This window comes from Mytilus edulis, chromosome 7, assembly GCF_963676685.1.
Source record: "Mytilus edulis chromosome 7, xbMytEdul2.2, whole genome shotgun sequence".
In the NCBI taxonomy this organism is placed as follows: domain Eukaryota; kingdom Metazoa; phylum Mollusca; class Bivalvia; order Mytilida; family Mytilidae; genus Mytilus; species Mytilus edulis.
Window position 1 is genome coordinate 53425345 of NC_092350.1, and position 217999 is coordinate 53643343.

General features: G+C 32.6%; 4 protein-coding genes and 2 long non-coding RNA genes across 10 annotated transcripts; all 6 read right to left on the bottom strand.

The window, feature by feature from the left end:
- Positions 1-48111: 48111 nt before the first annotated feature.
- On the bottom strand, positions 48112-51112 carry LOC139483213 (uncharacterized). Its single transcript, XM_071267245.1, has one exon. The coding sequence runs from the start codon at positions 51110-51112 to the stop codon at positions 49100-49102; it is 2013 nt and encodes a 670-aa protein (XP_071123346.1). The 3' UTR covers positions 48112-49099.
- Positions 51113-88566: 37454 nt separating this feature from the next.
- LOC139481775 (short-chain collagen C4-like) lies at positions 88567-97684 on the bottom strand. The gene is made up of 5 exons (XM_071265273.1): positions 97601-97684; positions 93759-93938; positions 93093-93155; positions 89753-89989; positions 88567-88810 (listed from the first exon to the last, which is right to left on the bottom strand). The coding sequence occupies exons 1-5, from the start codon at positions 97674-97676 to the stop codon at positions 88572-88574; spliced, it is 795 nt and encodes a 264-aa protein (XP_071121374.1). The 5' UTR covers positions 97677-97684; the 3' UTR covers positions 88567-88571.
- A 14376-nt stretch (positions 97685-112060) lies between these two features.
- LOC139481778 (short-chain collagen C4-like) lies at positions 112061-196167 on the bottom strand. Of its 2 annotated transcripts, none has more exons than XM_071265279.1 (5): positions 195979-196167; positions 119627-119812; positions 118236-118298; positions 117382-117618; positions 112061-112322 (listed from the first exon to the last, which is right to left on the bottom strand). In XM_071265279.1, the coding sequence occupies exons 1-5, from the start codon at positions 196049-196051 to the stop codon at positions 112084-112086; spliced, it is 798 nt and encodes a 265-aa protein (XP_071121380.1). In that variant the 5' UTR covers positions 196052-196167; the 3' UTR covers positions 112061-112083. The 2 variants fall into 2 exon arrangements, with proteins under 2 accessions (XP_071121380.1, XP_071121381.1); XM_071265280.1 differs by having other exon boundaries at positions 119627-119809; positions 195979-196079.
- Positions 130255-136605, bottom strand: LOC139481779 (uncharacterized). The gene is made up of 2 exons (XR_011654681.1): positions 136442-136605; positions 130255-131130 (listed from the first exon to the last, which is right to left on the bottom strand). It is a non-coding gene; the product is annotated as an uncharacterized lncRNA (long non-coding RNA).
- Positions 140064-146454, bottom strand: LOC139481777 (zinc finger protein 862-like). Of its 4 annotated transcripts, none has more exons than XM_071265275.1 (8): positions 145500-146454; positions 144608-144754; positions 144059-144327; positions 143680-143798; positions 143363-143486; positions 142868-143124; positions 142410-142556; positions 141055-141216 (listed from the first exon to the last, which is right to left on the bottom strand). In XM_071265275.1, the coding sequence occupies exons 1-5, from the start codon at positions 146335-146337 to the stop codon at positions 143471-143473; spliced, it is 1389 nt and encodes a 462-aa protein (XP_071121376.1). In that variant the 5' UTR covers positions 146338-146454; the 3' UTR covers positions 141055-141216; positions 142410-142556; positions 142868-143124; positions 143363-143470. The 4 variants fall into 4 exon arrangements, with proteins under 4 accessions (XP_071121378.1, XP_071121376.1, XP_071121375.1 ...); XM_071265274.1 differs by having other exon boundaries at positions 142868-143130; XM_071265276.1 differs by lacking the exon at positions 142410-142556 and having other exon boundaries at positions 142868-143130.
- LOC139481780 (uncharacterized) lies at positions 146518-149739 on the bottom strand. The gene is made up of 2 exons (XR_011654682.1): positions 148880-149739; positions 146518-148441 (listed from the first exon to the last, which is right to left on the bottom strand). It is a non-coding gene; the product is annotated as an uncharacterized lncRNA (long non-coding RNA).
- Positions 196168-217999: the final 21832 nt, after the last annotated feature.

A 217999-nucleotide genomic window follows, 5' to 3' on the forward strand; every position in this document is an offset into this window, starting at 1 on the left:
TCTAAATGACATAAATGTACCCTTGACCTCTGACCAGACTGACAGTATAAACAACTCCCCTCCAATGGACTTGTCTCCTGGTGTGAATCAGGTACTTGTTGGAAGCCCTACCAAGACTTTATCCCCTGAAATTATGACACAAGTACCTGTTAATTCCCCAACCATGGACTTGTCTCCTGACATTTTTCGTTTCTTTGATGACCCTGACTTTATGGACATTGACATTGCAGACAAGACAGACACTTTACATGACAATGAAGAGACACAAGACATACACATGACACTGACTGACATACCCAGGGACAGAACTCTGACAGAATCACCAACATTATCTACATTTTTTCATAGTCGTGAAAAAGGTATGTCAAATAAAAATATTAAAAAGAATAACAGAAAATGTTTGTCAAAAATTGTGTCTGGTAAATCAATTACAGAAGAAAATGTTATAGAATGTATTAAAGAACACTGTCAGTCTAAAAAGTCTGTAACCAAAAGTAGTAAAATTAATTCTTCAAAAACAAAAAGTAGTAGTAAAAAAAAATCTAGTACTAAAAAAATGAAAGAAAGGGGTGTACAATCGAAAGGTAATTCATCACCTACACCAGGTACAAGTGGGTTGCAGGTTATTTGTTTATCAGACAGTCAAGAAAGCCTGTATGAGCATGAGAGTCAAATGTCTGAAAGTGACCTGTGCTGTGTATGTCACAAATTTTATCCACAAAAACTTAAAGAATGTGGCGATTTGACTATAGCAAAATGGGGCCAGTGTATGTTTGATGGCTGCTCTCACTGGGTGCACTTACGTTTTTGTTGTAATGTTAGAGCAGTAAGGACACACAGTATCTTTAACTGTCCTTGTCATGGCTTACCATGTTTGCAGGAAGAATAGCTAGGCCAACTTCTATTTATATATATATGTCTATATGTGTCTGTTACTAGTAGTTTATGAAATTATGCATGTAGTTCACTACGTTAAATATGTTTGGTTAATATAAAAGTAATTCATGTATAAAGCTATTATTAATTGTGAAATCTCAGAAAATGAGTAACACTTAAATGTGTGATTCCTTTATGTTCAGTGCCATTAATCCAGAATAAAATAATTTCAATGGCAAAATCATTTGTCTTTATCTCTAATATGAAAACAATTTTACAATTTCAGCACATGAAACATCAACCGAAAGCTATTTAGTTATTTATATTACTGAAAAGAATTAAATATTACATTTTTTAGTGACTCAAGCAATCACCAGAACTTCTACTTTAAAAAACTCTAATTTCCGGGTTTTTTAGTCGTTTCCTATACGTGTACTGATCCAGTTTTTACTTCATACGAAAACATATGACGTCATTTTTTGACAAACGAAAATCACAAAATAATCAGAAACAGTTAAAAAAACGTAGTAAGCCTTGACAAATAAATCTAGACACATACAAACATTCGACAGAATATGCTTTTAAAATTCCAGTACACAGGTAAATAAAAACTCAACAGTGAAAACCGGAAGAAGTGAAACTTGTTATTAGTACGAAAACACATGACACGATGATAATATTTTGTATTAATCAGTATGATTGAAGTTATTTTTGAAAGTATGAATGTGCACTTTAACATGCCATTTTAAAGTTATTGTAATTATAGTGTCTGCAAACTAGATCTAACAGCAAATCATTCAACATATCTTCTTTTCTAAATGGGCCAACAAATAGCAAATCTTTTTTTATCAGACTATCAAAAATATTTGCCTTGGTTTATCTGACATTTGTCTGAATGCACAGTGTTAAAATGTGCATATCATACGTATAGACAGACAGACTAACAATTTGTAATAAACTGCTACATTTAACTGATTGTACACGAATCTATGTAATTTTCACATCTTCACACATCTGTTCATATACTTTTCTCCAAAATTATTTTCGAACTTGTTTCGATATTTCATCTATCTATTTCAGTAGTGTGCTTTCCATATTTTTAGGATACAAATTCAAATAGTGTGGCATTAGGTACGATAAAATAGAATTGATCATTTATATTTTTCTAAAGGCTGGTAACTAAGTCCCAGCATAAAAAAAAATCTGTTTTTTTCTCTGATTGAAGTAATTTAGTTTGATAAAACCATTGTCTTAACTGTATATACATACACATAAACATATATAAGTACCTCATTGACATATCCACTCAAGCAAAGGTAACCAAGGAATCCTATAATATACTTGTTTTTATTTTCTCTTTCATTATTGTCACATTGAACATATAAATTTGGAGGAAGCACAATTGCATTACAGGTTATATCATGAAACATGAAACATGAAACATGAAAACTTAATTAAACGCCTATTTCTACATATACAATATGTATTCAATGGCGTTGTACATAAATGACATATAAAATACAAAAAACACTAAACTATACCAAAAATTGAAAATTTATACTGTGATACACAAGAAAAAAGTCAGAAAAGTTCAAAATAATTTTCGAAATACAATGTTTTCAACCGACATTTGAAAATATCCAAAGATTCAGAGTTTCTTACATTTGTACCTTGTTCATTCCACAATTTTGGCCCAATAGTACTAAAGCTTCTATCTGAAAAAGTTTTCTTTTTGTTATATGGGACTGTATAACAACCAATAGATGACTCTGGCGACCTTAATGAACGTTTCGACAGTTGAGGATTTAACAAATTGATCAAATATGACGGTGCATTACCTACATGACAGTTTTACATATATGTTAAGATTTTAAATGTAATTCTGGCTTTGATCGGAAGCCAGTGTAAGTCAAACAATGCCTGCTTGGCACTATCATACTTAGAACGGTTTAACACAAGTTTGGCACACATATTCTGTATACGTTGCAATTTATATAAATCAGTTTGTGAAATTCCAAAAAGTATAACATTGCAATAATCTAAATGTGAAATAACCAAAGATAAGACCAAAGTTTCAGTTGCTTCTTTCGATAGATAGGATCTTATGCACTTTATTTTGTAGTAGTTCATCATTGCTGTCTTACATTTTTTAGTAATATGGTCTTTGAAGTTTAGAGTCTCATCCAGAAAAGCTCCTAAGTACCGTATACATGTTTTTGATTTTATAACATCTCCACAAATGATTATTTCTTTCGTCTGACATTTAGAGAGTTGTTGTCGACTGCCAAAGAGAATAAACTCTGTTTTCGCATTGTTCATTTTTGTTTGTTACTGTTCATCCAGGTGTTTATATGAACAGCGCAGTCCTGTAAGTCACGAATTGCATCCATCTCATTCGTTAATGTTGGCACGAAACGTTTATTAGCAGTATGGTCGTAGGCTATCCGTACACAGTAATAGATGGTGGAATAATGTCGAATAGAGTTTCGGCGTAGACTAAATAAAGCCAGGGACCCAAGCAACTTCCCTGTGGTACGCTACACTCAAGTTGTCGCTCTGATGATGTTGTAGAGCTGACATTTACACGACAGCTTCGAGGTCTCAAATAGGAATCGATCCATTTAAGTGCGGTTCTATTTACACCGTACTGATATTCGAGTACTTTTATCAAAATACTATGATCTACAGTATCGAATGCTGCACTTAAATCAACGGCGATCATAGCGGTGACTTCTTGATGCTCCATCCCATCGAGTATGTCATTAACGAGTCGTAGAAGGGCCGATTCGCACGAATGGAATTGACGATACGCAGATTGGTTTGTAGGAAGGAGATCATGATCTTTCACGTGTTCATTCAGTCTATATAGCACACATTTTTCAATTAATTTAGACAGGAAAGACAAGTTGCTTACTGGTCTATAATTTGAGTAAATTAGTTCAAGACCAGCCTTTTTCAGCAGAGGCCTGACTATCGCTTGCTTTCATCTTAATGGGAAGACGCCTTGACTAAGAGACAAGTTAACTAACTTTGTGATAACAGGCAACAATTCACTAAGGAACGATTTAAGTACTTTCGTAGGCAAAATGTCAAGTTCGCATGATTTACATTGCAATTTATTTATGATGGTCTTGACTTCGTCTTCTGATAGATTTTTAAATGATGTAAATAACGGAACGTCTTTGAACAATTGTTTTTAATCGTCAAAGTCTCTCAGAGAATCACGAATTGTTTTTATTTTGTTCATGAAGAAGTCCGCAAATTTATCGGGAAGTTCATTTTCGTTTTCAACGGCTGGCATCGGATTTTCCGCCTTACTGCCTGTTAAGTCTTTTACGAATTTGTATAGCTTTTTAGAATCACCTTTGACTGTCCCTTTGGTATCTTTCGTCCCTCTTTTAAAAGAAAGTACTTTTTGACTGAGAATGGAATGTTTCTCGTTTCTAAGTTCATGGTGGTATTTGTTCATGGATGATTTATAAATTTCGTAATCACACGGTTTTCGGTGTTTACGCCAGAGTCTTTCCGATTTTCGCATGAGTCGTTTCAAAGACATGATCGTTTCGTTAAACCAGGGCTTGGGTGCTCTACATATTTGTGTCTTTTCCTGCATTGGTGCATGAGTATTAAGTAAAGATTCGATAGTGTTCTCAAATTCCCCAACATCAACATCAACTTGAAACTTAGTACACATGCTATGATTTTTCTAATTTTAGTTCCAAATTAAAGTTCTGACCCCAATTTTCACGGTCCACTGAATACAGAAAATGATAGTGCGAGTGGGGCATCCGTGTACTATGGACACATTCTTTTTATTATCAATTTTAAAATGTAGATACAAATGGTACAAATAAGTGGATTTCAGATCAATATATTTGACAAGTTGAAGTTCCATTTATGTGGCCGAAATATCATTAACAAGGCAGGTAATAGTTAAGTATCATGTGGCCATTGTAGTTATTCTTTTTATAAATAGAATTGATTGCCATGAACTAAGCATCCAGTAATGAGGGTTTGTGCACTACTCCACACTGAAAAAAAATGTTTATATTTAGTGCTTAGATATGTTGAACTTCTGTATATATATGAATCCTATAATCAATGCTAAAAAAATTTAAAACATGAATGTGTCCATAGTACACGGATTTCCCAAGCACACTATTATTTTGTATGTTCAGTTGACTGTGATATTGTGGTCAAAACTCTAATTTGGCATAACAAGTAGAAATATAATACACTAAGGAACATGTGTATTACGTAACAAGTTGGTGGGACTTCAACTTCATCAAAAACTACATTGACCAAAAAATTTAACCTGAAGCGAAACAGACGGACGAACGAAGGCACAGAAACACAGACCAGAAAAGATAATAGCCAGATTCTTTTGTAAAACAAGTCTTCATCACTACTGTTGAAGACAAAGTGTAAAGGTTTCAATAATATATCTGTATGTACGATATGTACACAGCCATGTATCACCATCACTACTGGTGATCCGATGGATAAATCTGTTGTAGAGTTGTCACTGGTTCAGACGTACTTATAAATATATATTTAGAATATTGCATCAATACTGATTTTTTCCGCAGTGTAACATAAACAATAAGCTCAAAAAAGGGTAGAGCTAAAAACAAGTTAACATAAGGGACAGGTGTGTATAGCCAATCTGTTCATTTGTTTTATCCTCCATATCATATGAATACTAAATTCTAAGTTGTTTTTAAATTAATGAAGCAAACTCAACCTCTTGAACTCTGCAAACAGTACTATATTCTAATGTCAATTAACTAGCTCATTTCGGCCACATAAATGGAACTTCAACTTGTCAAATATATTGATCTGAAATCCACTTATTTGTACCATTTGTATCTACATTTTAAAATTGATAATAAAAAGAATGTGTCCATAGTACACGGATGCCCCACTCGCACTATCATTTTCTGTATTCAGTGGACCGTGAAAATTGGGGTCAGAACTTTAATTTGGAATTAAAATTAGAAAAATCATATCATGTGTACTAAGTTTCAAGTTGATGTAACTTTAACTTCATAAAAAACTACCTTGACCAAAAACTTCAACCTGAAGCGAACGGACGCACAGACACACGAACGAACGAACGAACAAACGGAGGCACAGAACAGAAAATACAATGCCCCTTTTCTATCGTAGGTGGGGCATAAAAATTATTATGAACATCAATTCAGTGTTATCATTTTTGAGACAATTACCCTTTCCAGACATCACACTTCTTACAGATATGCAAATAACTTAAAATTGTGCATGCCTTGTCAAATGATCATTATTGTTTGATTTGACACATTGTTGTGGCAATCTGGTAGAAATATTGTACAATAATTCTTATAGGATTTGCATATAAGGGAATACGTTGATCTGATTGGTTGAGTTGATCTTGACGGTTGTTTTTTTTTCGATAGACGTTGACCAAACTATTTTTCGTAACCAATGTAAACAAGATGGCGGTGATAATAACAACAACGTTATTTTTTTTTAAATTTTCACTGCAAGTTAATTGTTCAATAAAATATCACACACAAACTTTCGTTTGATTGATAATACGGGTTTTTGCAGTTTTATTTTTATCAAACAGCAAATTGCATTGAGTACATATTTTTGCGTTAACCAACAAATATATGCATGCGCAAGGCCGATAACCAACAAATATATTCATGCGCCAGGCATATTCAATGACATCCAAATACAAGTTACGTGTAATAGAGGTTATGAGTGTGAAAAAAATAATATTCCCTATCTCCAATTTAAAAGATTTATAACGATTGGACGCCTTTTAAAGGAATTTTTGATGTATAAACTGGACCAAGTCACTTACAAACATATCATAAAAGTCCTTCGGCGTTTAATCCTGTAATAATATAGACCATAACAATCGTTGTGGTGAATAACTCAATGTTTTATCTTTTCCTGATACTTAACAATTATCAAACCAAATTTAAATTCATAATTATGAGATTTTGTAGTTTCAAATCTAGATAAATGTTGAAAGAATAAAAACTGATTGAAATTTTATGATGACTTACTGATCATCTCATACCTTATTAGTCTTATTGCTTGGATTATTGATAATGTACAACGGTATACCTTTGGTGTAGTCCATCCCTTAAAGTGTGGAGTGTTAGTCTTTGACTGATCCATTCCATCAATGATAATACTCATCACTTCCTTCGATTTCATACATTCTTTGTCTTTCTTCTTGATTGTACAGTAGTAGTCTCTTCTTTCACTCCTATGAAATAAATTAGCATATGCTTCACAATCAGGTATATATTGGATCTAAACTAGCATTTAGTTGGGTTTGAATGTTATAGTTATAAAAAAAAGTGGAGTAAAGGGAATGTACTACAACATTGATTGAGGTATACAAATATATTGCTAAAACGCATATATAGCAAAAAATTTGAGAGGAAAATCACAAATGTCATGTGTAAAGAAATTAAACTAGAGGCTCCGCCATGTTGACTTATTTATGGTTCATTGTATGGTATTCTCATTGGAAAACGAACCTAAATAAAAGACAAGAGGCTTTCAGAGTGACAGCAAAGCAAATTTTCTGAACAATTATTTGTGTCCTAGTATTTTCAATATCACAATACCATAACACCTGAACTGTTAAGGTAAAAAAAATGCCTCTATTGAACTAGACATCCATTTTGTCAACAGAAGCAACATTTTTGAAAAAAACTTTTTTTTTTGTCAAATGTAGTATTAAGAGACATTTAAAATCCACCATTTCCTACATTTGAAAATGCCTGTACCAAGTCAGGAATATGACAGTTCTTTGTTATTTGATTTTGCCATGTGATTATGGACTTTCCGTATTGATTTTCCTCAGTATTTTTGTGATTTTACTTTTTATAAACAATCCATTTTTTTTTTAACTAACAAAAGCAATGGAAATTGTATCATATAAAATTTGGTTCAATGGATTCAAGTTAAAATTCAGTTCAATAACATTACCTATGTCTATCAAGGTGAACTTTCAAATTTTTGTTCAGCAGATCTTTTTAACAGCATCTTTTGTTTTATGCATTTATATTTTAATTTTCATGCATATGTTACAAAGATTTATATTCTTTGTCTAAAAGATCAAAAGTATTATAAGGTAACTGAGATTTTTCAATCAGATATGACAAGGTTTTGAATTTGAATAGCCTGCATCACTCATCTGTAATATTTTGAGCATCAATGATTATATTTTTGCTATTTAACGATAACAAATATGCACACGCTGTTTTCATTTTCTTGAAATTATAGGTTTTACAAATGAAAATGAACATTTGTCGAACAGCAAATCATTAGATTTAGCAAATGTTAAAATTAGGTTCACTTTAACATGTCAGTGTTGCAAATATTGAAAGACAATTATCCACGCATGACTGAAGGAACATGGGCTAAATAATCTCCATGGAAAAGAGATGTGCCAATGCTAACACAACTACTTACCAAATCCCATTGACTTATCACAAGTAGATGCCTTTAAAAAAATTTGAACACAAACTAATACATGTAAACTAAGCAACATTTCAATATTCTTCTGACAGAAATAAAAGAGAAGCAAAAACAGACAAACCTGAATCAAAGTTGGATTGTCTGTGTATCAAAATGCATGTAATAGTGACATGAATTAGACTTGGTCATCAGGGTGTTGCAAGGTGATTGGATGAGTATTGTCACATACATATTTTAGGAGTGATAATCTTTGCTCCTAAGTAAAATTCCTAGTTTTATCAGCATAGTCCTCACAACTATTCGCGGGGTCTCCTACTTTTTGCATTAATTTTATGTTTTTGAACAATTTTGAATATATTTCAAAATATCGATATGCATATTGCTTCTATCCAGCATTAATTTGAAAATTCGCCTTAAGTAAATTTCTGTGCTGGCTCTGGCGTATTTTTTGGACAACATAAGAGGTTTTTGTGTTGTTTGTCCTTTGTTGATGAGTTTCATCAATCTTTTGTACATTAGTTGATTTTGTTTCTGAATTGTCTCTTCTTTTAGGGGGTTCCTCTTTACATAAATTTCTGATGATTTTCCCCTACAAATAAATTTACTGGTGTTACTTTGGTGAAATCATTGACAAGACACGTTCATCTTGTTAATTTTCAAACATAAACAATGATATTATAAAGTGTTGTATATCATTTTAAAGCTTTCAAACTCTTCTTTCATATTATTGCAGTTTTGTATATGTAACAGACCATTTTCATTAATTAAAACTCAATAAAACCTTTATTTTGCAATATGATTTCCTTGTCCCGCGTTACACTTTTAGTTTTGTGAAATTCTGAATACCGTAAACAACATAAAATCTTGTTAAAGAAAATTTAAGAAAAAGGGATAAAGATGATACACATTATGTGTCCCATTCACAAAAGGTTGCCGTATTTTTTTTTAAAAGGTCCCAAAAAAGGAATTCCAGAGCAATCCCCATGTCGAAAGTAAATAATTCTTATACTAGTATTTTGTACAAAGATCACAATTTTGCCTCATGCAATAATCAGGAAATTTCAAAACAAATTCTTTTTATTCGAGTTGATAAGCAATGTCCGACATTTTGTCCCCTTCAAACCAAATTACACGTAGGGTTACATTTTCTTTGTTTTCATGATGTTTATTTAATACAGTGCCATTCGCTACATAATTTTTTATATAATGGATAAAAGTACAAAAATTTATCTCTATTTTGATATTGAATCCCCATAAATTAAATCTAATATAAAAGATATCAGATAAAAATGAAATGTCCGATACAATGTCCCCACATACGATTTTGACGTTATTTAATAAAATATGCTTCTAACGTTCCGTCTAATTGTCATGATTGCGGTTTTCACAGACGATTTGGAATACGGCTATTTTATTTTGTTGCTTAATATTAATGCTTTATATTGAAGCTCTGTGGATTCACAAAGAAGGTGTGGGGAGAGAGATTTCCACGCGGAACTGAAGTGTTTTCCGGATTATAATAGTCGGATCCGCTATAATACAAATTAATAGAAAAAACAGCTATAATAATTGTTCCCGCTAATTCCCTTGTATATATTTGTGCAGAACTGCCATGCTAGATATGCCGTAGTCCTTTTGCCTTGACATTCTGGAGTGCAAAAATGAATGCATTTGCAGTGCACAATTTATCCATAACAAAAAGAAATCGATTGCCCTTTTAATTAAAATGTGTATAATTAAATGATTTCAATTCAAGTTACTTTTTTATTTTTAATTTGTTAATAAAACTAAAGCTTAACATCTTTCGTCTAAGAAAAAAATCCTTTCTTAGGAAAAAAAATCAATCCTTTAAAATTTATTGTAAAAAGCCATCTGAACAGCATGCATTCCAATGTTTTTAATTTGTCTTACGTATTTGAGTGTGTAACGTTAGGTGACATCAGTATCGTGCGACGTTTCATAATATATAGATTTGACAACAATATCTACATTTATTTCAGTGTTTCTGTTCTTTACTCTGTAAATGTTATATTATAACAATTTCTTACATATTTGAAGAGGTTAACATCGTAAGCTGTAGGACTGTTTTTTCATGAGGCCCTTAGGAATATACATGTATTACTTAGGTGTACATACATTTTTATATCAATTTGTAATCAATGTTCTGTCAGCTCTTTCATTTCAAAGATTAGTGCAAGAATACTTTAAAGTTCATACCAAACTACATGTACAGTCTCATATCATTCACACTACCTTGGAAGCTATTTATATTACTTCATTCTGCCATTAACATGAAAATTGCGTGAGGACGATGTGCAGAGCTCACAATTTTTCACATTCACACTGTTATCATTTGTCACTGTACATGTACGATTCGTAGCCTCTGAAAAAATAATCTATAGTATTATCATTTACATCTACTTTACACACTTAGTACGCACATACAAATATTTTGAACATATGCTAGCTAAATATATAAAATATACACATAACCGTCACACTATACAAGATAAACATGATAAAGACATTGATGGACATCCATCTCTAAGTTAGGGTCTATCTTATCGGCTTCGGTAAAATAGCGATTTGTATAGAGTTTTGCTATTTTGCCGGTCTTAAAACAAACAATTTTACAAACAAGTATTAATAGACAAAACAAACATATAAATTGTATACTGATTCAAATCTGACCTGATGTCTCAAAATAAAATTCCAATCAAGAAGGTCAGTGTTCCTTATACAGAATGCACGATATCAACTGGTGATGAAATACCAAGCAAACAAAAAAGATGCATGAAGAGTGGGTGCAAGGATGGGAGTTGCAGCAATGAATAATTAAACAAACATTTGAAAATCTAGTCTACTTAATACAATTACCAAAAGTATAATCCTTGTTATTAAATCTTAAAGTCTCAGTTAATGAGTATGTGAATTAACATTAAATAGTTTTTTTTTCTATTAACCCTCATGATACACAGTAAATAAATTTGTGCCGTATAAACTTTAAAGATATTAAGGTCAATTCTTAAAGGTCAAAGACTATAAATTTTCTGACATGCGAATTATCTAAAACGTATTTAGTTTGTAATTTATTCTGTAAATGTTATTACCTTAAATACTAGTATACAAAAATAAAATAAACTGCTTAAAGTAAAAAATCATAAATACTCTTTTTTTTTTTTTTAATTTTCATTTTTTTATTGAAATCTGTACATTTGTTAGTAATGAAAACATCGAATACCGGTACCTTATCCCGGCCTCGTTAATGTTAGCAATAGATCATGTAAATATATATGTGTTAGTATTTGTTAGTTCATTTTACAAAAAAATATATCAGCTGTAGTTACAATATAATACAACATTTTTCATTTGCAATAAAAAATAACATAATAAAAGTTCAAAAATAAGGACCACAAATACATGAATTCATCATATTAGAATAATCATTTTAACAAACATACAGATATTCAAGATTTTTTCGTTTTTTTAAGAATGGAAAATTTGAGGTTAAATTAATCAATTCAAATTAATCAAAATTTAAAATAAAGAAAAAAAAGAAAAAATTAATACAGAAAAAAAAAGAAAATAAAAATAAATATAATTTTCTGATGAATATTTTTGATGTAGCTTTTTTGATAGTTCAAAAATTAACATTCTATCATGTTTTTCACATATGAATTTTAATAGGACTTTAATTACAATTGAAACAAATGAGTAAATAGAATCCACAATTTATTAAAACTCTCAAGTTTATTGTTTCTTACTGCTATACACTTCTCTAGATTATATAGATCTTTTAGTACTTTCTTCACAGCATGAATTGATAAAACTTTCTGGAAATATCTTGTATTATAAATATATTGTTTAAGACACAGAAAAATCAGGTTTGAAATTTCACCCTTGTATACATGTGAGACATCACCAAACAAAAAATTCTTTTGGGTGAATGAAATACTTATACCATTAGATAAAAACCATATATCTATTTCTTCTAATAAATTCTGGACATTTTCACAATTCCATAGTACATGTTCTATAGTTTCTATTTCTTCCTTACAGAAATTACATAGCTGGCTATTTATGACATTAATTTTACACAAAAATTTGTTTGTAGCTAATATTCTATGATTTACTCTAAACTGTAACCATTGTAATTTTGTGTTATTAGTAACTGCAAAAGGAAGTTTGAAAATTTCTCTCCATTCCAATTCATTAAGTTCCAAAATTTGATTCCACTTTTTCTCCCCATTCGGAACCACTTTAGGTATTAACATCCAATATATATCTTTTGTTCCCTTTTTCCTTTTTAAAATGGTTTGAACAAAAGAGGGAATAAAAGGTTCTGTGAGCTTATTATCTCCCCTTGAATACAGCCTCTTTGTCTTATTTAATGCTGAAATGATACTATTATACATCATTATATTCCCAGAAATATCAAATTTGTCTTTTATTTCCCCATATGAGAGAAACTTTCCACTATTACTAATCACATCATTTACAAAAACAATACCTTTATTATACCAACTTCTATAAAATACATGTTTATTGTTGATATTTATATTCTTATTCATCCATAATGGACTAGCAAGAAAATATTCCCATGTAGAATTTATATCTTTATCTACAAAATATTGCCATGCTTTAAATACATCAATCCAAAATTTATTTTTGACATTTGAAATAGTATTTGTTGTGTAACTATTTCCTAGTTTAAACAATTTTTCTTTATCCATATTTGTAAATAAAATAGTTGACCATTTACAGTTAGAACTAAACAATTTTCTTATCCATGTACATTTTAAAGCTATCATAAATAGATGAATATTTATCATCTTTAAACCACCATTCTTATAATCCATGTGTAACACTTCTTTTTTAACTCTATGAACTGGTGAGTTCCATAAAAAATAATAAATAGCATCATTAATTTTCTTAATCATCTCAGCATTTGGGTTTGGTAATGTTAAAAAGAGATGATTAAGTATTGGAAGAATAAGAGTTTTAACCACAGATATTTTACCAATAACTGTTAAGTTTCTTTTAGACCATGTATTTATCAAATTTTTTATCTGATGATACCTATCAGTATAATTTAAGTTTAAAATTTTATCAAGATCAATATCAAAGTTTATCCCTAACAGCTTAAAAGAAGTTGACCCCCATGATAAATCTCTGTTCTGGCATAATATTTCTCTACTGTATTTTTTACTTCCTATCCATACTACTTGAGTTTTTGTAAAATTTATCCTTAGTCCAGAAAGTTTCGCATACCAATCTAGCTCTAATAAAGCTTCTTCCATAGATTCTTCACTTCCATCTAAAATCAGAGAAGTGTCATCTGCAAACTGAGATAGTTTATGTTCAACTTGAGAAATTTCTATACCCTGTATTTTCTTATTACCTCTAACCTTTATTGCCAAAATCTCTGCACATAATATGAAAAGGTACGGTGATAATGGGTCCCCCTGTCTACAGCCTCGTCCAATACCAAAGAACTCTGATAAATTTCCACCCTGAATGACTGAAGAGCTAATATTATTGTAAAGTACTTTTATCCAGTTGATTATGGAATTCCCAAAGTTGAAAAAAGTCAGAACTGCTAAAAGAAAATCCCAGGATACTGTATCAAAAGCTTTTTCAAAGTCTATCAACAGTAATAAACCAGGTATATCTTTTTCCTCGGTATACTGCAAAATATCATATATAAGTCGGATATTATCTCCCATATAACGCCCACTTATAAAGCCAGTTTGATCTAAATTGATAAGTTTATCTAAAACTTTTTTAAATCTATTTGCGATCACCCCTGACCCAATTTTATAAACTGTATTTAATAATGAAATTGGGCGCCAGTTCTTCAGAAAATGGCGTGGCTTGTTATCCTTTGGCAAACATGTGATAATACCTTGTTTTTGAGTGACTGATAATGATCCAATGTGAAATCCATAATTTAGAGATTCTACAATAAAATATTTTAAATCTTTCCAAAAAAATTTAAAAAACTCAGTCGAAAAACCATCAGATCCAGGAGATTTATTATTTTTCATTTTATGTAATGTTAAACCTGCCTCAGCTATAGTTATCTCCCCTTCTAAATTTTTTTTTTCATCCTCTGTCAATTTTTCAAAATTTAAATTTTTTAAATCATTTTCTAATTGTTCTAATTTACAGCCATTTAAACTACAGTCCCTATTTTTATATAATGTTTCATAAAATACTTTTGTTTCTTTTAAAATATCACATTGCTTTGTTATAATCCTTCCATCTTCTGTTTCGACTTTTGGTATAATTTTACTAGTAAAATTTTTTGACTCAAGACCACAAAAATATTTAGTTGGCTTTTCTCCTTCCTCAATCCATTTTACCCTTGAACGTATTAATTTACCCTTCATCTTTTCTTTCCTTATATCCTCCAGTTCTTGTTTTTTATCTTTTAATTGATTTATTAATTCTTCCTTAAAATTTGCTTCTAATAAATCAATTTCCCTTTGTAAATCTAGAACCTTTTTATCCTTTTCTTTTTTCTTATAACTTGCATATGAAATAGTCTTTCCTCTGATTTCCATCAATAAAGTCTCAAGAAATAATTGCTTGTTTATAGTAAGTTGTAAATTTTCATCATAAATTTCATCAATATGTTCCAAATCATAAACATGTGCACAATATTGTTTCTTGACATCAAATATTTTATCTTTAACAATATTTACATATTCTTGATCATATAATAAGGAATTATTGAACTTCCACAGTCCTTTACCTCTTATAAATGGGTTAAATTGTAGCTCTAAAATTACAAAAGAATGATCTGAGCGATAGCTAGGTTCAATTTTACAATTTAGTAAATTTGTTAACATATTATCTGTAAAAAAAAAAAATCCAACCTAGCCTGTTTAAAGGGCTTCTTTTTTCTCCATGTATATCTACGCAAGTCTGGGAAAAGTTCCCTAAAAGGATCTATAAGGTTCCATTGATCTATAATTTCTAAAATTTTATCTCTAGCACTAGGGTTATTAATATGTAAATAGTTACAATAGTCTATATTGGGATACAATACAAGATTAAAATCACCACATATTATAAAGTTTTCATTTCCAAAATCTTCTATAATACACATAATAAGATGGTAAAAATTAGGATTATCTGCATTAGGACCATACAATGATAGAAGTGTTACCCTCTCCTTATCTATAACAATATCTAATGCTAGATAATTACCATTTACATCTTTCTTCTCTTTTAATACTTTAAACTCAAAATTATTATTAAACATTACAGCAACTCCTCTAGAGTTTGAGGAGAAAGATGAAAAATAACACTCATAGCCCCACATGGTCTTAATATTCATTTCACTTTCATTTGTGAAATGTGTATCTTGAATGCAATAGATGTTGCATTTTTTAGACTTAAGGAAATTAAATACATCTCTTCTCTTTTCAATGTCACCTAGACCTTGACAGTTAACTGATAATATCTTTAGAGACCCCATTCAATTATGAGAAGAACAAAATGTGAAGTCCAAAAAGAATACAATAAATTAAAAGCAATATTCATCAGATGGGTTATTTGTACTGAAAAAGTATCATAAATACTCTTAACTTTGTATGAAAAAAGTCTTAAAATCTGTAAACTTTCCTTGTAAAAGTTAAAAAAAAACTGTAAACTTCACATGTAAAAAGTCGTTAAAACTTATAAGATCCTAATGTAAATAGTGAATTATATATAGTACAGAATATATAGAATAGAATAGAATAGAATATTTTTATTTCCCAAATTACAGGGCCCATTAAGGGCATAAAATCAGATACAATTGATTTACATAATTAGTAACAACAGCAATAATAGAGGCATATGCATATATAATTGGAATTTAAGCATTGGTCAGAATCAAGCTAAAAACCACATATATATTGTGAATAAAAGATTAATAAAATTACATTATACATGTATATGTATTTATTTTCAAATTATTTACTTGACTAAATGTCAGTATTCATGCCTGATCTCCTTAATTCAAAACAGTCACAAATATAACAACCCAGTTTTTCCATAAGGGTACATAAGGTTGTTGTGTTATGATTGTTAATTAAGTTTTCGTTTATTTTTTGGTGGAAGAACTCTTTGACATACGAAAGTATGGTTATCTATTATCTAGTCGAAGACTAAAAGATTATTGACATCTCACCTAGTAGCCACATATATCATGTTTGCCCATGATAAATTATTTCAATAAAATGTATTTCATATAGTCCGAAGCCGGCAAAATAGCCACTGCCTTTTACTTACCTTGCTTTCGATCGGTAGTTATATCCTGCATTCCTTGTTTACCTTTATATGTATTAGTCCATATGAACTGGTGTGGAGCCTCATATAAAATCAAACTAGTTGTTATATTGGTTAAAGCAGAATCCGGGTCCGTTCGCCCTTATTCATGTTCAATATAGTATCTGTTTGCCCTGATTTTTATGCTTTGTTGTTGTCTAGTTGCATAATGTTTATTATTAGAACAAAGTATATTAAAGTTTGTTGAAAAACAATCGCTGAATATTTGTACTGACGCAACCAAATTATTATTTTCCTGTGATGTGCATAGATGAATTCTGGACTACAATGTATATCTTTATTGATATGTGTTACCAATTTAAATAATTCTATTCAATCAATTTATGCAGTAAAATAATAAATGACCTTTCGATAAAATGTCCAAATCTCCTGATCTTTTGTGAACATACATGTAATTGTTTCACATTCAATCCAGTCACTCACTAATCCTCACTGTTACGTATATTTTAGACACGAAAAATTTTAATGAAATTAAAACTGATTTTTCTCTTAATAAGTTAAGGTAGGCTGTAGTATCTATTCGAAATAACATCAAACATGTGATCCAAACTTTAATTAGAAAGAAACAGATATTACAGTCATTCTTTCAACATTGTTCAAGTATAGTTTTCAATTCTTGAAACTTGTGCGCACAACTTAAAAATTGTGCCCGAAGCGCTAGCCTGACCACTACCACCTACTAGTCTCTAGACAAATTTTACCAAAGGTTTACATGCTATGTTGTTTTATTGTATCTAATGGTATCTAACAAGAATGTACTTACATTTCTGATAATATAATGTACTTTGTGTAATGTTTTTAAGTAGGAACTTAGTGTTTTGCTATAATAATGTACGTTTTAATGAGTACGTGTACAGTTTGTTGTTTGCTATTCGTCTAACTGAGTACTAAAGCTATCAAGTTAAGAATATGTCTTATGTTATGTTTTAAGAATGAACTTAGTGCTATGCTATTAGAATGTATCTTGCAACATCTTTAATGAAATAAGTAAGAAAACACCTTCTTATACAATAGATTGGGAAAAGAAATCAAGTTCAGAATGTGTCTTGTTATCAGAATGTTCCTAGTGATATGCTATAAGAATGTATCTTGCAAAATCTTTAACGAAATAAGTACGAAAAGACCTTTTCATACATAAGACCGAGAAAGGATTTGTGTCTGTATGGTTTAGTGTTAAGCTTTTTCAAACATCTGCCTGAAATCCCAAGCTTGTCTCAAATGCATCTGAGTGTGTAAGGGCACAGCTTTGCAAACATATTACAATTTGGTTCCAGTCTCATCTATAGTTTATTGGGTAATTGTACAGGTCTCATTAATCGGATTAATGTTTAAATTCTCTGTTATTTAATTGTAGCCAGTGGTCTCTTACACGAATGTACTTAATATTCCAATAATATAATGTACCTTGTGTTAGGTTCTTAAGGAAGAACTTGGTGTTTTGCTATATAAGTGTACGTTTTAATGAATACGTGTAGTTTTTATTATCTCATTGAGAAGTAAAGCTATAAAATTCAGAATGTGTCTTGTTATAATATTGCACTTAGTTCTCTGAGATAAAAATATAAAAATGTACTTAGTGCTATGCTATAACAATGTATCTTGCGAAATCTGTAAAAAATAAGTACAAATACAACTTCTCATACACAAGATTGAGAAAGGATACAACATATGTGTCTGTATGGCGTAGGGTGAAGCTTTCTCACACATCTGCCTGAGATCCCAAGCTTGTCTCAAATGCAGCTGAATGAGTAAGGGCACAGCTTTGCAAACATATCAGAATATGGTTCCAGTCTAATCTACAGTTTATTGAAAAATTGTACAAATTCTCATTCATCTGATTAAGGTTTAAATGCTATGCTATTTTATTGTATCTAATGGTATCTAACAAGAATGTACTTACATTTCTGATAATATAATGTACTTTGTTTCATGTTTTTAAGTAAGAACTAAGTGCTTTGCTATAAGAATGTACGTTTTAATGAGTACGTGTACAGTTTTTTTATTCGTCTAATTGAGTATTAAAGCTATAAAGTTTAGAATATGTCTTTATGTTATGTTATAAGAATGAATACATCATATATGTCTCAATGGCACGTGTACAGTTTCTTATTCATTTGAATGAGTACTTAAGATATAAAGTTCAGAATGTGTCGTGTTATAAGAATGTTCTTAATGATAAGCTATAAGTATGTATCTTGCAAAATCTTTAACGAAATAAGTAAGAATACAGCTTTTCATACATAAGATCGAGAAAGGATTTGTGTCTGTATGGCTTAGTGTTAAGCTTTTTCAAACATCTGCCTGAAATCCAAAGATTGTCTCAAATGCATCTGAGTGAGAAAGGGCACAGCTTTGCAAACATATTACAATTTGGTTCCAGTCTAATCTATAGTTTATTGGGTAATTGTACAGGTCTCATTCATCGGATTAATGTTAAAATGCAATGTTATTGAATTGTAGCTAGTGGTCTCTAACAAGAATGTACTAAATCTTCTGGTGATATAATGTACCTTGTGTTATGTTTGTAAGTAAGAACTTAGTGCTTTGCTATAAGAATGTACGTTTTAATATATACGTGTACAGTTTTTATTTATTTAATTGAGAAGTGAAGTGTAAAATTCCGAATGTGTCTTGTTATAAGATTGTACTTAGTTCTCTGAGATAAAAATGTACTTAGTGCTATGCTATAAGAATGTATCTTGCGAAATCTGTACAAAATAAGTACAAATACAACTTCTCATACATAAGATTGAGAAAGGATACAACATATGTGTCTGTATGGCTTAAGGTGAAGCTTTCTCACACATCTGCCTGAGATCCCAAGCTTGTCTCAAATGCAGCTGAATTGGAGAGGGCACAGCTTTGCAAACATATCAGAATATGGTTCCATTCTAATTTACAGTTTATTGAGTAATTGTACAAGTTCTCATTCATCTGATTAAGGTTTAAATGCTTATTGTATCTAATGGTATCTTACAAGAATGTACTTACATTTCTGATAATATAATGTACTTTGTGTAATGTGTTTAAGTAAGAATTTAGTGTTTTGCTATAAAATGTACGTTTTAATGAGTACGTGTACAGTTTTTTATTCGTCTAATTGAGTATTAAAGCTATAAAGTTTAGAATATGTCTTATGTTATGTTATAAGAATGAACTGAGTGTTATGCTATAAGAATGTATCTTGCAAAATCTTTAACGAAATAAGTAAGAATACACCTTCTTATACAATAGATTGAGAAAGAATACATCATATATGTCTCAATGGCACGTGTACAGTTTTTTATTCATTTGAATGAGTACTTAAGATATAAAGTTCAGAATGTGTCGTGTTATTAGAATGTTCTTAACGATATGCTATAAGAATGTATTTTGCAAAATCTTTAACGAAATAAGTAAGAACATAGGATCGAGAAAGGATTTGTGTCTGTATGGCTTAGTGTTAAGCTTTTTGAAACATCTGCCTGAAATCCAAAGATTGTCTCAAATGCATCTGCGTGAGAAAGGGCACAGCTTTGCAAACATATTACAATTTGGTTCTAGTCTAATCTATAGTTTATTGGGTAATTGTACAGGTCTCATTCATCGGATTAATGTTAAAATGCAATGTTATTTAATTGTAGCTAGTGGTCTTTAACAAGAATGTACTAATCTTCTGGTAATATAATGTACCTTGTGTTATGTTTGTAAGTAAGAACTGAGTGCTTTGCTATAAGAATGTACGTTTTAATATATACGTGTACAGTTTTTATTTATTTAATTGAGAAGTGAAGTGTAAAATTCCGAATGTGTCTTGTTATAAGATTGTGATTAGTTCTCTGAGATAAAAATGTACTTAGTGCTATGCTATAAGAATGTATCTTGCGAAATCTGTACAAAATAAGTACAAATACAACTTCTCATACATAAGATTGAAAAAGGATACAACATATGTGTCTGTATGGCGTAGGGTGAAGCTTTCTCACACATCTGCCTGAGATCCCAAGCTTGTCTCAAATGCAGCTGAATGAGTAAGGGCACAGCTTTGCAAACATATCAGAATATGGTTCCAGTCTAATCTACAGTTTATTGAAAAATTGTACAAATTCTCATTCATCTGATTAAGGTTTAAATGCTATGCTATTTTATTGTATCTAATGGTATCTAACAAGAATGTACTTACATTTCTGATAATATAATGTACTTTGTTTCATGTTTTTAAGTAAGAACTTAGTGCTTTGCTATAAGAATGTACGTTTTAATGAGTACGTGTACAGTTTTTTTATTCGTCTAATTGAGTATTAAAGCTATAAAGTTTAGAATATGTCTTTATGTTATGTTATAAGAATGAATACATCATATATGTCTCAATGGCACGTGTACAGTTTCTTATTCATTTGAATGAGTACTTAAGATATAAAGTTCAGAATGTGTCGTGTTATAAGAATGTTCTTAATGATAAGCTATAAGTATGTATCTTGCAAAATCTTTAACGAAATAAGTAAGAATACAGCTTTTCATACATAAGATCGAGAAAGGATTTGTGTCTGTATGGCTTAGTGTTAAGCTTTTTCAAACATCTGCCTGAAATCCAAAGATTGTCTCAAATGCATCTGAGTGAGAAAGGGCACAGCTTTGCAAACATATTACAATTTGGTTCCAGTCTAATCTATAGTTTATTGGGTAATTGTACAGGTCTCATTCATCGGATTAATGTTAAAATGCAATGTTATTGAATTGTAGCTAGTGGTCTCTAACAAGAATGTACTAAATCTTCTGGTGATATAATGTACCTTGTGTTATGTTTGTAAGTAAGAACTTAGTGCTTTGCTATAAGAATGTACGTTTTAATATATACGTGTACAGTTTTTATTTATTTAATTGAGAAGTGAAGTGTAAAATTCCGAATGTGTCTTGTTATAAGATTGTACTTAGTTCTCTGAGATAAAAATGTACTTAGTGCTATGCTATAAGAATGTATCTTGCGAAATCTGTACAAAATAAGTACAAATACAACTTCTCATACATAAGATTGAGAAAGGATACAACATATGTGTCTGTATGGCTTAAGGTGAAGCTTTCTCACACATCTGCCTGAGATCCCAAGCTTGTCTCAAATGCAGCTGAATGGGAGAGGGCACAGCTTTGCAAACATATCAGAATATGGTTCCATTCTAATTTACAGTTTATTGAGTAATTGTACAAGTTCTCATTCATCTGATTAAGGTTTAAATGCTTATTGTATCTAATGGTATCTTACAAGAATGTACTTACATTTCTGATAATATAATGTACTTTGTGTAATGTGTTTAAGTAAGAATTTAGTGTTTTGCTATAAGATGTACGTTTTAATGAGTACGTGTACAGTTTTTTATTCGTCTAATTGAGTATTAAAGCTATAAAGTTTAGAATATGTCTTATGTTATGTTATAAGAATGAACTGAGTGTTATGCTATAAGAATGTATCTTGCAAAATCCTTAACGAAATAAGTAAGAATACACCTTCTTATACAATAGATTGAGAAAGAATACATCATATATGTCTCAATGGCACGTGTACAGTTTTTTATTCATTTGAATGAGTACTTAAGATATAAAGTTCAGAATGTGTCGTGTTATTAGAATGTTCTTAACGATATGCTATAAGAATGTATTTTGCAAAATCTTTAACGAAATAAGTAAGAACATAGGATCGAGAAAGGATTTGTGTCTGTATGGCTTAGTGTTAAGCTTTTTGAAACATCTGCCTGAAATCCAAAGATTGTCTCAAATGCATCTGCGTGAGAAAGGGCACAGCTTTGCAAACATATTACAATTTGGTTCTAGTCTAATCTATAGTTTATTGGGTAATTGTACAGGTCTCATTCATCGGATTAATGTTAAAATGCAATGTTATTTAATTGTAGCTAGTGGTCTTTAACAAGAATGTACTAATCTTCTGGTAATATAATGTACCTTGTGTTATGTTTGTAAGTAAGAACTGAGTGCTTTGCTATAAGAATGTACGTTTTAATATATACGTGTACAGTTTTTATTTATTTAATTGAGAAGTGAAGTGTAAAATTCCGAATGTGTCTTGTTATAAGATTGTGATTAGTTCTCTGAGATAAAAATGTACTTAGTGCTATGCTATAAGAATGTATCTTGCGAAATCTGTACAAAATAAGTACAAATACAACTTCTCATACATAAGATTGAAAAAGGATACAACATATGTGTCTGTATGGCTTAGGGTGAAGCTTTCTCACACATCTGCCTGAGATCCCAAGCTTGTCTCAAATGCAGCTGAATGAGAGAGGGCACAGCTTTGCAAACATATCAGAATATGATTCCATTCTAATCTACAGTTTATTGAGTAATTGTACAAGTTCTCATTCATCTGATTAAGGTTCTAATGCTATGTTATTTTATTGTATCTAATGGTATCTAACAAGAATGTACTTACATTTCTGATAATATAATGTACTTTGTGTAATGTTTTTAAGTAAGAATTTAGTGCTTTGCTATAAGAATGTACGTTTTAATGAGTACGTGTACAGTTTTTTATTCGTCTAATTGAGTATTAAAGCTATAAAGTTTAGAATATGTCTTATGTTATGTTATAAGAATGAACTGAGTGTTATGCTATAAGAATGTATCTTGCAAAATCTTTAACGAAATAAGTAAGAATACACCTTCTTATACAATAGATTGAGAAAGAATACATCATATATGTCTCAATGGCACGTGTACAGTTTTTTATTCATTTGAATGAGTACTTAAGATATAAAGTTCAGAATGTGTCGTGTTATTAGAATGTTCTTAACGATATGCTATAAGAATGTATTTTGCAAAATCTTTAACGAAATAAGTAAGAACATAGGATCGAGAAAGGATTTGTGTCTGTATGGCTTAGTGTTAAGCTTTTTGAAACATCTGCCTGAAATCCAAAGATTGTCTCAAATGCATCTGCGTGAGAAAGGGCACAGCTTTGCAAACATATTACAATTTGGTTCTAGTCTAATCTATAGTTTATTGGGTAATTGTACAGGTCTCATTCATCGGATTAATGTTAAAATGCAATGTTATTTAATTGTAGCTAGTGGTCTTTAACAAGAATGTACTAATCTTCTGGTAATATAATGTACCTTGTGTTATGTTTGTAAGTAAGAACTGAGTGCTTTGCTATAAGAATGTACGTTTTAATATATACGTGTACAGTTTTTATTTATTTAATTGAGAAGTGAAGTGTAAAATTCCGAATGTGTCTTGTTATAAGATTGTGATTAGTTCTCTGAGATAAAAATGTACTTAGTGCTATGCTATAAGAATGTATCTTGCGAAATCTGTACAAAATAAGTACAAATACAACTTCTCATACATAAGATTGAAAAAGGATACAACATATGTGTCTGTATGGCTTAGGGTGAAGCTTTCTCACACATCTGCCTGAGATCCCAAGCTTGTCTCAAATGCAGCTGAATGAGAGAGGGCACAGCTTTGCAAACATATCAGAATATGATTCCATTCTAATCTACAGTTTATTGAGTAATTGTACAAGTTCTCATTCATCTGATTAAGGTTCTAATGCTATGTTATTTTATTGTATCTAATGGTATCTAACAAGAATGTACTTACATTTCTGATAATATAATGTACTTTGTGTAATGTTTTTAAGTAAGAATTTAGTGCTTTGCTATAAGAATGTACGTTTTAATGAGTACGTGTACAGTTTTTTATTCGTCTAATTGAGTATTAAAGCTATAAAGTTTAGAATATGTCTTATGTTATGTTATAAGAATGAACTAAGTGCTGTGCTATAAGAATGTATCTTGCAAAACCTTTAACGAAATAAGTAAGAATACACCTTCTTATACAATAGATTGAGAAAGAATACATCATATATGTCTCAATGGCACGTGTACAGTTTTTTATTCATTTGAATGAGTACTTAAGATATAAAGTTCAGAATGTGTCGTGTTATTAGAATGTTCTTAACGATATGCTATAAGAATGTATTTTGCAAAATCTTTAACGAAATAAGTAAGAACATAGGATCGAGAAAGGATTTGTGTCTGTATGGCTTAGTGTTAAGCTTTTTGAAACATCTGCCTGAAATCCAAAGATTGTCTCAAATGCATCTGCGTGAGAAAGGGCACAGCTTTGCAAACATATTACAATTTGGTTCTAGTCTAATCTATAGTTTATTGGGTAATTGTACAGGTCTCATTCATCGGATTAATGTTAAAATGCAATGTTATTTAATTGTAGCTAGTGGTCTTTAACAAGAATGTACTAATCTTCTGGTAATATAATGTACCTTGTGTTATGTTTGTAAGTAAGAACTGAGTGCTTTGCTATAAGAATGTACGTTTTAATATATACGTGTACAGTTTTTATTTATTTAATTGAGAAGTGAAGTGTAAAATTCCGAATGTGTCTTGTTATAAGATTGTGATTAGTTCTCTGAGATAAAAATGTACTTAGTGCTATGCTATAAGAATGTATCTTGCGAAATCTGTACAAAATAAGTACAAATACAACTTCTCATACATAAGATTGAAAAAGGATACAACATATGTGTCTGTATGGCTTAGGGTGAAGCTTTCTCACACATCTGCCTGAGATCCCAAGCTTGTCTCAAATGCAGCTGAATGAGAGAGGGCACAGCTTTGCAAACATATCAGAATATGATTCCATTCTAATCTACAGTTTATTGAGTAATTGTACAAGTTCTCATTCATCTGATTAAGGTTCTAATGCTATGTTATTTTATTGTATCTAATGGTATCTAACAAGAATGTACTTACATTTCTGATAATATAATGTACTTTGTGTAATGTTTTTAAGTAAGAATTTAGTGCTTTGCTATAAGAATGTACGTTTTAATGAGTACGTGTACAGTTTTTTATTCGTCTAATTGAGTATTAAAGCTATAAAGTTTAGAATATGTCTTATGTTATGTTATAAGAATGAACTAAGTGCTGTGCTATAAGAATGTATCTTGCAAAACCTTTAACAAAATAAGTAAGAATACACCTTCTTATACAATAGATTGAGAAAGAATACATCATATATGTCTGAATGGCACGTTTACAGTTTTTTATTCATTTGAATGAGTACTTAAGATATAAAGTTCAGAATGTGTCGTGTTATAAGAATGTTCTTAATGATATGCTATAAGTATGTATCTTGCAAAATCTTTAACGAAATAAGTAAGAACATAAGATCGAGAAAGGATTTGTGTCTGTATGGCTTAGTGTTAAGCTTTTTCAAACATCTGCCTGAAATCCAAAGATTTTCTCAAATGCATCTGCGTGAGAAAGGGCACAGCTTTGCAAACATATTACAATTTGGTTCCAGTCTAATCTATAGTTTACTGGGTAATTGTACAGGTCTCATTCATCGGATTAATGTTAAAATGCAATGTTATTTAGTTGTAGCTAGTGGTCTTTAACAAGAATGTACTAAATCTTCTGGTAATATAATGTACCTTGTGTTATGTTTGTAAGTAAGAACTGAGTGCTTTGCTATAAGAATGTACGTTTTAATATATACGTGTACAGTTTTTATTTATTTAATTGAGAAGTGAAGTGTAAAATTCCGAATGTGTCTTGTTATAAGATTGTGCTTAGTTCTCTGAGATAAAAATGTACTTAGTGCTATGCTATAAGAATGTATCTTGCGAAATCTGTACAAAATAAGTACAAATACAACTTCTCATACATAAGATTGAGAAAGGATACAACATATGTGTCTGTATGGCTTAGGGTGAAGCTTTCTCACACATCTGCCTGAGATCCCAAGCTTGTCTCAAATGCAGCTGAATGAGAGAGGGCACAGCTTTGCAAACATATCAGAATATGGTTCCATTCTAATCTACAGTTTATTGAGTAATTGTACAAGTTATCATTCATCTGATTAAGGTTCAAATGCTATGTTATTTTATTGTATCTAATGGTATCTAACAAGAATGTACTTACATTTCTGATAATATAATGTACTTTGTGTAATGTTTTTAAGTAAAAATTTAGTGCTTTGCTATAAGAATGTACGTTTTAATGAGTACGTGTACAGTTTTTTATTCGTCTAATTGAGTATTAAAGCTATAAAGTTTAGAATATGTCTTATGTTATGTTATAAGAATGAACTTAGTGCTATGCTATAAGAATGTATCTTGCAAAATCTTTAACGAAATAAGTAAGAATACACCTTCTTATACAATAGATTGAGAAAGAATACATCATATATGTCTCAAGGGCACGTGTACAGTTTTTTATTCATTTGAATGAGTACTAAAGATATAAAGTTCAGAATGTGTCGTGTTATAAGAATGTTCTTAATGATATGCTATAAGAATGTATCTTGCAAAATCTTTAACAAAATAAGTAAGAATTCACCTTCTCATACATAAGATTTAGAAAGGATACATCATTTGTGTCTGTATGGGTTAGGGTGAAGCTTTCTCAAACATCTGCCTGAAATCCAAGCTTGTTTCAAATGCATCTGCGTGAGAAAGGGCACAGCTTTGCAAACATATTACAATTTGGTTCCAGTCTAATCTATAGTTTATTGGGTAATTGTACAGGTCTCATTCATCGGATTAATGTTTAAATGCTATGTTATTTAATTGTAGCTAGTGGTCTCTAACTAGAATGTACTAAATCTTTTGGTAATATAATGTACCTTGTGTAATGTTTGTAAGTAAGAACTTAGTGTTTTGCTATAAGAATGTACGTTTTAAGATATACGTGTACTGTTTTTATTTATTTAATTGAGAAGTGAAGTATAAAATTCAGAATGTGTCTTGTTATAAGATTGTACTTAGTTATCCGAGATAAAAATGTACTTAGTGCTATGCTATAAGAGTGTATCTTGCGAAATCTGTACAAAATAAATACAAACACAACTTCTCATACATAGGATTGAGAAAGATTACAACATATGTGTCTGTATGGCTTCGGGTGAAGCTTTCTCACACATCTGCCTGAGATCCCAAGCTTGTCTCAAATGCAGCTGAATGAGAGAGGGCACAGCTTTGCAAACATATCAGAATATGGTTCCAGTCTAATCTACAGTTTATTGAGTAATTGTACAAGTTCTCAATCATCTGATTAAGGTTTAAATGCTATGTTATGTTATTGTTTCTAATGGTATCTAACAAGAATGTACTTACATTTCTGATAATATAATGTACTTTGTGTAATGTTTTAAGTAAGAACTTAGTGCTTTGCTATAAGTATGTACGTTTTAATGAGTACGTGTACAGGTTTTTATTCGTCTAATTGAGCATTAAAGCTATAAAGTTCAGAATATGTCTTATGTTATGTTATAAGAATGAGATTAGTGCTATGCTATAAGAATGTTTCTTGCGAAATCTGTACACAATAAGTAAAATTACAACTTCTCATACATAAGATTGAGAAAGATACAACATATGTGTCTGTATAGCGTAGGATGAAGTTTTCTCACACATCTGCCTGAGATCCTAAGATTGTCTCAAAAGCATCTGCGTGAATAAGTGCACTGCTTTGCAAACTTATCAGAATATGGTTCCAGTCTAATCTACAGTTGATGAAGTAATTGTACAAGTTCTCATTCATCTGATTAAGGTTTAAATGCTATGTTATTTTATTGTACCTAATGATATCTAAGAAGACTACTGCATCTTATGATAATATTATGTACCTTATGTTCTACAGTAATCACTTAATGGTTTGCTATAAGTATGTACGTTTTAATGAGTACGTGTAAAGTTTGTTTTATTCATCTGATTGAGTACTAAAGCTATAAAGTTCAGAATGTTTCTTTTCTTGTGTTATGTTATAAGAACGTACTTATTGCTATGCTATAAGAATGTATCTTGCAAAATCTTTAACGAAATAAGTAATCTACACCTTCTCATACCTAAGATTGAGAAAGGATACATCATATGTGTCTGTGTGGCTTATTATGGTGAAGCTTGCTCAAACATGTGCTTGAGATCCAAAGCTCTTATATGCATCTGAATGAGTAAGGGCACATCTTTGTATATAAGAATAAGGTTCAAGTTTAATCTACAGTTTATTAAGTAATTGTACAGCTTCTCATTCATCTGAATAAAGAATGAATACTATGTTATTATATTGTACCTAGTGGAAAACGGGTATGTAATAAGATTGTACTTATTCTTATGTTAATATAATGTACCTAGTGGTATCTAATAAGAAAGTACATAGTGCTATGTTATCATTATGTAAATGGTGTTATATTTAAGAAAGTACTAAAGCTGTCTTAAATGAATCTGACTAAGTAAGGGCACATCTCTGTGTATCAGTACACGTATTATGTACATTTTTTTCAGTAACTGCACAGCTTCTCATACAATTAGTTGAAGTTTTAATACTAGGTTATTAGAATGTGTCTAGTGTTATTAAATTAGAATGTAGTTAGTGCTTTGCGATAACAATGTACACATTAATAAGAATGATACAGCTTCACATAGATCTGCTTGAGAACCCTAGCTGTCTCATTGACATCAGATTGACTAAGGGTGTAGCTTGACATATCAGAATATGGTTCCAGACAAATGTACATTTTATTGAGTAAGTGTACATCGTTCATCTGATTGATTACTAAGAGTTACAAAATTCAGATTGTGTCTTGTATTATGTTATTAAAATGTTCTTAGTGATATGCTATAGAAATGTATCTTGTGTATTTTGTTAAGGAATGAAGTGAGAAGTAAAATCACAAAAGTAATGAACTCGAGAAAAATCGAATTGAAAAGTTTCTTATCACATGGCACAATCAAATGAAAAAACACATCAAAAACGAATGGACAAAAACGTTCATATTCCTAACTTGGTACAGACATTTTCAAATGTAAAACATGATGGATTAAACCTGGTTTTTTTTAGCGCTAAACTTCTCACTTTGAACAACAGTCTTATCAAATTCCGTTATATTTACAATGATGCGTGAACTAAACAGACATAATTAATGAAATAGCCAAAATATAGTAACAGCATGTAGAAAACACCTTCTCATAAATGTGATTGAGAATGAATAAATCATAAGTGTCTGTATGGCTTCCAGTGGAGTTGTCCCAGAGGCATCGGACTAAGTAAGGGAACGGCTTTGCATATCAAAATATGGTTCCAGTACTAATTACATTTTATAAAATAAGGATACGGCATCTAAACTATCTGATAAATGTTTAAAATATCATATTTTTAGAATGTATCAAGCGTTATTTGATAACAATGTCCGTAGAGATATATTATAATGTACTTAGATTTATGTTTTAAGTTAATACTGAGGGCTTTGTGATGTACAAATTGATGTGCTATAAATATGGTATATCTTTTCATAGATCTGTTTGAGACCACATTTGAGACCCCCATAAGTCTCATATACATCTTATCAAGTAAGGGCAAAGCTTTAATATCAGAATACGGTTTCAATACCAGTGTTCATTTTATTAGGTAATTGTACAGCTTTTAATGTATCTTATTAAAATCTGATTACTATGTTATCATTGCTGTTGTGGAAGCCTCTGTAGATTTTTTCTAATAACCAAGACAATACTTAGTGAAAAAATGTTGATTTGCAAATGACGTATTGCATGAACGAAATGTTGTTGTGAATCCAACTTACTTCTGAGTAGGTAATTATAGACTTGTTAAGAAACAACTCGTCTCATTATTCTCCTCCACAACTTAAATAAAAGCGCAATTGGCCTATAATTAAATGGTAACGACCAACTAGTATCTCATTTACAAATAAAAAGCTATTACAACATTTTTTAGTCTTTCAGCTAACTGGAAACTCATACTGTATTAGGTGGGTCTCATTTCGGTCTAAGTGTGACGCGGGATTGCTGATTTTTTTGTATGCGTGACACATGTAAGTCAAAATATTGTGCCGTGAAAACGGGAATTGAGTCTGGCGGACACGGGAAATTACCAAAATAATGAGAATTGCTTATGTACATAGTATGAGCGGAATACGGGAATATGACAAAACAGCAAGCGGTATCAGGGATCAGAACTCCCAATGAGACCCCCTTGTAGGGAATTATCACTTATTATTTTGACATCTCGAGTTTATTCAGTATCAGGATCTACAATTTCATTTATATCACCTATTTCCTTTTTAATGATACGGACAATGATACGTACTGTATTACCTATCGATCGGACCGGCGTATGAAAGTGTTAGAAAAATTGATTTTCTGTCTCGATAGATTCAGTCGATTTAGACTTGATCAGAGCAAAATGATCGTTTCAGACTGAAATCTATTTACAAATGCTTTATGACCGTTTCAGACTGAAATCTTTTAACTAGTGATTAATGACCGTTTCAGACTGAAATCTTGTTATTAGTGCTTAATGACTGTTTCAGATTAAAATCTTGTAATTAGTGCTAAATGATCATTGCAGATTTATATCTTGTTACTAGTGCGAAATGACCGTTTCTGATTGAAATAGTGTTACAAGTGCTAAATAACCGTTTCAGACTGAAATCTGTTTACAAGTTCTTAATGACCGTTTCAGATTAAAATCTTGTTACTAGTGCTAAATGATCATTGCAGACAGATATCTTGTTACTAGTGCTAAATGACCGTTTCTGATTTAAATCTTGTAACTAGTGTTAAATAACCGTTTCAGACTGATATATTGTTACTAGTGCTTAATGAACGTTTCAGACTGAAATCTTGTCACTAGTGCGAAATGACCGTTTCTGATTGAAAACGTGTTACTAGTGCTAAATAACCGTTTCAGACTGATATCTTGTTACTAGTGCTAAATGACCATTTCAGATTGAAATCTTCTTACTTGTGCTTAATGACCGTTTTAGACTGAAATCTTGTTACCAGTGCTAAATGATGGTTTCAAGACTGAAATCTTGTTACTAGTGCTAAATGACCATTTCAGACTGAAATCTTGTTACTAATGCTAAAGAGACTCAAATTTTGTTACTAGTGCTAAATGACCGTTTCAGACTGAAATCTTGTTACCAATGCTAAATAGATATAGAAGATGTGGCCAATGAGATAACTCTCCATCCAAATAACAATTTAAAAAAAGTAAACCATTATAGGTCAATGTACGGCCTTCAATACGGAGCCTTGGCTCACATCGAAAAACAAGCTATAAAGGGCCCCAAAATTACTAGTGTTAAACCGTTCAAACGGGAAAACCAACAGTCTAATCTATATAAAATTAAAAAAAACGAGAAACACGTATAAATTACATAAACAGACGACAACTACTGTACATCAGATTCCTGACTTGACCATTTCAGATTGAAATCTTCTTACTAGTGCCAAATCATTGATTCTTGTTTCAAATTTCAGAATTGAAATACCTTTCTCCTCTAAAAAAGAAATCAGACTACTTTTTAACATATTACATTTATCGTCGTCTCCTTGTACTCCTCTTTCCATGCTTTCATTGTAAATAATACTAATAAGTGGCAATCTAACTACTGGACCATTCACGCTACGCCTACAATAGTGTAGGCGTGCTATAGTGGAGGCGTGCTAATATATGCGTGCTATAGTGGAGGCGTGCTATTATAGGCGTGCTATAATTGAGGTGTATTATAGTGAAGGCGTTCTAGTATATGAGTGCTATATAGTGTAGGCGTGCTAATATATGCGTGCTATAGAGTAGACGTGCTATTATAGGCGTGCTATAATGGAAGCGTATTATAGTGTAGGCTTGCTATTATAGGCGTACCATGAGTGGCCGTGTAGAAACGATTAATTAAATTTGGGTAAATCTCCAGAACATTTATTGGTTTTGATCAGTATTTTTTTTTCGAATAGGTTTTGGGGTAGGTCACGTTAAATATGAGACTCGGAACCGTGATAGTACCGTATACTCGCTCATATTCGCGGATGGAACAAAATCGCCAAAATAAATTCCGCCCAATTGAAAGTGTACTAGCAAAGGTACTGATAAAAGTTTTGAATCCTCCAAAATAATAACCGCCAAAACAATTCGTATACCCTTTTCAATGAAAATCGTGAAATTTTACACTCGCGAAAATAATCCGCCATACGGTACACCGAAACACGATGAACGTGCTGAGGTGCGATGGTTTGAAGCTAAACTGGTCAACATAAACTGTACAAGTCAACGAAGACGTCAATTTTTTGTTAGAACAAATTTCCTGATTTAATTTTTATGGGGTGACCGTGTTTAACCGAACAGCAAGCTATAAAGAGCCACACAACGGACTAGAGTCAAACCATTCAAACAGAAAACAAACGGTCTAATCTACATAAAAAAGATAACTTATCAACCACATCAACACACGACAACCACTGAATAACAGGTGTCTGACCTAGGACAGATGTAAACAAATGATCCCGATTTAAACGTTTTAATAGGTACCAATCTTCACTCTAGCCTGAAAAAATAGTGTCACATCACAAAATAGAGTGACGCACTTTACGGTATCAATTGAAATGGCTTAACTTAACCGAAAGACATATTAACACAAACAAGTGAACATACAATGAACCAATAAAATTACATACCAATCAGCAACCAAATTTCTTATTCTAAGTCTTGTCTTCTTTTGTCATTATGAGTCATTCTGTTTATGTCACCGATTTTTATGTGATTAATGGTTATCAATCATCTCTAGAACCTAACCAATACTGAAAGCAAGAACTAATACTATCTTAATAATTTACAAAAATGTATCCCCTTCAATAATTTAAGTTAATTCCTCTTTACTTTTACTTTTTACGAAGTAGCGAAACCAGATTTCCATCATGTAAACTTAACATTATCATTTTCCACGAAAAGATCATGAAAACGAATTCGCACTTCAGATTAACCTTGCTAGACGAACAAGTGACAGATGCCGATTTAGGATTTTGAAAAAGAGGTTTAGTCATGCGAATACCTTTCAGTCTTTCCGTACACCAAATACACTGATTTGATTGCTCATCATAAGTACACGAGAAACAAACCAATATGAAAATATCAAATATTGACAAATGAACCATTAAAATTCACGTGGGAAAAATGAGGTCAAAGTCAAATGAGCCCTACCAAACAAATTTTAAGTATTGCTTAAAGCTTAATTAACTGACATACACTTTGGTCTTTAGTATTGTACTTGGTTTTATAAATATTTTGTTATGAGCGTAACTGAGGAGTCATATGCAGACGAAACGCGCGTCTGGCGTAATTATAATCCTGATACCTATTATCACAGAGATATGTCTCGCTTTTTTGTAATTTTTATAATGCAAATATTGAAATTAAAATAGCAACACTTGAACATGTAAGTTTTGCAAATGTTCAAAGTATTGAACCATAACTGAAGGTACATGGCTGAACAATCTCCATGGAAATGAAATGTACCAATGTTAATACAACTGCATACCAAATACCATTGACACACCACTAGTGGTTCCCCCATTAACCGACCTAATCACAAACTAATACATAACAAGAGTGCACACACTGAAATGTCTCGTCTTCTTTACTGATCATTGATATTATGTTGATATAAAAATATAAAGCTTTTTTACAACTGTCACATAAATTTAACATTAACCAAGAAAATTAAACATTGACCAATGAACCATAAAAATGATGTCAAGGTCAGATGAACTATGCCAGACAGGCATGTGCAGCTAACAATTCGTCCATACAACAAATATAGTTGACCTATTACTTATAGTTTAAGAAAAAAAGACTATAACACAAAAACTAACACTGAGCAAATAACCATACAAATGAGGTCAATGTCAAATAAAACTTGCGTGACTTGCGTATAGATCATAAAATATTTACATACACCAAATATAGTTGACCAATTGCATATCGTATTTGAAAAAAATACCAAAACTCAAAAACTTAACATTGAACACTGAACCATGACAATGAGGTCAAGGTCAAATAAAACCTGTGTCACTGATAAATAGATCATAAAATATTGCCATAAACCAAATATAGTTGACCAATTGCATATAGTATTAGAAAAAAAAGATTAAAACTCAAAACTTAATTTTGACCACTGAACCATGAAAATGAAGTCAAGATCAGAAGACACCTGTCAGTTCGACATGTACACCTTACAGTCCTTCCATACACCGAATATACTAGACCTTTTGCTTATTGTATCTGAGATGGACCACCAAAACTTAACCTTGTTCACTGATTCATTAAATGAGGTCGAGGTCAAGTGAAATCTGTCTGACAGGCATGAGGACCTTGCAAGGTACGCACATACCAAATATAGTTATCATATTACTTATAATCAGAGAGAATTTAACATTACAAAAAATCTGAACTTTTTTTCAAGTAGTCACTGAACCATGAAAATGAGGTCAAGGACATGGACATGTGACTCACGGAAACTTCGTAACATGAGGCATCCATATACGATCTATGAATCATCCAGGTCTCCCACCTTCTAAAATATAAAAGTTTTTAAAAAGTTAGCTAACACCGCCGCCGCTGCCAGATCACATCCCTATGTTGAGCTTTCTGTGACTAGAGTCGCAGGCTAGACTCAAACTAAGCAAATGTTTCAAAGTCAATCAACCATGGCCGAGGGGGCGGGGCCAAATAATCTCCATGAAAATGAGATATGTTAATGCTTATACAACAGCATACCAATAATCCCTAACTTACAACAAATGGTTCCTTACAAAGTTACCTTATCACAAACTAATACATGAAAACTAAGCAAAAGTTTCAAAGTCAATAGACTATAACTCAGGGGGCGGGGCCAAATAATCTCCATGGTAATGAGATGTGACAATTTTAATACAACTGCGTACCAAACATCATTGAGTTGCCACTAGTTGTTCACCATAAACTAGAACTTATCACAAACTAAAACATTGTTGCAGCCGCCGCCGTCGTCGCCGGAAACAGCATACCCATGTCTCGCTTTTTGACTCTGTCAAGCGAGACAAAAATCATGAACACTTTTTACTGTCTAAAGAATTAAAAGCTGGAGGTCAAGGTCATATGAATCTGTCAAACAGGTAAGTACAATGTATAGCTTAAATTCTTTCTACACGCTAAATATAGTGGCCTTTTTGCTCATAGTAACTTAAAAATAGACTAGAACACTAGAAATTTTTGGACCTTTTTTTGGGATAAAAACATAAAATGTGTAATTTGCACTTTTTAAAAGGTTCCTGGCGTGGGGCATGTATATTTTGCAGTTGCTGTAAAGTGTAAGGGTTGGACATTTTTGATCCTGTATTCTCCCTATCAATTATCTATCATGAAATGATAGTATGAATCCAAAACTGTGTACTGATAAATTTGATGTGGGACTTGTCAGTGAAAATAAACATGGACAACTTTCGCCGTTTTGTTGTAAGTTAAGTTATCATAACCTCACAAATTTCTTGTTTTTGTAAACAAGATATACGCCGGGGTATTCAATAAAATTTACAATATACCAGTTAAAAAAAATCCGAGCAATTGTTATCCAAATGTTTGGTTGATATGTTTCACCCAATAAAATTAAGGGACGTGAAGGGTTCCAAATCAACCTAAGGCTACGAATGAGACTGAAATGACAACGAACTGGTGAATGACGGTCGAAAAATGGAGACATAAAGGCCACACACAGCAGACAGGTTGCAGTCTGGTCTTGAAAAAAGTATTTGATATTATCAGTTCGGCGAAACTGACATTCCGGTTAGACATGCAAACCCTTGCCACAAGAAAAAAAAACTACCCGTTTTTATTCATCATGTTCGTTTAATGCTATTATGATGGAACTTTTCGTTTCTTAGATAGCAAAAACAGATTATTGTTTTCAACCCAGATACAGCCAGAATCTTTTGTTAAAGCCAAAAATCAGTCATTTTTTTCTCTCAAATATCTCAGACTCAAATCTATGGTTCGTACCTTAGACTTTAAAGACATCGAGAGCTTATACTGACTGGGGATCATTATTCAGCTGTGTTATTTTAAGATAGGGTCGAGCGTTTGGGGTTGAACATGTTTTCGTAGGTAAATAATATTGCCGTGGAACATTTTGTTCATGAGAGTGTAATTATAAGTCTAAATAGTATTGGTGGAATTATAGTAAAATAGAAGTCAATACGTTCATGCTCAATCTTGTGTCGCTTTAAAGGTGTCATGAATGTCATCCTCAGCCTAAGCAATGTGTTACTGTAATTTGAATTTCAAAATGACTGAGCAAGTTTTTTCGACGCACTGGTAACTCCGCTAGAACGAATCACATGACTTTGACAATCAGTAAATTTCGATGGAAAAATATTTTTAAAAGTAAAGTTTAGTCGCATAAATATTTAAATACTAAAGTACACGGGGAATGGCAAAGTTCACGAAGTCTAGTCCGGTTGATAAAACATTTTACAAAAAAAAAAAAAAAAATCCCGAGCAAAAGGGGGGGGGGCGAACGCCCTCTACGCCCCCTCTGAATCCGCCACTGATGTCTAAACTATGTAAGGTTGTTTTAACATGAGCTTTCTAGAATTTTTATTTTTTGATATTTGTTTTTTTTTGTTTGTTTTAGTTTTAAGCGGATTATATATATTTACTTTTTTATTTTTGTTTGTTTGCTGCAATGAATACAATATAACACTAAGAGTAGTTTAATACGATGCCCCTATTTATTATTATGTTTCATGGCATGAGTAGGGGGGTGGAGCTACATGTAGAACATTTTAAATAAGATGAAATCAGTTTAAATCTTAAGGAATATTGAACTAAACTACATGTAGAACACACCCGTGATATTGCTGGTCCGTTACTGAATTAAAGTATATAACTATATGTAAGCATTATTTCAGCCTGAATATTTAGTATTGGTATGGGCATCTAATAAAGTCATACTGATTATAAATGCACAGTTTTCTCTACTTTCAAAATCTTTCTGTTGGAAACCGTCGACCTGGAACTTATCAATTATTTATAATATTAATTATTTGAAAAACAATAGGACCTGGATTGGAGTAATTTTTCATCAACAGCATTGTCCAATATTGGTTATAAATAAAGTTGAATTCTTTGTTACTCTGTTTTGTGTAATGCCGGCTAACAAATTGGAAACTGTACCTATACGCCTTATTTTAAGTCTAGATTTTTAGTATTCGTATTGTCATCTTTTAAAGTCATACTGATCAAAATACTACAATAGGAAACAATGTGACAATGATAGAATTTAGTAATGCCATCCCTGTGTTTAGGACCCGTGTATATAGCAAATTCCTATATACACCGTTTGGTGGTGAGCCTGTCAGATGCGGAAGGTACAGATAAGGTACATGTATAGGTAACATGTTAATATACTATTGGTATCGGTATCGGATTCGACCCGGAACTTGTTGATTATTGGCAATATTAGTTATTGAGAAACCAAAAGAGTCTGGTATGGTGTAATTTTTAATCAACACCATTGTCCTATATAAGCTATATATACAGTTGAATTCTTTGCTTTGTCGTTTTTACCCGATGACGGCTGACAAATTGGACCTCGTTATTTTATTATTATAGATACACCAATTTTTTATACCTTATACACCCTTGAGATATTCTCCCGGAGCACCTGAAATCACTCCCAGTTTTTAGTGGGATCTGTGTTTCTCAGTCTTTAGTTTTCTGTGTTGTTTCTAGTAAAATTATTTGTCTGTTTGTCTTTTTCATTTTTAGCCATGGCGTTGTCAGTTTATTCCGATGTGTGAGTTTGACTGTTCTTCTGGTATAATTTGCCCCTCTTTTCGTCAAATGTTGAAACAAAACTAGCAATTCTTCGAATATATGAAATATACCAAATATTATAGTTTACACATCATAAGTGATTTCCCTTAAACTTACCTAATCACAGTTTAAAATGTAAACTATCCAAAAGATTCAGAGTTAAAAGACCATGTATGTAGAGTCGGGGCCAAACAACTGCCATGGAAACGAATTTGCCCAATTGAATGTTTACGCAACTGTATTCCAAATATCGGTTTGAATTTTGTAAAGCACAAAAATATATTGTCATCAAAGACTTTAGCTCTACTGGTATCCCTTATAAATGCTCAACATAAAATGCGTGAAGGAATTGCAAACTTTCGAAATCACATAATTAAATAACTTAAAGAGTGCATACTGACGCAATGTTATATATTGCAACTACAACGAAAAATAACGCTTAGTAAATATTGAACGAGGAAATTTTCTTAGAAATGCTGAAAATAAATATTTCAAATTATATATGAAAATAAATATTGCTTTTAAAATTTTCACATTAAACAAGAGAAAGAATAAAAAATGATATTTATAGGCTTCGGAAGACCGAGAATAACCGGGAAAATGTTTACTTAGCGTTGTCCCATGAAACAAACTCGAAATATAAAACTGGAAAAATCCACGAAATGTTCACGCAACACTTAAAAATTTTGTATGAATGTTCTATGACGTGATATATTTCAGTATTGATTTACATGGCTGTCTCCATTTAAGTTATAAGTACACATATTGAAATGAATATGATGTTCGGAAATGTCCCATGGGAAATTTTGTTTGGAAACTTGAATTACTTCAGTAAAAAAAAAAAAAAATTGACAGAAAATTAATTAAATTGTAAGCACGATCGTTTTGTACTCAGTGGGTAAGCTCCAAAAAAATCAAAAAAATTGAGCTTCATATTCAATTCAAAACAATAGGTTTGTAATTTCTTCCGGAAATGTCCGAGTTAAACATTCATACCTTCACAAAACTTTTACTGCCAAAAAACAGAGATTTGATTTCGTGAAGATTATTTTTCGGCTTTGATTTCTATACCAATAAAAAGTAATTTAAAAGTTGAAATTGGTATACCAAATTGTATTAAGATAACAGGGTTGTCTATAAAAAAAAATACGGATTAATGAAAATGTCTTGAAAGGTTGTCCTTTAACAATATTTGACGTCGCCGTAATATGCTAAGGACGACATGAACTGCATTCGTGGGTTCCTTCCCCTTTTTAAATGTGAATCAATGTCCTACTTTAAAAAAAAAACGAAATGATGCACATATTACAAACTTCACATCTATTAAACAATCAAAAAGACAGAAAACTTCAGTATCATCAATATAAAGCCATGGTATTGTCTCTTGTACAACTGCTTGAATAAAATCATACTCGGGTTGAATATATAATGCAGCAATATTTCCAAAAAATAAATTATTACTAGCAGTAAAAATTAATATCTTTGATATGTAAATTATAAAATCATATTGTATTGGAATCTCACGGCATTTCTACTTGTGTGTTATACTTTGCATTTACCCAACAAGGAAAGCAGGCAAAAAATGATAGTGCGCGTTTCCAAATTAACGTCATTTTTCGGTTACGCTAAATAGTAGCAATATCTGACATTGCGTCACTATCATATCTATTATAATTTTTTATAAGTCAAAACTTCGTCGACAATTCAATGTCAGATAGTCTTCAGTGACATATGCAAGAATCAAATAAACTGAGAAAAGATTTTAAAAGTCGTGTTTTTTCATAAATACATGTAACATGAAACAAAAATAATATTGGATACAATGAAAGAATAAATATCTACCTTGTACAATGTACATGTATATGTGGTTGTTTGAAAGGTTTCACATTTTAAAATCAATACGTTTCGTCTTAAAAACATGGCTGGCTTGTGTGGCTATTTAAAAACATTGAGGATAAAAAAACACAAAACCAATGAAAACCCACAGAACAAGACACACCCTCGACACAAAAACTACTCACAATATTCATTTGACCACAGCCTTTCTTTATCAATTAACTTTTTGATCGAGAATAAGTAGCCTACGGACACAATATATTTATGATAAAGAACGAGCATTCTTCTAAATTCTAAATAAGATTTGAATTAATTGAAATAGTTATTTTTATAATAATTATATTTTTCCCTGCCATTTGAGTATGTAACAGGAGGGTCGGGTGTCTATGTGTCACCGTTCCCCCGTGAGTACTTATGTGAACCTGGAATCGCCAACAAAATCCAACATCAACAACCTTTGACCTTAAACCAGTGTAAATGTAATTTATTCCATTTATAATCCAAAATACTGTTAACGACGGATGCCTTTTATATTGGTCTCAATGGCAAATATATACCACAAACTTCTGAGTTAGCAATTCAGGTTTCTCGTTCGTTCCTCTGGGAGATTGTGTTTTGGTAGAGAAGACTCAAGATTTATTAAGTTCAGATACTTTATATAGAAATAACATAAATCAACATGTAACAATTAACAAGTGTAAACAAGATCCAAAATCAGTATAATTATATCAAAAAGGCAAAGAAAACTATAAACAGTTTTCTTCAATTTAACTTCAATAAATCGGTACTTTGTTTACAACAAAAATAGAGCACCAAACAACAAAATATGCAAAAATAAACTTATGTCTTTCTTTAAATTGAATTTATATAAAAAGAAGTGTAGTAGCTATCTAAATATTAGTGTTGAAATATCGGAACACCCTCCCTACGGAAAGTCGAGTGCACCGCGACACGTGGATGAATATGGCTAATCTATTTATAAATTAACATCGCAAAATTACTAAATAAATCTAGAATCAGAAGAACACACTGCGGTGAACGATTGAAAAGTTTTACCAAATAAAATTCTACATTTTTATCTTAAAAATTAACCAGTCTACTTAAAAGGGGGACAATATTTAATCAAACATTTAGTAACTGACAAAATCTCGGCTATATATATAGAGAGAGGAGAGAGAAGTAGACCTTACTCAAGTCACTGGCCAAGAGACAAACTTAATGATGATGTGTGGTTGTTTAGAGTCCGACTATCCTGTCTGGATATCGCGGACTGTATCTACCTATTCTATAGACTGGAGTCTGTCGGTCTTTTTGCCTTCATTTTACTCCGACTGCGTTGGTCTTGCTGGTACGGAGTATCAGGACGTGATCCTTGTATGGCTGATTGTATTGCCTCTTTGGATTGTTCGTTGAGGACTGGTGATGTGTGCGGTGGTGTGCGCAGTAGGTCTGGGTGGTCGATGTCAAACCCATCTTCATAGTCGACCCTACTGCGCTTGCCTCTGTCATTGGTGGAGGTGTAATACACAAGGCGGTGGCAGGCCTTGTTGGGGTTGTAGGGACTGGTGACAATATCCCTATTGACTACAACCCCAACTGGTTCCCCTTTGTACTTAGTTGGTGTTAGTACGTGTCCAACTACGCTGTCTCTTGCCTCTGTTTGTGTGTTGGTAGTTTGTTGGACTTGCTCAGCAGGTATCACGGCTGTTTTTGTTGCCTTCCACTGGTCAAAGCGCTTTGCGTCTCTTCTCCTGGTGGAGGGTGGCTTGCTCTTCAGGGCCGGCTTGGATTTATTAGAGGATGCCTCTGGTTCCTTAGCCTTGGTCCACGTTAGTTGTACTGACACCTGGTCAGAACTTGCCGAGAACTTCCAGGCAGGTTCTTTTCCAGTCAACTTCATGGCAGCTAACAAAGCGCTCAAGTCATCGGGTAATTCCATGATGATTTGTCCAAAAAGTGAGTAGTGTTAATTAAGCAGTGATCAGTACGGATACTTCAAACGCGAGACAAACTTAACTTCGAAACGGCCGCTTTTATACCACCGTTGACCAATCAAATTAATTATTCAAATTTGTTTTCCTTAACCCATAATTAGCCAATGAAAATCGCGGTATCAGACATCATTCGGAATCAGTGCCAAAATGGATGACATAATAACATTTCAAGATTTCCAAAATGAAATATCGGAACTATCTACTTAAAAACACAATTTACACCCAAAAATATGTAAGACAAAGTTAAACTAGATGGTAAGTGACAACGTCTCTCTCTCTTATGTGAACACGAACTATAAAATTTAAATTATATACGAAAAACCGGCAAAAGTTATTTTTACAGGCAATTTTATCAAAACAATTAATTTGCATAATCCAATTCCGCTACACTCCTCCCCACTTAGATCAAATTATCTGTTATAAAATTAAAGATAATTTTATCAACTTAAATATATTTCCAGATTAAAGGTTATATAAGACAAAGTCTATGACTTTACTTTAAAGTTTCAATTTATCTCCTATAGCACCTATATAATATATCAATATAACATTAAAACAAAACAATATAAAACATGTAAAATGGCAATCTCAAAACATTCAAAACAAAAATGGCAATTATTAAAATCTCAAAATGTTCAAATAAGGATAATAGCAATTTCCAAAACATAAAATTGGGAATTTCCAAAACATAGAAATGGCAAATTCAAAACAAAAATGGCAATTATTAAAATCTCAAAATGTTCAAATAAGGATAATAGCAATTTCCAAAACATAAAATTGGGAATTTCCAAAACATAGAAATGGCAAATTCAAAACAAAAATGGCAATTATTAAAATCTCAAAATGTTCAAATAAGGATAATAGCAATTTCCAAAACATAAAATTGGGAATTTCCAAAACATAGAAATGGCAATTTCAAAAACACAAAAATGGCAATTATCAAAAAATAAAATTATTCAAAACTATAACAAAAATATCAAATTATAAAATAAACATGTATAAAACGCAAAATCAAACAAAGTTCACAATAAGTCCATATAACAATATCACAGTCGCAGGTACATTACACAATACGCTACACCACAGTCACTTGTATTCTGGGCACCATCCAGGCTTGGCCTTCAACTGTAACCTAGGTCCCAATCCCGGTACATCAAAAATATACGCCACTTTGTCTCGAGGGACTGTAATGGCACCTTCCAAATTTGGGAATTCCACTTTGTGTTCAGCGGCATACAGTTCACGATGGCGACGTGCCGCTTCTCGTGCCTCCACATTAACACGGGGTTTTGCCTGTCGTGGCAAAACATCACCTGGATCCCGGTAATGCATATTTGGCAGCTGCTCTGGTTGTACCTTACAAAGTATGGTATTTGTGTCTTCGACAGACAGGTGATGAAAGAACCTAAGGTGGCGGGTCAACTCACACCTTCTGCCGAATCTTGACTGGCATATTGAGCACTGGTATATGGGGACAACTGGGATGTGTTTTGCCTTCCAGTGTTTGATGTAAATAGAAAGAGATGAAAAGATAGGAGTTTCACACCCCTCTACTTCACATCTCATTCCCTCTGGTAGCCAGTATTCCCTTTTCTTTATATTAAAACTAACTGCTGTTAATTGAGCTTGTGCCATTTTGAAAAACTGAAAAATATAACACTTAAATATAATTAAAAAAATCAAGATTTACATGCATTTAACATTATCTTAATAAACATATCTATTTACTTAATCAGTTTTTTTTAGGAGGCAATACATCTCCGGGAGATACATAATTATCATTAATTATATTCCTAACAGTAACTTGAGCGAATTTATTTGCCAGTTGAACGCCATTTAGTTTATGAACAAATCGAAAATGTCTATTGAGAAGGCACTTTCTATTGAATGTCATATTACAAATTTCACATTCACTTATTGAAATGTACTGTGTGTGTATCTTTTTCCAATGCTTAATATATGCACGATATGAGGTATATATATGCATGTTACATGATGGCACATTGCAAGCCATTCCTTCAACAGGCCATGGTTGTCGGAGATCATCATCTAGTCTCATCATTTCATAATCCTGAACTTCTAATTCGTCCATTTTGAATTCTACAAAAATTTATTTAGATATTTATTTCTCAATGTGTGTGTTGTATTTCAGGTTTGTAAACAGCAAAATAAAAGCTTAAAATCGCATTGTTTCATTTTCATTATCTGTTTATATAACAAAAATAGACTAGACACCCTTACTCTATTTTCAGAAGTGCTATTTAAGTCTTCCATTGACATCTATTCCTATCCATATAACTGTTCATACTTCATGTACTTATACATGTATAAATCCTCTAATATTCTTATGTGCAAATTTTAAAAACTAGACTGAAAACCCCTACTTTATTTTTCGGAAGTTTCATTTAAGTCTTAATATGACATCTAACCTATGAAAATTATACACTTTCCTTTATTCTATTTTTTTTTTTCTTTGGAAAAATGAGCCTATTACTGTTGAGTTCACATTTCGGAAGTTATCACCCCTACTTGAAAACTGTATACCTAATAATTGTTTCACACAGAAAAATATATTTAAAAAGAAAATCTATCTCCTATCTAAGTTTAATTTATTGTATCGCATATACGACAAATACAAATAAAATATAACAGAGTCATGATAAATGCTAGTACTAAAATTTAATTCCTGCCTTCATTTAATTCACTCTATTTATAGTATGTATTTTTTTTTTTCCTATTGGTTCTCGCATTATTTACTTTACTCAATGTCACCCTTACCTAACGATATTTTTTGTTATCTGTGAATTACTTTGTTGACATATTACTGTAATAACATTTTTACATATTAACTATACACAAGACATATATCTGAACTTATCATTTAAAAAAATATATATACAATCTCTCCTGCTCTCTATAATGACGGAGAATACTTAAGTGGCTTATGTACTGTACGACCGCAGCGTGTTCTTCTAGGCGGCGTGACCGGTTCAACCGTGAACTCTCTTTCATTAAACGAATTATCAAGAATGGGGTGGCTAATTTCATTAATTTCTTCGTCTTCAAAATCGTCGGGTAAGAAATCTAACGTTTGCGTATCATCATAAACAGGCTCGTTTTCAACTTGTTCATCTTGAACTTGCCAGATTTCAGGTATTTCCCTCCCATTATAGGGTTTCAAATGATCGACATGGACAACAATATCTTTACTTTTAGGATCCCTTTGAATTTGATAAGTCACTGACGTTATTTTTCTTTTAACTAGATATGGTCCTATCCAGCCTAACCCAAATTTTATATTAGCACGAGGTGGGTACCATCGCCAAGCAAATTCCCCTTCAGAAAAACTACGCGGTTTTACACCGCGGTCATAGTGTTTCTTCTGACGGTTAGCTGCTTTCTTTAAATTTTCATTAGCAAATGAATAGGTAAGGTCAAGGGTATATTTTAACCACTCTATGTACTGAACAGGACATGTTTCACTTTTATTTTGTGTAGGGACTCCTGCAATTATATCAATGGGACATTGCATGTCACGACCAAACATCATTTTATGTGGAGAAACTCCTATACTGTCCTGAATTGTAGCCCGAAAAGCCATCAAAAGATAGGGAATATGATCGTCCCAGTCATTTCTGTTTAAATTTGCGAAAATAGACAACATCTGTTTTAAAGTTCTATTCATACGTTCGACGAGACCATCAGACTGAGGCCTATATGGGCAAGTACGGATCTTTTCTATTCCAAAGAGAGAACACAAATTTGCAAATAAATCAGATTCAAATTCACGACCTTGGTCAGAATGTATTTGACTTGGTAAACCAAAACGACAGAAAAATTGGGTAGCTAATTTATCTGCTACGGTTAAAGCGTTATGCCTTACAACAGGATAAACCTCTGTCCATTTTGTGAAATAATCCTGAACTACTATCATATACTCGTTGCCATCTTGAGTAATAGGACAAGGACCAACAATATCAATTCCAATTCTATCAAAAGGGGAACCTACTAAAGACTGTTGTAGAGGGGCCTTGCCTATACCGGGTCCCCGTTTACATCTTTCACATAAATTGCACTGTTTAACCCAACAAGCTATGTCAGAAGACATTCCAGGCCAATAAAAACGACGTCTTATAGAGTCTAAAGTTTTATCTCGACCCATATGTCCTGCGGTTCGTTTTTCATGTAATTCACTGAAAATCTTATCCCTCATTTCTTTGGGAGCAACTAAAACTAACTTTTCTTCCCCGATTTCTGAATGAAACTGGTAGAATAAAAGACCATTTCTTATTTCTATAGACTCCCATTGACTCCACAAAACCCTACATTCATATGATGCATCTTCAATATAATGTTTTGGGGGCTTATTATCGAACAAAGATTTCAAATCTAAAATTTTCTTAATATTTGGGTCTCTATTTTGCATTTCAGCAATTTGTTCATGTGTCCAAAAAGCCAACCAGTTACAAAACAAATTTTCATTTTGACTATTTTCGGTTTCCTCTGAAATATCTAAATCCTGTACTGAAGCATGTGGGTCTTCCATATTTTCTTGTGTGGCCATCAGTGGGGTCACAAAGAATGAAGATTTTGCATCTTCTCTTAATATATTTGACACCAATAAGCTTTCATTAGTACAATCAGGACAATCGGTCCTGACACATTTTCTGTGAGGACGCCGGGACAACCCATCAGCATTACTATGAAGGCTTCCTTTTCTGTGTTCTAAAGCATAATCAAAAGTTTCTAGGATAGTTATCCATCTAGCCAAAATTCCTTCTGGATCTTTGAAATTTTTAAGCCATATCAAAGAGGCATGGTCAGTTCGAACTTTAAAAGGTCTTCCCCACAAATAATGGCGGAAATGTTTAACAAAAGAAACTATTGCCAAAAGTTCTTTGTAAGTTGTACAGTATTTTCTCTGTGCATTATTTAAAGTTTTACTGGCATAGGCAATGACTTTTTCTTCGCCGTTTTGAATTTGGGATAAAACAGCCCCTATTCCGTTGTCACAAGCATCTGTGTCAAGAACAAATTTACCCTCCATATTTGGATAAGCTAAAATTGGAGAAGAAATTAATTTCTGTTTTAACTTTTCAAATGCATGACTACATTTATCTGAAAACAAAAATTTCTTGTTTTTCTTTGTCAATTCTGTTAAAGGGGAAGCTATTTCTGAAAAATTTTCAATGAACTTTCTATAATAACCCGCTAGCCCCAGGAAACTTCGGACCTCTCTTATATTTGTCGGTTCTGGCCAATGTTTAACTGCCTGTATTTTAGTAGGGTCACAGGAAATACCATCACCGGAAACTAGATGCCCCAAAAATAATACTTGATGCTGAAACAGGGAACACTTTGAAGGTTTGAGTTTGAGATTTGCCTGCCTAAACCTTTCAAAAACTAATTTGACATTCTGCAAAGCCTTTTCAAATGTAGCACCGTAAATAATAACATCATCCAAATAACATAGACAATATTCCCATTGATATCCTCTTAACACCAATTCCATCAACCTTTCGAAAGTAGCTGGAGCATTACATAAACCAAAACTTAGGACTTTAAATTCAAAAAGACCTTTATGGGACGAAAAAGCTGTTTTCTCCCTACTTTTTGGCTCGACTTCGCATTGCCAATAACCTGACGTTAAATCGACGGTTGTGAACCAATTATTACCTCCTAACGTATCCAAGGAAGTGTCTATTCTTGGCAAAGGATAGGCATCTTTTTTCGTAACTGAATTTATGGATCTATAGTCCAGACAGAAGCGCCATGCAAGCTTTCCTGAGGGATCAGAAGGGTCGGTCTTTTTAGCAACCAAAAGTATGGGTGAGGACCAAGGACTATTACTGGGTTGAATTATGTCTTCATCTAACATTTTCTGAATTTCCGTTTCAATTATTTCTTTCTGAAACATTGGTACCCTTCGCGGTGGTATTTTAATCGGCTTAGCATCGCCCGTGTCTATAGTATGCTGAACTAAATCTGTACGCCCAAGTTTTCCATCCGGTCCGGTAAAAATATCCCGATATTCCAACACTAATCCCTTAACTTCATTTTTCTGTTCCTCAGTTAATTTTGAAGATGTCTTATCAATTAAAGGTTGCAAATGCTTTGGCAGATCAACTTGTGATTCTATTTTATCTATAGAATTGACTTCCGGCCATTGTTTAATATAGTCAACTTTTTCTAAAACGCCTAATGTGGTTTTACGTCTAAGTTTAATTGGTTTGTTAGACAAATTAATTGCGTTTACACACAGCTTAGTTTCTGGTTTACTTAATAAAGTCCTAGCAATAAATAAACCTTCTTTTTGTAATCTTTTACAAGGTTCTAACACACTCAAATTTTTATCTATCAACTCAGGAGTGGGAACTTCAAGTGTTATTTCAGACTTAGGGGGAATAACTGTTTCACTATTTAATCTAACAAAAAAACAAGAGTTATGTCCCTGTTTATATAGTTTAACTTTATGACCTGACAAGACCATTTCAGGCTTCGCAATTAGAACTTGTGCATCATTTATTTCTAAAAAATCCATACCAAGTATCCCTGAAATTTCATGAATCCCGGCTACTATGAATTCATGTTCAAACACTTTACTTGACATAATAAATTTCAAAGTTATTTTTCCCAAAATTTCAATATTGCTTCCATCAGCAGCTGATAGAGTTGTTTTAACTCTTTGTAACTTTGAAGGAGCAATCCCCATTTTATCAAAGATAGTTTTTGAGAGTATACTAGCTACTGATCCTGTATCAACTAAAATTTTAAAAGTAACTTTTTGACATTTGGCTGTAGCAAATAAACAATTTTGCTGTATTGCACTAATTCTAATTGGAGGCCTTTCTGTTTCAATTTCATTTTCAAGGTTTTCGGCTGAATCTTTGGCCCTAAGTCCAGCCCTTAATCGTTTCCCTTATCATTTGAACCTGTCTGGTCATTAAAATCATTTACTTTATTAGTTGTCCTACAGTATTTTGCAAGATGTCCCCACCTGTTACAATTAACACAGTGAGTAGCTGGTGCAGCACAATTTCTATAATGATGACCAAATTTGTCACAATTTTGACATTCTGTTTCTTTTCTACAGAATTTAGCAAAATGTCCTTCTTTGCCACATTTATAACAAGTAACTGGATTGGGGTAATTTCTTGTTTTTCCTACTGTCAAATTGTCTAATTTATCAGACATTTTCCCAAAACAACTACTAATTACTTCAGTCAAATCTTTAATTTCATTTTGAGGACATGCTGACATTTCTTTCTTACTATTTTCAGTTTTCTCTTTATTTTGTTTATTTCTATTTATATTATTGACTGGCAGAGACAGAGGATTATCATCTTTTGGCTTTCGCGGCGGATTCATTTGTGCACCGGTAAATGCTTCAAATTCCACGGCACAAGCAATAGCAGCTTCTAATTTTTGTGGATGTGCAAATTGCACATGTTTTTCCATTTCTACGTTGGATAACCCGTTTATAAACTGATTTATCACTAACTGTTCTAATACAGTGTTATATTCTCCTTCGGGATAAGCCAAACGAACTAATCGTCGTAACGCGTAACCAAAATCGGCTAATGATTCTCCTCGCTTGCGTATACGCGATCTAAACTCACATCGGTACGCGGTAACCCTTTCTTTTGGATTAAATCTCTGAGCTAATACAGATTTTAAGCTATCGTAACTTTTAACCAACTCGGGTTTTAAATCCCCTAATAACTTCTGTGCAGTTCCGCGAAGACTCATTGAAAGTTGTTGAGCCTTTTCATGTTCCGTCCAACGGTTCCAAGAAGCACATTGTTCAAAGTGTACAATGAAATCTTTCCAGTCTACCGAACGGCCATCAAATTTTTCAGGCTCTTTCTCACGTCGCGTAATAGAAGTAGCACGTAAACCACCAGTGTATCCCTGTGGTACATATGTAGCGGGTCTAGGTGGACCATAAATAGGCATATGATGTGATAAATCACGTTGAAAAGGTTCCCGTGAATATGCATACTGAGAAGGTGCATTACGATTGTAATTAAACAGCGGATCGAATCGCGGTAGTGGAGAATGTCTATCTTGATAACGATCAGTTGGTTCATATACTTGCGACTGTTGATTATTGTAATCTTGACCTATATCATACATGTCCGTATCGACTTGTCTACGCGGTTGTCTAGCAGCAGAACTTGTATGAATTCGTGTACTCTGAGCTTCATTCTCTCTACTTAATCGAAAATAATTTTCATTTTCGGCTCTCGGTCTAGGACTAGGAGCTACATTCTCTCTACTAAATCGAAAATAATTTTCATTTTCGGCTCTCGGTCTAGGACTCGGAGCTACATTCTCTCTACTAAATCGAAAGTAATTTTCATTTTCGGCTCTCGGTCTAGGACTAGATGTCCTTAATAAAGGTTCATGCAAACCTGTACTTTCAAAATACTGAGGGGGTCTATACGGTTCCCTTGACGGATATAAATCAGCTCTTTCACGATTACCCGCAATAGGAGACAGGTTCTCGGCTTTCCGACTAGTCTCATCATCCTGTCTTTTTCTAAAATTTAACTTTGGAGAACTATCTATATTACGATATTCACCATACCGTGGCTCGTCGACAGATATCTCAATTTCGGATCCGCTTTTTGCATGAGAACGACCATCAAAATCAGGGAGGCTATTTGCTAACCTTTGCGGACCTGCAGAAGGTATCTCTATCGTAAGCGGGCTTAATGAATCAATTGGACTTTTAGGATCCATATGTTCGGCTCGTACTCTTTCAAAATCAAATTCTGATAACCGATAATCATGTGGCGGACCAAAGCTAACGTGTCTCCTATCATCGGTTCGTAATCTACGTAATACGGGGCTCTCAAAACTATGTACATCTATGTTTTCTTCAGATAGATAACCTGCATAATCTCTGTCAGCCATTGTCCTAATTTATTTTATTTTAATTTACAGAAATTATAAATTTAAATTTCTCCCTATTTAATTTATTCTTTTTACTTTTTAAATTAAAAAATATACAAATTATCCTAGTCTTCTCTACAAATTTGAATCACATATCTCCCCACATTGGCCACCAAAAATGTAACAGGAGGGTCGGGTGTCTATGTGTCACCGTTCCCCCGTGAGTACTTATGTGAACCTGGAATCGCCAACAAAATCCAACATCAACAACCTTTGACCTTAAACCAGTGTAAATGTAATTTATTCCATTTATAATCCAAAATACTGTTAACGACGGATGCCTTTTATATTGGTCTCAATGGCAAATATATACCACAAACTTCTGAGTTAGCAATTCAGGTTTCTCGTTCGTTCCTCTGGGAGATTGTGTTTTGGTAGAGAAGACTCAAGATTTATTAAGTTCAGATACTTTATATAGAAATAACATAAATCAACATGTAACAATTAACAAGTGTAAACAAGATCCAAAATCAGTATAATTATATCAAAAAGGCAAAGAAAACTATAAACAGTTTTCTTCAATTTAACTTCAATAAATCGGTACTTTGTTTACAACAAAAATAGAGCACCAAACAACAAAATATGCAAAAATAAACTTATGTCTTTCTTTAAATTGAATTTATATAAAAAGAAGTGTAGTAGCTATCTAAATATTAGTGTTGAAATATCGGAACACCCTCCCTACGGAAAGTCGAGTGCACCGCGACACGTGGATGAATATGGCTAATCTATTTATAAATTAACATCGCAAAATTACTAAATAAATCTAGAATCAGAAGAACACACTGCGGTGAACGATTGAAAAGTTTTACCAAATAAAATTCTACATTTTTATCTTAAAAATTAACCAGTCTACTTAAAAGGGGGACAATATTTAATCAAACATTTAGTAACTGACAAAATCTCGGCTATATATATAGAGAGAGGAGAGAGAAGTAGACCTTACTCAAGTCACTGGCCAAGAGACAAACTTAACTTCGAAACGGCCGCTTTTATACCACCGTTGACCAATCAAATTAATTATTCAAATTTGTTTTCCTTAACCCATAATTAGCCAATGAAAATCGCGGTATCAGACATCATTCGGAATCAGTGCCAAAATGGATGACATAATAACATTTCAAGATTTCCAAAATGAAATATCGGAACTATCTACTTAAAAACACAATTTACACCCAAAAATATGTAAGACAAAGTTAAACTAGATGGTAAGTGACAACGTCTCTCTCTCTTATGTGAACACGAACTATAAAATTTAAATTATATACGAAAAACCGGCAAAAGTTATTTTTACAGGCAATTTTATCAAAACAATTAATTTGCATAATCCAATTCCGCTACAAGTATTTGAAATTTTGCCCATTATTTCCAATCTTTTATAATTTAGAAACCCCAATATTGTCTATTCTTTTTTTTCTCTTTTCATGGTAACTTGTATTGCTATATCAAAATAGAATGCGACTTTGCATTCTCTTTGCATTTTTTTTTTTTATATTTCCATGCTGACATTTTCATGAACTTAATTCATGCAGCAGATTGAAACTGAACATAAAACATAAAAAAAACTTTTTTTTATTGGTATTGAATATTTATAAATAATTACAATTATCTGATAAACAAAATCAAAAAGTTTACATCATTAAAAAAGAATTGTACTCATTTAATGGACAAAATGAATGCGTATCAAATGTAAGATTTTAAATGTAACAACCACAAAATATGAAAAAGAAAATGTCCGAAAACTTACTGGAAAAAAGAAGCAAAACAAACGAACTACAAGAGAAATTCAGAACGGGAAATCTTTTATAACATGACAAAATCAAAAGCTGAAACACATCTAACGACTGGAAAACAACTGTCAAATTCCTGATTTTGTACATGCATTTCTCATGATCGTTTCAACCTCGGTTTTATCGCCAGCTAACTGGAATAGAAAATATTGCCCTTTGTATATGCAGTGAATAAATTTGTAAAAAGCAAACAAGGGCGGGTTCTATCTTAATTGTATCGTTTTGCTAAAAGCACCACATTTTGAACACCAGCTGCTTTCCATTATATTTAAGGTTTTCCGAATGATATATATTTGCATAGTTTGTTCTTATGATCTACTGTTACGCTACTGTCCCAGGTTATGAGGGGGTTGGGATCCCGCTAACTTTTTCACAAAAACAACTATGTGCAACTGGGGAAACATGATTCAGGAACTTAAACATTTAATTGTGTGGAAACTATATATATATATATACAGCACTAAAAAAAACTTAAATAACGATCTAGTCTATGGTGCAAATACAGTACTTCTGTGTTCAAGACACAACGAACACAGTTTCATCCACTGCATGGTTAGTCAAGTTATGTAATAATAACATGTAAATGTATCTTCGTTCTTATCATGAAACCATTATGCATTTGCAAATGGCGACGCGCAATTTGATACGAAAGCAGCATAGCAACTCACATTGTCGAAACTTGTCAACATATTTCGATCGAATTAAACCAAACACTTTATACTATCATGCATTTGAATATAATGCATAATGTAACGGGTCTTTCTTCTGTGTATGTCTTGGGACTATACATTATTTCGGATCTGTGTATCCGGGATCGTAATCCATGTTTCCCGTTAATCTATAGTAAAGTTATCCGTAAGCTCACTGTAAAAACTGTTTGCCTGTATAACGAAGTCTGCTTAATGTTCACAATTCAATCATATAAAAGAACATGCATATATAATATATTTAAAGGTTAAAACGTTACTAAATTCCAACTCTATATAAAACATGTTACTTCATTCTCATCTCAAAATATCGTGTTGTAAACATCTGTAATAAGATTAAACATTGCTTTATGGTATAAAACTTCTAAATGTTATTGCATCTCTACTGTGCAACCCATGTACTGTATAAACTGTTACATCAATCAATTGTTTAATTGTTTTACATTTGTTATTTCGGGGCCATGTATAGCTAGCTGACTATGCGGTATGGGCACTGCTCATTTTTGAAGGCCATATGGTGATCTATAGTTTTTAGTTCTCTCATTTAGTCTCTTGTTAAGAGTTGTCTTATTGGTAATCATACCACATCTCTTTTCATATAGACACGGTGACAACTGTGACATATATTTAACCTAAAAAATGTATACAAGTTCAAACTATGTTCTCTAGCTCCCATCTATAATAGTTAGCGAAAATTAAGTGATTTTTGTTCGAATCGCAAAATCCTTGATGATAATTATATATGATAAAAAGTTCCCTTTTAAATTTATAACAAGATAATGTGAATTGTAAAATCATGTATTTGTGTGAAGTATTTCATGTTTTATATAAAATAATATGTTAAAGATACATGTATGCAAGATAGATACATGTATGAATAAGCAATAACTGATTTTTAAGAAAAATTAACATCTTTTCAAAAAATATTTTGATTCTGTACTGAAATGAAACTTCAGCAGAAATCGAATGCAATGCTCTCGTATCAAGTGCATACAACGATGTCTTAAATCCGAAATGATTTAAAAGTCATTGCATAAAATAAAAAAATAAAAAGAATTGTCTAGTCTGCTACAAAAGTCACCAAAGCTAAACATGGCAATCCTTCTCTTTCGTGTCAACTTTTAGGTTCATTCTTTGTCTTTTTAAACATCAATGACTTCATAAAATTTTGCTAGCACCCTATGTTACTAGTAGTTAATACAGTTGGTATGCAGCCTTCAGGTAAAATACGTTGTCTTGAATTTTACCAAAGAGTAAATTACCTACGTTCCTTTGAATACTTTAAAATATGTTTATGAACCAGAGGTTGAATAGTGTCTAAATCGTATGTGTTTCGTTCGTTTCTTTGGCACTTTAATGCAATTAATCAAACATGTAAGAATGTAAATATTATTTTATACTGTTTCAGGTGAGTACATGTATATGTGGAAAACAAAGGAACGAAAGATACTAAAGGCACTATAAAACTCATAGATTGGAAATTAACTGACAAGGCCATGGCTTACAAAGAAAAAGACAGGCTAACAATACTAAAGAGTAATCAATACGAGTCTCTCCAAAAACGGACGGGGTGAGGGGGGGGGGGGTGGTCCTCAAGTGCCCAGGAAGGGTATTTAATTGATCTACAGTATTCCCTCTTTAAACAAATTAAGTTATGCACCTTTATAGAATCGACTTCCATATATGAATGTTACTACTAAAGTAAACATAAATGTCGCGCTCACATAAAACCAAAATACGACCGTAGTCTTTGAAAGTCATCTATCGTCATCTACATGTATAAAGTGTTATTTCTAAAATGGTAAACATCAGAATTAGTAATCGCAAATTACTAATAGAATTTGGTAGATATACTAGAACACCTTTAGAACAGAGAATTTGTCCAATTTGCAAGGATGGGATTGCAGATGAGTTCCATTTCCTCATTGTATGTCAAGCGTTAGAACTGAATATCAATGTACTCTTTTGTAATTTTAAGTGATATAGTTCATTCTTTTGTTTATAAGTCTGAACAAAATAAGTTTAGTTTCATTTTGAAATGTAATGTTGCTAAGAGCTTTTATAGTATTAAAGCTTATGAGAGACATTGGTGAAAATTATCCCCACGTAATTACAGGTGGCGCTGTGGTAAATCAGGTCCAACAACATCTGTTTTTATGATAAGGAAGACAGCATGCATTCATTGGCACATGATTCACAAATATGTGTATGGTGACAATCAAGCCTGTTAAATTATATATTTTTTAATTGTGATATTTGATCAGTTCCTTTGTTTAATTTTTATCGTATTCACTATTTAATATATTAATGATACACATATGTGTCAAATTAGGAAATTGTGAGACAGCCTAAACTGAAAACAAAAATTACAATGATCAAGAAATGCATATGTACATTGTATCAGGAAGAAAAATGAGAGAGTTTTTATAACATATTTACAATTATAAATATTAATGCATGTATATATGTCTTTTTTCATTAAAACGAATAAATATTGAAGAGTTGTTACATGACATATATACATTTTTTTGTAGTTATGAATATATAATAATATTTAAATTTATCTACAAAAATATTCAAATATGTATATAATAATTATTTTTCTATTTGTGTTATTCCTTAAACAAATTTCACAAAACGTATAACTGCAGGAATAAAAACAATATACACATATATGACAAATTAAAAATGCGACAAAACCTAGCTTTAAATCCAAAATTTGATGGATGTTTCAACAAGATACTTTTTAAAATTTATTATTCTTAAATGAAGATAATACGACAAACTAAAATATTGTAAATGACTTTGCACATTTCACATCAAAATCAATAAAATCTGAAATCAATGGGGTAAATACAATAGATTTCTGAAATACTTGCCACTGGAGACCAAAACTTATTCATTTCTTGATCAAATTAAATTGTCATAACAAAATGAAACTGCAGAACCATAACTCTTATGGTCCTTTTTATTTCTTTATGGGTTTGTGAACATTCATGGTCCGCAAAATGTCAAAAAAATATCAGAACATACATGTAAGAGCTACGGTTGCGAAGCTAACCGAAATGAAAAGAGAAATCATGTACAAAGTTAATATTTACATAAATAAAGATCTTGTAATTATAGAGTGTTGTGAGTGTATGGGCCCCACAGCTTATTGTAAACAATTTAACAGGTTAACGCAGTTCTCTTTGGCATGACACAGTTTTCTTGTTTAATGGAGTTGAGTCAGTCAGAAAGCAAGAAACCATTAAATGTTGAATATTTGTGTCAAAGTCGTTTCATTTTCTTGCTGCTTCATCGGGTGGATTAACTTTTTTGGATTCGAGCGTCACTGATGAGTCTTTTGTAGACGAAAAGCGCGTCTGGCGTATATACTAAATTTAGTCCTGGTATCTATGATGAGTTTATTCATTATTAACAGACAACAATACAGTATTAGCAATAAAATGCTCACGTATATCCAAAAATGAACTATGAACACTTTCATCTGTTCTTATCTTGTCTGAGGTAAATGGGAGTTAGTTTTGGTCAAAAATATGATTATTATTTTTAAATGTAATGACAAATGCTTTATCTTCTTCTTACTTAAAATATTTCAAACTGGTAGTTCTTGACAAATATCATACAATCAAAGATTGTTTAATATTTAATTATTACAAGATTGATCGTTTATATAAATATACAGTGTTAATTTCCATTGTTTAACGCAATTGTACATTTTAGATGAATAAATACGGTTCCTTATTTGTGCATTGTGATTAAAAATTCGTATGTTTGTTTATAACTCTGTCTTGTTTTGTTGCATGTGGTCGTACTATTTCAAATATTCAATTTCATGACGGTATCGTGTGTTTCTATCACATGGTTAGAAATTTATTGACTTAACTGCACGACTCGATTCTCAATTAACTTTAAGATAATCGTTGCAAAGAATCCTGCTCAAACTTTTGTGAAAGACGGTTTTAAATTTGCAGTGTTGCGAGAGTTTATGTTCTATGTTGAAGGCAATTGTAGTGACCTGCAATACAAGTACCGTTCGATTGAGTTTAGTTATATTTCTTGTATTTCTGTCTCTGACCTAGGTTTTCTGTATTTGGCATGTGTAGTGCATCATGACACAAGACATTGTTACGTGTACCATGATGAACTTTCGTGCAGGACTGCTGTATGCATATTTAACATGGAACTCTTAATCAGACTGTGACTTTTTGACTCTTGACATATGCACGTTGGGTGTGCCATCATGATACAGTGTGTTCCTTGGTATATTACCTTGACCTCAAAATATAATTTTCAATTGACCTTGCTTCTGATTATGTGGCATGTAGATGTATTAATATTGTCATACGATGGTGAGTCTTTAGTGGCACGAGAAACTTCATGTGAGCTTGACCTTTGCCCTAATGTACAACTAGTATATTTTGTTTGAATAAAATGGAGAATTACCTGATTAGCACTCCTACCACATCTTCGTATATCTATATAAGATAGATATATTTGTTAGTATTGTGTACCACGATGACCCTTTCCTCCAAATCTGCTTTGTGTTTTTTTTTACAAGGAACTCTTGACCAGACTATAACTTTTTGACTCTTGACCTATGTATATTTGGTGTGTCTCTTGGTATGATTACCTTGACTTCAAGTCAGGAGTCTCTGATTTTGGTTAGTCTTGTATATTCTAATTGTAATTTAATTTTATTGTTCTGGAGTTTGAACTAATACACATTTTGTTAATTGGCCATCTGAAGCCCGCCTCAAATTTGAAGAATGTTTGGTTCAAATGAAAACTAAATCCTTTAGTATCCGTGAAAAATTAGAGAGAACATTTACTGCTTCAGTAGCACCATGTGCTGCCAGTTGTGATAGATAATGCAAAATGTAAAATCATTTTACCTTACATGTTAGATTTTATTTCATGGACATGTAGGTATGGATAGTCTGTTTTTACATCTTAAACATGCACACAGAAGGTATACGCATATCAATAAACTGAACTCAGTGCAACGCACCTTTAAAGTACACTTAGACAGAGAGCTCAATCTATTGAAACACTCTGTTATGCTGGTCACATGTACTCGAAACATCACTGTCAGTTTAATACCAAACTGCACCAAGATCCTGAAAAAAATATGCAAGTTAATTCTATTAGAAGTAGAATTCAATGGAAGTAAGAACGCTGTTCCCTGAAATAAATGAATAAAACATGAGTAAACTTCCACATATCGATGCAGGAATCACGTAATTATAACCGTTTTTAGAACATAAGGATTTTGTATAAGTATCAAAACATTTGGTGAGGCAAACTAATATTAAAGAACGAAAACAACAGATTTAGCATTTTTCCTATCTTAAGGCCCCGAGTTGACATTTTTATCATTGGTACTCGTACCACATCTTCTTAATTACATCTGATAACTCATGAACAGTGACGCAAACCAATATCGAACTTGGTAGAGCTGTGTTTAGGGGTAATTAGCATTGCATATAAGGTTTATAACATTTGATTGAGTGAAACTTTTTTAAGAGAACGGAAACGAAAAATTCACAGTTAATTCTCGTTTGAATTGTTTTACATAGTCATTCCGGTGCCTTTTATAGCTTATACGGTATGACTTTGCTCATTGTTGAAGACTGTTCTCATTGTCACACATGCCACATCTTCTTTTTTATATTGTGTATAAGTTTTGTAGTATTTGGTTGAGGCAAACTAAAGTTTGGAGAACGGAACCCATTTTTTGGGACGTTCAGGACGGGTCGACGGACTAGGGTAACACTATATGCCCCCTACTATGGCGCCAACACAGAAGTTCTGACTATTGTGCTGGTGTTACTCATCCCACTAGCACTGCCATTAACACACACACACACAATTTTATTATAAAAATATTCAATCTTAATTGTGTTTTTTATTATTTTTGGCCGAATGGTTATATGCATGCCCTTCACACGGAGTATCAAATTTGACAAATTTATTGTACATATACATTTTTGTAATATTTTATAGCTTATTTTTCAACTTATAAGGGGTTACAAACTTAAATTGATCATCACTTTCTTTTGCATTTGTATTTTAATATTCTGTTGTGAACAAAACGATGTGTTACATATAATTTGATACATGTATTTCTATCAAATCTGACATTATTACAAAGCCAATTAAATAAAATTCAGTCGAATTTGAAAATAATGTGCAATCAAATATATAATTATATAATATATGCAAGTCGTCAATTAGTCAAGTGGCTAGATGCACATATCATTGGCCAATTGAACAACATATCCTAGTTGGTTGGTTTTAAAACTACTAGAAATATTTACGGAAATAAGGGATGAGTAAAGGAAAATAAATGAAAACAGAACGACTGAATTAAATAAGATGTTCGATATACTGTATATTTAGGTTTATTCTTAAAATCCTATAAGATGCTTTATTATTATCTAGATTCCTAATCAAAACAATTATTAAAAAGTGAGAAAATAAATACCTGGCAGCTTCCTTTACCGTCGATCCTGAAATGTTTAATGTTATAAAACAATTTTAGCGTCTTACATTATCTTTTTATTCGAATACTTGCGATTATCTTCTCCAAGTTCAACGGGAACATTTGAATGATCTAGAATAGAACCCAAAATGGAACCAAGAAGTTGGGTTGCTATAACCAAACAACCCGGATGTTGAACCAGTTACCATGGTTTCGAACCAAAGAACCCGGATAGAACCAAGGGTTCAGAACCAAACAACCCAGATGGAACCAAGGTTTAGAACCAGACTGCCCGGATAGAACCTTATTGCATTCGGAATTCTCATGACTTTTTATACCTTCAACGTATTTTCCAAATCATTTATTTATTGAGTATATTTACAAGATTGATCGTTTATATACATATACAGTGTTAATTTCCATTGTTTAACCCGAGCGTACATTTTAAATGAATAATTTGAATGAAAACTACGGTTCCTTATTTGTGCATTGTGATTAAAAATTGGTATGTATAACTACTTTCATTTGTTTCCAACTCTGTCTTGTATTGTTATGGTCGTACTATTGCAAATATTCAATTTCATGACTGCATCATGTGTTTCTATCAGTTTACCATAGTGGTATCACATGGTAAGGTTAGAACATGATAACTCATGAACGGTAAAAGTGACGCTACCAAATTTCCTTTTTTCTATGTGGAAAAAAGCATTGTCCCAGGTTAGGGAGATGGTGGAGACCCCGCTAACATGTTCAACCCCGCTTTATTCAGTATGCATGTGCCTGTCGCAAGTCAGGAGCCTATACATTTGTCCGTATCTTTTCTTTTTTTTTCGTGTTATCGTGTGTTTTTCTATGTTGTGATGTTATACTATTGTTTCATCTCGCTGCAAATGTTTGCACCTGTTCTAAGTCAGGAATCTAATGTACATTAATTGTCGTTTATTTATGTAATTTATACGTGTTTCTCGTTTCTTATATAGATTAGACCGTTGTTTTTCCCGTTTCAATGGTTTTACACTAGTAATTTTGGGGCCCTTTATAGCTTGTGGTTCAGTGTGAGCCAAGGCTCCGTTTTAAAGGCCGTACATTGACCTATAATGGTTTACTTTTATAAATTATTATTTGGATGGAGAGTTGTATCATTGGCACTCATACCACATCTTCTTTTTATCTTTTTGCTCATTGTTGAAGGCCGTATGGGGACATATAGTTGTTAATTGCTGTGTCATCTGGTCTCTTGTGGAGAGTTCTTCTTTGGCACTCATGCCACATTAGGTGGAGGGTGGGGATCCCGCTAGCACGTTTAATCCGCCTCATTCTGTTTGTATATGCCTGTCCCAAGTCGGGATACTGTAATTCATGAATTGTAGTTTGTTTATGTGTTACATATTTGTTTTTGTTCATAAATTTGTTCGTTTCTTTTCTCGTTTGAATTGTTTTACATCGTCATTTCGGTGCCTTTTATAGCTGACTATAAGGTATGGACTTTGCTCATTGTTGAAGGCTGTAGGGTGACTTATAGCTGTTAATTTCTGTGTCATCTAGTCTTTTGTGGAGAGTTCCTATTGGCACTCATGCCACATCTTCTTTTTTATTTTGTGTATAAGTTTTGTAGTATTTGGTTGAGGCAACTAAAGTTAAGAGGACGGAACCCTTTTTGTTTTGTTTTGGACGTTCGGGACGAACGGACTAGAGTAATTCTTTATGCCCCTTTACTATGGTACCAGCACAGAAGTTCTAACTATTGTGCTGGTGCTACTCATCCTACATTTGTACTAGCACTGTCATTAACACACACACAATTTTATTATAAAAATATTCAGTCTTAATTTTGATTTGATTATTTTGGGCCTATAATGATTATATGCATGCCTTTCACAGGTAGTATCAAATCTGACATTATCACAAAGCAGCTATTAAATAAAGTGTATTCGAACTTTAAATGTGCAATCAAATATATATGCAAGCCGTCAACTGGTCAAGTGGCTAGATGCATATTTCGTTGGCCAATTGAACGACAGGTCCTAATTTTGCAGTTTTACACAATGTAAAACTTCTAGAAATATAATTTCTAGAAATATTAATGGAAATAAGTAAATTATGAGTAGAGGGAAATAAATAAAAACAGAACGACTGAATTAAATAAAAGGATGTTTGATATAATCAAAGACATATATACTCATATATTTTGCTTTAAAATTAGAAAGATTATATCATAAGCAACAAGTGTACGAAGTTTCAAGTTGATTGGACTTCAGCTTCACCAAAAACTACCTTGATCAAAAACTTTAACCTGAACGGACGCATAGACGAACGGACGCACGAACGGAGCCTCAGACCAAGAAACATAATGCCCCTACACTATCATAAAAATAATAATTAGCAAATTAAGTGAAAAGAAACTATAATAGCTTGAATTAATAATATAGTATGAATAACACCTCCACACAATGTAGATATAAAATATGTATCTCGTGTCACGGACGGAAAACATATCAATCTATTGGTTCAGTAATTTTCGTATCTGCCCTTCCATTGTGTGATTCAAGAAAAAAATCTAAAAAATGGGTAACAATTGTATCGAAAAGAGAAAATCGAGTGTGCCTTTTATGTTAGGGCGTGTTTGAGTTAAATATTTTGTCTTGATATCGTACAAAGCAAGAATATTTCATACATCGTCTCTCTTCCGATTCTATCATTTTTATATATCAAAGCTACAGGTTGACTTTATAACATTAAAAAAATCTCAGTACTAAGAGATGAAATATATGGGTCAAGTGAAATACCTATCTAAGGCAGCAACCATTTGATTTTTCCGGGGGGGGGGGGGGGGGGGGGGCTATGGTTTTTTTTGGAAAAAAAAGTTTGTTTCCAGTTTTTTGAGAAAAAAATAATTTGTTGTTGATTCTGAGAAAAAAAAATTGTTTGTTTCACCCTCAGCTGCCACTATATGTAATGCTAAAATTGAAAGAAAAAAAATTGTTGTCGACTTGTCGCGAAAAAAATTTGTCCAGAAAAAAAAACCATAGCCCCACCCAGAAAATCAAATGGTTGCTGCCTAATGAATCACAAAAACAGAGTAGGTGTTCGAATAGCTATTTTTTTACTGAACGTACTTGACGACAGTCTTTCAAGTTGGATGATGAAAATGCATATCTTGGAAAAATTATATTTTTTTGTGTGTGATAACTAGGGTTTATAGTCTTCAACCACTTAAAAAATCTAATCTGCCCTTCCACGTAATATTTAATTAGATATTTTTTAAATATTTATGAATTTTCGAAAATTCCACCTGACAACCGATCAGACAATAGTTTTAAGTTGAATCAATGCAGACAAGATCATTAACTGATGCTCATTAGCTAGTTGATACATTTGTCTTTTAAAACAAAACTGACATATAAAGGATCGTAATGGTGCAATGTAAATAAATTTATCGGTTTCCAAGAGCAAAATTGGTAGCGCGTCATCCCTACAATGGCTTCAATTTTACGATTGGGAAAATGAACTGGCGTAATGGGGAGATAATTTTGACGAAGTAGAATCCTGACTGTACCAGTTTGGAGAATATTCATTGTGTGGGAACTCAAAGGGATAGTTAGTGCGTGAGTTCAGCTGTGTTTATATATATATACGTTTCGATCCCTAACATTACTGATCTGGTGTACTAAAAAAATATTGACACCGTATGTTTGTGGCATAACATCGTGGCCACAAGTTAATTTTTTTTCTGTTTAGTATTATATTCATATTAAGATCCATTTTGTTATATCTTGTGGTCAATTTTATTTGGACATCACCAATGGAGCAGGGTTAAAGAACATCAGTTGTTCGACCTGTTAGTCAAATGCGTTTTGTTTAAATATACCTTTTCACTTTTTTGGTCTTTTAGAAAATGTTGCTTGTGCTGTTTTTAGACCCTTCTACAACGAAATTTGTTTTACATGCACACGTATAAAAATTGCGGTTTTTATCCAACACAATCATAGGTTTGAACGTAGTTTTCAATATAGACTCGTATATATAATACAACTCGTCTAAACACCAACCCAACAATGTTAGATCTGTAAATTTGCTTTCGCAATTTTTTTGTTCTTCCCTCGCCGAGATTCGAACCCATGCTACTGAGATATCGTGACACCAAATCGCCTGCACTGTATCCGTCCCGCTAGACCACACGACCACCTGGGCTTCCTAATAATAAAGCTTTCTGTGGCCGTGTGTTACCTTTCCTCGTCAGTTTTAATCTAGCGTCGTACTACAGTACATGACATACATGTATAAGGCATCTCCATGCTTTTGTATTATATAGAAGAGCTTTTTTATTATGTGTTAGCGCTTTCGTGTTATACGATGGTGCTTTTTCATTTTGTAATGGTGCCTTTTGTAATATATGATAGTGCTTTTTAAATGTATAATGTGGTAATGCTTATTTATTATGTGATGGTAATTTTGTATTATAAGATGATGCTTTTTATTATGTGATTGAGCTTTTTAAATGAATGGGGGTGCTTTTTCGCTCATCTGGCCGAAAGGGCCAATTGAGCTTTTCTCGTCACTTGGCGTCCGTGGTCCGTCTTCGTCCGTCGTTGTAATTTTTTACAAACACCTTTTCCTCTTAAACTACTGGACCAAATTTTACCATACTTTGTAAAATGAAAAATTTGGCTTCTATCTTTAGAACCAAAGGATTTAGAGCAAATATGAAATGGGGTTAAATTGTTAATAAGTTCAAGATCTATCTGCCCTGAAATGCTCAGATGAATGGGACAACCTGTTGCTGGGTTGCTGCCCCTGAATTGGTAATTTATGAAAAATTTGTTGCTTTTTTGTTATTATTTTGAATATTTATAATTTATTATAGAGATGAACTGTAATATCGACAATGTTCAGCAAAGTAAAATAGTCAACATGATCAAAATGGTCAGTTGACCCCTTAAGGACATATTGCCGTTTATAGTCAATGTTTAACAATTTTTCGTAAATAATTGTAATCTTTTACAAAATCTTCTCCTCTGAAACTATTAAAACAAATAAAACCAAACTTGTCCACAATCATTATTTTGGTATTTAGTTTGAAAAATGTATCTAGCCTATGATACCTTTTCTATAACATGTATCTAGCCTATGATATCTTCCCTATAACATTTATACAGCCTACACCATCCCTATGACATGTATATAGCCTATACCTTCCCTATAACATATATATAGCATATAATACCTTCCCTATAACATATATATAGCCTATAATACATTCCCTATAACATGTATATGGCCTATAATACCTTCCCTATAACATTTATATAGCCTAAAATACGTTCCCTATAACATGTATATAGCATAATTATAATACCTTCCCTATAACATGTATACAGCTTATAATACCTTCCCTATAACATGTATACAGCCTATAATACCTTCCCTATAACATGTATATAGCCTATAATACCTTCCCTTTAATATGTATATAGCCTATAATACTGTCCCTATAATATGTATATAGCCTTTACCTTCCCTATAACATGTATATAGCCTATAATACTGTCCAATTAATATGTATATATCCTTTACCTTCCCTATAACATGTATATAGCGTATACCTTCCCTATAACATTTATACGTTCATTGACCTATAATGGGTTACTTTTTTTAAATTGTTATTTGGCTGGAGAGTTGTCTCATTTGCACTCACACCACATCTTCCTATATCTATATAGCATTATACCTGCCCTATACAATTTTTTATATAGCATATGCCTTCCCTATGACATGTATAAAGCCTATACCTTCCTTATAACATGTGCATAGCCTGTAATACCTTCCCTATAACATTTATATAGCCTATAATACCTTCCCTATAACATGTAAATAGCCTATAATACCGTCCCTATAACATGTATATAGCATATAATATCGTTCCTATAACATGTATATAGCATATAATACCGTCCCTATAACATGTATATAGCATATAATATCGTTCCTATAACATTTACATGTATATAGCATATAATAACGTCCCTATAATATGTATATAGCGGCCCTATAATACCTTCCCTATAACATGTATATAGCATATAATATCGTCCCTATAACATGTATATAGCCTACAATACCTTCCCTATAACATGCATATAGCATATAATATCGTCCCTAAAGCATGTATATAGCATATAATACCGTCCCTATAACATGTGTATAGCCTATAATACTGTCCCTATAACATGTATATAGCCTATAATACCTTTTCTATTGCATTTATATAGCATATAATATCGTCCCTATAACATGTTTATAGCCTATAATACCTTGCCTATAACATGTATATAGTATATAATATCGTCCCTATAACATGTATATAGCATATAATACCGTCCCTATAACATGTATGTAGCCTATAATACCATCCCTATATTTTAGCCTATAATACTGTCCCTATAACATGTACATAGCCTATAATACCGTCCCTATAACATGTATATAGCCTATAATACCTTCCCTTTAATATGTATATAGCCTATAATACTGTCCCTATAATATGTATATAGCCTTTACCTTCCCTATAACATGTATATAGCCTATAATACTGTCCAATTAATATGTATATATCCTTTACCTTCCCTATAACATGTATATAGCGTATACCTTCCCTATAACATTTATACGTTCATTGACCTATAATGGTTTACTTTTTTTAAATTGTTATTTGGCTGGAGAGTTGTCTCATTTGCACTCACACCACATCTTCCTATATCTATATAGCATTATACCTGCCCTATACAATTTTTTATATAGCATATGCCTTCCCTATGACATGTATAAAGCCTATACCTTCCTTATAACATGTGCATAGCCTGTAATACCTTCCCTATAACATTTATATAGCCTATAATACCTTCCCTATAACATGTAAATAGCCTATAATACCGTTACTATAACATGTATATAGCATATAATATCGTTCCTATAACATGTATATAGCATATAATACCGTCCCTATAACATGTATATACATGTAGCATATAATATCGTTCCTATAACATTTACATGTATATAGCATATAATACCGTCCCTATAATATGTATATAGCGGCCCTATAATACCTTCCCTATAACATGTATATAGCATATAATATCGTCCCTATAACATGTATATAGCCTACAATACCTTCCCTATAACATGTATATAGCATATAATATCGTCCCTATAGCATGTATATAGCATATAATACCGTCCCTATATCATGTGTATAGCCTATAATACTGTCCCTATAACATGTATATAGCCTATAATACCTTTTCTATTGCATTTATATAGCATATAATATCGTCCCTATAACATGTTTATAGCCTATAATACCTTGCCTATAACATGTATATAGTATATAATATCGTCCCTATAACATGTATATAGCATATAATACCGTCCCTATAACATGTATGTAGCCTATAATACCATCCCTATATTTTAGCCTATAATACTGTCCCTATAACATGTACATAGCCTATAATACCGTCCCTATAACATGTATATAGCCTGTAATACCGTCCCTATAACATGTATATAGCCTATAATACCTTCCCTATAACATGTATATACATGTAGCCTAAATTACCGTCCCTTTAACCTGTATATATCCTATAATACCTTCCCTATAACATGGATATAGCCTATAAGAACTTCCCTATAACATGCATATAGCCTATTATACTGTCCCTATAATATATATATAGCCTTTACCTTCCCTATAACTGAGTCAGTATAACATGTATAAATCGTATACCTTCCCTATAACATAAATACGTTCATTGATCTATAATGGTTTACTTTTTTAAAATTGTTATTTGGCTGAAGAGTTTTCTCATTTGCACTCACATCACATCTTCCTATATCTATATAGCATTATACCTGCCCTATACCATTTATATAGCATATACCTTCCTTATAACATGTACATAGCCTGTAATACCTTCCCTATAACATTTATTTAGCCTATAATACCTTCCCTATAACATGTATATAACATAAAATATTGTCCCTATAACATGTATGTAGCCTGTAATACCATCCCTATATTTTTAGCCTATAATACTGTTCCTATAACATGTACATAGCCTATAATACCGTCCCTATAACATGTATATAGCCTGTAATACCGTCCCTATAACATGTATATAGCCTATAATACCTTCCCTATAACATGTATATAGCCTATATTACCGTCCCTTTAACATAAAATTGAAAATGGAAATGGGGAATGTGTCAAAGAGACAACAACCCGACCAAATAAAAAACAACAGCAGAGGGTCACCAACAGGTCTTCAATGTAGCGAGAAATTCCCGCACCCGGAGGCGTCCTTCAGCTGGCCCATAAACAAATATATACTAGTCCAGTGATAATGAACGCCATACTAATTTCCAAATTGTACACAAGAAACTAAAATTAAAATAATACAAGACTAACAAAGGCCAGAGGCTCCTGACTTGGGACAGGCGCAAAAATGCGGCGGGGTTAAACATGTTTGTGAGATCTCAACCCTCCCCCTAAACCTCTAACCAATGTAGAAAAGTAAACGCATAACAATACGCACATTAAAATTCAGTTCAAGAGAAGTCCGAGTCTGATGTCAGAAGATGTAACCAAAGAAAATAAGCAAAATGACAATAATACATAAATAACAACAGACTACTAGCAGTTAACTGACATGCCAGCTCCAGACTTCAATTAAACTGACTAAAAGATTATGATTTCATCATATGAACATCAGGCACAATCCTTCCCGTTAGGGGTTTAGTATCATACATGTACCATCATAACATATATGAGAAGAACGTAACCCGTGTCATGCCAACAACTGTTTTTAAAATAAATGTGTTTAGTTCCGATGCAAAGACCTTATCAATGACTCAATATTAACGCCAAAATATGCAATCTTTAATGACTTGACAACAGTATCGTAATTATATCCCTTCTTAATAAGTCTATTCAAAGGTTTTGTAAGTTTCTGAGGTGAATACTGACACCTTTGTGCTTTATAAAGAATATTTCCATAAAAAATTAGATGTGAAATACCTGAACGTATTAGAAGTCTGCATATTGAGCTATATTTACGAATGATGTCTTTATACCGATGATAACATTTAGTAAATATTTTGACTAGTTTGTGATATCGAAAACCCTGGTGTAATAATTTTTCAGTAATACATAAATTTCTCTCGTTAAAATCTAAAACATTATTACATACACGAGCGAATCGTACAAGTTGAGATATATAAACACCGTATTAACGATGGTGACAAGGGAACGTCACCATCTAAAAACGGATAATTAACGATAGGAAATGAAAAATCATCCCTTTTATCATAAATTTTAGTATTCAGCTTTCCATTAGTGAAATAGATATCAAGATCGAGAAAAGGGCAGTGGTCATTGTTAGTATTAGCTTTATTTAAAGTAAGTTCAACAGGATAAATTTCATTAATATACATACTGAAGTCGTCATTATTAGAGCCAAAATATCATCCAAATATCTAAAAGTATTATTAAATTTGTTTATCAGATGTTGTTTCGATGGGTCTTTGCTTATATCCTATACTACCTTCCCTATAACAGGGATATAGCCTATAATACCTTCCCTATAACATGCATATAGCCTATTATACTGTCCCTATAATATGTATATAGCCTTTACCTTCCCTATGACATGTATAAATCGTATACCTTCCCTATAACATAAATACGTTGATTGATCTATAATGGTTTACTTTTTTTAAATTGTTATTTGGCTGAAGAGTTGTTTCATTTGCACTCACTTCACATCTTCCTATATCTATATAGTATTATACCTGCCCTATACCATTTATATAGCATATACCTTTCCTATGACATGTATATAGCCTATACCTTCCTTATAACATGTGCATAGCCTGTAAAACCTTCCCTATAACATTTTATATAGCCTATAATACCTTCCCTATAACATGTATATAGCATAAAATATCGTCCCTATAACATGTATATAGCATACGATACCTTCTCTATAACATGTATATAGCCTATAATACCTTCCCTATAACATGTATATAGCCTATAATACCTTCCCTATAACATGTATATAGCATAAAATATCGTCCCTATAACATGTATATAGCATACGATACCTTCTCTATAACATGTATATAGCCTATAATACCTTCCCTATAACATGTATATGGCATGTAATACCGTCCCTATAACATTTATATAGCCTATAATACTTTCCCTATAACATGTATATAGCCTATAATACCGTCCCTATAACATGTATATAACATGTAATACTAAAACATTTATATAGCCTATAATACCTTCCCTATAACATATATATAGCATATAATACCTTCCCTATAACATGTATATAGCCTATACTACCGTCCATATAACATGTATATAGCATGTAATACCTTCCCTATAACATTTATATAGCCTATAATACCTTCCCTATAACATGTATATAGCCTATAATACCGTCCCTATACTATGTATATAGCCTATAATACCGTCCCTATAACATGTATATAGTCTTATAACATGTATAGAGATTATACGTTCCATATAACATTTATATAGCATATACCTTAAAAACAAATGACAACTACTGTTCATCAGATTCCTGACTTAGGACAGGTGCAAACATTTGCAGCGGAATTAAACGTTTTAATGGATCCAAACTTTCTCCCTTTTTCTGAAACAATAGTATAACATCACAACATTATAATGCGATATTTTTAGTTACAGTTTATTTTGATTAAATAACGTTGCCAATTTTGATGGCATCAATTCACATGATATGAAAATGTACGCGTAGACGACGTATGCCAAATTTTAAATGTTTGTTTGAACGTTGTTAAGGTAGCACAATACAAAGATTTTTCATCCCCAATCAGACATCTTTAAACCTCTGTAATTACACTCATCTTTCTTTAAATTTTATAAATGAGGTACCAAAAGAAAGAAAAAGGATTAATCTTTCAAATTGTGATAATTTCATTATGACATAATTATTACATCATTAATTGTTATGTAATTAGTTGCCATTTTGTGATGTCCATACTTGAATGAATTTAGCTTCTTTGTTCTTCATAGCATCCCAAAATTTTTTATAGATTCTTGTACAACACAGTTTGACCTCCAAAACCGTGTCTCAGATTTTTTCTATTGTATTTCATTCTCTCATAAATCTTCAATGAAGTTTGCAACATCGATTCATTAGAGACCACTTAATTCAATTGGGTATAAAATTTGTTCTATTAATGTTTTTTGAAATCTGAGACACAGTTTTGGAGGTCAAGCTGTGTTGTACAAGAATCTATAAAATATTATGGGATGCTATGAAGAACAAAGACGCTAAATTCATTCAAGTGTAGACATCACAATATAGCAACTTATAACATAATAATAAGTTATGTAATAATTATGTCATAATGAAATTATCAATATTTGCAAAATTAATCTTTCTTCTTCCTTTTGGTACCTCATTTATAAAATATAAAGAAGGATGAAATGAATTACATCAGTTTAAAGTTGTCTGATTGGGAGTTAAAAAAAATTTTGTATTGTGCTACCTTAAGTTCCACTTTTTAATTTATGTAGAGGTGACCCTTGATTCTGTGTAAATTGTTTATAAACGACACGACCACAAAGCTGCAACACTCGAACCAAAACGTAAACAATCAACAATTGATATATTTCTTTGACGATCATGATTTGTACATTCGAATCAAATTAGAAAAATTGGGGATCTAGATCAGTATATATACATGTATTGGTTCAATAATTGCCTTTGCATAATAATCACTAGAAAATTGATTCATTTGTCTTGAAGATTTTAGCATATTTATTTTGGCTTACCGCATCTGATTTATTCATTTGCAATATGTCAAAGTACAAAAGACAAGCACGAGCAACAATGTAAATTTCACTTATGATCTAATACATCTTGATAAAACACAAAGTTGATGCCTGGAAAATAATGAAATCGGTACATTTACTGAAATTGTTCGAAATGAATAGTTTAATTACAAAACATGTGCACATCAGTTTCGAACCTAATGTTCGATGCCGTTTTCTAATTGAACTAATTAGAAAATAACTGACTATTAAATAAATGTAATTCTGGAGTAAAACCCTACAAGAAACGAAACCAGTGTTATGCCACGCGATAACGTTGTATACCGATGTCAGTAAAATTGCGTTGTGAGGTTTTGGTATGTCACCTACCGAATTAGACTATTGTTCGTGTTTGTAATAACATGAGCAACACAACGGGTGTCACATGAAGGGCAAGATCTGCTTACTCTTCCGGAGTACATGAGACCGCCTCCAGTTTTCGTGGGTTTTTTTCGTTGCGTAGACTTTAGTTGTTTATGTTGTGTGTTGTGTACTATTATCTGTCTACTAGGTTTGTTTTAGCCATGGTGTTGTTAGTTTTTTTCTTTCTCGATTTTTGAGTTTTTAATGTCCCACTAGTAGCTTAATGTATACACATTATTGGCGCAAACTTCAAATAAGAAGTTGATGTTCATATATATTGAAAGTTTCATATGTAAGATGTACAAAATCTAAATACACCGGTAACAATGAAGGACAAAGTTGTCCTTTAGCTTCATATACATGATAAATAATAGATTGATAGTTTCAAAATGTAACAACAGTGCGTAAAACACAGGTACCAGGATTATAATTTAGTACGCCAGAAGCGAGTTTCGTCTACATAAGACTCATCAGTGACGCTCATATCAAAATATTTATAAAGCCAAACAAGTACAAAGTTGAAGAGCATTGAGGATCCGAAATTTCAAAAAGTTGTGCCAAACACGTCTAAGTAAATATATGCCTGTTACATGTATTAAGTACAACCACTTTATTCGACGTTAAATATATTTATAACATTTCGTACGCCTTCTGAATTAATTTACGTTAACCTGAGAATTTACACATATCCTCAGTCATTGATATAATCTTGCATCCAGTTCATGTTAAGTTATGGGCATAGAAAACTCTAGAGGAAAGAACCGAATACAAGATAATATCTTAACGTTTCAGAATCCAAAATGTGGGCTACCATGCACAATGCAATGCAGAAGAGCTCACTGGATATAGTGCACAGTTGTTTTTCAGTTATAAAACTACTCTGGAGCTCATAAAATGAAGCATTATAATCAACATTATTGTCATCCGAGATATATAATCTTATTTTTACCATTGTAATGAAAAATCAAACACAAACATGCCAATACACTTGCCCTAATTGACCTTTCCCTTGAAAATCGATAAAGCGAAGGTTTGTTTTGTCAACATGATCCCATGGTAATGCTCATGTTTTTCTAATGTTGTCTCGTGCTCATCAACCCAAAATGCATACATGTAATACCAATATTGAAATATAAATATAAAAACATATCCACATTTTGGTACTTATGGGTGGGAGAGGGGGGAACTTATCAAGAACCTCATCAACCCAAACAGGCAATATGTATTGCCTGACCAAACATATAGCCCTTAAACCAACCACCACTTGGATATTGAAAGAATGAGGATGTATCACATGTACTTCCGCCAAAGATATCAACCAATGAGGTTATACACATATCCTCAGTGATTGATATAATCTTGCATCCAGTTCATGTTAAGTTATGGGCATAGAAAACTCTATTGTCCATATAGCATATTTGCAGGCCAATCTCAAAATACACCACTAGCAAGGCTTTCCCTTAAGGAATAGTATTCCCAATACTCAAAACAAATTCAACACTTTTATTAAATATTATTCCTTTTAAAATTACTTTAAAACACTTCTAAACATTTAAAGATGCATGTAAACAGTTCTTTATAAATCGTTCATAATTCAATAAATTCTCATGAATTTGACCACATACGGACTTTTAAAAGTTGAATTAAGGCAATGAACTCATATCAAAATGAACATTGTCATTATTCTAATAACATCTTCAGCATGTGGAAAGCTTGTAAGCAAAGGGACTTAACCTCCAAGTGTAAACTATGCTGGCTTGTCTCTTTCTTTACTGTTGTTGAATCAAACACACTCTTTACTTCATAATCAGGAACATTGACAATTGTATTTCCACTCGTTTCTTCCGCATGTCTGCTGAAAATATATTAACCAATAACAAATTGTTTATTTGTACTAAAGACAGCATTACTCACACTTTGAAAAGGAAAAAATCCCTTTGCCTACAATCCACGTGGAAAACCACTAGGGAATCAGTGTCCCTCGAACTGTAGACAAAGAAATTTAAATTAAAAAATTCAACCATTATACATAAAATTTAAGTATACATTTGTACTAGTATACAAAATCATTCAACATTATATTTATTTATTAATTTAGATAAAACAAAACAAAACAAAAATATTGCAACCATTATTTAATCTCCCATGACAAAAAGATTTTTGTGACATATTTCAACACATCAATGAAATTAAATACACATCTAATAGAAAACATCATGAAATTACGGAAAAAATATTAGCATTACTTTTAAATAGGTTCATTTGAACATAAAGCTGCTTCCATCACAGATTTTTTTTTTAGTACCGTGCCATACAGTGGGATTTCCAGTGACACTAGAACAATAGAAAAGTCACTCTTCTTATGAAAGAGATAGAAAAGGTCTAAGAACAGGAGAGACAATTTACGCATAAAACCCGATATGCATAGGGATGAATATCTCTTAAAACACAAAACCATTATATAACTTTTATACAACCACTATAAATAAAGTATATGTTAAAGCTAAATGTGTTAATATATGATTTTTTAATTGCCAAACATGCTGTTAATTGAACAACCTATTGTTCAACATAGGGGTGTGTAAAAAACTGCCAGATTTGACTGCACATTTTTCTTTTTTTTTGAAAAAAATATATATCAAACCTTAATAATGTAGCTTTCTGGGTATCCAATTTTTAACGTGTTCCGAAATGTAGTTCGTCACAAGAATTTTTCAAAGTTGTGTCATTTTGTCTATATGAATGTCGGTAAATTCGTATGATCGAGCACACCGACAAGTATATCGTTGGGACAACTCGATATAATGTAATCAATATACGTGAAAGATTACCTAATGTGAAGTTTATCAAAATCATCATAACATAATTGATCAACACATTATGTTTGAACAACATGAGTCCTACAATATAAGATTTAAAGGTGCATATCATTTACATTCAACGTTTTTATTGGATTTTTTTTTACTACAATGTATCCTCGAGGTTCAACGTTGATAGTAAAAAAAAATCCCAGAAATTTTTTGAATGATATTGTAAATGATATGAACCTTCGAATTCTTATAACATCGGAATAGAAAATATGTGATCCGAATTAACCATGCACGTGTGCTACAGAAGATTATGAACTTTTATGATGTACAGGGGGTAAGGGTTTTTCTTAAACAATATTATGATCCCAAATTTGATGAATTTTGTTGGCAATACTTTAATATACACACTACATATAGCAAAGTATATATTAAATCTCAATGTATTATAATTAGGAAAAATGTTTGACTCGGTAAAAAAAAAATCTTCCCCCTCCCCCCGTATTGCATGTAATGGTTTAAACCTAAAGGATTCGCACTAACTGCCTAAAAGGGGTCCGCTCCAGTCTTGAATCAGTGATTTTGTTTATCATAAACAAAATATTGTCTCACACTGAAAGGGTCAGCCGGGCAACATGCACAGCCCGGATTGTCAAAACAACTAAGATTTACAAAAACGATTACAAACAAAAACCATCAGTTGGACAATCTTACTGGAATCTGATTATCTCTACTGATAAATAATGCAACACTAATGACACATTTAAGTTTTGGAATGATTTTATTCACAAAGAATGTTTCTCATTGGTATACATTTCTATGCTCTTGTCTTTTCAGAGTTTATATTGGAAATTAAAAATTGCTGCATGAAAGACACTAGCTCCACATTCCTATGCATATGATTTTATATGTACGAGAATCATTCCATAAAATATCCGTTTGATATCCTTTCAATGCATGACACTGTCTGGTGGTTTTTCTGCCACAATTACAAGGAAAACCTGGCTAAACTTGTGCTAAATCAAACACTTGAATCTTACATCGCTATTGATGTTAAGCAATTGTTTAAAGGGCCATCCGGAACTGTTGGGTTTTATGACAGTCTTCCTTCCATACACACCATCGCCGCAAAATAATTTGAACATTCAATTAGATGATTATAATATTATTTGGCAATCCAAAGAGAACCTGAAAACATCAGACCACAATAAACAGAGAACCCAAAAAAAGCCAATTTTACTTTACAATGAAATTGAAAAATTAGTTAGTTACATGTCAAATCATCTTTTGGCTGTCGACAAAAAATAAATAAAATCTAAATTTCGTAGCATTTTACCACCCCCCCCCCCTTTTTTTAACTGAATTTGTTCAAGGTATGGTGGTTTTACCCCTTTTCAGATTTCAGTATGTCATGTTGTATATCTTTTATAAATTAGATGAATTTCTAGCAAGTTTCTACGATATTCTTTATCATTTGACAAAATACTATGCATCTGAATTAAATTGTTTACTATTTGAAAAAGCGCGCCTTCTTTTACTTTAATTTACTTCCCTTTATTTCACATAGCAACAAATATTAAAAACTGCCACATTTGACTGCATATCAATTTTTTTTCCCAAAAAAAATATATGTCAAGCAGCATAATTAACTTTACAAATTGGGAGAAAATCAAGATGTTCCGACTATAGGTTAGTATTAAAAAAAAATAATGAAAGGTTGGCATGATTCCAGGTTTGAACCCTGACGACACTTAAAATCGAAAATTCACTTATTTACCTATCATATGAAGATACGATGATGTGATAAACTTAACAATTAATAATTTACTTGGTGCATTATCATATTCACATTACGTTGACACGTCTCAGTTCGTCTGTGTTAGCTCATTTCAAGCTCGTAAACAATGTACACCATTTTCCGCTGTTCTTTACCGATTACCTCTAGTCAGAAGAGCCCACTGTTTACAGGGGCGATAATATTTTGTCACCGGTTCACGCACTGATATTGGCATCTTCTGCCTTTCTCAACACAGACATACATAATTTAGTGTAGTATCAATATTTTCCCCATTCATTATTTTCCTATTTTCAGAAATCAAAACATTACTTCAATTGCAATTTGTTCTCACCATATTCTGATTAGAAAAAATCCTTTCCTTTTAAAAAGGTTGTTCGAACTCATTGACATGAATCATCGTGCAATGTCGTATTACTTCTCCTTCATTCGTCACCCTGTCGAAGCTGTAGGTAACACCATCTGAAAACAAAAACATTCTATTCAATTCTATGTACAATCAAACAGACCGCTGAACGCGGACCTCGACGAAGACACCTTATAATTCAATACACATCACTCCGATAAAAAACATGACTATCAAGTGACATGTCACACTAAATTATTCCACTTTCTCAATAATTCTATTCTTTTCTAACAAAGTCTTTAAATAGCATTTCTATCAGTATGTACGATGTAACAATAAATGAAAAGTCCACAACACAGTCAAAAGTAACAAAAGAAACTATTTACCCTATAAATAATTTATTATTCTCCTTTCAACTACAATTTTCCAAAATGGCCAGAGCCCCCACTTAAGGAAGTACACCACTAATTCATGGTCCCATTGCTTTCTATGTTAAATTCCTCCGTTTCAAGCAGGCACACCTCTTTTATTTTAAGTTCAAATAAAGTGGCAATCATTGCATTACAAAGCAACACTTAATGGTGTCTTGTACTGAAAAAATCAACATACCTTACATTGCATATAAGAAAGAACTGGTTCCCGGAACTTCAGATGTACCAAAACAGGTACTTCAGATCTGACAAACAGACAAAATGTACCCTCTTTTTAAAATTTGGTGCAGTTTTTTTACTATTCAAAATTAAAAGTCCAAAAGTGTTCTACAATGATCACCAGTCCTTCAGCTTTCATTTGATACCAAAAATACCTAAATATTCTACATATTTTGAAAGTTACACTCATGCGTAGGAACTATTTTGTGTTAAATATGTACTACGGTCTGTATGTGCTTTCTGGCCGGGCCTGAATTAGTGGTGTTACACCTTAAGTCTTTACCGTAAATATATGTTGTGATTTACAACACAAACTTTAAACATGTTACAATATCTGTAAATAAATTCTCAAATTTGGACTCTTACCTTCACATGATAAAGTTGTCGATGTGTTTGTCCTATTAACTGTGGCATATTCCTGTTGCCATGATGAATATGGGTTAGTGGTAACAATAGTCCTTTCACATTTCCTTGGTTAATTGTTTTAAAGGAATGGATTTTTTATCATCTAAATCTTTAGAGGTCTGTAAGGCTTTATACAATAAAGAGTCCTCAGGCATATTTTCAATTCTAAAATAATAATTTAGTAATTTTTTTTATAATACTAATATAAATAGGAAATCTACCCAGTTCAGATAGAACAGCAAAATTGCTGCTCTTTCTATTTACACCCAAAATAAATTTTGTTATTTTCATGTGTAATTTATCTGGTTCAAGATCTGAATAAATCTTATCTAAGAGTATACCATTTCTAAATTTACTACTCTTTGGGTTAAACATACCCCAAATTTCAGAGGAATATAAAGAAATAGGTTTGATTATGTGATAAAATAGATGTAGACTGGTAGTAATTTTTGGATGTGAACGAATAACATCTTTGCATAGTTTATAATAGCCTTTTAGACTCTTTTTGTACAATTCCTGTCTTGCATGAGAGAAGACCCCTGAAGCAGAATATATAAGGCCTAAATACTTGTAGTCCTGTAAACATTTCAGTTCAACTTGCTGAAGAGTAAATTTTTCATTGATAAGTCTACCTTGCTTATTAAATACTAAAATATTTGTTTTATTGGTGTTTATGTTTAAGCACCAGTCAGAACAAAACTTATTAACATTTTTTAATTTAGATTGAAGACCATATGGTGTGGTAGAGAGCAAAACAATATAATTATCAGTGTATATAAAGTGCGAATCCAGCTAGTTCATTTTTACTGTTATATGCGGGTATGTCTATTGTAGAATAAAGGATCATGGGAAAACTGTATTTGTTTATGTTTTGAAAATATCAAGTTAAGTGATTTGAAGATAAGTTTTAACACATTTTCATTGTGATATGTCTTTATAATATACAAACATAGCATTAAAGTTCAAATAAGTGTTATAAAAGCATCATAATATAGCATATCGATTATTGAAAGCGATCCATTTTAGCTATAGATGCGATGAATTATCACTGTTAGTGCAGTCATTATTAATGTAGAATTTTCAAAGATGCGAGGAATTTTTATTGTAGAATTATGTGAAAAATGCACTTGCAACAAACGAAAAAACTTAGTTGATGACTTTAGGATTTATGATACATGTATTTTCAAATTGAAATACAAACTACTCATTCATTCTTCATCAAATATATAGCTTTTCAAACTTGTAACAAAAGCGATTCTCAAAATGAAAAATTCTAGATCCTCGAATGGATACTACCGCAGAGGTAAAACCATACACATTTGGGTTATTGTACACGAAATGATTGCTACAATTCATTTTTGTTGATTTTAGACCCTTTGGAACTCTATGTGGGCTGTTTCAGCAACTAGACAAAAAATCCCCAAACTAGATACACGGTTAGATTCAGCATGTCAGCGAATCCCAAATATCTATATTAAAGGACTTTTGTCTTTAAATTTGGACCCCTCAAAATTGAAAAAGGGACCAAAAATATAAAAAAAATGCATGCATCGGATACATTTGTTTTTGAAGGCATGACTGTAACAATAGGATTGATATACACAAATATCTTATTCTGGGGGTCTCATTGGGGGGGGGGGGGGGTTCTGATCCCGGATCCCGCTTACTGTTTTGGCAGATTCCCGTATACCGCTTATTGTTTTGGCAGATTCCTGTGTCCCGCTAGACTTCATTTCTCGTTTTTCACGACACAATCATTTGACTTTCACCTGTCACGCTTGCAAAAAATCGGCAATCCGGCGTCACGCTTATACCCAAATGCGACCCACTATTTTACTCTATTCTGAATCATATTAAGCCCATTATACATATATTAAAAAAGTAGTGTGGATTTTTTTATACCTTTTTATCCCGTCTCGTTTCGTTTTTGAGCCATATATAGATGTCGTATGTGACAATGAGACAACTCTCCATCCGAGTCACAATTTATAAAAGTAGACCATTATACGTAAACATACGGTCTTCAACATGGAGTCTTGGCTCACACCGAACAGCAAGTTATAAATGGCTCCAGTGTAAAACCTTTTAAACGGGAAAACAAAGATTCAATCTATATCAAGATGTACGTAATTAGTGGTGAAGTGTCATGGAAATGGACAAAAAAAATAAGGATAAAGATCCCTATACGCTTTATAAGAAACTAAATGGAATACATTTGAAATAAATGTTATTTCTATTGAATTTATTAGAGTGTTTTAAAACCAAACTTTCCTCCGTAAGTTAAATTTTATCAAATCCTTTCTTACTTTATCTATTGTTTGAGCAAGTCGGCTAAATTAAGGCCTTACAGCTAATTTCATAATGCATGCAAAGCAAAACTTTGGTTGGCTTGCTTGCTTTGTTTGTTTAATTGTTTATACAAACTTTGTAAATAAGATTGACATTTTTAAACAATATGATTAGGCATATGATAGTTTAACCTGTATTTTTAATATTTGAATTAAATTGGGTGTTATCATAACGATTATCCAATAAAAGAAAAACAAGCAAGTCAACTAAAGTCTTGCTCTACATGCTTAAAGAAATGCGCTGTAATAGATAAAAAAATAAATAAAAAATTATACAGTGATAATGCACCGCATATACAGTACTAATGATTCGCTCCACAGTAAAAATGAAAGAATAGTATCATTATTCGACAGTAAACATGACTAGCATTACGAAATCATCATAGTGGAATTTAGTTAAATATGAAGAAACTGAATGACAAAACATATTCTACGTTATACAACTTTATTAATTGTATTAAAATGAATATTTTGTACTGCAACAACATCTTACCTGTTAGTTATAAAGCACCTGCACGATCTGTTCGTGAAATGTCATAAATATTCACCTATTTTGGTATATATTTCAAAGCTGGATGGCTTTAGGCGCGATAAAACCCCGCTCGCATCTCTTACTTTGTTTTATTAGTATTATGTATTTCTGAACATATACATTTTAACTCATTTTCTTCATTTTCTTCGAAAGTAAAAAAAAGTTCGTCTGTTTATTTATCATTCTACATTAGACATTTATGGCATATACAGTAAAAATGATATTTTAGGATCCGCACTTTACATACACTGATTATGCTATTATTTGAATTCATCGATATTTTCCAATTGTTTCAATTGTTTTAGAAATTATTCTAGAAGGAAACATGAACAAGACTGAATTGTCAGAAAAATACATCCATATAGATAATTATAAAAAGAATCAATACTATTCGTAAATAAAAAAAACTTGTTCATGGTTTTTTTTTCGAATTTTCCACTCACCCCTCTTTTCTTTTCAATAGAAAATGCGTAAAAATCAATAAGAACATATATATGACAGACATGAAACAACGACACCCACTGAACTACAGGCTCCTGTTCGGGATAGGCACAAAGAGAATGTTGCGTGTTTTGAGAGCTGAAACGTCCCCTCAACAGAGGTTTTACAGTCCAACATGAAACAAAATATGAAAATCAGTTGAAAATGGCTAAACTCATCAGATCAGTTAGATTATGTTTACTTTTATATGTTCACTGTCTTGCGTTTGTTGTATTCTAGTTGTCTTGTTCGTCTTCTGTTCGTTTGCCATGACATACACATATTCTTTGATGAATGTCTTAATGATTTAACTGCCACTTTGATGATCATTTAATATCTGAATTTTATTTAATAGACCTTTGAGACTCAATAACTAACGATGAAATTTCGAGTAGGGTAACATTCATACATACTTGCAGCTGAAGCGACTGCTTTTATACATGTATTGAGGCAATGTTTCATCATATCTATCAAACACTGGTCAGATGCCAACTTGTCATAGTCATTACAATCATGAGATTGGATTAGCATCATGTTTGCTGATATAACAAATACCAAATATGACAAAAACATGTTTTCTACAAAACAAATAGAAATGGGATACATTGGACATTCAATTACAATGTAAATCTATCAATTCCTTATAATAGAAAAGAGCTGAAGCAGTCACTAGTTGCTACGGGAGCATTTTAGCTTCCTGTAGATTCATTTATTTTCGTGGTGTCAATATTCGTGGTTTGAGGAAAATCAACATATTCGTGGATGTTTGATTTCGTGGATTTGGTTAAGTCTGCACTCATTCCTATAGAAAATTTGTAAGTCGTTGAATATTTAAATTCGTGGTTCTCCTGTACCAACGAAATCCACGAAAATTGGTATACAACAAATATTAATGAGTCCACAGTATAATACAATAGAATTTAATCAGGACGTCATACTTGGATATAAAGTCATTACAACTGAACTTGATTTTTTCAAATACTGGACAATAATGTTCGACATTTACCGTATCTATTGAAACCCAAAACTATTTTTGGACTGCAACCTCTTGATGAGATTGTAGCACCTTCTCGTTTGAAATACAATCGATTATCTATAAAAGCACAACTTGATTTTACAAACAGTGGATGATTGTTCTACATTTAGCGTATATCGACCTGGTATTTCAATATAAATTCATTACAACATGATTTTACCTACATTGTATACTAGACAATAGATAAACATAAACGGTATATTTGAAACTCAAGATTTGTTTACGGGCTTGATATTCGCATATAAAGTCAGTGCCTTTTGAATTAACAAATAAATTAAAGATTTGTCGTAAATAATAGAATAAAAAAATATTGTTGGGACTTATTTTTTCGGATATAGAGACACTGTCTCTTGATTTGACATAATTTTCGTTAATTGATATACATTTACCGAACATAATGAATTGCATTATATTTTAGGAATTAAAGTAAACATGGTAAATTTAGTGCAACTTGATTTTATTAAAAATAGATAATTGATCTACATTTACCACATATTTAGTGTATAATGAAACACAAGAAGTATTTTGTGATTTGTATGCATATGAAGGCAATACAACTTGATTTGTATGATTATACACGACTTACAAAAACTATAGGTAGGTGTGAATATATGAAAGTTTTATAAAATTAAGTTGCCTCTTAGGTTCCAATTTTTCAAGTTGTCAATTTTGTAAATTTGGGATTTTTCTCTTTATTTTGAAACAAAAAGCATATTATTTTAAACTTTTTTGTTATAAACTATTGTAAGAAAACATAATATAACTAAGACATTTGAAAAGAAAAAAACTCAAAACTGGATGTACATGTGTCTGGTAAAATAATTTCGTTTCCCCCCCTCGCTCATTTTCTCAACATTTTGGCTCATGAGACTGACTTTTTCGTTTATTTTTTTTTTAAATAATTAAGGTCGTTAGTTTACTTGTTTGAATTGTTTTACATGTGTCAATTCAGGCCTTTCACATAGCCGACTAAGCAGTATGGGCTTTACTCAATGCTGAATTCCTTACGGTGACCTGTATAGTTGTTAATTTCTGTGTCATTTTGTCTCTTGTGGAGATTTATTTCATTGGCAATCATGCCACATCTTCTTTTTGTATTGATTGGTTTTAATTATTTTTTCACCGAATTAAGTCTGATTATGCTATTTAATATTTAAATTCATCGATATTTTCCAATTGTATCAATTGTGTTAGAAATTATTCCAGAACGAGACTTGAACGAGACTGAGTTGTCAAAAAAATAAATCCTTATAGTTAATTATTAAAAGAATCGATTATATTCATAATTAAAAAACTTTTTCATGTTTTTTCAAATTAACCAAAACCCTTCTTTTCAATAGAAAATGCATAAAAATCAATAAGAACATATTTAGACATACCGTTTTTTCTTCTTTTCGGTTCACATTTACAACACTGTACTATACAGTCTGTCTGTGGAGCTTTACTTTACCATGTTATTAAAGCCATGCAATACATGCACATATTTTGTTGAAAGTAAAATAAGAAGATTGCATGTATGGTGTATTGATTCAGTATATGTTTATATGTACATGTATTCTGAAGGTTACAAAAGAAATGCGCATTACTTTTTCTGATTTCTTTCAACGTTCATATAGGACAAGACCAATACTTAAAAGTTCACAGTTACCAGTAAAAATGAAAAGGTATCTCCTTAATGCTACTATATGAATGATTTTGCTATAAGTACTGTACACAGATACAGTTAAGGGTGCCTCATATATTGACTTACATCTAGAAATTAACAATGAGGGCCGGTTGGAAACAAAACTTTACGACAAAAGAGATGATTTCAGCTTCCCAATTGTTAACTTTCCATTTTTATGTGGCAACATTCCAGCAGCGCCTGCATACGGAGTTTATATGATGAATCCGTATATTTCTGGAGTTACGTGTACCAAATGCCTATATTTTTAAGAATCAATATCATTAAAAACTCATGTTTATGCAGTGGCTTATTAACAAAAGTATAATATCCAAGGGTATAAAACCATATCGGTATATATGTTACGCTGATATGTACGAACATCGCACGTAACGTAACTTTTTGGAATTTTGGGTCCTGAATGCTCTTCAACTTTGTACTTGTTTGGCTTTATAACTATTTTGATCTGAGCGTCACTGATGAGTCTTGTGTAGACGAAACGCGCGTCTGGCGTTTTAAATTATAATCCTGATACCTTTGATAACAATTTATATGTTATTGGTTTTTTTTCCGATCAACATGATTAAACACTGGTTAGATTAAAATATTACCTAAAATTTACTTAGAAAGACTAAAAATGTAGTTTTAACCTTGGCATTGGTGTGGACACCTTTCTCGTAGTTTTGATCTGAAAGGTTAGTTACATTTTGAGCTTTAGGCGTCCTCCTAAATTTGATATAAATATGACTAATTCAAACGTGAGGTATACATCAATGAGACAGCAAGCCAACAACACTAGAAATAACATAGTGATTTTTTTTCAAAAAACAAAAGAACGCAGATGTGTGCATCTTTCTTCTATGCTATTAAATGACAAGACTTCACTCTGTGTGTCGCTTATGTTCTTTCTACAATATATTAATTAACCGTCATGCCCCTGTGTCCTATGCATAGTTGCATTTGTCATCCTCGCTTATGATTATTCAATATGGGTCCTTTTGGGAGATAAATGAAAATAAAGGCGTCCGATTATTGTTTCCGTCATTGGACAGATTTTAAAGTCACGGACTTAATTACACATAATAAAGTTTGCTCAGGACAATTTTTATCGCGTTTTTCTGTTACTATGATCATACATATCTATAAATAAAGTGTCTATTTATGATCAATTCAAAGTTTACTACCCTCGGCGGTCACTCATACATCAAAGAGAGAGTCTCTACAATGACTATTATCGCCGAGGATAGTAAACTTGGAATTGATAGAAAATAGCACATACACTGTATTTATAATTTATGTACTGCATGTTAATAGTATAGAGAGAGAAAAAAAAACAGAAAACAAAACATAACGAACTTTGAAAGAAACCAAGTACCTATTACTTTTGCTAAATTTCCTGAAATACTCCAGTCATAAAATTTTTACAAAATCTCAACTTTCAACAGTTTACATACTTTCAATCAAGCTCTAAATATACCGGTGTGTTTTTATAAATTTTGGAGAAATGTACTCCTGTTGTTCAAAACAAATTACAACAATTTCGAATAAAAAAAGATAGTTGTATAATTTTATAGCTGATTAGCGTCCAGTGGAGAATTTAATGCATATTCAGAAAGAGAACATGCATAAATATGAACCCTGGTTCCGTGATAATAGTCTGTAGAACGACATGGCTTCCTATCATGTTAAGTTGTTCCAAATCCGAGCAGACCAGTCGTTGCTCTAACTCCTTAATGCCATGTGTTTAGCGGAGAAGCAGCAAATTCTTATTCTTTGGTCTGACCCGAACTGGTTTCAAATGCACTACCATCTAGTGAACACGCTACCACAAAACCTACGCTAAGATATAAAACTTTTTTGAAAGTTGTTTAAAAAAAATTGATAGAATACAATGTCTTTTGTCAAAATATTTGTGGAGAGTTGTCTAATTGGCAATCATATCACATTTATTGATATTTAAACATACATGTAATTCTGCTGGTCAACTAGGTATATGTAAATGATTATTGTGACATGTTATCAAATGGTCTATAAAACTAAGAAGTACATAAACAAATCCTTTCAGTTCAGAATAGGAAGTGCCTATCGCATGAAAGTCCTGTCCATTAATGAAATATAAAATAATAGTTCAGTTTAACTGAACATAAAATTTGAATAAGGTAAAAGAAATTAATTTGTCACGCCATGATTTTGGTGGTATGCGTTACGAAATACTTTTTGAAATATCTCATATCCTTTTTTGATAATAAAATATAGAAGAAATTATAGAAAAGAAGATGTGGTATGATTGCCAATGAGACAACTATCCACAAAAGATCAAAATGACACAGACATTAACAACTATAGGTCACCGTATGGCCTTCAACAATGAGCAAAGCCCATACCGCATAGTCAGCTATAATAGGCCCCAATAAGACAATGTAAAACAATTCAAACGAGAAAACTAACGGCCTTATACAATTTATGTAAAAAAAATTAGGTCATATTTACTTTCGGCATTAGACAAAAATGCTAATCTTACACTAATTCCAAATATATAGACATGAAGATGATAGCACTTTTCCTTTAAAAAGGGCAGATAATAATGAATTCCAATTTATTCAGTCAATTCCAAATGGAAAAATAGCTTCAATATTAAAAAAAAACATATATGGCTTCTTGAATACAATTTTGCTTGAAAATGGAAACACCCGCTTCTTCCGGTTTAAAAAGATACCCCTCCACAATTCATTTGAAGAGTTATCTCAAATTCGTAAAACAATACATGGTGCCTAGTACCTTTAAGTTAATTAAGTGTCTACACTAGCTACAAACTTAACGAATGTTCTCTTCCGGTTGATGTTTTTCAAGGTCATAGTCTTTTACCGAAATGTACTCTCAGACGATACATGTTCGGCTTCATCATGTATTACCAAGCTTCTGCAAACGTCCAAATCTAGGTCGCCAAATTAACTTTGGTTTTGCCCTCAATACAATGTCATAAGGCAACTGAAGGATCTCAATGTTTAAATATTTTGTCTATATCGACAGCAGTTTCTACGGAGAACCGATAACAGACAACTGTTAGTAGTATATCATTACCCTAATCATATATCTTGACTTAAAACTAAAAATAATTGCAACATCCTGTGGACATAACGAACAACTTTGGAGAAGACAAAAAACCTGATAATTTGTACGGTTCACAGGAACAGTTATATCAAGAAAAACAGTCTTCATATAAATAATCTAAGAAAATAAATGAATTTTCCACCAATTTGATTACTATGATATTGTAGGTTTTAAAGCTTGCGTAGTACACATTTTGTAATATATTATACTATGTTGTCATCTCAATTATCAAAGCCATTTGCAATAATACTTTTTTCCTTTAAGGTATTATTTCAGAAGCGTTGTACACACAAGCAATGTTTCAGAATTAAAACATGAATTACATCAACTCAAGAAAATGAAGGAACCGGAATAAAATCATCATACCAATTTGGTGAGAATTTTTAAAAGAAAGATAGAAAAACCTTAATGAGAACAAATTCTATCCATCCTCAGAAATGTTGAAAGAATTGAAATTAACAAGGTGTTGTTACATAATAAATAGTTCAAAATACTATTTTAACCCCATCTTTTCCTAAACAAACACACACAAAAAAACAAAAGCAAATTTGTTTTCTCTTGCGTAATTCATGATGACTATTCGAGAGAGAGGTACTGTGCGCGATAGAATTGATAACATATAACATATATATAAACATCATCATTGCCTCAACTAAGTCGCTGTAAATAAACTCATCATAGATACCAGGATTGAAATTTTATATGTCTGGTTAGCTGTAAGTCTATTGGAATTTTGTTTAAGTTATGATTTCAGTGATACGCTTAGATCGTAAATAATTAGTTTGTAAATTTTGTAATTGTTCTAAACACTTGAATTAAATATCAACTACAACAAAGTTGACCTTCTTTGAAAAGTCCAGTTGTATTGACAGTAAATTTTGTCCTTGTGTTCACCAATCTTCTCATGTTAACAGTATTATATTTGTAAATAAAAAAAAGCATTTAATATGTTTATGTGTTTTTATTAACTATTTTGCACAAACAACGCATCGCACATCTGTAGCATCTTTGTATGGAGGACACCTCAAACTCCCACATTTAGTTCTGATTCCATACAATAAAGCCCCATCTTCATTGCTTCCTTTATTATCGTACGGTTCGGCATCTTTATCAACACACAAATAATCCTTACTGCTGTGAGTCTTATAAGCTGTCATTAGAAAACCACTGTACTCGAATGTCCAGCCCTTGTAGCATGTGTTTCTGCCTGTAATGAGGACAACTGTGTTAAGGAGGCTCGAGGGTACATACATTTCAGAAGAAAAAAAATGTTTTTCATTACAAATTTTATTTATTTCACTAATAGTTGTTACTCTGTGATACTGTACAAAAATCAACAAAAAAAAATCATTTTTTTTGGCCCAAGATGACTTTAATATCTTTATAACATTAAAAAAGCTCCAAAATATCTCCTTTTGATGCAAAAAATGCCATTGTTTGCGTTAGAATTGAAATATCTTTTTTAACTCATCCGTGACTGGTATTTACCCTGTAAATAACCTGTAAACAATTGTAAAATTTTAGCGATTTCTGTAATTTAGTCCTTTTTTTATTTCGATATTACTTATATTTCTCCTACTACAATGTAGCTCAACCGAAAAAAATGTACCTCAACAAAAATGCATTAAGTATATTACAAATTTCATCTATAGAAAAAAAAATTAGCGAAATTCTATATTTAAAAAAAATGGAATTATACCGTCGAGCCCCCTTATATAGAAACTCGTTACTGTCATGTATTTCTTTGTCTGATTTCTAAATCCCTGCTTTGCTGATGAAATTCAAACATTTAATTGATCACATTTCTTTATTTTACAAATATCTTAGATAACAGTATTTTGAGTATCAATCAAAATCTGCTAAAGTTGGTGTTAAAACGTTTTGTGTTACTACAAACACTCATCGACAGGTATAGTAACTTCTTGTTTTTTAGTTTTGTTGTCTTAGGTTTCGATCTGACAAGTTGTTTATTTTAATCGTTTTATTCTAGTGTTTTGTATTACTTTCTTGCTAGTAGCATTTTAAAGCTTTATCATAAACACAAACTTAGTTATCTAAATCGTATTAAGACTCTTCAATGGAAAATAAAAACAAACATATGATGCACTGCCAAAATAGACAGGAAATAACAATAAAACCTAAACAATACCTGGAATCATCATATGAACAGATTTTCTTTTTTGGAAACACATAGCACATGGCACTTCTTTATTATACATATCCCCTTTCATTCCTGATGGTTTGTATGATGAACCAATCTCATATTCTGTACCAAATAATTGGGCATTGTCGTCTTTTTGCGACTCTCCATTTTCCGGATCATTTGGTAGACATAGATAGTTGACACCTCCAGCTTTGTTTCCACGGTCATTTCCTCCAACTTGTCCTAGGATACAGAAATTTATTCCGTTTTTCATTAACTTGGCATATATGCTAGACGGATATCGTATCTTATTTTAACATGATAATAATGTCCATTATATTTAAGTCGTTGTTATGGCTGTAAATGCTAGCAGTTAGCATATTAATTTACTATGATTTTAATACAATTCAAATCTAACATTTGCGTTTTTAATATTCAAAATGAGTTTACGTTAATCTTGAGTCACACTAATAGTTTGTTACATTCCTGTATTGTTTCCAAGCATTGAGGCAAAACGTGGCTATTGAAAATATAAGTAGTGAACTTTTGATAGCCTAAATTTTCCATTCTAATGAAACAACGTTCATTTTGACTGAATAACGTCACCAATTTGTATGGCATCAATTCACAGTTATTGGTATGAATATGTGTAACACTCAGGTTTGTGTCCTTACCCTCAAATGTGTCCGATTCCCCCAAACGTGTCCACATCGACGTCACTGAACTGAAAATCATGTTTGTTGTAAAACAGCTCGAAAGCGTGTCATTTTTTAAGCGCCCAAACGTATCCATTTAAAAAAAACAACAACACCCAAATGTGTCCAATCCCTCAAATGTGTCCATATTTTTTTTTTATATCATAAATACGTGAAGATATTAAATCAGACACTTCGTGTAGGGAGAATGTCCCATTCTCTGCGCGTTTCTTACTGATGTCATAAAAAATCGGTTTTTACTAGTGTTGTCAACGGTTAACCGGTTAACCGGTTAATCGGTCGAACGACCGAATACCGAATACCAAAAACGCTAACCGGTTAACCGGACTTTTTTCAATTTCGATAGATTTGATATAAATTTGTGTTGAAAATCAAATCATTAAATAGTTATGTTTTATTTAAAAATTGTCGTCGTGGTAATTAGTTTGACAGATCAATTGTCCAGTATATTGATTGCTATTGTTAATCCTAAAAACATAAAATTAATTAGAGTTCGGGGCAGGATCTTTAAGAAACATAATTAGTAAACATGTTTTTTTAACAGTAACTTTAAATCAGTAATGAGATTTAATTTTACTAATTACTTCATTATTTCGTTTTCGATCTAATATTGTGTAAACCTACATTTAAATGTGCAACCTCCGTAGTGCAAGTGTTAGTCTTACTTTAAATTCAAAAATTGTGAAATGCAAACCAATGTGAATGTACTCAATGTATACGTGAAAGTACGAGTAACATTAAAGAAAAAAGCAAACACAGTGAAGAAACAGGTCGTACAGCATGTACAATGACCTATAGTTGTTAATTTCTGTGCCATTTTGGTCTCTTGTGAAGAATTGTCTCATTGGCAATCATACCACATCTTCTTTTTTTTTTTATAATTAATCATTTCAAATTGAAACACACCCCATTATTTTCGGAGACAACAAGAGAAAAGGAAAGAATAATCGGTTTCAGACATATGACATATTCAATTCTACGAGATGAAGATTTTTTTTTTATTTTTTAATCTGAAGTTGGTACAAACGCTATAATTGATACGGTGTATTTGATTATTAAAAGTCAAACTTCGCCAGGAATCCTCACAGACAAGCCTTATAATGCTAAAGGAAAAACTTCAATTCTAAAAGCGTATTTATGACTTGGATGAAAGGTTGTCAAATTGACACTCATACCACATCTTATATCTATGTGTAGGGTTCTATTGATAAGGCTTTCAAACACCAATTTAAATTACCGGTTAACCGGTTAATCGGTCGAACGATTATCCGAGTAACCGGTTAGGCAAAAGTGTACGATTTGACAACACTAGTTTTTACTAACTCTTATTTTTTTTTAGATATAAATCCTAACTAGTGTTAATCACGAATAACCGTTAGAATTTATGTCAAATCTTAAATTCCCGGTATGACAAAAGAACTTATCTACAGTATTAATAAGAAGATGTGTTGTGATTGCAAATGACACAGGAATTGATAGCTACTAGTATAGGTCACCGTACGGCCTTCAACAATAAGCAAAGCCCTTACCGCAAATTCAGCTATAAAAGGCCCCGAAATAACAAATGCATTAATTGCTAACATGATATCTTTCAAATAATGCATTCAATGTTTTGCACTGGACGTTATGTCTCTTGTTCGTGTGTCTTTAGTGATGTTCGAAACCTAAAATTTATTGAAAAACCTGATAACCAGTTAATGAGCTTTAAAAATATCAGAACTGTTGAAAGAAAGGAAGTTAATTCTGCTGAAAAAATGCAATATTTGGATTAATATAAAAGGCATGCATCAACGGAGTTTACTAGTACAAAATACTTTACATAACAGTACAAAAATCATATGTATGTTCGCTTTAAATGAGCATGAAATATTTGCAACTGGACAATAATAAATTTCAGTCAAGGTTAATTCATATGTTACAGACTAAATTTGAAATATTTTTTCATGCTAATCATTAACAGCTGGCATTGAACAAACTCATGCTAATAAATGACCATCAACTGTGTCCTCAATGACGTGGGACATTTTGACATGTAACAGTGGACACGTTTTTGGGAAAACCAATTATCGGACACGTTTGGGGGTTCTGAAATCGGACACGTTTGGGAAACATTGAATTTTACGGACACGTTTGGAGGGATCGGACACGTTTACGGGTAAGGACACGTTTGGGAGTGTTACATATGTATAACAGATTTTAATTTAATATTTAGACACTGTTTTCGGTCAGTTTCATTCACTTAGAGCACCTGTTATTACCCCTAGTTTTTGATATGGATTGTGTGTCTTTAGTTTTCTATGTTTTGTCTTGTGTACTATTTTTTGTCTGTTTTCCTTTTTCTTTTTTAACCATGGCATTATCAGTATATTTTCGATCTATGAGTTTGACTGTCTCTCTTGTATCATTTGCCCCTCTTTCAATCAAATTGAGAAAGCGATTTTGTATTTTAAGCTGCAACGGCTTGCATTGGTGATTTGATGATCGCAAATTGAGTTAACTGTTGACGCATCAGCTGTCGGCGCTTAAAATACAATACAGTTATATACATGGAAGGACAGAGAAGCAAAGCTTAACGAAGCAAAAGAGTTCCTCTTTCGTAATTTCAAATGCATTTATTTTCTTTTACTTACCTGTATAGACCATATCTACTCCTTTCGGACATCCTTTCTTTCCCCAACGTATATATGTCACACCTACAGCAAATGTTATGTGTGTTAATTTGCAAAATGTATTATTAATTGCGCCTCTAAATTTATATTACGTGCTTATGATACATTATAATGATGTTATTTAAATCAAATTAATTAAAATTAGGAAATGCATGTACAACCAGATTCATAAAGCACGAATACAACTTTTTTTGTGGATGTCTTCATAAACTTTTTATTTGTCTGCCCTCCTCTTACAAGTAAAGCAGGTTGACAGATATTCAAAAACATATTCTTTCGCGAGAAGTTGGTGTTGATTGATGATTTTTGATTGTAAATTGACCGTTTATTTTTTTATATTTTCACATAAAATTGAATTTGTTTTGTTCAGCTGCATTATCTTATCATTTTTAAGAACAAGCAGTATGTTTTAATATTGAAAAGATGCAATATCTTTTGCGCATTTTTTTCATTATTTTTTTCATTAATTTCATGATTCAATCTCTTATATAAATTTGTGTTTATGTTGTTTTTCGTGTTGTTTTGTTAAACAATATTTAGTATTTAATGTTTTGTTTTCTATTGTTTTCCTTTTTAAAATCTGTTTTCTTTACACAAGTTATACAGGTAAAACGTTAACGTTCATACCTGAGGCGATCGGCTTTCCGGTTGAAAGGCCTCCATCTTTTCTAGTGGTAATGAGATAATGCTTCATCAGAAAAGACTGGTCAGATGCAGATAAGTCATAATCTTTACAATCATGACACTGGACAAGCACGAAGCTTGTTGCTATACCAACTACTATACATGGCAAAAACATGTTTGCTACTACAACAAATAGAAAAACGATACATTTTAAGTTTTAAAAAGATTTATTATTTCAACACTTACGACTAAACGGTGGATTAGAAAATCATTAATCGGTTCTATTAATATTTTTGTATAGATATAAGACGATGTGGTATGAGTGCCAATGAAACAATTCTCCATCGAAGTAAAAGTAAACCATTATGGGTCAAAGAAAAGCCTTCAACACGAAGCCTTAGCTCACACCACACAGCAAGCTACATACATAACAGGGCCCAATAGTTATGACTAGTGTAAAACCATTCAAACAAGAAAACTAACGAGCATGCAAACATTAAATAAAATTTCTATTGAATAATCAGAGTCACATTTACATATTTCTTAGTACTATTTGTTTGTAGTTTAAGTATAACTAGTACAGTATGTTAAAATTACACAATGATTAAAATGTTTAATCAATAAATTTGAAATACCCCCATCCCACCCCTTTTCTAAAATAAAAAGACCAAAAAATTGGAACATTGTAATTACTCGAGGAGAGAGCCTACTTGGTCGCATGATCAGGTGGGCTGAAATTACTACAGTGCAATCAGTGTTACGAATTTATATCCCTCTAAAGGAACTACATAAATGATTTCAGTACAATACATCAGTTTTGTACATGTATGACTGCTAAGTTCAAGACTAAAATATTTATATTTATGTTAAGCATACTGTATATTATATGCAAAAAGAAAAGTTCATGTAGATAGGAATTGTGTTTTTGTAAGAATCAAAAAGAACTCAGGACAGTGTTAAATGCGAAATCAAACATGGCCTGTATTTAAAATAAAAGGGTATAAGAAAAAACTAACTACAATGTACTTGAAAGGACCATATTTAAAAAAGAAATTAGTATATGCCATATAATCCTTTTTTTCTGTAATTTAAATAGCTTTCATATACATATACTGTCTTTGTTCATATAATGTAAACGTTTATGACACTGACAGAGGATGTATATTACATGTAGATATGTACTAAGTTATAAATTAATCAGTGCTATCAAACCAACTTGTCTGAGCTTTGTAATGTTTTACTATTTGTTTATTAAGTTTCTTTAATAAGTTGTTGTTTGCGTAAGGTCAAGTAGCAGATTTCAGATAGAAAATATATGAAACATCACAATAAATGCATAATTTCTGCAAACAGTTCGTCCGGAATGAAGGACAGCTTGGGACTGTTGGTGTAATGAATGAAATTTTTTTTTACCCTTAAAAAATTTGATGCAAACTCAAGGTTCTTTTACGAGCTCGGCATTCTACATTAAAAAGGGTATACTAGATATCGTCACAATTCCCAACCCGGCGTAATTGCATAAATAATTGTACACAGCCTGTGTACTGTCACGATGATTTCTTGTCACTTAAATTACTCTGATTTCATGTCCGTTTTATTGAATTTCTAAAGTTTTGGTCGTACATGTTTGTTCCCTACACATCATAATTAATACAGTTGTTACTTTCATGGGTTTTATTTCTTAGAATTTGTTAGAACTGACTCGATATGTATTAGGTAATAAAACAGTTATTGAATGTTTAACAGTGCAATAGATCAAAATATATTTCCCTCGGATTGGAGATCATCTCATTGTTCTATTGCCCTCAACCGTTGGCGTCGGGCAATAGAACAATGAGCTGATCTTCATACCTCGGGAAATATATTTTGATCTATTGCATAGTTACATATTAAATAACTGTATAATATTACCTTATTATAGAACGAAGATACTCTAAGGGTTATCAAATATCGTGTGATGATTTCCGGGTTCCAGTGTCCTATAGCCATTCTTCCCCATGCCAATTTTTCCGAAGGGAATAACTGGATTGATCCAATTTTGCCCCCGGTAAAATTGGCCTGATCAAACTGTTCCCCCTCAGCGTGATTAATGGAAACCCAGGAGCAGGCCAATTTCTCCTCTAATAGCACGAGAAGCTTAAAATGTATTTAACCCTTTGTAATATAGCTTCGGCGACGTCAGACTACTTTTACATGTATGAAACAATGCTTCAGTTTATATAAAAAAGCACATAATTTTTCCGGAGGGAAAAACTGGATTGATCCAATTTCCCCCCGGGAAAAATTGGCATGATCCAACTGTTCCCCCTCAGTGTGATAGGGGAAAAACCAGAATCAGGCCAATTTCCCCACCTAATAGCACGAGAAGCTGTTTGTTTTCCCTTGTTATATAACGTCGGCGACGTCAGACCACACCAAACATCAAGCTATAAAAGGCTCTAAAAAGTACTAGACTAAGTGTAAAACCATTCTAACGGAAAAAACCAACGGTCTAATCTATATAAAAACAAAAAAACGAGAAAGACTTATGAACAACATAATCAGACGACAGCCACTGAATATCAGATTCCTGACTTAGGACAGGTGCAGATATCTTTTTAGTATGGTCGGAGACGAAAGTTTTTCAACCGGATATAGATATATAATACTATTTAACTTTGAAGCTTTACTTGCATTATTGAAATACAAGTTAACTCGTCAAAATTAGCCTGTTGTCAGAAAAAATGGACCTGTGAATTGTTGTGGCGGTAATGAACTCCAACGAAAACTGTTTGGCATTTCAAAGCATGAGGATATTAGTATGGATTATACACCTACATGTAGTAAGTTGTCATAATGCATGTAAAAGTCAGCATGTTAAAGATTCGAACGATCAGACAAAACAACACAAAAAAAGCAATTACAGACGGGTAAAAAAAATAGATGGACTGATGGACATGTAGGCATAGTATGGTAGAAATATAGACCGCCTGGTAGGGAAGACAAAGTCATATTGACAGATTGATGAACAAATACACAGACTGGTGGACATGTTGTCAGACTTGGAAATGTACACTGACTGGTACGCATGTAGATAGACTATTAAACATGGAGAAGAACTGGTGGACATGTAGACAGAATAGTAGACACAAAGACGGACTGCATGGTGAATACGAAGTCAGACTATTGAACATGAAGAAAGACTAATGGATACATAGACAGACCGTTGAAAATATAGACGGACTAGTGGACATAGACAAACTGGTAACCATATAGACAAACTAGTGGACACATAGCCAGACTGTGAAGAATGTAGGCAATATAAGGAACTATTAGAAAGACTGGTAAAAAAAAGACAGACAAGTGGACACATAGACAGACTGACGAACAATTGTGTAATTTAAATGTAAATTGACAATAAATATTTGTCAGCATAAAAATCTAATTCCAACTCTGTTGGATTTAACTTTCAAACTCATAAATATAATGAAATCTTTCATATGGGGGAAAGATTGGCAAAGGGTGAAGTGACTATATGCATACGTATTGCCAAATATCCGTGAGAGAAGAACTGCAATGATCCAAAATTTTCCCAGGGGGAAACATTTTAGTAAAACTTACTTTCAAATTTAGAAGCCGTTCGATTTTTTTTGTTAAAATGAACAAAACAGCGGAAACATGAAATATTTGTAAGCTTATTCGGTGAAAAATATATAAAGTCAATGTTTAAAAGTAGCAAAATACATAAAGCGATGAAATGATTTGAAAAAAAGGTCCAAGAAAGTCAAAATATCTGTAGGACAGTAAATTTGTACTTCGAACTTATAAATAAACGTTCGTAAAAAAATCAATAAGAAATGACATACCTTCTTTTATTCTTTTGTTGTCACAACAAAAAGTCACTGTAAAGTCTGTATATGGAGTTGTGCTTGAAATTAGCATGCAGACGTGTAGACTGTATGGCCTAGCAATACATGCACATATGTTTTAATGAAGTAATGAGAAGATTGCATGTATGGTGTATTGATTAAGTATAATGTTAAAATATATACATGTATTTTAAAGGTTAAAAGACTAAATGATCTTACTGTTGCAAATTTCTTTCCATAGTCAAATTTACTAGTAGCAATACTAAAAAGTTCGTTCATTACCAATTGATAATTACATTACATGTATGTTTCATTATAATCAGTTCAGTTCAGTTTCTTGTATATTCCTCCAATAATTGTGGAGCACTACCCAAAGGGTATAGTTTTAGCAACTATTTACACCTTAAAACATAAGGAAACATTTAATTATATACAGATGACTGAATTTGGTTATAATAATCACTAAATAACAAATATCAGAATTAATTCATAGGATTGTCATCATAAAGTTAAAAAAAAATATATTATTCATATGTGCTGGGGTGTAAGAAAACGTTAAGTAACAACTGCATATATTTACAAATAAGAATTAAAATGGTCTCAAATTAAACTTACTTATAATTATTAGTTAAGAGTGCTATACATACATCGGGATCTATAATGAAAATGTTATTTTATCAGACATGTAAAATGGTTGGGGTTTGGAAAAAAATTAAGCTATAATATATACATAAATTTTCTTCACAGTTTAATTTACTATATGGAGATCTTGTCATTATTCTTTAAATTATAACTGATATCTTACAATTTTTAAAAAGAGAAGATTTATTTTTAAATACTTATAAGTCATAAAATAGTAAGATGATATACTATTAGTAAGGAACTATTTTATTTTAAAAAAGTTTACTTATACTGTACTTGTGATCAAGTTGTTTTTTTATCCTTTTTGTGCGCAGCAAGTGCATCTCATAACACATATTTCTAGCCAAAGTTTCAATGTTTTCATACACAGTTGAGTAACAGTTTATGTCCTTGCTAGTACAGTCCATTATGAGCTTCAGGAAATTCCCTTGTTGTATGATCTTGTTGTATGTTGAGGTGTCAATTTCATCCATTGTCTGTTCGATTTTTGAGCAGTATTTAGATATCATTTGCTCTAATTCTTTGCAGTGTAGAAGAAAATGTTCTAGATCTTCATTTCCCTGTTCACAGATTGTACACATCGGGTTAACTTTCGGATCGAACTTAGCTCTTTTGGCTTGGAATATGTACGTTTGAGTACTTATTCTTGCTTTTATTTCTCCTGCCTTTACATCTGAACTATTGTTTTTTACACGTTTCCATATATTGTGAGCTTCATTTAATGGATTGTTCTGTATCTCTATGTATTTAAGTGATGTTTTTTTTCCATTTTTTCATTATGACATTCATTTTTCCAGTATTCCTTGATCTTTATTCCTACTAGTCTTTTCTATTCGATTTTATTCAGTGGATTTTCTATGTAGTAGCTACTAGATTTTAAATTGTATTTTGATAGAGTTTTTTCTACTCTGTTGACAAAGTCTTTTCCTCTTTGGTCTGAAAATACTATTTGTCGGCGCAGAATTTCACATTCTATGGTTCCTGAATTTCGAACAATATTCATGAAGAAGGTAAGTACATTTTTGTCTAATGTGATGGCAATAGGTTCTGCTCCTACCAGGGTATAGACAGCCATATTTGCTGTATTATTTGGAAGCCCTTGAATTTATCTGAGGATTTTTCTCTCTGCCAGTTCTAGCATATCCTTTTCTTTTGCAAGTAAGTTCATCACCTCAAGTCCGTATATGCTTCTTGGTACTGCATATGTTCTCCATAGCTTGTATGCGACCATGGGTGAGAATTCCCTTCTGACATGTAACCCAGCTCCAAGAAGGCTGTATATTGTTGCCCTACCGGTTCTTATTCTTTCTGAGATATTTGCACGGTTTTGCTCGTTTCTTTTGATACCTAGATGTTTGGTTTCATTGGTTATATTGATGTCATTGTCTTCAAATTGCAATGTCAGAATATGTTTGAGCCTTTTGCATTGTATAGAACAGCTTCAGATTTAGTTGGATTGATTTTGACTAGATCTCTGCTTGTATGGTGTTGTACTTTGTCTAATATTCCTTTTACATCTGCAGTACTATTTGCCAGGACAGCAATGTCATCGGCACATGTTGGTGTAGGGACTTGTGTCACTAATACATGCTCCAAGTCCACTTTTTAATATGCTATCCAGTATGACGTTGTTGTAGCATTTATATAGCGTTGTAGATAGTTTTGCACCTTGTTGAATTCCTTGTAGCACCATTACATCTTCTGTGCATTGCCCTTCCCATTTAACCTTAATACTCATTCCTTTATACAAGTTTCTCAGTAATATCCAGAGATTTCCTTTTATTCCATAATGGTACGTTCAGCTTGTTGAATAGGATTTCAGGGTTTAGCTTGTCAAATGCCTTTTCTGCATCAAGAGTTATTAAGATATGCAGTATCTTTAATTTCTTACTTTCTTCGATTGCTTCTGATGTGAGGAATGCTGCACATAGTGATGATACTCCTTCTGTAAAGCCTCTTCGCAGGGAGTTTTGTATGTTGTTAAATACAGAGTCAACCTTATCCTTCAATATACTTTGTAATATTTTTGCAAAGGTTTTAGTTACAGTTATTCCTCTATAGCTAGATGGTAATGTTTTGTCTTTTTCTTTCTTTAAGATTGGTGTTAGAATCCCTGTTTTTAGGAAGATTGGTACATCCAAATATGTTAAAATAAAATTTAGCAAATGTACTATAAAGGGAGTTAACTCTTCCATCCCATGTTTGTAGTGTTCTGCCGAAATTCCATCTTCATCGGGTGCTTTTCCTGCTTTGAGTTTTTTTATAGCTTTATTTACTTCCTTTACATTAACAAGATCTATCCCTTGACCTTTTTCCCTTTCTATGGATTCTATTATATTGTTTTGTATTTCTACTAGCTCTAGTTTTTCAGTGTCAAAATTTTCCTCTAATGTTGGTGTAGCTAGTTGTTGGAAATGTTCTTGCCAGATGTTCATTATGCTTGGTCCATCTTCTGCAGTCAGTTTCAGTATCTTGGTGTTAGTAAGTGGTGTTTTTCTTTGCATGTTGATAAGCTTGTAAAAAAAGTTTTGTATCTGCATTTGAAGCTTTCATAATTTTCCCGCTGTTGATTCTCTCTGCGAGGCATAGGCTTGTCTTTGTGCTTTTCGAAGTATTCTCTTTGCAGCTGTCATTTTGATTTTGAGCTCATTACTTCTTTCTTGGGGTGCTCCATGTTGCCTCCATACTTTATATGCATTTTTTTATTGCTTTGATGCCTTATTTATTTGTTCATTCCATATCGCCTTTCCCTTTGATTTGATATTGATTTTTCTTCTATACTTTGGGATTGCCGCTTCTCCGGCTTTATGTAGCAATTTTTCTAGATTTCTTATATCTTGCTCAATGATTACTTTAGATTTTTGCATGAGTTTTAGTAGATCTTTATTAATGACTTTCTTATAAATTTGATGGTCGCAGTAAGTCCATTTCAGTTTTGCTATGATAGTTGTTGCTTGGTACATGGTCCGAGGTATTCTCTGGGTCAGTATCAATGACATCAATTTGTCTGATTTTGTTAATGATTTCTGAGTTACTTTTGAAGAGGAAGTAATCAATTTGTCCTTTTGATTTACCATTCTGGTGATAAAATGTTTCTTTTACTGTGCATTTCTCAGTATTTCCTATACATTTTTCCTCGCAGAACGTCTTTATGATTTTATCATGAGGTGTCGAGCTTCTATCAAGTGACCCGTTCATGTCTCCACATACTATAATTTCGTGTGTGTCTTTATATTTCTCTATCATTTCATCAATTTGAGCCAATGTGTCTTTGTATTCGATGTCTGCATTTTTGCTATCTGATGGCATATATACATTTATAAGACATATTGGTTTGTCTCCTTGTTGAATATGTATGGCTTGTATTCTATTTCCACCGTCTATCAGTTCCTTTATATTTTCATTAATTTCTTTTTCCAGATTATGGCTACTCCACCATATCCCCTTTTCATTGATACGTTGAAATCAGGGTCGTCATTATCATCAACACTTTTAGCTATGTATCCGCTATGTTCAGTACTTTCAGCTATGATTTTCTTTTCCGCATTGAAAAGCCAGTGTTCTTGAATGCATAACACATGTACATCCCTTAACAAGTTTTTGATATAGAGGGCGTTTGATTTCACATTTTGTACATTGAGTGTACCTATAATGATATCCTCCCTTTTATCTTGTTTGATCGGCCGCTGCCTAAAAATGATTTGGTTTCTTTCTATTCCCATCTTCTTTTGCTTCTAGATTGTCAGCCTGAACTAGTCTCTTTAGATGCTTAGGTCCACCAACATTGGCCCCCCTTTGAGAGGGAAACTTCTGATGGCAGTCCGCTTCCAGTGGGGCGTCCCCACTAGAAGCCGTTGTTATAAGACCAGTTCTGGGCGTGACATCTACTTGATGGCTTACTTCTGTATGTGCTTTGACTTCATCATTTTTGCGGCAGCTGAATTTGTCAGATTGATGGTCAGTCTAGCTTCTTCCGTTCTATAATACGTTATTCTGATTGGCTAAATTCAATCTCGTGTTATTCCTCAATCAACTTCATTACAAAATTAATTTTAACATTTATGATGACACGTGCTCCTACTATGAAGTGCGAGTATGGTCTTGAGAAAACGATGATTGTCCGTCGGAAGGGGACGATAAATGGCTGACCCGTGTTAAGAGAGAGCTATATCTCTTGCACGTAAAAGACACCCTTGTAGATTTCGAACAAGAGCAGGCTTACAGCGCTACAAAGCAGTACTCGAACCCGCAAAGTGGAAAGGGGTTAATATGAGTTGCAAAACTTGTTTCCCAATCCACTATAAATAAATATGTTTAAACTAATACAGTGCACAGGTAAATAAAAGCGAAAACAAAACTTGATAGTAATTACATTTTCATGATCATAGCGAAAAAATGTAATTATCAGTATTGAATTCTTCTTTAACCTTGTAACTTCCTAGAGTTGTAAAAGCGTTGACCGTGCGTACATTTTTAGAATGAAGTGCTTCCACGCTTCATACAAAATGTACTTCCGTCAATGCTTTACATCCCAATGAAGCATTCAATTCTTAAATAGTAATGAGGATAAGGTTTCATGAAATAAATGCGATCTTAAGGATACGTTTACTGCATGCTGTACAAGTGTAATTTTCTTTAAAAAAAAAGCATGTCTCGCCTCAGCGAACATTTATTTTTTTTTTTGGGGGGGGGGTCATACAGCTCACGACTTACTTTTCATCAGTTTGAATATGCCTTGGGTATTAGATAATTATAGATATTAAGAATGATCAAGATCATAGACCTACTGTACTCTTACTATCTATGCTCAACCTACATGTACCTGTAAGATATGGTATGAATGTTTTTACTGAACGAAAGAGGCGAAAGAGGATTGGGGCATGGTGACGTAACAATCACATGCCAATGTGTCTGCTATTATACACAATTGGAGACTTATTTTACCACTACATATCTAGTATGAGGATATTGGATGTCACATAGCTGCAAAGTTTTCAGTATCCAGTTAGAAATAAATGCAAAGAGAGATAATACGTGTATGATGAATCTAGTTCTAATGTAATATCTACTGGTACTATTTTATTTATATACAAAAATTATATGTAAACATGTATTTCTTTCCGGTTGGTTCACGTTTGTTTCTGAATAAATCATGCATTATGTTTCTTTATTGTAGATCCAAGTTTATCTATATATGGATGTGTATCTATAAATTTTAGATATATAATCAAATGTTATTTTGTTGTGATTTTTTCCCCTTTTTATGCTTTTTACCATCAAATGCTAGGCCTTTTAATTCTTGAAAATGCATCTATCAATATAAAAGTTATTGCTTTGTCATAAGTTTTACAAAGTTTGTGGTTATACTGTCAAATATATGGATAGATTTGCAATTCTTATATAATTAATTATATGCATAATTATGCAAACAAAGCCATGAGAGTCAGGTTATACCAAGTTACCTTTTTTTTAAAGAACTAAGGTAAGATAAATTGAATGTTTATCTTCAAATCAAATATCTGAACAGTATGAATGTTTATTTTTTTAGAAAAAAAGAATTATTAAATATACCAGAAATTAAGCTTCAGCAAATAACATTCAAGTTAATTCTGATTATCGTTCTTAGACCGATGCTCCTACTAGAGTGAACAACACATTCTATTGAAATATTCTTCATTTACAAGATCAGTTTTATACGATATAGTTACGAATCACATTCTTTATAACCGAATAAACTGTAAATGTTTATTTCGACATGTAAGAAGTAAAATCAAAAATACTGAACTCCGAGGAAATTCAAAACGGAAAGTCCCTATTCCAATGGCAAAATCAAACGACAAAACACACTAAACGAATGGACAACAACTGTCATATAAAAAATAGTCAAAATATGGTTACAGCAGTCATCACTGTGTTTCAATCTTAAAACAAACGAAAAAGCACAAACAAGCACAAAAAGCATCTTTCAAATAAAAAAAAACCACGTTCGTTGTAAAATACATTAGTTATTTTCCTTAGTATTCGTCTGTTGGGTTTTGCAAAATGGATTTATTACAAGAAAGCATTCTGACAATTGGTTGTTGATTAATTCTGTCAGAAATTTCACTTGTAATTCGGTATAAGTTTCGCTCATTGATGAAGGTCGTGTGGTGGCCTATAGTTGCTAACGTCTTTGTTATTAGGTCTCTGGTGGAGACTTCAGTTTGTCTCACTGGCAATCATACAACATATGCTTATTTTTATTTTGTTCATGTCTTTGTTCTTTGGTCTTAATGGGTAGTTGCCTCATTGACAACCATTGCACATCTTTTCATTCTTAATCATTATTTGTTTCATATGGTTTTATAGAATCGCAGAATGAGTGAATTCTTCCTTAACATTTTTTATCTTTGTTAAAACATACCAAATTTTACACCAACTCAGCGCATGCATCATACTATAATAGTTCGCTTACTGAGGTACAAATGAACTATTGGCTAATTGGATTTAATCTAACTTTTTTGCCACTATTTAATACTTTTCAATCGACAACATAGGATGAAAAATACATATAGGCAAATAGGAACACGTCCTACAAGACTTGTTTTTAAAGCAATACAAGAATGTTTATGATGCCCTCTGATCTGGTATGATTTTTAAAATAAGTAACAGGACAGTTGAGATACAAACAATGAAGAAAAGACATCAAGGATTTAAATAAGGTTAGTGTTGTTCAGGTTTTAGGTTTTAGTGTTATATGGACACTTTTTTCCCCTTCTTCATGTATCGTTTACACTGTTGTCTTTAGCTGTATGATCTTCAACTTATTTATTGCATTGCCCCCTTGGTGCATGTTTATTGATAAATGACCTTAACTATTTTGAAACTTCAAAATATTAGTTATATAGTAACGTATTCACATCCCAATCAACAACTATTGCTGCTATAGTTGTATTCAGATTGGCATAAATTGAACTTTGTCTGGCTGGCTTACCATACGCAACTTTTAGAAATAATGTAAATGAAAATAAATCCTAGCAATTATATTAAAATGAACGAAAGAAAGCCATATGTGAAAACAAAATCATTATTATTAAAATAATTTGGAGCTGGCCTAGTGTACGAATATGTATTTTTTTGTTTTGCTCAGAGCCCGTTTGAATCGGGCTATCAAAGCAATGATAAGATCAGACATTGATATCTTATCACAAAAGGACAAAAAGAAATGTAATGAATATGATTTGATAGTCCCCTTTTAACAATTTTAAATAAGTATTTCCTTAATTAAATGTTGTTCCAAGTTTAATTTTATCTAGACACGGTAAAATACGAAGTACATGTAGCTTATTTATTAATTTACTACAAAAGTATGCACATTTCATGTGAAATTATAAATTTGATGAATACTAATTTCTTCGATGTTTTTTCAATACCATTTTTAAACATACATGTGTCTTTGAAAGTGATAATTTTTTATTTAAAACTTGATCAGGAGTTGCTTCAGTGGGGAAAAGTTCACCTCCCACATCACCCTATGAAATTTGAATTTGGAAAGAAGAAAAAAAGAGGAGAAAAAAGGTATACGAGAGCCGGCAGTATCCCCTTTCACTTTTATTATATAGCTCGCAGGAATCCACTGAGTCCACTCAGGTTAATATTTTGCAACTACATTGGCATTATTTTTTAACTACTTACCTAATTCTTAAAACAGAACTCGAAGTATACAGGAACATTCACTTTTTAAACTTAGTTCTTAAAAGATTTCATTGTTTTGGAAATACTTTTCATTTGTATTTCGTTATCGAGCTAGAACTTTCTAGTAACATTTTTATTTTTAACTTAACTTTTGAAATACTAATATACTTCTTAAGGATGTATTCTTCTGACATTTCAGTCTCATTCAGTCTCGTTGAAATCTCGTTCTCGAATTATTTCTAAAATATGTGTGAAAAATATCAATGAATTTGAAAAATGTTATAATCAAACTTAATTCTGTGAAAAAATTGGGTATTTCCAATGAGTATCTTTTGAGTAATCAATTTTTCAAATTTTATTGCCAACCAAGTCAGTCTTTTTAGCCAAAATTATGAGAAAATAGGTGAGGGATACAAAAAATATTTTTTTCCAGAAACATGTACATCCCACATCCCTTTTTTCTTTTCAAATTTCTTAGATATGTATTTTTTCAATCATTTATGACAAAGAAGTTGAATAAATATGCAATTTGTACTTAAAAAGGAGAAAAATCACAAATTGACAAAATTGACAACATGGTAAATTTGACACCAAAAAAATATCAAAATATGATAAAACATTCTTATATTAACACCTACCTATAGTTTTTTTAATTCAAATTTATTCAGTTTGTATCCCTTCATCTTTATTGAAGGTATAACAAAATGTTTAATTGTGGAAATGTGATTTTTTTCATGATTATAGCCCCAAAAAAGGTAAAAATTGATGACAAAGGGCCGTAGCAAATAAAGTAGTGCACCACCATATGATTTTTTTCTTCATCAATTATTTTATTACAGTAATATAAACTCTACCAAAAACAGGTTTAGAAAAAAACTTAATTCTAGAAAATTTTTGCTCCTCAGAGGTGTACATCCTTAATATCATTTTCATTTGAATGTGCATTAATTTTGTAAAATATTGTTGAGTTCCATTGATTCATGTCTCTCTTTTGTGAAAATCTGATATCAGGTATCTCGATATAGTGTCGAAGTACTGGCTATTACACGTTCAAGGAGAAGCTGTCATCGACCCCACCAGTTACACACATATAACTACTACCACTGTCGATATCCTTGATTTTGGAGTGTGATAAAGACATCGTGAAGTGTTCTCTTCTATTGTGATTATTGGCACTCTTATCTTACATACTGGTCTTCAAATATAACTGAAATGCAACTACCTTGTAATAGTTATGTTGTAACGTTGAGATTGGGATATGGAAAATCGAACGTATATAACGTACAATTTTAATGATGCAAAATTAACATACTTTTAATTCTACGAGTTTTTAAAAAACTTCATGTAGATTATAAGTATATTGTTTCATCAACAAAAATCTCAATCAATCAATATTAACAGTATTGCTTTTCTATAATGTCACATTGGAATCTAAATATTTGTAGTTAAGAATGAACAAAGAAACGGAAAATATAATAGCTTAATAATACCTCTTGGTTTTTTAGTCAATGTCCTGAAATTCGCCGAGTCTTCAATCTCCGGTTCACATTGATTTCCCAGCAAACAGTTATTACTGTCTTCGTTATAACTTGCAGAACAACAGTTATATTCGGAAATGCAATAAAGCGGCACAAGTTATGATTGAACAATCTACTAAACCTGTTTGATGTGAAAGTATAATTTACTTCATCTCAATACTTAATATTGCTTGCTTATATGGTTCATTGGAAGCAACTATCAAAGGTAATGTAGATGTTAACATATGCATGCAATTACATATAATTTTCCAACGTTGTAGTATCATATCGGATATTGAACTGTAATGTTATTCCTTTGGTATGTATTGAATTGTTGCCATACAGAATATGTGTTCGATATCTATTCATTGCGTTTCATTGATAAATCAAAACACAGAATATTTTAATAAACGAGTACAGCTTTTAAATAATTTTTTTTAGAATTCGACACATATTTCTGGACACAAACAATAGCCATGATGGGGATCAAATGAATGAATATCAATAAAAGGGTATCATACAATAAGGAAAAATAATAAATAGCCAATCTTTCAAATTTAACCATTGCCTATAGCCGTGCTCTAAAGCATTTGTGAGGGTTCGACAATAAAGTCCTTAGAAAATGATTTTGAAATCATACAAAAGAATGAAAATAAACATTACGTTTTATGTTAATTTGCAGGCATCATTTGGATACATTATGACATGGATCTTATTGCCAGGAAAAAAGGAGATACTGGTAAAATTACCGGAGATAATTCCGTACAAAGTTACCAATATAATGATTATATTAACAATTTATAAACACATTTGAGATTGGGCTACATATTATTATGTATTAATTATGAATAAGATAGAACTTTAACGATACAAAACACAAAGACATGCATATATCAGTACACGCTATGTTGGTGGAGAAGTAGTGTGAACAATTATACTAGTTTGAATTATCCAATGTGCACAAAGTATACCTTCAATGTTCAAGAGATTTTAAAAATTATCTCGTTTCGTTTGTTAAGATTTATACATAACGCTTGAATCTAAACGGTTAAAAACCCAAATCATTGAAAGGATATGCCAAATATGAATTAGTATATCTGTACATGTGAGTCAATAAAAAAAAAATGAACATATCAATAAAAATAAATGTCAAGACATGCCATCTTCTTGCCATTTAATAGCTTCAGTGGACGGTGCACAAGTCAAGCAAAAAAGAATAAAAAGCAAAGGGAAGTACTTCAGAAAAACGGAATTTTGTATTATTTTAAGTAGAAATATTCAAATTGACAAACCTGTGGTAAACATTATCATTCAGTGGCGCTTCGTTGTTGAAGATTATCGAAGTTCAGCAAGTCATTGTCTTACTCAATAAAATCAGTTCGAATATAACTAATCTGTAGGAATCACTGTATAAAAGTGGCACTTACCTATAGCATCCACGTATTCTAACATCAATCCGAATTCCGATAGCAAACAATCTTATTCGGAAGACTCCGTATACATACTGCTAGTACTTTCTTGTAATTATATTACAAAATATTGATCACATAATGCTAGTATTACATGACTTGCAATTGTTTTACATCAATCTGACACTAATATAAATCTGCTTTATTTTTGTGCATTTTATAAGCTATTTTTGGTTTGCTTGAAAATATTTCGTTGCAAACATCATCCTGTCTAAGTAGATCCCAATGTTTGCTATTGGATTTTTTTAATTTATGAATGCTTGGATATAATCAAATATAGCAGATCTATTGACAACGACAAAATTAAAATAATTAATAGGTAAATCCATGATGATAACGGGCCTACAATGCTTGAACCCATTCAAATGTATTTTACATTTATCATTAGCATATAATACAAAACCATCTGATTGCATATATATCTATAATACTAAAATAACGAGGTCCAATATGTCAGCCGTCATCACGTAAAAACGACGAATCAAAGAATACAAATTTATACATAATAACTAATATAGTACAAAGGTGTAGATTAACAATTACACCACTCCAGGCCCCTTTGTTTTCCACGTAATTAATATTGCCAATAATTAAGAAGATCTGGGTCGAGTCCGATACCGATACCAATAGTATATTCACCTGTTACCTATTACCTTATATCTACGTTCCGCATCTGACAGGCGCACCACCAAACGGTGTATTTAGGATTATGCTATATACAGGGGTCATAATCACTACTAAATTCAATCAATTTCAAATTGTAATCTATTGTAGTATTTTAATCAGTAAGACTTTCTGAGATAACAATACGAATACTAAAAATCTGGACTAAAAATAAGGCGTATAGGTACAGTTTTCAATTTGTTAGCGGGCATGACGTAAAACAGCGAATCAAAGAATTCAACTTTATTTATAACTAATATAGGACACTGCTGTTGATTAAAAAATACTTCATTCCAGGACCTTTTGTTTTCCAAATAATTAATATTACCAATAATTGATAAGTTCCAGTTCGACGGGTTCAAACAGAAAGATTTGAAAGCAGAGACAACTGTGTATCTTATAATCGGCATGACTTTATCAGATGAAAATACTAATACTAAAATAAGGCTTGCGCATAGTTATATACTTTAATTCAGTCACGGACCTGCAAAATCACGGGTGTGTTCTAGTAATAGATAAACCCACAGTGATTCCATAGTCGATAGTTTTACATGTATTAAGCACCTAAATTGTTTTCTTAGTTTACATACATTTAATTTTGATTGACATTCAAGAGGGTGGTAAAGGGTTATTTTCGTGCAACGTGCTCTGCCATTTTTATTTCACTTGCAGCCGTGGAAAAGGTTCGTTATTCACCGCGTGTTTCATGAAATCAGTCAAAATATCAACTAAAATTAACAAAGACCCATCGAAAAAACATTTGATACAAAAATTTAACAATACTTTTAGATATTTGGATGATATGTTGGCTCTCAATAATGACGACTTCCGTATGTATACTAAAGAAGTTTATCCTGTTGAACTTATTTTAAATTAAGCTAATACTAACAATGACCACTGCCCTTTCCTCAATCTTGATATCTATATCATTAACGGGAAGCTTAATACACAAATTTATAATAAAAGAGATGATTTTTCCTTTCCTATCGTTAATTATCCATTTTTAGATGGTGACGTACCCTTGTCACCATCTTATGGTGTTAGTATATCTCAACTTGTACGCTTCGCTCGTGTATGTATCAAAGTATTATATTTTAGCGAGAGAAATGTATGTATTACTAAAAAATTATTACACCAGTGTTTTCGATATCACAAACTAGTCAAAACATTTACTTAATTTTATCACCGGTATAAGAAAATAATTCGTAAATATAACTCAACATGCAGACATCTTATACGTTCAGGTATTGCACATCCAATCTTTTATGGTAATATTCTTTACAAAGCACAAAAATGTCAGTATTCACCTCAAAAGCTTACAAAACCTTTAAACAGACTTATTAAGAAGGGATATAGTTACGATACTGTTGTCAGGTCATTAAAGATTGCATATTTTGGCTTTAATATTGATTCCCTTATAGGGTCTTTGCATCGGAACTAAACACATTTTAGTTTAAAAAAAAACAGTTATTGGCATGACACGGGTTATGTTCTTCTCATATATTTTATGATAGTATGATACTAAATCCCTAACGGGAGGAATTGTGCCTGATATTCATATGATGAAGACATAATCTTTCAATCAGTTTAATTGAGGTCTGGAGCTGGCATGTCAGTTTACTGCTAGTAGTCTGTTGTTGTTTATGTATTATTGTCATTTTATTTATTTTCTTTTGTTACATCTTTTGACATCGGACTCGGACTTCTCTTGAACTGAATTTAAATGTGCGTATTGTTATGCGTTTACTTTTCTACATTGGCTAGAGGTATAGGGGTAGGGTTGAGATCTGATAAACATGTTTAACCCCGCCGCAATTTTGCGCCTGTCCCAGGTCAGGAGCCTCTGACCTTTGTTAGCCTTGTATGATTTTTTTTTAGTTTCTTGTGTATAATTCGGAGTTTAGTATGACGTCCATTATCACTGTACTAGTATACATATTTTTAGGGGTCAGCTGAAGGACACTTCGTGTAATGGCAATTTTAATTCGCGTTCTTCAGTGCAGATACCCTGATCCTTTTACGCCCTTATTCAATTGTTAAAGTCAGACTTCTGGCAAAATTACAGAACTGACAATTTAAAAGTGAAAAAATTTATAGTCAATAGTCAAATGAACATGCCTGCCATCAAAATGCTTGAAGGTCAAACATAAGTTCCTTTAGAAAAGTTTTGTAGGCAACCTTGGGAACGATATAACTCTAGAGTCGAGTGTAGGCGTTCAAATGATTAATTAAATGACTTATTTTAGGTTTGACCTTCGGTAATACGGGTTCACTCGAGTGTTTCTGCTGATGAGATACTGTAGAAAGGGTCAACATGAGTGAGAAATAAAAATACCAATAAAGGATACAACTGTACAAGTGTTTATATTTTTTGGCTCATTCGACCGAAATGCCAAAAACAGATGATAAGTCAGAACAATTAGTCATTTAAAAGGCAACTTAAAATATTAAGACATGATTATATTTTTTATATAATGAAACTAAGACATGAAGAGATTTTATTTGCTTTAATACATTATTTTGTACAAACAACGCATCGAACATCTGTAGCATCTTTGTATGGAGGACACCTCAAACTGCCACATTTGGTTCTGATTCCATAAAGTAAAGCCTCGTTTTCATTACTTGTTTTATTATCGAGAGGTTCGGCATCTTTGTCAACACATAAATAATCCTTACTGCTGTGATTCTTATGATCCGTCATTAGAAAACCACTGTACTCGGATGTCCAGCCTTTGTAGCATGTTTTTCTACCTTTAAAGAGAACAATTGTGTTTGGTATAAGTTCGTTATTGTCATATATGTTTGTATCTAATTGTTCAAACATTGCCAAACTGAAAAAACTCATAGATGAAACTAAGGAAGTACTTTATATTACAGATATTTAAAATAAAATAATGTTAATAATCAATGTTGTTGGAGTTTCAACTTTATATGCTACTCGTCGTCGCTACAGTGACTTGTTTTTAATTTTGTTTTCTTTAGTTCTGATCTGTCAACTAAGGTATTTTTATCGTTTTTTATGCCCCACCTCGGGCATAACGTTTTTTTCTGTCTGTGCATTGTTCCTCCATTATGCATGATAATGTTTTGATAATGGGTGATTTAAACTTCAATATGCTTGATGACAATAAAAGCTCAACTTTAAATGATTCTTGTGATATTTTCGGTGTCTTCTCATTTATCCAACTTTTTAAAATAAGGTATTCTCATTTAGCCAACTTTTTATTTTTGTTAATTATTGTGTTGTTTGTTTAGTAATAGTAAGGTCTCTTTCTAAAATTTGACAGTAAATTTGTTCCTGTATGTTTTTATACTATTTAAAATATATATATAAAATAGGCATACATAAAATGTAAACTATTTTTAAATAAAATTTAGTATATTTTAAATAATAAATAAATGTTTCATCATTCATACAGAAGAACCCCACAAATCAGTAATATATGTTCATTTTAGGTTCTGTGTTAATTTACATTTATACTAGTAACATGTATATTTGGTATAGCATTTTTACTTCACAATCTGGATAGCCTTTGGTAGTATCATATTGTTTCAATATCCATTAGTAAGCAACTAAGTCACATCATCGGACCTACATTTTGCCAGCAAGTTCAATCACCATATTTATTCATGTACCATATATACCACCTATCAGATCTAGACAGTGACATGATTGCTTTAATTTAGCACTGTTGTACAATAAAGTCAATTTTCCATATGCAATCAACGTATATCACTACACTGATGCAGTATCCCACCTACTTAAACTAGGATGAAGATCTACTGAACATTCATTTAGTGTGTGCTATGGATCTTTCTGTGCTATGTTTTTTAACCCTTGTGCTTTGCTTTTGTTTATATATATATAAAAAAAAAATTATTAGGATTATATATTATGTGAATTTTGTTCTGTTTAGTCTTTGTGTAGTAAAACGTATTCAACTTATATTTTGTCTTATTTGGATCATTTGGTCAGAACCGAAAAAAAAAAATGAACGAAGAGGATCTATTACACAAAAAAAGCTCCATCTTATTGACAAATCTCTTCATGAATAAAAGTGCAACTGATATTTTTCTATCCAATTCACATTTTAATTAACGGTTAAAAAACTTAAAAATACGTTCAAATGATTTACATTACATTAACTAAATGTCAGCTGCACATTTTAACATGCTATGCTAAATAATACTACAGAAAATGTAATCCAGGTATAATTTTCAGTCTTATTTTTCACCTGTCATTCAACCCAAACTCTAATTGAAAAACCCTTTGTTCTTGATTACCTTTGATCTCGTCTATCCAATTATTTTTTTTACCTGTATTACCTATAATTTTAAAAAAGTTGGATAAATGAGAATGAACCATATTTTCTGTATTAAAAACATTATTAATAAAGCAACATGTTATAATAGAAATTCGAAACCAACTCTTCTTGATGTAATTTTAACTAATCAAGAAAATAAATGTGGTAAAAGATGTAATTTTGGATGTGGCTTAAGTGATGTTCACAACCTGATTGGGGTTCAAATAAAATGTGAACGACCTAATATCAAACCAAAATACAGAAAATGTAGAAGTTTTAAAATTTTTGATGTAAATGATTTTTTATCTGATTTGAATGAGTTAAATTGGGATGTTGACCCTCATAATAACATAAATACTGAGTATGAAAACTTCAACAAGAAGTTTATTGAAACAGCAAATACAAATGCACCCTTTAAAGAAAGAAAAATACTATCTAAACAGATACCATACATGAACAAACAGTTAAAATCTGCGATTTATAAAAAGAAAATGCTGTACAACAAATTTCAAAAAATGAATAACAGCAAGACATGGGATGCATACAAAACACAAAGAAATTTAGTCACTAAACTTAAAAAACAATCCATAAATAGATACTTCATAGAACGCTGCACAGGTGGTCCTAAGTCGAAAGATTTCTGGCCAACAGTTAAGCCATTCCTTACAAACAAAGGATGCACTAGCCAAAAAGAAACCATACTGCAGGAAAACAACAAAATCATCACGAACCAACAAGAAATATCTGAAATTTTTTATGACTTTTTTGTTAATGTTGCAAACAACATTGGTGACAACAACATACAGGTGAATGACAAACACCCAAGTATAGAAGCTATAAGTAATAAATACTTCAACGGGTCAACATCAAATAAACTTATTTTTCAGCCTATAAATGAGGAATTTGTTTCTAAAAGAATTGGTAAAATAAATGTTAAAAAGGCTACTGGTATAGATGGCATATCACCAAAAATTTTACACGCTGCTAAACCTGTAGTGATTAAACCTATCACACAGCTTGTAAATTTATCATTATCCACTTCCATTTTTCCAGACTCATTAAAAATTGCCCAAGTGGCACCTGTTCACAAAAAAAACAGTGTTCTTGAAAAGGGTAATTATAGACCAGTTAGTGTTTTACCTGCTATATCTAAAATTTTTGAAACAGCCATAGAAAATCAACTTACTAAATACTTTGATGATATTTTCGACCATTTTCTTGCGGCATTTCGAGCTGGTTATGGCTGCCAGTCAACATTACTCAAAATTTTGGAAGATTGGAAAAAGGCACTGGATAACAATAAATATTTAGCGGCTATATTAATGGACCTAAGTAAAGCCTTTGACTGTCTCCCACATGATTTACTTCTTTTGAAATTGGAAAAATATGGCCTTAGTCCATCTGCTCTGGAATTACTCAAAAGCTATCTGACTGCAAGAAAACAGTGTGTAAAAATAGGCCAGAGTATCAGTCAAATGCAAGATATATATAAAGGTGTTCCTCAGGGATCTATACTAGGCCCTGTATTATTTAATGTTTTCATAAATGATATTTTTCTTTTTGTCAAACACTGTGATTTATACAACTATGCTGATGATAACACCCTCTCAAAAACAGGTACTACTTTGGAATCAGTCATTAAACCCTTAGAGGAAGATAGTAATTCCCTAATCTCATGGTTCTCTTTCAACAAAATGCAGGCAAACCCAGAAAAAATCCAGGCAATTTCCATAGGTAAAAAAACACACACTCAAAATATTACTTTCAACCTAAATGGATTCGACATAAAATGTGATGACGAAGTGAAACAAACTGGATTTCAACACTCAAATATTTGCAAAAAAGCTGCACGACAACTAAACGTTCTAAAAAGAATTGGCACTCATCTCACCAGACTCAAAACTTACAATATACCACTCATTTATCATGTCAAACCTCAGCTATTGTCCTCTTACATGGCACTTCTGCAGTGAACAAAACACAAAGAAAATAGAAAAAATACAAGAAAGAGCACTCAGATTTATTTATGACGATTACACAAATTCTTACTATACACTTCTTGAACAATCTAAGCTACCAGCACTAAAAATCAGAAGATTGAGAACCCTGGCATTAGAGACATATAAAATAATAAATAAATCAAGTCCAGAATTCCTACATAATTTAGTAAATATTAAAGAAAATTCATTTAACTTCAGGTACAAAGGCATAGCAGATATACCACGGCCAAAAACAACAAGGTATGGTAAGAAAAGCTTTAGTTATGAGGCAGCAAAACTCTGGAACTCCTTGCCAAATGAGGCAAGGAGCTTATCAACTTTTGGCCAGTTTAAAAATTTTATCTCCACCTGGTGTTTTTCAGAAAAATGTACATGCAGTTCTTGTAAATAATGTACTTACTTGCTGCCCCATAACTTGATCTCGAAGCCTGCTGTTTGTTTTTTTTTTATGTTTTATCTTTTTGCAGTTATTTTTATTTTTTATTTAGCCATTTATTTCTTTTGCTTATGCATTACCTTTGATATAGCTGCATGCAGTCTTTTGTTTGTGCTTAATGTGTTTAAGTTTGCATGTGCTACTCTTATATAAATACTATGTGCTACTATATATGTGTTGATATTAGACATTTGTTTTAATATATCTTGCTTAGCTTTTATTCTGCATGTGCTATCTATGTATTAATATATATATGTGATGTCTGTATGTTTGTGTTGTATGTGTATCTGATGTCATTACATGTATGTTTTGTTTATTAATATCAGTCGGTTAAAGAGCTCTCAAGAGCTCATGTTCTTTGTTATTATGTATATATGCAACCCGACTTTAAATAAAGATTACTTTACTTTACTTTACTTTATTATGTTGTCCGTTAGTCTATCTCGTCTGCATCGCTTCAGGTTACAGATTTTTGTCAAGGCAGTTTTGATTAATTAAGTCCAATCAACTTGAAGCTAATTACACAAGTTTCCCTTTTGTCTTCTTTTTTCTTTTCATATTCTTGTCTTTCAGTTTTGCTTATGTGTTTTGTCTATATGCTTCCAATTTAACGATCCACTAACCATAGATAATAATAGAACGAGTTGGGCATCCGTGTACTATGGACACACTCGTGTTATTCGATTTTTTTTAATTACTTGTTCAAACATATTCATAACAATTGTCGAAGATTATATGACCAGTATGTTGTTCTCATAATGACTTTCTCGATTCATTTTCACCAAACACTTTATCAATGTGCTTGCGCATAATTCTTTTGTCAGAGTTTTTGTTCCTTTTGTTGTATTTCTTTCGTTTTGTTTGTTTGTTTTGTGTTTTAGTGGTGTGCAATTTTCTTTCTAGGAGCATTTAAGAACTTAACCCTACACTTAAAATTATCTCTAAATCTAAAAACTATCAAAAAGAAAAGAAACAAACACAATAAAACAAAATGATGCACAACAAAACGAAATAGACAGGAAATAAAAATATAATACGACAAAACTGCAAATTAAATAATCCAACTATACCTGGAATCATCAGATGCACAGATCTTCTTCTTTGGAAACAAACAGCACATGGCACTTCTTTCTGTTGCATATCCGCTTTCATTCCTGATGGTGTGTATGATGAACCAATCTCATATTCCGAACCAAATAATTGGGCATTGTCATCTTTCTGTGACTCTCCATTTTCCGGATCATTTGGTAGACATAGATAGTTGACACCTCCAGCTTTGCTTCCATGATTATTTCCTCCAACCTGTCCTACGTTACAGAAATGTGTTCCATTTTTCATTATGAAAAGTATTGTACAAAACATCGAAATAAATCAGTACTATTGTAGTGTAACATTGACATTAATTTTATATTAGTAAAGACTTGGTGAACGGTAGAAAAAGGGGGATAACAATAAGCAACGCAAACGTTTTGTAAATTATGTAGTGGGGGTAAAAAGCTTATAGATTGAGTACATATATAACTCTTTCCAAACATTTTTAATAACACAAATTCATACACTATCATTTATTTTTTCACATAAGATATACCGTTTGCAATCTTACTTTCAAGGCCAGAGTGATCCCTTCCTCATAAAAAAAACGAAATCAAAATGGTCATGCTTACATATATAATCTACAGCTTGACTTTTTAAGAATCAAAACGAGTGAGTGTACGTCAATCTTGAAAAATTTTCGAACTAAGTTTGTTACATATATTTATTGTCTCGATTTTTTTTACACAAATCATGGCTAGTTGAAATATAATCTTGATACTTTTGGCAGCCCAACTTTCCCAATATAATAAAAAAAAAAGCAGATCTTAACGAAGTGGAAAGAGGTCCTGTATCAGAACTGTGTATTATGTATTTATGTTCTATTGCTTACCTGTATAAACCATATCTACTCCTTTCGGACATCCCTTTTTTCCCCAACGTACATATGTTACACCTACAAATGTTCGTAAATAAACACTAAATTTTATCATCGGCATAAGGAAATAATTCGTAAATATAACTCAACATGCAGACATCTTATACGTTCAGGTATTGCACATCCAATCTTTTATGGTAATATTCTTTACAAAGCACAACAATGTCAGTATTTACCTCAAAAGCTTACAAAACCTTTAAACAGACTTATTAAGAAGGAATATAGTTATGATACTGTTGTCATGTCTTTAAAGATTGCATGTTTTGGCTTTAATATTGATTCACTTATAGGGTCTTTGCGACGGAACTAAACACATCTATTTAAAAAACAGTTGTTGGCATGACACGGGTTATGTTTTTCTCATATATTTTATAATAGTATGATACCAAACCCCTAACGGGAGGGATTGTGCCTGATATTCATATGATGAAGACATAATATTTCAATATGTTTAATTGAGGTCTGAAGCTGGCATGTCAGTTAACTGCTAGTAGTCTGTTGTTGTTTATGTATTATTGTCATTTTATTTATTTTCTTTTGTTACATCTTCTGACATTGGACTCGGACTTCTCTTTTAGTTTCTTGTGTATAATTCGGAGTTGTGTACTAGTATACATATTTTTTAAGGTACCAGCTGAAGGAAGCCTACGGGTGCGGGAGTTTCTCGCTACATTGAAAACCCATTGGTGGACTTCGGCTGTTGTCTGCTCTATGGTCGGGTTGTTGTCGCTTTGACACATTCCCCATTTCCTTTCTCAATTTTATTAGTAATAGTGAGGTGTGTTGATTTGCAAAATGTATCATTAATTTCGCCTCTAAATTCAAAATAACGTGCTTATGATACATTATGCTGATGTGATTTAATTGAAATTATTTAAATTTGGAAATGCATGCACAACCAGATTCAAAAAGCACGAATACAACTTTTTTGGTGATTTCTTCATGTACTTTTTATGTCTCCCCTCCTCTCACAAGCAAAGCGGATATTCAAAAAAATATATGTTTGGCAGGAATTGGTGTCGATGGGTGATCTTTGATTGTAAATTGCTCCTTTCCTTTTTTAATTTTTCACATAAAATTAAATCTGTTTTGTTCAGCTGCATTATTTCATCATTTAAAAAAAGTATGTTTTATTATTGAAAAGATGCAATATCTTTTGTGTATTTTTTTCTTAATTTTGACATTCATTTTATGCTTCAAACTTTTGTATAAAATTGTGTATACGTTGTTTTCTTGTTGTTTTCATTCTTTTGTTCTTGCTTTGTCTTGTATTGTATTGTTTTGTTTTATTTTCCTTTTTTAGATCTATTTTCTTGACACAAGTTATACATATTAAACATTCATGCCTGAAGCAACCGGCTTTCCTGTTGAAATGCCTTCCTCTTTTCTAGTTGTACGAAGATAATGCTTGAAGTTCATTAGAAAAGACTGGTCAGATGCCGATAAGTCATAATCTTTACAATCATGACATTGCACAAGGACCAAGCTTGTTGTTACAACAACTACCAAAGCTGACAGGAACATGCTAACTGCTACAAAAAATATAAACACGATGCATAAGACATTCTTAAATATCTGTCAATTCAACACTATAGAAAAGACCTTTACGTCTCAATGGTTGGTAAGGGAAGCATGATTCATCATTCTGTTTATGTAGTAATGCGTACATTTAACCAAAATGTTCAATTGAATGAGAAAAGACACATTTGCATAGTTCATTGCTTATTGTTTTTTTTTTTTTTTTTTTTTTTTTTAGTATAAGTAGGGCAATATTTTAAAATTACACAAAAGGGAGGATTTTATATTTTGAGACTGTCTCATTTTCTCAAGAGTAGATTTTTTAAAGAAAATTGCAAAAAACTAAAATTTTACCTCAAAATTTTATAACTTTATCAATATTCAAAAACTTACCAATTTTTTCTTTATTCTTCTATATTTCTTCTTTCTGAACATTGATGAAAAAGAACAAAAGCTCAGGCAAAAATATCTCTGCACTTGTTTAACTATATATCAAGGACAAGAGATAATCCCAAATGAGCAATCATTTTTATTCTGCTGTACAATCTTCATCAGTCCTGAAGCAAAAAATAAAATTTTAGCTTAAATCAGTAAGTAATGTAAAGGAGAGCTAAAATTTTAGCTGGTTCTTTTTCAGACCAAAAGCTAAAATTTTAGCATCCACAACTTAGATAAAATTTTAGCTTTGCAGAAAATTGATAAAATTTTAGCAAACATGTATACAAAGATAAAATTTTAGCATTTGAAAAAACATTATATTGCAAAGAAAAATAGACTTTAGCGTAGTTACATGTATTTTAACACCGCAGATGGCATTACCCCTGTTAACCTTAAGTTTAATTGATTGTTGGTTGTTTAATGTTCAGTGGCAACTAATTCATGCACTTTCAAGACAAGAACAAATAAATAGACAACAGGTAGGTCCTGTAATAGGACTTGATGAGGAGGAAATTTGGACTATCACCATGATCACTGGCTGGTAAATTGGATAGCCCATATGATCAGAAATTTGACCTTTCAAAAATCCACCTATGGACTGATCAGACATAAACAGTAATAAATGCTGAACAATTTCTCATGGTTATCATGGTTATTGGTAAAATACAAACAAGTGGTTATATGGGACTCTGGGCATAGGATCAAATACTGACTCAGAGAAATTAACAGAAATAAATGCTGAACAATTCCTCAGTCATGTCATGATTATTGGTATGAACAAATAAGTGCCTTAGTGTATGAGAAACTGGAGATAGCATTATATACTGATCCAGAGACAGTAATCATGGTAAAAATGCTGAACAATTACTCATGGTTGTTGGTATGAACAAACACTACTGGACTAAATGCTGAACAATTCCTCATGATTATTGGTATGAACAAACAAGTGGCCATATGAGTAATTGGACATCAGGTCATATACTTACTCACTGACATAAACAGTAACAAATAAACAAGAGGCTCTCAAGAGCCTGAATCGCTCACCTGAATTTTTTTGGTTTAATCTCTCATCAATGATTATTTTGGCTTTTCAATTTATTTAAATGTTCTTTGAATCGTCCTATTTTCTTCAAAAGCAAAAAAAAATCATTTTCTCCTATGTTCTATTTTAGCCATAGGAGCTATGTTTCTTGACATACAAGGAAATGAAATATAAAATTTATACTAGATACTCTGAAACTCTGAAACTCATTTAGCCTAAGTTTGGCTGAAATTGATACAGCAGTTTCATAAGAGAAGATTTTTTTAAAGTAAGTCAACATGATGAACAAATTGTGAAAAAAGTCTTTAAACGGCAATAACTCCTAAAGAGGTCAATTGACAATTTTGGTCAAATTGACTTATTTGTAGATCTTACTTTGCTGATCATATTTGCTGTTTACAGTTTATCTTTATCTATAATAATATTCAAGATAATGACCAAAAACTGCAAAATTTCCTTAAAATTACCAATTAAGTGGCAGCAACCCAACAATTGGATGTTTGATTCATCTGAAAATTTCAGGGCTGATAGATATTGACCTAATGAACATTTTTACTCCATGTCAGATTTGCTCTTAATGCTTTCGTTTTTGAGATATAAGCCAAAAACTGCATTTGACCTCTATGTTCTATTTTAAGTAACGGCGGCCATGTTTTTTGACGGATCAAAAATCAAAGCACACACTTTGTGCAGGATAATCTAAGGAACAACCATGCTAAGTTTTAACCAAATCCATTCAGTAGTTTCAGAGGAGAAGATTTTTTAAAGTTAGCAAATATGATGAACAAATTGTGAAAAATTGTCATTAAAGGACAATAACCTTAAGGGGTCAATTGACAATTTTGGTCATATTAACTTATTTGTAGATCTTACTTTGCTGATCTTTTTTGCTGTTTACAGTTTATCTTTATCTATAATAATATTCAAGATAATGACCAAAAACTGCAAAATTTCCTTAAAATTACCAATTAAGTGGCAGCAACCCAACAATGGTTTGTTTGATTCATCTGAAAATTTCAGGGCTGATAGATCTTGACCTAATGAACATTTTTACTCCATGTCAGATTTGCTCTAAATGCTTTCGTTTTTGAGATATAAGCCAAAAACTGCATTTGACCCCTATGTTCTATTTTAAGTAACGGCGGCCATGTTTTTTGACGGATCAAAAATCAAAGCACACACTTTGTGCAGGATAATCTAAGGAACAATCATGCTAAGTTTTAACCAAATCCATTCAGTAGTTTCAGAGGAGAAGATTTTTTAAAGTTAGCAAATATGATGAACAAATTGTGAAAAATTGTCATTAAAGGACAAAAACCCCTTAAGGGGTCAATTGACAATTTTGGTCAGTTTAACTTATTTGTAGATTTTACTTTGCTGATCTTTTTTGCTGTTTACAGTTTATCTTTATCTATAATAATATTCAAGATAATGACCAAAAACTGCAAAATTTCCTTAAAATTACCAATTAAGTGGCAGCAACCCAACAATGGTTTGTTTGATTGATTCATCTGAAAATTTCAGGGCTGATAGATCTTGACCTAATGAACATTTATACTCCATGTCAGATTTGCTCTAAATGCTTTCGTTTTTGAGATATAAGCCAAAAACTGCATTTGACCCCTATGTTCTATTTTAAGTAATGGCGGCCATGTTTTTTGACGGATCAAAAATCAAAGCACACACTTTGTGCAGGATAATCTAAGGAACAATCATGCTAAGTTTTAACCAAATCCATTCAGTAGTTTCAGAGGAGAAGATTTTTTAAAGTTAGCAAATATGATGAACAAATTGTGAAAAATTGTCATTAAAGGACAAAAACCCCTTAAGGGGTCAATTGACAATTTTGGTCATATTAACTTATTTGTAGATTTTACTTTGCTGATCTTTTTTGCTGTTTACAGTTTATCTTTATCTATAATAATATTCAAGATAATGACCAAAAACTGCAAAATTTCCTTAAAATTACCAATTAAGTGGCAGCAACCCAACAATGGTTTGTTTGATTCATCTGATAATTTCAGGGCTGATAGATCTTGACCTAATGAACATTTTAACCCCATGTCAGATTTGCTCTAAATGCTTTCGTTTTTGAGATATAAGCCAAAAACTGCATTTGACCCCTATGTTCTATTTTAAGTAACGGCGGCCATGTTTTTTGACGGATCAAAAATCGAAGCGCACATTTTGTGCAGGATATACTAAGGAACAATCATGTTAAGTTTCATTCAAATCCATTCAGTAGTTTCAGAGGAGAAGATGTTTGAAAAATTGTTAACGACGACGACGACGTCGACGACGACGACGTCGACGACGACGACGACGACGGACGCCAAGTGATGAGAAAAGCTCACATGGCCTTTTAGGCCAGGTGAGCTAAAAAGGGGGGTCCACTCCACAAGCGTCTGTGAGTTCACACGGACATATAATGTGAATTGAATGGGCATTCAAATGTGAATTGACGACGTCAAACGCTTTCACACAGACATCAAAGCGAATTCAATGCACATTGAAAATATTGAAATGTTAATCATTTTCTAATGCGCATTCGATAATGAGAATTAATTTGCATTACATGTGAACAAGGCATAAGTTCCAAGTGTACAATAAACTCCATTTGAACAGGTGAATTATGGTGTTCATAACTCAGACACAAGGAGGTTATGAACAAATGTAATAAACATTTTACATGTATAAACTACGTATTTATTCCATGGATAACAAATGCACATATTACATGTAAATGATGTATTATGATTTTATTTTATCATGTCACACATAAATTACTTTTGGCATTTAGGGTAAATTTTCAATGTTTGTATCATCAGTGTCCCGATATTTCTGTGTCTGTTCTTATGAACAATGAACAATATAGTTTCTCATTTGTAATTCTTAGCAATTAATAAATTCATAAATTAGTTAATGAAATTCAGGAAAGTTTCAATTGTGTCATTTTAACATCAAAAGTTGTTTAAATTGCCTGAAATCTTTTAAAACAAGAGTGGACACGCATAATATAATTTATGTTGAAAGTATAAAAAAGAGTTTATACCACAAGCATTACATTAAATAAGCTGTACATGAGATGAAGGTGAACTAAACCCTTTCAGACAGAAATGTAGTTTATAGACTCATTCCATACAACAAAAGTTTTCCTATTGTTAAAAGTATCTCGAATTAACCTCATTAAAAAATAAACTTGACAAATGAACCATGAAAATTAGGTTTAGATCAACTAACACCTACTTAACAGACATACACACCTTTACAATTATTGCCTTAACCAAATATAGTTCTACTATCCCTATAGTATCTGAAAAAAGACCAAATCATTGATGATTTAACATTGACCAATGAACCATGAAAATGAGGTCAAGGTCAGATGATTATTGCCAGACAGAATTGTACACCTTACAAACATTCCACAAACCAAATATAATAGACTTGATGCTTATAGTATCTGAGAAATAGACCAAATCACAAACTTTAACTTTGACCAATGAACCCTGAAAATGAGGTCAAGGTCAGATGATTATTGCCAGACAGACATGTACACCTTAAAAACATTCCATTCACCAAATATAACTGACTGGATGCTAATAGTATCTGAGAAATTGACCAAAACAAAAAAAAACAAGAATGTGTCCAAAGTACACGGATGCCCCACTCGCACTATCATTTTCAATGTTCAATGGACCGTGAAATTTGGTAAAAAATATAATTAGGCATTAAAATTAGAAAGATCAGATCATAGGGAACATGTGTACTAAGTTTCAAGTTGATTGGACTTCAGCTTCATCAAAAACTACCTTGACCAAAAACTTTAACCTGAAACTCGCATTTTCATTTTCTATGTTCAGTGGACCGTGAAATTGGGGTCAAAAGTTTAATTTGGCTGTAAAATTAGAAAGATCATATCATAAGGAACATGTGTACTAAGTTTCAAGTTGATTGGACTTCAGCTTCATCAAAAACTACCTTGACCAAAAACTTTAACCTGAAGCGGGACAGACGGACGAACGAACGAACAGACGGACGGACGCACAGACCAGAAAACATAATGCCCCTCTACTATCGTAGATGAGGCATAATTAACTAAGACCATTGAACCATGAAAATGAGGTCAAGGTCAGATAACACCTGCCAGATGACATTTACACCTTACAATCATTCCATACACCAAATATAATTGACTGAAAACTAATAGTATCTGGGAAATAAACCAAAACACAAAAATTTAACTTTGACCACTGAACCATGAAAATGAGGTCAAGGTCAGATGATGCATGTGAGTTGGACATGTACACCTTACAATCATTCCATACACCAAATATAATTGACTGAATGCTTATAGTTAGTATCTGCAAAATAGACCAAAACACAAAAATTTAACTTTGACCACTGAGCCATGAAAATGAGGTCAAGGTCAGATGTCACCTGCCAGTTGGACATGTACACCTTACAATCATTCCACACACCAAATATAGAAGACCTGTTGCTTATGGTTTCTGAGATATGGACTTAATCCTGTAAACTTAACCTTGTTCACTGATCCATGAAATGAGGTCGAGGTCAAGTGAAAACTGACTGAAAGACATGAGGACCTTGCAGTCATTCCACAAACGAAATATAATAGACTTGATGCTTATAGTATCCGAGAAATAGACCAAATCACAAACTTTAACTTTGACCAATGAACCCTGAAAATGAGGTCAAGGTCAGATGATTATTGCCAGACAGACATGTACACCTTACAAACATTCCATTCACCAAATATAATTAGACTGGATGCTAATAGTATCTGAGAAATTGACCAAAACAAAAAAAATTAACTAAGACCACTGAACCATGAAAATGAGGTCGTCACAATGGATACCAAATTTAGATATATTTTTATGAACGTTTATTTTTTAGTTGCATGTATTCATGATTTTCAGATTTTATTCACATAATGATAGCTGTCATGTCTTAAAGCTGTTGTATGGTATTGTTTGATGCAACTACTTCAACAAGGAAGTGATTGATATATTTGATCTTTCACACAGGGAACATAATGATAAGTTTTATGAACAAAAAATTGTTCATAACCGTGTCCAAAAATTGTGTGTTTTTCTTATTAGTCATGTTAGTCATTCCTTGCAAATACCTGGCATGACAAAATGGATGAGTGTGTTCAGGTTGTTGTTTTGAATAGTATAAAAGCCATTTCTTATAAAAACTTAACATGGTACTCGTTTAAATAAGCGAAAAAGGACACTGGTAAGAAAATATTATGACATTGATTAAAAGTTAAGTAGACAAAACTGGATTATCCACAGCTCTATTATTTTGGAAACCAAAACTTTGAACATTGAGCTAAATAAACAGCCCATAATATTTGGGGTTGAAAGACTTTTATTTTCCAGTTAATCTACAGTACCTACATGTAGATAACCCGAAAACAACCAAGGTCTACAGTGATAAAAAAGGGATTGAAAAAAAAAATGTCCGGCTGGCTCAAATATTTTTTGGAAGCCCTGTAAATTTAAAGTGACATTAAAACTCCCTGAACAATGTACAACAAACATTAAAAAGAAGCCAAAATAACTGGCTAAATATATGTGCTAATAACACAAAATGTGTTAACAGTTCTGTACAGTAATGTTTGATAAAAATGGTTAATTTTGAAGAATTTTAAAAGTACAATAAAACAACTTGTGACCGAACGCCGCTATGGATTAAACTCGTGATGCGCACTCGTTTAATCCATGTGTCGTTCGGTCACATGTTGTCTTATTTTTGATAATCAAATACGGCGATTAGTTATACTATAAGTAATTTAAATGTTCAACCCCCCCTAAAATCATGTTGTCCCCTGTGTTTTTTTTAAAACTAAATCATTTAAATAATATCCAAATTAATTAAACAGGCGTCCGATCCTCACATATATGATATATTATATAATAAACTTGCCCCTCATTTGTCTTTTTATATTATAACTAAAGCATGTAATAAAATTTTGCAAATTTTAAGAGAAAAAAAATTTGTCCCCAGGGGTGATTTCCCTCCTGTTACCACTGAGTTTTTTTTACTTGTGGAAACGTTTACAAGACCAATAGTTATTTTCCCATTATGTATTGTGAAGAGCATCATTTTCTGAATGCATTAGTACAAAAAATAGTTTGAAAATTCAAGCCCATCCAACGTAAGAATTTATAGAAAAATACTTATTGGTGTCCTATCCTGTTATAGCCTTTTCTTACACTTTCTGAGAATATTTTTAAGTGTGCACCACAACATTAGGTGTGTTTTTATATCATCTTTTTAAAAGTTATATGTCACAGGAAATACACTTACATTTAATAATGTGATAAAAAGGACAAAAACTATCGGGTAATTCCTTTCTGTTACGTTCTGTCATGTTACCTGATAAAAAGTAACAGCATAACCATCATCAGTAACAGGAAGGATGTTTAAGACATTTTCACAGAAGAATCGAAAAGTTAATCTACTATATGCCAACCATTTCATTTAATACAAGTTACCAGTGATATTGTTTGCCTCAAATAACAGCCGAAATTCGGCCTTTTCCCCTAGAGAAAATTCCCAATTACTAAAAAAAATGGCTTAAAATTCCTCCCAAAAAGGTCTACATTTTCCCCAAACAGTGATGGCATTGGTAGTAATGTTTGTAAATATCGTATTCATGTTATTATTTTGATATTATAAAGCACTTTTGAGATCCAGTTTTCTGATCAGAATCATCATGGTGTTTGTAACACATGTGGTTTTCAATGCATTAAGTACCATCATTGCTTCAGTTTCTTTCCCCTCTCCGAAAAGTACCTTCCAGGTTGAAAATGTCAGACAACCAAAATATACATGAAAAAACAGTGCAAAAAAGACAGCAAAGGTCAGCAAAAAATTGGAGATGTGTTTAGAATAATATTTCCCAATTTCAATAAAAAATATGCATTTTTCCCAATAAAAAACGGTAGAGGTAGTTTTGAAAAAAGACAACAATATCACTGGTTACCACCACCATATCAAATAAATTTCAAAATAATATACAGTATATTGAATAAAAAAATAGGTTTTTTGCTTTTGATAACAGCAGAGAACATTGTGCAATTCTAGTATAGTAGATAGTAACAGAAAGGAATTTATATTAGCATTTTTCATTACCTAGGCAGATTGTTCATCTTGCAAATACAGTTTCAAAGAATAAATGACATTGTTTGCTGTTATCTTCCAATTGTGACCAATCTAAAATGATGTATTTTTCTTAAACTTTAAAATAAAGCAGAAAAATCCTTTCTGTTACCAACTCTGTCCTGATACCGTTGTCCTGTTACTCACGATTCTTTCATGTTACCGACATATCTGACTATATTAAAGTATATTTCTAAACCTTTTGTATTGCAAATGCTAAAATCAATAATTGGCATTTGATAAACTATTGCAGGATATACTAGTAAACCACAAATAGTGTCTGAAACTTATTCTGTATTCCCAATAGAAACTTTTTTAAATTGATTCACTTTGGTAACAGGAAAGAACTGGATTTTTTTGTACTAATTTTAAAATTACCATTGTTTCCTTTTTAAACAATTGTTTGAATTACAGACAACAGTTCCTAGATCCCCAATGCGTGTTCTTCGATTTGTGCTATTAAAATACCCGGTCTAAAGATTTTTTTTTGTATTTTTCTTATTGCCAAAAACTACTTTTTCAGATATTGTCTCATATATATTAAGTACAGGTCCATGTAAGAATCAGGCAAACAGTGATAAGTCCATGTTGGCAAATTGATCAAATTTCATAGTCTAGATATGGATTTACCCTATTAGAACTTGAATATGATTTTTTTTTTTTAAATAATTTTTGTGTTAAAAATATTCATTTCAAATTTCCCCTTGATGGCCGCTAAAAATGAGCAAGAAAAACTACAAAAATGCACGTTTTTAAAGTAATTTATCTTGCTTAAATAATAGAATTTTTGTTGCAAGTTTATACTTTAAATAGAGTTCATATGTATAGTAATATGAAAACAGATTAAAAATTGATTTCAAATATTTTCTTCCCTAGCAACCGTAACCATGGAAATGTGATCAAAATGAATTTTAGAAAAATGCAAATTTCATCTAATTTCATTATATTTTTTTAAGAAACAGCAACAGTATACACACTTTTATTATATATTCCCTTTTAGTAGAAGCCCTATAGAATAAATCGAAACAAAAAAAGTTTGGAAATATTTCGCTGTTGTAGGTGGCAGCACCATCAAAATCGTCAATTTTTCAGAGTTATTTATGATTTTTACGCCCCATGTTGATCAAATATAGGTGAAATATTCACTTATGTCATGCCAATTCCTATACATATGATATATCAGGGTTTAAAGGGTTAATATTTTGCATTTTGAGTGGAACAATATATAGTTTGTTTGTGTATGATTGGGGAGGAGGGTCGCTTGAACTATTTCCATGGGGAAAAATGTTATGATTTACATTAGTAATGAGCCAAAGTCCACAATAATTGTGTTGTTATCTTGCAAGCATCAACAGGGTCTGAATTGATATAAATGAAGGATTTGATTTCTTAGAACCAAATAGTTTTCTCAATATATTGATCCAAATATCACACAGCACTTTAGTGTAGAAATTTTAGCAAACAATTACTATGTTTTGTGTCTCCCACATTGATTTTTTTTATTTAAGATGTGATAAACATGTACTCCTGCAAAATATTTGTTTAGTGTTACAAGCAGTTAAATCAAATATAAACAGGTGCCCCCATTTTCTTCGTCAATGTGTAAATATGCAAAAGTCAATGGTCTTGCATACTGAATTTTATCCCTTTAGTGAACTAACATGTATAAAGTGAAACCACCCTTATTTGCATATTGATAATATTGAACTTAAATTCAATGTTTACTACAAGCAAGAAAGTCAATTGGAGATAATGGAAGTAAAGAATAAAAAAAAAGATAGATAATAAGTTGTTCAAATGTTTAATTTTCTCAAAACTAAATAATTATATGGTCATGATGGTACAAGCAAAATTATTTTAACATATATTCTAATATAACTTAGTTTTCATTGATCAAATATGTATCTTAACCTTCTATTCAAAAGAGTGATTGCTTAGCATGCTTAGTAAAATGTACTTTAATAATATGTGACAAATACTTTTATAAAAAAAATAATAAGGAAATCTTGATATTCTCCTGTCTTTCTTTAAAGCCTATCTCCTATTACTTATAGAAAATTCATTTTCAGTCCCATCTGTTGATGTTGGTTTATTTTTTGGTTGTAAATACCACTTCATTTCACAACCTGACCCACTAGTGTCAGGTTGTTTCCTGTTGCAACTGTTAACAATGCTTTCCTACATATATATATATAGCTATCAATAGATGGTTTTCAAGTCAATTTAAGGTAGCAAATCTAATGACACAGCCAACTTTTGAGCAAAAGAACAGCATATAATCAGAACTTTCTGAGTGACGAGAGGTTAACTGGATGAGTCTTCACAATTTTCTGTTTTTTATTTCTGGTCCTTCATGGAGATTAACTGCACCAACTGTTTTAGGCATTTTGATTTTTCCAGTTACATTAACAGGTAAATCAAATCCTGATATTATCACACATTATTCTGTTTTATTTTCCTGTCGTTTACCAAAATCCATTTGGTCTATGGATTTATTAGGAATAAATTTTACCTTGCCGATGTTGTAGGCTTTCCTCAGTAGTATACCATCTTTTTCAACTCACAACTCATTAAAATCATTTATTCCTTCTAACTTGTGTGTTATCAGTTTGTGTTATGATGTGTTGTTAGCACGTTTAGAGACTTGACATCCAGCAACACCTGTGAACAGAAATAATAATGAGGGGAATTATAAACCGTTTCAAAGGTCATGTTTTCAACTTCAACAAAATGTGTGTACATTACAGCATAGATCAACATGATATTTTGAAGAAAAGAAAAACATTTTAAACTAGAGGCTCCAAGGAGCCTGTGTTGTGCACATGATATTTTTATTTACAATTGATGCATGGAATAATGCAACCTTTATACTTTTGCTCTAGTTTCAGAGATACATGTATGGAAAAGTCAAAAACTGCATTTTTTACCTATGTTCTATTTTTAGCCATGTCTGCCATGTTTTAGGCAGACAGGGTCACTGGACACATTTTACATTTTTTTTTTAAATAAATACCATAATGTTTATTTGGGTCCAAGTACATTTAAATTTGTCTCAGTTGTTTCAGGAAAGATTTTTGAAAAAGATTGCAAAAATTTACGAAAAATTGTAAAATTTGACTTTAAAGTGCAATAACTCCTTATGAAGTCAATTGTCAATTTTGATCCTGTTCACTGATTTGAAGAGCTCACTTTGCTGAACGTTATTGCTGTTTACAGTTTATCTCTATCTATAACATTATTCAAACTAGAGGCTCTAAAGAGCCAGTGTCGCTCACCTTGGTCTATGTGAAGGAAGCAGATGGATTCATGACAAAATTGTGTTTTGGTGATGGTGATGTGTTTGTACATCTAACTTTACCGAAAATTCTTGCTGCTTACAATTATCTCTATCTATAATGAACTTGTACCAGTAGTTTCAGTGGAAAATGTTAGTAAAAATTTACAAATTTTATGAAAATTGTTAAAAATTGACTATAAAGGACAATAACTCCTTAGGGGGTCAATTGACCATTACAGTCATGTTGACTTATTTGTAAATCTTACTTTGCCGAACATGATTGCTGTTTACAGTTATTAATATCTCTATCTATAATAATATTCAAGATAATAACCAAAAAACAGCAAAATTTCCTTAAAATTACCAATTCAAAACGGGTTGTCTGATTCATCTGAAAATTTCAGGGCAGATAAATCATGACCTAATAAACAATTTTACCCCCATGTCAGATTTGCTCTAAATGCTTTGGTTTTTGAGTTACAAGCCAAAAACTGCATTTTACCCCTATCATCTATTTTTAGCCATGGCGGCCATCTTGGTTGGTTGGCCAAAATCCTGGACATACCCCACATCCCCAAATCATTTGCAAATTATCATTAAAGAAATATAGTAAGTGTAAGTAAAAAAAAATTGTGCAAGAAAAAATATTGAATCATAATTTCCTGTTGATATGCACATCTGCATAGTATGTCCTTATTATCTACAAAGTTTCATGAAGTTCTGTTGTGTAGTTTCAGAGGAGTTGCAATGACACTTTTGCAGAAGTACATTAACACTTTCGCTACTGAATTTATTTTTTTCGCGGGATTTCCTGGCCGAAATATATTTGCACGAGCCGTTTGCCTGACCAGGATTAATTTGACATGTGCTTCAGCAAAAACGACCTCGTAGTTTGGGTCATTGAAAACTCGGCAACCGTAGCGAGTTATGCGGTCAAATTTTGATAAAATGTAGATAAATATCATAGGTTGATCGTCCGTAACCTTTTCATAGAGTGAAAATTAGTTTACCTTAAAAACGCGTGTTGAAAACGTAGATTGATTGAGTCGGAAGATAATTTTTGTCATTCCCTACCGTCATGACCGTATATCACTTTCACTTCCATTCGGCAACATTTCTTAAGCACACGTGTGATTCGAAATTCTATTTCTATGAGCTACTGAATTATTTTCTTTCAAAACCCGTTTCCATTTTCGTTTTCTTGGCAAAAATACTTGTAAATCGAGACTGTCGTTCACGTAGATTTTTGGCCGCCATTTGTTTACGGTTTCGAAAGAAGAAAGATAACTTGGGTTCGATAACGGACAATAACTCTTCCAGACGAGTTGTATAATACCCCCAGCGTTGATGTGCGATTACTGAACTAGTTAAAAATATTGTTTAACTGCAATAATAATCGATGGGACTTCTTTACTTTATGACTTAATCCCAGTAATGCCTTAATTCTTCCACATGTGAATGAGATAAAGCTTTCCAATAAATAAAAGTTAGTAAATAAACCCATTAAGTGATTTTTTTCAAAGTTCTAAATCCATGAAATTTCCAAAAAAATTGATTTGGGTCATGGTGGTTTTATAATATATAAAAAATATTTAAGCATAAATAAATGTACAAGAAATAAGCAAATATTCAGCTGTATAGATCTCAAGATAAAGAGCCTACTGAATTATTTATTTTTTTTGAAAATTGTTGAAACTAAGTAGTCAAAATTAAGGATGTATAAGATAACATGAAATTGACAAATACATCAACTGATGTTTGTTAAAGCAGCACAAATAAATACCAGAAGCTGATAACTAATATTTTATAAATTTATTTTCATCATAGTTAAATTTATTAATCACATGCAGTAGAGGTAAAGGATAGAAAATATGCAGACAACTACTGGGTACTGTTTTATTTAAACTCATGGTATGTACACACAGATGCAAGTCGTTGAAAACAATTGCCAAAAGAGATTAAATTATATAAATTATATAATAAGAAATCATGTACATGTTTTACTGCAAAATTCAGTTTTAAAATTCATTGATGGAAAGCTACATCGGGGAGCGGATATAGTTTGTAATAACATTTGGAAGCTATGAAATTTGTTTTAGTTTATATTGCTGTGTACTCATTGAAAAGGAGGATTCATATCATAAATTTTGATTTTGAAATTGAGTGAGGACAATGGAAACTGCTTTTTTTTTATTTCTGTTTATATTGTTGGGTTATTTAATGGAATGATTTGTCAAAAAGTGAATAAAAATTACTTGAGTGAGGTTGTTATTAGAATATAACCATTGTATTAAACCAGTCTATTAATTAATCTATTGCATCCAGCAGCAAGTGTTACTTACAATATAAGCCTATATATTAATGTGGTATGAAGATACCCTGCTTATCATGTGTGCTAGTCCCATTAACAGTGTAAATTTTTAAAGAAGCTGACTTACAAGGTGACAGCTACAAGACCCTAATGTGGTACATTATCCCATTTCCAATTTGATTACTTTTTTCTCTTACTTTTTACTACTACATGTATATGACTTGGCATCTGAGAGAAGAAGCAATTTATATACCATTTAAAGTCACTTTTTGAACACGAAAAAGATGTTTCCTAGTGTTAAAAATGGTTGCTTATATTGGCATTACAAATTGTAATAAACTTTAGGCACTGCTACACTGGTCATTCATCTTTTGTGTGTGCAACATGAGGGGGGAGTTCTTCCTCATAATTTCCAAAACAAAAAATTGAACCCCTATTGTTTTCAGAAACATACAGGAACAGTATTATTTTACAATAATAAATGATGCAATCTCAAGATTAATCAGAAGCAGCTGACAACACATTATGTTATTTCACTTTGGGGAAAAATCACTACCCTTCAGCAAATTTTTTTTCCCCTTTCCAATTCTAAAAAAATAATTTTCCCTTCCCTTCCAAAACAATTTTTTTTTTCCACTTCCCTTCTTTTACAATATTTTTTTAAATGAGAAAGAAAACGATTTGTTAAAATAAAATAATCATCTTGGCATTTTTCAGTATTTTTTTTCTCTGTCAACACAGAGACATATATAGTATACATGTCTCTGGTCAACATAATTTGTTTTTCAAAACAACTTGTAAAATTTTTGTATGCTGAACAAGACTTTTAAAAACCTCTGTCACAAGACGAGATACATCATGGAAAATAAATTTACATTCGATTAAAATACGAATAAGATTGCAGAATATTGTCTCATCTTTCGAAACCACTTTTATGTAAAATAATAAAGCTTTGAGATGTAACAACACATGTTTTATGAACCACACTATTTATAGACTCAGCTGTCAATTTTGTCAATATCCGGTTCTATTTTAAATGAAATTGGACTTTCGTTTTGTCGACCTTAGTACATACTGCAGTACAGCCTTTCAATGAAAAGAAAGAAAACCTGTAGAAAAGAAAGAAAACCTGTAGCACTACAGACTCATGAGAGTGTTTGAACTGATGACAAAAGACTCTGACTCAATCGGTAATGAAAGGTTGACTGTCAAACGGCAACGAGAAATAATAATTTACAGTCGTGCACCTGATGGCGACAATCAAAGTCTCGATTTCAGATTGTTTTACAAATATCCTTCTCACAACTCCAAAATATACGTACTATAACTACTTTTGTTCAAGTTAAGCCACTTTCATGACCGCAGGTCAAGTTTTCTAAATGTTTCAACTCGAAATGAAACTCCTGACCACGATTGTTTATAATTTAGCCATTTTGTTTTTCACAAGTTTTTTTTTTCCTCAACAATCTTTAAAAAAACATATTTCAACAGTGTTTTTACGCCCGATACTAAAATATCGAATGCATTTGATGTTTATCATAACATCCATGAAGCAACGGGGCCAAGAAACATGTTTAAACATTATTTTTACTGTTTGCACTGTGACCGTCTAAAAATAGAAATATTCGGCATCTACACCGGTGTGCCAAAAGGATACATTCGGCATCTACACTGGTGTGCCAAAAGGATACATTCGGCATGCACGCGGGTGTACCAAAAGGATACATTCGGCATGAAAGGGTTAAAGCAAATAAGTTCAAAGGGGAGTAACTCATAGAAAAAAATCGAATCGTAATTTCCTGTTGATATGCACATCTACATAGTTTGTCCTTATTATCTACCAAGTATCATAAAATTCTGTTGTGGGGGTAGGTATAATAAGGAACAGACAGACAAACAGTCAAGCAGATGAATACACAGACCAGAAAAATTATGTTAATATAATATCACACATGGGGCTTCAAACAACATGCCATGGATCATTTTATCCAATGCTTTAATTTTTTCTGTTAAATATGGGTTATGTAACATGTGCATTGGCGGATCCAAGGGGGGGGGGGGGGAAGTTTTGGGGTTGCAACCCCCCTTTTTTTTATGGCCGATCAATGCATTTTAATGGGGACATATAGTTGAAACCCCCCTTTTTAAAATGGCTGGATCCGCCCCTGATGTGTATGTGAGCCTCAGTCTGTGACTCGTCTAACATTTTGTCATTATCATGTCAGATTTATTTGTGAAATGAAATTTACTTAAGAGAATCAGACTGTCTCTAAAATTGTGTATAGAACCAGATTTGCTTATTTTAACAGGTCACATTTAGATCGCGGTGAGTTTGTGTTGTAATTATGTTTTCTGTTTGAACAATGTACATTTTGTTAATTTACCTGTTCTAGAGTCAAGGACAGTTTTCATATCAGCTGCTGTTACAATGTTTTTTTTCAACTTGCAACCCAACTTTTTATCTTTTTGCGCTTATTTGCCATCTTTGAATCACAATATGACTTTCCTGCATGGGCCTCAGAGTAGCAATATCCCTGTATATTGATCCCTATGAAATATAAGATATTCATTACTCTGCAATTTAAATATACACAAAATAACTAAAAAGTATTGTATAAAAGTTTTATCACATTAGATTAAGGCAAACTACAGAAATAGGAAGAAAACTAAAAAAAATAGCAATTTTACCATTTGTAAAGGGGGATAACTTTAAAACGACTAAAGTGACGCCCCCAATATTCAAACTTGATTGTGTTTAGTGGTAATAAGCATTGTATAACAGTTTACTAACATTTGGTTAAGGCAATCTAAAGTTAACTATAGTTGTTAATTTCTGTGTCAATTTGGTCTCTTGTGGCGAGTTATCTCATTGGCAATCATACCACATCTTCTTTTCTGTATAAATAGTTAGAGTACAGACATACAGTGGTTGTTGTTTGTTTACAGTCTGTGCCAAAAACTATTTGAATAACTAGCCCTATGGGGTAGTAAAAAAACTAGAGGCTCTCAAGAGCCTGTATCGCTCACCTGATTCTACTTGGGTTTTTGAAATCATATGAAAAAATATAAAATTTGGCTAAAAGTGACAACACAACCTCATTGATAAGGAAAGGAACATGTTTAATTTCATTCAAAAGTCCCCCACTGGCGGCCATCTTGGATGGCAGATCGGCTACAAAGTAACAACACTTGGTCAGCACCTCATAAGGAACATTCATGCCATGTTTGGTTTTATTCCATTCAGTGGTTCTCTAAAAGAAGTCATTTGTATGCATTTCCCATAGGGTCCTATGTTAAACTAAGTCCCCTGCTGGCGGCCATCTTGGATGATGGATCTGCTACAAAGTAACAACACTTGGTCAGCACCTCATAAGGAACATTCATGCAATGTTTAGTTTTATTCCATTCAGTGGTTCTCTAAAAGAAGTCATTTGTATGCATTTCCAATAGGGTCCTATGTTAAACTAAGTCCCCGCTGGCGGCCATCTTGGATGATGGATCGGCAACAAAGTAACAACACTTGGTCAGCACCACATTAGGAACATTCATGCCATGTTTGATTTCATTCCATTCAGTGGTTCTCTAAAAGAAGTCATTTGTATGCATTTCCCATAGGGTCCTATGTTAAACTAAGTCCCATGCTGGCGGCCATCTTGGATGATGGATGGGCTACAAAGAAACAACACATGGTCAGTACGGCATAAGGAACATTCATGCAATGTTTGGTTTCATTCCATTCAGTTGTTCTCTAAAAGAAGTCATTTGTATGCATTTCCCATAGGGTCCTATGTTAAACTAAGTCCCCCGCTGGCGTCCATCTTGGATAATGGATCGGCTACAAAGTAACAACACTTGGTCAGCACCACATTAGGAACATTCATGCCATGTTTGATTTCATTCCATTCAGTGGTTCTCTAAAAGAAGTCATTTGTATGCATTTCCCATAGGGTCCTATGTTAAACTAAGTCCCCCGCTGGCGGCCATCTTGGATGATGGATTGGCTACAAAGTAACAACACTTGGTCAGCACTCCATAAGGAACATTCATGCTATGTTTGGTTTCATTCCATTTAGTGGTTCTCTAGAAGAAGTCATTTGTATGCATTTCCCATAGGGTCCTATGTTAAACTAAGTCCCCCGCTGGCGGCCATCTTGGATGATGGATCGGCTACAAAGTAACAACACTTGGTCAGCACTCCATAAGAAACATTCATGCTATGTTTGGTTTTATTCCATTCAGTGGTTCTCTAGAAGAAGTCATTTGTATGCATTTCCCATAGGGTCCTATGTTAAACTAAGTCCCCCGCTGGCGGCCATCTTGGATGATGGATCGGCTACAAAGTAACAACACTTGGTCAGCACCCCATAAGGAACATTCATGTTATGTTTGGTTTTATTCATTCAGTGGTTCTCTAAAAGAAGTAATTTGTATGCATTTCCCATAGGGTCCTATGTTAAACTAAGTTCCCGGCTGGCGGCCATCTTGGATGATGGATCGGCTACAAAGTAACAACACTTGGTCAGCACCTCATAAGGAACATTCATGCCATGTTTGGTTTCATTCCATTCAGTGGTTCTCTAGAGGACGTCATTTGTATGCATTTCCCATAGGGTCCTATGTTAAACTAAGTCCCCCGCTGGCGGCCATCTCGGATGATGGATCGGCAACAAAGTAACAACACTTGGTCAGCACCTCATAAGGAACATTCATGCCATGTTTGGTTTCATTCAATTCAGTGGTTCTCTAAAAGAAGTCATTTGTATGCATTTCCGATAGGGTCCTATGTTAAACTAAGTCCCCTGCTGGTGGCCATCTTGGATGATGGATCGGCTACAAAGTAACAACACTTGGTCAGCACCCCATAAGGAACATTCATGCTATGTTTGGTTTTATTTCATTCAGTGGTTCTCTAAAAGAAGTCATTTGTATGCATTTCCCATAGGGTCCTGTGTTAAACTAAGTCCCCGGCTAGCAGCCATCTTGGATGATGGATCAGCAACAAAGTAGCAACACTTGGTCAGTACCTCATAAGGAACATTCATGCCATGTTTGGTTTCATTCCATTCAGTGGTTCTCTAAAAGAAGTCATTTGTATGCATTTCCCATAGGGTCCTATGTTAAACTAAGTCCCCCGCTGGCGGCCATCTTGGATGATGGATCAGCTACAAAGTAACAACACTTGGTCAGCACCTCATAAGGAACATTCATGCCATCCATTCAGTGGTTCTCTAGAATAAGTTCAAAATGTAAATTGTTAACGACGACGACGACGGACGTTGATGACGGACGACGGACGCCAAGTGGTGAGAAAAGCTCACTTGGCCCTTCGGGCCAGGTGAGCTAAAAATACTAGCCTGAATTTATATGTACTGGACCGGATAAAATCTGTGTCCCCGGTGAGGTTCACGAAGTGATCCGAACCAGCTAGGGAGGTTTAGGGGCATGCTCCCCCAAGAAAATTTTGGAATATTAGATGTAAAATCCTGCATTCTGAGGTTACATTTTTGTGTAAATATCTTGTCAAAAATGTAGAGTTTTTTCTCCATGTTATATGAAAAATTCTACTTTCCTTCAATAAAAACCTTCTCAAAACTGTTGACAAAACTGGCGGATCCAAGGGGGGGGGGGGGGGGAGTCTTGGGGTTGCAACCCCCCCTTTTTTTATGGCCGATCAATGCATTTTAATGGGGACATATAGTTGAAACCCCCCTTTTTAAAATGGCTGGATCCGCCCCTGATGTGTATGTGAGCCTCAGTCTGTGACTCGTCTAACATTTTGTCATTATCATGTCAGATTTATTTGTGAAATGGAATTTTACTTAAGAGAATCAGACTGTCTCTGAAATTGTGTATAGAACCAGATTTGCTTATTTTAACAGGTCACATTTAGATCGCGGTGAGTTTGTGTTGTAATTATGTTTTCTGTTTGAACAATGTACATTTTGTTAATTTACCTGTTCTAGAGTCAAGGACAGTTTTCATATCTGCTGCTGTTACAATGTTTTTTTTCAACTTGCAACCCAACTTTTTATCTTTTTGCGCTTATTTGCCATCTTTGAATCACAATATGACTTTCCTGCATGGGCCTCAGAGTAGCAATATCCCTGTATATTGATCCCTATGAAATATAAGATATTCATTACTCTGCAATTTAAATATACACAAAATAACTAAAAAGTATTGTATAAAAGTTTTATCACATTAGATTAAGGCAAACTACAGAAATAGGAAGAAAACTAAAAAAAATAGCAATTTTACCATTTGTAAAGGGGCATAACTTTAGAACGACTAAAGTGACGACTAAAGTGACGCCCCCAATATTCAAACTTGATTGTGTTTAGTGGTAATAAGCATTGTATAACAGTTTACTAACATTTGGTTAAGGCAATCTAAAGTTAACTATAGTTGTTAATTTCTGTGTCAATTTGGTCTCTTGTGGCGAGTTATCTCATTGGCAATCATACCACATCTTCTTTTCTGTATAAATAGTTAGAGTACAGACATACAGTGGTTGTTGTTTGTTTACAGTCTGTGCCAAAAACTATTTGAATAACTAGCCCTATGGGGTAGTAAAAAAAAAATACTAGCCTGAATTTATATGTACTGGACCGGATAAAATCTGTGTCCGCGGTGAGGATCACGAAGTGATCCGAACCAGCTAGGGAGGTTTGGGGGCATGCCCCCCCAAGAAAATTTTGGAATATTAGATGTAAAATCCTGCATTCTGAGGTTACATTTTTGTGTATATATCTTGTCAAAAATGTAGAGTTTGTTCTCCATGTTATATGAAAAATTCTACTTTCCTTCAATAAAAACCTTCTCAAAACTGTTGACAAAACTGACTCCATTCTTTGAATTGAAGACAAACATGTAAATGTAAATTAAATGTATACATGTAGATATAAACCCCTTGCCATCACATATTGTTTATTCAAATTTGACTTTGGAAAGTTAAAGAGATCACCCTTTCTGATGCAGACCAAAAATATAAGAAAGCTTATATCAATTGATTATATATTTATTCTTCATAATTTTTCATGATTTTTTTCAATTTGCTGAACAACTCCTGTTCAGCAAGTTCATTTTCATCTTCACTTTCTTCACCACTGTCCTCATCCTCATCTGTACTGCAATCTTCTTCTTGGTTGATAACAATCATCTGAAAAAAATATATATCTTGTAATATTAATCATTTCAATTTGATGTGGATGTACATCATGGTTGAATACAAGCAAACTGCGAGCTACTGCTCACTGATGATACCCCCCCCCCCCCCCCCCGCAAGTGGATAATATTAATAGTGTAAAAATATGCAAGTGTTCGGTAAACAGGAAGTTGTCGAGTGATGAATCTGAAAACGCATCACACGGTATAGCTGACTTATATAAATCCTGAAACCAAATTTCAGAAATCCTTGTATTGTATTTCCTGAGAAAAATGTGACGAAATTTTCAACTTGGCTATCATGTGTAAAATCGTACAAGTGTTCGGTAAACAGGAAGTTGTCAAGTGATCAATCTGAAAACGCATCACACTGTATAGCTGACTTAGATAAACCCTGAAACCAAATTACAGAAATCCTTGTATTGTAGTTCCTGAGAAAAATGTGACGAAAATTTTCAACTTGGCTATCATGTGTAAAATCATACAAGTGTTCGGTAAACAGAAAGTTGTCAAGTGATCAATCTGAAAACGCATCACACAGTATAGCTGACTTAGATAAACCCTGAAACCAAATTACAGAAATCCTTGTATTGTAGTTCCTGAGAAAAATGTGACGAAAATTTTCAACTTGGCTATCATGTGTAAAATCATACAAGTGTTAGGTAAACAGGAAGTTGTCAAGTGATCAATCTGAAAACGCATCACACGGTATAGCTGACTTAGATAAACCCTGAAACCAAATTTCAGAATTCCTTGTATTGTAGTTCCTGAGAAAAATGTGACGAAAATTTTCAACTTGGCTATCATGTGTAAAATCATACAAGTGTTCGGTAAACAGGAAGTTGTCAAGTGATCAATCTAAAAATGCATCACACGGTATAGCTGACTTAGATAAACCCTGAAACCAAATTTCAGAAATCCTTGTATTGTAGTTCCTGAGAAAAATGTGACGAAAGTTTCGTGGGACCGACTGACTGACGGACGGACGGACGGACTGATGGATGGACTGACGGACGGACAGACAGAGGTAAAACAGTATACCCCCCCTTTTGTATTAGAATTAAGATATTGCAGAAATTTATATCTTTGCTGGTTCTCATTCTTAAAAGTATTTATGTTTTTTTTTTAAATTACAAATATTTGAATGCTTTTATGAACTATGTGATGTATTTTAAATACAATAAATACCTGGATGTCTTGACCAGCAGCTGGTGTATCAATCTCATCATGACCAACCACAACAGTTTCTTGGTCGACTGTGTTTGTTTGGAGTGTCTCGGTCAACCGTGATGGTCTGGAATAGCCAACTCTCCTTCTTCTGTCTGAAGGGGTAATCTGAAACAGTACAAATTATTTAAAAAAAATAAACAGTGTTTGTCAGAAATTTTAATTAAGTTTACAATTATTCAGACTAATATGTAATCAAAGAGGAAACTTAAACTTATTAAAACTTTGTCTTGAAAGAGCTTAACAGCATGGGAGAAAATACATAAGACATTAAGTATGTGTTTTAAAAGGCATACAATGATACAGTGAACTGAGGACAGTAAGTATTGAAAATAAGTAAACAGGAATAAATTCTGAGCTAATATTATCCAATTTTTTCTGTCATGCAGACAAAAAAATAATTTTGAATGAACAATTACCATCCAGCTTTGGGTCAAACTGCTCAACATTAGCAGTCTCAATTTCGACTTGGATCAAGTCCTTCAATGTGTCCGTCTTCAAATGACCCCGCCTCTTGCCTTTGCTGAGTTTGGTTCTGCTGAATGTAGTTTCGTTATTGACACTTGTTGGTGGTAGACTGAGCAGAGCATCTATAACAAGCTTTATATTGTCAAGGCCATCCCTGAATGTTTCAAACACAGATCCCCATGTCAAGGCACCATCTATAAGTCTGTTACTGTACCTAAAAAATTAATACACAAAATTGTAAATATTCAATATCAGACATATATGGATATTTTATTTTTAAAAATATTAAGATGTTCAAGGCAAAAAATTGGAGTAAATGAATACAGAGTTAGGAGTTGTTTACCCTATAGGTAACATTAAGCTAAAATTAGTTTTTATAGAATAGAGAATGGAAACATTGTGCCAAAAAGACAACAACCCAAACAATGAGCAGAAACATTAATTACCTTTGATATATTAAAGATTTCAAAATGGCCCACTCTGTGTTAACTTCCTCTATATCCATGCCTGACCTTATTAAGGTGGACTTGAGATTTTTCTTTACAAGATGAATCTCATGGTCCCCGTACTCTAAAATGACAAAAAAAGTTATTCATTAAACATGTTAAAAAATGAGAAACATATTTTTGCTTGCACCATAAAACACAATTTGCTTATAGACTGAGATATTGATGATTACAGGTATTTATTTAATTACTTATTATAACCTGTACAATCAGAGACAGTTATGCTATGACATATATGCAATTACAAGATAACTTACTTGGGTTTGCATATTTTTAGAACTTCTGTAGTTGCTTTGATCTGTGCATGTCCATTATACAATGTTAGGTTCTTTTTCTGCAGAATCAAGGATAGTCTGTTCAAAGGTGATATGATTTCCTAAATGAAATGCAATTAATTAAAATTCAATACATATATAAGTTCGTCATATACATGGAAATTTAAATATGCAGTTCATATTCACATTCATTATTTGTAAAGCAGTAATTACATTGTACATATAAGAGTAGTAACAATTGTCAAAAATCAAAACAGACATGTCAAGATAAAGAAAACCAAAAATCAATAAAGCAATCTTAAAAATATTTTGACTTCTAAATGTATGTTTTTAATAATGATTTATTATTCTACATGTATACCTTTAAATTTAACATGAATGTGACAACCGCTACATCAGTTAGAATTTTGGCAAGTCCTTTAGCTTTTGGATTTTCATGTGAAGCACTTTCTAGGTGAGCTTTAAATCCCCTGTAACCTTTGATAATAACATTTATTGCTCTAAGCATGTGTGGCATCCAACGAGTTCCTCCTACACGGGTTGGAAGTATTTTCGTCATGTTAAGTGCACTGAAAGCTCGTTTTAAGGCTTTCTTCTGTTTGGGACCTCTGCGGTACAAGTAGTAAAGACCTGTAAAATAGTTATTTGAAAATTTGACTTAAGACATCTTCTGTAAGACAAATTTATGTAAATAAATTTACATGATTAATAAATAAGGGTACAATGTATGCCATGGTGTATAATGTATGTATAAATTTTTTACATTAAATTGCTATACATCAATGCATGACATACATTGCATATGCATAAATGTAAAATATAATAAGCTAAATGCATTTGAATTGAATGAACTAGGACTTTTTAATCATGATAATTATTAATTGTTTTATTGCCAAACATAATAACTTACCAAGAAGAAGAGTTATGGTTTTATCATACAATTTAGATGACTTAATATCATCCTTAAAGCTTAACTCAACTCTGTGAGCCAAGCAATGAGTAACAACTATTTCTGGGTTTTCTCTTTTCATCAAAGCAGCCACACCATTTCTTATACCTGAAAAAAATATGTCTTTAAAACAAACTATTTTTGTAACATTACATTGACATTGTACATTAAATTAATTTTAATCATATACTGTAAAAATGTTTTAATTCCTTTATCATGTTTAGAATTTTTTCAAATTCTATATGTTTACCACGGTCCATGTTTACTTTAAATCAATATGAAGGTCTAGATTGAGGTTCTTTCATTACACATGTTTCAGTATATTATTCTTTTAATTTTTTAGGTCATTTGTCTTTTCTTTATACCCATTATTTTGTATTCTTTATATTATATGAACATGATGAATGAAGGATTTCATGTTTATAAACTAGTACGTACATACACTGTCACACATATAGCTACAGAGAACATACACATATTTGCTACGCACCAAGCACAGGTGAAAATAAATAACTGTATCTACACCTCATTATTTTATCTATATGGATAAGAAAATGTGGCATGAGTCAGAGTGTCAATGAGACAACTCTCAATCCAAGTCACAAATTGTAAAAGTAAACCATTATAAGTCATAGTACAGTCTACAACATTGATACCATTTTTTCTACTGTAAATATAAAAAAGAAGATGCGGTATGATAGCCAATGGGACAACTATCTACAAAAGACCAAAATGACACTGACAGTCATTAACAACTATAGGACACCGTACAGCCTTCAACAATGAGCAAAGCCCATACCAACCCCATCCACATTGTATATTACATAATAAATAAATTAAAAAATAAATTTACCTTGCATGTTTGATGCACCGTCTGAGCAAAAGCCAATAAGTTTACTCCACAGTTGGTTGGTATTGTCCTCTGAATTTTCAAAGCAAACAGCTTTCATGTAATTAAATATGTCCTGAGATCCTGCAGATTCAGCAGTACCCAAATCTAAAAACTTTTCAATTATCTTTCCATTTTGGGCACTTCTTACCCACAATGACTCATATTCATCCCCCATGAAGTCAGATGACCCATCACAGGTGAGGCTCAGAAATGGTGTTTTTTTCAAAAGGTCTCTGGTCTCATTTCTGGAAACACAGGCTATATTTTTGACAAATTCACAGGCCTTTTTGTCATTCAGGTAGCTATTGTCAACATCAAGACCTTTAGCTTGATCCAGTTTACATATAACGTTATAAGTTTTAAAGCTTAGATAATGTTTAGCAACAGCATGGGCATTACGAAAGAGAATGCTAAGTCTGTCATATTCAGTTTGTTTTATAGAGTTAATGGCCTTTGCAGCCAGTGAATTCTGAGGAAGTGGCCTCTCGGCAACAGATGTTGCACTGATGTGAGGCGAACTGACTTCATGATTTTGGATGGTGTCAATCCTAAAATTCGTACACCCAGATACGAATTTCACTCCCTTTCCCTGCTCCTTACAGTATGTACAATACATAACGGAATTCTCATTATCATACTTGAGCCAGGGACGACCGTCCGTCCAATGGGTTTTGAACTCTCTGACGCGCTTGTCCTCGTATTTTTTCTTTGCTTCTGTAACTTGGTCAGAAGTGCGAGACGGTCTTTTTGGTGCCTTTCCAGGTCTCGCACTATCCAACCACCTCAACAATGAAGCCATGTAACGATGTAAAATTATGGGTGTACTTTTATCTTTCGATATGAAAACAAAACTGGCACCACTTCTTCATAAAATTAACGGTAACCAGTCACCGAGGTCGTCCTAATAACCAATCGTCTAAATACACAAGATGTCCAGCGGACAGTTACGAATTAATGTCTTCCGATGCAAAAATGAACATTTTTTTTTTATTTTCTGTTATGATTATATTTTATTTAGTTTATGCAACACAAATTAATCAATAACTACCGAAATTTGAAATTTTGAAAACACGTGGTACTGACCGTTTTTGCGCTTTTTTTATTTATTTTGAACAATCGGTTATTAGGGAGACCGTAAAAACTGGTTTACGCTACTTTTGCAAGGAAGTGAGTATCAGTTTATTGATCACGATGGCGTTGTATTGACACATTCGGCAGTTAACTTACGGTAACGATTAAAAAAATGCACACAGATATGCACTAGACCGGTCGGACTATCGGCAGTGTACTTTTACTAGTCCGAGCTTAATTAAACTAGACACGGGCTTCGGGCTACCGATTAACGTCGCAGACTGTGTTTATGTGTTACATATTTGTTTTTCTCTCATTATTGGTTCATTTATCAGGCTGTAAGTTTTCTCTTTTGAATTGATTTACCTCGCCATTTCCTGGCTTTTTATAGCTGACTGTGCGGTTTGGACTTTGCTCATTCTTGAAGGCTGTACTGTGACCTATAGTTGTTACTTTATGTGTCATTTGATCCCTTGTGGAGAGTTGTCTTATTGGCAATCATACCACATCTTCTTTTTTTTATAAACAAGGGTTAAACTTAAAGCACCTCCACTATGGCATGGGGCATAAAATAAGTTTATGAGTATACATACATGTACATTGTACGTAACATTTGTACATTTGTAAATCTAGAATTATATCAAGGTTATAACAAAATGCACCCAAATTTTCTTTAGAAAAAGAGCAATAACCCTTCAAGTGTTGTCTGATTAAATTTCTTGTTAGAAAGCTTTTGACATGGTGAACAATTTTACTACTTTAGTTTTCCCAAAACTATAATTATATTATTTTATAGATATAACTTAAATGATATCTCTAGGTTGTTTTTTCCAAAGCAATGTCTCAAGAAACATATGTGCTTTAATAAAAATAAAGATTATAGCTAATTTCCTAATGCATGAAGGGCAAGACTTTTTTTACTTTGTTTGTATATTGTACAATAGTAATTTAGATAACATCCAATTGCTTTTAACCATTATATTTACAGGTTTACGTTTGCCTATATTTATTGTATGAAGATGTCAGTCTTACGTTGTACAAAGCTTGGGTAAACGTTTCAAAATCAAAATTCTACGCTACAAGAAATTAGCTGTAAGATGAACATTAAACTACTGTCACTTAGCATGCTTAGGGAAAACATAAAAAAAATCAATGAAGGATAATAAACTTAATTCAAATAGTTTGGGTTGGGGGTAAAAATTGCTGCAATTTTTCTTTAATTGAAATGATTTTATACTTTCCTGTGGTCAATCTATTTTTCCCAAATTAAGTTAAGAGGAGAGTAAGGGGGTCAGTGTTTATCCTACATTGAACTTTTGATTTCGACCCTAATCATGCTAATTCTCAATTGTTGTCTTCTGCTTTTACCATATAAAATTGAGAAAGGAAATGGTGAATATATCAAAGCGACGACCACCCGACCATAGAGCAGACAACAGCTGAAGGTAACCAATGGGTATTCAATGTAGCGAGAATTCCCGCACCCGTAGGTGTCCTTCAGCTGGCCCCTAAAAATATGCATACTAGTACAGTGATAATGGACGTTCGAATTATACACAAGAAAATAAAATTTTAAATCATATATTTACTTAGCACAATTTTTTCTGTAATATACATTGTATGTTACCTGTTCTTTTACTTCTCTTACTTCTTGTAAGCATAACCAGATATGTCCACAGTGGTACATGTAGCATGCTGCATTATCTGATAGAAGAACAACGTCTTACTTTAAAGAAGTTGATATTTATAGTCATTATAAAATTCTCAAGAAGTGAAGCCACACACGACCAATCCTGTTTCACAGATTCTAAAACATGGGTGAAAATTGTATGCTGAAAAAGAAATGCACAAGACAATTTTTATAGATGTAAATTGATACTGAATTCATTCCAAATAAAAGACTACATGTACATTTATTTATATTCATTTCATAAGAATCTATTCCATTAGAATCTTAAATCAAGGAATTTTTTGTTTTTTATAGTTAGTGTGATACATGTAAGAACACAATGAAAAATTATATAAAGTTCCAATTGATGTTTTATATATATAAAAAAATTGCTAAACAGTCTCAAACTCAGAACAACCTTATACATGATTTACAAATAAGCATATTTTGGTTTTCCCGTTTGAATGATTTTACACTAGTAATTTTGGGGCCCTTCATAGCTTGTTGTTCGGTGTGAGCCAAGGCTCTTTGTTGAAGACTCCAGTTGGTATTACTTATTGTGAAAACAGAGTGTGGGGACAGAGACAGCATATTGATTTACCTGAAAAAAACACATCTCAGTGATATCATAATCAACTCTCCTTCATTGGCATTGTCCACGGCTGGTTCATGGATAGTCTGGCAACCTCCATGCAGTCTGAGGTCTGTCAATGCCGCGGCGTTATGTCTTCATTACATTCAGCGAGCTTTTGTACACTTTTATCCTGATTACATACAGGATTAAATCCCACATGAATGGGTTAAGACAGACTTATACTGCCCTTCATGTCTGGCGGGACCATCTCGTCTGCCATTTGTTATTGTTGTTGTGCAGACTACGTGCCTTTTTAAAAAAAGAGGTAACCAAGCAAGGGAGATAAACAATACGGTGAATGATGCGTTTCGATGACTTTACTTTAGTGAATAACATTTTTCAAATAAAAATTTCCAAACTTTTTATTCATTGAAAGAGAAAATATGATTTCAAATATAAAAAAATTGTGTGCTAGCATCTGCTGTTTTATACAGAAAATCAAATATATCGATGTTGACCTACTTCATGTACTTTCAATGCCATTACACTGTTGTATATATGCGGACGGCGAATGCATTCAACCTATTTTTTTCAAGACAAATATGGCATACATCGATGTAAGACTATGGTTTTGTCACTTTTATAAATGATTACAAAGTTCCCAAAATTTCACCATATTCCGTGTTTATGGACTTATCAGTTTTTATTTGATTTGCCTCTTACACGGACCTGTACTTAAAAGGTCTTATTACCTCTCTAAAGAACAGCTTGCAGTCTTCAATCCTATTAATGGTAAAAAAAAGGATAAATTTTGTAATTTAGCCACTTTGGTAAATGATACACAGATAAAGTCAGACGGAAGTAACTATTTTTGCGCCAGTTTTTTTGGGTTACACTAATGACTGGACCGAATGACAGGACCGAATGACAGGACCAAATGAAAAATGCTAATAACTTTTTCATTTCTTAAAGGATTGATCTCAAATTTGAAATATAATAAGATTTCAACATTTGATAAATAGATTTAAGAAAAAAAATTAAAATTTTGGTAAGAAACTTTAGAAAACGTGACATGACCAATTCTGATAATGACAGGACCAACATCGAGAATGACAGGACCAAATAAAAATGCTAATAACTTTTTTATTTTTCAAAGAAATTATCTCAGATTTGAAATATAAAATGATATGCCATATTTTGAAACCAAAATGTTATAAAAAATATAGATTTATTTTCAAAAACTTTCGAAAACGTGACATGACCATGTCCTGCCTTTTTTTATTTGTAATCTCTGTCCTGCCTTTTTATTTTTCAGTCTATTCGGTCCTGCCTTTTTTTTCTTAGCTTATCCTGACTTTTTTACAACAAATGTTATCCTGCCTTTTTTTTTGCCAAGTTACTCATCCTGCCTTTTTTTTTACTCAAAATCCTGTCCTGCCTTTTTTTTTTTTAATTTCATCCTAGCCCCCCCCCCCCCCCCCCCCCCATAAAAATCAAATGGTAGCTCCCTAAGCTATTGTGCATAAAACTTTTCGAAGAGACACGTTTAAATCATCGTAAACACTTTAAACAGGTCGGGACCACTACCTTACAATGTATATGGAAATGCATAAATTAGCATACTTATGTTCTCGCACATGTAATTGTTTATTTACATGTGTCGCAATTTATTTTTACCTAGTTTTTTTATACCAATCCAGTAAATGAGTCACAATGACTACGTGTTTACAATCAACCAAAACACGTGTTATTTACTGAAATACAACACATTTTTTCGTGCAATGCGGGATTCACAATTTCGCTTAGTTTTTTTATTTTGTGTATCCTCATTTATAGTTCGTGATATAAAGTATTCGTGTAATATTATTTGGATGGGTACTATTACTAAACAAGTAATTTGACCTTTATTACGAATATTTGTAATATAGACGAGTAGAAAGTATTATCTCCCTTTAATTAAATTGTTTCGACTATTACATCTAGGTTTCGGCAGACATAGGCAAGTTAAAAAAAAAAAAAGGAAATTTATCAAATAAATAATCTTTATTGCAAAACATCTCGCAAAACATGAATTCCTGGCGGGTTAAAATGCAAACATATTAGTACAGATAAACAAAGCAAATAAAATTAACAAAATGTAACACTTCTTTCCGTTATGATCTAACAATAAAAGGTTACATGCAGCATATTTCACTATCTGAATTGATATTGTCAGTATCTGACAGGTCGCAAGGAAATATTAACGGAAAAGGGTTATACCTATATACCGACTGTACCTCTTGAGGTGGTTTGAAAAAGATTCTTATTTGAATCGATTATTTTTTGGTGTAAACGTTTAGATTGATTGCGATCGATCTTTTTTTTCCGGTGAATGTTATAGTTAAATATGGAAATAAAGGTCAGATCGGTGCTTTTTATGTTATAGTGTAAACGCACTGGATTAACTAAGACGATCTTGCTTGTGCAATGTAAACGCGAACTGGTCATTTTAAGATCAATTCAAATAAAGATCGCTCCAATTTCGTTGCCAGTGTAAATGGGGTGTAAGAGAAATTGGTTATCAGAGATTTAAAAAAAAAGACTTCTGTTGTTCACGATTTAAAAAAGATAAATGCATAACATAATGGTTTGGTTTCGGAAAATATGATAAGCCGTGTTTGATTTATAGTGTTTCAACAAAATACTTTAATAATTTCTCGTTACATTGAAGGTTGGTGACCTTCTGCTGTTGTTTTTTCTATGGTCGGGTTGTTGTCTCTTTGATACATTCCCCATTTCCATTAAAAGAATACACGACATAGGTCGTCAGTCAGCTTTTATCAATGTAGGATTTTAAACAATTACACATGCAAATTACCTCAAGTATATGAAGGTTATAATTAAACATAATTTAACATCAAATATCTATCATCATTACCATATTCTCCGGATTAAATATCTTATTAAGACAAAAACTGACGAGGTAAGGACTGTCACAGGAATATGTTGAGGGTATAAACTAGATTTTTTTTTTAATTTTAATTTAATCATAAATAAACAGATAACTCTTCTAATATTATGATAAAATTGAGAATGGAAATTAGGGAATATTTCGAAGAGACAACAAGCAGAGAACAGCCGAAGGCCACCAATGGGTCTTCAACCGTCAGCGAGAAAATTCCCGGTGCACCCGGAGGTGGTCCTCGACTGGCCCTTAATACAATTGTGTACTAGTTTAGTGAAAATGGACGTCACACTAAACTTCAAAATATATAAATGTAGTAAAATTAAAAATATACAAGACTATCAAAGGCCAGAGGCTACAAAATCCCATGCGGTTCCAGTTCCGATCAGCATACTACTCTACACTAATGTAGACTAGTTTGTGATATCGAAAATCCTTGGTGTAATAACTTTTCAGTAATACAGAGATGTCTTTCGTTGAAATTAAATACGCTACACGAGCGAATCGAACAAGTTGATATATATAAACACCATAAGATGGTGACAAAGGTACAATGGTAACAATGGACAATTAACAATGGGAAATGAAAAATCATCTCTTTTATCATAAATTTTGGTATGACTGAGCTTCCCGTTAAAGATATCATGATCCAGGAAAGGGTGTAGTGTTCATTGTTAAAAGTGAGAATGGAAATGGGGAATGTATCAAAGAGAACACAACCCGACCATAGAACAGACAACAGCATTATCTTTATTTAAAGTCAGTTCGGCAGGATAAATTTCTTAAAGGTCTTTGCTTATTTTCGTAATAAATTGTAACAATACAGAAGCAGGTCCCCAATAAGCGGTGCACACTTAGTGCCGGCCATAGGAATTCCGTATAACTTGACGATATACGGAAAATTACGTGTGCGACAGAATTTGTTTGTCACCCTCAAAATAACATTTGTTCTCAAAATAATTAAACATTCATCTAAGAAAATTAGATCGAAAATATACCATTTACAATGCTCTTAAACGGGTTGATGCAATATACGAAGAAACTATATGTAGAAAGGGCAGAAACAATAGTTATATCACATTCCATATAATATGAACAACAATACTATTTGCTAATTTGCACCAGCCACGAGGAAGGACTTAACTCAAAGTGTTTTTCTTTTCTATAATGGATGTCATGCTGGTTCTAGTGCATGGTCAATAATCACTAAATATATAGATTTTGATATACATGTGACTACATGTACTATTAACTCAATTTATATTTCATGTTTTTGTCAAACGTATTTCTATTTTTATTTTTGTTTATTGTCTATTGCAATTGTGTGATAAAAAATCAATGTACTGATTATGCCTGTAATGGGTCCAATATTGGAAATAAAATATATCTTATCTTATATAAAGAGACGTTTATTAATTAATACGTGTATCGCCTTGTTGAGTTTAACTATAGTCCGACAAAACCCTATTGATTGTATACATAACAAAGCATTTTTATGCCCTACCTACGATAGTAGAGGGGCATTATGTTTTCTGGTCTTACGTCCGTTCGTCCGTTCGTTTGTCCGTCCGTCCGTTCGTCCGTCTGTTACACTTCAGGTTAAAGTTTTTGGTCAAGGTAGTTTTTGATGAAGTTGACTGAAGTCCAATCAACTTGAAACTTAGTATACATGTTCCCTTTGATAAGATCATTCTAATTCTAATGCCAAATTTGAGAATTTATTCCAATTTCACGGTCCAGTAAACATAGAAAATGATAGTGCGAGTGGGGCATCCGTGTACTGTGGACACATTCTTGTTAATAATAATTCGGAAGAAATAAATATTTTAGTTAAAATTAATAATAATGATAGCAGCTGAAAGAAGCTTTATTTCTTTTAAAGCAGCGGTATTTGTTAAAGGGGCTGATCGATAAGACGCGCGTGTTCAACATCATGCAAGCATGGTGAAATGATTAAGTGGTTAAATGCTTGATAAGTGAAATGGCAGCTTTATTGTCCGTTTACGCCTACGCAGGTCAATTCAGTTAAATGATGCACTGTCTATAGTATTTCTCGCACTTATATCATCAGAAAAACGCCAAAGATAATATTAGTAACATTTCAGTATTGATAAAAGTTTATATGCAACAGTTTCATCAAAGGAGCGAAGTGATGTAATTTAGAATGGTGACTTGTCAAGTATTTTGAAAAACTTTACTTTCAATGGTATACAGTCTTGAATTTAAGCCGTTGAGAGTGAAAACAAAATCTACATGTTACAGCTTACAATTCATATATTTTCTCAGTTTTGAAATGGCAAAGTAGAGCTATAAATCTGTTATGGCATGTAGATAGTAACATGCATAATTGGATTTCAATTATTTTGGCCACGAGCATCACTGAAGAGACATGTATTGTCGAAATGCGCATCTGGTGCAAGAAAATTAGTACCGTTCATTTTATTAAAACAGTAAACGTAATAATAATAGAGGTTTTAAGTTTTTTCTGATAACCATCCAAAGAAAGAAAATAATATACATGCGGTAAGGGCTTTGTACATTGTTGAAGGCCGTATGGTGACCTATAGTTGTTAATGTCTGTCATTGGCAATCATATACCACATCTTCTTTTTTTATATGTGATGATGGGACAACTTCAATAGATTATTTATACACATTATACATTTAAAAGAATAAAAGACATAGAAAAGGAACTTCAATTTTACACATTAGTTTTACAGTAACTTGATAATCTAAGCATTATCATTTTCTATTAATCTGTATGTATCAACCTCAATCAAATGTCAATGATTGTATAATCATGTAATATTAAAATGGGCCCGAAATTCTAGAATGTCTAGTCTTAGATTTAACACACGATAATCCCACCTGTTACTTATAAATCAACATCCTCTTAATAAGAATTCAGTTATATTAATGAACAATAGATAACGCTACAGGTTTGGAATGATTTTTTTTGTTAGATCAAGTCGAATGTACTTCGAAAAAAAACCCGTAGAAATAGAATTATTACTAGATGTAGGACTGTATATATAGTATATTTCATGACAAAAATCTTAACCAAGCATTTTAGCATTCTGTCTTAACAATCAATCAATCGCCACAATCCAGGGGGTGGGGTGGGGTCCGGGAGTTGGAACCCCACCCTTTTTTCGGACGATCAATGCATTTGAATGGGAGCATATAGTTGGAACCCCCCTTTTACTCTGGGATGGGACCCCCCCCCCCCCCTTTTAAAATGGCTGGATCCGCCCCTGCGCAATGTTGGCGGTATATCTGAACTTGACGTTATCTGCAACACGAAGGAAAACACCATTTTTTCAAATTAAACTGTCACTCCAATTACAATTGATAAATATCATATGTCGTGTTTGATTAAATCCCTCCCACCCCCACCCCCCCCCCCCCCCCCCCCCCCGGTGACTGGGGAAAAGAAATATTGTCACTAGGTCTTCGACCGACCGGCAGTAAAAGGCTTGCCAAAGTAGGGCGTTCGTTTGGCTGTGCGGGATGTACAAGTTTGCAGTCACGATGCAATCGTCAGAATGGGCATGCCTCGTGTAAATAGATTAATACTTGATTTTTGAGGGATCCGTAGGTGGTATGTTGCAAAGCACAATTTCTGTACCTATCCAATACAACCTCATTTTCCAGTGGCGGTCCAAATTTCCCCGACCATCATCATTGTTTTTATTGTTAACTTGACGTTCTCGTCCTGAACATGCATGAAATATTTGCGACTGGACGTTAAGCAACCAAAAATCGATCAATCATTGATTCAAAAGTGAATTATTATTTCATAAATAGATTAATATCAATGCACAGCCGATTAATCCAAACTGTATAAATCCTAAGTAGATAATTTGTACGTGTAATACAAATACAACTGTTTTAATTAACAAAATTGGTTGTTGAGTCCTTAATGCATATATTATAATATATACACTCTAACACACAGCCCGTTACAACTAAAATTTTGTTATCAGTAATGAACTACTGGATTTGTAATTATTTCTTGCCAAGCTAATAAAATCTGTCATTTAAAATGCACCTTCTGACATTTGAAAGTGAAAGAATGCAAACATGTGTACACACACACTTCATGACTTTCATGTATACATTGTATCATATAAACAGAGAAGTTTCATTATGATTCAAATCATTTTACTTGTGTAAAATCCAAATATTGGATAACATGACAATCATTACAAACATATACAATATTGAAATTTAAACAACATTCATATTTTATAAGACTATATATTAAGATGTTTTGGAGGAGGTGATACTTTTGCAAATTTGAAAATGCAAGAACATAAATTCATAATGCAATTGTTGTACAATATGTCATAACAAATACTATAAGAAAAATATAAAATAGTCATAACTTTTTTCAGCTCTCAAAGAGTTCTTGCAAATGTTCTTTAACGTAAGGAGCCTGAGAAACTTTTCGGAGATAACGTTCCCATTCCGACCGGACGTAGACTAGGTTCCAGCTATGTATCACCGTGTTCTATACATATTGATATATAAAATATGTAATATTTATGTTATCGCTTGCTATCACCTCGAGTAATTATACTCCGCTTTAAAAAAAATGGGGGTATACTTTTTTACCTCGGTCTGTCCGTCCGTCCAATGAATATATTTCGTCGCATCTTTCTCAGGAACTACATTACAAAGATTTCTGAAATTCGGTTTTAAAGTTTATATGAGTCGGATATGTTTTCGGATTCATCACACAACAACTTCCTGTTTACCTTAATATACTTTTAGTGGACGGAGGTGTCCTTAAAGTGAGAAGTCTACAACTCACAGATTCACTTGTTTAATTCAATATAATGATTAACGAGCCTTTGTCCTCGAACATCAACATCAGACATTTTAAGACTATTTGTACCCTTGAGAATTCAATCAAATTTGACAAAAAGAAGATTAATCAGTGAATAGTGTGAGTATTAGCTATAGACTTTCAGTTACGTAGATATTGATAGCAGCTACGTAGATGCTACGATATTGAACTCAACCCAGCTAGTCCATAGCTACACATTCAATAGTCAAATCTTCGTAGCATTACTTAGTTTCTATGATATTGAACCCAACCCGGTATTTTTCACAATTCGCCCAGGTTGCGTTCAATATCGTTGCTGCTACGAAGCGCTAAATTTACCTAGAAATTGGCTATTGCACGTATAGCTAGCCTAGCCGCTAAGTAGATTTCTATACCCCTTACAAAGTTATGGTCATTTGTACTTTGAAGTCTATCCAATATAAACTGCTGGGTTGAGTTCAATATCGTAGCGGCTACATAGTGCTACGTAGATTTTGACTATTGAGCTTGAAGCTACCTATAGCTAGTTGTTACATAGATGTTGATGGCAACTATGTAGCCGCTACGTAGCTGATACGATATTAAACTGAACCCTGGCCCAATTAACCAATCATTCTATTTAGCGAATACAAAATGGCGTCGGGAAGGTTATTACTAATGACGCCATTTTGCTAGCTACATAGCATTGTTGAGTTCAATATCGTAGCTGCTACTAGCGGCTACGTAACTGGGCTGCGTTCAATATCGTAGCTGCTACTAACGGCTACGTAACTAGGCTGCGTTCAATATCGTAGCTGCTACGTAGGTTTTGACTATTGAACGAGTTGCTATAGACTGATCATAGACTAGCTGCTACAATTGATAGCAGCTACGTAGCCGCTACGTAGCTGCTACTATATTGTATTCAACCTTGCTATCAATATTTATGTAGTAGGGTTGCGGTCAATATCGTAGCGACTACGTAGTGCTACGTAGATTTTGACTATTGAACGTGTAGCTATATACTAGTTGTAACAAATATATTGATAGCAGCTACGTAGCCGCTACGTAGCTGCTACGAATATGGAACATAACCCAGCTAGTATATAGCTACACGTTCAATAGACAAAATCTACCTAGCACTACATAGCTGCTACGATATCTAACCCAACCCTGATCGTTCAACATAGATAGCTCCCAAGACATAGTTAGTGGCTATGCTAGCTGCTATGATATTGATCACAAACCAGGGCTATTTCACAAGTGATGGGAAATATTTCTCTTACATCGATCAAGAAATGTGAAAGCCTGGGTTGAGATCAATATCATAGAAGCTACGTAGCAGCTAGTCTATAGCTACACGTTCAATAGTCAAAATCTACGTAGCACTGCGTAGCACTATGTAGCAGCTACTATATTGAACGCGGCTCAGGTGAAACCATATTTCTATACCCCTTACAAAGTTGGGGTTAATTGTACTTAGAAGTCTATCTAATATAAACTACTGGGTTGAGTTCAATATCATATAGCAGCTACGTAGTGCTACGTAGATTTTGATTATGAAATAGACTAGTTGTCACATAGATATTGATAGCAGCTACGTAGCCGCTACGTACCAGCTACGATATTGAAGTCAACCCTGGGTTGAGTTCAATATCGTATCGGCTATGTAGCTGCTATCAATATCTCTGTACCAACTAGTCTATAGCTACACGTTCAATAGTCAAAATCTACGTAGCACTACGTGTAGCTGCTACGATATTGAAATCAACCCTTGTAACTGAAAACTAACAAGTAAATACGAATGGCGATAGGTTTAAGTGTAGTACTAGTGGATTATCCCAAAATAGGGGGCGGGCGGGGTTTGGAACTTTCCTTTTTTGGAGAATCAATGCATTTCCAATGGGGACATGTGGTTGAAACATAGCTGGATCCGCCCCTGACTACGCTATTGTCTCTTTTCTCTTATTATCTTGATTATTGAAATGTATTAAAGTGAAACGATTTTATTAAAAGTATAACGATTGTCCGTTGATTTAAAATTATTTCTAATTCGATCAAGTTAAGAAAGGCTTTACCATCGTGACTGCATGTTCATGCAAAAACGATGTCTACTACCGTTTTTGTATTTTTTTGATATTATAATTAATAGTGTAATATTATTTAGCTTAAACACGTATAACAGGCATATAACAGGCGATGAGGGACATACCACGGTAGATGAGATACCAATCCAGCAACACATTAAACTAAAAGTCTTCTAGAGGGTAATAAAAGTCTACATCTGAAGCACCTTACTTCAATGACTTTTATCAGGAACGGCCAGAACCAGAACTTTGAAAGCAAACTAAGACCTATTGGTGGTCTTCGGCTGATATTAAAGAGCAGATGTGAAATGATTGCCAATGAGACAAATTTCCACCAGAGACCAAAATGACACAGAAATTAACAACTTTATGTTACCGTACGGCCTTCAACAATGAACAAAGCCCATACCGCATAGTCAGCTATATATATAACAGACCCCGAAATGACAATGTAAAATAATTCAAACGAGAGAACTAACGGCTAATTTATGTACTATAATTGAACGAAAAACAAATATGTAACACATAAACAAACGACAATCACTGAAATGCAGGCTCCTTGCTTAGAACAGGCACATACATAGAGAATGTGGCGGGGTTAAACATGTTAGCGGGATCCCATCCATCCCCCTAACCTGGGACAGTGGTGTAACAGTACAACATAAGAACAAATATAAAAAAATCAGTTGAAAATTATAAAAGGATTACTGATATACAGTAGTTGTCGTGTATTTATGTAAATGAATTTATACTTGTTTCTCGTTTCTCGTTTTTTATATAGATTAGACCGTTGGTTTTCCCGGTAAAATGGTTGTACACTAGTAATTTTGGAGCCTTTTATAGCTTTTTGTTCGGTGTGAGCCAAAGCTAGGACGCATTGAAGGCCGTACATTGCCTAAAATGGTTTACTTTTATAAATTGTTATTTGGATGGAGAGTTGTCTCATTGGCACTCACACCACGTCTTCCTATATCTATTAACTCATCAGATGGATAAAAATACAAATACTATACATACAAGTGAACTTGGCCGTGTACTTTTACATTCCAACAACAAAAAGACACTGAGTACAGATCTGAGAGTACTCACAGTTACTGACAGCTAGTTCAAAGCCACTTTTGATGTCTGCTCTTTTGTCTGGTTGTTATTTATTTGACATGTTCCCCATTACCATTCTCAATTTTATAATGTATAGATATATTGGTATATGCTAAGCGTTATGACCAAAAGGAACATACAAAGAATAGAAAAATATACGTAAGTTCAGCTATCCCTTATGGAGTTAGAACACTAGTTTCTATTAAAATAATTTCGAAGTTTTATCATCGGCGAAATTGTGAAAAGTATGTCAGTACCGAAACACATGTGTTTTGATACTCTCCGGGATTATAGAACAGAAGTCCTCCTTTTATTAACGATTCGATACTGTCATGAAAATAATTAATTTTGTAAAGCTTGTGTTACTCATATTTTATGCTTTAGACCAAAGCTTAAATATGAAGAGCAAAAAAGTATCAGCGGGGTTGCACTTTTTCAGCCAATGACTGAATATAAGAACTCTTTTTCTAAAGTCGCTCGGCACGCCTTATATTTCGACTTTGGTATATTGCAGCGTTATATTATTTATAACTGTTGGTTACTCTGGATCTGTGTCCGAATCTCTGGGATAAGCGCACAATCTACATTTATTTATTCTAAAAGGTAATAAAATAATTGGGAGTGGAATAAATCAAACTGAATGTCCAGTTGAGAAAGGAGTAGGTTCAGTAAGACCCCTTTTCGGCCCCAAAATATAGCAGTTTTACAAAATTGTTTAAATGTAAACATTGAGTTATTTTTGGGAAGGTATAATGCCTCTGCTACATAAATATGGGCTGTTTTTTTGACAATTCACATATAACGGGTACTTGCATCATTAAGTCATACTAAATTACTGAAATCTTCACAATTTCAGCATTTTAGTTAAATTTTAGACAGTTTCCGTCTTAAATGAAATTGGCCGCATTCGTGTTCATTCTAGATATTGAAATAGAAGTTGTGTTTGATGATAATACTTAACATGTATAAAGGTCGAGGATGAATACAGATGCGGCCACTTTAATTTTTGACAAAAACCATATGAAAAGTGACAGTTTTTGGCATATTTGATAGATTTTTCATATTTAAGCTTGAATAGGAGCGTTTTTAATGAGTGAATCAGTTGAAATCTTTCACAAAAAAATAATTGAATCAATTGAAATAGACATTTAAGTGTTTAAAAAGTGTCCAAAATCTTTCGTCAGATGAACTTGAAATTTGAGGCCAAATCTGGCCCTTACCGGACCTACTCATTTCCCTATAATAAAGATTTAATGTATAGGCGGAAGATTACAGAAGCCTATCAGCGCCTCACATTTCTTCCTACATGTATGTTTGCGTTTGAACGCAAACCTTTGCGCTAAACGGACAACCTTTGTGCTAAACGGCAAACCTTTGAGAAATAACGCAAACATTTGAGATATAACGTAGACCTTTGCGATATAACGCAGAATCTGTCGTATTCTGAAATTTCAACAAACTTTTTCTAACATCAAAATTAAAAAAAATCTTTGTTCTAAATAATTCATTTTAAAGTAAAAACATCATTGTTTCTATTTGACTTATAGTTTCACAATTGTTTGTCATTATTTTTGCTCTAATCTACTATACCCGCGTCCTTTTTGTTATTTTGTCTCTTTCAATAAGAATTGGCTGTACCATATCTATTTTCTTGTTAAATTTATAAAATTTAAAATTATATCATGAATGTAAATGTAAATCCAATATTATAGTGTCTGATAATAACATATACAAAAATAAATTAAGAATTGAAAACGCAAACCTAGGAAGAAATTTAAAAAAAATGTGTGGTGCTAATTAGCCTCCTTAGAAGATACTGATTGTAGTACGGAATAATATTTATGAGCTAATCTTCTCCGAGCCTAAAAGCTGAATCACCTTTTCATAAGGCATGATTAAAATTAAATAAATGAAAGCCAAATACAATTTTGGCCCGGCAGTTCATCTGTTTAAGGGGGTATGGTTATCCTTGCATGGGACAAACATTATTTTCCTATTAAAAATAAAGGAAAAACCTTTCTTTTTCCAAAACACACAGGATGAAACTTTTTTAAATCAATGTTCTTGTTTCTAATAGAAACAATTTATGTTTCTAATAGAAACAATTTATATTTATTTCAATTCACTTCAGAAATATGATTTTTTATTTTTAAGAAACGTCATGGTTCCATTGTCGTTGTCTTAGAATAGTTAATATATAAAATATCATATTGACAAAATGTTTTTTTTATGTCATATCTAAAATGCAACAAACTACTTTGTCGGTGTAGCAGTGACTTTAAAATGATGTCGAGCACTGTCAGATTAATTATAAATTACGGCGGAAACTAGAGGATGGAATGTACATGATGTAGGAGTGATGATAAAACAACGACCTTCGCTGTATCAAATATCCGTGAGAAATGCATAATCAGCATTATGTATATAGCTTACAGTTATATTTCCCGCTCGTTTAACGATTTTCGACACCATCTAAATAATGTTAGTTGGGTTAAAGCAGTTATATTTCCCGCTTAGTCTAAAAATAAAACAAGGTGTTTGTATACGTGAATATAATTGGGAGAACAATTTCGTGTTGGTGTAAAAGATATGGGTTTTACACAAGACTTTGTATTGCATGGGAAATGCCATCCAAAAACACGTTATATAACTAAATCTCTTGATCTGACAATTAAAGTATTTTAACAATTGCATTTCTTTATTAACTTGTTTGTTAAAGGTGACCTCTCATACACAGGACCTTTTTAGAATAATAAAAATACTTCTTTCAATTTAGTTCATAATTCAGATATAAATAAAAGAATTTGTGGGTTGTACATCGGCGAAACAGCACTGTGGATTTTATATAATTACTAAATATACATTGCAGTTTTAAAAAAACATAAAGTTAAACACCGAGCGCTAGAAGTTACAGGGGCAGTCATCCAGCAATTTTTAAAAAGGGGGATGGGGGTCCCAAGTTCCCAACACAGGATAAAGGGGGTTTCAACCATACGTCCCCATTCAAATGCATTGATCGTACCAAAAAAAGGGGGTCCAACTCCCGACCCCCCCCCTTTTGGATCCACCACTGCGTTTCATTTAGAGCACCATACTCCTATTTCGAGCTCTAGACTTTTAAATCTACAGTACTATACTTTACATTTTCAGCCCTTGGGTTTATATTTTTAACGCTGAACTTTATCTCCACCGCGCATTTCACATCTGTAGCGCCAGTCTTTCCATATCCATTGCAGAATTTTAAATATATCTACAGCGATCAACTTTATATTTGCAGCGCTTGAGTTTTCAGTTATATCTTCAGCGCAAGACTTACCATCATCAGCGCTGGACATTAAATCGTCAGTTCTGATCTCAATATCGTCAGAGCTAGACTATATAATTCTTCAGCGCTGATCCCAACATATTCAGAGCAATACTATACAACCCCAGCGGTAAACTTTAAATTTTAGCGCTAATTAAATTTCAGCGCCAAACTAATTCCTCGGCGTTTGACTTTCCAGCTTTAGCCTGAGACTTTTAATCTTCATAGTCAAAAAACTTTTAACACAAAGAAATGTTTCACCTATTTGCAGAAATTAAGATGGGAATTAAATACAAATGTCTTCTTCTAGAGAATCACTGAATAGAATGAAACCAAATATGGCATGAATAATCATTAGAAGGTGCTGACTAAGTGTTGTTACTTTGTAGCAGATCCATCATCCATGGCTGTCAGTGGGACTTTGTTAAACATAGTACTCTATGGGTTATACATACAATTGTTCAAATAATCTTATCAAAGCCAGGTGAGCGATTCCGGCTCTCATGAGCCTCTAGTTTAATTCCAATATTAATAGGAATAAGTAAAGGTACAAGTTATGGTTGTGTTTATTCAATATGGTATGGATTTTAATTCAAGTAGCACAATCAAAATTTAACATTTACATTTCCACATATTGATAATAAATGATAGTGATGGTTCATTATTATCCCTGTAGGTAACTAGAATGAGAGGGTATATATATTATATAGTATTGTTCATGCCAACAGATTGTCTGTCTGTTCATTGTGGTTTCATTGGCAATCATACCACATCTTCATATATTTTTTTATGAATACTGATAGTGAATAGCTGATATTTTTCTTTACTTTAAATGTAACTTAATCATTGTTGAATTCAAATATGTCATGGACCATATAATATAAGAGGTGTGCCCATATTTTAATCACTTAATTCCTGTTTTTGATTTAAATGTTACATGTTTTAAATTGTTTGGGTTATGTTTTCTGTTTTTTTAATACCCAATTTATGCTAGATCTGTTCTTGTTTGTTTTAGGTAATTACAAAAAGAAGGAAGAACAAAACAGCTAGAAATACACAGAACTGACTTTCTGTAAATTCAACGAAAAAAATATGCTACTGCATAATAAGATTAAATATAGATATAATAATGCATGGCAAGGACTCATTTTGATTGAGATTTAAGAAATGGTTTAGATTTTTTTTACTAAAAATTGATTTAATGTCAGAAAGATAAGTTTTCTTATATTATGAAAGATGTTTAGTAATGATTTCGGATGTAACTTTCCTCATGCTGTTAGGGTCATTAGCCAGAATGTGGAAAGTAACACCAGAACTCACTTTGATTGAGATTTAGAAATGTTGACTTTATTACTAAAAATTGATTTAATGTCAGAAAGATAAGTTTTCTTAGATTATGAAAGATGTTTAGTAAAGATTTCGGATGTAATTTTCCTCATACTGTTAGCGTCATTAGCCAGAATGTGGAAAGTAACACCAGAACTCATTTTGATTGAGATTCAAGAAATGGTTTTGATTTTATTACTAAAAATTGATTTAATGTCAGAAAGATAAGTTTTCTAAGTTAATGAAAAAAGGTTGAATAAAAATTTTCGGATGTTTTTTTCCTTATGCTGTTAGCGTCATTAGCCAGAATTTAGTAAGTTATCTGAAACTTGTTCATTTGAATCCTTTCCTGCATATATATTTTTATATTTTAGCTCATCTGACCTAAAAGGTCAAGTGAGCTTTTCTCATCAATTTGCGTGCATCCTCCGTTAACTTTTTACATTTTTAACTTCTTCTAGAGAACCACTGAATGGAATGACACCAAATATGGCATAAATGTTCCAAGTGTTGTTACTTTGTAGCCAATCCATCATCAAAGATGGCCACCAGAGGGGGGCTTAGTTTAACATAGGACCCTATGGGAAATACAAATGTCTTCTGTTAGAGAACAACCAAATTGAATGAAACCAAACATGACATGAATTATCTTATGAGGTGCTGACTAAGTATTGTTACTTTGTAGTCGATTCCATAATCCAAGATGGCCGCCAGCATGGGAATTAGTTTAACAAAGGAACCTATAGGAAATACATGCAAATCTCCTTTTTAGAGAAGCACCAAATGGTATGAAACCAAACATGGCATGAATGTTCTTTATGAAGTGCTGACCAAGTGTTAATTTGTATCTGATCCATCACCCAATATGGCCGCCATCAGGAACCTAGTTTAACATAGGATCCCATGGAAAATACATACATTCTTCTTTTAGAGAACCACTAAATGGAATGAAACCAAACATGTCATGATTGTTCCTTATAAAGTGCTGACTAAGTGTTGTTACTTTGTAGCCTATTCCATACTCCAATATGGCCTCAAGCGGGTGACTTAGTTTAACATAGGAACCTATAGGAAATACTTACAAATTTCTTCTTTTAGAAAACCGCTTCAGGAATTGAAACCAAACATGAAATGAATGTTTTTATGAGTTGCTGACCAAATGTTGCTACTTTGTTGTTGATCCATCACCCAAGATGGTGACCAGCAGGGGACTAAGCTTATCATATGACCCTATGGGAATAAATTACAAATGTCTTCTTTTAGAGAGCCACTAAATGGAAACCAAACATGGCATGAATGATCATTATAAGGTGCTGACTAAGTGTTGTTACTTTGTAGCCGATCCATCATACAAGATGGCTGCCAGCAGGGGGAGATTGTTTAACATAGGACCCTAAGGGTAATTAATACATACAAATGTTCAATTAATCTTATCAAAGCCAGGTGAGTGATTCAAGCTCTCATGAGCCTCTAGTTTATATTTACTAGAGTCAAATTAAATATGTTTTCTTGCGTTCTGTAAGTATTTGTCTCGCCTGCGACTTCTGTTGCAGAAAGCGAGACTTAGAGATAGACTCAGGCGGCGAAGGCGTTGATGGCGGTGTTAGCTCTTAACTTAAAAGTTTAAAATTTTAGAAGGTAGAAGACCCAGATACCTCATACTTTGTATATAGATGCATTTTGTTATGAACTTTCCGTCTGTCATATGACCATTTTCCTTGACTTCATTTTCAAAAAAGTTCAATTTTTTTGCAATGTTAATTTTTTCACTTATTATAAGTAATAAGATAGCTATATTTGGTATGTGCGTATGTTGCAAGGCCCTCATGTCAGTCCGTCAGTTTTCACTTGACCTCAACCTCATTTCATGGATCAGTGAACAAGGTTAAGTTTACAGGGTTAGGTCCATATCTCTGAAATTATAAGCAATAGGTCTTCCATATTTGATGTATGGAATGATTGTAAGGTGTACTTGCCCAACAGGTGTCATTTGACCTTGACCTCATATCCCTGGTTCAGTGGTCAAAGTAGTTTTTGTGTTTTGCTTTATTTCTCAGAAACTATAAGCATCCAGTCAATTATATTTGGTGTATGAAATGTTTTTAAGGTGTACATGTCTGTCTGGCAATAATCAACTGATCTTGACCTCATATTCATAGTTCATTGGTCAAAGTTAAATTTTTGTGTTTTGGGCTATTTCTCAGATACTATAAGCATCCAGTCAATTATATTTAGTATATGGAATGTTTGTAAGGTGAAAATGTCTGTCTGGTAATAATAATCTGAACTTGACCTCATTTTCATGGTTATTGGTCAAAAATAAATTTCTCTGATTTGGTATATTTTCAGATACTTTAGGGATAGTAGAACTACATTTGATGTAGGGAATAAATGTAGGATGATGTGTATGTCTGTTTAACAATTGTTAGTTGATCTTGACCTAATCTTAATGGTTCATTGGTCAAGTTAATTTTTTTATGAGGTTGATTTTGGTGATACTTTTAGCAATAGGTTAACTGTCTGTCTGAAAGGGATTATCTCACTTGACCTCATGTACATTGGTCATTTAATGTTATATTTAATTTAATGTTATGTTTGTGGTATAAACTTTTTTTATATACTTTCAACATAAATAATACTTCTTTTTAAATTTTCAACATAAATTATATTATGAACACTAGAACAGGCAAGACATTTCAGTGTATCCACTCTTGTTATGTTATATATACATCTTTAAAAGTGTTATTTAATTCTTGGGAATTGTGCCTTATACTGTATTATATATTTTTCATGTTTTGTGTTTACAAATAAAAATTATAACTTATATTAGAAGTAAATTATTGTGCCCAGCTGAGGATTGTGGTAAGGACAATACTAGGTTCATAAGCTCCCAAAGGGAGCCGGATATTATGGAAAAAAGTGTCAAGTAGCTACTGCACTTACACGATTTTTTTTTTCAATTCCGGATGTACTCACTAACTGTAGAAACCACTTCTGGCAATTCGCACTATGACAAAAAGGTTCAATCGCACCAAGATACGTAGTTTGTCCCTGGATTTGTTCCCAACCTTTGTTAACAATATTGACAATTGTTGAATGAAAGGTTTCTTTTAAAAAAAACCTCGGGAGCTCTTCAGGTAACACCTGCCTATGTTACATGAACATGCATTTGATGTTTAACTTTCTTTTGGTTTACTCTTTTTAGCTCACCTTTCCTAAAAGGAAATGTGAGCTTTTGCCATCACTTGGCGTCCGTCGTCGTCGTAAACTATTTCAAAGATCTTCTCCTCTGAAACTACTGAACCAATTACAACCAAACTTTAGCTGAATGATCCATAGGGTATCTAGAATAAAGTTTGTGTTTTATTTTCCATTTTGTCAAAAAACATGGCCGCCATGGCTAAAAATAGAACATAGGGGTAAAATGCAGTTTTTGGCTTATATCTCAAAAACTAAAGCATTTAGAGCAAATCTGACTTGAGGTAAAAATGTTCATTACGTCAAGGTCTATTAGCCCTGAAATTTGCAGATGAATCAAACAACCCATTGTTGGGTTGCTGCCACTTAATTGGTAATTTTAAGGAAATTTTGCAGTTTTTGGTCATTATCTTGAATATTATTATAGATAAAGATAAACTGTAAACAGCAAAAATGATCAGCAAAGTAAGATCTTTAAAAAAGTTAAATGACCAAAATTGTCAATTGACCCCTTAAGGAGTTATTGTCCTTTAATGACAATTTTGCACAATTTGTTTATCATATTTGCTAACTTACAAAAATTTTCTCCTCTGAAACTACTCAACCAAATTCAACCAAACTTCAACTGAATGATCAGTAGGGTGTATAAAATAAACTGTTTGTTTTGTTTTTTATTTCGTCAAAAAACATGGCCGTCATGGCTAAAAATAGAACACAGGGTAAAATGCAGTTTTTGGCTTATATCTCAAAAACTCCAGCATTTAGAGCAAATAAGACAAGAAAGTTAAAGTATTAATTAGGTCAAGGTCTACCTTTCCTGAAATTTTCAGCCAAATTGGGTAACTGGTTTTTCAGTTATTGCCCCTGAATTGATGATTTTAAAGAAATTTGGCAGTTTTTGGTTATTATCTTGAATATTATTATAGATACAGATAAACTATAACAGCAAAAATGTTAAGCAAAGTAAGATCTACAAATAAGTCAAATGACCAAAATTGTCAATCGACCCCTTAAGGAGTTATTGCCCTTTAAAGACATTTTCACAATTTGTTCATCATGTTGACTTACTTTAACAAAAAAATTTACCTATTTTTCTTTGTATTAAAAAAAACCCTCATTACCTAAAACGGAATAATGACATTTTCATTTAGTCCTTTGTAGCCAGGCTGATAGCCTAATTAATAAACAGGTATACAGCGGGGTTTTCTGTTTGTCTTTTTCATTTTTAGCCATGGCGTTGTCAGTTTGTTTTAGATTTACGAGTTTGACTGTCCCTCTTTTAATGTGATTATGATATTTGTGTATATAACAGAGTCTTATGAAAACATGCCACTTTGATAATTAGATTTATTGCATGATATCAAATTTGAATGAAATTGATATTTGACCAAGATGGTATACGGTTAGTTCACAAATTTTTGGTCAAAATATTTTTAAGATTTCCTACCGGGGGGGGGGGGGGGGGGGGGGGGTTCCCGAACCCCCTACCCCCCTAAATCCGCTAGTGATGTATGGTCAAGACAAAAGGTCTATTTAACCAGAAATGTAGTAGAGTATCGTCAATAAGAACGAAATAACTATCAACAAACCACGTCCACGACACAGCCTATGATAAAAAAAAAATACTTCTCGTATTCATAGATCAGTTTTGCAGCTTTTAGTGGAAAGACCTTCAATTCTCTACTAGTTTCAAATGTTCTTATAATTTTCTGTATGCCATAACCATTTAACCCTCTTAATGCCAAGGCGACATATATGTCGTTTCAGTGCTAGGATGAAACATTTTGTCCTGCATATTTTTTAGTTGTGATCTCGGTCCTGCCTTTTTATTTTTCACTATGTTTGGTCCTGCCTTTTTCTTACAACTTTATCCTGGTTTTTTTTCTGCCCACTTGCTCATCCTGCCTTTTTTTTTAAATTTCATCCTAGCCCCCCTAGTTAATCAAATGCATTAGATAAGTAATACACTCGTTTAATTAAAGAGATAATTCAGTAAATAACAAATTAACTGACAGATTCTATAAAATAAGCACTCGATCATGGTGAAACTTGAACTGAGTGAGAAATTATTATTATCAGAATCAGGGACCTATAATACATATACGTCCCTGTCAGAATGAACGATTAAATACAAATGATTTTTTTTTTAAACGTAATATTATTTCTAACTATTTAACCTTGAAGTTCATAAATTACAGAAATGAATGCGTTCACACTTGAAAGCTCCGTGTTGAAGGTAGTACCATAAACTATAGTTGCTTAAGACTATCTTGGATTGAGAGTTGTCTAATTGCATGTCACTCATACTACATCTTCTTATTTTTATCACGAGCAGCACAAAAATGCATCAAGCATTGAGGGGTTATATATATATTATATGAGGTTCACTTGGTACAGGTTCATGGTGGTATGATGACGATGTTTAATTGATAAGTAACCAACTATAAGATTTTGATTTTTTTTTGCTATGGCTAGTTCGATAGCTTTCAATCCTGGTTCATACTATTCTTAAGTTTGATAGTTATTTTTATGATCACTGTGGTTTTATTTGTACGTTTCTTATGTGTCGTTTTTCCTAAAAATATTGGAGTAGTGTTCCACGTACGGTGCAGGTTAAAGACGAATAACGGTAAGCTAAACTGACTGAGGCCCAAATTAACCATCATACTCAATCATCAACTGAGAGCACAATATCCAATATCCAAAATGACCACCAAATCAAATCATCAACCAGTCATCCTATAACAACAAATGTAATTCAAAATTCAGTCAATGAATTAGATCTGCTTAATGATTCAATACAAACTATGTCTCCTGAGAAAGATGTCGCTCATACCGATCCTACACATCATTTTTTTTTATATCTTCCTCCATCGTAGAAACCACCAAATATAAACCAGTTCCAGTGGACAGGCACCCGGGACTTAGAATAATGACTCTCAACATTGAAGGGATAAAATCAAATTTTAACTATCTCCAAGACCTTGCTAAAGACCATAATCTTATTATATGTTTACAAGAACACTGGCTTTGGGGATATGAAACAAATTTCTTCGAAAAGCATTTTCCTCTACACACCATTTTTTCACGCTCCCATGACGACAATGATCCAATTCCTAATTTTAAAGCACGCAGAGGACAAGTAGGTACAGCAATCATGTGGCCTTCTTCTCTTAATAAATTTATTCATAAACTTCCAGATGGTAATTCAAGAGTAATAGCTATAAAGATAGAGTTAGAAAACCATACAGTATGTCTCATAAATGCATACATGCCAACCCTGGCACAAAATTCACAAATAGGCTATAGAGAACATCTAGACATAGTGTCACATATAACCGAAAAATATTCTGATCTTACTCATATCCTCTGTGGCGACTTGAACGGAACTCTCAAAACATCAAGGAAAAACCCCCATGATAAGCTTTTAAGAGCATTCAAAACTCAAGGCAAATGGATAAATAAAGGCAATCATTTGGATAACGATACTTTTTTCCATCACAATGGGTTATCTTCATCTCAAATTGACTATATACTGACTCAGGATTTGGATATAGTAGATAAAATCTTAATAGAAAACACTTGTGGAAACAATCTATCAACTCATGTTCCAGTCTTCTGCGTCCTGGCAGCTAAAATACAATCTAACAACATTAAAAAAAGTTCTAATTCAGGGAAAAAGTTTAAAATTGAATGGGATAGGGCGGATTTAAATAAGTACCAAGGAAAATTAAAAGAAACACTTCAAGAAAACCAATCTCCAAATTTAACCTCTACTGAACTGGTTGGAAATTTAATATACTGTTTAAAAAAAGGAGAAAAATTTGCTATTCCGTCAAGGATCATTAAACTAAATGGCCCCAAACTGAAGGTCTCAGCCGAAACCAAAATTTTGCTAAACATCAGTAAACAAAAACACAGGATATGGGATATTGGTGGTCGAAAAAGAGGCTTAGATGACTCCTTTAAACAACTTAAGGAAGCGAAATATAATGCCAGGAAAATGATCCGGAAGGAAAGAGCTATGGAAAGGGAAAACTTTTTTAGTCAATTAGAACAGAAACTCTCATCAAAAACCTTTTTCCAACTCATAAAAAGGAATCTAGGCAATAACAAAACTTCTGTAACCCAAGTCATCCGTCATGAAGAAAAAAACATTACTTGCCCAGATGAACAAAGAGAAGTCCTGGCCAAGTATTATAAAAATCTAGCCACGCCAAAAGATGATACAAATTTTAATGAGGAATATCTTCGTATGTGCTAGCTCCGTTGTAACATAATTAAGGAACTCTCAGAAAATAATATAGAAACTAAAATTAATTTTACAGAGGAAGAAATAATTCAATCTATTAAAAATCTAATTCAGGAAAAGCTGGAGATGAATATGGCCTTTTTGCAGAGCATTTAAAATTGGCTGATAAAGTAATCATCCCATATATACAGAATCTTTTTAATCAAATATTAGCTGACAGAAAACCCCCAGAACATTATAAATCTGGCATAATAACACCAGTTTGTAAAAAAGGAAAAGACGGCAAAATTATGAATAGCTATCGTGGTATAACGGTTTCATCTGTTCTTGGAAAACTATTTGAACATGCACTTCTGGAAAAAATTATAGATCCAATCTTGAATGTATCTTCTCAACAATTTGGTTTTACCTCCGGTCTCTCCCCCACCATGGCTGCTCTGCTGATATCTGAGGCACATATGAATGCAAAAAGGATGAAGGAAATTCTCTTCTTGACAGCATTGGATACTCAAAAAGCTTTTGACGTAGTCAACCACAGCATCCTTCTTGATAAACTGTTCCAAAAAGACATTCCTCCTGAGATTTGGGAAACTATATATATACGAAATGTACAATGACCTTACTTCAAGGGTTAACATAGCAACAGCTTTCCAGTTCAACAGGGAGTCCGTCAAGGTGGTATCCTGTCCACGCATCTCTATAAAATTTATATTGAAGACCTTTTAAGACAGTTAGAAGATTCAAATATTGGTTTATATCTAGGCACAAACTATGCAGGATGTCCTACTTGCGCAGATGATATCCTACTCTTATCTAACTCGGATGAAGAAATGCAAATCATGCTCAATGTAGTAGACTCATATTCGAAAGAACATCAATATAATATCCACCCTGAAAAGAGTGTTCTCATTAAACAAAATGAAAACTCCACAAATTCTAGAAAATCATCCATATGCTCCTGGTCTCTTGGGGATAAGTCTGTTGCAGAGTCAGATAAGGCCTCACATCTAGGTATTATAAGATCATCAAAAAAAGAAAATATAATAAATGTGAAAGACCGCATTAGTTTAGCTCGAAAAACAACCTATTCACTCATATAATTATGTCAACAGGTGTACATGGTACAAACGGCTTGAATCCAAGGATTTCCTATAACATTTATAGAATCTACATATTACCCCGTCTGCTCTACAGTCTAGAAGTTTTGCCTCTTACGAACAGCCAAATCAACGACTTGAGTGACTTCCATTTATCCTTCTTAAAAAATATTCAGGCTCTTCCAACAAGAACAGATTCTGCTGCAGTATTTTCACTACTGGGTGCCCTCCCTATAGAGGCCGAGCTTCACAAAAGACAATTAAGCCTTCTGCATTCAATCCTAGCGTCTGAAAATCAAAATCTTAGGGATATCTTGTTGCGTCAGTATCGGCTAGAAATCTGCAATGGAACTTTTCTACACAGAACTGAAAATGGTCCTGCTTCAATATAGCCTACCAAGCATTGATGAGCTTCTAATATTTCTTCCAACAAAAATTAAGTGGAAACAATCCGTTAGACATGCTATCAATACATTTTGGAGTAATAAATTTAGGTCTCTAAGTAAAGAAAAATCAACGGCCTGATTAGGCTCTGTACTGACATTAGGGAGCTACCATTTGATTTTTATGGGGGGGGGGGGGGGGGGGGCTAGGATGAAATTTGAAAAAAATAGGCAGGACAGGAATTTTGAGTAAAAAAAAAGGCAGGATGAGACACTTGCAAAAAAAAAAGTCAGGACGACAATTTAGGTAAAAAAAGTCAGGATAAACTAAAAAAAAAAAGGCAGGACCGAACAGAGTGAAAAATAAAAAGGCAGGACAGAGATTACAGCTAAAAAAAAATGCAGGACAAAATGTTTCATCCTAGCCCCCCCATAAAAATCAAATGGTAGCTCCCTTATCAATATAGGAGAAATACATCCAGTTTGGAAAACAGCAACAGAAATTCCGGGGGATACAAAGAAAGCCATAACAAAAGCTAGAATACTAACTGGGACCTACCTTTTACAAGCAACCAAAGCTAAATTTAATATAGGAAGTACAGACCCAATTTGCCCCCTCTGCAAACTCGAGGAACTTGAAAACCTTCTACATTTCCTAACTAGATGTCCATCTCTGGAAGGGGTCCGTAGGACTTTTTATGCCCCACTAAAACAGGCTGTTATAAATAAAATTGGGATCGTTCAGTGGAAAACAAATTTTCAAAATAGGGAAACATTAAGCCAATTAATTGTTGACTGCAGAAAACTAGCGGGTTCTATACTTCCAAACGACAACAATTTTTTAAATATGGTTGAAACAATTTCTAGGAATCTGTGTGATAAATTACATCAACAGAGGTTAAGTCAGATTAATGCTCTATCATAATATATACATCCATTAACAATAACATGGAATTGAGCTTTCTTTCGATCCTTTTCAGAGCATAAAATAGTGAACATAAAGAACAGTTAGAAGTGAGAAGTACATGGAGGACAGTTGAGATATATATGTACTTGGGAATACGTTGATATTATCAATAATATACGGAATATACAGACAATTGCCGTATCAAAGTGGTAGCTGATGCCTTCTAGAATATAGAGTCATATGTAATAGTGTCAGACCACGGTTTTACTAATATCATTAAGTGAATCAGTGTCATTTTAGATTTTAGACTATTTTTAACGAAGTATCAAAGTGAATAACTTTTAATATCGTCCATGTAAAATAAGCCCATCGTCTTTGCTTTTTATACTGTGAAATAACAAAGTGATTTTAGCTGTATAAGTCCGTGTAATATAAGCCCATTGTGTAAAATCAAGAAATTGATGTGCTCCTAACCACAGGAGGAAGTTACTGAAAGAAGAAGAAGAAGAAGAAGGTAAGAAATTAAACAACTTTAGATTTTTAAAACACTTGTCCGGAAATACCGTGGTGTTAGCAAGTTCCTGCACTTAGATGACACATCATTAATGTGATGGATATACAAATCCTTCATTAATTAACGAAAGAAGAAGAAGAAGAGGTAATCCCATTACAACCCTCGTAAAAGGACGACTTCGTTTGTGGCGACTCGTTTTTAAGTCGTTAAATACCGGTACGATTTGGAAATCCTTAAACTTCCGTTATGTTGCTTGGCGCAAAAACCAGAAAACAGTACAATAGCCAATATGAAAACATACATATATGTCACATAAATAGAGCTGTTCACATTCAAAGGTATGTTATGTTAAAATCAAATTGTCATAAAATATAAGGTAAATCAATAGAATTGTTTTTTTACAGATATAAAAACAATACTGACAAATTCACGAGGCCACCCTTTAATAGTCCAAATAATTATGACGTCTTGAAAGGCTATTATATTTTTTTTCTTTGACGCCTTACTTCGAAATAATTATGACGTCTTGAAAGGCTGTAATGATTTTTTTCTTTGACGCCTAACTTCATAATTATTTGGACTAGGCCACCCTTAACAAACTTAACCTTGAACATATATATCGTATTGGTTCGCATATTGGCCCCATTATGTAGGCGTGCCTACTGTAGCTGACGACGTCACATTAGTTTCTAATTGTCCATATGAAATACAGACTATGCTAGTTTTACAAACTTCTCATGCAAATAAATTCAGTTATTTGATAAGCAATCAAAAATCTTGTGTACAGAATTACAGATGTCGGGACTATCACGACTGGTCCATCAATGGAGAACTTTTGGATACTCCAGTTAATGCTGTTCATTTAGGAATTCAGCGAGATAAGCTCTCCCGTTCTGGAACTAAGGATGTAGTCCCATGTCGCATACAATTAGCTCGACAGACTGTTTATTCTCTCATGGGCGCTGGGTTATATGGACTCAACGGTGTTAATCCAAAAGTGTCCCTTCATTTAATCCGTTGCTACGTAATTCCAAGACTGTTATATGGGCTAGAGGTTATTTTACTCTCTAAAACTGACATTAGTTATCTCTCTACATACTTTATAAAATTTCTTAAGCGTATTCAACATCTTCCAGACCGTACAGCTAATGCTGCAGCTTATCTACTTTTAGGACAAATTCCTATTGAAGCAGAGCTTCATAAAAGAACACTAGGTATATTTAGAAAACATTATTGATAATAAAAATTCTGTTGAACGAGAATTAGCCTTCCGTCAACTGGCAATGAAAACAGAGTCGTCAAACAGCTGGTTTCGTGAACTCGTTACTATCACAGATCTCTATGATCTCCCGTCACCATACGACTTACTAAATCATCCACCATCTAAAGCTAGTTAGAAAAAATTGTTTGTATTGATTGCTCTGTAAATTATTACTGGTCTGCTAAACTAAAATCTGAGGCATCAGGAAAATCATCTCTTAATCTTTTGAACTGTGATGATGCTACATGTACATGTATTTGGAAATATTCATTCCATCTAGAATACATGTGGATCGGATCCTTATTCGACTCTTCGTGCTTGTATTAAATCTAAACTTGCGTGTAATGCGTATACACTTCAATGTGATAAAGCTAAATTTAGTAAATTTCAAGTGAACAATATATATGTCCGCTGTAAGGCTTGGAAAAAGAGAACCGTATACATTTTATTTTAAGGTGCTGTAAACTTGAGTCAACAAGATATAACTTTTTACAAAGCTTCAGTGTTCTAGGATTTTTTTGGCACCTTGACTTACCACGGGTAAGATCAATAAAAAAATTACTTCCCCACATCTAAAAGTTAAATCCGCCAACCAAAATTTAAAAAAAACGATTTCTTACTAAATTTGACAAATATGTTATAGTTATTACTATGTCATTATTAAGAGCTATAATAAATGCAACTGTAAGTTTATTTTCCTCCGATGACAAGAAAAAAAATCGTTTATGTCCCGATTTAAGCACCAGTTATCAATCCGGATTTTCCGATTTTACCGACACCGTGACCGACTTTTAGAATGATAGGAGAAGAATGTGGTCTCTTTTGCGCTTGATTAAACCTAGTAAACGAGTGCTTGAATAAAAGGGCCGATAGACATCGACAAAATCTTCAATCTTTTATCAAAGTTTTTTCTCGTGATTTAATAAAAATAAAAAGCAGATATGGGAAAATTGAAGAGGACCGGGAAATTTCAAGAGTTTTTCGGCTTCCCCGAACTTGAAAATTGACTTACCACCGGGTGACAAAGGCTAAAAAATTACTTACCCGTTGTCCTAATCCACTTACCCCGGGTAACGGGTAATGGGAATCCTAGAACACTGAGCTTAAAATCCTTAATGAGTCAGTCAGTTTCAACACAGCTATATGATGAACTATTCTGTTCCGAAATTAACACTTTACAACTAGTAATCGACTGTAGTAAATTTCATTTTCTTTCTGTAAGCCAAATTTCCACAGTGGAAAGTATTTCAAGAGGACTTTGTTTCAAATAACATCCAGTGCGTTCAACCCTGCTGAGGTAGTACTGATTAAATTAAAAGAAAAAGAAAATTAAGTTAAACATCTATAATACTAAAATTACGAGGTCCAATTTGTCAGCCGTCATCACGTAAAAACGACGAATCAAAGAATTCAACTTTATATACAACTAATATAGTACAAAGGTGTAGATTAAAAATTACACCACTCCAGGCCCTTTTGTTTTCCACGTAATTAATATCGCCAATAATTAGGAAGTTCTTGGTCGAGTCCGATATCGATACCAATAGTATAATCACCTGTTACCTATTACCTTATCTGTACGTTCCGCATCTGACAGGCGCACCACCAAACGATGTATTCAGGATTAATATGCTATATAAACGGGTCATAATCACAGGGTTGACACTACTAAATTGTCAAATTGTTACAAATTGTAGTATTTTAATCCGTAAGACTTTCTAAGATAACAATACGAATACTAAAAATCTGGACTAAAAATAAGTTTCAATTTGTTAGCGGGCATGACGTAAAACAGCGAAACAAAGAATTCAACTTTATTTATAACTAATATAGGACAATGCTGTTGATTAAAAAATACTCCATTCCAGGACCTTTTGTTTTCCAAATATTTAATATTACCAATAATTGATAAGTTCCAGTTCGACGGGTTCAAACAGAAAGATTTGAAAGCAGAGAAAATTGTGTATCTTATAGTCGGCATGACTTTATCAGATGACAGTACTAATACTAAGATAAGGCTTGCGCATAGTTATATACTTTAATTCAGTCACGGACCCGCGATATCACGGGTGTGTTCTAGTCATTTATAAGTTATTATAATGAATAGGCCAAAGTGAATTCATATCATGCTGAGTTACGCATGATACGCATTAACTAATTCGAATTAGTTTAATTCGCATTCAAAACGTTTTACGTCCTAACGTCAATTCTAATCGAATTACAATGTGCGTCAAATTCGCTTTACTGTCCAAACGACGTTAGCTTTTAATTCGTATTAACAAAAACTTATTTCTAGTGCGAATTGACTAATTTGAATTAGTTAACTCGAATCAATTTGAATTAAAAAAGAAGAGTGTGTGGACGCGATAACAGGCCTCTACATTAACATTTTTTCTAACATGTCCCTTTGAACAAGTGGCAAGAAAATCAGCTTGTCCGAACTCTGAACTCACTTGTCCGAATTCATAACTGAAAATCTAACATATTGATGATTTATGGCACACACACAATAATAACACTTGGGCTTTGATTGTACCTAATAAAAGGAGCATTTTGTAATGTTATATGAATACCACATCAAAATACATTTCATTATTTCAGAATGAAAGTTTTTTTGCAAGACTGTGTTCTCTGACTCAATGTCACTATCATTTGTCAATCATTAAATCATCATTTCTTCCCAAACCACTACGTTTCCCTATGGACCTATTCATTCTTTAGTAGTGGTATGGGTTAAACCAAGGATGTAAATACACCTGGCCACCTTGAACATGTATATGAGTTAACCTTTTTAATTTATTTTGATTTGTATATATACATATATGATCATGAAGTACATACACATTTCACTAAAAAATCTGCCTTTTTAGATTTATTTTTTTTATCTTAAATTTTTATATCATAGATCTTATCAAATAAAACCTCTTTTAATGTATTGTTATGCATAAAAGCAAAATCAAATGAAACATACTTTAATTTAATATTTTAAAGTTTAGGTAAACTTCATATGGAGGTGCTCCTAATTCAAGGAAGCTTATACTAAGAAGATACATTAACATTGATTTCTTTCCCCTTACTTATATCCCCCTGGTCAATGGCTGCCAGCATGTTCAAATACTCCAAATCAGAGACATATTATACAAATTTTATATGTCTCTGGTTCAATCAATGAATAATTATTTCATTTAGTATGATCAATAAAACAATCATTCATATTTTTGTGAATGTATAAGTCTTGAATTTGATCTATTTTTATCTGACCTTGATTTTTCACTTGTCCCATCGGACAAGTAGTATGGTGAATCTACTTGGCCGACATCTGTGTCGACTTGTCCCGGACAATCGGACAAACGTTAATGTCGAGCCCTGGATAAGCGAATTCGAATGAATTCGAATCAAATGTCCATGTGAACGAGGCATTAGTGATAGTGTACTGTTGTAGGAATCAAACATAATTTACTTGAATATTAACAGTGGATAGTGAACTTATATTAGTGACAGTGTATTGGAGTTAGAATCGAACATGAACTTGTCAAATGATTTTTGACCCTGTTCCCTATTCAGAAAAGGATGTACATAATATATCTTTATTGCAAAAAAAACATGAAACCCTGACGTGTTAAAATGCAAACATAGTACATTGTATGTATATATATATATACACACAAGTTACAAAAAACATAATAGTATATGATAAATGTTTAAAAAAAGTGAAGCTGATATTAATAACATATATATCAATATATATCATGTATATATATAATAATTGACGAATGTGGACCTTATTTTCGCAATTCCATAGATTGCTTTATATAGTCTACAACACTAGACAAAATATCCTTATTGGGATCTAGAATAGTTTTAAGTTTAGAGTTTAAGTCAAGCTGGTTAAAATTGGATAATGGGTTTTAATTGCATTTATAAGGGAATGTCTTACATTACTGTTAATTTTGGCAATGGAGGAAAAAGTTTTGCTCATCATCTAAAATTTTACAAACTTTGCACAGTCTGTGTTCTCTTTAAATTTTTTTATAACATCCTAATTCAATTTCCAAATTATGATCACTTACACGTAATTTTGTTTGTTTAGATTGTGTTAGAAGTCCTCAAAGGAGTAAGTTCGGTAAGGGCCATATTTGGCCCCAATTATAAAGTTCATAGTTACAAGACAGTAAATGCTTTACGTTGCCTTAAAGACATGTGAGAAAGTTAAACAGAACTGTTTTTGTCAAAGTTTAATTCTAACACGTTGATTTTTACATCCCAAAAAGGTCAAGATAAGGGATTTTTGTGAAATTTGACAAAATCAGCTGGATTTCAACCAAATAAAGGACCAGGAAACATAGAGCGCAGGCGTCGACAAGCTTAATATTCAAATAAGACATTTGAAATGTCTTCACACACATTATTTTAAAAGATCTTTGTTGTCGACGTATGCGCTCTATGTTTCCTGTCCAATAATCTATGGAAATTTACCCATTTTCATTGATTTTTTCGTGAAAAATCAATATGAGTACAACTTGTGACGTCATAATGAAACGCAGAAACGTAAAATTTTCAATAAAATGGCTTATATCCTATCTAGTCAATGTATTAGCTATAATTTATCGTGATATTGGTAAATAAATCTGAATTTGAAATTTACGCTAAAAAAGGGGGCCATTTTAGGACCTTATCGAACATACTCCTTTAATTTCATTTTTAAGTTTACTATAAAGATAGAGTTTTGAACTGTTATCAATATTTGAAAGTTTTTCAAGAGTGATGTTATTATACTTTTCCTTCACAATCTGTTTTAAAAGTTTTTTTGAGTGTATTTTTTATTAGTTTAAAAGGTTTATCAAAATCAACATATATTCTTCTTCATCAATATTAAATTCTTTAAAAATATGCTTGGCAAAAGTGTACCAAGTATATATTCCATCTTTAGTCATACATGTAGATTTATTTACTGCAAAAGCTTCTTTAACAAGAGGGTTTATTTCATGGCAGTTAATTCTACAAAAATATAAACTTGAGTTTTAATAAAGGAGTCAAGCGGAAATCGTCCGAACTCAGACTTTGCAGCTACATGTATATTACATGAGTTTTTTTTAATTCCAAGAACAGTTTTACAAAATTTATGATGAACTTTTTCAAAGTTGATTCTATCTGTCAATGATAATTAAGTATCACAGTTACTTCCATGCAAAGTGGCTCTATTTATGGCTTTAAAAATTGAGTAATAATCTTCCATAAACCAGATCTCACTATTATATAAAATTATGGGTTTAATTAAGGAATCAAATAATTTACATGATAAATCAACAGAGACATGATGAAAATTAGACATATATTTTTTTTATGAAAATAATGCTTTAAGTGCTTTCTTGGATAGCTCATGTGTAGATCTCTTAAATTTTCCTTTATTATCAATAATGTTCCCAAGAAAGTTATACTCTTTAACTTCAGTTAACTGATTTTGTTTATAAATTTTTTTTGACTCAAAAGTATTTCTTAAATGAAAAATCATAATTTTGTTTTTATTTGTATTTACAGTCAGCTGCCATTTGTAGCAATATTTTTCCAGTTTATTCAAAGCAGATTGTAAACCGTTTTGTGATTCTGATAATATTAAAAGATTATCTGCAAAACTAAGACTACTTATTGGTGTTTTATCTAAATACACAGGATCACATGTCCCATCAAAAATTGAATGGAGATCATTAATAAAACAATGTGGGGCTCAAACTGTCCCCTTGTTTGACCCCTTTATTTATTTTAAAAAATTCAGATAATATAGAGGTGGTGGTAATGTGTATTAACGTGTGTAATATTGAAGTCGATGATTGGATTATATTCTACACTGAAAAGTGGGTCGCCTGATATAGGCGGAAATGTACGGACTGAAAGACTTATTTGTTTGGCATTGCGACCCACACTATCACATATGGATCATTTTATGTAAGACAGTCAGTTTTATTGATTTGCAGAGTTAACCAAAGTACCCAGAAAAAACACAGAACTCAGAGACAGGAAACTGACAAATTAACCATATAAAATGTATGATGCACGTGAAAATTGAACAGTAATTGTGGGACTGCCCATTGAACAGGAATCCGGATCCGTTCCGTGTTCGCTCTGATTCTTGTTCGCCCTAGGACCTGTTCGCTCTACTTCTTGTTTGCCCTAGGACAGTTGACGCTGATTTTTCATAGCATATATTTTATTATAGGATACATTTGTAACTAAGACAGACTAAGTTATTGCTTGTTGGAAATTTCGCCGACTATTTATCTTGTTTTGCTGTATATTTACTATCATTTAATTTATCTGTAAGTAATGTAATCACTCTGATTTTATTTAATATTATATAAATTGTTTTTAATGTATATAATTACCTTACACGTTTGTGTGCTTTGCGAGTTTTAATCCCCTTCATAAATTTGTCTTACTGTATTGAGACTTTAAATTAATTGAAAAAGTATTGAGAAATTAAGGTGTGCTGTGACTTATTGTGTTCTGTATTTGCTTACATTTATAAATTAATTCAGAGAGAAAAAGACACTTTCCTCTTCCATATATATATCAAATTTGTCAAAACAAACTTGAGATAAAAGAAGCCAAGCTGTGAAAATACAGTTCCTTTTAATGTCTTTAATACAATCTTACATTCATTGTTTAAACTCCTACCAAGCAGACCTCTTTCTTTTATTTTCATTAATAATGCATCATTAGCAATTAATACAGCAATAAAGTGATTTCAAAGACATAATAAATATACCTTAACATTATTCTAAATTGCAAACAAGCCTAGGGCGAAGGAACCCACCACGAACGGACCTAGGGCGAACATGTACCTAGATCAAATGGACCCGTTTTCATTGAACAGAGACCTGATGTCACATCTTGAAGATGTGGTCACAGTTTGGTATTAAAATAATCATATTTTAAATGGCTCAACCACTATGGTTCCTTGTACAAATAGACAATGATTTAAAACTTTGATTGTTTGCTTTGATTTTATAAACATCACTTTCTACACCATATGGGTAATTTCATGGCAGTCAGTTTTTTTGACAGACTAAACCGTAGTACTTGAAGGAAAGCGCCAACCTGTGGGAGGAAACTGACTAACCTTATCACATATGACATGAAAATAGAACCTTAATTTGCAACTGTCCAACTAGGGCTCAAACCAACACCTAGAGGTACATGTGACAAACTACCATAATATAAACACGCCTACTACCCCTGATAAGTTTTGAGGATAAAGGATCTGTACCAAATCAGGATAGCAAAATATTAAAAAATTGGGAGGTTGGCACAAATAGACATGGTGTTTATACTGATATTATCCCAGTGCAATGTTTTTCAGGGCTAGGTTTAAAACGTACATGTATGATAAATTCAAAATGGAAATATATGCAGCAGGACAGACAATTGTTGCAGATTTACAGGTTTATAGTAGTTTTGTAACAGTAGATGCTAGCCTGGTACAAAACATTCATATTTTGAAGACTAGCATCTTGTGTCATTTGAAGTACTTAGACAAAAAACTTATAAAAGAATAAAAGGATAACAATGTGCATTTGTCATGTTTGTTTTAATTAAAACACATATATTCCTTCCATGAATTGCATATACATTTATTTAATTTATTACAAATCTTTGTCAGTCAAATGTATGTTTATAGGGTATATATACAGTTATGTACAATGTAATTTCTGGGCTTCTGTTTATACTTTAAAATACTGTGTGATATGCTCCTTCCTTAAAGGGGTTGTCAGTGTATGACCTGATGCCCAGAGTTCCATATAGCCACTTGTTTGTTTTTAGCTCACCTGGCCCGAAGGGCCAAGTGAGCTTTTCTCATCACTTGGCGTCCGGCGTCCGTCGTCCGTCGTCGTCGTCCGTCGTCGTTAACTTTTACAAAAATCTTCTCCTCTGAAACTACTGGGCCAAATCAAACCAAACTTGGCCACAATCATCATTGGGGTATCTTGTTTAAAAAATGTGTGGCGTGACCCGGTCAACCAACCAAGATGGCCGCCACGGCTAAAAATAGAACATAGGGGTAAAATGCAGTTTTTGGCTTATAACTCAAAAACCAAAGCATTTAGAGCAAATCTGACATGGGGTAAAAATGTTTATCAGGTCAAGATCTATCTGCCCTGAAATTTTCAGATGAATCGGTCAATCGGTTGTTGGGTTGCTGCCCCTGAATTGGTAATTTTGAGGAAATTTTGCTGTTTTTGGTTATTATCTTGAATATTATTATAGATAGAGATAAACTGTAAACAGCAATAATGTTCAGCAAAGTAAGATCTACAAATAAGTCAACATGACCAAAATGGTCAGTTGACCCGTTTAGGAGTTATTGCCCTTTATAGTCAATTTTTAACCATTTTTCGTAAATTAAAGTTATCTTTTACAAAAATCTTCTCCTCTGAAACTACTGGGCCAAATTAATTCAAACTTGGCCACAATCATCTTTGGGGTATCTAGTTTAAAAAATGTGTGGCGTGACCTGGTCAACCAACCAAGATGGCCGCCACCGCTAAAAATAGAACATAGGGGTAAAATGCAGTTTTTGGCTTATAACTCAAAAACCAAAGCATTTTGAGGAAATCTGACAAAGGATAAAAATGTTTATCAGGTCAAGATCTATCTTCCCTGAAATTTTCAGATGAATCGGTCAATGGGTTGTTGGGTTGCTGCCCCTGAATTGGTAATTTTGAGGAAATTTTGCTGTTTTTGGTTATTATCTTGAATATTATTATAGATAGAGATAAACTGTAAACAGCAATAATGTTCAGCAAAGTAAGATCTACAAATAAGTCAACATGACCAAAATGGTCAGTTGACCCGTTTAGGAGTTATTGCCCTTTATAGTCAATTTTTAACCATTTTTCGTAAATTAAAGTAATCTTTTACAAAAAGCTTCTCCTCTGAAACTACTGGGCCAAATTAATTCAAACTTGGCCACAATCATCTTTGGGGTATCTTGTTTAAAAAATGTGTGGCGTGACCTGGTCAACCAACCAAGATGGCCGCCAAAATAGAACATAGGGGTAAAATGCAGTTTTTGGCTTATAACTCAAAAATCAAAGCATTTTGAGGAAATCTGACATGGGGATATAAATGTTTATCAGGTCAAGATCTATCTGCCCTGAAATTTTCAGATGAATCGGTCAATCGGTTGTTGGGTTGCTGCCCCTGAATTGGTAATTTTGAGGAAATTTTGCTGTTTTTTGTTATTATCTTGAATATTATTATAGATAGAGATAAATTGTAAACAGCAATAATGTTCAGCAAAGTAAGATCTACAAATAAGTCAACATGACCAAAATGGTCAGTTGACCCCTTTAGGAGTTATTGCCCTTTATAGTCAATTTTTAACCATTTTTCATAAATCTAAGTAATCTTTTACAAAATCTCCACTGAAACTACTAGGCCACAATCATCTTTGGGGTATCTAGTTTGAAAAATGTGTCCGATGACCTGGCCATTCAACCAAGATGGCCACCACGGCTAAAAATAGAACATAGGGGTAAAATGCAGTTTCTGGCTTATAACTATGAAACCAAAGCATCTAGAGCAAATCTGACAAGAAGTTAAATTGTTAATCAAGTCAATATCTATCTGCCCTGAATTTTTCAGATGAATTGGACAACTGGTTGTTGGGTTGCTGCCCTCCAATTGGTAATTTTTAAAGAAATTTTGCCGTTTTTGGTTATCTTGAATACTATTATAGATAGCGATAAACTGTAAACAGCAATAATGTTCAGCAAAGTAAGATCTACAAATAAGTCAACATGACCTAAATGGTCAATTGACCCCTTAAGGAGTTATTGCCCTTTATAGTCAATTTTTAACAATTTTCATTAATTTGGTAAATTTATGTAAATTTTTACCAAATATAGTTCTCTGTTACTAATGGGCAAAGTTCATTATAGATATAATTGTAAGAAGCAAAATCATTCAGTAAAGTAAGAACTTCAAACACATCACCATCACCAAAATACAATTTTGTCATGAATCCATTTGTGTCCTTTGTTTAATATGCACATAGACCAAGGTGAGCGACACAGGCTCTTTAGAGCCTCTAGTTACCAATAACAATGAGGAATTTTTTAGCATTTATTTAATTATTGTTCATGTGTATACATATGACCTTATGTCCTGAATCCCCTATAGCCACTTGTTTGTTTTTACCAATAACCATGAGGAATTGTCTTTATTTTATTACTGTTAATGTTTGTGAGTCAGTGTATGACCTTATGCCCAGAGTCCCATATAGCCACTTGTTTGTTTTTACCAATAACCATGAGGAATTGTCTAACCCTTATTACTGTTAATGTTTGTGAGTCAGTGTATGACCTTATGCCCAGAGTCCCATATAGCCACTTGTTTGATTTTACTAATAACAATGAGGAATTGTTTAGCATTTATTACTGTTAATGTTTGTGAGTCAGTGGATGACCTTTATGCCCAGAGTCCCATATAGCCACTTGTTTGATTTTACTAATAACCATGAGGAATTGTCTAACATTTATTACTGTTAATGTTTATGAGTCAGTGTATGACCTTATGCCCGGAGTCCCATATAGCCACTTGTTTGTTTTTGGAAAATGACGCAGTCATTGTTCTATTACTGGCGACCTGAACTTCATTACATTTCTCTGCCTACCGCGCTTGGTTTCGTATTTACTATTTTCTATACAAACTGGAATCTGCTTGTGTTATCATTAATTATGCATGAGAGGTCATTGTGTAGTAATAAGCCAGGAACCAGTTTACAAACTAACTGGTTTCTGCTTGTATTCCACTACACTCGGACAAAGTGTTGTAGTTTGACGGGAACCAGTTTAGAATTTGTAAACTACAAAACGTAATCGGTTATTGTTCATTCCGTTTTGGTGTTTCATACCGACTTTTATGGTTTGAATAAGCTTAAGACCCTTCAAACATTAATGTGATAGGTATATTAAAGACTATTTTACAAAAGGATGGAACTGTTTTGCTTTCAAAGTCGTACTATAGTGATATCTGTTATGTACGGATTTCCACTCTCACCGGTTGATTTCTTTTTTTACACGTGCTTTTGAAACTTCCTGTTTAAACATCGCAAGTTTTAAAATTGTTTTTTGAGTGAATTTAACTTATTTTAACAATCATGAAGCGTTCCAGAATCATTTTCAAGCAGTTTCTTCTTCTCTTTGATGATGGAAAATAGGTTTTTCTCAAGAAAATACCGCAAACGATCGCAGAGGAATTGAAACGTACAAGTCAAGTCGGCACCTGGTTAAATTGGCATCTAGTCAAATCGTCCCTATTTGACGTCAATTCGGCATCCAATAATATTTGTTATAATATTTTCTATTCAATTAATTAATAACTGTTACCAAGTACATAGTGAATATGTTGTTGTGTATTTAGGTAAACAACGAAACCAAAGTGAAATTATGTTGTTGTGTATAAAGGTAAACAACGAAGCCCTTACCCAAGCTGTTGTTTTAACAATTAGACAATTATTAAAAAAAAATGGAAAACTATGAGTCCCTTTCAATAAATCAAACTTTCATGCCAAATAATAAGCAAATTTAAGGTGTTTTTTTTTCAGTAAAGTTTAAAAAGCATTAAACAAACAATCCTGTAAAATGCTCAACTGGTTTAAATAATGCATAAAAATATCCAATATCTCATGTATTAGTCCAAATAATTATGACGTCTGGCAAGGCTATTTTATTTTTTTTTCTGTGACGTCTTCCTACGAAGTTCGTAGTAAGGCGTCCCAGAAAAAAATTAACATAGCCTTGCGGTCATAGAAAGGTGTCCCAGAATAAAATTAAAAAAGCCTTGCCAGACGTAATAATTATTTTGACTACTCATATATATATCATTAAAAATACACCAAAAATGTCATTTAGTTGAGAAAAATAAATATATACAAAATGTACAATGAACACCCAAAAATGTGAAAGTTAGTATTTAACACTTTTTGCTTAAATACTGAAAAAAATTCTGGCAACCCCTTACTTATTTTTACTCTTTTTGCTTAAAATACTGTTAAAATATATATTTAACATGGGTGACGAATTGACTATATCAGGTGTCGATTTAACCAGGTGCTGATTTGTCCAGATGCCAATTTAACCAGGTGCCGGTTTGACTAGAATTCTTTGACAAATGTTTGAAATTACCTGAGTTTCATTAGACCTTTGATAACAGTAACAAAAAGATTATTTACTTAATATTTTGTGGTATCAGGTCTGTTCGCGCCCAATACACTTTCGCACCTTGCAGGTTCGCACCTCGCACGTTCGCACCCAAGGTCCGATCGCACTCTACTCATTCGCGCTCAATTTTAATTCAAATTCAAGTTGAATAATTGGAAAATCATGATTGTTGTTTTAAATTGCTTTGGTGTAAATACTGAATGTATTTATAGCTTGGTATGAGTAAAACATTGAAGATTTTAATGGAAAAACACAAAAGATAATTGTTTTTAACAGCTTGGTCCCTTTGATCTGAAACAACGAAACAATAAAATATAGGAACCAAAATATAGCAATCCACTATTATAATCAAAACATGATAAAATCTATTCAACACACAGAAAAAAACATAGTCAGAATCTCACTTCATTTTGAAAGAAGTCAATGAAACAAAGTTATAGCAATACACTAACCAAAACATGATTAAGAGTTATTCAACACAAAATAAAACGTTGACAAAATACCACTTTAATTAGAAAGGATTATTATTATTTTTAACAATACGCTATCCAAAACATGATTAAGATTTATTCAACACAAATAAAAATGCTGTCTCACTTTATTTTGAGACAATGACAACAATTATACTTATAAGAAAACACTTGCTTACAGAGTTATTAAACACAAAACCAATTAAGATTGGGTGCGAACATTTAGGGTGTGAAAGTGAAAGGGGGCGAACATGAGTGGGCGCGAACGGACCCGGATTCAGACTATGTACCAGTGAGAAATATACAAGCCTTTCTACGGTATTTATTTGTACAATTCAGGTAGTCTTGACCTATTCATTTGTTTTAAAAAACAGCCAGTTGTCACCTTCACTTCACACACACACATGTATACGAATATCAATTACATGTATATGCTTACGAGACATGTTGCATTGTTAAACTAATTACAGTATGTGAAAATCAAGACTTGCATAAAAACTATCCCAATATTAGAGACAGTGGCGTCATTTTTCTTCAGAGCTTTCAGCTCTTTGATTACCAATAACCATGAGGAATTGTCTAACATTTATTACTGTTAATGTTTATGAGTCAGTGTTTGACCTTATGCTCAGAGTCCCATATAGCCACTTGTTTGTTTTTATCAATAACCATGAGGAATTGTTTTAATAGCGTTTATTACTTCATGTTTGTCAATCAGTGTATGACCTAATTGACCTTATGCCCAGAATCCCATATAGCCACTTGTTTGTTTATATCAATAAATATGAGGAAATGTTTAGCATTTCTTACTGTTCATGTTTGTGAGTCAGTTTATGACCTTATGCCCAGAATCCCATATAGCCACTTGTTTGATTTTACCAATAAAGATGAGGAATTGTTTAGCATTTATTACTGTTAATGTTTGTGAGTCAGTGTATGACCTTATGCCCAGAATCCCATATAATCACTTGTTTGATTTTACCAATAATCATGAGGAATTGTCTAACATTTATTACTGTTAATGTTTGTGAGTCAGTGTATGACCTTATGCCCAGAGTCCCATATAGCCACTTGTTTGTTTTTACCAATAACCATTAGGAATTGTTTAGCATTTATTACTGTTCATGTTTGTGAGTCAGTGTATAACCTTATGCTCAGAGTCCCATATAGCCACTTGTTTGTTTTTACCAATAACGATTAGGAATTGTCTAACATTTAATACTGTTCATGTTTGTAAGTCAGTGAATGACCTTATGCCCAGAGTCCCATATAGCCACTTGTTTGTTTATAAACCAATAACAATGTGGAATTGTTCAGCATTTATTACTGTTGTTGTTTTTCAGTCAGTGTATGACCTTATACCTAGAGTCCCATATAGCCACTTGTTTGTTTTTACCAATAACAATGAGGAATTGTTCAGCATTTATTACTGTTGATGTTTTTCAGTCAGTGTATGACCTTATACCCAGAATCCCATATAGCCACTTGTTTGTTTTTACCAATAACAATGAGGAATTGTTCAGCATTTATTACTGTTGATGTTTTTCAGTCAGTGTATGACCTTATACCCAGAGTCCCATATAGCCACTTGTTTGTTTTTACCAATAACTATGAGGAAATGTTTAGCATTTCTTACTGTTCATGTTTGTGAGTCAGTTTATGACCTTATGCCCAGAGTCCCATATAGCCACTTGTTTGTTTTTACCAATAAAAATGAGGAATTGTTTAGCATTTATTACTGTTAATGTTTGTGAGTCAGTGTATGACCTTAATAGCCACTTGTTTGTTTTTACCAAAAACCATGAGGAATTGTTTAGCATTTATTACTGTTAATGTTTGTGAGTCAGTGTATGACCTTATGCCCAGAGTCACATATAGCCACTTGTTTGTTTTTACCAATAACCATGAGGAATTGTTTAACATTTATAACTGTTAATGTTTGTGAGACAGTGTTTGACCTTATGCCCAGAGTCCCATATAGCCACTTGTTTGTTTTTACCAATCACCATGAGGAATTGTCTTTATTTTATTACTGTTAATGTTTGTGAGTCAGTGTATGACCTTATGCCCAGAGTCCCATATAGCAACTTGTTTGATTTTACCAATAAAGATGAGGAATTGTCTTTATTTTATTACTGTTAATGTTTGTGAGTCAGTGTTTGACCTTATGCCCAGAGTCCCATATAGCCACTTGTTTGTTTATACCAAAAACCATGAGGAATTGTTTAGCATTTATTACTGTTAATGTTTGTGAGTCAGTGTATGACCTTATGCCCAGAATCCCATGTAACCACTTGTTTGTTGATACCAATAACAATGTGGAATTGTTTAGCATTTATTACTGTTGGAGTTTTTCAGTCAGTGTATGACCTTATACCCAGAATCCCATATAGCCACTTGTTTGTTTTTACCAATAACAATGAGGAATTGTTCAGCATTTATTACTGTTGATGTTTTTCAGTCAGTGTATGACCTTATACCCAGAGTCCCATATAGCCACTTGTTTGTTTTTACCAATAACTATGAGGAAATATTTAGCATTTCTTACTGTTCATGTTTGTGAGTAAGTTTATGACCTTATGCCCAGAGTCCCATTTAGCCACTTGTTTGTTTTTACCAATAAAGATGAGGAATTGTCTTTATTTTATTACTGTTAATGTTTGTGAGTCAGTGTTTGACCTTATGCCCAGAGTCCCATATAGCCACTTGTTTGATTTTACTAATAACAATGAGGAATTGTTTAGCATTTATTACTGTTAATGTTTGTGAGTCAGTGTATGACCTTATGCCCAGAGTCCCATATAAGCACTTGTTTGATTTTACCAATAACCATGAGGAATTGTTTAGCATTGATTACTGTTAATGTTTGCGGGTCAGTGTTTGACCTTATGCCCAGAGTCCCATATAGCCACTTGTTTGTTTATACCAAAAACCATGAGGAATTGTTTAGCATTGATTACTGTTAATGTTTGTGAGTCGGTGTATGACCTGATGCCCAGAATCCCATGTAACCACTTGTTTGTTTATACCAATAACAATGAGGAATTGTTCAGCATTTATTACTGTTGATGTTTTTCAGTCAGTGTATGACCTTATACCCAGAGTCCCATATAGCCACTTGTTTGTTTTTACCAATAACTATGAGGAAATATTTAGCTTTTCTTACTGTTCATGTTTGTGAGTCAGTTTATGACCTTATGCCCAGAGTCCCATATAGCCACTTGTTTGTTTTTACCAATAACAATGAGGAATTGCATAGCATTTATTACTGTTAATGTTTGTGAGTCAGTGTTTGACCTTATGCCCAGAGACCCATATAGCCACTTGTTTGTTTTTACCAAAAACCATGAGGAATTGTTTAGCATTTATTACTGTTAATGTTTGTGAGTCAGTGCACATGTATGACCTTATGCCCAAAGTCCCATATAGCCACTTGTTTGTTTTTACCAATAACCATGAGGAATTGTCTAACATTTATTACTGTTAATGTTTGTGAGTCAGTGTTTGACCTTATGCCCAGAGTCCCATATAGCAACTTGTTTGATTTTACCAATAAAGATGAGGAATTGTCTTTATTTTATAACTGTTAATGTTTGTGAGTCAGTGTTTAACCTTATGCCCAGAGTCCCATATAGCCACTTGTTTGTTTTTACCAATAACCATGAGGAATTGTCTTTATTTTATTACTGTTAATGTTTGTGAGTCAGTGTATGACCTTATGCCCAGAATCCTATATAGCCACTTGTTTGTTTTTACCAATAAAGATGAGGAATTGTCTTTATTTTATTACTGTTAATGTTTGTGAGTCAGTGTTTGACCTTATGCCCAGAGTCCCATATAGCCACTTGTTTGTTTTTACCAATAACCATGAGGAATTGTCTTTATTTTATTACTGTTAATGTTTGTGAGTCAGTGTATGACCTTATGCCCAGAATCATTTATAGCCACTTGTTTGTTTTTACCAATAAAGATGAGGAATTGTTTAGCATTTATTACTGTTCATGTTTGTGAGTCAGTTGATGACCTTATGCCCAGAGTCCCATATAGCCACTTGTAATAACAATGAGGAAATGTTCAGCATTGATCACTTTTTATGTTTGTGAGTGAGTGTATGACCTTATGCCCGGAATCCCATATAGCCACTTGTTTGTTTTTACCAATAAAGATGAGGAATTGTTTAGCATTTATTACTGTTAATGGTTGTGAGTCAGTGTATGACCTTATGCCCAGAATCCCATATAGCCACTTGTTTGTTTTTACCAATAACCATGAGGAATTGTCTAACATTTATTACTGTTAATGTTTGTGAGTCAGTGTATGACCTTATGCCCAGAGTCCCATATAGCCACTTGTTTGTTTTTACCAATAACCATGAGGAATTGTCTAACATTTATTAATGTTAATGTTTGTGAGTCAGTGTATGAACTTATGCCCAGAGTCCCATATAGCCACTTGTTTTTTTTTACCAATAACCATGAGGAATTGTCTTAACATTTATTACTGTTAATGTTTGTGAGTCAGTGTATGACCTTATGCCCAGAGTCCCATATAGCCACTTGTTTGTTTTTACCAATACCAATGAGGAATTGTCTAACATTTATTACTGTTAATGTTTGTGAGTCAGTGTTTGACCTTATTCACAGAGTCCCATATAGCCACTTGTTTGTTTATACCAATAACCATGAGGAATTGTCTAACATTTATTACTGTTAATGTTTGTGAGTCAGTGTATGAACTTATGCCCAGAGTCCCATATAGCCACTTGTTTGTTTTTACCAATAACCATGAGGAATTGTCTTAACATTTATTACTGTTAATGTTTGTGAGTCAATGTATGACCTTATGCCCAGAGTCCCATATAGCCACTTGTTTGTTTTTACCAATACCAATAAGGAATTGTCTAACATTTATTACTGTTAATGTTTGTGAGTCAGTGTTTGACCTTATTCACAGAGTCCCATATAGCCACTTGTTTGTTTATACCAATAACCATGAGGAATTGTCTAACATTTATTACTGTTAATGTTTTTGAGTCAGTGTATGAACTTATGCCCCGAGTGCCATATAGCCACTTGTTTGTTTTTACCAATAACAATGTGGAAATGTTCAGCATTTATTACTGTTAATGTTTGTGAGTCAGTGTATGACCTTATTCCCAGAGTGCCATATAGCCACTTGTTTGATTTTACCAATAAAGATGAGGAATTGTTCAGCATTTATTACTGTTAATGTTTGTCAGTCAGTGTTTGACCTTATTCACAGAGTCCCATATCTATAGGCACTTGTTTGTTTATAGCAATAACTATTTGCCACTGATTATTAAGCAACCAACAATCAATTAAACTTAAGGTTAACAGGGGTTATGCCATCATCAGTGTTTAAATACCTGTAACTCAACGTTTAACGCTAAAGTCTATTTTTCTTTGCAATATAATGTTTTGTCAAATGCTTAAATTTTATCTTTGTGTACATGTTTGCTAAAATTTTATCAATTTTCTGCAAAGCTAAAATTTTATCTTTCTGGATGCTTAAATTTTAGCTTTTGGTCTGAAAAAGAACCAGCTAAAATTTTAGCTCTCCTTTATATTACTTATTGATTTAAGCTAAACTTTTATGTTATTATACTTTTATTGCTTCAGGACTGATGAAGATTGTACAGCAGAATAAAAATGATTGCTCATTTGGGATTATCTCTTGTCCTTGATATATAGTTAAACAAGTGCAGAGATATTTTTGCCTGAGCTTTTGTTCTTTTTCATCAATGTTCAGAAAGAAGAAATAGAGACAAATGATAGAAGAATAAAGACAAATTTGGTAAGTTTTTAAATATTGATAAAGTTATAACATTTTGAGGTAAAATTTTAGTTTTTTGCAATATTCTTTAAAAAATCTACTCTTGAGAAAATGAGACAGTCTCAAAATTTAAAATCCTCCCTTACAACCACTATTAAAATATTTAGTCATGCAATTTCAAATTAATAAGAAAAAATGGAACGTTGCGATAACTTGAGGTAAAAGCCTTGTTGATCTGAAAGACTCCCAACAGTGTTACAGTTGGTGCGGCTGTTGATCCCACTGAAGGATTAAAGCAGTTCAGTTCATGTACATTTGTTCATGACTAATAAATTCAAAAAAATTTATGTAAAAACGATAGAAACAAAAACGCAAAGGGTTGTGTTTGAATTTAGATTCGAAATGGCCAAATTCAAAAAGTATATCAAAACATAACAACATTGTACTTGATAGAAAAATCTTAAAAAAAAGAAATCATATCAGTAACTATATGTCATAAAATGCTTATATCCTGTGATTCAAATACAGTTCATTTATATTCTTTGTTCGTAAAATCTAAAACAAATTGAGACTCTGACCGAGGGCGCACATCAAATATGTTAGTTTCATTGTATAAATCCTTTCTCTGACTCGTATGCACTTTTGAAACTTTTTGTTCAACCGCAAGCATTTAATCAATTCTCAGGAAGACACATATGAAACATCACATTAAATGAGTAAGTATTGCAAAACGTTCGTTCAGAATGAAGGACAGGTTTGGACTGTTGGTGTAATGAATGGAATGTTTGAAACGTGCTGGAATTTAAACTACTACGTACAATGTACCAACCCTTCAAAATGTGTTTCAAATGCTTTTTGCGTGGAAAGTGCTAAGCATCTTACAAACAAAGGGCATTGAAGTTCACGATACAATTCCAACCGAGTATGGCTTCGTATTTATACAGCTCGCGTTCTGTTAGAGAAGTCTAAATTACATTATTCTGACACGGGGACACCCTTAGGTTTATTTAATATTGTGAAATAATTTAATGATTCGGAACAGTTACATGTGATAACATGCGTAACTTTTAGATATGTTTTGGACAATGAATTCAATTAGAAAGGACAAAGAGTGTACAATTTTGTTCATGAAAAAGAAACATCAAGTTATCAAAACAATTTACATGAAAACACATTTTGACAGTAACATTTCAGTTTAACTTTCAACCAACTACATGTAGTAATATTTTTTAAATTAAATAGTATAAACGAATCAACACGGTGAATTTGTATCTTTATGCAGGAGGAATCTTCTGAGAGTCTATGGTGAAAGGAAGCACATAGAAAAGGCGATGAAATTAACTCCTAAGAGAAAATAAAATGTCAGAGAAAAAAAACATAGTCAAAATTCCCGAAGGACACAAAATGTGTAAGTCGTACTTATATGTAACGTTTGTAAACAATCAATAAGAAACGGCTTACCGTTTTTTCTTTTACTGTCGCAACAAAAAGTCACTATAAAGTATGTATATGGAGTTGTGCTTGAAATTGGCATGCTTACATGGAGGCTGTGCAGTTCATCAATAAATGCGCATCTGTTGTTATGAAGTTAATGAGAAGATTGCATGTATGGTGTATTGATTAAGTATAATGTTTACATGTACATGTTTTATAAAGATTACCAGACTAAATGCGCTTACTTTTGCGAATTTTTTCCATAGTCAAATATGCCAGTAGCAATACTAAAAAGTTCGTTCATTACCAATTGATAATTACATTACATGTATGATTCATTATAATACGTTATTCTGAATGGCTAAATGCAATCTCGCGTTATTCATCAATGAACTTCATTACAAAATTAATTTTAACATTTATGATGACACGTGCTCATACTATGAAGGATGATAGGCCGTCGGAAGGGGACAATAATGGCTGACCCGTGTTAAGAGAGAACTATATCTCTTGCACGTAAAATACACCCTTGTAGATTTCGAAAAAGAGCAGGCTAATGACGGTACAAGGCAGTACTCGCACCCTCAAAGTGGAAAGGGGTTAATATGAGTTGCAAAACATGTTTCCCAATCCACTATAAATAAATATGTTTAAACTAATACAGGTAAATAAAAGAAAACAAACTTGATAGTAATCGTATTGTCATGATCATAGCGAAAAAATGTAATTATGAGTATTGAATTCAACGTCTTCTTTAACCTTGCAACTTCCTAGAGTTGAAAAAAGCGTGACCGTGCGTACATTTTTAGAATGAAGTGCTTCCGCGCTTCATCCAAAATGTACTTCCGTCAACGCTTTACACCCCAATGAAGCATTCGATTCTTAAATAGTAATGAGGAAAAGGTTTCATGTAATGAATGCTATCTTAAGGATACGTTTACTGCATGTGGTGCCACTTCCATCGCGAATGCCACTTTTTTGCTCAAGACTACCCAAAATGATGAATTTTAAAAAGCATCAAATAAAACTTAAAAGAGTTTATTCAGAATATATCAACCGTCTTTTATCTTGACAGGCCTTTGTTTCAACTGTTACTTTTTGTACAAGTATAAACTTCTTAAAAAAGTCATGTCTCGCCTCAGCGAACATTTAGTGTTGCTGTTAACTGTGGTCACGATCTGCTGGCTACTTCGGGCAGCTGTGATAATCCCGTTTTTTTTTGTTTTTTGTTTTTGTTTTTGTTTTTTTTTTTGGGGGGGGGGGGGTGGTGGTTCCTGCAGCTCACGACTTACTTTTCACCAGTTTGAATATGCCTTGGGTATAAGATAATTATAGATATTAAGAATGATCAAGATCATAGACCTTCGTTACTCTTATTATCTATGCTCAACCTACATGTACATGTACCTGTAAGACTTGATATGAATGTTTACACTGAACGAAAGAGGCGAAAGAGGATTGGGGCAAGGTGACGTAACAATCACATGCCAATGTGTCTGCTATTATACACAATAGGAGACTTCTTTTACCACTACATTTCTAGCGTGAGGATATTGGATGTCACATAGCTGCAAAGTTTTCAGTATCCAGTTAGAAATAAATGTAAAGAGAGATAATACTTGTATGATGAATAGTTCTAATGTAATATCTACTGGTACTATTTTATTTATATACAAAAAATACAGGTAAACATGTATTTCTTTCCGGTTGGTTCACGTTTTTTTCTGAATAAAATCATGCATTATGTTTCTTTATTGTAGATCCAAGTTTATCTATATATGGGTGTGTATCTACAAATTTTAGATAAATAATTAATGTTATTTTGTTGTGATTTTTTCCCCTTTTTATGCTTTATTCCAGTAAATGCTAGCCTTATAATTCTTGATAATGTATCTATCAATATAAAAGTTATTGCTTCGTCATAAGTTTACAAAATGTGTGGTTATACTGTCAAATATATGGATATATTTGCACTTCTGATATAAATAATTCCATGCATAATTATGAAAACAAAGTCATACAAGTCAGGTTACAATAAATGGGCGCATTACGTTTAAGCGCATTTAGGTAGGAAATTATTTTACGTTTGCGCGCAGCTTTTGATTACATTTGCGCGCATTTATTTTACAGGTAAACTAAGGTAAAAATAAATGTAATATAAATAAAAACAATATAAAGATAGAAATGACTCTAATTTTGTTAATTTTCATAATAGATATGACTATAACGTTTAATTATTGATTTTGAAAATATTTGTTACTTCAAATATTATATATCTAATTGTTCATATTCAGCTTTTCTGCAACAAACCGGGAAAAATAATTCATAGTTTAAATGAATTTACTTTCCGTATTGACAGAATATAATAAAACGGACTGATCCTGCTTGAAATCCAACTTCCACCTCCTCGTTGGTGAGAATGGGAACTAAGACTAACGGAAAGGGTCCTTGTACTTGAAAAAATTAAGTATTCAAAAATGTATTGCCTGTATTTACCTGAGTTCTCCTATAAAATAAATGCGCGCAAATTACCTCTTTTTGACCGAATTAAGGTAACTTAAAAATAGGTTAAATGTTTATCTTCAAATCGAATATCTGAACAGTGTGAAATGTATAATTTCAGAAGACAAAAAAAAACAACGTTATGAAATAAACTAGAAATTAAGCTTAAACAAATAACATTCAAGTTTATTCTGATTATCGTTCTTAGTCCGATGCTACTACTAGAGTGAACAACAAATTCTATTGAAATATTCTTCATTTACAAGATCATTTTTCTATGATATAGTTACGAATCACATTCTTTACATCAGTATAAACTGTAAATATCTATTTCGACATGTAAGAAGTAAAATCAAAAATACTGAACTCCGAGGAAATTCAAAACGGAAAGTCCCTTATCGGAATGGCAAAATCAAACGACAAAACACACCAAACGAATGGATAACAACTGTCATATAAAAAATAGTCAAAATATGGTTACAGCAGTCACCACTGTGTTACAATCTTAAAACAAACAAACAAGCACAACAAGCATCTATCAAATCAAAAAACACATTCGTTGTAAAATACATTAGTTATTTTCCTCAGTATTCGTCTGTTGGGTTTTGCAAAATGAATTTAGTACAAGAAAGCATTCTGACAATTGGTTGTTGATTAATTCTGTCAGAAATTTTACTTGCAATTCGGTATATGTTTTGCTCATTGCTGAAGGTCGTGCGGTGGCCTATAGTTGCTAACGTCTTTGTTATTAGGTCTCTGGTGGAGAGTTCAATTTGTCTCATTGGCAATCATACAACATCTGCTTACTTCTTTTTCATGTCTTTGTTCTGTGGTCTTAATGGGTAGTTGTGTCATTGACAACCATTGCACATCATTTCATTCTTAATACGATATTTGTTTCATATGGTTTTTAGAATCGCAGAATGAGTGAATTCTTCCTTAACATTATTATCTTTGTTAAAACATACCAAATTTTACACCAACTCAGCGCATGCATCATACTATAATAGTTCGCTCACTGAGGTACAAATGAACTATTGGCTAATTTGATTTAATCCAACTTTTTTGCCACTATTTAATACTTTTCAATCGACAACATAGGATGAAAAATACATATAGGCAAATAGGAACACGTCCTAAAAGACTTGTTTTTAAAGCAATACAAGAATATTTATGATGCCCTCTGATCTGGTATGACTTGTCGTTAAGTTTGTAAAATGAGTAACAGGACAATTGAGATACAAACAATGAAGAAAAGACATCAAGGATTTAAATGAGGTTTGTGTTGTTCAGGTTTTAGGTTTTAGTGTTATATGGACACTATTTTCCCCTTCTTCATGTATCGTTTACACTGTTGTCTTTAGCTGTATGATCTTCAACATATTTATTGCATTGCCCCCTTGGTGCATGTTTATTAATAAATGACCTTAACTATTTTGAAACTTCAAAATATTAGTTATATACGTGTTTCGTGTCTCCTTGAAATATTTACCTTTTTCAATGAATTTGAAAACATTGATTCTTAAGTTTTTATTTTGTTATTTATGTTATCATGTTTGACATTCTGTGTTTCGTCCTTTTTTTTTATCTATTTTGTCATTGTTTTTTTTTCGGGATGGGTTTTTCGTCTTTTTGCCTGTTTTTTTTTTTTTTTTTATTTCATCTACGCACTATACAGTCAAGTCAGTACCAATTTCAATAAAGAAATAAAATTTTCTTTCATTATAGTAGCTCTGGTACACGTCTTAAAATACTGATTAATGAATCATTTGAACTAAGATCACGTCTTATATTTTCAATTAATTAAAACGTGAGGAGAAATGATTGGATCGACTTTTTTCTAGAACTAGGGCAACATTGATTTCGTCTGTGCCTTTTTTGTAATTATTTGCAGTCCATAGTACATATTTGTACGAATTGATTACTATGTGCGTGAGTCGGATACTTTAATTGTGTCTGTGACCTCCTCACCAATCTGCGCTGTGTCAACAGTTTCTGTGTCGTAAATATAATTGATTAACTACTAGAAATTCCGACTTTGCTCCCTGAGATGTGAAAAAAAAACATAAGTGAAACTAAAAAAAGCAACCACAACAACAGGGGAAAAAAACACGATAAGAGAAATGAACTTGTTTACTAATACATTGATATTGCAAAGGAAAATAATAAAATTCAAGTTTTAAAAAAATGCTGATCTACTTTCCATGTAAATATGATTTTAGTAGCTAGATATTGTTTTACATTATATATAAGTTTAGAAAGATAAAAATAATCGTATGTGCCTTGAGGAAAAGTATATTCTTTTATTCAACATGTATTCAAGTTGTTTGAAAAAAACCGTCGTGATACATACTGTAACAAAACAGATGAGGCACCTTAAATAATAATTTCAAATAGAAAGCAATTCATGAACATGCATGTTATATACTGCAATGTCTTGTTTTATTTAACCCCATGTCGCCCTAGTAAAGTAGTAGCGTATGTGAGTATGTAACATTCTGAATATTGAAAAATGAAATGTAAAAACAACTAATTTACCCAGACGAGAGCAATTAATGTGAAGTGGGAATGAACCCAGGCCCTTCTGAAATCAAGGTTGGTTTTGAGATGTAACTAATAAGCAGTGTATTCTCCAAGGAAGCAATATATTTGTTATATATTATATGGTGTATTTATTGTTGGTGTCAAACACAAATACTTGTCTTTAGGGCTTACTAGCTAGAGTTGTTATTAAATAAACGAAGACATGGTTTTTGAGGAAAACAAACTTTTATGTCTGCAGTTTTTCATTTTTCAGAGGACACATATTTGGATTAAAATAATGCTAATTCGTTATCTCGGTTTGAGTACACGTATATAAATAAAAATAACACAATCTCATACAACAACAACTTTACTGGATTCTTTTTCAATTGATAGAACAGTTGACGCAATCAAAACCTATAAATTGAACTGTAAAAGAAAACGCCATTGCCAAAAATAAAGAAGACCCCCTACAAATTAATGATAATAAAAAAAAAAAAACATGGGGTGCAGTAAGTTTTTAAGATGGCAGAAGGCCTTTTTTATTCACTTCGTAGCTCGAAAAATGATGGGCTGTAATTCTAATTATTTAATCATGAAGTGTTAACGAAAGTATACTGCTGTTCAATAGTCATAAATCGATATATTGAAGACTCATCCTGGGGCCAAACAAAAATCGAGGTAAAGACATCAACTATTAGAGGGAAACAACGGAACAAGAAAAACACTGATCTGCTACAACAACAAAGACCAGCATACATACGGACATTGCAAGGGCTGTATAGCCAGTCAAATTCGTTAAAAACTTCCATTTGTTGTCCAACATACATAGTAACGGACTAAATGATAACAACTACCATATTCCTGACTTGGTACAGAACATTTAAAAAAACATATTTAGTGTAATACATATGTAGGACTCTAAAGTGCAATGGTACTCTAAAGTACGATGGTCACGCTAAAGTGCGATGGTCTACGCTAAAGTGCAATGGTGTCAGACACTAAAGTGCGATGGTTGTTTGTTTTTTTATATGCGATCAGATGACACGCTAAAGTGCGATGGTATGCCGCGCTAAAGTGCGATGGTATATGAAACATTAAAGGACGTTGGTTTACACGGCAAAGTGCGATGGTTTAACGGGAATGTTGTGGTTTATAGAACTAGCTATTCGGCTATAGCCGATACTCAACGCCTTGGGTCATTAGTTATTAAGTGCGCACATAGGCAACACGTACCAATTGTTTTGCAATGGTCGTTCTGATAACATGAAGTCATAAAACTACTATTTATCTGCTGGGTTAGCCATACGCTTCCGTTCTTAGATCGAGACTCGTGTCATCGGCAATCATATGATGATACTTAACAACATAGAAGGAGTTTCTAAATTAAATTTGGACGAATTGAAATACTTTGACACTTGGTGTATTTTGACTTTTTCTCTCTCTTTTACGGTTTGCACCTTCCCCTTACTGTCGCCAGTTTTCTATGTTGATGAGTTATCCAATATCCTGACAGCACGTGGGGGGGGGGGGGGGGGTAACTTCCTATTATTGGGTATACGGGGATGTGCCAAAAATATGGGTCATAGTTTTGCGAGATTTTATATAAAAATGACCCTCCTTTTTAATGACATCCTATATTAAAATGCATTTACATTTGATTACTGTATATTGATTTGGGGTATGTCATCTACATATCATATATAACGATAACATATATGTGCACCAAACGATGTCAATTCATATATAAAAACTTATGGGTAGCTGGTATATTTATGAATTATGAGTGATGATGAGTTAGTGCTTATATAAGCATGGGTCATATTTTAAATAATGTATATAAGTATAGGTCATTCTTTCTTAAATATCTATATAACTATAGGTACTGAATTTCAGTGAATGTTATATTAAAATGGGTACGTTTTTTGAGGCAAAAATGGCACACCCCTACCAAAAAAATATCGAAGTTATTCCCCCCCCCCCCCGTGCCTGACAGAAAAACGTTTGTCCGCGCAGACACAGCGAGTTCAAAGGTTTTGTACTGTGGGTGATTTTGTTGGAAAAAATCGTCCGCATACAGTCTTCTATATCACCTATTAAAAATGTTTTGTTTCATCTGTATCTCTTTTTTTGTCTTGTAAAACACCTTCATCGGGAGCCACAAATATTCTCGTTTACCGGCATGTCAGTTTTTGTATTTTTAGACTGCTTGAAGCGTCATGTAATGCAAACGTTCACACTTTCGCGAACAAACACGCATTCGCGGAAAAACGCACTTTAGCGTGTCGTGGCATCGCACTTTAGCGTATACCATCGCACTTTAGCGTCCCCATCGCACTTTAGAGTCCTACACATGTGTATGTTCGCTGTGCATTAAGCAAGTAAATGCATAGAAATATATATTGCTTTCGACAGCATGAAATCAGTGTTATACAAATGTATGTTAAACTTTATACTTTATCATAAGAAATTTATTCGCGTTAATATAATTCTCCGGTTGCGATAATATAGCCCTTGAACTATCAAAAACACTTTGCCTTTATGTCCATGCAGATGGAAAGCAGAATGCAAAAACGCTACATGTGGAGTAGAAAATGCTCACTTATCCGACCTACTTTAGATCACCCCGATTTTAGGTGCACGTGGTTGCTGATCAGTGACATTTTTATTTTCTATGTTGTGTTTTGTATGCTGCCGTTTGTCTTTGGTGGTCTTTTACCAAGGCGTTGTTAGTTTATTTTCGATTCACACTTTTCTTCGGTATAATTACATCTCTTCATTGTATCATGATAAGATAATAATAAGAAAAAGAAAAAGAAAACTCCGCCACATTTTCATATTATTATCCAAAGGCAATAACAGTATTTTCATTGGTTTTTGTTGGTTTCTGTCTACCATTTTTGTTTATCTATTATTGTTTTTAGCGATATTCAAACTGTAGATTTGATTTTAATTGTTTCTTTAAATATACAGTTTGGGTTTTGCACTTTGTTGAAGCCCGTGCAAAGATTTATAATTGTTAACATCTTCGTTATTTAGTCTCTGGTAGATACGTCTCATTTGAGATCCTACTATACCCGCAATTTTATATTGAGGAATTGCAAAATATTATATTCGTATAGTAAAAAGTGTGTCCAATTGAAGTCTACTCTTATAGGTTTGTGTGTTTTTTGTGCATTTCGGTTGTAACCACATTATGATCTAATTTGACGAGATTTGTTTCTTCGGTGGATGGGAGATTTTTATAAAATTAGTACCAATTTAAACATTGTTAAAAGCTTTGATCATCATGAGATTAATACGCTGAAAATATAAAAAAAAAAGAAGTGGTATGATTGCCATTGAGACAACTCTCCACAATATACCAACATGACACATAAATTAACAACTATAGGTCACCGTACGGCCTTCAACAATGAGCAAAGTCCATACCGCGTAGTCAGCTATGAAAGGGCCTGAAAAGTCTTTTTTCTTAATACCCGACTTTGTTTTATTTGTTTCTTCTAATGTTAGAGAGAAAAATACTTAACAGAACAAACTAGCTAGGTTCTTGTAATAAAAATACATTTGCCATAATTCTCATTTTTCAAAAAGGAATAAACTCTTCAGGTGTATGAACTGGGGTCTATCAATGTACAAAGCAGTTGGCAACATTAATGATGTATTGCTGGGATCTATTAACAAAATAGAAATATATGTGAGTATGGAAAGATTTGGTATAATATATTTAAATTACATTCACAGATACATTAATTATTGGCAAAGAAACATTCTGTCTTGACTGGGAGTTATCTCTCTTGCAAAATCATTTCTTTTGAAAATGACTTTTTTGTACAAAGTTTTACACATTTGATCTACTGGGTTTCTTCCCGCCTCTCCCAACTCCAACGAACCCTTTTAACCTTACTTCCAGATGAAAATCGGTCAAACTTATTTAGTTAAGCATATCCAAATTCCCACCCCTGACTTCCGTTTTACACTCCCTTTTTCCATAGCCATGTCTTCCACCTCTTTAACAAATTCGCCAATTTTGAAAATCAGATCAGCCATCTATCTTCTTGAAAACCCCAAGAATGTGTATCTCTTCAATCAGTATTGTTTCCAGATTGCTGTAATCTTTTGGAATCATTTTAACATATTTATAGTGCAATAATACTGATTTTCGAAATGAAAAAAATAATAACCTGTCTCGTATATTCAAACCATAAGCCACTATTCAAGGACTCAGTTTTTAACAGAAGTTAAATTCTACCATGCATTTAATTTGACTGTCATGAACGATGGTTGTTTTAAATAAAAGTGGAGAATCTAGCCTTTTCTGTAACATCTTCAGAAATATGTATTTTAAATACCATAAACCACTATTCAAAAACTCAGTTTTTCACAGCAGTTAAATTCTACCATGAATTTAATTTGACTTTCCTAAACGAAAGATATAGGAAGATGTAGTGTGAGTGCCAATGAGACAATAATAACAATTTATAAAAGTAAACCATTATAGGTCAATGTACGGCCTTCAACACGGAGCCTTGGCTCACACCGAACAACAAGCTATAAAGGGCCCCAAAAGTACTAGTGTAACACCATTAAAACGGGAAAACCAACGGTCTAATCTATATAAAAAACGAGAAACGAGAAACACGCATAAATGACATAAACAAACGACAACTACTGTACATCAGATTCCTGACTTAGGACAGGTGCAAGCATTTGCAGCGGGATTAAACGTTTTAATGGTACCAAATCGTCTTCCTTTTTCTGAAACAAGATTATAACATCACAACATAGAAAAACACACGATGAAATATCAATTGGAAGGCTTAACTCAATAAAAAACGTAAATAAACACGATGTTTGTTTTAAATGAAAGTGGAGAAACTAGCCTAGCCTTTTCTGTATCATCTTCAGAATTATACATAACTCAAAAATCAATTTATCAATAGCATTCACATCAAAACACTCTAACTGAATTGGTGATGCTGTAATCGAAAGACACAATTCCAACATAATTCTATTTTTGAAAAATTTACAGTGCTTATATTAACAATCGAAATGCATGTTACGCAATTGATGCCATCAAATCTAATCTCTAAAATGGGAAAGAGAGAAAACTTAATTGAAAGCTTTTCCTCGGTCTCATTCCGTATTGACAGATGCTGTCGAATGCTATTGACATTTACAAGCTAATCATTTTCTTCCGACTTCTGTAGTTTAAATCTATATGAAAAAACAAAATAAGACAGTACGTTTGTTTCAAAGTTCAAAATGCCAATCAAATGATTTCATTAAAGCAACGAGATTCAGAACCACGTACGCTTTAATGAACTAAACAGAAAGAACATATATCAATAAATATTATTCCTAGATTCGATCAGAATTAATACGTCTGTAGTATTGCGAATACAACTGTTGTACGTAAAGTAGTATTTGCTTATATAACTATGTTTGGAATTCACAAGTTAAAAAGCCATTCCGAACATGGCGAATAAACGTCTTTCTCGATCCCAGTGTCATTCCGTATTGATTGTCAAATGCTATATATTGACATTTACAAAATAATCATTTTCATAACGGAAGACAAAATAACATAAAAGGGCATTCAATGTGTACAATAACATGTATATGCTACAACTTTAACATTAAGTGCTTTATCTTACTCTTTATATAATTGCAATGCCCTATGCATTGTTTTGATGTTGTCAAACGTACCGATTCTTATGTTACATACAATTAGACAAACCAGGTAGTGTGCTGCTTTTATACTTTTCTTTATATTATCATAACATTTACTGATGTACGTCACACTATTACTCGCCCACCCGCACTTGGTCAACAATTATTGGTGAGTCAATATACATGTATTAAATTGTTTTCTTGTTTTCAGAATTTTTGTCATATACAATAAATGATAATAAACTAGTTGATGTCCTGGCATGTAGTTATAAGCCCGTTCAATACGACCGATATTGTTATGTACTTAGAAAAATATTCACCTATATCAGTTGAGGAATCTAACAAAATGTATAAGTCTTTAATAGTTATCCCACTCGGACTTGGTGTCTCAGTTTAAGATCACCCCGATAGCCGGAGGTGATATAAAAAAGAAGTTGTGGTAATATGATTGCTAATGAGACAACTCTCTACAAGAGACCAACTGCCACAGAAATTAACCACTATAGGTCACATTACGGCCTTCAACAATGAGCAAAGCCCATACCGCATAGTAAGCTACATTTGTATAAGAGACCCCGAAATGACAATGTAAAACAATTCAAACGAGAAAACTAACGACCTAATTTATGTACAAAAAATTAACTACAAAATAGTCAATTGAATTGACAGGTACGTTAAACACTTATCAATCAATCACTCAATCAATCGATCAATAAAATAACGAATGAAACATTTGCCACTGGGCCGTTAGGCGATTAATCATTCAAATCTGATGTGAGGACCTTTCAATCGACACCTTTTTCAGCATACTATTTGTGACTTCAAGGCCGAAAAATGACAAAGGAATTTTTGTTTCCATAGTGACCATAATGCTTTGCTCGATAAAATAAACTAGTATACAAATGTAAAAACTTGTCAGCACAAAAAAAACCGAAAAAAAACCCCCAAACAAACAAAAAACGAAAAAAAAAAACGGAAAACAAAATATCAATATTTACGTAAATTGAAATGTATATAATCGACTAGGGAAACTTGAAGCAGGTCTGTTAAGTTCGCGTGTGATTTTGGTAATTCACTTCACACATTGTTCACGTTGTTTTGCATTTGCTTTTGCAAGGTAGACTCGGACGTGAAAATTAATTTCAGAATAAAAAAGTCAAAGTATCTTAATTTGTTAGAGGCATTTAGGCAATTACTATCGCTAAACAGATTAAGACAGACATTTTTCTAATAAAAAATAATCAAGTGTAAAAATATGACTACTTATACAACAAAAAATTGCGACGAAAGTAATTTCCTTAGGTCAATAGAACTCATTTGTTACAAATTTGCCAAATCATTTAAGAAATTTGCTCTGCGTACCCAATTAAGCGTTATTTTGGTTTAATATGCGTAAAAAGCAATACATTTTTCTATGGCTTTATTATTAGAAATGGTCGAAAATCAATTTATATGGACACATAGACAACTCGTACGGAACATGTATCTTGTGATACTGTTATTCCTTGTTCATTAGAATTATATTTCTGAGTATGTTTACCTAACCAGACGATTTACGAAGCATGTACTTTACGCGTTTTATTCAATGCAACAGAAAAACACTGCACATTCAAGATAATGAGGAAGAGACACTGAATACTTTTTTCTTTGAAGTTATTTCCTTTCTCTATGATATGCTGTATTTTAATAATCAAAACATGGCCGACTGCTTTGTTTTGTACTTGAGGAAATTATAATCAAAGAGACATAACGGCGCGGACCAGTGTAACTTCCCGTCATTAATCATCAACAGCCATTTGCCTACTCGACACAGACTTTTTATAGTTTCCTCTGTATTAAAGTTGCACATAGAATATTAGTCTTGCTTATTATTGATATATTGACGTTTTTATCAGAACTTCCTATAGTTTGTTTTAGTACTTAATGGATTGTCATAACAATATTGCAAAACATATTCATATAGAATCGTTATTTGAAAATAAAAGAAATTAGAAAACCTTTGTCTTTTTTATTGAGGACATGATAAACGAGAACAAACATAAAAAAAAAAACACAAAGGGATACAAAGTAAAAGCAACAAAACTATAATTGTCCGTTGAAACAATAGAAGACATATACTAAACGTCATCTTATTGTTCTCCTACGTGTTCTCGAAACTGAGCATTAAATAGAATTAGAAACTTCCCAAAAATGTCATAACAAGCTGGCCATACGGTGACCTATAGTTGTTAATGTCTGTGTCATTTTGGTCTTTTGTGGATATTTGTCTCATTTGCAATAATACCACATCTTCTTTTTTTATCTAGCAATATAATTTATACAAAAATAAATGTGAAGGTAAATTAAATAAGCAGGATGATCTTCTATAAAACAGCAACATAACAACACACAAATAATTCAAAAGGCTGTAAATAAAGGTATCTGAAGTTTAACAAAATTTATCGAATGCGATAGAGTTATTGTTCAAAATGTAAATCGTCTATTATATACAGGAGTTGTGACAATAAAAAAATATGTGAGGATCGCCAAACGTGTTGTGTTTATTAACAAAACGATTAACAGTCTGACAAATCAATGTTTTGATTGATGCCGAGAAAGTATGCTTGATCACGGTTTAACATTTCTGTTATTGTGATTTATTACAGTCTACGCAAAACATTCGCCATGACCTATTATTTTGTAACTTGTATGTTTGTGAATGGCAACCTATTATATTTCAAAAGTTTTAACTATTTTTCCAAAAACAGAGCAGAGTCTAGAAGGACAACACAAAATTAATCGGTTATATGTATTCTATTTTCATTTTCATGGCCACAATGCATCAACAAAAGGATTGAATTCCTGAGAACGACGCGTTTTTATCAAATCAAATACTTTTTTTATCAGCTAGATATTATTCCAGTCAAATCGTTTCCTAAAGAATTATATAAATGTCAATCATCAATTTGGTATTACGTACATTCTAGGAGTGATAAACGTCATTGACAATTCAACAAAGATCTCGCACAGACAATTTGTTGTTGCTACGTAGAAAATAGCACATTGTTTCAGCAATTTCATTATTTCTCTGACTTTATTATATTTATAAGCGGAATCATGATAAGGACAACGATAACTTTGTTAATTTTAACATCGTATCCATATCTTTTAACACAATCAGATCATGACATCAGCCTCCTTCTGATAATCCTCGGATCAAGTTAGGGAACTGATACTTCATGTCGTTTATCAGGTACTACTGAGTAGATATCAACCAATGTCAACTCGCCCCACTGGCCAATCGGCCCAAACTATATCGCCACTTGATAAAAACTAAAAGGACCTACTGAATCGGAATTAAAACCAGGTTTGTACGAGCATGAGTAACACGACGGTTGTTACATGTATATCAGATTCTACTTACCCTATCGGTGAACATGAGGTTTTGGTGTTGTTCAGTCTTTAATTTTCAGTGTAGAGGTTTGTGTACTGTTATTTGTCTTTTTCTGTTTTAGCCAGGGTATTTTCAGTTAATTTTCGAATTAACGAATGCCTGTTTAAACAGTATAATTGTTAATATTTGAATAAAACTGTTTTTCTAATTTTATAGTAATTTTCAATTGTCGTATATGTAAGTAATTAATATCTTTTATTTTTCTATTTTTGATATAAAATTAAAAAAAAAGCAAGATACATACTTTGATTGTATATATTTGTAAGTGTTAAGTAGAATTTCTCTGGTGAGTTTCTCCTTGAAGCACTTAGTAGTGGTGCTGCAGGCTATTGGTTTAGGTAATTCATTCCCATGTCTGTACTAAATATACCATTACTTTAAGTGGCACCCAAAACTATAACCACGATCCCTTTCGACCTACCTGTCAATCTATAACAGATGATATCAATAAAAGTACAAATTTTACTCAATAAGATGCACATTTCGATAATCCATTTCTCTTCAGTGATGCCCGTGGCTAAAATATTTGAAAACCAAAAGTATGCAAACGCTGGAGAGCTACAAAAAGATAATATGTTTTTTAATATAAATTCAGTATTTGCCACTGAACATTAAGCTATAATTTTATATACAAAATCATCAGTTAAATCATACTTTCTTTTCATAACGTTTTCCAATTTAGTTGTACCTTCCTCGTTAAAAAAATACTGCACTTTAATTACTTAAATGTACTAATTTTAGCATTCAAACACCTAATATTATTATTCATAAAATTATAATAAAATATTCAAAAATCCTAGACAAAGAGCTTTTACCGTTTAAATTAAATGCAATAGAATGCTAATTAAAAATAAATATCCTTCTGAGAATAGCTTCATCGTCGTGACTGAACTAAGCTTTTTTTATCATTTACCACCTTAATAGTTTTCGATCGTTCTAATAGACCCAAGAGATTGGCTGATCATTACACAGCTCATTGTTTTTTTATGATTAATTCATTTTCATGTCTGAATTATTATGTCACGTGAGAAATCATGCCTATAGAAAGGTTACACTAATCGTTTGGGAATTACAGGATAAATGAGTCGACAAGGAAATACCTTAAATGGAATATTAATTGGGTTTGGTTATGGAAATGACTGGACTTTCCGTATACAAAGGATTTAGTGAGACAAAATGGTTTATATCAATTCATTGTGTCTAATGTGAAAGTAAATTAGATTGTTCTTGCACCTCTGCATTTTCATCGGAGATTTATTAGTACAAAATTGGAAGACAACCATTAATAATTCTTGTTTGCTTGATAGGCGAAAAAGTTTACAGTTATATTTGCGTTTCATCATTTTTCATAAGTTTATATTGACAATCAAAATAGTTTGAAATGCTAAACTTCTAACTAAGGCATTTGTTATAAGTCTGTAAAGAGGATCGCTTTCTGTTGATTGATTGGAACAAACTCTTCATTAATTTCGTGTGTCAGAAGCACTATTCTAGCTTATCCTTCTCCTTCACGCTGAAAAACAAACATCATAAAGCTAATAGATATCATAAGATGTGATATGAGTGCATGTATAAAGCACCCCAAAATTACTAGTACTAAACAATTCAAACAGGAAAACTAACGGACCTTATCTATATAAAATGAGAACCACCAATGAACCACATCTAGAAAAGACAACCACTGAACAACAAATCATATAGGACAAAAACAAATGCAGAACTACAGGATAAAAAAATACTTAAAATGGCATATTTTATATGAAATCAGCTTTTTCTTGACGGATTTTGAACATATATATACGTTCCTGAATAATTTCTAAATTTTGTTTCGATACGCTTCGTCATTTATCAATAGATATAGGAAGATGTGGTATGAGTGCCAATGAGACAACTCTCCACCCAAGTAACAATCTATAAAAGTAAAATATTATAGTTCAAGATACGGAATTCAACACGAAGCAAAGTTTATTTGAAGCACGATTGCATGCTTTGCCTTCAATTTATTATTTAGACCTCCTTGGAATTTTCTCAAGAATATGATTAATTATAACAGCAAATAATCTTACCAACCTTGTTTGTTTTTCTCCGTCTTGATTCCCTTTTGGTATCTATTTTCGGTTCACAAAAGAAGGCTATTTCATGAGAATGAAGTTTTCAGCAAGTTCATATCGACAAATCCGTTGGAAAGTTTGAATATGAAAACAAGAATATGTGGCATTCATGTCAAAATAGAGATGTTATATGATTGCTAATAAGACAACTATCCATCATAGACCACAACCCGAGGATGTAAACATCTGTATACAGATGTAGATTTCGACCAACAGTAATACAAAGTATTCATATGCGCATTCTCAGTATTTTTGAAAAAGAAATATATACACTTTGATCGCATGTCAACTGTCTGAAAATATACAATTGTAGTAACTTTTATTCACTGCTCCTTTAGTTTTTAATCTCTAAAAAAATGATTGGATTATATAAATGCTGTTGTGGTCGCTAAAACGAACTTCTAATAACTAAATGACAAGACTGGCAGATGTCATGAATTTGTGCATGTTAAAAAAAATCATCATTTAAGTAATTTCATTTATTCAAAACGCTTTTCTGGATTTATATTCATTGGAAATGCTCAAATTCGAATGCTTAAAAGCCAAGGATGTATAAAAAACAAAAAAGTGAGCTATTAGAAAACAAAGGACATAAAACATATAGCGTTATCCATCTAAGGACACCTTCGAATGAGCGTTGCGCAATAATTTCTGAATTTCTGAATCAATAATTTTAAAAAAGGTGCATGCTTTTCTTTACGTTTTTTTAATATATGTATTATATATCAATAGTGATTACTGTTTGATCTCTTTTTGATTGTTTTATTCCCTTCAGTTTGTCTCGCTTCAAATTGTATGGTTATGTATTGGTGCAATGAAACTGTTTATCTGGTTTCATTGCACCAATAACTCTTTCTTGAGTAAACTGTAAAATTAATATCAAAGTAAAACGTTACGGCATTGTATTTGACATTTTATTTTTCAATACACTATATAGCTATGACGCATTGAGCTTTAACACGAGTACTTTGTTTAGTGCCTGTTTCAATGTGGTTCCTCTATGATAACTTATTGATCAGGTTAGTTTTTCTATAATTAGCAATTTATCTTGTTTGTGCTCAATTTTACACTCTAATCGAAGCAAACGAGGTGTTAAATTGGAATAATCAACCGTAAAATTCTACGATCTCTCACTTTAGTCGAAGTTTCAAATTAACTTGTTCTGTTTGTTTTGTAGTAGTTAAGTGGAAAGCGTCTCTGGGATATCCCCAGGGAATAAAGATAACTGAAATTATAGGATTCCATTCAAAAGAAAATATGAGATCTGAAGGTTTATTGTACAGGTTTCGTGAACACATCTAAATTAGGTGGTTGTTTGGTGAAGATATACATTTTTCTAACAGTCACTTTATAAGGCTTTACCGTGATAAAGACTGTTGATGGTGCAAATTAGATAAATTGGTTTTATTCCAATTTCCCATATGTAAAGTTGTTTTCGTCAAAAAGAAAATAAACAAACACCAACCTTGATGACTTGTGTATTTCTTTTTCTTCTTCTTCTAAACAGTTCTCTTTATATTTCCCTCCCTTTTTAAACAACTAGATTATAAGACTTTAACAGTATATGTCAAGGAAACGGAGATTCACATAGATTTTTTAAAGTTGAAATAGTGAAAGTTACCTTACTGTAAAATAGATTAAGAGGAATTTTGTTCTATTCAGGAAAGCTTTAAACACTTGTATGTAACTAATTTGCCGTATGTAATTATTGAGTGAAAAAACATTATTACCCTTTTTCCTCAATTTTCAAATTTATAACAAATACATTCTGTAATACTAACTATTTTTAAGTTGTATACATAATATTTCAATACTACTGTGCAGTATCCCTTCCAAAAAAGATGAAGAATAAACCGAAAGGGACAGTAAAAACCCTGTCGTCAAACAACTCAGAACAGAAACACCATAACCAGAATAAAAAGACAAAAAAAAAAAGCCCAACACAAAATACCACTCAGAAAGATTGAAAATCAGTCAGGTACTCTAACCCAACCGATAAATGGACTCAACTCTGGTGCCCAGAAAAGAAATAGTTCCCTCGTCAATAGTGAAATATTCATTATTTAAAGTACTTTTGATGCTGTTAATATTTATTTATATATCATAGTAGATGACAAATCAGTATACAATTGCAGGCTGGTGAATGTGTTCAGACATGATCAAATTCATCGGCACAAGTACTTATCGTATATGCTACCGTGTTCTTAGTTTTTTTGATATCACCGAATGCGCTTCATAACCAGATTCTGCCATATTTTACATACACAGTAGACAAATGTAATAATATGAATGTATAAATGTATAAATGTAAAAAAAAAAATGTTGGGCATAATTTGATATGAGCAAAAGCATTTTTAAAAAGATTTTTAATCTCATGAATTTTTTCAAGTTTTGTTTAAAGATGATTTTCTTGACGTCCTATACTAGATAAAAAGGATATCGCCCAAAATTAAAAAAGGTTTAAAATTCATGTCTTGCTTTAACTTCTGTCTATATAATTCCCTTTATAATCAAAACACAACGACGGCTAATGCGATTTGAAAGAGTGATGCTATTTTTAAAACTCTATTGTGGTGCTCAAGTAAAAGAAAAAAAGAAAAAAACAAGTTTAATATATATAAGTCCAAGAACGATATCAGAATAGGTAACAAAAGAAACTAAGCAAAATGACAACAATACATATAAATCAACAATGACAATTAACAGTTATTGACATGCTGATTTTTATTACTTTTAAGGTCTGTTATTTTCATAGCATCAATTTATAAAAGTCCTTTTTAAAAGCTTATTGCTTTGAAAACAAAAAATCAGTGTTTGCCACTAGACTTTTAGATAAAGCCTTAATGATTTAAAGATGCCAGCTATTATTTTGTTTGGGTTAACCCATTCGTGATGTTTATGGCTTATCTTTGGAAAAAGTAAACTTTACGGCGCACGATAACAACAAAGAGAAACGAAATGTCATTTATCAGTATCAGAAATACTAAAAACAAAAAGATAAATCAATGCTTTATATTACATATAACCGTATGCATCAAAGAAAATAAAGCAAATGCTCGCAGCAGGCAAGATAGAAGTCGTAAATCTTTTGATACTAAAACAATACAATATTCGACGCGTATATATATATCGACCAGTTTACCTTTTAATCATAGCTTGCAGATAGTACCGTCATAGATAGTATTAAAATAGAAATGATATAATGTAATAGCATGAGTTGATAATTATATTTTTCAAAATTTCTTTTCAATTATTTCTCTCAACAACGACATCTGATATAAAAGCTTCTAAAACGATTATACATCTTTTTACTATATGATTCAAATCATAACACAGCTTATACCGGTTTCTGCGTTTTTAACGACTTTACGAAGAAAACAAATACTTGATAAAATATTCTGAGGTTAATTTACCTTTTTGTGTCAAAAAGCGGCATCATGCTTTTGTACAGTTTTCGAAATAATTAGGAATAACCATTGATCATTGTAAAGGTTTCTTTTAGAACAAATTGTTTGGTAACAGAAAACATGTTTTGCATTGAGAATATTTATAGTAAAATAACTTGTGCTACAAAGTCTTTTTTAAACTTGAATACTATAACTTGAAAGCGAATGTCAAAGATTAATTAATCTTTATCAAATTATTTCTTTTAAAACAAAATTATCTCTTTTAAAACAGTTATACTTTACATTTGAGTACCTTTCATTTGTATAATCAAGGAATATTAAAAAGAATATGTTATATTTTGACTATTTTATTTATTGTGTCTGTTTAGTTAACGCATCAATGTAAATATAACGGAATTTGATGAGACTGTCATCAAAGTGAGAGGGTTAGCGCTATAAAACCAGGTTTAATCCACCATTTTTCTACAATTGAAAATGCCTGTACCAAGTCAGGAATATGACAGTTCTTGTTCATTCGTTTTTGATGCGTTTTGTTTTTTGATTTTGCCATGTGATTATGGTCTTTCCGAATTGATTTTCCTTTAAGTTCAGTTTAGTTTAAACATATTTATTTATAGTGGATTGTGAAACAAGTTTTGCAACTTATATTAATCCCTTTCCACTTTGCGGGTGCGAGTGCTGCCTTGTAGCGGCATTAGCCTAATATTTTTCGAAATCTACAAGGGTGCCTTTAACGTGCAAGAGATATGGCTCTCTCTTAACACGGGTCAGCCATTTATCGTCCCCTTCCGACGGACTATCATCGTTTCCGCAAGACCATACTCGCAGATGGTGTCAAGGGAGAGCCGAAAATTTAGTTCCTGAAATTTTCATCCCAAACGGGAATCGAACCAGGAACCTTTGTGTTAGTAGTCCGATGCACTAACCACTACACCACGGCTCTAAGTTCAGTATTTTTGTGATTTCACTTTTTTGTAGCTCAAAGCATAATTTATATATTTGTCGACATTTCTAATACATAATCGATTTGACTAGACAGTTTCTGCTATTCCATTTATTTTTCTGTATATTTTCTATGCATTCCCCCTAGCAATGTCAAAACTTGATGAAAGCTAAAGCCAGCAATAAATGAAATCTTATAGACGGAAGGAAATTATCCAGAGATATTTGTCATCAATTATTTGTGATAATTTCAATTAAAATCAGTCGGTCGATCAACTTGTGATGGCAAACATGAAACTCAAGTCATAATAATTCAACCCTTCTTTGTAACAATGATCAAATTAGTTTTTATAAAAGCAATTATCCTGCACCTAAAGTGTCATAAGGCATGACCTTAGCTGCTAAAAAAGGTGTCTTATGTAAAATAAAAGTGTGCTACTCTTTTCGCCAACTTCAGTTTTTGTTTTTTGTTTTGTTCATATGAAGCATATTACATGCAAGAGCTCGTACTTCTCATAAACAATCCACATTTGGATAAATAGCCTCACTCTTTAACATCAAGTTCTGTTATACAAATGGTGTCAGCTGAATACATATTGAAATGGTTGGTGACTTGATAACATGCAACTTGAGATAATGGGTACCACATATTCAGTCCATCTGCTTCATATCATGAATAACTTCTAGACATTGACAAAGATGTTAACATGAGAAGCATCTGATAGGACAATATAGATTGTTTCAGCTTTGTTGTTTGAACTGTCAATGTATATGTTGCAACATTTCACCAGAAAAGAGTGACGAAAGATACCAGAGGGACAGTAAAACTCATAAATCGAAAATAAACTGACAACGCCTGGCTAAAAATGAAAGAAGACAAACAGACAAACAATAGAACACATGACACAACATAGAAATCTAAAGAATAAGCAACACGAACCACAATAAAAACTAGGGAAAATCTCAGGTGCTCCGGAAGGGTAAGCAGATCCTGCTCCACATCTGGCACCCGTCGTATTGCTTATGTTATAAAAAATCCGGTAAATAGTCTAAATTGGTAGGTCACATTCATGAAAGGGAAGAGGATTGTAGTTACGACGTAAGGAACATATCCGATATCATTTGTAAAACAGTTATTCCATAACGGTCAACCAACTCGTGATGGTAAAATTTACGACGGGATGAATTCAACTTCACCATTTGGACTCTCAGGGTTTAATAGCTTCCTTGTAAGCAGCAACCCTCTATTACGAAAATTATGATAGGAAATGCAAGCACGGGAATATCGTATCAATTGGGAGATATATACCACGTATGCAGGTGCTGCTGGAATGTTGCTACTTAAAAATGGAAAGTTCACAATTTGAAAGCTGATATCATCTCTTTTGTCGTAAAGTTTTGTTTTCAACAGACCCGCATTGTCAATTCCTAGATGTAAGTCAGAACCTGCATACGGA

Coding starts and splice junctions, on each gene's coding strand:
- LOC139481778 (XM_071265279.1), bottom strand. CDS start 196,051: ATGCCAATTTCAAGCACAACTCCATATACATACTTTATAGTGACTTTT. Junction 119,813..195,978: donor CGACAGTAAAAGAAAAAACG/GTAAGCCGTTTC, acceptor TATTTTTTGTAG/CAGTTAGCATGTTCCTGTCA. Junction 118,299..119,626: donor AGGAAAGCCGGTTGCTTCAG/GCATGAATGTTT, acceptor GAACATTTGTAG/GTGTAACATATGTACGTTGG.
- LOC139481777 (XM_071265277.1), bottom strand. CDS start 146,337: ATGGCTTCATTGTTGAGGTGGTTGGATAGTGCGAGACCTGGAAAGGCA. Junction 144,328..144,607: donor AACCATAACTCTTCTTCTTG/GTAAGTTATTAT, acceptor ACTATTTTACAG/GTCTTTACTACTTGTACCGC. Junction 143,799..144,058: donor CATTCATGTTAAATTTAAAG/GTATACATGTAG, acceptor CATTTCATTTAG/GAAATCATATCACCTTTGAA.
- LOC139483213 (XM_071267245.1), bottom strand. CDS start 51,112: ATGGCTGACAGAGATTATGCAGGTTATCTATCTGAAGAAAACATAGAT.
- LOC139481775 (XM_071265273.1), bottom strand. CDS start 97,676: ATGCTAATTTCAAGCACAACTCCATATACAGACTTTACAGTGACTTTT. Junction 93,156..93,758: donor CGGAAAGCCGATCGCCTCAG/GTATGAACGTTA, acceptor CATTTGCTGTAG/GTGTGACATATATACGTTGG. Junction 88,811..89,752: donor TGTTCATATGATGATTCCAG/GTATTGTTTAGG, acceptor TCCTCATTACAG/GCAGAAACACATGCTACAAG.